General features: G+C 35.4%; 11 protein-coding genes, 1 long non-coding RNA gene and 3 pseudogenes across 18 annotated transcripts; 8 read left to right on the plus strand and 7 right to left on the minus strand.

Moving 5' to 3' along the window:
* Nucleotides 1-26,065: 26,065 nt before the first annotated feature.
* On the minus strand, nucleotides 26,066-31,887 carry LOC125661155 (uncharacterized). Its single transcript, XR_007364697.2, has 5 exons — nucleotides 31,771-31,887; nucleotides 31,276-31,305; nucleotides 28,192-28,254; nucleotides 26,672-26,782; nucleotides 26,066-26,160 (listed from the first exon to the last, which is right to left on the minus strand). It is a non-coding gene; the product is annotated as an uncharacterized LOC125661155 (long non-coding RNA).
* A 38,940-nt stretch (nucleotides 31,888-70,827) lies between these two features.
* LOC125662669 (cysteine dioxygenase type 1-like) lies at nucleotides 70,828-75,880 on the minus strand. Its single transcript, XM_048894973.2, has 4 exons — nucleotides 75,827-75,880; nucleotides 74,579-74,731; nucleotides 71,686-71,936; nucleotides 70,828-71,558 (listed from the first exon to the last, which is right to left on the minus strand). The coding sequence occupies exons 2-4, from the start codon at nucleotides 74,725-74,727 to the stop codon at nucleotides 71,374-71,376; spliced, it is 585 nt and encodes a 194-aa protein (XP_048750930.1). The 5' UTR covers nucleotides 74,728-74,731; nucleotides 75,827-75,880; the 3' UTR covers nucleotides 70,828-71,373.
* Nucleotides 75,881-76,076: 196 nt separating this feature from the next.
* LOC125662577 (uncharacterized) lies at nucleotides 76,077-91,825 on the plus strand. 3 transcript variants are annotated; one of them, XM_056146905.1, is made up of 4 exons: nucleotides 78,480-78,548; nucleotides 78,737-78,802; nucleotides 85,805-87,616; nucleotides 88,653-91,825. In XM_056146905.1, exons 3-4 carry the CDS (start codon nucleotides 87,568-87,570, stop codon nucleotides 89,627-89,629), a joined length of 1,026 nt encoding a protein of 341 aa, XP_056002880.1. In that variant the 5' UTR covers nucleotides 78,480-78,548; nucleotides 78,737-78,802; nucleotides 85,805-87,567; the 3' UTR covers nucleotides 89,630-91,825. The 3 variants fall into 3 exon arrangements, with proteins under 3 accessions (XP_056002881.1, XP_056002880.1, XP_056002879.1); XM_056146906.1 differs by lacking the exons at nucleotides 78,480-78,548; nucleotides 78,737-78,802 and adding an exon at nucleotides 76,077-76,308; XM_056146904.1 differs by lacking the exon at nucleotides 78,480-78,548 and having other exon boundaries at nucleotides 78,577-78,802.
* Nucleotides 82,200-83,093, minus strand: LOC125662266 (uncharacterized). The gene has a single exon (XM_048894438.2). The coding sequence runs from the start codon at nucleotides 83,091-83,093 to the stop codon at nucleotides 82,200-82,202; it is 894 nt and encodes a 297-aa protein (XP_048750395.2).
* Nucleotides 83,604-84,536, minus strand: LOC125662267 (uncharacterized). The gene is made up of 2 exons (XM_048894439.2): nucleotides 84,384-84,536; nucleotides 83,604-84,095 (listed from the first exon to the last, which is right to left on the minus strand). The coding sequence occupies exons 1-2, from the start codon at nucleotides 84,534-84,536 to the stop codon at nucleotides 83,604-83,606; spliced, it is 645 nt and encodes a 214-aa protein (XP_048750396.2).
* Nucleotides 91,826-96,236: 4,411 nt separating the features above from the next.
* LOC125662268 (cysteine dioxygenase-like) lies at nucleotides 96,237-100,533 on the minus strand (annotated as a pseudogene).
* Nucleotides 100,534-103,978: 3,445 nt separating this feature from the next.
* Nucleotides 103,979-113,056, plus strand: LOC125662160 (uncharacterized). The gene is made up of 4 exons (XM_048894334.2): nucleotides 103,979-104,048; nucleotides 108,758-108,785; nucleotides 108,891-108,970; nucleotides 111,247-113,056. The coding sequence occupies exons 3-4, from the start codon at nucleotides 108,922-108,924 to the stop codon at nucleotides 111,666-111,668; spliced, it is 471 nt and encodes a 156-aa protein (XP_048750291.2). The 5' UTR covers nucleotides 103,979-104,048; nucleotides 108,758-108,785; nucleotides 108,891-108,921; the 3' UTR covers nucleotides 111,669-113,056.
* A 6,717-nt stretch (nucleotides 113,057-119,773) lies between these two features.
* Nucleotides 119,774-125,847, plus strand: LOC125662161 (uncharacterized). The gene is made up of 2 exons (XM_048894335.2): nucleotides 119,774-119,917; nucleotides 124,665-125,847. Exons 1-2 carry the CDS (start codon nucleotides 119,869-119,871, stop codon nucleotides 125,690-125,692), a joined length of 1,077 nt encoding a protein of 358 aa, XP_048750292.2. The 5' UTR covers nucleotides 119,774-119,868; the 3' UTR covers nucleotides 125,693-125,847.
* Nucleotides 125,848-130,785: 4,938 nt separating this feature from the next.
* On the minus strand, nucleotides 130,786-145,896 carry LOC130049602 (cysteine dioxygenase-like; annotated as a pseudogene).
* A 473-nt stretch (nucleotides 145,897-146,369) lies between these two features.
* Nucleotides 146,370-171,160, plus strand: LOC130049412 (uncharacterized). The gene is made up of 4 exons (XM_056146907.1): nucleotides 146,370-146,409; nucleotides 166,863-166,890; nucleotides 166,996-167,075; nucleotides 169,352-171,160. Exons 3-4 carry the CDS (start codon nucleotides 167,027-167,029, stop codon nucleotides 170,629-170,631), a joined length of 1,329 nt encoding a protein of 442 aa, XP_056002882.1. The 5' UTR covers nucleotides 146,370-146,409; nucleotides 166,863-166,890; nucleotides 166,996-167,026; the 3' UTR covers nucleotides 170,632-171,160.
* On the plus strand, nucleotides 150,634-159,151 carry LOC125662646 (uncharacterized). Its single transcript, XM_048894934.2, has 3 exons — nucleotides 150,634-150,817; nucleotides 151,757-151,838; nucleotides 157,257-159,151. The coding sequence occupies exons 1-3, from the start codon at nucleotides 150,755-150,757 to the stop codon at nucleotides 157,787-157,789; spliced, it is 678 nt and encodes a 225-aa protein (XP_048750891.1). The 5' UTR covers nucleotides 150,634-150,754; the 3' UTR covers nucleotides 157,790-159,151.
* A 6,705-nt stretch (nucleotides 171,161-177,865) lies between the features above and the next one.
* Nucleotides 177,866-183,957, plus strand: LOC130049414 (uncharacterized). The gene is made up of 2 exons (XM_056146908.1): nucleotides 177,866-178,018; nucleotides 182,770-183,957. Exons 1-2 carry the CDS (start codon nucleotides 177,970-177,972, stop codon nucleotides 183,795-183,797), a joined length of 1,077 nt encoding a protein of 358 aa, XP_056002883.1. The 5' UTR covers nucleotides 177,866-177,969; the 3' UTR covers nucleotides 183,798-183,957.
* Nucleotides 183,958-188,896: 4,939 nt separating this feature from the next.
* Nucleotides 188,897-197,577, minus strand: LOC125662269 (cysteine dioxygenase-like; annotated as a pseudogene).
* Nucleotides 197,578-208,170: 10,593 nt separating this feature from the next.
* On the plus strand, nucleotides 208,171-215,556 carry LOC130049415 (uncharacterized). Its single transcript, XM_056146910.1, has 2 exons — nucleotides 208,171-208,236; nucleotides 213,638-215,556. Exons 1-2 carry the CDS (start codon nucleotides 208,188-208,190, stop codon nucleotides 214,168-214,170), a joined length of 582 nt encoding a protein of 193 aa, XP_056002885.1. The 5' UTR covers nucleotides 208,171-208,187; the 3' UTR covers nucleotides 214,171-215,556.
* A 19,033-nt stretch (nucleotides 215,557-234,589) lies between these two features.
* Nucleotides 234,590-249,201, plus strand: LOC125661836 (cell adhesion molecule 2-like). Of its 5 annotated transcripts, none has more exons than XM_056146911.1 (12): nucleotides 234,590-234,686; nucleotides 235,422-235,736; nucleotides 236,541-236,846; nucleotides 237,973-238,245; nucleotides 238,737-239,048; nucleotides 239,961-240,089; nucleotides 241,425-241,479; nucleotides 243,260-243,342; nucleotides 243,491-243,526; nucleotides 246,775-246,796; nucleotides 247,389-247,459; nucleotides 248,782-249,201. In XM_056146911.1, exons 1-12 carry the CDS (start codon nucleotides 234,632-234,634, stop codon nucleotides 248,811-248,813), a joined length of 1,689 nt encoding a protein of 562 aa, XP_056002886.1. In that variant the 5' UTR covers nucleotides 234,590-234,631; the 3' UTR covers nucleotides 248,814-249,201. The 5 variants fall into 5 exon arrangements, 4 of the variants coding, with proteins under 4 accessions (XP_056002886.1, XP_056002887.1, XP_048749917.2 ...); XM_056146912.1 differs by having other exon boundaries at nucleotides 234,596-234,686; nucleotides 247,404-247,459; XM_048893961.2 differs by lacking the exon at nucleotides 234,590-234,686 and adding an exon at nucleotides 234,693-235,218.
* Nucleotides 249,202-288,358: the final 39,157 nt, after the last annotated feature.

A 288,358-nucleotide genomic window follows, 5' to 3' on the forward strand; every position in this document is an offset into this window, starting at 1 on the left:
GACTACGACAACTTTTGGCAAGAACACATGTAGTAGCTTACGATTATCCTCAAGTGTGGCAAGCGTGGAAGAGGAAGGACTTAAAGTGAAATAATGGTATATTCGTATTTCTTTGAGAATTATGATGTATTTCATTCAGAATATGTTTGAACAACTGTAGTCACCCAGGAAACACAGATTAAAACTAGATTAAGAAATCAATGAAAAATATATAAAAATAAAATATGTTCTTGAGATTTTACCTCACTTTCCCCATCGATCAGTTCTGGGCATTTTTCTTTATTGATGGAAACAGCTGGTTTCTTACCAATGAAAGGTGAAGATAACGAACAGTGGTCAATCTCATAAGTCCCATAAAGGTGAAGATAACGAACAGTGATCAATCTCATAACTCCTATAAAGGTGAAGATAACGAACCGTGATCCCTCTCATAACTCCTATCAAGGTTGAGAAAACAAACAATGATCAATCTCATAACTCCTATAAAGGTGAAGATAACGGACCGTGATCAATCTCATAACTCCTCTAAAGGTGAAGATAACGAACAGTGAACAACCTCATCACTCCTATAAAGGTGCAGATAACAAATAGTGATTAATCTCATCACTCCCAAAAGCAATGCAAAATAGAGAATTTGGCAAACACGGAACCCGGAACATACCAGAATTTGGATCAGGCGCTTAGGATGAGTAAGCATCCTGTGATGACCAGTTACACGCGCCGTGAGCCGTACATTATAACATAGATAGAATGTAGTTTTAAAAAAAACCAAAAAAAAAACCACATCAAATATTAATGAGAGTAGACATTAATGGCAAACTGACAACCCAACTGTATGACAAAAGGGATGATTTCAGCTTCTCCATCGTCAGCTTCCTATATCTATATAGTAATATTCCATTATCACCTGCATATGGTGTATATATATCTCAACTGATTCGATACGTAAGAGCTTATTCTACGTATGGTCTGTTTTTAAATCGAGACAAGCTACTGACAAACAAGTTGATGGTACAGGGGTTTCAACAGTCTCGATTGAAGTCAGCATTTCGCAAATTCTATGGTCGTTATAACGATCTCGTTCGTCAATAACTATCATTGGGTCAAATGCTGTCTGATGTGTTTCATATTGATTGTTAGACCGTTCTTTGCACACTGATTTTTACTACGGATAACTCCGTTTACCTGATCAAGATATAGGGCTCACTGTGGGTATGACCGGTCGACAGGGAATACTTACTCATCCATGACACCTGATCCCACCTTTGGTGTTTCCAGGAGTCCGTGTTTGCCCAACTATTTATTTTGCATTGCTTATAGGAGTTATGAGATTGATCACTGTTCATTATCTTCACCTTTCATAAAGGGGCCAGGACACGATTGGAGCTGAACATTTCCTTGTTTCATTCTTAATGTCTAAAATGCTTAATTAAGGTATTTCTAATGATCAGCAAAATTCAATGTCAGTTGCCAAGGTATATGGGAGAGACAGAACTCACAATTCTTTGCTGTGTAAACAAGTCTCGTGCCATGTTTTTGTTTACATAAGTTAAATATACTAGCAAACGTTTCGTTTAAAGCAATTTTTCAATTTAAAAATTGCTTCTGAACACAATGAAATAGTTGCTAGTGTGGAGTTTACCTTGTACGTCTTATTTTGTTTTAAACATGTTATTTTCTATAAAACAATTTACACATGTATATGTAAACAAAAACATGACACGAACCTTGTTTACTTAACAAAGAATTGTGATTGTTGTATCTCACTTCTAACTCAATAACAGATGCTATTAAAATACTTTAGCTAAGCATTGTAAACAATAAAATTGGAAAAATAAAATTGGAAAATTTTCAGTTCCAATCTGTCAATGCTTCTTTAAGAGAACTAAAGTAATTGCACGTTTTGTCTGTTACTTTCATTTGTAAATCGATTCAATATATCTCAATGAACTCTTAAGTAAAGCACACAGCATTCTCCCATAGCTGCTTCACATTTGAATGTTTTATTATACACCCGTCTTAAAGAGGGACGTGTTATGGTAAAGGTATGTTTGTATATTCTACTCAAAATTTGATAAGGATCATATATATTTTTCTGTTTAAAAAAATTAATAACTGCATAACTGGCAATAGTGTGTCCAAGTGAAATCAAAAACGTCTTCAACAAACTTGCACGTGCATTTCATGCCATGGGAAATGCGTTTCTCATCACAGTTTATGCTTTTGCTACCATTGCACGATTTTCACTCAGACATCGGTGTCTTATTCTTTCTAAAATTTCAAACTCACTTGAGTGTTTACACTACGTTTATCAACACAATGCCCCATCAACGTGTAAGATGTCACCTGACGACAGAACAACTGGGCAGATGTATTGGAATGCTTGACACTGGCTATTCACAACGTGACGTTGCAAATGCACTAAACGTCAGTCAGAGCGTTGTAAATAGGGCCTCGAGCTGACAGCAAACTTTTGGTACAGCAGCACACCGACATGGGAGTGGTCGTCAGAGGTCGACAACCCAACGCCAAGACCATTTTGTGGCTCTTCATGCACGACGCCATCCCTTCTGAACAGCAACCAGCCTACGTAATGACCTCCTGGACGCCTCGGGGTGAATGTGTCCACTCAGACGATACGGAATCGGCTTCACAAACTCGAGAAGGGCATGTGTTTTGAGTCCCTCTGACTGTTCGACACCGGCGGGAGCGATTGGACTGGGCTGAAGATCATGTCACTTGGACACAGAACGATTGGGTTCAAATTCTGTTCACCGATGAGTCCAGGTATTGTTTGGACTTTACAGACAGGAGGCACCGAGTGTGGCAACGACAACGTGAACGTTTCCATGATGCCAACATAAGTGAACATGACCGTTATGGTGGTGGTTCCATCATGGTCTGGGGTGGAATCAGCAGGGATGGAAGAACAGATCTTCATGTCCTGGAGAGAGGAACAATGACGTGGGTGTGGTACCGGGATGAGATCCTCGATATTTACGTCAGACCCTACGCTGGTGCTGTTGGCCCTGAGTTCAACCTGATGGATGATAACGCCCGTCCTCATCGTGCCAGGGTGGTGGAGCAGTACCTTCAGCAGGAGACAATTGTCCGTATGGACTGGCCAGAGCGATCGCCGGACTTGAACGCGATTGAACATGTATAGAACATGCTGCAGGTTGCCCTTTCACACCGTAGAGCTTTGGCAGAGCTCGGAAACGCCCTAGTGATCCTTATCAAATTTTGAGTAGTATATATCCGTTCTTTCAGGATTTTCTGTTTTCATTCTCTGTCACATATTGAGCTGAAACTTGCTATGTCGCTTCTCTGTAGGTCACTCTAGATCATGTTGTTATTTTGATCGATTTGGACTTATGTTGAAGGAGTGTTTCCTTTTATTTGAAAATAAATGTTATACGGAGGGTACATAATTTGTCCGGCTAACTCCTTCCACATTTTTTTGATGAGGACTTTATTTTGCAGAGTGTTTGTATGGGTTATTGAAAATGTGCATGTTACCTTCTTCAATATAGAGAAAATGACACAATATTGAACTTATTTTTGAGGAAATGGTACATGATTTTTCATTGTACAGAGTACTTGTATTAGATATGTGCAAGGATTTTGATTTTCTTTAAATTTTCATATAAACTTAGTTTTGAGGACACTTAATATTTTAGAGAGTACATGGTTTTTTAGGTCACGGGAGTAAACTCAGGTGATCTATTGAAATTGGTCTGCGTCCGGCATTGTGCGTTAACAATTGAATATTTCCTTCTTCATAACTACCATTCAAATTCATTTCAAATTTGGTATGGATCATGAAACATAAGTTGTCAATTTCAGAACTCTTGCATGCTTCGGGCTTTAGGGGCGGGGCAAAAATAGACCGATTTTCAAAAATCTTCTTTACAGCCGCACACGTGTACGAAGAATTAAATGCATAGTAATGTAGAGCAGGAAGGCCTCTACCAATCCTGTATGCACGTTTGAGGACATTGGAGTTTTAAGAACACATTTTGTTTTATACTGTTGCTGAATATTAGAATTTAGCTTAGATATTCAGAACAGGACATTTTTTCTAGATTTCGTAGCCCTTAGGAGTAGTGATATTTTTAAATAGTACTCAGATGACCAATATGGCATGTAGGCCTTTTGTTCTTTTAACTCGCATTTTGAAGCTAGGCCTTTGTAAAGAACTTGAAGATGTGCAAGTATTTTGATTCGCAACTTATGGATATCTTGTTAAGGAGTATGAGAGCCCAGGAAATTCATAATGAAAGAAAAGCTGTACATTCATTCAATATTGAATTGATGTGATACTTTGTGCAAAAGAACATTTTATTGTTAAATTAGACATTTTTGGTTGTGTGAGATTCAAACCACATATTTATAGGTTAACGGCTACCCTGAATAGATGTGAAAATGTAAAAGACCAGGTTATATATATATTGTCGAGCTTCCTATTTATTCATATGTTACAAAACAATGTATGTCACGGATTGATGATGGCTGATACTGCCAAAAATAAAGTTCCAAAACTCCAGACATTTCTGCCATGTTTGCCAATGAAAATCACTAAAACGTGTGATAATAAACACCCTATATACCGGTAACCTTCTCACGAGCGTACTATGTACCGTTCACGGTACTCTTGTTAACATAGATGTTAACGGCTAACTAAGAAGCTCACTGTTTGACCACGGGATGACTTTAACTAGATGTTAACGGCTAACACGAAGCTCACTGTTTGACCACGGGATGACTTTAACTTCATCATTTTCAACTTCCCATATTGATGTAGCGATATTCCATAGTCACGTGTATGTGTTGTTTATATGTCTGGAATGATTGGATACTCGAGAGCATGTTCTACGTCTGATCAAATTTAAAACGAGTCAAGCTATTGATAAATTGATGCTGCAGGGGATTCAACAGTCTCGTTTTAAGTCAGCAATTCGCGAATTTTATGCTCTACATAATAAGTTGATCCTGCAGGTCTAGGTTTAAATAGTCTCGTTTAAATTCAGCATTTTGTAAATTCGGTGATCTTTATAATGATCTAATTGCCCAAGCATTAGGCTGTTCTTTAAACACTGCTTTTGCATACATATCACTTTCTTGATAATGGTATGGGGCCCACCACGTATGCGACCTATCAACAGGGGATTCTTACTCATCTTTAGCGCCTAATGTCACCTTTGATGTGCGAATTTGCCATACTCTGAATATGATTACCGTCGAAAATAAAAATATGTTTACAGATATTTTCCTTTTTTCGGGAATTACATGTAAAATGAAAGTCTATAGAAATGGAAATATTTCATCTGACATCCTAAATTTATGTGTGACACATATCGAACACACATTTTCAAAAGTAACGTATTTCTGCCCCCCCCCCCCCTTGAAATATTATATCGATTTGATATGAGTTGCATACATGTATATAAAACAGCCGACCGATTGTTGTGCTACATTGTACCTGTTTGTTTACTTTATGTGGTGTTTACGAGTTTTACAATATGTACTATTCCTTGATTGTGAACGTATATTACTATGCTGTAAATATGTACATCGAATCCTAAATATAGCCGATAATGTTTGAACGAGTCTAAAGGCAGCTCCTTGCACATCTTGTGACCATAATTGTGACGTCACACACAAAGTAAAAGTAGGCCTTCGAGTAAGAAAACGCAGAGTTATCGTTCCCGCTACGCTCCACTAATACCTCTGTCAACGTCTAAAAATCCTATCAAAACGTACTAAAACTAACTTAGCATATCAAACTGTAATGATCATATCTAAGCAAATCAAACACTTGTCTGAATTTTATAAACGCAGAAGCTGGTAACTATGAGACACCTGAGCGAATTAAAAGGTTTTATATAAATATTAATTCATTCATTCATCCAATAATACTAGAATAATCATGGAATTTGTTGTTTTTGCGAACTTACTGTAAGATTTTAAGCTTAACACTAAAACTTGTAAAATCATACTTTATAATGCAATAGGTAGAAATAAGTTTTGCCAAGAATCTTGACATTCAGTCGTTGACAGGTGTTGTAGCGCAGCGTAATACGCCCTCTGGTGAGAGATTGAAGAAAACGGTCAAAGCCCCGTCTCAGTCGTCTTTTTTCCATGTTAGTTTAATGTTATGATACGTATTGTGTTACTCAAGGTAACAAAGATATTAACTTGCTTGGAATGCTAACCCAATGTATAAGTGATTAAAGATACCTAGACCGATCAAGCACTGTGGTATTTAACCCCCAACCCCCAACCCCCCGGCCAGCTTTACGTTGCAGAGTACACCGAAATTTAGATAAGAAAAATATTTCAAGTGCCTGTGATATTTTGGTAAATTAAGACATACATGTGTAAACACAATAATGACCACATATGTATTTTAATGGAGTGGATAAAATTAGTTAGTTCTATGTCGGACCCATGTTAGCATAAAGATATATTAATACACATACGATAGAATGGAAAGTTCTAAAATATAGGTCGAAAAGAAATATTCTATACACATACATGTATGTAAATACACATGACAGTGAACATGTTGTGGTAAAGGTTATCAACACAATAATGTCAATATGTTAAATAAGAATTACAAAATAATACTTTAACAGTTTAATACATATAGTCAACTGAAAGTTATAGGTTAGTAAGTACACATGAATTGGAAGTAGATGTACATGTTTTTCAACACTTTTCCTTTCCTCTTTGTTATTTGAATGATTCAAATAAAAAAAAATCACAATTTTAACGAATGTACATAACATTGTGATTATTAATAACCAATATTTAATTCAAATGATTGAGTTGCCCCCCCCCCCCCCCTCTTACCATTGCCTAGTTATAGCGGTACGTTTAGTAATAATTATGTCGCTCACTTTTTGTTCGTACGTGCAAAAGTATCAGAATTTTAATAATTGTATTTTGGCAACACTAATCTGAAATTACCAAATATGTTTTGTAAATTACTACTTTATTTCCGAAATTAAAGAAATTCAACCGCAAAAAGTTTTACTTTAATTCTACCTGTATATTTACCCTTTAACACCCCACACTCCCCCCCCCCCTCCCCCCTTCGGAAAAAAAAATTACTAATCACAACGCAGGTGCGAGTTCTGTTAACGAAAACAGTGATGACAGTGAATCAGACGATATTTCAACCGATTTAGAGGCCCGGGTACACATGTTTGTTGAAAATCAGATGTACGGCAATTTGTCTGATGACAGTGACCAAAAAGGGGGGGGGGACTGCCAACTTACGCCATCATCCTTGCACAGAATTCTAAGATATAAAATTACGATCTTTAATTGAAAAGGGATGGCAAGAAATGAAAAAAAGACTTTTATATTATGGGGAAGTTAAAAATAAAATCTAAATGTAGACAGTCAAAAGATGGAGATTCAAATACAAAACGTCTTCGATACATTTATGAATTTAAGGATGTTGAAGTTTGTCGACAAACTTTTTTCAGAACACACAGCATTGCCGAGTTTACATTGAAATCTCTGATATGTCATCGGGTCAAAAATGGATTGGTTTCAAAAACTCGTAGAAATAAACATAGGCGGCCGATGAATGCATACGGTTTTGATGGATGTTGCTCAATTCATATCTAATTTTGCCGAAGAGCATGGTCTGTCTCAGCCGTCAGCAATCAACATGAATATCGGTGGACACATACATGTACCTCTACCATGCAGTGAAAGCAAACAGTCCCTGTACAGAATATACAAAGATGTTTGTATCGATAATGACGAGACAGCAGTAGGGCTACCGACGTCCATAGGCATCTGGCAGAGTTGCTGTCCAAATATAAAATTCATGTCACCCAAGACTGACGTATGTTCTATCTTTGAACAACAGAAATATCACATTCAATCGGCCATGACAGAAAACGAAGTTATCTGCTCTGGACAAAAATAATGCACATCTGAATGAAGTGAAAGTAGAACAGCAGGTACCTTACAATAGATAAAATTCCGAAACCAGTGAAGTGTGGAAAATTATTTTATAGAATGTATTAAAATACTGTGTGTTTAAAATCCGTTGTAAATAATGTGGTATCTACCGATGATAAGAACTATTTTTAAAAAGAGGCTTACACTTTTGATTAACGAAATCCAAAAGTTCTTTAAAATTAATTGATATTTTAACAGTTATATAACCAGTGTATCACTAATGCGAAAATTTAACCGAGGTAGCTGAGCAATCAGCTTCGCCAATATTTACAAAGCTTAACCATGTCCATTATACCTTCGATTACTCGCAAGCTGTACCCATCCCGCATTTTGTTTTTCAAGTTGGACCTCTCTACTTTTACACCTAAAGATTCAGTTGTTTGGAGTTGCTATGGGGGGTGGCTATTATTACTGTATATTATGTTTCTAAATTTAGACAATTTAATATTAATACGTTTGTATTTTCTGACGAGAAAATACTATATAGAAAGAGGCTTTGTAATTCACATAGGTATAAAGAAACATATCAACTTTCTAGTAGATGCGGATTCGACACCGGGGAAAAACGGAACACATGTCAAGGACGCGATTGGTGTAATTTCCACGCTTCTTTATTGTTTTGAGAATTTTGGACTAAGTGAAAAAGAATGCTTCTTACACTTTGATACTTCTTAAGGTCAGAATCCAAATTAGATAATCAAAAATAGTAATGCAAAAAAAAATATAAACACGATTGTATAGTTGCACATGTATTATGAGTCTTACAATTCTTAAAGACGCATTTTAATTTTACTTTGAAAGAGAAAACAAAAATACATTCATGTTGGCGTACTTACTTTGGAGAACGTTGAGTGGCAAGCACCCCCAAATACATTTGCGCATGCAAGTTCCATACTATGGTAAAAGCTTAGTGGACGCCGAGTTTGCTTACATAAAAAAATATACAAAAGGTCAAAGGTTGATTCATTGGATCACTTAGCATCCGTAGTCAGAAAAAGCGCGACATCTAACGAAGTGGTTGTATTCGGTAGTGCTGATGGAGATTGACTGGATTGGAAAACATTGACATCCACCTATTTCATTTCCTTCAAGGGTATTAGAAAATTCAAACAATTTGTTTTCCTACCAGATAGGCCAGGTAAAATAAGGTAAAAGAACGTTGTGGGGTTTTTTTTCACATAAGAAATGGATTGTAAAGTCTTGTTTATTATGTTACCATATATCGATTTTTTTCGACTGTTAAAACTAATCTTGAGAGGGGATACATTGTATGTGAGTGATGTGTGTGTGTGTGGGGGGGGGGGGGGGGGGGGGGGGGCTTTAATTCGCTGACTCGCCATCTCAACAACAACAAAAATCATCCCTTAATCATTTCAAAACGAGGCACAGGGACATTTCTACATTTTCTCTTTCTAAATTCAACCATCAGAAAATGATTTATATTTCTCCGATATATTGTGCACATTCTTCTACAGGTTTTGTAGCTAAAGAAGTGCCAGACTCACATGGAACTGAACTAAAACTTTTGAAAGCATGCGTGGATACAGATGTCACCCAGTCTCCAATTTAAGAGTCAAATATGTTAACCCTTTTGTCAGGGCCCGTAAAAGGACGTAGTCGCCCCCTTACCCAACGCCCAGGAAGAATAAGAGACACTAAAAACTAGCCTATTTTGAATTTGTCATAATCTAAATAGTTGTTCGAATGTTGATATATGTATACCTATATATCAGATGATAAAAAAAATCCAGACTCATGTATTTTGATTACATTTAAAACAGTCACAAAACGTAACGAAATACAACGTAAATTTCCAAAAATCATGACGTCAAACGACTCGGTGCAAATTTTTATGAAGTTTAGTGGGGATTTTTGATGTCATTATTGGATTGTAATGGAATGCTACATATCAACAGAAAGAGGAGAAATTCCTCTATCTAAAACATTTAAAAAGTGAAAAAGTGATATCTTTCACTTAAGGGTGGTTTTTGCTTGACGGTAATCATACTCCATTATGAATTATTCATCAAGTTCCAATTTAGTTTTTCTGTTAAAGTCTCTCAAACGGCGCGGGTTCAAATCCCGCTCGCGCCGGTAAGTGAGAAAGTTTCACAGGTTACTTTCGGAAGGTCGGTAATCTTTTCCCAGGTACATTGTATCTGGGTTCTCTCTTCCACCAACAGAAACTGGGCGCAACCAGATAACTGAAAAATTGTTGAGTGTGGCGGAAAACATCAAAACAAAAACTTTCCCAGCTGAATGAACGATTAGTGAATGGTGTTTGAACGCGGCTTGATGAACAGTGATCGAACGTAGCGCGCGAGGAGAACATGAGTGTAAAGTGAACAGTCGGCGTAGGTTTAAAACAAGATGAACGATTCATTCGGAATGTATGGAGTGTTTTCCTGACATTCTACCTATTCCACATATAATCAAATAAGGAAAATGAGTTTTAAATAATAAATGAATAAAGTTTTTATTGCAAATATCATCAAACTAGTTAAAATATAATATCGCTTTCTATGCCCCCCCCCCCCTCCCAACCCCCATCCCTCAACCCCCGAAAATGATGAGGCATATTGTTTTGCATAGGTCTGTCTTTAGACATCATCTTGTCAGCTCAATATTTAAAAAAAAATCCCCTGTTTGTCATTTATAAACTGGGTAATGCGGTTACCTCGAGTGTAATTGGTGTTCGTGTCACAAGGTCACAGATCAGTCTGCATGACAAACGGGATGCAACTGTCCGTCTTTATGTAGCAATATTCCATCACCTTCATATCGTGTGTATATATATATCAACGTATTCGATACGCAAGGGTTTGTTCTGCGTATGATGAGTTTGTAAATCGAGGCAAGCTACTGACAAACAAGTTGATGAAGCAGGGGTTTCAACAGTTTCGTTTAAAGTCAGCATTTCGCAAATTTTATGATCGTTATAACGATCGAGTTTGCCAATACAACCTATCATTGTGTCAAATGCTGTCTGACGTGTTTCATACCTATTGTTAGACCGTCATTGGCACACTGATGTTGACTATCGATAGCTCCGTTTACCTGATCGAGATGTGGGGCTCGCGACGGGTGTGCCTGGTCGACAAGGGATGCTTACCCCTCCTAGACACCTGATGCCACCTCTGATATACGCAGAGGTTCGTGTTTGCTCAACTCTTTATTTTGTATTGCTTCTAGGATTCATGAGATTTATCACTGTTCGTTATCTTCGCGTTTCATATTGTCAGCTGAACGTCATGACGTTCTTGGCGTCATTCCAGAGAACAAAAAATCTAATCTGAAAAGAGTAAAATAATGGACCTATCTTCAATGTCTAATTTCTTTAATTGTTTGTTTGTGTATTAATTGAAAGGGAAATAGAAATTCAATTTTAGGCACATTAAATAGTTTTAAATTTAAATAACACTTGAATTTGATATTCACAGCTGAAAGGAAACATAAAGATACTTAATAGAAATACCTGTACATTATCCTCTCTCTCTCATGTTTAATGCATGTCAAATTAATACTATAACTCCCCACCGGCAATTGATTGATTGTATACTGTTTAACGTCCCTCTCCAAAATTGTTCACTCATTTCGAGACGTCACCATTGACGGTGAAGGGCTATGATCTTTAAGTAGGGAGGGATCTTTTAAGTTCCACACCTGCTGTGACACGAGACCTCACTTTTTTGCGGTCTTAACCGAACACAGACAATTGCATCCTTTGAGGTCGAATTTACCATTAAAGATACGCACAGTCAATTAAACACTCTGACACACACAGTCAATTAAACACTCTGATACACTCAGTCAATTAAACACTCTGACACACTCAGTCAATTAAACACTATGACACACTCAGTCAATTAAACACTCTGACACACTAAGTCAATTAAACAGTCTGACACACACAGTCAATTAAACACTCTGACACACTAAGTCAATTAAACAGTCTGACACACACATTCAATTGAACACTATGACACACTCAGTCAATTAAACACTCTGACACACTAAGTCAATTAAACACTCTGACACAAACACTGTCAATTAAACACTCTGAAACAAACAATGTCAATTAAAAACTCTGACACACACACTGTCAATTAAAAACTCTGGCACACAGTCAATTAAGCATTATGTCGTAGACTGCCAACTAAATGCTGACACACACAGTCAATTAAACACTCTGACACACACAATCAACGAAGCCCTCTGACACACACACACACACACACACACACACAGCCAATGAAACACTCTGACAGACATATTTCATTAAACATTCAAATACAGTCAGTTAAACTCTCTGACCCACAAAGACAATTAAGCACCCTGACACACAGTCAATTAGACACACATCATCAATGAAACACTCTTGTACACACAGTCAATTAACCCACTGACACATACGATCAATTAAACACTCTGACACACACGGTCAATTAAACACTCTTACACACACGGTCAATTAAACACTCTCACACACGCTGTCAATTAAACACTCTCACACACGCGGTCAATTAAACACTCTCACACACACACACTGTCAATTAAACACTCTGACACACTCAGTCAATTAAACACTATGATACACGGGCAATTAAACGCTCTGACACACACAGATAATTAAACACGGTTAGTTAAAACATTCTGACACACGCGGTCAATTCAACACTCTGACACACGCGGTCAATTAAACACTCTTACACACGCGGTCAATTAAACACTCTGACACACGCGGTCAATTAAACACTCTGACACACGCGGTCAATTAAACACTGACACACGCGGTCAATTAAACACTCTGACATACGCGGCCAATTAAACACTCTGACACACTCAGTCAATTAAACACTCTGACACACTCAGTCAATTAAACACTCTGACACACGCGGCCAATTAAACACTCTGACACACATGGTCAATTAAACTCTCTGACAGACACAGTCAATTAAGCACTCTCACACTTAGTCAATTAAACACTCTTGAGGCATACGGTTTATCAAACACTCTGACACACACTCTGACAAACACGGTCAATTAAACACTCTTACACATGTACACATAGTCAATTGAACACTAATCCCGTGGGGATCCGGATTAGAATATATCCTCAGTACCCTTTGTTTGTCGTAAGAGGATATTAAATGGAGCGGTCCTTCGGATGAGACCGCAAACCCGATGTCCCGTGTCACAGCAGGTGTGGCACGATAAAGATCCCTCCCTCCTCAAAGGCATTAAGCGCCGAGCATAGGCTTAAATTTTGCAGCCCTTCACCGGCAGTGGTGACGTCTCCATATCAGTGAAAGATTCTCGAGAGGGACATTAACAACATAAAAATCGAATATTGACACACACACACGGTCAATTAAGTACTCTGACACAGATAATCAATTAAACACACATGGATATACTTTTGGACATTGGAAAACCCTCAACGCGTTCTGAAATACCGCCATGGAAATTGCTTTATCCCACAACAGACACATCACTTTCTGAATAAAAGAAATCTGAATCAAACTCTGTTGTTTTCAAGCAAGAATTACCCAAAATTAAACAGCCTAAATACCTACAATTGATATTTATGGATATGTTTCAAAAGACCAAAATAGAGATGCTTTTATTGCTGTAAACTTCTAAATGAGGCCACATTGTACCACTTAAAGAGGTTCGAACCTGAGATTTTGGGTAATTTCAATTTTTGGGGAAGTGTATTTTTGATTTCTACATTGAAGGAGAATTAGGAAATTAAAAAGAAAAACTGGGATCGCAACGTTTGTTATTGGGCTACAGTGTTCTAAACATGACCTTTTTGCACTTAAACTCTATTCAATTAAACTTTATTTCTCTGTTGGTGTCAATACATCATAAGCAACACAAATCAATTATTACATAGAATAGATGCATAATCATTTTTTTCTAACTCTACAGATAAAAAATATTTAACACTAGTAATGGAAATGAAAAATGACCTTTTTGCACTTTATATACGAAAAACTTCATGATATCAAAAGTGAGAGTTTAAAAGGACATATTAGGAGTAATGTCAATTTCTAAAATTTTACATAATTTTGAAGGTATTGTCTTACATTTTAAAATTGAACTTTAAATTGTTGGTTTTGGAAATCACATTTTTGAATTATTGGTAAAAATACTGAATTTTTATACATTTCGAGTAAATGAATCAAAACTTTTTTAACAATCAGTCTTCTGTTTGGAAAAAAATATATCAACCAAGTTAATAAATTACAACATTTGAACTACTTTTAAGTCTCAGCTACCTGTATCAAAAATTATAAAACTGAAATACATGTATATGAGTATAAAAATAGACGATACATCGGATGAAACAGAAACTGTAATAGCATGCAGATTTACAACTTTTTGATTAACGAATCCTTCCGCCACAAAATATAGAACCTATCAAACTCTTTCAAAATTGAGAAGATGAATTTGAATTTACACAAACATTTTCAACTGGATAGGATTCAACAATATATGTGTAATATTTTTGCGCCAATGGGATCAGTATTGAACCTGTGGATATTTAGTTGTAGCATCCTGTGCAGTTGTGCAAAAAGCTCAGGAGCTAACTTTCTTACGTAGGGGCTATTTAGCTTGCATGTGAGTGAATTGAACTTTTCTAATAACAAATATGTTGCTATATTCTCAGGCTCCCTATCTTGTCTGCAGTCAATAAGGGAGTTAAATATTGATTATCCATGTATTTTAGATTTTTTGTCAAAAATTGCGCTTCAATATGATAATTCTACATTCCCTACATTGATCTAAAATATTTCATAAAACTATATGTAAACTCTCTGTGGCAAATTTAATGGGATTTCTGTGACACAAGTAACCTTTATTATATTTAAAACAAAGGAAATAAACCATATAACGCCATACTGAAACGCCAGGACGAAGTAATCATTTCAAGAAAGCGTACCGGTCGTTCAGTGTGAAACATCCTTAACAGAGAAATTCAGCCTGAATTTATATCTTAGACAGTCCAGTGACCTCCGTGGCCGAGTGGTTAGAGCATCGCGCTCAAAATCACACGGCCTTTCACCTCTGTCGGCGCGGGTTCGAATCCTGCTTGCGCCGGTAAGGGAGAAAGTTTCCCAGTTTACTTTCGGAAGGTCGATGGTCTCTTCCCAGGTGCATTGTCAGGGTTTGACACTAAGGCACGTCCGACCGACCGAGTCTACTAAATGATAGGTCCGGTCGGGTAAAATGTCGACTTACTAGTCCGACTGGTCGTGTTTAAAAATAAACAAATTTAAGAAACTTTACTTTAAATCCTAAGATATTCTATTCTTTAAAAAAAACTGTAAAGAGTTTACGAGCAATTTTGATCCGCATGATATAATCTATATTTTTAGTTCAAATAAGTCGCAGTCGGAAGAGATGTTCTACGACATCTACACAATGTGTGTAAAGTTATGTTTTGGTGAGATATAATTATTGAATTCATTTTCATAAAAAAAATAAAACAGTTCATTTGAATTGAATATAAGAAAGTGTTGATCAAATTAATGAATTACGTCGTAAACAACAATTTTTTGGTGTTTACATATGTGCGGGAATGTCTATATTCAAATACGATTTCTCGTCCTCAAGGAAAGCAAACGATGTCCCAAGAAAGAGAAAAAAGGAAAACGTTGAGAAGAAGTGCTTATGAAATAGAAATAAAAAAAAAATATTGAGGTCATTTTATTCTAAATGGATTAAAGAATTTCCGTGCCGGTAAGAATTTAAAGAAACTGAAAATATGATTGAAAGTATATAAAAACATCAAATTGAATGGCGAGACTAAATCGTTTTTTGAGACAATTGTAATTTAAATTAAGTATTTAGATATGGAGAATCATCAGATTTTTTTCTGGAGAGTTGGTCAGGGCTAGTGGATGTAAGATCAGGTCTAGCAAAAATAATTTGAAGTAGCCCGATTGGTCTAGTGCTCAAAAAAGTTAATGTCAAACCCTGATTGTATATGGGTTCTCTCTTCCACCAACAAAAACTGGGCGCCACCATATAACTGAAAAAATGTTGAGTGTGGCGGAAAACATAAAAAATCAATCACTCTTAGACAGTCCATTAACTGTATCGCCTACAGTATGTTTAATGAATTCACACAGCAAGAAATAAAATATACTAAATAGGTTAGAATTGTCAAATTTTTCTTGAAAAGAATTTTAAGGTTTGCGTGCAAAAAGATCATTTCTGCTGTCAATTGAATTATAGAAATGCTCATGACAGTTGCACATTGCAATTTTTTCTTCTTCGTTTTCTTTCTTTCTTTTTTCAAGAATGAAAATCTTGTTAAATTGTAGATCTATTATATCACCAGCAAAATATCTTCTTTGTGTTGAAAAGAATTTCAACCAATGAAATAAATTAGAATATTTGCATCATGCATTTTCTCCCAATCACAAAGGAGAGGAAGTGAATTGTCCGAATACTTCAACGATATATACCGTCGTCCAAGGAAGACAGTTATCACTATGTATTTATATACCATTACTTTCAACTTGGTCTTTATCAAAGGACACAGTCCCTCTAAAACACCAATGGGACATCCTGTATACAACGGACCAGAGTTATGACTGTTATCGGAATATCGTACATTATTTAGATTGATTGATTTGTTGTGTATTTTCTTTTTAAATGTATATTTATTCTTTTATTTCCCAGAGCCTATTCTATAACAATAATGATAATAATAACAAAATACACTTTAGGGCAGCTGTCAGGGATGGGGCCCTGGCTAAGCTCCCTCAAAATTTAACAAGACATTTCCTACTGTGTCAGCAGGGCACATTCTATAAATATATTCTATATTGTACAAGTATATTTATCTGTCTAGCGTATTATAATGTATATAAAAAAAATCATTATGTGTATCAATTATGATATTTGTTTGGACAAACAAACAAAAAACATCACTATAGATAAGATGATTTAAGATCTGATTCATAAAAATAATGTTATTTAAATAGACTGAAGAATTAATATGCCGCTTGTTTGTTATGTATTGTTTAACATCCCTCTCAAGATTTATCACCCACACGGAGACAGATATGCAGAAAAATAGCCTACGTCAAGAAGATGATGAACACCTATTTTTGTAAAAGCTCCCCCCCCCCCCCCGATTCAAACGCTCTACTCGTTTTGCAAAATGTTCTTCAATCGTCGGTTTCATCAGTTGCTGACAATATTTCTTCGATTCTATTTCACATCTTGAGGAAGTGTTAATGTTTTCTTTGACGTATAAATCTGGAGATGTTTGAAACTATATATTTTGCCGCATGCAGATTTTCCGGAATCAGTTTGTTTCATTATGTCAAATATATTATGACCTGCTTGAGTTTGCCACTGTGTTCACTTAAAATTGCCGGTGTTATAGAGTCAGACTCCCCCCACAGTGATACTTCCCCCAGAAGTCTGGCTGTAGAGTGAGCCTTCTCCCAGGGGGAAGGCTTACTCTAAAGCCAGACTTAGCCAGCCTTCCCCCTGCGGAAGTCGGGCTATGCAGTGAGTCTTCCCCCCGGAAGTCTGGTTCTAGAGTGAGCCTTCCCCCGGTAGGCTCGCTCTAGAGTGAGCCTCCCCCAGCAGATTTGCTCTAGAATAAAGCTAACCCCCAGGGGGGGGGGACTCACTCTACAGCCATGAAACCCTCTTGAAGTCTCGCTCTAGAGGAACACCCCCGCTTTCACACCCTCCTGCGCAAACTATGAAACAAATTTTAGTTTATCGGACAGGGAATTACCTACATACCTACCTACCTACCTACTTACCTACCTACCTACTTACTAATCTACCTACCTACTTACTAATCTACCTACCTACTTACCTATCAACCTGAAGTTGTACAAGTTTAAAAGCATTACCGATATTTGTACGCAGATGAGAAGAAACATAAATTCGAAATTTCCTCATTTCAGTTTTCAACCTTCTAAAACTAACCAAGGCATAGGTATTGTGTGGTACAAAGTGCAAGGTATATGGGTCAAACAAAATGACTTCTTAATTCCAATGTGTTGTATTCACCGTTTTCTTCTCTTGAGTTTAATGAACGACTTAAAGACCCAATTTTAAGTGGTATCAGGAGAACTCGTACCCAGGAGAACCCGTACCCAGGAGAACTCGTACCCAGAAATTTGGGTACGAGTTCTCCTGGAGAGGTCGTACCCAGATACGAGTTCTCCAGGAGACCTCGTACACGGGTACGAGTTCTCCAAGAGAAGTCGTACCCATCAATATCTGGGTACGAGTTCTCCTCAAGAAAAACTTGTCAATTGTATTATAAAAATCTGGGTACGGGTTCTCCCGGAGAAAAAACATGGTAATTTTATTGAATAAATATGGGTACGAGTTTTCCTACAGAAAAAAAAACACTTTGTCATTTCTGTCATAAAAACCTGGGTACGAGTTCTCCTGGTAAAAAACTTCGTCCTTTTGTCAAATAAATCAGAGTACGAGTTTTTCTCCATGTGCCGGAGGATAGAGGTACTCTATAAAAATACAATGTCACAGGTTTAAAATTGGTGTTTAATTGCAATAATTAATATACTAATTATCGTCTCAAGCCAAACGGCAATTCAAATGAAGAACAAAACAACAAAGAAGTATGATCATTGTCTTTCCTTTTTTTTTATTCAATTGAAAGGCATGTTCATAGTAAATTGTGTATAATGTATGAAATCCTCGATTTTTTCAAGGAGATGTTGTACCCAGTTCCAATACCTAAAATGGTATTGAGATAAACTCGTATCGAAATTTTGATTACTATATAATGACAAACTTTTTTCTCCAGGAGAACTCGTACCAGAATTTATATAACAATAAAGACATAGTTTTTCTCCAATGAGAGTCCATTTAACAAAATTATTCAAGTTTTTTTTTTTCTCCGGGATAACTCGTACCTAGATTTTCATAACAATCTTTTTTCTTCAGGAGTACTAGTACCCAGATTTATCAGATAAAATGACATTTTTTTTTCTCCGGAAGAACTCGTACCCTTATAAATATCCGATAAAGTGACTATGTTTTTTTTCCCGGGAGAACTCGTACCCAGGTTTTTATGACAGAAATGACAAAGATTTTCTCCAGGAGAACTCGTACCCAGATTTTTATGTGTTTAATTGCAAAATTTTTCTCCAGGAGAATTCGTATCCAGATATTAATGGAAACGACTTCTCTTGGAGAACTCGTACCCAGGTACGAGTTCTCCTGGAGAAGTCGTACCAGGGTATGACTTCTCCAGGAAAACTCGTACCCAAATTTCTGGGTACGAGTTCTCCTGGGTACGGGTTCTCCTGGGTACGAGTTCTCCAGAAGACCTTTAAGTTAACGCCCCCTAATTTTACCTGTGTCGTGCTCAATGATAAGCCGCCGGTCAATCAAAATTTTAACAATAGAGCTTAGGTTGATTGACGTTCAATTGATTCAAATCACCGGTAAGATGACCACTGTGTTCCGATGACGATCGAAATCGTTTGAGAGGATTGTCTAAATTATGTGCCAATCCACTAAATGCTTTTCGAATCACAAATGGTAACAGATAGGTATATCATATGTATAGGGTTGACTATTAGTTCTTATCTAACACAATAGTGAGTACCTGTTCACAATGGCGTCCTCTTTAACAATTCATCCAAATTTATAAAAAGTTTAAGGGAATATTCCACACACCGTCTTAAGACTGCTCGTTTAGGTTTTTCTATAGTTTTACTATTATTCAATCTATGCTCCAGACATTTTTTTTTCACGTTTGCAGCAAAACAATAGTAAAAAAAACACTAAATCTTCAGAGACTAAAAAAACACTTCCATACTACATGATGACATCTTTTCACCCCATCTGTTAATGTTCATGCATCATATTAATAATATAAATACATAATTGTAATGGTTTCTTATGATGTTCTAACATAATTAGGAAGTATTGAAGGTCAAACAATCGCAATTTTGGGAATCCTCGTTATGGCTAAATTAAGGAACTCGAGGCCAGAGTCTTGAAACGGGGGAAACCAATTGTATGTATATTAATCATACAAAATAAGATATCTTATCGGGTGAATTTTGGCGATTATGCTATGGGAACTGATTTTAACTAAGGATTTATCCTGGATTCATGCGCGTGAAATCATCCAAATTATTCATTCCACCTGGACGGAATGATTTCAAACGGTGTATCCAGGATTTTTCTGTGCCCTTTCTCTCTGCATCGGTCCATATTGGGTTATGATCAATAACAACCACTTCCATGTCTTGCCTAATGTGTCTTTGTTGAGGTGTTCTCGTACGGGTTCGGTCACGTGTTTGATTTTGATGGTTGATCGGTGGTTGTTGATCCTAAGTCTGATGTTTGTAGTTTCCCCAACATATTGTTGTCTACATTGTTTACAATTGATGAGGTATATGCATTTGTTGGTTTTACAGGAGCGTTGACCCAATAGTTTATACGTTTTGCCTGTAGTGAAGCTTTGGAACGGTTCAGAATTATGGCTAAATTTGCAAAGCAAACAGCGCTTGTCAGAGCAAGTTGTAGGGTGGTAAGTGGTGACCAGGGGTACTCTACAGCATTTCATTTTCTCCCTATATTGTAACAATATTTTATACGTTTTGCCTGTAGTGAAGCTTTGGAACGTTTCTGAATTATGAATCGTAGTACCTCTAGTCACCACTTACCACCCTACATTGAAGGACTTAAACAAAATCCTAAAAAATAACTTCCCTAAACTCTTGGATAATCTTAGATTGGCAAGAGAAATTGGTGAGCCACCAATGGTGTCATTCAGACGACCCAGGAATATCAAGGATTTGGTGATAAGGGCCAGATTAGACAACCCCTACCCAATGGAGGCTTTTCAACTTGTTACCCCTCCCCCATGAGTTTTTTAGAGGGAAGTTATCATTACGTCGATGTATTATAACAGAGGAAAGTTCAGTTGCTAAAATCAAATTTGGAAAACAATTGAAGGGAAAATAGATGCTATGTGAAGTTGTATTTTCCCCCAAATTAGTCAAATACGTCTCGTGTATTAGATAATATTCATTTTTAATCTTAATGAACCATATTAATTAGCACACAATATTTACATGTTTCAGTAAATGTTTTTAGGCCAATGTAATTTATTGTGAAACAATATTAACAGCTGCATGTAATAAAAAATTCATATGGAAAATTATGCATAGAGAGAACCAATACAGAAATTACATTAAATTTTTGAATTTAAAACCTTTGCAAACAACTTGAAGATGTACATATTGCAATTATTTTGTCGTCAACATTATGTTTTGATGTTTAAAAAATAAGAGTTGTTGAACAGTTTCATGCCGATTGTTAGGCCGTTCTTGTCACACTGATTTGACTACGGATTACTCCGTTTACCTGATCAAGATATAGGGCTCACGACAGGTGTGACCGGTCGACATGGAGTGTTTACTCTTCCTATGAACCTGACCCACTTCTGGTATATCCAGGGGTCAGTGTTTACCCAACTCTCTATTTCCTATTCTTTAAAGGAATTATAGTATTTATCACTGTTCGTTATCGTCACCGTTCATAGCACAGAAAACACTTGTTTTGTCTTAAGGTGACATGTGTAAAGTGTAAAGCAAGCTTTGACGTTTTTGATTAGATACATTATATTGATGGTGGGGGGTCATACTGTGCCTTGATTCTGATGTATCACTTGTATCCCTGATCTCTGCTTTGAGTATCTGATATGGTATTAAATATTTGATAAACTCCGACGATATTGAACATCGAAACAATCCTCAGACATTGAATATGAATTGCCCCCGGTATTGATTCTGATATTGAACATCGGAACAATCCTCAGACACTGAATATCTTACTCTGTGTCCTGATATTGATTCTGATATTGAACATTGTTTACAAGGCTTTAAGATTGAACATTTATAACATGTTTCTGATAAGGGTAAATTTCATTCCGTCCTTCTGAAACGGGGCATTCAATATAGGTTCCTGATTTTGAACAAATATTGCACCTGATCCCACCTCTGGCATATCCAGGGGTTCGTGTTTGTCCAATTATCTGCTTTGTATTAATTATAGGAGTTATGAAATTGACCACTGTTCATTATCTTCAACTTGCATGCAAACCTCTGATTTTCAACATCACCATCATCATAGTACATGCCGTATTTGTTCGTAATGTACTCGGGACATACATTGTATAGGTAGAACAAAGTATAAAGAGTGCGTGATGTTGTTTATTTTCACAGCTATAAAGACTGGATACATATCGCTCCTCTCCAAATGTAATGCGCCTCCAGCAGTTATGCGGGTTTCCTCACTAAAACGACAGAAAACACACATGTTAAACATAAACACGTATCTATACACATAGCACACATAAACACGTATATATATACACATATCACACATAAACACGCATCTATATACATCACACATAACCACGTATCTATACACATATCACACATAACCACGTATCTATACACACATCACACATAAACACGTATCTATACACATATCACACATAAGCACGCATCTATACACATATCACACATAAACACGTATCTATACACACATCACACATAAACACGCATCTATACACATATCACACATAAACACGCATCTATATACATCACACATAACCACGTATCTATACACATATCACACATAAACACGTATCTATACACATAGCACACATAAACACGTATCTATACACATAGCACACATAAACACGTATATATACACATAGCACACATAAACACGCATATATATATAAGACTCTAAAGTGCGATGATCGCTCCAAAGTGCGATGGTCACGCCAAAGTGCGATGGTCTGCGCCAAAGTGTGATGGTTTCTTAACGTTACGGACGTCAAAGTGCATGGCCACGCCAAAGTCCGATGGTGCGGAGTTCAGTAACGTTTGTGACGTCACGTCACTGTGACGTCATTATTTCAAAATGAAACCGAATGAATGCAACACGGACGACTGCAACGGCAATGTTTACACTGTTGAGGATAGTGAGAACGGCAAAGTACATATGTTGTCGAACTATCTGCTTCACCCAAGCATTCTTTAATTCATGATAATTTATTACTTGTGACGTACACTTAATAAAATCCTGGGAATATGCTATAACGCAAAACATTCTATACGATTTCGCGTTGGAAAGTTTTGTGTTTATAACACGACAACTAGATGGAAATGAACTTATTTTTTATACATGGATTTTGCACTAATATTTTAGTGAAACAACACACGGTTGGTACAGTCTGTACCAAAACACTGTCGTTTACAAAAACCAATGAACTAGCTTAAAGCACGCGACTGAAAGAGCGTAATGATTTGGAAAAAAAATACAACATGTGTTACACATATCTTGCAAAGTCATACCTCAGATTGAGATTGTGAACTTACATAGATCATCGCCCCAATCGTGTGGTCTCCTAGATCGAAAATACACTACACCGTGCAATGTTGATAAAAGGCAGGTAAAACAGAGTATGACGTCATGTCTATGTTTTGACGTACGTCACAATACGACGGTGACATAGGTGAATATTAGGAGTTCGTTTTATATAACAAAATGTTTCCTGACTTACAAGAAATGTAAATGATTGATTGATTGACTGATGTTTCTGCCACACTCATCATTTTTTCAATTATCTTGTGACACCTAGTTTTTTAATTGGTGGAAGAAAGAACCGAGATACAATGTACCTGGGAAGTGATCACCGACCTTCCGAAAATAAAGTAGGAAATTTTCTCACTTACCGGTGCGAGCAGGATTCGAACCCGCACCAACAGTGGTGAAAGGCCGTGTGATTTTAGCGGAATGCTCTGACCACTCGGCCATGGCTGCCCTTGCAAGCAATGTAAAAAAAATTGTGATTTAGTAGGTGAATATAAATATAGGAAATGAGCATCACTTTTGAGCTTTTCATGGTCAATATGAACGGATTTGGATTTCACAGAATTTGCCTCAAATTTTAATCCCTTCATACTGTTCATGAACAGCTCGAAATTGATGTTCATTTCTTAAGAACACAGAGATAACCACGACCGTACACGTAGTTAAAACACATACCTGTACACGTAGTTAAAACACATACCTGTACACGTAGTTAAAACACATACCTGTACACGTAGTTAAAACACATACCTGCACACGTCTTTCCCTTGTAGTGTCTTGCACATTTACATGTGAACCCAGTAGAACTAGATACACAATTTCCATTATTTTTACAGGGTTCATCGACGCAGTGATCCTTCTCTACAAAATGAGAAAACAGCTCGAAATTGATGTTCATTTCTTAAAAAACACAGAGATAACCACGACAATACACGTAGTTAAAGCACATACCTGTACACGTACTTAAAACGCATACCTGTACAGGAAGTTAAACACATACATGTACACGTATTTAAAACACATACCTGTACACGTAGTTAAAACACATAGTTGTATACGTAGTTAAAACACATACCTGTACACGTAGTTAAAACACATACCTGTACACGTAGTTAAAACGCATACCTGTACACGTAGTTAAAACACATACCTGTACACGTACTTAAAACACATACTTGTACATGTAGTTAAAACACATACCTGTACACGTAGTTAAAACATATAGTTGTATACGTAGTTAAAACACATACCTGTACACGTACTTAAAACACATATCTGTACACCTAGTTAAAACACATACCTGTACACGTACTTAAAACACATACATGTACACGTAGTTAAAACGCATACCTGTACACGTAGTTAAAACACATACCTGTACACATAGTTAAAACACATACCTGTACACATAGTTAAAACACATACCTGTACACGTAGTTAAAACACATACCTGTACACGTAGTTAAAACACATACTTGTACACGTAGTTAAAACACATACCTGTACACGTAGTTAAAACACATACCTGTACACGTAGTTAAACACATACCTGTACACGTAGTTAAACACATACCTGTACACGTCTTTCCCTTGTAGCCTTTTGCACATTTACATGTGAACCCTATAGAACTAGATACACAATTTCCATTATTTTTACAGGGTTCATCGACGCAGTGATCCTTCTCTACAAAATGAGAAAACAGCTCGAAATTGATGTTCCTTTCTTAAGAACAGAGAGATAACCACGACCATACACGTAGTTAAAACACATACCTGTACACGTAGTTAAAATGCATACCTGTATACGTAGTTAAAACACATACCTGTACACGTAGTTAAAACACATACATGTACACGTAGTTAAAACGCATACCTGTACACGTAATTAAAACACATACCTGTACACGTAGTTAAAACACATAGTTGTATACGTAGTTAAAACACATACCTGTACACGTAGTTAAAACACATACTTGCACACATAGTTAAAACACATACCTGTACACGTAGTTAAAACACATACCTGTACACGTACTTAAAACACATACTTGTACACGTAGTTAAAACACATACCTGTACACATAGTTAAAACACATACCTGTACACGTAGTTAAAACACATAGTTGTGCACGTAGTTAAAACACATACCTGTACACGTAGTTAAAACACACAGTTATATACGTAGTTAAAACACATACATGTACACGTAGTTAAAATGTATACCTGTACACGTAGTTAAAACACATACCTGTACACGTAGTTAAAACATATACCTGTACATGTAGTTAAAAGACATACCTGTGCACGTAGTTAACACACATACCTGTACACGTAGTTAAAACACATACGTGTACACGTAGTTAAAATGCATACCTGTACACGTAGTTAAAACACATACCTGTACACGTAGTTAAAACGCATACCTGTACACGTAGTTGAAACACATACCTGTACACGTAGTTAAAACACATACATGTACACATAGTTAAACACATACCTGTACACGTAGTTAAACAGATACCTGTACACGTAGTTAAAACACATACCTGTACACATAGTTAAAACACATACCTGTACACATAGTTAAAACACATACCTGTACACGTAGTTAAAACACATACTTGTACATGTAGTTAAAACACATACCTGTACACGTCTTTCCCTTGTAGTGTCTTGTACATTTACATGTGAACCCTGTAGAACTAGATACACAATTTCCATCATTTTCACAGGGTTCATCGACGCAGTGATCCTTCTCTACAAAGTGAGAAACAGCTCGAAATTGATGTTCCTTTCTTAAGAACAGAGAGATAACCACAACCATACACGTAGTTAAAACACATACCTGTACACATAGTTGAAACACATACCTGTACACGTAGTTAAAACACATACCTGTACACGTACTTAAAACACATACCTGTACACGTAGTTAAAACACATACCTGTACACGTACTTAAAACACATACCTGTACAAGTACTTAAAACACATACCTGCCCATGTTCTTAAAACACATACCTGTACACATAGTTAAAATACATACCTGTACACATCCTTAAAACACAAACCTGTACACGTAGTTAAAACACATACCTGTACACGTAGTTAAAACACATACCTGTACATGTAGTTAAAACACATACCTGTACACATAGTTAAAACGCATAGTTGTACACGTAGTTAAAACACATACATGTACAAGTAGTTAAAACACATACCTGTACACGTAGTTAAACACATACCTGTACACGTAGTTAAACACATACCTGTACATGTCTTTCCCTTGTAGCCTTTTGCACATTTACATGTGAACCCTGTAGAACTAGATACACAATTTCCATTATTTTTACAGGGTTCATCGACGCAGTTATCCTTCTCTACAAAATGAGAAATCAATCTGCCGTTACAAACTGATGAAGGAAAGCAGCAAGTTTTTATGTTCTCTTATTTTATGCAAAGTGTGCTTTTGCGACATTTAGATATTTATGTAAAGCTTATACGGTACCAATTTTGATGCACCAGATGCGCATTTCGACAAATAATGTCTCTTCAGCGATGCTCAATCGAAATGTTTGAAATCCGAAATAACTATGAAGTTTTAGAGCTAAATATAGCCAAAAACAGCGTGCCAATATATATATATATATATATATATATATATATATATATATATATATATATATATATATCGATACTATATTACTGAATGTTTTCCTTGATGGTTGTGAAAGTATGCCAAAATGCAACTAGCGGTATGGCACAAAAAATACATTTCGGGTTGTTGATGGATGAAAATGGCAAGGTAGAGTGAAATCTGTAGATAATTGAAGTAAACAAATAAAAAAAACCACGCTGATTTCTGACCACTGATTTGAATGAATACCCCCTAACTGTAAAGTTAAATATATTCCGATTGAATAGGAAGGACACTTCCTTTTACAGAGCTTCACCGACAATGGTGACGTTTCAATGATTGATAAATTCTTGAGTAGGGCGTTAAACAAGCTAAACTCAACCAAGAATCATTTTGATGATAATTAGATTACGTCAATAAAATTAATGCTATGTACCTAGTTTTGTGGATAGGCGGGGTGGGGGTGGGGGTTATTACTGACAATTCTGGTGTCCAACTAACCATTTGTCAACATCAAAGAATTTAAACAATGGTGTGCATTTGTCGGGTTACAGGGAGTCACTAGATCCTTAATTTTGATTATACTATGTTTTCTTTGTAGACACCAAGAGTTGCTCCGTACTTTGCAATTTTATTTTGGAAAGATTTATAATATGAAAGTCATACCACTAGGACTATTCCGTATATGTGAGTGTCAAATTATTAGTGGAATGTTGTGAACTGTCTTACCGATTCAGAATCTTTGTAACTATTTCATGAGAATGTCCCAATGTGGTTATTATAAAGAAGATAGAGATAGTCATGATAGTACATACAGCTAAAACACGTACCTTCACATGCCTTCCCTATAAAGCTTTTTAGACATGCATATTTGAACGTTGTCGTACCAGATCAACACTCTCCATTATTTTTACAGGGACCATCAGCACAGTAATGATAAATCAATTCCTCGTGATAATTATATTTCTTCCAGGGGAAACACTATGAGTTTTTTGTTTGTTTTTTTACATTATTTTTGTACATTCTGAATAGATGGGTTTTTTTCTTTTGATAGACAGTTTAAAAATATATGTATTCTGGAAATGTTAGCATTATACACCCTCCCAACTGTCGGGTCATTGCACGGAGGGAAACACTTTTGGCATTGCTTACCGCATGGTTCTGTTTCTGGTTCTGTTTCTGGTTTTGTCTCTGGCTCTGTTTGTGGTTGTGATTCTGTAATAAAGAGTGGGCAGTTCAATAATAATAAGCACCGGCTTAGACAATCTTATATTCTTTAACGTCAAATCAAAGAAGACATTAATAGTATGTAATTTCAAAAACATTATGAATGAAAAAAATGTGAAAACAATTTTCAATCTTACTTTCGCCCTAAAAAAATCTGATGATTGGTAACTTTCAGTACGAAAAATATTTCGGATCTGGTATCCTTTATGGTGAAAATTTTAAGCAACAAACACATCAGTACAGAACAATATATATTGATACCCCCCCCTCTCTCTCTCTCTCTCTGTACACTAATCAGGAAGTATCATCCATGCATGATATTCAATATTAGTAACGCATATGCTCCAAAAACTGAAACCCGTGAATTCACTATTTTAGATACCTGCTCAAAATAAAGGATTCAAAGCGGATACATATGGTCAGCAAGGGATGTTTACCCCTCTGCGACAGTCTGTAATATTGTGTAGCACTCCGATATATTTTATAACAATCTCTAATATTTTATAACAGTCTTCTATGTTTTGTAACAGTGTCTAATATTTAGTAACATTCTGTATTGTTTTACCCCTATAAAACAGTTCTTATATAACTCTTACAAAAAAGTCCAACAATTCGACTGTTCTGGCGAATGTTGGACCGGGAACCGTTAAAATCGACTGTTAAAAAAGACTGTTGACCAATGACGTCAAATGGCGCTAACTCGAGGTATCTTTTCGTGCCGTTTGGATAAAGAGAAATGGGGATGCACATTTTGCGACAGCAACAGAAGATGAAATTCAATTAATTATTCAAAGTAGGGACAGCAAGAACATAAAAAAATATCTCTTCATCATTTTCTAGTATCAATTGTATATTAAGATGAATTTACTTATTTGTACTTTATTCGTGTTAAAGCGGTTATATGCAAGTCACATGATTCTTGGTCTGCTGATTTGTTTACGTAATGTCGAGGTTCACTGATTTGACTGATGATGAAATACGGAATTTATTCTAATAGATGAAAAGCAGAGCAGATACACGAAAAATATAATTATCAATTAGGATATTGAGTATGTTTTCTGGTAAACTAGTGGAATCTGTGATAAATGTACGCAATCACACTGTCGATCCGTTTAAAGTCAACAAACCATGTGCAATGTAAAATCAACCTAAAAGTGAAGGTGTATAACAAAACAGTTATTAACTGGGTCCTCGGACAACAGCTGTTTTGTTTGACCCTCGAACATACTCGTTTTCGGGTCAAACAAAACAGTTGTTGTCCTCGAACCCAGTCAATAACTGTATAATATTTGTAACAGTTTATTTTTTGTAGCAGGCTGTAATATTCTGTAACTGTCTGAAATTCTTTGTAACATTCTGCAATATTTTGTAAGAGTGTGTAATATTTTTTTAACAGTCTGAATATTTTGTAACAAGATGTGATATTTTGTAACAGACTGAACTATTTTGTAACAGTCTGTAATATTTTGTAACAGTCTGTAATATGTTGTAACAGTCTGTAATAGATTGTGTAACATTCTGTAATATTTTGTAACATGCTGTACTATTTTGTAACAGGTTGTAATATTTTGTAGCAGTCTGTAATATTTTATAACAGTCTGTAATATTTGGTAAAAATCTGTAAGATTTTGTAACTGTCTATAATACTTTGTAACAGTCTGTAATATTTTATAACAGTCTATACTAGTTTATATTAGGCTGTACTATTTCATAACAGGCTGTGATATTTTGTAGCAGTCTGTAATGTTTTATAACAGGCTGTACTATTTTATAACAGTCTGTACTAGTTTGTAACAAGTTTAACTATTGTGTAACAGTATACAGATATTGACTGGGTTCAAGGACAACAACTGTTTTGTTTGACCCGAGAACATGTTTGTTGCCCGAAGCCGTAAGCTGGGGGCAACCGATCCGTTCGAGGGTCAAACAAAACAGCTGTTGTCTGAGGACCCAGTTAATAACTGTTTTGTTATACACCCTCATTTTAAAGTTGTTTTTGCTAAATGCACGGTCTGGTTTGTTGACTTTAAACGGGACATTGTGATTGCGTAGTTATCACCGATTCCACTAGCTTAAAAGAAAACATACTCAATATCCTAATTGATAATTATATTTTTCGTGCATCTGCTCTGCTTTTCATCAACTAAATTCTGTATTTCATCACCAGTCAAATCAGTGAACCTCGCCATTACGTAAACAAATCAGCAGACCCAATAATCATGTGACTTGCGTATTACAGCTTTAAAACGAATAAAATAAAAATAAGTAAACTTCATCTTATACCATTGATTCTAGAAAATAAACAAATACTTTTTCTATGTTCTTGCTGTCCCTACTTTGACGAATTAAATGAATTTCATCTTCCGTTGCTGTCGCAAAATATGCATCCGCCATTCTCTTTCAGTGAAAGACCCGATGTGTTCCGGATGTATCCAAACGGCACGAAAATATAATTCGAGTTATATAGCGCCATATGACGTCATCGGTCAACAGTCTTTTTGACAGTCGATTTTAACAGTTCCCGGTCCAACAGTTGCAAGAACAGTCGAAATGTTGGATTTTGTTTTTGGTAAAGATTTATATAGGAATTGTTTTATAGGGGTATAACAGTCTGCACTATTTTATAACAGGCTGTACTATTTTATAACAGCTTTTTTATTGTGTAACAGTCTGTTATATTTTGTAACCGTCTGTACTATTTTGTAACAGGCTGTGATATTTTATAACAGGCTGTACTATTTTGTAACAGGCTGTAATATTTTATAACAGGCTGTACTATTTTGTAACAGGCTGTAATATTTTATAACAGGCTGTACTATTTTGTAACAGGCTGTAATATTTTAAATACAGGCTGTACTATTTTGTAAGAGTCTGTAATATTTTACAACAGGCTGTACTATTTTATAAGAGGCTGTGATATTTTATAACAGGCTGTACTATTTTGTAAGAGTCTGTAATATTTTACAACAGGCTGTACTATTTTGTAAGAGTCTGTAATATTTCCCTCACCTGGCTTTGGAGGCTTTGTAATTCTTGGTTCTGTAATGTAAAAAATAAAGCATACAGCAAAAATGAAAATCGTCTCTATAAGAATGTGTTTGTAACCAAATAAAATAACGTGTTTGTAACCAAAGGATTAGAGCTTGTAGCCAAATAATAATTGTGTTTGTAACCAAAGGAAATAATCTATTTGTAACAAAATAGAATATTGCGTTTATAACTAATAAAATATTGTGTTTGTAACCAAATAAAATATTTCATCTGTAACGAAATAAAATATTACGTTTGTAAGGGAATAAAACAATACCATTGTAACTAATAAAATATTGTATTTGTAACCAAATATAATATTGCGTTCGTAACCTAATGAAATATAATATCAATTTCTAGTCTTTGTTACCCAATAAGATATTGTATTTGTAAACAAATAAAATGCTGTACTTGTAACTAAATAAAATATTATATTTGTAACTAAATAATAATGTGCAAAAAAGAATAACTTACTTGTACATCGTCTTCCAGAAAATCCCACCCGGCACTTGCATCTCCAAAACAACCCAGTTATTGCAGAATTCACACACCTTCCACCGTTCTCACAAACATTACCTCTCGGGCAATAATTTCTCTCTACAAGGAAGAACAAGGGAAACGTCAACCTCTTGATTTTCATTTTCAAATGTCGAGTTCTCTAAACTTTTTAATACTGTCTCATTCATAACTATCTTGTTTTGTCGTCAGAAGCAACATGGTCATTCAGAAAATAAGAAACATAGTTAGATAGTTTGTAGATTTGGTCAATAATATGTAAATTGTATAAAAAGGTTATGAATGAGCTACCAATGGAAGGCGAAGATAAGCAAGCAATGAAAGGCAAAGATAACGAACATTGATCAATCTCATAACTCCTACAAGTAAAACCTCTAAGTGAAAGGTGAAGATGACGAGCAGTGACCAATCTCATAACTCCTACAAGCAATACACAATAGATAATTGGACACACACGGAACCCTGGACACGCCAGGAGTGGGATCAGGTGCCTAGGAGGAGTAAGAATCCCCTGTCGACCGGTCACACCCGCCGTGATCCCTATATCCTGATCAGGTAAACGGAGTTAGCCGTAGTCAAAATCAGTGTGCCAAGAGCGGCCTAACAGTCTGTATAAAACACGTCAGACATCATTTGACCTATTGGTAGTTTGTATTGACGAAATCGATCGTTATCACGACCACATAATTTGCGAAATTCTTACTTTAATCGATATGTGAATTTCTCCTTCAGATTGTCGATTTCGTTTTATCATACTTATAAGTTCCGTTTTGCTGAAAAAATCACATCATATTTGATCGGGAGAAAACATACATTTTCGATCAGAGAAGTTTGAAGATAGCAATTGGGTATTAAAAAGAAACATAACTTACTAGTACATCGTGATCCTGCCCATCCGTTGCGACATTCGCATTTCCAGCCGGACCTAGTGCGTGAAGAAGACTTACAAATTCCACCATTCCTGCATAAATCCTTCATCTTACACATACTCTTCCCTAGAAAAAAATAATGGTTTCTTGTTTGTCTCACTTTCCCTGCACCTCAAGTTAAGACGTGAGGAGTAGAGAGTTAAGACGTGAGGAGTAGAAAGTTAAGGCGTGAGGAGTAGAAAGTTAAGACGTGAGGAGTAGAAAGTTAAGACGTGAGGAGTAAAAAGTTAAGACGTGAGGAGTAAACAGTTAAGACGTGAGGAGTAGAAAGTGAAGACGTGAGGAGTAAAAAGTTAAGACGTGAGGAGTAGAAAGTTAGGACGTGAGGAATAGAAAGTTAAGACGTGAGGAGTAGAAAGTTAAGACGTGAGGAGTAGAAAGTTAAGAGGTATATTTACTTAGCGCATATTATTGTATACGTAGCAGTGAGGGTTCTTTATCGTGCCAACACTTGACACGACACAGGACCTCAATTTTTTGTATAGAAAAACTCCGCGACCCTCCCCTTTAAAGGGACTGATTCACGATTCCCCCCAACATTTTCTTTTTCACTTTTAATGATCAAAATCTATTGTCTAATGTGTTTAAAAGCTTTCAAACAAGAATGAAGGTTATACATTATCCCAGAAGCTCATCTTAAAGAGTTTATTATTTGTTTTGTAAACAAAGATTGTGGTATATTATTGTTTATGAAATTTTCAAACAAAATTGATATCGATCTAAGTTTGTTATATCTTTCACATTTCAAGCATTCCTTTGGGTAAAATATATCATCTGAAAGTTAAGATTTGCGAGTATGCAAAATATGAGATGCTTTATATTACAAAATTAATATTTCGTGGCTTTGTTTGTATACATGAAAACACTCAAGTTTGTGTTTACATAACACAAATCAAGGCTAAAATACTGCTTTTATTCTTGCGTTCAGAATGTCAAAAATTTGACTGTCAACATTAAATCAGTCATATTTTTAATGTTTAACTTCAAAAATTAAATTATTTTTTTCAAAAATCGTAAACCAGAATGCATCTCCATCAGAGTGTTATTTATGGCTCAAAGTAGAAACACTGTATTAAATTACACTTAAAGTAACTCAACTTATGGGATATAACATTTCTTAAAACCAATGATTTCTTTAGATTTATTTAGGAACAGTTATTGTGAAAAAACAAATCTTGTTTAACAAACTATTTTAAAAATCTAAATTATATTTGAATAATAAAATTTGTTTTAAACTATTAAATTCAAGAGCAACGACTCTAGTTTTCATTGTTTTCTTTATCAAGTCCATTATGCAATATAAGTCAATTTTTCACAGACATTTGTCTATTTTTGTAAAGAAACCGTATTATGAATTGAACATGAATATCATTATATTGCTATGATCAGTTGTAAAAAAAAAAATGTGTTGAAGGAAAATTTATTTTCGGACGTTACCATTTGATTCTGTTTATGCATATCTCGTATCTTAAAAATATAACCTATATATTTTATTTCATATGTATTAGTATTTTCTTTCATGAATGAAAAAAAAATACACTTTCTAAAGTGTTCTCTGATAATGATGCAAGTATGGAGATACCGCCGCGGCGGCCGTGAGGTTACAGTGTTCGCACCGCATGCAAAAGGCCGGCGTTCGCATCCCGCGCCTTGGTTGAAGGAATATGTAAATTAAAGAATTTAGTATAGTGATTTGAAATGAGGATATGTAACACAGTTTACGTAAAACATTTTTAAGCTATTATGTTTTATTTTCCTCGTTATCTTACAGGATTCTAATAAATATGTAAACTATTCGAATCGAATTTCACATCCTTTACGTCGTTGATGTAAAACCCCGGGAATCAGTAGTCAGGGTTAGTAGTCTATGTTTGGGCCAATAAAACATGCATCACGAAAATCGTCTTTCATCATTCTGTAGAGCCCAAATACAATCCTCTTTATTTACAACTCTCTCTCTCTCTCTCTCTCTCTCTCTCTCTCTCTCTCAGTGTATTTACCTTCGGGCATGGGCGCGTTTTTCCATTTTGATGGGCGGCTTGGATATATTCGTCTCGCATCCACAACGCAACTGCTTGCAACAACCAACACGGTAACAACAGATATCTACAACACAGATCAACAACTCAGAACTACAACACAAATCTACAACACAAAACACATATCAACAACACAAATCTACAACACAGATCAACAACACAGCTTTACAACACAGAGGTAATATGTTAGAAAAGTTGAAATCTCATTTGTAAGTTGGCTTCAAGGAACGCATACACTGATCCAGTCTTGCTAGTGGACATGTTCAGATAGGCAGCACGCGCAAAAACGCCATGCAGCTGATATTATTTTACATATTCTCACCAAAATTACAGACTAGCCAAATAATTATGGAAATAAACTTACCTCTATGCAGTGCATGGTGATCCTGGTATAACAGAACTGCAGTTTTCCCCTTACTTATATTTCTTCAAACACGTGCTTGACAGCAATGATTGATTCACGGGTTTTGCACGTGTGCTTGTAGCAAACGTTCTCACACTGTGAATGACGCATATCATACATGGGAACCCCGCCCACTTTGGCGTGAACACCCCAAACTTTCCTATAGTTGGTATATTTTTTTTTTAATTGTCTCCTCGGATGGTTTCGGCAATTGAATATTTTATTATATTATTAAATCATTAGATAGATATAACTATATGTATTTTGAAATATAAATTCATCAAACTCTTCACACATATGAATGAACAGCTCAAATTAACATTATAATGTGATATCAGTGAGGTCAAACTTAAACTAAGGTAATTCCCTACTCCTGGACCTACTTGTGGTTTCTCAAAAATTTAAGTTTAAAAACTTAGATGGTTCATTTTAGGGTATGATGAGTAAATTATGGTATTTTTATTACGTGTACCCCCATTTTTCAAACGGCAATATCATATATCATTGAAGAAGTCCTAGAATATGTCCATAAGATTTTGTTTGAGGTATGATGCTGCAATTTTACCCCTAAAATAAGAACTAAAAATGTCTAGCTAAATAATTGAAAGTGAAATATTTTAACATAGTTTCATGTCTTTTTAATAATGGTGGTATAAAATTGAACTCGCTCAATACTGGCAGTCAAAAACACAGCACTGCAACATCACTAATATGACTATTTTAAAGCTTTGTCTTGTTATTTTTCATTCAAACTCACATATTATGTCCATATATGAATGCTTGTTAAAATACATTTTTAAAATCTGCCTTTTCTCAGCATAATATTTTCACAGCATCTCAATTTATATTCACAGTTTTTGGCCAAAATAGCCATTTTGAAGATGATTTTCACATAATAGAAGATAGCAAGTATATAACAAGATAACAAATATATAACAAGTGCATAATTGTTTTATTTAATTCCACAAGTGCATCATTGCATATCATGATTTTTTTTATTTACAGATAATTTTAACATGTAATACCCCCTGTATAGCAATTAAACAAATATGTACCTCTGGATTCATGTGCGAATTAGATGACAAAAAAGTGGAAAGAAGATTGGAGCCATAGTCTGCTTGAATATAAGTGATGGGGTGTCATTGTATTCATTTTACGAAATTAAAAAGAAAAACTTCTAGGTAAAAGGTAAGTATAAATCCACCCAATAATAATAGTACGTGAACCAATACCGGAGTTTGATACCAGTGGTAAAGATCAGGGTATGTCCAAAATGGTCAGCTATCAAATATGGAAACACTAGAAAGTTTTAACTTCTTCATAACTTCCATTCCAGTCGTTTTATATTTTATAACTTCGATAATAACGATTGGATCCTTCTGTATTGACAATATACACATCTGCAAAATGGCAATGAAATGTTAATAGAAAGTGCCAAGTCTATCGGTCCGCTGTATAGGGGCAAAGTGTTCATAAGATATTTTTACATCCCACCCATGTTTAATCCACTTTGAGAGATGTCCTATGAATTGTTACACAGACATAAACGTATCAGCTTTATGAATATATCAATCCTAGTTCCATTAATCATTATATGTTTATAATTTCATGGCGAAATTAATTGCAGTACTTTAGTGAGCGTTACTAGATCACGCAATATCTGTACCGGTTTCGTGAGCTCGATGCAAGATTGTTCGCTTCGTGATCCGGAAGGCATTTGTTCCGAGTCCCGTTGATTTCATAGTCGCGTCAAACCTAAAACGTAGATAAAGCTGCTCCTTCGCCTAATACTCGACATTCTAATGTAAGAATAAATGGTCTTTCAGATAGTACTCTTACAAAGGACTGTCCCGTGTCGCGGCAGGCGTTGGCACGTTTAATAACTCTCAATGTTGCCGCCACAAACGGTACGCATTAGAATTAAGGTAGTTAACCTATAATTGATGACATATCATGGACAAAAAATACATATGCTCCTATTCTGTCCCAATAATTACTCCACAGCAACAATATTCATTATGTAGGTTATGGTAAAATTGGGAAACCAGGTTCGGAATGGTTGAATAGTAACTACTATTAAGGTACAAATAACATGCCAGGATTGATTGATTGTATCTTGCTTAACGTCTCGAGAATTTTTCACTCATATGGAGACATCACCAAGACTGGTGAATGGCTTATAAATCTAGGCCTATGATCGGCGCTTACGGCCATTGAGCAGTGAAGGTTCTGTAGCGTGATGAACCTTCTGTGACACGGGCCATCCGTTTTCAAGGTCATCTCCGAGGACCCGTGACATTAACACCTGATGCTGAGCGTTTGGCGATGAAATTGTCACTACCTGTTTTAAAGACTTAGGTATGTCGCGGCCGAGATTCGAACCCCGGCCTTCCGCATGCGGGGCGAACGCTCTAACCTCTCAATCCACATACCAGGATAAAACGACACATTTTGACTAGGTTTTAGTATTTAATCAAATCAATGAACTGTGAAATATCAATGATCATGAATAATTTAGCTACATCGTTGTACTACTGATAGATGTGAATCAGCAACAAATATCTAATTTTAAATTTAATTGGCGGCATGCTATTGTAAAGCTATGTGCCAAATTTATATTCTATGACAATCTGGAAGCAAAATATTAAACAAATTAAAATTAATACAAAAGTATGATCAACTGTGCAATTTAAGTCAAAGGACAATAACTTAGTGACAAATCAAAAGACCGGGACAAATTTCAAACTTAATCTGTAACTTGCTATGGCAAAGCACCAGATCTGAAAAAGATATCTGCAAGAACAGAAGTCTGGAGACTGGTTTGACGGACGGATTGCAAACTCCGTCGATAGAAGACTAAAATATATTTGTGAGGGGTTTTGAGAAGCATGGAACGGTAACTAATATTCATTCGTCCCAATGGCTACGATATCAGTGCAACTGGTTTACATTTTGTGAAAAAAATGTATTTATTTTTTTATGCTAAAAAATTAAAATATAGGTAATCTAATGTTGACAGCCAAAATTCGGATCGTCTGAATGCAAGGATAAGAGCAATGTCTTAGCTTTAATTCTGTGTTATGTAAACAAAGACTGGAGTCTTATTATGTGAACAAACAAACAATTGAAACGCCAATGTTGTAATTTAAAGCATATTCATTTTGTACATTTACAAATGACACATTTCACCTATAGCATAATTAAGATATGATATATATATATATATATATATATATATATATATATATAATAAGCTTGGGTCAATATCCATTTATAATGAAAACCCCGTAAACAATAGCATACCTCAATCTCTGTTTTCAAAACAAATATTAAACTCTTTATAATGAGCTTCTGTCATAACGATTAACCTTGATTTTTTATTTTTTTTTTGTAAAACCTTCTAAACATATTAGACTGTATATTTTGATCATTTAAAGTGAAAAACAAAATTTGGAGAAAAATCGTAAATCAGTCTCTTTAAATGTTTTTAAAATAGAAACATGAAAAAATCGATCTATTGAAAGGAAAATTGCCAAATGCGAAATGAAAGCAAAGTTAATTTATTGAGTCTTACAAACTTACAAACAAATACAGGACTGGTAGAAGCTTTGTCAGCTGGATCTGATGCATATTTTTCATGTAACTATTTTTGTTATCACATCTATTTCATTAAACAGAGAAGGAAAATACTTTTGTTTTGATGTGTCACGTGTTGTTTTTGTTTTTTCTTTCTTTCTTATACATTCTATCCATTCTGACAAGGTGTCAAATTCCTCCTTTTTCCTATGTATTTCATCGTCTGGTATAACATTTCAGATAATTGATAATAGAGATGAAGTGCTATAGCCAGTGGGAAGGTCGGGACTCTCTGAACATAGGACCTCTTGAGAAACAAGTGAATAGAATTATCAGTAAATGGATGGGAAACAATTCATTCAACTTCTGTAACAAAAGCAGGTAAAACTGACACCATTCCACTACAAAGCATAATTGTATGTTAGTATTCCATAGAAAAGAACTAATTGTTAGGGATTGTAGACCTAGCTTTATCTATTCTGTATACTATCGACAGGCTTTTTCTAACTGCGTATCCACACTTTTAGTACAATGTAGTACATCACTCAGTTAAGGGAGATATACGAATTTGCTAACAACCTGTTGTATAATTTCATATCTTAAAAATGATCGCATCGATCCCTACATAACTAAAAGCTTTACAGAGTGAATTGCCTTTTATTGACGCAACTGTAGATATGTATACGACATGGTCGATATACATCGTATGGTAATCTGGAGTTAGAAATCAACGTATTAGAAGATATCCCATTACGTTTATTACGCTATTGAGAAAAATAAACAGCATGCAATGACATAAACAGATGACTATGTATATACATTAAATGATACTTTATTAAACATCCGTCTTTGAAAGAATTTAGCAAATGTTAATGATGAAAGAGGAATGAAATATTTTACATGAAGGAGAGGTAAACTAAAACTTGCAACGCTTTCTTTATACAATCCTCTAACTTAGATCATTGGTGGCACATATTTATTCAGAATACCGCCAGCTGCATGTATTTTAGACATATTTAGATTACTCCCAGCTACTTATGATATATTCAGAATAATCCAGCTATTTTTTCCACATATTCATAATGCTCCCAGATATTTTACACAAATTCAGAATACCCCCAGCTACTTTAGAAAAATTCAGAATACCCCCAGTTATGTTACACATATTTTTATTCGGAATGTGCTTCTCAACCGGTTACCATATTGATAAATATGTCCAGGTGGATAATGCGTATCCAAACTGCTGAAGTGATTTATAATATAAATGGTTTCAAATCATACATAATTCTGTCTGTTGTTTTAATGTTGAAGATATATCCGACATTATATTTTAGTTTGTCCACACTTGCGTATGTACTGAAATCGTTTTATAAATTTGGAAAACAGAACAAATGTTAATATCATTAAATACAAAAATATGTTCCTATCTAAAAATACTGTCACTTTGAAAAAAAATCCCTTATATCAACACTTTGATTACTAAACTTGCATGCGCCAGCATTCCAGAATATGTACAATGCATCATGTACATGTTCTTTATGTACGGTATATGCATATGTATGTATGTATGTATGTATGTGTACGTTTTTTTTATTTCTTCTTTTTTCCATTTCTTTTTTGTTCTACTCTGGATACTGACTGTGTGTGTTGTATACATTAGTATTTGTATTTTTCTATAACTTTTATACATTGGCTTATGAGAATAAATCATCATCACAGACAGGACGGTGACTTTCATTTCTAATGCCGGACACGGGAAACAGGCAATATACCAGAACCCCTCCCCCATGCTGTGTGTATCCTCGCAACTAAAATTAAGATTGATCATATAAACCATTTTTAAAAGGCAAATATACCCGTATGTCTTTATTAGATATAAATAGTTTAAGGTAAAATATAACGGTATGACTCTATTAAATATAAACAGATTAGGGCAAAATATAACGGTATGACTATTAAATATAAACAGATTAAGGCAAAATATAACGGTATGACTATTAAAAAAAAAAAGGAATATAAACAGTTTAAAGCAAAATCTGTATCTTTATTTACTGAAAGAGAGGTGAAGATAACAAACAGTGACCAATCTTATTAAAACCAAAAGCAACTCTTGGACAAAATGTAAATGAGAATAAAATTCAAAGTATGCGGAAACTATACTTCAAAATAGCACAAGCAACTCAAAATACAGACATTTGCCACACCCTCCACATGGCCGTCCTTCAGAACTTTGATCCTCCGCTCACCTGTGGCCGTTAATTAAAGGTGCCTGGGGATGTCGTGAATTATCAGATCGTGGTGGCCGTTAATTACGGGTGGCTGGGGTGTCGTGAATTCCCGAGTCGTTAATGAGCCACATGTATCATTGTACACTTTCCGATTGATGTTGCAAACGACTGGGCATTATATCTTCTATATCGCATGGTTTTTTTTTTGTGAACGAAAGGGAACTAAAGGCGATGGGCTCCTCTGTAATGAAGGTATCTTAGATACTAATTGAATATTTAGTATCGATTAACTCTTCAGTATTGGTGGGCCCTTCAACATAAACGGTCTCTTCGGTAGTGATGGACTCGTCAATGACAGACTGGTAGAGGATGTACGAATAACCTTGACCCCCCTGAAACAATGGTTATGGTGATTAAGATAGCTTCATCCCCATGTGACTTATCAGTATCGAAGGTTGAAAGTGGAAAAAACTGTTAATTTCAACTCAATATCCTTAAATTTGATTAATTACAAACAAAAGTATGTATGTCGTCACCTTTTTAAAGATGCCAGATACAATAAAAAAACAACAACCAGAAGTATATGTTAAAATCAGAAAACCACACATTTTGGTTACAGGAATAAAAAAAAATCAATATATGCACCCAGGGGTGCATGAGCCGAGTTGCATGGGATACATTGTAAAGTCAGGAATGATGTGGCATATTTATAATTGTGAAGAACTAATTTCAGTTTTAAACTTTTCGAGTTTCTGTCCAGAAACCATATTTGCCTGAAGTTTTCAATCTATTTTCGGTCACTGTGATCTTGAACTCCAAAATCAATAGGGGCCTTGCTTTGCTGGTATCCAACAATATATCCAAGTTTCATTTGATTCAAATAAAATTTTTTCGAGTTATCCTCCGGAAACCGGGATTTTTGGGGGAATTTTAAATATATTTTCGGTCACTGTGACCTTGATATTTGACCTATTTTCTCCCAAATCGATAGGGGTTTTCCTGACCTAGTACCCACTAATATATCAAAGTTTCACTTGATTCGAATTTAAACTGTCCGAGTTATCATCTGGAAACCAATTTTTTCCTGAAATTTTCATTCTATTTTCGGTCACTCTGACTTTAACCTTTGACCTATCTTCTCCAAAATCAATAGGGGTCTTCCTTACTTAGTATCCAACAATATATCGAAGTTTCATTTGATTAGATTCTAAATTTTTATGATTCGGATTTAAACTTTCTGAGTTATCATCCGGAAACCAAATTTTTCTGAAATTTTCATTCTATTTTCGGTCACTGTGACCTTGACCTTTGACCTGTTTTCTCTAAAATCATTAGGGTTATCCTTACTTGGTACCCAACAATATATCAAAGTTTCATTTGATTAGATTCTAAATTTTTCGAGTTATCATCCGGAAACCAATTGTTGACGCCCGCCCGCCCGCCCGCCTCACCAAACCAATAGCCGAGTTCAACTTCGTTGCAACTCGGCTAAAAATGTTTCTTCAGTGCAGATGAAAGGCGAAGATAACGAACGGCGATCAATTTCATAACTCATATTAGCAATACAAACTAGAGAGTTGGACAAACACGGACTCTGGATATACCAGGGTTGGGATCAAGTGCCTAGGAGGAGTAAGACAACCGATTGTTGGACCGTTCTTGGCACACTGATTTTGAGTAGAGATAACTCCGTTTACCTGATCAGGATATAGAGCTCACGGTGGGTGTGACCGCTCGACAGGGGATGTTTATTCCTCTTAGACCCATGCTCCCACTCCTGGTGTGTCCAGGGTTCCGTGTTTGTCCAACTATGTACTGTGTATTGCCTGTAGGAGTTATGAGATTGATCACTGCTCGTCATATTCACCTTTCACTTAAAGGTTTTGGAGCTGGCTATTCCGGTTTACTGATAGTCCCTTGCTCCATGTGCCCATTCAGGTTTGTCAAAACTATGGTCTTACTAGGAAAGATTGATTAAAACACACTTCATTCAATTACATCTTTAAAGACTGGATCTGTATTATGGATATAACGAACAGACTGCGTATCGTCATTGTTTAAATAGAGACAATCTATTAACAAACACGTTGATGGTACAGGGGTTTCTACAGTCTCGATTGAAGTCAACATTTCACAAATTTTATGGTCGTTATAACAATCTACTTTGCCAATACAACTTATCATTGGGTCAAATGCTGTCTGACATATTTCACACCGATAGTTAGGCCGTTCTTGGCACACTGATTTTAACTACAAATAACTCCGTTTACCTGAGCAAGATACATAATTCAAATATCTTAAAAATCTCAAAATCAATTTAATAGGCTATGTTTGTGGAAAATTGGTGGAAAATATTTCATATTTTACAATCTTGTTTTCGGGGGAAAAAAAGGGGGGGGGGGTTATTCATTGGAAATAGAATTTGATTGATTGATTGAATATTGTTTAACGTCCCTCTCGAGAATATTTCACTCATATGCTAGTGAAGGGCTGCAAAATTTCAGCTTATGCTTGGCGCCAAGGGCCTTTGAGCAGGTAGGGATCTTTATCGTGCCACACCTGCTTTGGCACGGGACCTTGGTTTTTACGGTCTCATCCAAAGTTCGGCCCCATTTAGTCGCCTTCTACGGCAAGCAAGGGGTACCGAGGATCTCTTCTAACCCGGATCCTCATGGAATTACAGTATGGTTATTGATTCTTTATTTGCGAAACAACATACTGTCACAAGGGGGGGGGGGGGGGGGGGGGCAGAAAATGACAAGCCTGGAAAAACGATGGCTAACCACGGGAGCTTGCTTAATATTTTAGCCGAGTTGCGTAGCAAATTTTGGCTTTTAAATTGGGCGTCCAGTCAGATCAAGCCCAGTATTCCGACAGTCCGATGGTCTGATTATCCGACGGTCCAATATTCCGACGGTCCGACATGTAGACCATCACCAACAATTTCAATTTATAGAGTTAAAATTTATTCATGTCAGACATTATTTTACAGAAATTACCAGAAACCGCTAAAATCGACACGGCCTGATTATAATTTTGACAATCAATTTCTGACCAAAATCATTCAAGTGTTAACTAAATCAGAGAAACCCGGTATTTTTGGAAATTAAAACTGCTAACTGTTGCATGAAGTACAGGCAAAATATGTAGTAAATCACCCTTACCATTGCAGATAAATTCAACCATTTTTTTTTTACACGGACGGACAAACATCATCAAGCTTTAAACAGGATTGGTTTGAAATCTGGCCAAAGCACATAAGTTTTAAAAAAAAATAAGTATTGCTTTTTCAATGCTATGTTTAAGGTAGATCCATCCTCATGTGGCTTATCAATATTAATTATTAAAAGTGGGATAAAAATATTAATTTCCATTCAATATAGTTTATTGGAATCAATAACCAAAGAAAATGTATAGTTTGCCACCTTTTTAAAGATGTCAGACATACAAAAATTTAAGTATACATCACCATCTGAAAATCACACATTTTCGTTAAACAGAATAATAAAAACAGATAAAAACTTGTTGAAATGATAAAATTTACATACAAATAGGTTTAAAAAACAGCTAAATCATAAATATGTATGATTTAGTAATTGTGGATATTAGGGAAACCAATGAATAATATACATCCAGTAGAGGGAATCCCAGCATAGGAGTTATTGCCCTTGATAACATTTTTTTAAAATCATAAATAATTGATTATCTATCGATAATATAAACTTTTGTAGTATTATTGTTAACCAGATTTTATTTTATCCAGTGAATAGAATTCTTCAGAAAAATATGTTTTTATCATGGGCAAAGTTTAAATTATTGAGAATTTGCAAAAACCTATGACATCACATGATGATCGATCAACCTGAAGTCTCTCCGTGTCTTACTCCCTGGCATGATACAATTCTTACATCAGTAGCCGAAAGCGCCGAGCATAGGCCTAAAATTGAAGCCCTTCACCGATCTTCGAAGCGTCTGTGTGAGTGAAAAGTTATCTAAAGAGACGTTAAAGAAGATACAATCAATCAATCTGAAATTAACAACCGAACATAGCCCCAAATTGTGCAGTCCTTCACTGGTAAGGATGACGTTTCCATACGAGTGAGAAGTTCTTGATTGGGAATATATTTAAAGAAGGGTAACTCTAACTACATTCGGAGAGTAGTGTATGGCATATCCCCCTACGGGGATGTAGCAGGGTCGTAGCTAGGACTGTTTCAATGTGTACGCACGAAAGATGAAACTTCACCGAGGCGCGAAGCGCCGAGGAGGTAGGTGCAGGAGGGGTTGGCCCCCTCTCGTTTGGGGTGGGTGTCGAGGTTCGCCCCAAGAACATTTTGAAATATTAGGACTCGTTTGCACTACTCCGAGCATCAAAATGATTGCAATAGACATTAAATATTGTAGAGCTTTTGAAAAAAAATAAACTGTTAAGTTCGAGAGCGAGTCATTGTGATCACCAAAGTTTAGAGAAAAAATTATATAACCATTATGTAGGATACATTATAAAAAGAAAATGTCCGAGGGAATGATGATTTTATATCCAATTTTGAAAGCTAGAAATATATATGAACAACTTATATTTTGCAAACATTTATGGACAAAAATGTTTTGAAAATAAAAAAAAAATAATGTGTAGGCACGTGCCTACTTGAGCCTAACGAAGCTACGCCCCTGTTTTCACAGTTACTGTGCATATTATAGGTACTGACATAGAAGAACGCAAAAGAAAAATGCTGTGCAAAGGTTAAAACTCTATGTTCCTATTACATACGTACATTTGTTAAGCAAACTACACTGAGTATCTTTCACAGCATCCTCTGAAGTTCTTAGAACGTCTATAACACTCTGACGACCACCTTCCCCACGCTGTTGTTAATTGATCTTCTGGTGCTGCAGCCCTTATTCTGAAGGAATGTCCATTATATTTACTAAAATCATATCCAATTGCTTCAATAATTATTTTTTTCAGATGTCCAATGAAATATGTCCTACTTACAGGCACATGCCAGTTTGTTACAAAACGAGCTGTTTGGGCAAGACATTCAGTATATCGTTGGTATTTGCATGTACAGGCACATTGACTTAACCAGACATATTTTGTTTCATTTAGATATGAAGTAACTGTAGTGCCTTTGTGATTTTTTTTATTGTTATAGAAACATTCTTAAACACCTTTCCTCTACGCAAATGCCGTTACAAGTTAAAATGGTATTCAGGGTCAAGTGAATTTTAATTGTCAATTCTCCAAAAAAAAAAAAAAAAACAACCACCCATAATAGCTGTTACATACATTTCTTCTAATTAAACGTTAGTATGTTTGTCAAAAGCAGCTTTTCTTAAAACAAAACACATGCTTTCTAGGATTTCATGAGGTAGGCAATCTTATTTTCGATGTACAAGTATCTGATTGAACCTTTCTTGTACCATTCAAAAGCCTGTTCAATCAGTCCATACCCTGACATTTTAATTCGAATGGGTTAGTTATTCCTTTCTGTTCGTACTATATGAGTACAATGAAAAAAGTTCAGAAAACTCAACAACAATCCTTTATATCAAAATAAATACATACTTTACACCAGAGGCCCATGAGCCATATTGCCCACCTGAGTCACCTTGACTCATATCCAAAATTGTCCATTATATTTGCATCAGGACATAGGGATCACGGCGGGTGTAACCGGTCGACAGGGGATACTTACTCCTCCTAGGAACCTGATTCCACCTCTGGTGTGTCCAATGGTCCATGTTTGCCCAACCATCTATTTTGAATTGCTTAAAGGAGTTATAAGATTGATCACTGTTCGTTATCTTCACCGATATAGACCATCTTATACGTAATCCACCAACGTGTTCTTGTTTTTCATCTTCTTTCAATTATAGTCCAACTGGACATGTCATTACTGGTGATGTTGATATAGTTGAAAATGAGGACCTCAAATCACTTATTCTAAAAGGTCCTAAATACAGAGAACCTCGGTCTTTTAATTGACGAAACAATCTCTATTATAAATTCTGTCGAAGATTATGCCGGACAATGGGCTAAAGATGAAAAATGAACTTGATACATTCTTAGAATGGATTAAAATCATCAGAGGAATATCAAAACCCTGCATTAGACATATGAAAACAAAAGTACGTACCATCTATCCTTCTGTGTTTAATAAACCAGAAGTGATAAAAGAATTAGATATGTTACATGATGAATATGTTTTGGTTCCAGCTGACAAAGCTAGTAACAACATTGTCTTTGTAAGGCTCATTATTACAACTGTATTTTCAACGAACTTGGCATTAAATTCCACCTTTGGTAATCGTACTCATACTCCAATTGCCCCTTTCAAAAGATGGAAGTTCTGCAAAACCATGCTTCAGTTTTAGATACATTTAATATTCCAGTCAATGGGTTGAATGAATACGAGTTATTGTACCTATACTGGATTCCTAAACTACATAAAACCCTTACAAAGATACATTGCTGGATCCAATAAGTGCTCTACCAAGCCCCTAGCTTTGCTCGTCACGAAAATATTAACAGCTGTGAATGAGAAACTTCAAACTTACTGTGCGACTACATATGTCAGAAGTAGTCTTAATCAAATGTGGATACTAAAGAACTCTTAGTAAACTTGAAATTGCAAAATTTTTCCCAAATCAATAACATTAAAACCTATGGCTTTTCAAAACTATACACAACCATTCCTCACAATAAATTAAAGACTAGAATGTTTGACATCATAGACAGTTGCTCCTTCAACAGAATTGGAAAACGGAAATATTCATATTTAGTGATCAGTCATTCAAAAACTTACTTTGTTAAGCACAACTCTGATTCCACGCACAAGTACTCTGAAGTTGAAATAAAAAATATGCCAGAGTTCCCCATTGACAATATCTTCGTGGTCTTTGGTTATCAGGTCTTCAACCAGTCAGTTGGAATTCCCATGGGCACAAATTGTGCTCCTTTGGTAGCTGACCTGTTTCTATATTCATATGAAGCAGAACCTATTCAAAAACGTCTACATGGGAAGAAATAATCTCTCGTTGCAGCCTTCAATTCGACATTTCGAGATATCGATGACGTTTTGTCTATTAACAATAATAACTTTCATGCATATGTCGATCGGATATAACCCTGTGAGCTCGAAATAAAGGGCACCACATAGTCGTCCACTTCTGCTTCACACTTAAATATGTTATTGAACGTAGACATTAACGGCAAACTGACAACTCAGCTGTATAACAAACGTGATGATTTCAACTTCTTCATCGTCAACTTCCCATATTTATGTAGCAATATTCCATTATCACCTGCATATGGTGTTTATATGTTTCAACTGATTCGTTATGTAAGGGCTTGTTCTGCGTATAGCCAGTTTTTAAATCGAGGTAAGCTACTGACAAACAAGTTGATGGTAGAGGGGTTTCAACAGTCTCGATTAAAGTCAGCATTTCACAGATTCTATGGTCGTTATAATGATGTAGTTCGTCAATACAACCTATCATTGGGTCAAATGCTGTCTGACGTGTCTCATACCGATTGTTAAGCCATTCTTGGCACAGCGATTTTGACTGCGGATAACCCCGTTTACCTTAATAGGATATATGGTTCACGGCGGGTGTGACCGGTCGACAGGGGATGCTTACTCCTCATAGGCACCTGATTCCACCCCTGATGTGTCCAGGAGTCCGTTTTTGCCCAACTATCTATTTTGTATTGCTTGTAGGAGGTATGAGATCGATCACTGTTCGTTATCTTCACCTTTGACGATGCAGAATTCTAGGACAAAATTATTTTACCGTTTGTAAACAAACTCCCAAAATATTGATATTAATCATTACAAAGTATATTTTTCGGATTTTTGGCTACATCATTCTAATTCTTAATTTGTTTTCCGTTCCGTTTTCCTTTCTGCGTTCTAGCAACACCCTGTCCCCACCTCACTGACCGAAGGCATGCCGGATTTATCCAATGAAAGCAACTAAGGTTCAGGGTATGATAAGGGGGGTATATATTGGGCCGCATTGAACCATCTTTATGGATATATGCAATCCTAGAGATGTTTCGTTTCCACTTTCATACGGCGAGTGACGTGGTTTAAAGGTTAGATTGCCCACCTCCCCCGAGGTTTAAATCCCCACAGCGGCGGACCTAAGTCTTTAAAACGGGTAGTTACAGTTCCTTCGCCAAAACGCTTGGTATGAGGTGTGAATGTTGCAGGTCCTCGGTGATGACTTTAAAGACGGATGTCCCATGTTACAGTAGGTGTGGCACGCTAAAGAACTCCCACTGCCCAATGGCCGTAAGCGCCTAGCAAACTTGAAGCCGTTCACCGGTCTTTGTGACGTCTCCATTCGAGAGAAACAAAAAGAAGATACAATCAATACATGCACCGCCGCGGTGGCCGAGAGATTAGAGCGTTCGCCTCGAATGCGGAAGGACGGGGTTCGTATCCCAGCCGCAGGATACCTAAGTCGTTAAAACAGGTAGTAATAGTTCCATCGCCAAACGCTGGGCATCAGGTGTAAATGTCACAGGTCCTTGGAAATTACCTTAAAAACGGATGACCCGTGTCACAGTAGGTATGGCACGCTAAAGATCCCTTAGAACTCAATGGCCGTGAGCGCCGAGCTTAGGCCTAAATTTCAAAAATTCTCAAGCGAGACGTTAAGCAAGAAACAATCAATCATACAGCGAAAACTCTGTACATATACCCCGAGTAGTGAATATCCTGATGATCAAAATTTCCATCCTAAACTCGTGTCCTGATGGTATGTATAACATTGAACGTTACCGCCCCTACATTCCCAATAACATCCATGACAGTCTCTATAACGTTTTTCCACCGCAAGATTTGACTTTCTAATAAAACGAGTTATGTTTGGTGTTTAAAATTGTTCCCTGTTCAAACTTGGTTTAGCTTTTTATACGCACGCCTACAAATGCGGGCGTATTATGCTATACCGCTGTCGTATGTCTCTCTGGCTGTCCCGTTACCTTTGTCTTCGCAAGTCCTCCTAAATCCCCTTCTTTGGGTGGGGGGGGGCATGAAAATCGATATAATGAAATATCAAAATGTGAAATTGTGCATATTGCAAAGATTTTTCTGTCCGATGTCTTCTAAATGAGTTGTGGCCTTTAGATTTAGTTTTATTATATTCAAAATATTTTGTCTTCGCAGCTCTTCCTTAACCCTTTGGGGTATTTTGATGAAAGAAAGATCGCAATGTACATATTACAAGGGGGATGCTGCACCACTAGTTTGAAAGGAGTTAGGGTTCCTGAACTTATATTTATTTTATGTAAGTACCTTGTCTTTGCAACTCATACACTTAGTACAAAAAAAATCACAATGTGGAGCTGTGCATATTGCAAGGGGAATACTGTCTGATGTGTTTAAAAGAGTTACGGCTGTAAGACTTACTTTTTTGGTGGACAAGTGCAAATCGATTATTTTTAATATGAATTTCCAATTTTGTCAGAAGGTGATTGACTTGGTATTTTTCGGATGTAGTTAAGAGTGCAGACGAGGGCTGACGTCATTCTTACCTCATGCTGCAGCATAGACCACACGGCTACTCTGCCTTTTTCTTTATACGATTAAGAACCTTTGCTATTCCATTGTGGATAATCCTTTCTTACTTGTTCAAATTACTGGGTCAATAATGTATGCGGGCGTATCATATACCAGTTTAGCGGTGCCCTATTTTTTATAATCCCTGTGTTTTTTACAATTACGTTGTATCTTATACTATAGAAACGCTTTCCTGATGATTCTTAAATGATGTTTAATCATACTTCGTTCGCGTTATATGGACGCCCTGACAGCAGCATTGTGAATGCTGACTGTTTCTGGAACTCTTCCATGGCGGACGTGCTGGCAGTTTGACTGATGCGGATGAATTTGCAAACACGATTGGATTCGCGACCATGGTAAGTGGATAATGAGGTTGATTTTAGTTTCGCCACAAAGCATATTTGTGAAAGTTGCGCACCCAGTTATAATCGCTTGATTGAAGTATATCATGTTTAATATTAGACTTCCCGACTATTAATGGATTGATTGATGTTTTCCACCACACTCAACAGTTTTTCAGTTATCCGGTGGCGCCCAGTTTTTTTTTAATTGATGGAAGAGAGAACTGAGATACAATGTACCTTCCGAAAGTAAACTGGGAAATTTTCTCACTTACCGGCGCAAGCGGGACTTCCTGACTATCATAAGTATAACTACAGCACTGTTCTATGGTTGACGCACGTATGCATATAGGATTGTAGATGTGGGAGGAAACCGGGATATCGGGTGGAAATTTGTTATGTACTGTAACTCTTAATAAGGTGATCCCTATAAAATGTTTGAAAATACTATGAAGAATGGAAGGCGAAACATAACTCTTAGTGTGATAAAATCAAATTCTCCTAATAAGATTAACGTCAGATAAGCGTTTAAGGGCCCCTCTGAACTCGTTGTATAATTTGCGGTGGACCGTCGCTCTGACCAGTAGGTTTTGTAGACAAAGTACTGTAACCGTGCTATCTTTTGAACATAAAGCCCGAAGCCAAAAGTACCGGCCCAGACGTCACTAATGGACACACTATAGTTGTATTCCTGGCCGTTATCGCATTCCCTTTGACTGCTATCTAACCGGTATATCTGACGACACACAATATATACGAATAAGTTAAGATTGTACTAATTGATTGTATTTTAGATATTGTTTTCACTCGTATGGACTTTTCATCATTGCCGTGAAGGGTTGCGAAATTTAAGCCTATATTCGATGCTTACAACTTTTGGGTAACGAGGGATTTTTATCGTGCTGTGACATCGGACTTCGATGTTTGCGATCTCATCCAAAGGACCGCCCCATTTAGGTGCCTCTTACGACAAGCAAAGAATATTGAGGACCTATTTTAACCCGGATCATTACGGGCTATTCGGTTTAATAGGAGCATCACGGTGAAAGTATTAATAAATTCTTGTCTTTTTTCGGGCAGAAAAATTAAATAATGGCGGAGTTACTTAAGACAAACATGTCCACTGAGGAATTTAAATAAATAATAAAAAACAAACAAACAAGGATACATTCTTTGCATAAAAGTTCGTATAAATGTAACATTACTCTACCATCACAGGATGCTAGTGGCAAATACGTTGATGTTAAAGAGATGTCAACAGCTCTTTTTTAAAATCAACGTTTCGCAGATTATATGGTTTCATATATATATTGTTAAGTCGATCTTTACATACTGAGTTTGGATACAGATTACACTTCTAACAGCATATTACATTATAACTGTAACCTTCAATATTGGTCATCCACTACCTCAGATACTTTCAACTGTACCATGCAAAACTTATACGGTACAAATTTTATTGCACCAGATGCGCATTTCGATAAATTATGTTTCTTCAATGATGCTCAATCCCGTGGGGATCCGGGTTATGATAGGTCCTTAGTACCCCTTGTTTGTCGTAAGAGGCGACTAGATGAGGCGGTCCTTCGGATGAGACCGCAAAAAGCGAGGTCCCGTGTCACAGCAGGTGTGGCACGATGAAGACCCCCCCCCCTGCTTAATGGCCACAGACACCGAATATAGCCCTAAATTTTGCAGCCCTTCACTGACAGTGGCGACGTCTCCATATCATTGAAATGTTCAATCAATCATACACTATAACCGATCTCGATTTTGGGTTCGCGGTGATTGTGGTCGGTCGACAAGGGATGCTTACGCAATCATCCCAGGTACCTGACCCTCAAATGTAGAGTGCTCACCTTTGATCTAAATTTTGTCTTTTCACCATATGTCCCTTCTTTAAAAAAATGAGACTTTGGTAAGAAATGAGCTCGTCTTTAGTTTTCATGGCTCGTAGGCTGATCCACCCTCTGGTATGTTCAGGGTTCATTGTTTAAGATTTTCGATTTAACAGTCCTGAACATCGCAAGATAACGTGAATAGATTATGGAATATAGAAAGTAAATTCCAAACATATGGGAGGTGCAAAACAAGAACAGCCATCAATCCCACAACTCATATAAGCAATATTGAAATAGAGAGTAGCAAAACAAGGACCCTGAATATTCCAGATGGGATCAGGTGCTTAGGAGGAGTAAGAATTTCCTGTTGACCGGTCACGTCCGCCGTGAGCCCTACATCTTGATCAGGTAAACTAAGTTATCCGTAATCAAAATCAGTATGCCAAGATCGGCTCAACAACCGGTATGAAACACGCTAAACAGCATTAGACGCGATGATAGGTTGTATCGACAAACTAGATCGTTATAACGATCATATTAATTTGCGAAATACTGACTTTAAACGAGACTGATGTAACCCCTGCATCATCAACTTATTTGTCAGTAGCCTGCTTTGAGTGGACGACTTTTTGGTGTATTTTATTTTGAGTTCACTGAGATCTATCGAGTCGACATATGAATGAAAATTATTATTGTCAATAGATAATACGTTGTCGATATATTTAAATATCGATTTGAAGGGCACATCAAGAGATGTTTTCTTCTCATGTTGAAGTTTTTAAATAAATTATGTTTCATAGGAATGTAAATACAAGTCAGCTGACAAAGGAGCACAATGTAGACCCATTTGAATTACAACAGTCTTTTGGAAGACCTGATCACCAAAGACCACGGAAATGTTGTCAATGAGGAATTCCAGCATATTATTTATTTTATTTCATCTGCAAAGTATTTGTGTGTAACCTATGCATGACCAACCGAACTGTGGTTGTTAAAATTAAATCAAGAACTTCCAATTCTTGTCTGAATATATTTTACTATACTGCAAGATATGTAAAATAAAATACATGTACATGTATATATCACAGCATAAATTTAATTGTAATAATGATTAAACAAATGTAAGAGTAATGTCAGCATTGATATTGCTTTTTCATTATGCAGAAAACATGGTTACAGTAAGCACAATTATAATAAAATGCCCACAGGCTGTATCGTTCACCTGAGTACTAGTTAAAAAGTATCAGTACTCCCAAGGACTATGAAATATATAGAGAAAAAAAATCATGTTTTGAATATCTAAGCTAAACACTTATACGTTCAGCAACTGTATAAAACGAGATTTGTTCTTAAAACCCTCAAAAATGTATACACTGATTAAAGCTTTTACATACTTTTGTAGGTGTATTAACATTAGAATATATGACCAATTTGGACTCATCCTAACGTCAAAACCTTGGGTTGTGAAATCCACCTGTTTGTACATCCTTTTTCTGCTATTCTGAAGGAGGTATGCTACACCAGAGAATTTTGATATGGATGAAAAGTGGAAGATAGGTACAACGTTTTCAAATTGAATACTTTCAGATTTACTTTCTTTAGTCAGAAAATGCAGTTTTAGTTGAGAGCAATCTGAACAAACAAATTAAAATCCCTGCTGTACTTGAACACGCGATCTACAAGCTAATTTACTGTGCTACTCAATTAGGCGATCATTTTCTAAATTAATATACAGTTATTGCTGATATTTGTATTTTCATCCATGTTTTAAAAGGACGACAACCATTATGATGATGTATATTACCTCCTTAAGTATGCATTTAGATTTTATACACATCAGCAAACTTACACATCATTGCTATATACTAATTTTGGACCCACCCCAAGGCCAGAACCCCAACCCCAGGGATCATCAAATTTACAATTTTGAAAAAGGACTACCTACTCCTTCTAAAGACCAAAGAAGACGTTATTTAAGGTGCAAAAAAATGAAGACGTATTTTTTACCATCATTGTGAAGCTTTTCTTACGTACTTGTTATTCTGACAAAGAATTGATAATTATTTACCATTGTATCCAGGCGATCTTATGAGATAATTAATCATTACCTATACCGTAAATAATAGAAAACAAAAAGAGTTATCTCAGTTTCATGAAATTGTATTTCATATACGGTATGTTGACGTGTATGCTACCTAAACAAACTATCCATTGGGTGAAAGGATTACAAAAATAAAAATTAATTGCATTGTATCCAGTAAAATATAAAAACGATAATGACTGAAATCAATATGGCATAGGTTTTCAGAATGTAGAGCTATCTCTCTTCCATGAATTTGAACACAGCAGTAATGAAAGATAAGCGCTTTGTAATCATTGGCTTGCCCTGAAAATTCTCTGTAAATAAGTTGTGTATTCCATCATGGCCCTTTCTCTGAAAACAAATTCATATCGTGTCAATATTTGACATGACATTTATAAAATTCTATAATTTTTATTGTAAACAAGAGTGCCGCAGTATATATTTGTCTCTTTTTACCAATAATGCAATAAATTGTCCATGCATTTTACATACCTGACATAAATACATTTATATAATTACTTACATATATTATATATCATTTACATTCAAGCATCAAATCAGTAAAGGCTGTTTGACATACCCTCAGAAGTGAACGCACTGTCGCAGGCCACGGGTTTTGTCTCCATTTTATTTTCTCTATGTGGAAATAGAATAAACACAAAACCTGTGGCTTGCGATGATGAAATGAACTAATGCACAAAATTGAGTAACTATAACATAATATAAACCTTGATTTATGTGCCTCCAATTGTAAGGCTTTTTCACAGGCATTTCTTGCCAGTGACTCTAGAGCAGGGACAGTCTCTCGCTCTCTCTTCTTCAAATTTCTTGGAGTAAGAACTGGTATGTTGAGCGTCGAAAAGATCTTTGAAGCCCCAGTTTCTCCAATGTCTGCATAGGTTAAAGCTGGAATAAATTATTTATATTCATATATACCATGCGTGCACTTACTGCTCTATTGTACAAACACTATATTGTAGCAATGGACAACACAAGATCTCACAATCACATATGTTACATCCAAGTTCTAACACTTTACCACTAAGCCAAGGGGTAAATCCTCTTTTCTATTCTACATGCTATGTATATATACTATTAGGAGTACTTGTACTCCTATACTACAAAATGCTACAACGCTACTTGTACCCACGTAGCTACATATGACCAGCTTCGAAACCATCTTTTACAGATAAATTGCAAAATACACACACGATTAAGTTTTTATAAAAATACTTACCAACAGCAAGTTTGGGGTTGATATCAAAAGGACCTTGACCTTCTGACCTATATTGTGTCGTTTACCAGTTGGAATGATCATCAGTTCGTTCCATATTCTGCATCTCACATACAGTAAGCTGGCTAGTCCATAACGTATCTCTTTCTCACAGTCAACAAGATCCAAAGGCGTGTGACACAGAAAGCACCCTCTTTGCAAATGATCCACCAGAATGGAAAATTCAACAACTCTTCTGCCTTGGAACATGTCAAGTGTCTCTTTATTTTCATCATATTCATCTACCTGTGCTAGTGGATCTTCGCTGTTGACATCGATGAAGTCAGGGTGGTTGTTATTTTCATCGGTACATGTGCTTATGGTTGTAGTAGCAGTAGATGAGGCTTTCTTCGACCGACCTTTCTAATATCTTTCTCGTATATAATTCTCCTCCATTTCCATTTGTTTACATATGTGAAGCTACGAGAATTTTCTTATTCTATTTTCAAAGAAGAGTTCCAAAAATATAAATGCCGGAATTTATGACACGGATACAATTGTTCCGGATTTTACGCGAGTTACCACACGTTGCTGATGATTGGATTCCCTTAAGTGGTTTACACATTAACTCTATATAGCAAGTCCCCCCCCCCCAATATGCTTCATACCAAATTATCAAAATAATTGGGATAACAATTATGAAGAAGTTAACAATGTTCAATTGTTAACGCATGTCGCACGACGATAGACGACAACTGAAACTGAAACTGTTTTTATTTGATTTAACGCCTAATTTTACACAAAGTATTCAATGGCGTTGTACATGTATAATATAAAAAGCTTTAAAAGAATAAACAATACACCATATACATGCAAACACACTCTACATATACTAAACTAAAAACATGTACATTAAAACTGTTTAAACAAATGTGTTTTCAATTTGGCTTTAAAAGTGTGCAAAGATTTGGACTGCCTTATTTCAGCCGGTAAACTGTTCCACAGTCTCTGACCAATGGTTCCGAAACTTCTATCACTGAAAGGTTTACGCCTGTGAAAAGGAACAATGTAGCAACTTTCAGAAGATTGAGCGCAGCGCAACTTTTTATTTGGTACCTGTTTCGTTAAAAGTTATGTTAAATACAATGGCGATTCGCCCACATGACACTTATACATGCAGGTCAATAATTTAAATGATATTCTAGAATCGATAGGTAACCAATGTAGGTCAATGAGAGCATCCCTAGACCTGTCAAATTTCTTACGATTTAATACCAGTTTCGCACCCATGTTTTGGATTCTTTGCATTTTACATATTTCACTCTGTGCTATGCCGTATAAAATCACATTACAAGAGTCCAAATGAGAAATTACTAAAGATAAAACCAAAATTGATGTAGATTCCTTTGTCAAATATTTGCGAATGCAATGTGAACATAACGAACAGTGATCAATCTCATAACTCCTATAAGCAATACAAAATATATAGTTGGGATCAGGTGTCTAGAAGGAGTAAGCATCCCCTGTTAACCGATCACACCCGTCGTGAGCCCTATATCCTGTTCAGGTAAACGGAGTTATCCGCAGTCAAAACCAGCGTGCCAAGAACGGCTTAACAATCGGTATGAGACACATCAGACATCATTTGACTCAATGCGAGATTGTATTGACGAACTAGATCGTTATAACGACCATAGAACTTGCGAAATGCTGACTTCAATCGAGACTGTTGAAACCCCTGTACCATCAACTTGTTTGTCAGTAGCTTACCTCGATTTAAAAACTGACTATACGCAGAACAAGCTCTTGCATATCGAATCAGTTGAGATATATAAACACCATATGTAGGTGATAATGAAATATTGCTACATAAATATGGAAAGTTGACGATGGAGAAGTTGAAATCATCTCGTTTGTCATACAGGGATATATCAAATCGACATATGAATGCGAGCTTTTATTGTTAATAGACAAAACGTCATCAATATATCTAAATGTCGAATTGAAGGCCACAGCGAGATATTTTTAAATCAGAGTGGTATTTAACAAAGTAAATTTTTGAATGACTGATCACTAGATATGAGTATTTCTGTTTTCCGTTTTTGTTGAAGAAGCAACTGTCTGTGGTGTCAAAAAGTCTAGTCTTTAATTTATCGTGAGGAATGGTCGTGTATAACGTTGAAAAGTTATAGGTTTTAATGTTATTGATTTGGGAAAAAATCTGCGATTTCAAGTTTACTAAAAGTTCTTTAGATTTATTTTTTAGAATTCGCATTTGATTAACACCACTTCTGGCATATGTAGTCGCACAGTAAGTGGTAAGTTTCTCCTTCACAGCTGTTAACATTTGCGTGAGGAGCAAATATAGGGGCTTGGTAGAGCACTTACTGGATCCAGCAATACTTTTAATCCTAAGATAATTGATCATAGCTGTTCGGCATTTCCTTTTTATATGTTCCTTAAAATTGAGAATTTGATCCAAATATGCACCTAAGTATCAACCAGCTACAATAGATCACCTGAATAAACTTAGTTGACCTAATGAATTTCCTCTTGCGGCGAAGCGAATTTCACTTGAAAGTTTAATACATTAACAACCTATTGGGTATACCGAATTATGTATCTTACTATTTTTTCTGCACTCGTGTTTGGTTGGGATATTGCCATTGACCACCATACGATATATTATAATTGTCATGGTGGTAATGACCTACATTGTTCATAGCACTATGCGAGTTATCCTCCCTGATTACTGAGGGCACGCAGCAAATCGCAGTGGTTAGTTGACGGTGTCTTATAAGGAGTAAATAGAAAATTTACCATTTTTGATTGCAATCAATTGCCAGTTAAGGGATTTTTCTAAGATTCAAGTGTACTGACTTTAAAAAATGTATATTTGAACAGAAAATCTTGGTCACTAATTACATTTATTCTTTAAAAAATGTATATTTGAACAGAAAATCTTGGTCACTAATTACATTTATATGTGTTCCTTGTGTGGTCATGATGTAATAAAGGATGTAACTATTACATAGTCCTCGATTTCTTTAGATCAGAATCATGATGTCCTTAATGTATCAGCAATTCTTCATTATTATTTTTGTCAAACTGGTGAAACTTTAAAACCGGAAATAATAGTGACATGGGATCTTCAGAAATGGTAAAAGAATGACAGTAGCTGCAAACTAGAATCAAGTTCAAGTGACCTTGACCTAAGAACATACAATTGGTATTACTTAAGAATAAGGTCTGATAGAGATATGGGATCTTCAGAAATTATGAAAGGATGATGAGATTTACAAATCAGTATCAAGGTCAGGTGATTCAAGTGACATTGACTTCTGATCTTAGATCATAAACGTTGTATTACTTAAGAACTAGGTCTGATAAAGATATTGGATCTTCAGAAATAATAAAAGAATGATGGGATCTACAAATTGGCAACAAGGTCAAGTGACTTCAGTGACTTTGACTTCTTGACCCTAAATATAAGGCTGGTATAGCTTTAGAACTGGGAATAATAGACATGGTATATTCAGAAATGAAGGGTACAGTGGCCTACAAAGAAGAATATCCATTAACCTTTTGATTATAAAAACTTTTTATAACCTTAGATCCAAGCCAGATAGAGACATGATATCATGTAAAACTTATACGGTACCAATTTTGATGCACCAAATGCGCATTTCGACAAATAATGTCTCTTCAGTGATGCTCAACCGAAATGTTTGAAATCTGAAATAACTATGAAGCTTTAGAGCTAAATATAGCCAAAAACAGCGTGCCAAAAAAGTGGAGTCAAATTCGTCCAAGGATAAGAGCTATGCATGAGGGAGATAATCCTTAATTTTGAAATGAATTTCTACATTTCATAACAGCAATTAAATATAAATCCGTATTTTCAAGCTAGTAACGAAGTACTTAGCTACTGGGCTGTAGAGACCCTCGCGGACTAACAGTTGACCAGCAGAGGCCTCAACCCCAGGGGTCATAATGTAAAACTCAAACAGTACCAATTTTGATGCACCAAATGCGCATTTCGACAAATAATGTTTCTTCAGTGATGCTCAACCGAAATGTTTGAAATCCGAAATAACTATGAAGTTTTAGAGCTAAATATAGTCAAAAACAGCGTGCCAATGAGAAGAGGATGTTGGGACCTACAGACTAGAACCAAGGTCAAGTGACACCAGTTTTACTGAAGGAAATAATGGGAGATTTGTTGGGAAAAAAATGAAAGTCCCAGTGATTAACATGAATTTGTCAAGGGAGGAAAATAGTAGTACTCACACAAAAAAAAACACTCTTCTACAGCCTGTACTTCATCTGGGAGCCTTTATAATTGGTGGATTATAATCATATCTTGTTAACCGGTAAATCATTCAAAGCATGTAGACACGTACCATCCCAATTTGATGTAATTCAATTGAAATTTGATTTGAGATTCTCTCGCATACTCGATACACTAGCATCTGGATAGTCTCGTCAGAAGTTAAATTCGTAAATCCACTTGATTTATTCTATTGAACAGATATTTCATGATTCTTCAAGCGGATTTTTATTTCTAACTTTACCTCCGATGCTGCCCTTTATATGTTGCCGGTATAATGTATACGGTGTTGGTACCGTATAAGTGTCACATTATTACCCCTGCGTCGAGGCCTCTGCTGGTAGACTGTTAGTCACCGAGGGTCTCTACAGCCTAGTAGCTAAGTACTTCGTTACTATCTTCAAAATACGGATGCATATTTGATTGCTGTTATAAAATTTAGAAATTCATTTGAAAATCAAGGATTGTCTCTAGCTCTTATCCATTGATGACTTTGGCTTCACTTGTTGGGACTCTGTTTTTCCCTAAAATAGCTCTAACAAGTATGCTGTTATTTCGGATTTCAACTATTTAGGTTGAACATCACTTAAGAGACATTATTTATCGAAATGCGCTTTTCGTGCATCAAAATTAGTACCATATAGGTTTTACACGTTAGTGTAGCGGGCATGCAAGCAGATTGCTTTGCCCAGCCTATCCACTAGTTTCCTTTGCATAACATATGTAATCATATTTTGACACAAATGTATTATTTGGGACTACGTCAACGCAATTTTTTTTTATGTCACGCCTTAGCACAGTACCCCCTTTATAATTTTGTTAGAGGCTTCCTTGCTCATTATTATATATATTCAATTTGTCTGGAAGACGATTTTTAAAGATTGCATTTATTTGCACAACTTTCGCGGCGAGTGTGACCGGTCTACAGAGGATGCTTACTTTTCCCCGGCACCTGATCCCACCTCTTGTATATCCCGAAATCCGCCCAAAACTCTATTTTGTATTACTTATAAGTGCTATGTAATTTTGTATTGCTTATAAGAACTATGTAATTGATCACTGTTCCCAATATTCACCCAAAATTTAAGACCTCTGTATAGTAGTGGTTAACAATTATAAGTTACCCCCCCCCCCTTCCCCATTATATGTTACATGCAAAAATTGGGCAATATTGGCTCAGTAGTACTTGAGGAGAAATTTAATATGTTCAATTACTTACGAACAGCGAACGATGGGCGCCGGAAGGGGACGATTAGGAATAGGTCTTAAGATTGACTCAGGTAACCAAATATAATAAGTACCCCAAGGGCGGATCCAGAAGGGGGGGGGGGGGGGGGGGCAGACCGAACCCCCCCCCCCCATTTTTGGCTGACATAGAAATCTAATTTTAAGGATACTTTAAGTCGAAATTATATTAAAGGTGGATATTTGCATGTAATTGCATCGTTAAAATTTATGAACAACAATGTATCATTTAATTCTACGAGAAATAAGACGAAACACTGATATATATTTACGATGTTTTCGTCAGATACAAGTATCACTTAATAATTCTAGAAAAAGTATATGTAACATAAAAAATCTTGTTTAAGAAGCAGCCAATTTAAAAGTGAGAAAGAAGTGCCAGGAAACGCTCAGAGTGCAGGATTTTGACCATTTACCAAAGAGCTTCTGCAGGCCGCATAGACCCCCAGATGCATCGCCCATTGGGAGTAAGCTTTAAATCAGGCCCTTTGGGGCTTTTACATTATTTGAAATCAGCTCAGAGTATAGCGGAAAGCCTAGCTGGGTAGCGCAACACGTTTATGTGTCGACTGCTATAATCTGTACATCATGCGTTGGAGTCGATTGATTGATTGATTGACTGTATCTTGTTTAACGCCTTACTCGACAATTTTCCACTCAGATGGAGATACTCGTTGGAGTCTAGAAACGGTTCTAATTTCCCCCGATGACTTTCTAAGGAAACTGTATTATTTCAATAAATGAGATGATTTTAAATTTTACAATTTCAAACTATTTCGAGCTACAAATGTCCTCCATAATTTCCTATTCATATCAGTTTCCTCTGGAGTGTTATTTCGATCATTAACATTCTTCCATTCTCATTGACGGCTAATACTGTGATTACAGTTATTTTGATAAATAATAATAGCTTGAATGTGTCTGATTATTTGTAAATATTGTGCATTGTATCATGCTGTGGTGTTTTTCCTTTTATAAAATATGTAAAATAACGGGAAATGCAACAGTGGACGGAACCATTATTTTTTAAAACTGTGCTGTGTAAATAAATTATTGAACACCACCTCACAATTTCAACACATGGTGAAGTTCAAATTAGAATTCACTAGATCTAGATCGTGGCCGTGTCGATATCAATTTTATCATATCCCAGTTTAATTTCACGAAATATGTGATCCTCACATGCTTGTGAGAAGATCCTCATGGTCATCAATGAATAAAAACTGTAAACCCAAATCGTATAAATCGCCAATGATCATAGTTGAGGTGCAGTGATCAGACACATTCTGCACACCCCCTCTCACCAACTATCGGGCGATAAGTGCGCGATGAGCATGCATGGCGGGAAGAGGAAAACACCGGCCCAAGCGATCCCCAGACAAAAGCTTTACTTTTCCATTGGGGTAATAACCATCGGTCACATGACAGGTATTACATTTCTAATTGGTCATGCTAAAAGTCAGTTATTGAATATTTATTTCGGTGTATCTTTAATAATTGTGCTTCACACTCGTCACCGCCCTTCGTCCAAATAAATCAAGATGCACCGAAATAAATATACAATAACTATTACTTATCGGACGAAGTTTTAGCGGCCGTCTGTGCGACGTTTACCTACAGACTCAACATATTGATTCTACGAGCACTCTGAATTTATGGGCACCCTAACTTTATCTGATTATTAAGTATCCAATTTTTAACAGAAAAAAATGTGTCTTCCCATTTAGCTAAAATTCTTCAATCTGTACGGGTTACTGGTTTTACCTGGTGCACAGGTAAGGGTATCAAAGAAGAAAGGAAAATAATGACAGGTAACCTATAGTCTGTATAAATACAGTTACATTAAACATATACAATATATTTAAGCAATGTAAAATCATCAATCAATTACACTGTCTCGTCCTATAAAAACATACTTATATTTGTACACCTCTAAACAATGTCATTGATATATTAAATCAATATAAATCTTTTTCCCAGGTTCACATAACATTTATTCGCATTATAAATCTTTGTTATTTCATACTGATAAGATGTATGTCTTAAACAATGAAGGTGCACTAATAATGACTAACCACTCTACCTCACGTTCTGTGACTTAATTACCATCGCCTGATAATTTACCTGATGAGGACGCACCAGGCTTAAGGTGGATGTGACCGGTAGACATGATATCTATATCCACCTCTGGTGTTTCGAGGGGTTAGTGTATCTCCGACTCGTGAATTTTGTGTTGTTTATAAGATTGTGAGATTGATCACTGTTCATTTCCTTAATCTTTTTAACAATGGCTGTTCGTTATGAATGGCAGATATGCGTAGTTTTCACACCTGGGGAATTTCTCTATACGATGTAAAACGACCCACAGCAGTCATTTAATAACACGTTCGCGCTAAATTAACAAACCCTATCATTGGGACCATTTGTTTACCTGTCTGACTCTGATCAGGTTGTAAGTGTCAGTTTAGCCCATCGATTGCAATACCTGCGTTCATTCATTCATGAAAGATAGAATTAGCGTATTCCCTATATTGACGTCGTAAACACAACATAACAGTTTCAATGTTTTGTGGTGTTATGAAAATTGTGTCCGGTGTCTGAATTGCCATTGTCCGGGGGTATAAACCCCACGAGACGAAATACGGTACAGTTACCCGGAAGTCCGGAAGCCAGACTCGAGATATACATGTAATTTTGACATCTCGAAAACAGCTACACCATCTGTGATGTATCTGTTTTGAAATGTACTATGTGATGAAGTAAAATTGTTATTAATTTAGAACCAAACACCTGTAAAATCAGTTTTCACTTCCATCTTCTTAAATTCATTATTTATTGAATGAAATCTCGATAATACTAATATTTAATGATATTCTGAACAAACTAATATAATCCGTGGCATGTATTTATAAAAGAAATGTGGGGTACATCCAATATATTAGAGGTCTAGGACCCTAAATATTGAATGCATTTAGTTCATCTTTGTGAGATTGAATTGGTTGTCTATAAAGCATCGACTAACTTGTGTTGTGTAGCAAATAGAGCCCTGATATTTGGGCACATGATTAAGCAGTATTTTGTCTTGACGTACATGTATAATGGAGGTCAAGGTGATATCTTAAGGTTAAAGGTCAAATACGATGATGTCATTTGCCGAACGTGTAATTTTTTTTTCATAATCAAATTTTATATCCAGTCCAAAATATCTGAAATCCTAAGTTTATTATTTTTTTTTAAACTTCAAAATGTACCAATTTTTGTATCATTTTCTTCATATTGGTTTTTTTTTCTTCTCCAAAATGTGAATTATACAATTCCTTTTAAGAAATCTGGTATGTAGGAATTTTACATTTACGATATACTACTGACGAGTCATGCATGTTATATTGTACATCGTGGTATACACAAATGTATCAATTACAATATATTTTGTTGAGATTTACTAAGAAATAGGTCAGCTTCATAAAAAGTATTATTGATTTTTGTCAAATTGCTATTGATAATGATGCATAGAGCTCATTCTTATCACGGAACTTTAATTTCACACTTTTCTTACTTTATATTTGACTCTACGTGAAGAAAAAATAATGATGGGATAGATTTCTTTTATACCATGCACAGTAAGGTCTTGGGTTTTGTTCTTTAGAACCCGAGGGAACATTTTCAGATCTGCTTGGCGCTACCTCAATTTGTGATTTTCACTCGGTATGTTAACTACAGGTCGCTCTGATATACAGATATATAAAAATATACATATAAAGGTGGACAGGTGTTGTACTGTGTATATTGTAAGGAAAGTGCTACCTGGAATGTGTAACACCCCACACCCTGTAATTTTCCCAAGGAAATAAATGATGGCGATTTGTAATATGATTTTTTTTTATCTCTTCATGTTAAATATCTTAAAAATGTTGTAAGTGAATATTAAAGAAGTTAAATGCTACTTAAGCGTAAACAGTATAGTGGATAAAAAGCACGTAATGATATAAATCAGAAATTGTTTTCTTGTGGTAAATCCATATATTCATTTTATTTACATGCATGGGTATTTCTTTTCCTACATTTATCGTGGATTTGAAAATATTTACTTTGATTCTCATGCGCGTAACATTGACTCGCAATGCTAAATCACACTGTTAATCTGTTGACAGCATGTGGAATTTTAAACTTAGATTTTGATCTGATTCCTACTCTTTTTTTTTTTATTTTCACCTTCAAGGCAGCAGTTCATCTCTAACAGCATTTCTGGTTGGTTGTATATTGTTTAACGTCCCGCTCGAGAATTATTCACTCACGCCATTCGGATGAGACCGAAAAAAATGAGGTTCCGTGTCACAGTAGATGTGGCACGATAAGGACCCCTCCCTGCTCAAAGGCCTTAAGCGCCGAACATATGCCTAGATTATGCAGCCCTTCACCGGCAATGGTGACGTCTCCAGGCCAGTGAAATATTATCCAGTGGAACGTTAAACAATATTAAATCAATCAATCACTCACGACACAATTGCCAATGTTCAGCCATTTTACGGCGGTTAACTAACTGAATCATATTTGGTAGCGAGTTTTCGAGTACCCCAAGTGACCCTCAGTGAGCCTGCTCTTTTTCGAAAATAAGGGGAACGACCTTTTTCGATGTAAGGGGTTTGTGGTCCTCGACACGGGACTGGATATATTTAAATATCCCATTCGATAGTTCTATATGTTGGACAGGTAACTGGAGTAATCCGTATTCAAATCAATAATAGGCCTATATTTCGACCGTGTTACCTGTCTTCTTCAGTCGTGTTTATCTCTCATAGCAACGTAACGCACGACTACATACGCGAACGTTCTATGACGTCACAGTAAGTAAATATGCAAGTCAAAGTTGATATTGCGCGAATATATATATATACAGTGTACTACCAACATTATTAAATGAAAGGTGAAGATATCAATATTGATATTAAATACCTTCTACACCAGGATAATGAAGATGGGCAAATAAAGACTAAAGTTTTAATTTTAATATTATGATTTATTATATACCCATCGATGTTTTAGAATTTGGATTACATTTAGTATCTTATACATGTAGATTTAAAATGCATAAATGGGTATATAATAAATTTATTATTCCTACAGTAACTTGATCCGAAGAGTTGGATTGCATCTCATTTACAGGCGCGAGTCATGTGATCTGATGATCCGCCTGCCAACTCGACGTGATCAAGTTACTATAAAATTACACCAATACTGAATAAGACAGGAGGCCCAAAGGCCTTATCCGTCACCTTAGTACTACAGAAAAGGTATCACTAGTCCCAAGGGCTATGGAATCAAGAAAAAAAAATGTTCTGAATATCTAAGTTAAATTCTAATGTTCAGCAACAGTATCAAACAAGAGGTGTTCTTAAAACGTAAATGTCATGAAAAGGTACATACACTGATGAAAAGTTTTACCTATTATATTAGGTGTATTAACATTTTAAAGATATGGCTGATTGTGACCCATCCTAGAGTAAAATCCTGGGGTTGTGAAATTCGTTTTCTTGGTACATCTTTATTCTGCTATTCCTAAGTATGCACTTAGATTTTATACAATATCAGTAAACTTACACACGAATACTATATACAAAGTTTGGTCCCACACTGGGGTCAGAACCCCTACTCCGGGGATTATCAAATTTACAATTTTGGTAAAGGACTACCTGCTCTTTCTAGATATCAATTTGGTTTTACTTTATTATCAATAACACGGCAGAATCCGTTATATATAAATATTTTTTTTTACAAACACGATATAGTAAGTTTAGCCCCGACCCCGGGGATCATGACATTCACAAGTTTGGTAGAGGCCTTCCTGCTCTGCTTTACATCTTGATGCATTTAGTGTTTCTTACACATGTGAGTGTTTGTTTTTTTAAATTGGTCAATTTTTGGCACTTTTTGCCCCGCCTCTAATGCCCCAGGATTGTAGTAATCCTGGAATTTGCAATTTACGTCCTCCGTGTTCCAAAGATGCTTAATGGGAAATTTGAGAAGAATTGGAATGATAGTTATCAAGAAGTTGAAAATGTGTATTGTTCACAATTTAAAAATTCATCATTTTGGCCCTACCCTGATACCAAAATTTCTTATCCCCGGGATCGTTAAATTTACAATTTTGGTAAAAGACTACACGCTCTTTCTAAATATCCATTTAGTGTCAATTTAGTATCAATAACACTGATACCAACTTCACATTCACGGCTTTTTCTTACGAGTCCTTACGGATCTCCGACTCGTAGTCAATCGCATTCATTTGTAAATCACTCGTCTGTATCCGTTAATAACTCGTCACAACTTGTAAACACTCGTAAGGATCCGTGAAAGTAGGGGCAAATTTTTGAAATGCCCCCCCCCCCCCCCAAAAAAAAAATTCGACGATTGTCCACGGATTTCATTTTCCGCAAATAACCCGTAAATAACTTGTAACAATCCGTAAGTGGCGTAAACTGGTCGCAAAAACACGTAAACATCTCGTAAGAATTCATAAAACACTCGTAAGATTTTTTTTTTACGAATCGTTGCGGTTACTTTACGATATGTTAGGGGTAGTTTACGAGGTGTTTACGGATTATTACGAATGTTTAAGAATATGTTACTTAAGTATTTTAAACATAAACACTACATGTGTATACCAAGTTTGGTCACCCTGGGGTGAGAACCCCTGTACCAGGGGTCATGCAATCTACAATTTTGGTAGAGGCTTCCTTGCTCATCTGTACTATACATTCACTTTTTTTGCTAGATGCCCAGACGTAAAGAAGACTATTTTTAAAGAAATACATATATTTTATAGTTTCTAACCCAAAATTAAGGTCCCTTAGGAGGGAGGTCATGGAATTTACAATTTCTGGTCTTCTTCATATACAGATGCTTCATATCAAAATTTTGTCAATATTGGTCCAGTAGTTTCTGGGAAGAAGTTGTTAACGATTAACGCACGACGGACGAAAACGAACGCAGATCAATAGCAATAGGTCACCTTAGTGACTCGGGTGACCTAAAACTATTGATATCTTACAAGGCCAGGCTTGTGTCAGTTTTGTAAAATTTTGCAATTTTTTGTAGTAGTTGTTGTCTAGCATGTCATTTACTATTTTACATACTTTTTGATTTTTTAAAACCATTCTGAGTTTTCGAAAATTCGTAATATTACATGGTATTGCTATTTGTTTCCTTGTGTGTAAAGAAGGCATAACATATTCCAATGTTTTCACAATCAGTTGGCCAATTATGGAGTCAAAGAAATGAATTATACTATGTTGCACGTCAGAATATACCAATTCAATTTTCAGAGCATTGATTCTGAAGATGATTCCTTATAAACACATATAGAACACTCGGTTTGAATATACATTTACGCGCAAGTCTTTGTATGCTGTAAGTCACTCTAGTAATAGCGGTTTATTGTACGAATACTCAAGACCGAGGAAATATGCACAACCTCCAAATTTACCCGACCTTGTGTATAAGAAATACAGCGATCATGAAGAAGAAAGATGGGGTGTAATAATGTTACTATACTAAAGTGAAAAAAATAAGGATGGAATTGAATACTACACATGCAGTTAAGTGTACGTGACATCAAGTTCACGTGACACTATTTACGTTTACAAAATAAATCTTGAAGTCATTTAGGTTAACAAAATTAACACTAGTATACTCAGAAATAGTTTGTTTTAACGTGCAGCAATGTGAAATATGCTATTTTAGTTTGTAATAGACACTCTTGTTATTTTGTTCAACCCCTTATATTCAGGTTTACACAGGACATTATTTCATTTCCAGGAAACTTGCTGTTTCACACGAATTCCTACTTTCGGTTTCGGTACTGTATTGAACGCCTGGCTTAAAATTTTAAAACGTCAGTCCTAAATTTAATTAAGCAAGAATAATCACTGAGTAATCATTATATTGATCAGAAATATATTTAGAAACTAATCAAGAAATGTTTAACTTTGCAAGAAACTACCGGGTATATCCATTGCTTTGCCAGGTATGTGGTATTCCTTGACTAAAGCGTGAAGAATATACATGTAAGCAATTTTTGGATTAAACTTTTAGGTGGTTATACAAGATTACAGTAATAAATGATTTATATAGTGCGCAGACCGAATGCGTTGTAAATCGCTATTTTTTTTAAGGATGCATCTGTAACTCTCTGTCGATTTACAGCGCATTATGTATGTGCAGTATAGAAGTCTGTATAAAATCTGAGATATCCGGATTTGACCTCAAAGGTACAGGACTATAGAAAATATCCTCTGTGTTGTGTACATTGAAATTCTTAGGGGAGAGGGTATCAACACTAGAGAACCCATTGTCGAAAATTAAAAACAACTTTAAAGTACATCTTATATAATGAGAAAGGCAATTAGCCACTGAGACAACCGGCTAAGCAATGAAATCTAATAGACGGGATACCTCACTGACAGTCACCAAACTCCTACAAGCAATACAAAATAGACAGTTGGGCAAACACTGACCCCTGGACACACCAGAGGTGGGATCAGGTGCCTAGAAAGAGTAAGCAGCCCACGTCGACCGATCACAACCGCCGTGAGCCACGTAATTGTCACTAACACGTCTCCATAATAAAGTTCGTTGTCATTGTGTGAATGAAGAACAGTTTCAATTCCAATGTATTATCTATATAAACAATTCTTTGTCATCACAAACGTTAGCATGTTCAACAATTCGGATTTTCAATATTTGCCCTGATAGATAAAACTAACACATTTCACAAACGAACATATCAAGATTACTCTCAATTTTTCAATTAGCACTTAGATTACAAAGTTTTGCGCTAACATATTTTTAAAAAATGGTACTTTACATGCAGATCATATTAATTGATTGATTGTTTTGCTGTTTTCCGCCACACTCAACAATTTTCCAGTTATCTGGTGGCGCCCAGTTTTTATTGGTGGAAGAGAGAACCCTGACACAATGTACCTGGGAAGAGACCACCGACCGCCCGAAATCAAGAGTTTGAAATATTAACCATAGTGCCTTTGACCACGATATTTGAGGTAAATTGATTTACACATTTTGTAACATGTCATCCAAATTAATGAATGTACCGCATTTGAATTACTTCCAAGCTTATATCCCTTGTATCACGAATTCCAGTGATATACTGATTGACGAAATGAAACGTACCAAAGGGGATAAACACTGTACGATTATAGTCAACGTCATTATTTCTTGCTTCTAACAAAAAATATTACAAGTCATGAAATATATAGTATCACACATGCTTCAACAATTGCCATGGTGTGTACAATAAACGCAAAAACATATGTAGTGATATATTTATAGCAAAACAACTCGTGCTTTTGAAAGCTTTAAATAAATTTTATAAAGAGAGAGGCACTTAGACAATAAGGTATGTAATTATGTGTGACTAGAAATGAAAACTAGATATGGGAATTGTATCCAATTATCATTTGTATGCAAATAGTCCTTTCCAAATCACTATTTTGATAAATATAATGAGAGAAGAAAATCTTACTGTAGGAATAACGTAATGCCATACAATTGACATATATTCAATGCGCATGAGGGCTGTATGATTCACATACTACATGGTGATATTTATCAAACATCAGAACAAATATCATGATCACGTGATAACATGTCACCGGTATGAAGATTGTGAGTATATATCCCTATAGGATGTACAGATCAGATATTCTGACACGTCACACAGTTAACGACACGTCACACAGTTAGCGACACGAGCGGGTACAGCACTCCTCACTGAAATCTTGATCAAATCCCATTGGAACCTCTGTCGGTTTACTTGTGTCGTCATCAAACTTCCTGCACGTGGAAAATGGCGGAGAATATAAATGTAAGGTGACTGCTCCGTCCACGTGACTTTTGTTTCCGACTCGATGGAAACCGTCTTCATCTAAATAAGAAGGTAGGACTTTTAGACTCAAACTCAGTATTGGATGAAATCATTATTTTTTAGCAGTACCTTGCTATGCTGATTAACAATCGTTTTTTCTCCATTATGTTTGTACCCGAATACCCACCTGTAATATGTGCCACGTCATTGAGTTTATGTGTTCGGTCATCTATTTTCTCCATTCTACATCCACAACAATCCTGACATGACTTCACTTCCGGTTTTTTGTACAGTTCCTCGTGCACTTCGCCTTGTAAAGTCTTCATAAAGCAGTGCGAGTTAGGGTGGTCGTGTATCGGGCTTTCCTGACCCGTATTCCAGCTCAAAATCATCAGGTTATAGAACCCATTACCTTTATCCAGCAGTGTCCTTGTATACCTGTCAAATTAGTATCGAGAGTCAAATGACAGACAAACCACGTGACTTAAACACGCAGTGAGTACCGTTGTACTAATCCCCACAAACCTTAGTAAATTATATTATATTTTTGTACTATTTCTACTCCACTTTGCAAATTATATTATATAACATACAATCTAAAATCAAAACTGTATCGGTACATAATCCGGATTTCGAGCAACTATCTGAGGTCACTATCTGAGTACGTTCTTGTAATAACAACTTCATGATAACTCCATTAATATTAAAGGGTTTTTAGAAGTTTAGAAAAAGTAGAATTCCATCGTGTTTTTATAATTTGGAAAATGGTTTTAAAAAAATAACGTTCCTGCGTTGACGTTCTAGCTTCCTATTTTATTTATGCGGATTTCTACTCTCCTAGAACACAGGCTATCATTTTATGTTAAATATTTGTAGGACTTATTGAACAAGAGGTGAACACACCTGCGTTATCTTTCTTTTTAGCAAAGGAATTAGGGCTTAATTAGTAATTAGGGCTTATTTGTTAAAGAGAAGTTGCACGTTCTCCGCTTAAGGACGCTTGATGGAAATAATAAAATAAATGAAAATGAATGTATCGGATGATAGATATTCATAGGTTGGTTATGATAAGTACAGAAAGAAAATTTCTAAAATAGATAAGGAACTTTGTTGCCCCCCCCCCCCCCCCCCCCTTATAGATATGAGAGTTATTCCTAATGTTCTAAATTTACTCGGGGAATCATGAAAATATAAATCTAATTCGATACTGTCAGTTGTATTCATTTGATGTATGTTGTTGTTGTTGTTTTTTCATTTAAAGTTTTTAGCAATGTCCTTAATCAAGTTTTGAATGAAGACTTCTAGACAAAAATGTTTTAAAATGACCCTTATATGATCCACACCTGGCGATTTATTTCGTTTTAGGCCTTTAGCGGCTTGATCAGTTTCATTTATTGATGTAAATATATCTCAGTCCGATGTTTGCATTTAACACTCGCGCCGGGGTGCCTATACGGAGCTAGATAGAGCAATGCTGATATTTTTGTTAGAAAGAGCATTAATGTCTAAGCAGGGTACCATGTTCTATTGTTTTTTGTTTTTGTTTTGTTGTTGTTGTTTTTTTGCAGCCCCTTTAGGGCCACAGAAATGGCGGCTCTATTAAGACTCTAAAGCGGATTTCTATATGAAAGGGGTGGCCCTCGGTATTTTAGCTCTACGGGGACTACCCTAGCAAGTAAAAACATGTTCTACCCATCAAAATACTCTAAAAGAATGTATCTATTTGGGAAAAATAAATTAAAGTCGATTAATTAACCCTCCGAGGCAGAAATCACCGTCCAATTTGCCGCATCTACCGAAAATACGGAAAATGCTTTCCAGGTCCGCGGGGGTCCCGCATTCGCTCCGGGGTGCCTATACGGAGCTAGATAGAGCAATACTGATATTTTTGTTAGAAAGAACATTAATTTCTAAGCAGGGTACCATGTTCTATTGTTTTTAGAAGCCCATTTAGGGCCATAGAAAGGGCGGCTCTATTAAGACTCTAAAGCGGATTTCTATATGAAAGGGGTAGCCCTCGGTATTTTAGCTCTACAGGGACTACCCTAGTAAGTATAGACATGTTCTACCCATCACAATACTCTAAAAGAATGTATCTATTTGGGAAAAATAAATTAAAGTCGATTAATAAATCCTCCGAGGAAGAAATCACCGTCCAATTTGCCACATCTACCGAAAATACGGAAAATGCTTTCCAGGTCCGCGGGGGTCCCGCATTCGCGCCGGGGTGCCTATACGGAGCTAAATAGAGCAATGTTGATATTTTTGTTAGAAAAAGCATGAAATTCTAAGCAGGGTACCATGTTCGATTGTTTTTTTTTTTCAGCCCGGGGACTGAGTTTAGTTTAATCCAGGCAGAATTTAATACTTCAATTATCAATGTTGGATGATTCATATAAATATGTGCGTACAATTTCGTCTAAGATTTCAACAATCAGTTAAACCCTTTTGTAATTGCCCTTTTTCAACAATAAACCTCAAGCTCAAAAAAAAATATATGTTAATTTCTCAAAATCTAATTTCTCCTACAACTAATTTCTTCTACATCTATTTTCTCCTACATTTAATTTCCCCTACATCTAACCTCTCACTCAATGTCGTCATCTATCCACGTTGTGCCTGATCTAATCTGTGCACGTTTAAAATGTTTAGACGGATGCTGACAGACTATTACTATTGACTTGTAGGTCATCGTGCTGGACACCACCTAGTGTAAACACTAGCTGTAAGTTTAAGCTGTAGATTTAAACTGTAGGTTTAAGGTGTAGATTTAAGTAGTAGATTCAAGTAGAAGATTTAAGTTACTTACTTGACATCGCTCCATTTGCTGGATATCACCTAGTGTATTCTAAATGTTGTTTCTTATTCATATTCATTTCATTTACATATATTTTTTTTCTAGTTCAATATAATTCTTTTTCTAAGTGTGATCGTTGTTTAAGTAGTATATCTATTCTGTCAATTTAAGCAGTAGATTTACGCTTTAGATTTACCCTGTAAAATTAAACTATAGATATAAACTATACGTTTAAGCTGTAGATTTAAGCTGTAGATTTAAGTAGTAGATTTAAGCTACTTACTTGACATCGCTCCATTTCACCTTGTCCTTCCAGTCCTCGGGGCGACTTTCATACTGTGAGAGCAGTTCCTTGACCATTTCCACGGCCTCCTCCTTCAGTCCGTTTCCCAGGACTGTTCTAAGTGCAGACTGCAGTGCTTTCAGATCCATTCCTCTGTCAGTATTAAGAAATTGTTCACCAACCAGGGATAAAACCCACCTTTTATCGAGAGTACTTCTACGAAATTATTTTTTTTTTTCTGGGAAAATATTCTTTTTATAGATCTATAGAAGATAAATTCGAAACCTTACGGTTAGTAAAATAACGAAATATTGAAATTCCATGAGGACAGCTCAGCTTGTTTCGGTTTCTGAACAGATGTGGGATTTCCATGGTTGTACGTTTGCTAGGCATTTCAATGATTTCACTTGCTAAGTATACTATTATTTATTTGCGTTGATTGTCAACACGTAAAGTGTTTTCTTTCTTTCAACAAGCTTCGCGTCAAATTAATAATTGATATACAATCTAAAGACGAGAAAAATTAGAAAATACAATTTTCCAAAAATTAATATGTTGAAAATTTGAAAGTCTTTTAAATGGTGAATTGAATATCGTATTGTGCATTATTGATACGTAAATATGGGGCAGGCTATCACAGACCTACCCCCCCTCTCTCTCTCTCCATCACCTCAATGTAAGAGGGATTGTTATTGTTTAGATTGCGAACATATTTTTTTGTGATTCATTGACTAAATATGGACTCTAAAAATAATAAATTACATGTACTCAAAGTTTAAATTTTACCATAACGTTTACATAATTCTTTGTCACGCAGGGAACTCGACAAGAAACATATTACACAACGACAGTAAGTATGGGATGGATTCGCAGCGTTAACTCAGTGAATATTCATATAGTAAGTCTGACATGAATTAACAGTGTTAACGCAGTGAATATTCATATAGTAACTCTGACATGAATTAACATTGTTAACACAGTGAATATTCAGAAAATATAATTTTATGTTTCAAAATGCCAAGTTCTATATGAAGAAATCAATATATATACCAGTAATATGGCGCGTGAAACTTTCATTCAATAGAAAACAAATGGTAAAAATGAAGCAGATATTGTTTGATAAACATTATAATATTCATAATATTTTAAATGACAATATATCAATACTACAGTGCAGATTTCTGCAATATCAAACCATTCATAGTTTGACTGTATACAAAACCTCGATACTAAAGTTTACCAACATACTTTTGTTAGATTTCCTTTTAACCTCCTCAGAGTGGAGTTTAGTGATTAAAGTTTCTGTACAATGGTACTGTCATTCTAAGAAGGGAAATGAAATATGTGTATTTATAGCAAGCATTTTACGGGTGTGTCTAACATTACATCATTTGGTGTTATAAATGATTTTTACTAAATGCCGTACTGCGAAAACCGCTGTGTTACACAACAATTCTACATTTAACTTGGCTTAGGTACACAAAATTAGAATTACTTTATCAACAGCACATATCCATGTTTAACGGGACAATGGAAATATCATGTGTATGACTTCTTCAGTAAACACAGATGTTGTGGATATGTACGTTTACGAGGAACTATAAATAAAACGTTTGTCATCGGAGAACACGGGACACTCCACTATGGACGTGAATTGGATAATGTCCAGAGAAACCGAAGACATGTGTTAATAGTCAACAATTTAACCACCATTCCGTAGTGTTGATAAGGTAAACAATCACATTCATCCCCTTTCTCTCTCGTTACATGGTCTCTATCGCACAGCTGTATACACTATGATACCGAAACAAGATTTAAAGGGACAGGGATATCCAGTGCACGGAGCGCTGAAGTATAGTGAAGGTTTGTCGACGGAAGCCAATATATGTCAAAGTATAGAATTAAGGTGGCAGGGGACAGTTTCTTTGGTTCTGAACCATGTGGGTAGGGTGTACACATCAAAGTCAGATTATGACAGACTAATGAAAAATCATATTTCCCTTTTATGTCAATACTTGTATTTCATATTTGTGTAGTTAATAAATTATGACCCTAAATTACATGTAGTCTATAAATACTGGTGCTGGTGCACACAAATGTTCTGAGCAGGTTCCCCTTTTTTGCTTTGATTTTTATTCATTTGGCGTAATCCACACCACCCCGCACACCATCAAGGTACCAAACATGGGGATGTAGATACTGTGCACAATTAAGAACCCTATCTGCCCTTCTCAAAAATCTGTCTTTCATATGGGGTCATCCACCTTCCCTCTGAGCTACAGACCTTTTGCTAGACCCTGCATGTTTTCACCGGAATTTCTTCAGCAACTGACAACGTGTCTTAGTTTCCTATTTACACCCATCTATATGCTAGGAATCATGATGACACCGACATGTTGTATATGAACATTTTTTATTAAGCACTCAGCTACATTTGACATGCATCCTAAAATTATTGTATACATTTTTATAGATGTAATATGACTTCAAATATGGGATATTTCCAATTTTTTAGAAAGTTAACCCGGTCTATAGTGCGAAACTGTCCCCTGCTACCTAATATTCATTTATCTGGCGACCGCCACTTAATTTATCTGGCGTCCGCCTCTTCATTTATCTGGCGACATTCAACTCCTCTCTCTTTCTCTCTTCCCAAATGAAAGGGATGGAATCCCTGTACTCTCCCTCTCCAATATATTATAATATGTATATGTCATATAATTCATAGCATTATTATCTGTCGATTGTGCTCTTAATTTACAAAGCTATATAACTGTTCATGATATGAAATGTTGACATATTTGGGCAAGAGGAAATCTTCATGTGTACTTGATATACTAACGCATCAGACACAGAGAACCAGATGGCTGCCTCTGCACTTCTTTGACAACGCCCATTTCCGTTATTTCACATGTACAATACGACATCTTGGCGGATATATAAAGAAGTTATATTTACGCACATGTGACATTCAAAATCAATTTTGATAGTGAATTCTCTATATAATTGGCATGTTAATTGTTTACAAATCTTACTCGTGCTAATTGCCTCTTGACACGTGCTCATTACCTCTTTGCCGCTGCTTTGTTTTCCGAACTAGTGACCTCTGAGGTCAATGCACATCGGATATTAGGAGCGGGAATTACTTACAGGATGACAATGATTCATAAATGGGCATTGCTTGCTGATTGGACAGGTTTATTGCCTCAAATTCACTTTGATTCTATAAAGTTATATATATTTAATTAAAATATGATGAATATTTTTTTTATTTTAACTTGAATGGTGCACCGTGGACTACGTTAAGGCAAAATATAAGTCAAATGGTTTTCTGAAAATTTTCTCAATACGGATACGGATTTTGCACTGAAGGTCTAACGGGTGTATGTTGTACCTTTTGCAGCAATCAGAACTCATCGAATGTCTCACGCACTCGACATCGATCTGGGATGCATCCATGAGTGAATTTGATACGCTGATAGCTATGACATATGTTGCGTAGTGTAATGGTCTGTGACGTCATAGTAGACAATACATCGAATTCATTCATTTATGCCATCGTATTACAAACAAGATCTATGTCGAAAACGCGAGACATTCGAGGAGTTCCGATTGTTTTGTGCGATACCCCTGTTGTTCACACAGTTTCGGAGACAGGGCAATACCAAACCTTAATTATGTCTGACGCCGTGGCGTCAGATGATAAGATCGAAGTCATATAAAGAAGACAATAGTCCAATACTTTAGGATAATCATGCAGTTTCCTATGATAATTGAACAGAAAATTTAGTCCAAATTTATATCACCTTATCATGTCGGTGAAGAACAATAACTCGTGTATTTAGTAACTATTCTACCTTCTACGTTCACATTATTTACAGAGAAAATGCGTATCTTTATATATATACCTATTCCGGGTTCCCCGAAACTGATATCTACGTGATCTCAAAAAGGTATACACTATAAAAGGGTACGGTACAACTTTTCTAAACTCATGTATTTTCTTAATTGCAGCGCATGTGTGCGTTTTAATTTTGTTTATATTTCTTTATTTCCATTTTTTGTTGAAGTCACATCTTGTCAGCACTTTCAAAAATTCTCCTCTTAAATGTGATGAATGCCTAAGGGATGTAACAGTGAGTCTTTTTTATCGTTCAGCAATTGGCCTTGATTAAAAGTGAGAGGGAGCTAACGTTCGGATAAAATTGGAAGTCAATTGCACTGGTAAGCTTTGTCACGATATAAAAACATTTCAATACTGCGGTCATAAGCGTCATGTATAGGTCTTAAGCTGTGACAGTTCATCAAAACCGGGTGACGTCTCTATATCAGTGAAAAAATGTCGAATGGGACGCAGAATATACACGACCCCCCCCCCTCACCCACCGAAAATCGTCTTACTGAATGTTAGAGAATGCGAGGAAAGTTGTATCACTAAATTTCTTGTCGTATCCGACTAACAGAACTTGGAAAAGAAAAAAAAATTGAGTGGAAAAGATAATCAATACGGCTATTATGAAATATTCTAGCGTGTCTCAGATCTTGCTGTAATGAAAGTATTGTTTACTAGTGCATATCAAACATAGTATTAAATTATATTTCGACATATCTAAAGCTGGGGGTTTGATATCCATCTTTATACATGCTGGTCAGTGCATTCATCTTTGGTAGTTATAAAAATCCCATACATGGCGAATTTTACTTCTGTACAGGTCTTCATTTGTAAACCGTAGGCGAGTATTTATGTTCAGTTGATCAATATTTTACTTGTATTAAAGTCATCTACAAACCGTGCGCGATCGTTTGCTTTATTTGATCATATTTTATTTGGATGTTTAAAACTAAATTGCAGGATTTCTCGAATATTAGATTGATATCATTGTGTACCATTTTAAATCACTAAATCGTAGATGCTTCTGGAATCGCTCATACATTGTAATAGTTGTTAGTGAGATAACGACATTCAATGTGTCTAGCCATTTTATCAAGTTATCTGTGGTGTACATTACGTTAGCTTAGCATTATCTGTGATTTAATATGAACCTTTTTCCAATTCGTTTGCCAAAAAATTGATTATTATCTTTGATCAATAGTTTCTAGTTGTAGTAGGTTATGTCAATACATTACGTAAGCTCGTTGATTACATCTATCTTTTATCTCGTGAGGGTTAGAACAAGGCCTCAGTACTCCTTGCTTATCGTAAGAGGTGACTGAAAAACCGGGAAAACCGAGACCGCGAAAACCGAGCAGGTGTGGCACGATAAAGATCCCTTCCTGTTCGAAGGGTGTAAGCGGCTAGCATAGGCCTAAATTTTGCAGCCATTCATCGGCAATGGTGACGTCTCCATTTGATTGAAATATTCTCGAGAGGGAGGTTAAACAATATGCAGTTGATCTTTTCTAACTCTTAATTTTATATTCTTTATATGGGCTATGGTATTGACCACTGTTCATTATCTTCACTATTTCATCAAATTCGTATCTAGAGCTGATAGAATAGAATGCTTTACTTGCGGGACTTGGAAGCTGGTAGTGGGGAATATATTGCTATGGGTCAGAATCACCCTTAAAACAACAAAATTTACTAACAAATGCAAATAGACAGTTAATGAGATTTATTTTCAATTAATAATTGAAAGAAAATTAAATTGTGACAATAGCGAAATACTAACTTACGGTAGTTAAACAATAAATATAAAAATGAACGCCGAACTGAATCTATACACACAAAATATTTACTTCCAAAATCCTAGCTCCTATTAAAAACTGTCCAAATGCCTATTGTTCATCTAATCGGAGTTTATTTTATAAAAAGAAGTCAGTGTATTTATAATGATCATGAATTTTCTAGTATAATATTGAATGACAATATTGCGTCAGTTTTCTACTAAAGAAGTAAAGGCCGATTGATTGATTGATTGATGTTTTCCCCCACACTCAAAATTCTTTTCAGTTATATGGTGCCGCCCAAGTTTTATTGGTGGAGGAGAGAACCCAGATACAATGTACCTGGGAAGAGACCACCGACCTTCCGAAAGTAAACTAGGAAACTTTCTCACTTAACGGCTCGAGCAGGATTCAAACCCGCGCCGGCAATGGTGCGAGGTCATGTGATTTTAAGCGCGATACTCTAACCGAATAAACATCGAAGTCTAGAACAATCAAGGTCACCTATTACAGGTTATTTTCAGAGATTGTGGAGCTGGTAGTGGGAAATGCATTACTTTCCGGGACTGGGGAGCTGGTAGTGGGAAATGTATTACTTTCGGGGACTGGGGAGCTGGTAGTGAGGAAAGTATTGCTTTAGGGGAGTAGGGAGCTGGTAGTGATTAATGCATTACTTTCGAGGACTGGGGAGCTTGAAGTGCGGAAGGCATTACTTTCGGGGACTGGGGAGCTGGTACTAGGGCATATATTATTTTCGGGGACTGAGCAGCTGGTAGTGAGGAATACATTATTTTAGGGGACTGGGGAGCTTGTCGTTGGGAATGCATTACTTTTAGGGACTGGGGAGCATGTAGTGGGGGGATGCATTACTTTCGGGGACTGGGGAGCTGGTACTAGGGAATGAATTACTTTCGGAGACTGAGGAGCTTGTAGTAGGGAATGCAATATTTTCGGGGACTGGGAGCTAGTGGTGGGGAATGCATTACTTTCGTGGACTGGGGAGCTGGAAGTGGGGAATGCAATACTTTCAGGGACTAAGGAGCTGGTACTAGAAAATGCATTGCTTTCGGGGACTTGGGAGCTGGTAGTGGGAAATGCATTACTTTCAGGGACTGAGGAGCTGGTACTAGGGAAGACATTACTTTCGGGAACTTGGGGCTGGTAGTGGGGAATGCATTACTTTGGCGGACTGGGGAGCTAGTAGTGGGGAATGCATTACTTTCGGGGAGTGGGAGCTGGTAGTAAGGAATGCATTAATTTCGGGGACTAGGGAGCTGGTAGTGATAAATGCATTACTTTCGGGAACTGGGGAACTGGTAGTTGGGAATGCATTAGTTTCGGGGATTGGGGAGCTGGTACTAAGGAATGTATTACTTTCGGGACTTGGGAGCTGGTAGTGAGGAATGCATTGCTTTAGGGGAGTAGGGAGCTGGTAGTGAGGAATGTATTACCTTCGGGGACTGGGGAGCTTGAAGTGCGGAATGCATTACTTTCGGGGAATAGGGAGCTGGTACTAGGGCATATATTATTTTCGGGGACTGAGCAGCTGGTAGTGAGGAATACATTATTTTCGGGGACTGGGGAGCTTGTCGTTGGGAATGCATTACTTTCGGGGAGTAGGGAGCTGGTAGTGAGGAATGCATTACTTTCGGGGACTTGTGAGCTTGAAGTGCGGAATGCATTACTTTCGGGGACTGGGGAGCTGGTACTAGGGCATATATTATTTTCGGGGACTGAGCAGCTGGTAGTGAGGAATACATTATTTTCGGGGACTGGGGAGCTAGTATTGGGGAATGCATTACTTTCGGGGACTGGGGAGCTGGAAGTGGGGAATGCAATGCTTCCAGGGACTAAGGAGCTGGTACTAGGGAATACATTGCTTTCGGGGACTTGGGAGCTGGTAGTGGGAAATGCATTACTTTCGGGGACTGAGGAGCTGGTACTAGGGAAGACATTACTTTCGGGAACTTGGGGCTGGTAGTGGGGAATGCAATACTTTCCGGGACTGGGAAGCTGGTAGTGGGGAATGCATTACTTTCGCGGACTGGGGAGCTTGAAGTGCGGAATGCATTACTATCGGGGACTGGGGAGCTGGTATTGAGCAATGTATTACTTTCGGGGACTGGGAAGCTAGTAGTGGGGAAAACATTACTTTCGGGGACTGGGGAGCTAGTAGTGGGGAATCTATTACTATCGGGGACTGGGGAGTTGGTACTATGAAAGACATCACTTTCGGGGACTGGGGAGCTGGTAGTGAGGAATGCACTACTTTCGGGGACTGTGGAGCTTGTAGTTGGAATGCATTACTTTCGGGGACTGGGGAGCTGGTAGTGGGAAATGTACTACTTTCGTGGCCCGGGGAGCTGGTACTCAGAAATATTTTATTTTTGGGGACTGGGGAGCTGGTAATAAAGAATACATTTTTTTCGGGGACTTTGGAGCTGATGGTGGGGAATGCATTACTTTCGGGGACTAGGGAGCTGGTAGTGGCGAATGCATTACTCTCGGGGACTTGGTAACTGGTACTAGGGAATGTATTATTTACGGGGAATGGGGAGCTGGTAGTGAGAAATACATTACCTTCGGGAACTAGGAAGCTGGTACTAGGGAATACATTACTTTCGGGGACTGGGGAGGTGGTACTCAGAAATATTTTATTTTCGGGGACTGGGGAGCTGGTAATAAAGAATACATTTTTTTCGGGGACTGTGGAGCTGATGGTGGGGAATGCATTACTTTCGGGGACTAGGGAGCTGGTAGTGGCGAATGCATTACTCTCGGGGACTTGGTAACTGGTACTAGGGAATGTATTATTTACGGGGAATGGGGAGCTGGTAGTGAGGAACATTACCTTCGGGAACTAGGAAGCTGGTACTAGGGAATACATTACTTTCGGGGACTGGGGAGGTGGTACTAGGGAAGGCTTTACTTTCAGGGACTGGGGAGCTTGTAGTGGGGAATGGATTACTTTCAGAGACTAGGGAGCTGGTACTAAGAAATGCATTGCGTTCGGGGACTGGGGAGCTGGTAGTGGGGAATGCATTACTTTCGGGAACTTAGAAGCTGGTAGTGAGAAATGCATTACTTGGGAACTGGTACTTGGGAACTGGTACTTGGGAATGTATTATTTACGGGGAATGGGGAGCTTGTAGTGGGGAATACATTACTATCGGGGACTGGGGAGGTGGTGGTGAGAAATACATTACTTTCAGGGACTGGGGAGCTGGTACTATGGACTACATTACTTTCGGGAACTGGGGAGCTGGTAGTGGGGAATGCATTACTATCGGGGACTGGTGATCTGGTATTGAGCAATATATTACTTTCGGGGACTTGGAAGCTAGTAGAGGGGAAGACATTACTTTCGGGGACTGGGGGTTGGTAGTGGGGAATGGACTAATTTCGGGGACTGTGGAGCTGGTACTAGGGAATGCCTTACTTTCGGGGACTGGCGAGCTGGTAGTGAGGAATGCACTACTTTCGGGAACTGGGGAGCTTGTAGTTGGAATGCATTACTCTCGGGGACTTGGGAGGTGGTAGTAGGAAATACATTACTTCCGTTGCCTGGGGAGCTGGTACTAAGGAATATATTATTTTCGGGGACTGGGGAGCTGGTAATAAGGAATATATTATTTTCGGAAACTGGGGAGCTGGTAGTGGGGAATACATTATTTTTGGGGACTGGGGAGCTGGTAGTAGGGAATGCATTACTTTCGGGGACTGGGGAGCTAGTAGTGGGGAATGCATTACTATCGGGGACTGGGGAGCTGGTAGTGGGGTTTGCACTACTTTCGTGGCTGGGGAGCTGGTAGTGGGGAATGCACTGCTTTCGGGGACTGGGGAGCTTGTACTAGGGAATGAATTACTTTCGGGGACTGGGTAGGTGGTACTAAGGAATACATTACTTTCGGGGACTGGAGAGCTGGTAGTGGGGAATGAAATACTTTCGGGGACTGGGGAGCTGGTAGTGGCGAATACATTACTTTTGGGGTTGGGGAGCTGGTAGTGGCGAATACACTACTTTCGGGGACTGGGGAGCTGATAGAGGCGAATGCATTACTTTCGGGGACTGGGGAGCAGGTACTAGTGCATATATTATTTTCGGGGACTAAAGAGCTTGCAGTGAGGAATACATTACTTTCGGGAACTGGAGTGCTTGTAGTGGGGAATGTATTAATTTCAGGGACGGGGGAGCTGGTAGTGGCGAGTACAATAATTTCGGGGACTGTGGAGCTGATACTAGGGAATGCATTACTTTCGGGGTCTGGGGGGCTGGTAGTGGGGAATGCATTACTTCCGCGGAATGAGAAGCTGGTTATGAGGATAACGATACAATCCTTCAATAGTGCGAGTGTGGGTTAGGGAAATTCTACTGAGGGGAGAATATTCCTAGTCCAAGATGAGGATTTGCCGAGTCCTAGAAAGCAAATCTTGTTGCAGAGGTGAAATTTCCCTATCCCACACGAGTAAAAAAATGAGGATTTATTTTTCTTACGTTTTATCCACATTTTAGGACAGCAATTCAAAAGCGTTGATATAATAACAAATCAGGAAAATCTTCATCTGAACTCCAATGCAAAAAAACTAATTCGGATTTCAAACATTTCGGTTAAGCATCACTGAAGAGACATTATTTGTCGAAATGCGCATCTGGTGCATCAAAATTGGTACCGTATAAGTTTTACATTATGACCCGTGGGTGGAGGTATCTGCTGGTGGACTGTTAGTCTCCGATGGTCTCTACAGCCCAGTAGCTAAGTACTTCGTTACTAGCTTGAAGATACGGATGTATATTTAATTGCGGTGATAAAATTTTGAAATTCATTTCAAAATTAAGGATTATCTCCCTCACGCATAGCTCTTATCCTTAGACGAATTTGACTCCACTTTTTTGGCATTCTGTTTTCCCCTATAATAGCTTTAGCAAGTTTATTGTTATTTCGGATTTCAAACATTTCGATTGAGCATCACTGAAGAGACATTATTTGTCGAATTGCACATCTGGTACATAAAAATTGGTACCGTATAAGTTTTACATTAAACAGGCAGAGCATGCATATCCGAAAATGGTTTACACTACAACTGTAAACTAAAAATGCCAAGGTTGTAAAGAAGCTATATCAAATTAAAATTCAAAGAAAACATTACAAAATATTTATTTCACTGTGTAACGCAAATCATAGACAATGTATGGCGTCACAGGCAATGATGTCGCAGCAGGGTAAGGCAGACAAATCGCACATGGGTAAAGTCAATCTCCAACTGATGATAATTGGAGGAATTGCTTTCGAGGACTGTGAAAATGGTTGTGGGAAATGCATTACTTCTGAGGACTAGGGAAGTGGTAGTGACAACACACCACTTACGGGGACTGGGGAGCTGGTAGATGGACATGGGTGTCTTTAGCAATAGTCACAAGATATATATTTAGCTTTTGTCCATTTTTGAAAAGAGGTAAAGACATTCAACGGTTTTATAGTTTTCGGAAACTTTCGGTGTTTTACAAATTACTTGAACATGAGCCAGTGCATGCTGTTTCTATTTTTATTTTCATTCCAGAATAAACCGCATTAACCTGATGCAATAGGTAAGGAACATCTCATTTCCATCAAATCTGCGCATTTTTAAGATTTTTAGACGGAGGCTGACAGGCGGTCCACCTATTACTCCTGACTTGTAAGTCATCGTGTTGGACAACACCTACGCAGCAGAGTTAAGGTGTTCCGAGTAAAGTTAAAACAAACATCATACAATGTACCTCCGTGCACTTCATACTATATGACGTCATAATATAAAAGTACGTCATGACGTACTGTATCGCGGGGAAAATGTCATAATATTTTCTAGCTATTTACTGCCCTTATCTAGTGTTCAAGCTGTATGTGTTTAAATATGTTTGTCAGATGATTTTTTACCAGTTTTCTTCGATAATATGTCTCATATTTTTATATATAGTATGTGCACGAAAGACTGTAAAATAATCTTTACATCACTTTGTGACCTTGATATCGCCCCCGATGTGTATAGCCATTTGGAATAAAGAAAACCAACGCATGTACATATCGACTCGGTACAGATGGAAGATGACAATATTTTATTTCGATCAAGGCATATTCAGAAAGGTAACTAGATGCAGATTTAGGATTTTGATACGGAAGGTACAATATTCTGCCTCGTTTAGATACGATTTGGATGTAAATATGGAAAGTGCCCAACATTTGAGTTGAGATTATGGAAATTACTATATTTGAGAGGATATTGTACCGATCCGTATTACTCTTTAAATTTACCATATCAATGTCGACATATCAAGCCCAAACTGCAAATGATTTGAGTGCATCTTTCACCTGTACCGAGGTGATAAACAACAAAAAGTCTAGCGGATAAAAATAGCTCTACGTGACCTGTATGACGACCTAATAGTTAAGCAAAGTATTTCCCCACGTGATACGATGTTTGTTTATGTATTGACAAACGATTTTTACTAAAAATATGCGACGCTTAAAATAATTTTACGTTTATATGAATATGCTTTTATTACGTGTTATTTTACTCGGGACACCTTAGCCGCACTGTGTAGTGTAAGCACTAGCTGTAGGTTGAAGCTGTAGATTTAAGCTGTAGGGTTAAGCTGTAGATTTAAGTAGTAGATTTAAGCTACTTACTTGATATCGCTCCATTTGACCATGTACTTGCGGTAAAGCCCACCTTTTTTATCCCGAGAGCTTCTACGAAATGACATTTTCCTGAGAAAGTATTTTTTTTATTATAGACCTATAGAAGACGAATTCGAAACCTTGCGGTTAGTAAATTAATGAAATCTCGGAATTCCATGAGGACAGCTTGTGTCGGTTTCTGAACAGATCTGAACTCGCGTGATTGTATGCTTGCTAGGCTTTTCAATGATCTCGCTTTATAAATATACTCTTATCATTTGCGTTGATTATTACAACTTAGAGTTTCTCTTTCAACAAGCTTCGCGTCAAATTAATAATTGATATAAAATTTAAAGATGAGAACAATTAAAAAAAATAATATGTTGATAATTTGAAAGTGTTTGAATGGTGGATTGAATAGCGTATTGTACATTATTGATACGTAAATATGAGACAGGCTCTCTCTCTCTCTCTCTCTCTCTCTCTCTCTCTCTCTCTCTCTCTCTCTCCCCCCCCCCCTCTCTCTCTCTCTCTCTCTCTCTCTCTCTCTCTCTCTCTCTCTCTCTCTTAAATCAAATATCATCTGTGGTTTTATTCTGTATCTGTGAAATAAGCCATTGTTTTTTATGAATATCAGTGTTCCAGAGTTGTTTTAGGCCCAAAAGCATGGAGGATGAAAGATCCGTAAAATTGGAACAAGGATTAAAACGGAAAAGTAAGTACCGGGCAAATCCACATCCATATGAATGATTATTATACCTCATAATGTTTTTTGCTATATAAATGGTAGGTGAATAAAAATTTGCTATTTCTTCTGGATAACGCTAGCCATGAAATAGTTTTTGAACTATCTGCCCTAGGTCAATAGTCTCAAAACTATTTACCGGATGCTATATTTTCCCGCTTTTTCTTTTCTGTGACGTCAAGATCTGATAAATCTAATTTAGTTTACCACTCGGATCACCTCGGTCGATTCCATCTAATGGCGAATTGTAGTTTACTTCACTTTGGTATACATTCAGACACATGTAAAGTCTACTTTGGTATAATAAAACACCTATTTACTTATTATTTGGACAATAGCAATTTATTGCCCCCCTCGACGGTAACTATATCCGAAGGCGGAAATAGTTGCTGTCTTGGGGACAATAAACTTACCATTATCCTCATAGCCAGTAAATATGTGTATACTAACTAATTAGCGGTTGCAATGGCGTAGTGATTAGACCAACGGGTTACACTCGTCTTTTTCCGTGAACCCGATTTGCGGTCACGGAAATAGCCGAGTACTTACGATTGATGGTTAGAGTGTTCGGTTCGCAACTGAAAGTATTTGGTTCTATTCTCAATCTCGATGCAGCGTCAAACTTCAAACGCTTGATAGAGACAGTGATTTTTCCTTCGCCGCGACATGACGTTTTAAGGTCCGAAAGACCCATGATTCTCACTTAAATGCTGAGCGTTTGGCGAAGTAGAAAACACTACCTCTGTTATGCCACGAGCGGAGTTCGACCTCACGACCTCCTGGTTATGAAGCGATTGCTCTTCCACTGAGCTTCACCGAACTGCTACGCTGCTTTCAATTTCTAAACCATTGTAACTTGAATACTGTGAATTTCGTTCAGTTTAAAAAGAATATAACTGAAATTATGATGTTCCTGTGCAACACTTAATGAAATCAACTTCGTCCTATTTCTAGATAATTGATATCTGGATATATTAATAACGAATTTGAACAACTTAATCAACAGGAACTGATGAATTTGTCCACAATAAAAAATCAAGATGGGACACACTTAAAAACAAGAATGAAAAAACATCGAAATCTACGACAGAGGAATATTCAGAGATCAATGGCCCTTCAGAGAAAATAGTTCAAAAGTCATTAAGCCCAATTAAGTGGAAGCATATCATTGAAGGGATTAGGGAAGACGACGGATCATTAAGGGAGGGAACACTATCCATACCATCGCATTCTGGCAAACATGGATCTTCTTCAAAATATTCAAAACAAGAGTCTGTACCAGTTGAAATCCCAGTAAACCGAGCCGATACGGGGTTACACGGTGAGAACGATTCTGTAGAAAGATATTTCTTTGCCAACCAGAGGACCACGACATGCGTAAAGGATAGAGTAACGGTTGCAAATATATTAGAGACATCTGATATAAAACCCGAGGTACATATTGAACAGCTCGTAGAGGCGACAACTAACAACGATAACAAGGATCTTGAAATTTCTGGTACGTCGACACAGCTTGACAATGATGAAACAGAGGGGAAACAGGATGAATATATTTATAGAATACTTCGCTTTAGAGAAGGTTATACGGGGGGTCTTCGTCCGAAAAATATATCATCTGAAATAAGTATAGAGAAACATGTTGCGGAAGGAAGCAAAGGCACTAAATCCAAATATATTTCCTGTTGTAAAACGCTTGAAGGCGTAGAAGAACTTGGAGAAATTACGAACGAATCCAAACGGGTACGTCGTGTTGTAAAGATCAATGTCACAAAAATTAGAAAGCATAGCAGCGATATTGAAATCATAGACCTGACGGACACAAAGATTCGAAGAAAACATATTGATCCTGACTCAAAAGCGTGGGGATATGCAGAAAGGTTTGAGGAAGTAATTCTAAGTCCCGCTTCGCACATTCCACCGGAATATGTCAAATATATTGGCAAAATTCGACACAGAACATTTACGCGAATTGATGATGCATAATGTGTAAAATACTACATGCATTATCATGAGACATTTAAAGTACGGCAAAATTAATATTATTTCTGATTTTCTAGAAAATATCAATACGATGTCTGTTATGAAATGACCTGTATAGACCATGGATAAAGCAGGTCTTCTGTACTAATGTTCTAAAATGCACACATGAAATTAGAATTTTGCTTTATAGTTTATACACCTTGCGATTGAACAATGTCTACACCGTGTGTGATATAACAATTCCTACACCGTGTGTGATAAAACAATGCTTACACCGTGTGATTAACCAATGCTTAGACCGTGTGTGATAGAAGAATAACTACACCTTCTGTGATATAACAATGGTTACACTTTGCTTTATAGTTTATACAACGTGTGATTGAACAATGCCTACACCGTGTGATAGAACAATCACTACACCGTGTGATTGAACAAAGCCTACGTCTTGCGTGATAGAACAATGCCTACGCAACTAGGTTAAGGGCTTCCATAGTAAAATGCACAATAATCATGGGGTGAAATTGCACTTCAAATTCACAAGTATCATTACACTTCTTACGGTTAAACACTGAAACGATACTACCGATATGTTGACTACGAATGAGCTACCGTGAATTCCCTTCATGGTAATTTCCTGTTACGTCAGTTGAATATCACGTAACACTTTATTTTGGAAAACAGCAAGCGGTCCTACTTGTGAACAAAAGTTCAGATTCATGCGGATAACCAGCTAAATGTTTATTGAAATACTCAGAAAAGAATAAAAATCCTTAACCTGAAAAGTGTTGGGAACAAATGCATACTCAAACTAAACATGCTATAATTTAACAACATATCAACAGTCATCAGGGAATTACCGGAGTTGTCCACATTCTTATACATATCATACCGTTAATATACAAGACAGAAAGTGTTCCCCGTACTTTTCAAACGCGTGTATATGTCTAGATAATATGTCAGAAAAATCATATTGTTTTTTGTAGCAAATGAACCTGAACTTTCGGACTGTTTCTGTAGTATGTAATTATCTATGTACATGAAGGAAAATTTAAACGCATTAGTCATTCAGATTAGGGGCGATGTCAAGGTCACAATATAATATGAATATCACTTCCGTGCATACTATATATTAAAACGGGAGAATGATTTGATATCATAAAGGAATAATGTAAATAATCATTTGACAAAATATGTTTTCACGTATACAGCTTATCACCTGATAACAGTAGTAAATAACGACAAAATATTATGACACTTTCCCCGCGATACAACTATCAGAACATATACGCTGTGAACTGAGCTGCATACACCGTATGTGATAAAACAATGCCTACACCGTGTGTTGTTAAACAATGCCTACATCGTGTGTGATAGAACAATGCCTACACCGTGTATGATAGAACAATGCCTACACCGTGTGTGATAGAGCAATGCCTACCCCGTGTGATTAAACAATGCCTGCACCGTGTGTGATAGAACAATGCCTTCCCCGTGTGATTGAACAATACCTACACCGTGTGTGATTAAACAATGCCTACACCATATGTGATTAAACACAAAGAACAATGCTTGCACCGTTTGATAGAATGATACTTACACCGTTTGATACAGCAATGCCTACACCGTGTGTAATTAAACAATCCCTACACCGAGTATGATAGAACAATGCTTACATCGTTTGATAGAACAATGCATACACCGTTTGAGAAAAAATGCCAACACCGTATGCAATTAAACAATGCATATGCCGTGTGTGATTAAATAATGCCTGCATTATGTGTGATTAAACGATGTCTAACACCGTGTGTGATTAAACAATGCCTACACAGTGTGTGATACAACAATGCCTACATTGTGTGTGCTAGAACAATACCTACACTATGTGATTGAACAATGCCTACACTGTGTGTGATAGAACAATGCCTACACTATGTGATTGAACAATGTCTACACTGTGTGTGATAGAACAATGCCTACACCGTATGTGATAGAACAATATTTACACTGTGTGTGATAGAACAATACCTACACCGTATGTGATAGAACAATGCCTACACTGTGTGTGATAGAACAGTGCCTACACTATGTGATTGAACAATGTCTACACCACATGATTAAACAATACCTGTAAAGCATTAATCATATCGTAAAGTTTCACTAATGTATCTGCTTTGCAATTAAAATTGGTATAATGTTAAATAGGTTCTGTTTGGATTTAGAAGATATGTCATTGGTAACTAGTGATATGTAATGTTATTCAGTTATCATGGTTCTCGGGGGCTAGCCCTGTATGCCTCTTTGCTTCCGTCCTCCCGTCGATAGTCAGAAGAAGACATTTGTCAAAGGTTACAATCATCATAAGATTCTGAATGCATAAATATGGGGTGTTGCTAAAACGAGGAACGGAAAACAGAACGGAAGACGGAACAGAACAAATTTTATGCAATAATGTTATGAGGAAAGCAAAAGGCTTATTATGAACAAGGCAAGCAGCTATTGCAAAGAGAAGAGGGAGTCGTACTCATAATCCACCATTTCATATTAATACCTCATACTAATGTATTATTGTGAATCTATAAATGGTAGATTTTGTGGATGCATGTACCAACAGGCACTTTCTTGATATTTGGCATAATAAGTTTTAATAAAGATATTAAACAAGCGCTTGTTGGTACCATCCCTTTTCCCGGCTTTGTCACCCCCTCCCCCTGCCCCGATTGTGACAGTATGTTTTTTTCACAAATGAAGAAAACAAAATAAACATGTTAAAAAAAACTTGAATTATAATTGAACGTATTTCAAATTATATTAATTTATTCTAACTGCTACCTTTAGAAAATATGTTATCAGATAATCCTCCCCCGAAAACAACATTGTAAAATATGAACTATTTTTTAGCACCCCCCCCCCCAACATTCGTATTTTTTATTTTTTAAATCGAACGTGCTTTTAGTCGATCTAGATGTGTTTAAGTTAATTGATTTTGAATTTAGTTCTACACCTGGTACAATATGCATTTGTGTATCAAATCAAATTTTAAAGCAAATGAGTTAGTTGTGGAAAAAAAAGTTTGCCTCATTGGGGATAAATCTATGTGAAAGTTCGTACATTTACCGATATCCTGCGGATTAGGGTTGAAACTGAGGAGATACAGTGGGAAAGAAATATTGAAACAGAATCAATGTAAACTAAGATGAAGTTTACGACCAATAGTAAGAGGAATCAAGATATTTATTTCGTAATATATGAAATAGCTAAAAGGCTAACACATAATGTGTGGTTGAATCGATTTAAAAGTCATCTGATTATTAATCTAAATGCTAATCTATACAAGTATTTAGCTTATAAATGAACTGCCAGAGGTCATCCATATTTAGGATTGGAGTGCTGCGGTCACTAAGTGCCAGTTAAAAATGATAAATCAAACACAAGGTATTCAACTTATCGACTTAATAAGATCAAAGGTTAACGCTGTTTATACACCCCACACTCCCTGTTGTAAGCACACCCATTATTTTGTGTAAATACATGTACATGTACATTAATGACGTTTTGTCACGGGGGATATAAACCACGCATGTTCTTTTCATTCTCCACCCATAGGTATTACTGCTCGCTAATACCTCTGTCAGTGCCGACATTTCATTTTTTTGTAAACCGCTTTGTAAATTATTATACAAACATTTTAATTTCTAATTTTTAAAGAATAATTCTGAGCTTTCTAAAATTCGTAATATTAAATGATATTTCTATTTTTCCCTTGTGGGTAATGAAAACATAAACTATTTCAATGTTTGCATAATTACTTGGTCGATTAGGAAGACAAAAAGATGAATTGAAATATGTTACATTTCAGAAAATATAGAGTTGATTCTTACGATAATGCTTGAATATACATTTACGTGCAAGTCTTTGTATGCTGGAAGTTACTCTAGTAGTGGCAGTTTATTGTACGAATACTCAAGACCAAGGAAATAAGCACAACCTCCGAGTGTTCCCACATTGTGTATAAGGAATACAAATATTGTGAGGGAAAGAGGGGGATGTGAACATGTTACTATACTAACGTGGAAAGAATAGGGATGAAAATTGAATATAACGCATGCAGTTAAGGGTACGTGACATCAACTTCACATGGAACTATTTGTTTACAAAATAAATCATAAAGTCATTTCAGGTTAACAAAACTGCCACCAGTATACAAAGAAATGATTCCTTGACATGAAATGTGAAATATACTATTATAGGTTGTAATTTACACTATTGCTATTTTGTTCAACCCCTTATATTCAGTTCTACATAGGACAACGTTTCAATTCCAGGAAAGTTGCTATTTCATACGAATTCGTACTTTCGGTTTTGGTACAGTATCTATTTTGATAAACAACACCCGTTTGAAAACGTCAGTCCTAAATTTAATTACACAAGAATTATTACTGATTAATCATTATATTTATCAGAGGTATATTTAGAAATTAATCAAGCAATGCTTAACTTTAACAAGAAACTGTATTATTTGCTTTACCAATTTAAAGGTTTGTGGTATGCATTGACTAAAGTGAGGAAGGTATATGCGTTAGGAATTTTAGATTTAAGGTTTTTGGTGGTTGTACAATAATATGGGATTTTTATAGTGCCTAGACATAATGCGCTCTAAATTGCTATGTTTTATGGATGTATCTGTATCTCTCTGTCGATTTACAGCGCATTCTGTATACGCAGTATAGAAGTATGTTTACAATCTGATATATCCGGAGTTTACCTCAGAAGTACAGGACTATAGAGAATATCATCTATGTTGCGTGTACCGGAGTTAGTATTAACGCTAGAGCCATGGATTATCATAATGAAATATTGTTTAAATTAACGCTAGAGCAGCCATTGTCGGGAATCAAAACTAATTTCAAAATGCATCTTATATAACGAGAAAGGCCATTAGCTACTGAGATAACCGGTTAAACATCTAACAGACATTGATACATCACTGATGTACAGTATACAGCTTTCCATTAATTACGCAATAAATGAATATGACGATGTGTTATTACTTCTTAGATAACAAACAAGGATTGAACTGTTTTAAAAAAAAAAGAAATTACAAGTTAGAGGGATGCTCACTCCTCTTATGCACCTGACCCCACCTATGAAATATCCTGGCGGCCCTGTTTCCCCAGCTCTCTATTTTGTATTTCTTATAGGAGTTAAGATGATGACCGTTGTTCGTTATTTTCACCTTTCATCTATCTGCGTTCATAACATTATATTACTTAGTACCTCTTCAACACGGATATGATATTTTTCGATTCAATACATATATTGTAAACTCCTTTACATATGTATATTTTATACACTGTTTTACGGTTATGAGAATAAAAGTAAATTAAACGAACAGTGATGAATATCATGTCTCATTAAAAATACAAAATTAACAGAAGGGCAAACACGACCCCTGGACACAACTTAGGTGTCTAGTGGGCATATACATCTCATGTTGATCGGTCACACTCACAGTGAGCCTTCCGTCTTGATCAGAGTAACTCGTACTCCAAATCAGTATATGAAGAACGGCCTAACAATTAGTATGAACCGCCTTAGTCAGCATTCGACAGTTTGCATTTACAAAGATCATTATAACAAACATAAAATTTGTAACGATAAACTGCTGACTTTTAAACTCTTGTAACATTCATGTATTTGTCAATAACATGCCTCCATAATAATCATTCTTTAAATTTAGACTAATTTTCTATTTTACTCTATTATCAGTATTATCAGACAATAAAGATCTCGTTTTCACCACAACCCCAATATGTCCAATAAAAAAATGGAACTTTACAAAGTGCGGAATATAAATCAATCGTTTGCAAAATTGACCAAAATACCTTTGCCCACAAAATTTGAGGTACATTAATTTACACATTTTGTAATATGACATCCAGATTAATGGATGTACCAGATTTGAATTAGTTGCAAGCCTCTGTTTCTGGTATATAAAATTGCAGATGTGTAATACGTGCCCAGGGGTATATATTTATGGAAGACATGAAATGTACCAAAGAGGATAAACAATGTACGATTAAATTCAACGTCTTTATTTCTTATTTCTAACAACAACAAAAAATACATATCATGAAATATATAGTATTACATATGCTTCAACATGATGTGTAAAATAAACGCAAAAACAGATGTAGTTATGTGTTTATAACAAAGAGCTTATGGACAGACGCTTTTAAAATTTTAAGTGATTCTATAAAGAGAGATGCATGCAGATAATAAAGAAATTATTTGTGACTAGAAATTAAAATTTGACATGGGAATTGTATCCAAATATTACTTGTATACAAATAGTCCTTTCAAAATCACTGTTTTTGGTAAATGTAATAAATGAAGAAATCCTTGCAGCAGAAATAACTTCATCCTTCATATGCCATACAATTTTGCATAGCTTTAATATGCGTGAGGGTTGTGTGAAGAATATACTACATGATTACCTTTATCAAAACATCACAAAAATGTCACGTGTACAACTCCTCATCTGTATGACCTTGATATTGTGAATCGATGTCCTTTCAACATAAACAACTCAGATCATCTGATATGTCACAAATTAACGACATGAACGAGCACAGCACTCCTCACTAAAATCTTGATCAAATCCCATAGGAACCTCTGTCGGTTTACTTGTGTCATCATCAAACTTCCGGTACGTGGAGAATGGCGGGAAATATAAAGGTAAGGTGACTGCTCCATCTACGTGACTTTTGTTTCTGACTCGATGGAAACCGTCTTCATCTAAATAAGAAGGTAGCAGTTTGAGACAAAAAATCAGTATTAGATGAAATCATTATTTTATTTCCCTCAGTACCTTGGTATGCTGATTGACAATCGTTTTTTGTCTATTAAGTTTGTACCCAAATACCCACCTGTGACATGTGCCACGTCGTTGAGTTTATATATTTGGTCATCTATTTTCTCCATTCTACACCCACAACAATCCTGACATGACGTCACTTCCGGTTTTTTGTACAGTTCCTCGTCTACCTACCCCTGTAAGATCTTCATAAAGCAGTGTGAGTTAGGGTGGTCGTGTATGGGGCTTCCCTGACCCGTATTCCAGCACAAGATCATCAGGTTATAGAAACCATTACCTTTATCCAGCAGCGTCCTTGTATATCTGCCAACTTAATAACGATAATCAAATTACAAATAAATCACGTGACTTAAGCATGCAGTGGGTACCGTTGTAGAAATTCTCATTAACCTTTGTAAATTATATTATATTTTTGTACTATTTGTACTAACCCTTGCAAAATACATTACATAAAATACAGCCCAAAATAAAAACTGTATTGGTACATAATTCATATTTAGAGTACTTGTCTGACGTCACAATCTGAGGACTTTCTTGCAATAGCAAACCCATGATAACTCCATTAATATTAAAGGGTTTTTCGAAGTTTAGAAGAAAATAATTCCATCGTGCTTTTTAATTTTGCTATGTAAATATGAGAATTATCCCTGCTGTTTTAAGCTTAATTTGGAAATCATGAGAATATGAATTTCGTTCAACACAGTAGATTATATTTGGTTAGTTTATAGCAACATAAATTTAGTTTATTTATTTATTTTGTTGTTGTTTTCTTTTTTCTTAATTTAAAATTTGTAGCAGTTTTGAATGAAAGTGAATATAACGAACTGCGATCAATCTTAGAACTCCTACAGGCAATACAAAATAAATAGTTGGGTAAACACGGACCCCTAGACACAGCAGATGTGGGATGAGGTGCCCTTGGAGGAGTAAGCACCCCCTGTTGACCGGTCACATCCGCCGTGAGCCCTATATCCTGATCAGGTAAACGGAGTTATCCGAAGTGAAAATCAGTGTACCAAGAACGGCTTAACAATCGGTATGAAACAGGTCAGATAGCATTTGACCCAATGATAGGTTTTATTTACAAACTAGATCGTTATAATAACCATACAATTTGCGAAATGCTGGCTTCAATTGAGACTTTTGAAACCTCTGTACCATCAACTTGTTTGTCAGAAGACTTCTAGACAAAAATGTTTTAGAATGACCTTATATGATCCATACATGTCGATTTTTTTCGTTTTAGGTCATGAACGGCTTTTTCAGTTTTATTTATTGATGTAAATACACCTCAGTCCGATGTTTGCGTTTAATACTCGTGGTGTATGTTTAGTTTAATCCAGACATAATTTAATATTTCAATCATCGATGCTGAATGATTTATATAAATCTCTGTATAAAGTTTGGTATAATATTTTAACAATCAATTAAACCCTTTATGCAATTGCCTTTTTAAAAAGAAAATATGTTAATTTCTCACAATCGTATCTCTCCTAATTTATCCTACATCTAATATTTTCAACATCTACTTTCTCCCTACATCTATTTTCTGCTACATTTAATTTCCCCTACATCTAATTTCTCCTACAGATGATTTCTCCCTACATCTAATTTCTCCTACAGGTGATTTCTCCCTATAGATAATTTTTCCTACAGATAATTTCTCCCTACATCTAATTTCTCCTACAGATGATTTCTCCCTACATCTAATTTCTCTTACATCTAACCTCTCCCTCATTCAATATCGTCATTTATTCACTTTGTACCTGATCTAATAGGGCACTTTTAAGATTTTTAGACGGAGGCTGACAGGCGATCCGCCTGTTACTATTGACTTGTAGGTCATCGTGCTGGACACCACCTAGTGTAAACACTAGCTGTAGGTTTAAGCTGTAGATTTAAGCTATATATGTAAGCTGTAGGTTTAAGCTGTATATTTAAGCTATAGATGTAAGCTGTAGGTTTAAGCTGTAGATTTAAGCTATAGATGTAAGCTGTAGGTTTAAGCTGTATATTTAAGCTATAGATGTAAGCTGTAAGTTTAAGCTGTAGATTTAAGCTGTAGATTTAAGCTATAGATGTAAGCTGTAGGTTTAAGCTGTATATGTAAACTGTAGGTTTAAGCTGTAGGTTTAAATTGTAGATTTAAGTAGTGGATTAAGCTACGTACTTGACATATCTCCATTTCACCTTGTCCTCCAAAAAAGGGGTGACTTTTATACTGTGAGAGCAGCTCCTCGACCGTCTTGACCGCTTTCAGATCAATTCCTCTGTCAGTGTTAAGGAGCTTTCTACCAGCCAGGGATAAAACCCACCTTTTTTTATCCAGAGTGCTTCTACGAAATGATATTTTTTCTTAGAAAATATTCTTTTTTATTGATCTATAGGAGACGAATTCGAAACATTGCGGTTAGTAAATTAACGAAATCTGATTAGCAGTGGGGATTATTGAACATGTCAACGCCTACCTTTTTAGGTAATATCCAAATCCCCCGTGATTCTCGCTTCTAAATAACGAGCGTTTGACGAAGGAACATATCGCAAACTAGTTTACATCTTAGGTTTGACGTGGCCGTGGTATGAACATTGCTCGAACTCACGACCTATCATAATTTGTTCTCTTATATTTCTATTGAAATTGACATTGCTTTCATCTGGGATAATGCATACATCTTTGTTGCAAATTTGTTTGATCCGTTCTGTAGTGCCACCTGGCTGTGCAGTCATTACCAAATATGGAGAGTTTTCAAGGTCAGAGGGTGCATTGGCTGTTCTGTTGAGCGTAACGAATGGGTCAACTATATGATATTTTAGTACTTAAATCTAGTTTTTATTTTAAATCAATTCATAAAGATATGAATAAAAACAATAAGATGTCTTCCTTTGTTCCATCGGGTGATGAAGGTAGCAATCATTGCAGGAAAAAATGCATGGTCAGTTTACGCGGGTTTTGGTTCTTCTGCTAGCTACCTCCATCACCCGATGAAACAACAAAGAAAGTATTTTATTCTTAAGTACCGCACCCAAACAGTGTCATGTATATGAAAGATGAAGATAACGAACAATGTCAAAACTCCTATAAGCAATACAACATAGATAGTTGGGCAAACACGGACTCCTGGACACACCAGGGGTGGGATCAGGTGCCTATGATGAGCAATTATCCCCTGTCGACCGGTCACACTCGCCGTTAGCTCTATATCCTGATCAGGTAAACGGATTTATCCATAGTCAAAATCAGTGTGTCAAGAAATGCCTAACAATCGGTATGAAACATGCCAGACAACATTTGACCCAGTGATACATTGAATTGACGGACTATATCGTGATAACGTCCACAGAATTTCATAAATGCTCACTTCAATCGAAACTGTTGAAACCCCCTGTATCATGCGTTACTGTTTTAATGTAGGTAATTATTCATCAACCTATTCGGGATTTATTTGTTTTGTTAATACCGATTTTAAGTCATTTATAAATATAGATCTGTAACAAATTTTAGCAATGAAAATATCGCCAGTACATTTGTTTAGAATCACATTGACTTTTACCGTATGATTTTGTATGACAAAGCATTGGTAAAATCAAGAATAGGAAAACCATATCATTGAGAAATTTCAGTAAAATTGACAGTAAGATGTCTGTCGAAAATGCATACGACAATGATGTGTTACCTACCATGTATTACAACAGGATTCCTTTTTTGAAGGTTCGGTTAACTTGTCCATAACATTCGCTTTTTTTTCTTTCTTTTTCTAATTACTTCATTTCAGAGCTATATAAATGCGTGTTGTGTATATACTGCCACCTCCCCCTCATGCAATGTTAACAGGATTGATGATTGATTGTGTTTAGCGTCCCTCTCGAGAATTTTCCACTCATATGGGAACGTCACCAATACCGTTGAAGATCTTCAAATCTAGATCTATGTTCGGCGCTCACGGCCATTGAACAGTAGTGGTTATTTAGCGTGCAACACCTACTGTGAAACGGGGCATCCGTTTTTAAGGTCGTCTTGACATTCACACCTCATGGCGAGCGTTCAGCGATGGAATTGTCACTAACTGTTGTAACGATTTAGATCTGTCGCGACCGGGATTATAACTAAGAGCTTTTGCATGCGGGAGAAAACTCCATCTAGATAATTGCCTTCATTTTATGAATTGCACATTCATCTACGTCCCCTTAATGAAACCTCACTGAATGATATTGTTAATGACACCATCACTGAATGCTGTTTAATGAAATCTTCACTGGGTAATATTGTAATGGAACCTTTACTGGACGTTATTGTCAATGAAACCTTCAGGGTACGTTATTGTTAATGAAAGTTTCACTGGATGTTATTGTTAAGGAAATTTTACTGGATGTTATTGTTAATGAAACCTTCACTGGATGTTGTTTTTATTGAAATTTTCAATGAACGTTATTGGTAATGGAATATTCACAGGATGTTATTGTTAATGAAATCTTGAATTGACGTTATTTTTGAATGAAATGTTCACCGGACGTTATTGTTAATGAAACCTCCGCTGGCTGTTATTGTTAAAGAAATCTTCACCGGATGTTATTTAATGAAACTTTCATTTGATGTTTTTGTTAATAAATCCTTCACTAGATGCTATTTAATGAAGTGTTTAATGGATTTTCAAATGAAATTCTCACTTGATGTTATTGTTAATGAAATGTTCACTGTAATTTATTGCTAATAAAACCTTCACTGGGTGTTAGCTAATGATTGATTGAATACAGTTTAACGTTCCTCTCGAGAATATTTCACTCATATGGAGACGTCACCACTGCCGGTGAAGGGCTGCAAAATTTAGGCCTATGCTCGGCGCTTATCGCCATTGAGCAGGGAGGGATCTTTATCGTGCCACACCTGCTGTGACACGGGGCTTCGGTTGTCGCGGTCTCATCCAAAGGACCGCTCCATTTAGTCGCCTCTTACGACAAGCAAGGGGTACTGAGGAACCTATTTTAACCCGAATCCCCACGTGATTGTTAGCTAATGAACAATTAAGTGAATGTAATTGTAATTTTCAATAAATATTTACTGGATATTATTGTTAATGAAATATGCATTGGCAATGAAATCTTCACTGGGTGTTATTGTAAATCAAACCTTCACTGGATGTTATTGTCAATGAAACATGCACTGATTGCTTCTGATAACGAAACATTCACTGGACGTTAATGTTTATGACAACTTACTAGATGGTATTGTTAATGGCAATTTCACTAGATGATATTGTTAATGGCAATTTCACTAGATGTTATTGTTAATGCAACCTTCACTGGATGTTATTGTTAATCAAAATTTCACTGAATGTTATTGTTAATGGAACAGTCACTGACTGTTATTGTTAAAGAAGTCTTCACTGGATGGTATTGTTAATGAACATTTCACTTGATGTTATTGTTAATGAAAATTTCACTAAATATTACCGCTAATGAAACTTTCACTGGATGCTATTGATAATGAAATTTTCCCTGCATGTTATTTAACGTCTCTCGATATTTACCAGTCTCCATTAAAGTCAGCATTTCACAAATTCTATGGTCGTTGTAGCCATCTATTTTGTCAATACAGCCTATCATTAGATCAAAACACCACAGAGTCGTCCTCTTTTGTTTCATACCTAGATATCTTATTGAAAGTAGACATTAAAGGCAAAATGACAACTCAACTGTATGAGAAATGGGATAATTTCAGCTTCTCCAAAGTCAACTTCCATATTTATGTAGCAATATATTTCATTGTCACCTGCATAAGGTGTTTTTATATCTCTCAACTGATTCGTTATGCAAGAGCTTATTCTGCATATGGTCAGTTTTTAAATCGCGGCAAGCTACTGACAAACAGGTTGGTGGTGCTTGGGTTTCAACAATCCCCATTGAAGTAAGCATTTCGCAAATTTTATGGTCGTTATAACGATCTAGTTCGTCAGTACATCCTATCATTGGGTCAAATGCCGTTTGACGTGTTTCAAACCGATTGTTAGGCCGTTCTTGGTACACTGAATTTGACTACGGATAACTCAATTTAAACGTTCAAGAAAAGGGATTCACGGCGGATGTGACCGGTCAACAGAGAATGCTTACTCCTCCTAGGCATTTGATCCCACCTCTGGTGTGTCCAGGGGTCCGTGTTTGTCTAACTTTCTATTTTGTATTGCTTATAAGAGTCATAAGATTAATCAACGTGCGTTAACTTCACCTGTCATTTGATAAAACCTCACTTTTAGTGTTATTGCTAATGAAACTTTCACTGGATGGTATTGTTAATGAAACCTTCACTGAAAGTTATTGGAAGAAAACATAGCAAAGTTGCTCTTATTTTTGCGAAACCTATCGATAGTATGTCAGCACCACAATGGATGCGGACTTACACGCTACCATTTGGGAAAGAGTGATACCTGTAACTCTTTCAAAACGTTCCAACATAATTCTCTATGAACTCAAAGTCAAACCAGCGCAATAGTTAGGATGTGTTATCTAACATGTATTACAACAGGATTCCTTTTTTGAAGGTTCAGTTAACTAGTCCATTTTTTTTATTTTTCTAATTACTTCATTTCAGAGTTATATAAATGCGTGTTGTGTATATACTGCCACACCCCCTCATGCAATGTTAACAGGATTGATGATTGATTGTGTATAACGTCCCTCTCGAGAATTTTCCACTCATATGGGAACGTCACCAATACCGTTGAAGATCTTCAAATCTAGATCTATGTTCGGTGCTCACGGCCATTGAGCAGTAGTGGCTATTTAGCGTGCAACACCTACTGTGAAACGGGACATCCGTTTTTAAGGTCGTCCTGACATCCACACCTCATGGCGAGCGTTCAGCGATGGAATTGTCACTAACTGTTTTAACGATTTAGATCTGTCGCGACCGGGATTATAACTAAGAGCTTTTGCATACGGGAGAACACTCCACCTAGATAATTGCCTTCATTTTATGAATTGCACATTCATCTACGTCCCCTTAATGGGGAAGAGTGATACCTGTAACTCTTTCAAAACGTCCCAACATAATTCTCTATGAACTCAAAGTCAAACCAGCGTAATAGTTTTTGATTCATTGAGACCAGAGATGGATGCAAATAGAGGGGGTTGAGGGTTGGACCCCTCCTTTCGTCAGGAAATTTAGCTAGAAAGGGTTGAATATAATACATTTTGAGGTTGGACCCCCATTTAAAGACCAGGATCAATGGCAGATCCCGTCCCTTTGGAAATAATCCTAGATCTGCCCCTGGAAAAGACATTGGTTTAGGGTACTCACATATGTCCAGTTTCCTGAGATAATTGACCAGATAATCAAGTCAAAATTGTTTTGACATGAAGCTATTATTATTTACATGTATCTTGAATCAGGTAAGTGGTTTAAGAACAATAACTCGGATATTTAGTAGCTGTCCTACATTCTACTTTCACAATATTTACCAAGAAAATTTATATTTCTATATAAACATGCATCCCGTTCCGGGTTCCCCGAAACTGATTTCTACGTGATCTCAAACAGCAAGACACCACAACACGGTAAGGGATAACTTTTCTAAACTTTTAAAAAGCCTCTTAATGTTGTTTTCTTGATTGTTGTTCAATTTGTTTTAGATTTTGAATGTACTTTTTTCGTCTTTAGAAAATGATCTGCTTAAAAGTGATGTGTGGAGTTTTTTTTATCATTCGGCAATTGACTGGCATTAGAAGTAAGAGGGGAGGGGGGACTTTCGGATGAAGTTGGACGTCATTTGTCACGGTAGGTTTTGACACGATATAAAAACCTTACAATATCACGACCGTGGGCGCCATATATAGGTCAAACGTAACAGTCCATCAAAACCTGGTGACATCTCTACATGAGTGAAAAACAACGAATGGGGTGTAAAACATAAACACCTTCCCGGACAAGAAACCGAAAGCCATCGTATCGAAATCAAAAAATGGGGGTAACGTTTTATCTTTTGTCTTTAAGTATCCGTCTAGCAAAACTGTTTTATATATGAAAACTCAATACAATGGTATAGTTTTGAAAAATTTGAGTGGAAGAAGTAATTTATACACTATTTTGAAATACTCTAACGTTATTCAGATTTTTAATGAAAGCAGTGTTTATTAGGACATATTAACAACAGTATTAGTATATGTTTTGCATCACTAAACCTAGGGGTTTAATATCCATCTTTATAGATGTTAGCCAGTGCATTCATTTTTGATAGTTCTACTTCTGTGCAGGTCTTCATGAATGCGTAAAGAACTGTTGAGCTTCACGTGTAGACCGTACGCGGTTAGTATTGTTCATTTGACCGATCGTGTTCAAATATTGAATTCCCGTACAAACTGTACTCGATAACTCTTGCTTTATTTGATCATATCTTATTTCGGTGATTAAAAGTGAATTGTATGATAATCCGAACGTCACCTGTCAGATCTGATATCATTGTATACTAATTTAAATGAACAGCCCAGATATGCCCCTGATACTGTTCACACATTGTAATGTATGACAGTCGTATAACGGCGATGAATAGTCATACTATCAAGTTACCCATAGTGTACTATTATACGTTTGCTTAACATTGTACTTGATTACAACTGATTTTTTTTTATCAATTCGTTTTCTGATAAAAAGTTTATTTTTCATCAACAATAACTAGTTGTAGTAGGTTATGTTAATACCTTACGTCAGTTCACTAATTGCGTATATTCCATGCATTTCCCATAAAGAATAAATACTGATACTGGAATTACGCAATTCTGAACGCAACAGAGGTGGGATCGGGTGTCTAGGAGAGGTAACTATCCCCTTTTCACTAGCCATACCCGCTTTGAGTCATATATGTAGATCAGGTAAACCGATTAATTTGTAGTCAGAATTAGTATATAGGTGTTGCTTACTCCTCCTAGGCACCTGGTCCAGCTATAGTGTGCCCAGGGGTCCGTGTTTACCCAACTATCTATTTTGTATAGTTTATAAGTGTTACGAGATAGATCACTGTTCATCATCTTCACCTTCCATAAAGGGCTCACGGCGTGTGTGAATGATCGACAGGGGACACCTATCAATACTATGCACCTGATCCCATCTCTGGTATATCGAGGGGTCCGTGTTTGTCAAATTTGTATTCGTCATAGGAGTCATTAGATACATCGGTGCTATCTTCACCTTTTTGTGTAAAGTCTTCATGAACGGTGTAACAAATGATAAGAAACACGCCGGATAACATTCAACCTAATGAAAGTTCCATTTGTAAATTAGATCGTTCTAACGACTATAGTATTTTTAAAGTGCAGACGTTAAACGAGAGCGTTGGTACCCCTTTAACAAGAACTTGTCCGGCAATTGGGTATACATTTAGCCAATGGGTGAAAATGGTGGAAGATATGCATTTTCTAGTCACATTCAGATAGCAGCATTTATTTTGCAAAAATAAAGATTAAGCTGCTGTTCGAAAATTTAAAAATGGGTATGCGTGTTTTCCTCATAACTGTGCATATGTTGCCCATATCTATTTTAGATATAAATTCTCATGACATTTTCATTTTGGCTTCAAAATGTGAAGCAGGGCTAAAGTTGTATTTCAAACTAGAGATTGGCAGTGTGTGAGTGTGATTATCTTTTGTTTTTGTTTACACCGAATGTTGACTCAGATATTGCACGAGCATGTTAGTATAATTTTAAATAAGAGGGATTGCACTATAGAAAACATAATAACAATTCACTGTAGAACGTGGAAAAATAGTCAGATAGCATCACTAAATCCAGATTTTATGTTTCTTACCGATTGTTAAGCCGTTCTTGACACATTGATTTTGACTGCAGATAATTCCGTTTACTTGAACAGGATATAGAGCTCACGGCGGGTGTGACCGGTCGACAGGGGATGCTTACTCCTCCTAGGCACCTGATCCCACCTCTGGTGTGTTTAGAGGTCCGTGTTTGCCCAACTATCTATCTTGTATTCTTGTAGAAGTTATGAGATTTATCACTGTTCGTTATCTTCACCTTTCATGTTTTAATTATATAAAATCACATTCCTTTAAAAAATGGTTAACTTTGTAAAACTAACTCATTACATGTAGGACTGTTTAGTCTGATCACTCGAATAATGTCAAGCATGATGTTTGTCAGATTAAGCAACAATCTCTTAAGTCAGTTGCGTATCTCTCATTGTCTCTGACCAATAATGACAAATGTGTAACTGATCAGTCATCATTCTAAAATTGCTCTCAATCTGGACTCTTTATGTTTGAATATTATAATGTCAGAAGAGACAATCACAGATAGTAGGTCTCCAAATGTTAAAATGGACAAAGTGTTTGTTAATAATCCTTCAATGCAGATGTCATTCATTGCACAGCTACCCCCCTAATTCTTCTCATAATTGAAAGGTACCAAAAGAAAAAATCATAAATATTGGATTATCGTATACAGTGAAACTTCTCTAAACCGGCCGGCTATTGGACCGATAAAAACGGCCGGTTTATAGGTATGGCCGGTTTACCGAGTATTTAGCATTTAGAGACATTTTATCTCAATGTTGTTAAAGAAGGTACTGTTCACTTAGTTCTGGTGATCTATGATAAATTATTGGTTGAAATCAAATTAGTCGGTTTGTACCTGCAGGTAATTATAAATTCTCGCTGAAATCATCTACTTTAAAACTGAATATGTATAACAGGATACTTAAAGAAAACACAGAAGCCTATCATTGGAATGCCTCTTACTTATAAACACTCTGTTTACATCCATCGCTTTAATCATTAACATATTTGTTTTTCTGTAAATATGAAATTGTAATTTGAATATTTCTTAGAAATTTTACGTCTATGGAAACCAAGAAATTAATTTATTATTTAATAATTATCATAATCAGTCATGGGTTTGTTCTTTATCAACTACCGCTTATATCCATGCGATAGTATCGTACAACAATATGGCGGTTGATACTTATTCATTCAACATGTTCCTAACTGGTTTTTTTTTTACACTTTGCACGGAATTGGAACGGTCGTTTGGATTTGCCAAGTGTCACTTAATACCCATGATAGCACAGGTAAACAATAGAAGTTAGGGAGGCCACTTGTGTTTTTCACACCTCCGGTAGATAATTTCTCACCTGACCTGTCGGTCAGTCAATTTGCACACCTGGCCGATTTAGATCACTCTTTGGCCAAACTTTTCTAGTCTTCAAGATGTGGCCAGTATTATTAAGGATAAATTACACATGTTTGTGAACAAATGTACTTTAAAAAGTGACCGATGTCCGGTTTTTGGCGGTGGCCGGATTTCTACGACTTTCTTTGTAAGGAAATGTTAAGATTTCTGCCAGGACTTTTCAAATCGACCGATATTCAGGGAGAACCGGTGTTCTGAGGGTCCAGTTTGGAGAAATTTCACTGTATACCGATATTTGTGTATATATTATCTAAAAACTACATGGTTTAAAAGGCATGAAGGCAAATCATTGTGTAGTTCCTAGGGTGAAGTTTTGTTAAAGTATGAACATATCCTTTCAGTGCTTCGCAGATGGAGCTGAGTGGTAGAAAAATGTGGGAACACGTTAGTTGATATAATCATGCCAGTGTTCCTATTCAAAATATCGTCTACTACAGAGCACGTGTAGAGGCAAGCATCAGGCTGCTGCTTCCTCTGATAACACTGCTAACCCTGCCCTCTTTCAATATATGCTTATTTGCTGTAGGGGCGTAATTTTTTTCTAGGTTACTAACGGCTTTTGCAAATTTATTACAAGCAGAACAAGCTTTTACGTATCGAATTATTAGAGATATATAAACATCATGTGCAAGTCATAATGGAATATTGCTACAAAATTATGGTGAGTATATTACGAAGAAGCTGAAATCATCCCATTTGCCATAACGTTGAGTTATTAGTTTTCCCGTTAATATTTATTTTCAATCGATATCTCAGTACAACGTAGATATGACGGACTCTATCTTACTGTATGTAGATATCGAATTGAAGTCCACAAGAATGTAGAAGTTTCGGAATAAGTACAAAACATGGTCCAATTTTGAAATTATTTTTGGGAAGCGGAATAGTTTCGACTAAGTTTCGTAATAATCACTGAATACGCAATTTAGCTTTGTTCTTTTGTGAAGATTTTTTTACGAGAGTCTCATATATTTCATCCTTTGATCATATTCAGAAAACCTTCAGTAATTTAAATGTTCGAAAATGAAAAATTGAATTCTACTTCCAAGAATTTCTACTTTCATTTCAGAGTAAAGATAATTACCAGAAGGTAATAGGTAAGCCGATTTTTTTTATATCACCTATATATGCTTGTGTGATGTACAAATTTAGTCGTCGTTTTACATCATGTTTGTGTTGAAAGTATTGTCTTTTTAATATAGCTGTGTATCCGCTGTATTTGAGACCAGAAGTATGGCAGAGGAGATGTCTGTGCCTGATGATTTAACATTCAAACGAAAAAGTAAGTACAGGAGATATTTACCACAGATGAATGTTTCGATAAAGAAAGTAAAGAGACAATCAATACCATATTTATTCAGTTAAGTATAGGCAGGCCAAATCGACATTGGTAGAACTGGTACACGGAGTACCCTGTTGAATTGATTAAGATAAAAATACTATAAGAGGTTCTTAATGAGTATTTTTGGTTACTTTCAATCCATTATTTCGTGGTTGTTCTGTAGCTTTTGGATCATCTGTCTGTCATGAGTTCATTCACATACTTCATAGACTCATTCAAAATAGAACCAGTGTTCTGCTTTCGATTTTTGCATTATATAAACATATATATTGTTAGATCGTTGTTCGCATACTCGGGATTTTCAATACGAAAGAAAACATATAATTGACGTATCATTGTTTTTAAAGTTAGGTGGAGGTGGTATAAAAATATCAGGATAAGTCGCCCCAAACGTTTGGAAGTATTATAAAGTTGTCGTCCAAAGGATGAGTGTACATGTGTGGTGGTTGCTTTGTTCATGGGAAGCCAGGTACCGAAGATGTAATATACAAATAAATGTTGAGTTTCTGGGCTGATAACACATTAGTTGGAAATACCATAACTTGAGTTTGTCTGCTTAAATTTAGGTTGCTGTGGTACAGTATGATATACAGCACTCTTTCGTTTAATGGTAATTTTCGTGGCCGATGTATTGATTTGTCAGCTTGCCATTCACAGTTAAAAAAACTACATTTGAAAATCGATAAATTTAACTGAATAGAATAAATCAAACCACGTAGTGCATTGCGAAAGTGTCGAACAAATATAGAAAGAATAAGAGCTGCTAAAGAGCTTGTAATACTCTATTAATAAACTTAATTGTCGGATTGGTGTTTCTACTGGAGCAGTCTGCTTTCTTATTTCGTTGCAATTTCTGTAGTTGAAGTTGATCCCTTTAAACAGCAAAAGTCAGCTGTTTATTGTATAAGTAAGCATCTTTGCAAGACACCATTACACTATACAGTTTGCTAATAAACATGCAGGGTTGACCTATTATTCCAAAGTTATTTTGTTGTTGTTTTTTTGCTGAAAATAAATAGTGAACATTTAAAACATTAGGTCTTTTATATAATTTAGTGGTGAGTACACTTTCCGAAATGTAACAAGTTGATATGATATTCGTCGCCTATTTCAAGATAACAGAGATTCAACCATATATCTTCTTTGGAGATACTAGACCATCTCCTTGATTATCAAAATGAAATCCTAGAGGGATGTTTAGTGTGTGACACATTCTCTTCCTGAAAACATTTATGTCAATCCGAAACCTTATTTCAAATCATTTTCCAAATACATGTATGCCTTTGGTATCAATATGTTTCAGGCAATGTTTATAAAACAAAACTCATACATCACGTGGTGGAGATCTCCCTAATTGATTGATTATTGCTACATCACGTGGTGGGAATCTCCCTAATTGATTAATTGTTGCTACATCACGTGGTGGGGATCTCCCTAATTAATTGATTGCTGCTAAATCACGTGGTGGGTATCTACCTAATTGATTGAGTGTTACTACATCACGTGGTGGGGATATCCCTAATTGATTGATTGTTGCTTTGCTCGTTGTAATTTTACGTCTTGTCGAGAGTTTTTTGACTCATGTTCAGAGGTCAGCGCTGTAGGTGAGGGACTGAGGGACCAGAACTTTTAGATATTAGCGTTATGGGGTGTTGAACGGAGGCTTTCTATCGTACCAACACCTGTCACGACACGGGAGCTCCTATTTTTATGTTATATTCGAAATACCCATTTAAATGCCAAACATTTGGCTAAACAGCCGTCTTTACCTATATTTATGACTTAGGTTTGACGTGGCAATGGCATGAAATGGGCTTATCCTGGTTGCAATGCGAACGCTCTACCATTGAGCTATTGCTACGCGTGATGCTACGAAGAATCCTCGCTGTTATGGGTGGAAGCATCATGTATGGGTGAAAAGTATTTCTCCTATCTACGATGTTATATCTACAAGCGTAAACAAATATCAAATTAGACGTAAAACAACATCGCGTAAAGCAACAATTAATCAATTAGGGATATCCCCACCGCGTCATGTATGAGTTTTGTTTTATAAATCCTTGCTTCCTCTTTCTAGATAATCCCATATCATCTGCAAAATGGGATGCTAAAATTAAAAGTTTGCATTACAAAAATTACCTAAACTAAAATCTAAAATCAAGTTTCTAAATTTGATTTGCCTTCGAAATTGCTATTTGTGTATAAATGTTGAACAGGAGCTGAAGCTGAGGAGAGTATAGTCCAAATCAAAAGACCAAGACGAGAAAGCCTGGGAGGAGAAAATGAAACAACATCGACATCTACCACAGAGGGTCACTCAGAGACCTGTGGTAGCTCAGAGAAAAGTTATTATAAATCATTGAGGCCTATTACTGAGAACCCTCCCAACACAGAGAGTAGGGAAGACGAGGAACCATTACAGGAGGCATTCACAGCTTGTTCATCACCATCCAAACATTATAAAGAAGACATAGATGGATCTTCTTCAGAAAATTCCAAAGAAACGTTTGTATCAGTTGAGATCCCAGTACACCACGACGAAATGGGCTTACGAGATGAGAGTGATTCTGTAGAAACGACTTGTTTCTCAACCATAGGAGAGGATCTTCTCCAGAAAATTCGAAACAAGAATTTTTAACAATTGAGATTCCAGTAAACCGCGATGATACGGCCTTACAAAATGAGAGCAATTCTGTAGAAAACGATTTTATTATCAAATATAAGAGAGGACCTTCTCCAGAAAGCTCCAAACAAGAGTCTGTACAAATTGAGGTCCAAGTAAACCTCGACGATACGGGCTTACGAGATGGGAACGATTCTGTAGAAGACGATTTCTTTCTCAATCAGGGGAAAAATAATGCATCAATACTTTATTATAGAAAAACCACGACAGACGATAGAGGAACGATTACAAATATATCAGAGCTATCTGGTATACAATCTGACGTAAATGTTGAACAGCTCGTACAGGCGACTGCTAGAAACGATAAAGAAGTTCTTGAAATGTCTGGTACATCGACAAAGCCTGGAAATGATGAAACAGAGGGGGAACAAGATGAATACATATATAGAATACTTCGTTTTACAGAATATTATTGGAAGGGTCTTCGTCCGAAAAACGCATCTTCCAAAATTAGCATACAGAAACATGTTGCGGAAGGAAGCAAAGGCAGGGAATCTAGGTATATTTCCTGCAGTAAAACTCTTAATGGCATTAAAAGACTTGGGAGACTTACAAACGAATCCAGTCGGATACGTCATGTTGTAAAGATCAATCTTACAAAAGTTAGAAAGCTTGGAAGCGAGATTCAAATCATAGATCTTACTGACGAAAGCATTCGAATAAAACATATTGATCCTGATTGTAAAGCGTGGGAATTTGCAGAAAAATATGAGGAAGTGATTTTAAATCCCACTTACGATATTCCTTCTCACTGTGTTGAATATATTGGCAACATTCAACATAGGCAATTTACGCCAGTTGCTGATGCATGATGTGTAAAATACTACAAGTATTATTATGACAAATTTAGAACAAGGCAAATGTTACTTCTGATTTGTAGAAACACCCTTGCGATGTATGTTATGAAAAACCCTGCACGGACATGAATAAAGCAGTGTCTTTGTAGTATTTTCCTGAAACCCACCTATACAATTAGAGTTATTTTCTACACCGTGTCAATGAACAATCCCTATACCGTGTTTTGCAGAATGCCTACACTCTTTGCTTGAATACAACATATGAAACTAGAATTCTATTTTATAGTGTAGATATTGTGTTTACACCATGTTATTGAAATACATCTTTATCTTGTGTGTGATTAAACAATGACTACACCGTGCGATTTAACAATGTATATACCGTGCGATTGAACATTACCTACACCGTGTGATTGAACAATGCCTACACCATGTGATAGAACAATGCCTACACTGTGTGGTTGACAATGCTTACACAACCAATTATTGATATCTCGAACTTTTATCAATGTATCTGCTATGTAATTAAAATGTGCCGTTGGTTTTGTTCAGTTTTCTTTTGGAATATAAAGATTTGTATTTGCTAGCTATTGATAGGTAACGTCGCTTACTTATGTGGTTTTATGAGGCTAGTTATGTAAGCCTTATCGAGTCTGTCCGTCCGCCGATAGTCAAAGGAAGGCACTTAAACATGTCGAATGTTACGATCATCATTATGTTGTATATGGGGTACATTTGTGAAGCAATATGCCCGAACTACATATCGTCTAACCGACGGGGCTCTATAGACAATTAAACAATTAGGAATCAGTATATAAATAAGTATGGCATCACGTTTCAAATATAAGGCGTTTGACAAGAGGTAGTTCTTGTTCCTTTGTTAAGTGTCCGACGTTAAAAGTGAATTTCACATGTTTTCTCGCATATAACTTTTAGAAGAAAAGTGTAAAAAGATAACGACCATTTCTGAACGTCAATTTCATTTACCACGATTTACGTACACAGTGTCAGTTTTACTATCCCATTTCAAAAGTAAGTCATACAACAAAATTATGTCCCCCGTCAGGGAATTCATTTGTTCGTTGAATACTTCATTCTGGAGTATTTTCAAATATATCAAAATTTAGATTCCGCAGTTTGGTGCACTTGCATTACATATGGTGGGTGTGATCGATCAAAATGGTGTGCTTACTCCTCCTAGACACTAGATCCCACTTCTGGTATATACAGCAGCCCGTATTTGTCCTGCTCTTAATTCTTTTTAGAAATTGTGAGATTGAATAATGTTTATTTTGCCCACTCTCCATTTAACAATATAATTTGATGAACTTGATTTTCAGCTTTATACTTACTACAAGCAAAATGATATGTATATGATTTGACGCATTCATAATGTGTGGGCTATAGCGGTTATATGAAATATCTTAAGTATCAAGAACTTGTGTATTCTGCATCATATTAAAAAAGTGGCATATTGTCCTTCTCTATATAGCGCGTAACAAAGTGTCCATACTAAATAAGACATATCGTGGTCAACATTTGAATTCTATGCCGTGAAAATTATTACTTTTACTTATGTAAGTATCATAAACTAACTGTCCATTTATACAAGTGATTACGAAGAAGTTCAACTCGACACTGAAACATTTATATCACGTATTTATCATTGTTAGAGAGGAATATGATATAACAATGAGTAACTCTTTAAAAAATGAGGCATGCTGGTGTATTGTGTACGGATTACAATGCCTCGGGTGTCTTAATGTATGCTTCCTAGGAGGCTGAGAAAGTTCTAAATTGGTATACGGTCTGCCGGGGTATCAATGCATTGTAAAGCGCTTTGAGGAGCATACGCTGAGAAAAGCGCTATAAAAACCAACTATTATTATTATTATTAAACCGAGCTGGTAGTAGAACCTGTCGTCCATCTTTCTATTTTCATTTTCCACTGAAATGTACATTTCTATGTATATGTTGTAATATAATTTAGTGTGTTACCAATGGAAAGTTACACTTCACATTCACACTTACTTTAAGGTATTCAAACACAATCAGTTCTTCATGGATATGATTTAAGTGCAGGTATCATATATTTAATTAAGCTCTTAATGAGTTTTCATATTTAAATTCTAAATAAATACAAAAACAAACTTAATATACCGCGTACATAAATGTAAAATTTAAGTATATATCTGTACAAAGTAATACCACATTAGAGTATTGTGGTTCTAAAACGGTTTGTTTAGTTTGCCAATCGTTTTCTTAATTATGATTTGATATGTGTATTTCAATACAGCATTTTGATAATAAATGAGAGAGTAAACCACACAAGCTTGGTATGCTATTTTTACACAGGCATGCACATGTACTGTTTAATTTAATAAAATAAAGTATCCTACCCCTTTTATTTGATTCATTAATAATTCACTCAAAATAGTACATATATTAATATCGTTCAACGCGACTCTGTTAGAGATTGTTCTGTAAACATGGACACTAAAGTCATTCCAAAGTGGAATTATTTTTATCACACATAACAAACATATACAGAATATGTTCTATTTTAATATTGCGTGCTGTTTATCTACAGACAATGTAGACCTATTTAATTGTAGAACAAAACATATAACAAACATATTTTTTTTAAATTGCGGCGATGAAGTAACAAGATAGGAATGGCTTTGACAATGTCGAACGGGGATATTATTGTGTGAGGAAAACAAGAGGAATGTCTGTCGTTAACCCTGTTCAAAAGTCAGAGTGAATTTTAATGCATATTTTGGATGTATTTATAACCATTCAATATGAAAAAATACTTGTGAGATATCTTGATTATAATATTTCATAAAATGACACCACCTGTGTAGTGTTAAGTTGATTGTGGAAGTTAAAATGGAAGGATCTAAAGTGGATATTTGTAAACCAAATTGTATACAGTGTTTAAAAGAAGACTTCAAAGTCCTGAACATAGACATACATTTGAAACTCTACAGAAGCTAGATTGTTTAAATAAAACTTGTATTTGTATTCCTCCTCTCACGTTTTTTGATAGTTTTCTTGTACGTGATATCTGAGGAAATTTATAACAATCAATTAGAAATATAAACCATTAAGAATCATTATAATCGCTATCATTTTTATTAAGAAAATATGCATTTAACTTCAGCACTTACATGCGTGTCTCTCCTTCACCAGCATACTCGGTGATGAATTTCAGGAGGTTCATGAGATCTTGACAAACATGTGAAGTAATCTTCCTGGTCATTTCAATAATGCATACATTGCATGTTCATAAATGTATGACTGCACGGATAATATAATACAATTCTGATATTTACAAAATGTGTGTTTATATTTTGTGATGATATAATACAGCTCTGATATCTACACAAGGTGTGTTTATTCCGTGATGATTGAAAGCATTTCTGATATGTACAGAAATTGTGTCTGTATTCTGTAATGGTAGAATACGGTTCTGATATGTAAACAATGTATTTAGGTATCCCGTGATTAATACAGTTCTGATATCTACACAGGGTATGTATTTCGTGATGAAATAATACGGTTCTGAAGTCTACACAAGGTGTGTCTGAATTCCGTAAGGCTAAAATTCAGTTTAGATATCTACAAAAGGTATGCCTGTATTCCGTGATGATTGAATACGGTCCTGATATCTTCACTATACGTGTTTGTATTCCCTGATGATGGGATACAACTTTGATATCTATATGGATTTTTGCATTCTTTGATATCACTGTTCGTTATCCTCACTTTTCATCTACAAAAGGGTTATTTGTATTTCGTGATTAATACATATCTGATATGTACACAATGTTTGTCTGTATTCTGTGATGATATAATACAGTTCCGAGGTCTACACGGGTGCGTCTGTATTCCGTGATGAATGCAATATCTACATAAGGTGTGTCAGAATTCCGCAATGATTGATGATTTTTGATGTCTACATATCTGTATTTCATGATGATTAAGTACATTTCTGATATCTTCACAATGTGTATCTGTTTCCCCTGATTAAGCGTTGTGAAAACAATCAATATACAATTCTTTATTTAGTTTCTAGGCTTCAGCTCAAAAGCTGAAAATCATAGTATGATATCTTTATTTACAGAGCTACTACTTTCATTCGATTCATTGATAACGATAATACAGTACTTGCGAGAGCTAGGGAGGTGGTGCTTTCGGTGATGGGATAGTTGTGTACACATTAGTTTGCCTGACTGGGGAACTTGTAGCCTGGGTACATTACTTTCGGGGACTATAAGCTGACAGTAGAGGATTAATTACTTTCGAGGATAGGAGAGCAGGTAGTTGTGTATACATTACTTTAGAAGACTTGGGATCTGGTAGTGAGAATACATTACTTTGGAGGGCTGGGGAACTGGTACTGAGATCACTTTACCATGCATTGGTCAGTTATTGATATATTAAGGGATCCTTGTTTTTTGCCTAATTCTCGTTAAAAACAACAACAACAACAATATCAACGATAGTAAGGATTCGCTATAGTGCCAACACATACCGTCTCACGGAACCTTTATTGTTCAGTTCATACTCGAAAAAAAAGGTCCGTTACTTTCACTCCTAAATACCGAAGTGATTCACGGTGGAACATTCACTATTTTTATTAAGCATCTTAACTTGGACACTGCACCGGGATGAACTGATTGATTGATTGTTTTGCTGTTTTCCGTCACACTAATTGATTTCTCAATTATCTTGTGGCGTACAGTTTTTATTGGTCGAAGAAAAAATCCAGACACAATGTATCGGGGAAGAGACTGCCGATCGACTGAAAGTAAAACTGGAAAACTTTCTCACTTACCGGTGTGAGCGGGATTCGAACCCACGCCGACCAGAGGTGAGAGGTCGTGTGGTTTTGAGCATGATGCTCTAACCCCTCTGCCACGGAGGCCCTTGCACCGGGATCGATATTTGGTTTCAAGTGTCTAGGAGGATTAGTGGCACCATGAGAACCGGTCACGCCCGTCTTGAGTCCAATATCTAGATCAGATAAACCGAGTAATCTGCAGTCGGAATGTGTATGTAGTCTTTAGGAACAGTGTAACAATTGGTACGATACTCGCCAGGCAGCATTCGACCTAATGCCAAATTTAATTTGAATATCAAATCGTTATAATGACTGTAGATTTAGCAAAATATTGACTTTGTACCAAATTGTCGAAACCCTTGTGAAATTATTGTTGTCAGTAGCCTGCCTCTATTTAAAAACTAAGTATACTAAACACATACGTTTGTGTATTGAATCAATTGAGGAACACAAACATCATAATTATGCTGGTGGTGATGGAATATTGCTACATAACTATGGGAATTTCAGGTCGGAGAAGCTGAAGTCACCCTGGTTGTCATAAAGTTGAAGGATTACTTTGCCTTCAACACCTGTGCTCAATACGATATCCAAATACGAAGCAGATGACTATGTAGTGTTTTTTTTATTTCGAGTTAACTGGGATATATCGAATCGACATATGAGTAAGAAATTAACAATGATGAATGTTAAAAGATGAAACGTCATATACTCATCTAAATTTTGCGATCAAGGCCACATCACTAGTTTTGAAATTACAGGGAAGTTGGAGGAGGATTCCGTTATTCCCATCTCACGTGACCCTCCAGCATTTTTTTTAATATAACGGACAAATTCACCATAGAACATTTACGCCATTCCGCGATGGATGATTGATAAACGCCACAAAAATTATGGTATTTTTGAAATAGGATGCACGATATTTCTTTCTGGTATGTTCATAAATGCATGAATTCTTGAAATATGTGCATGCATGTATTTATGATTTTACAACTTTCCATACCATGTGATTGAAAAATGCCAATCATAGTTGAGGTAAATAATTTATTATCACTGTTTCTATTGTTTTATTGAAATATACATAACGTTTTCTAGCTTATGAAGTGTAATAGTTTCCAAAGTGCTATTTATGAATACAACTACTCAATTCAGTCACGAATTTTTGATTTAAAAGATTACAACTTGTCTACCTAGCTGATCAGTTCAAGATGAATAGGGTTTAGTAGGTTAGTTACCATTATAGTTATCCCGGTTTAATAACACTTTGATCAGTAGCAGGTCTATGGTTGTGAAATTGGTACCAAAGTAAAAACTGTTTGATCAGTTACAAGTTAACGTTTGTTTTTTTTTTAGAATAACGGGGTAGGGAACATTTGGTATAGCTCATCAGACGGTCTTTTATCCGTCAAGGATCTATAGTTGATGAAAACCGTGATTGAACAATGATTGATCTCTAAATCACATGAATCATATACAGATTACACAATCGAAAAGTGGGAAAACACATACATCCGGAAACACCAGAGGTGAGACCAGATATCTAGGCGGAGCTAGTATCCCCTATTTGCATGTACCAGTCACACTGGTAACGAGCCTATATATCGATCTAGCAAACGGATTAATCTGTACTCAATTTCAATATCGAAATACAGCCAAACAATTTATATCGAACGAGTCAGAAATTATTTCACATGATGACACGTAGTATTTGCGAATGTGATGATAAGTACACCCTACAATTTGCAAAATATTGACTTTAAAAGAGAATGATCAAATCCCTGTAACATCAACTTATTTGTTAGTACCCTGTGTCGATCAAAAGATCAAGAAATGTATACGTGTAAAACATACTCTCGAGTATCGAATCAGTTGGGAGACACATATACTATATGCAGGTGGTAATGGAATATTGCTGCATGAATGTTGTACGTTGAACATTAAAAACCCGAAATCACTCCGTCTGTGATTAAGATAAGTTATTACTTTGCCATTAACCTAGAAGGTGAAGATGTTCAGGAAAACAGCTAAACATGAAAATAATTGAAAATTAATGTGGATTCAGTTTCGAGTTTACTGGGATATACCACATTGACTTAGAAATTAAAATTGTTAGTAGACAATATGTCTATATCGGTTTGAAGGCTACAACAATGTAGAGGTTTTGTAGTAAATTATGCCTTGTAAAAGTAGAAATCATAGGCCAACTGTAAAATTATTTTTGGGATTGGAAAAGTTTCACAATAATCACATAATACATAATTTACATTTGACCACTGGTAAAGATCTCTACAAGAGGCTCAGACATTTAAATCTTTGATAGTTTTCAGAAAATGTCGGTACTTTAATTGTTTGAACATTGCGAATTGAAGTCTACTTCCAAGAATTTCTAGTTTCGTTTTAAAGTAAAGATATTTACCAATTGAAGTCAAGGTTTTATTTGATCTTTGTCTTGAAAGCGAGACATTTGTTTCTTATACTGCTATATTTCCGCCGTATTGATACCAGGATTATGGCAGAGAGGATTTGTTCCCATTATAACTTAAGATCCAAACGACAAAGTAAGTACAGAAGAAATTGAACAGTGATATATGCTTCAGTAAATAACTTAACATCGATGTAATGGATATTCAGTTAAGTAGAGACATGCCAAATCGATATTGGTAGAAATAGATCACGGAATAACCTCATTTAATTGATTAAGATAGAACAATGTGAGTCATTTTTCCTACTTATAATCCATTAATTTATGGTTGTTATATACATATTTCTCTGTCCAGAGTTCCTTCACATACTTCTTCAAAATAGAGATTTTGGTCTGGTTTTGATCTCTGTATTATATACGCACAAATATTGTTCGGCTGTTCCTCACATAATCGGGATTGGTTCACCTGCCTACTCCAGACTTACGGTGAGAATGGTCGGTCTACAATACGTGTTTTCTCCGCCTAACCACTTGATACTTCTCTAGTGATTCCAGATGTCTATGTTTCTACTATTGTCCAATAGGTATTCTTTATAAGATGCATACTGTTAACCACAGTTCCCTGAAGAAAGCATTACGTTATAGATCTAAAAAGAACACCACAAAGCGGGTCATCTGAAATATTTGATAAAAAGTGAACCCAATACATTATTTTATCATTAAGCACGCACAGATTCATCCCCAAAGACACACATGCATGTGCACAGTCGCCTTTTCCTTCAACATAAGTGAAAGGGATGATAATGCATGGCAGAAAAGGAGTCTTGCTAGTGTTTTGAATGTATGAAATTATTTATTGGTTATCTGGTACTGTTTGTCACATTTCATAACATACAACCTATTTAATCTAAAGTCAGTATTTCGCAAATTATATGGTGATTTCAGTGATTTATTTTGCCAATACAACCTTTCATTGGGTCAAATGATGCATGGCGTGTTTCAAAGCTATTGTTATGCCGTTCCTGTGACATTGATTTTGACTACGGGTTACTCCGTTTACCTGATCAAGATATAGGACTGACGGCGAAAGTGATGGGTTGACAGGGGATTTTTCTCCTTCCAGACAACTGGTATCACTTCTGGTATATCCAGGAACCGTATTTACCCAACCCTCTATTTTGTATTTCTTTTAGGAGTCACGGTTAGTTAAATTAGTCATGTTATTTAATTTCACACGCCAATAAACATGAGGCCAAAAATAACATAATTAATCACATGAAATTTGTTTATAAATACATGTTACGGTACATAAACAATAGTGAATGTTAGAGTTTTACAAAGAGGTTTACTTTTACAATCTACAGTGGTATTTTACAATTTGAAGGGGTCAATTGCAAATGTGGAAACTTTGAGAGTATTAGTTGCAAAATTAAAAGACATTGCGGCCTTGAACAGTAATATATTCTTAACTTCCCACTGGGGACTCCTTTTCACTCATATGGATGCATGCCCATTGCGGTTAAAGGGTTGCAAAATTCAGGCCTGCGTTCGGCGCGTATGGCCTTTGAACCGGGACGGATCTTTTTCATTTCACATGTGCTGTGACACGGTGCCCCCCCTTTTCTTGTCCCATACAATGAATCATCCCAGTTAACCGTCTGTTGTGACAAGCAAGGGGTACTGAGGACCCATTCTAACACAGGCCCTCGCATAGTACGGCATTCTGAACAAGAAAATGACAAGCGACCATATCGATAATATACAGTATATGCCACAATATCAGGGAGGAACAGATGTCCATGGGACTGGATTTTCCTGTTTCAGGCTATTTAAACTCATTTTTCTAGATCTGCCTCTCTGAGTTAAACTTTGCAAGGTATTTATGTGTATATGTAGTTCAACATTGGAGTGTCATAAATTCGTGGAAATAGGGTAACACTACATTAAGAAAAAAAATAGGTGACCACAAATATTGTTGATTTTACAGTGTACGTATTGATATTCATGAATGTACATATACACTTCACGTGTTGATTATCTTAACACATCTTCACAAGTCAAGGGTTATTGATTCGTTACCTCGCACTAACCCTTGACATCAGTCGCTATTTAAAAGTTGGGCTCGAGAAGAAGCATATGATTGGTTTGCAGCCTGAAGCTGCAAACCAATCAGACAACGGCTTTCATAATCGGTCGAAAACAAAACTAAACAGGAAACACGCATGGCGACGGCATTATGGTGTAGAATTTGTGGCCAATTAGTACAAGACAGATACCGTCGATTGATTTTCGGGAGTTCGTTTTGCTTGAAGAAACAATTAGACGAGGTTTTGGGGTATGAGCCGTATGAAAATGATGGATTGTCGAAGTACGTTTGTCGACTATGATTAAACAAATTGTCCAAAAAATAGGAACAACTTCGTAAGATAGCGATTTACCACTGCCGGGTTTAGTCCCAATAAAAACATATTTTCCTTCTCTGATACATGATATCGAAAGCTTTTGGTTTTCGGTCAAATGATCGATTTGATGTTTTTCACATATCTTTTCGTCAACGGACGCCAATTTTTACTTTCTGTTTATTCCCTTACCAAACTTTCATCTGAAACAAGAAATCCAATTGGCTGATTAATTTTAGCATATTGCGTCATCCTTCTTCTCGAGCCCAACTTTTAAATAGCGACTGATGTCAAGGGTTAGTGCAAGGTAACGAATCAATAACCCTTGACTTGTGAAGATGATCTTAACATTGAGGCCTAGAGTTTCAACACGAAAGAAAGGAGAGCAAGAATGTAGCATTGTTTTCAAAATTAGGTGACTATGGAAAAATATTTCGATAAGCCTACCCCGAGAATTTAAGTTTAGTATAAAGCTGCTATACAAAGGTATGTGTGTATGAGTAGGGGTCACTTTGTCCCTGGATGTGCCAGAAACTCAAGATGTGATATATAGATAACTTTTGAGAGCTGAGGACTGATAACCCATTATTTAGAAATGTGAATTTGTCAACTTAATGTGGGTGCTCCGTGGAACACTTACGATATACAGTGAAGCTGACAAGGACGTGCATACGATTTGAGCTGAAAAATTCAAATCTCACTTTCTTTCCATTTTTAATGTTTAGAGTGCCTAATGAAGGCATTTCTAATGGTTAGTAAAACTTCGAATACCAGTTGTCAAAATACATGAGATATACATAAATCAAAATTCTTTGATATGTAAACAAGGCTCGTGCTATATCTGTTGTTTACATAGGTTAAATATACTAGTAAACGTTCTGTTTAAAGCATATTTCTTTTTCAATTTACAAGATATTTCTGAACACAGTTATACAGTTTGTAGAGTTTGGTACAGCTCATATTTTTAACATTCTGTTTTCTATTAAGCCATACGTATGTAAGCCATATATATGTAAGCAAAACCATGTCGCGGACCTTGTTTAAACATCATGCTCTATCTCATTTGTAACTCAAGAAATGATATACAATTTTTTGCTGAGCATTTAAATACCCTTGTTAAACATTATACACATTGAAATTGTAAAAAAATTAATTATCAGATGAAAGCATGCCCATGTCGCTTTAAAACCATTATTTCGTTTAATGGCAATTTCTTGGTCCGTTTATTCATTTGTCAGTTTTCAGTTAACAAAATAATGTTTGAAAATCGAGACATTTCACTTAATAAATATCTGAAATCGAGTAGTGCATTGCGAAAGTGTCGAACAAATGTAAAAAGCATAATGCTTATAATACTGAATCAATAAATATAATAGCTGGTTTAGTGATTTTACTTAAGCAGCGTGTATATTTATTTCGGTATTATTTCTGTAGTTGGAGTTGATCTCTTTAGATTCTACAAGCCAGCCGTTGCTTGTAAAAGTACGCCACTTCATAAAACACAATTACACTATACAGTTTGGTACTAAACCTGAATGGATGACCACTTCATTTATTATTTCAAAGTGAAGTTCTTTGTAGGGAATTAATCGTGATATTTTTAAAACAGTTGACCTTTTATAAAAGTTAAGTATGTAAGTAGTTTTCAAAACCTATTCGTCGCCTAATTTTTGATTTTCATAATTACAGAGATTGCATTCTTTATCGTCTCAGGGGACATTAGACCATCTCCTTGCTTATCAAAATGGAATTGTAGAGGAATTATGCATGTCTGACAGATGCCTTTCCTGAAAATATTTCTGTCTATTGCAAACTTCACTTTAAATCATGTCTTCGGTTCCGTAAAACATTGTTCCGCTTTCTTCTACAAACAAATGCTTTAGAATCAATGAATGTTAGGCAACATTTATGAAACAAAACTCATATATCACATGATGACGAAGTCCCCTTTTGCTTGATTTTGACTTTGCTCGTCAGTAGTTTTACATATAATTCGAGAAGTACAACACTTTACATGACACTTACAGGAGTTTAAACCCTGCTCGTACCATGGTCGCGCCAAACCAAAGAGATAAATATAGGTAAAGGCGGCTCATTTGACAAAACGCTCCACAATTAAACGGGCCTTTCGGACAAAACTTAAAAGCGGACGATACGTTTCGAACCGAGTTTCAGTACGTTAGAGATCCCTCACTTGTACAGTCCTGAACGTTACTGCCTAAATTTTGGTACTTCATCTACAGTTGGTGACATCTCAACATCAGTGAAAAAGAAATATTGACGGGACGTAAAACAAACAACCTATTGTGACTCGAGGTTTCCGGGTTTTTTTCCAATCGAATCTGACGTACACAGTACGACTGTTTCTAATACCGGAATTTTTCTGCACCCCTATACGTACATATACTAATATCTAAATTAAAGTTGTCTTTGAAATTACTTTCTGAATATGCTAATACAAGTTTTAAACATCCTATAAAACAGGAGCTGATGCAGAGGAGAGTGAAGCCCAAACAAAGAGACCAAGACGAAAAAGACGGGGAGAAGAAAGTGGAACAATATCGACATCTACTACAGAGCATCAATCACAGGCCCGTAGTAGTTCAAAGAAAAGAGTTCATGAATCATTGGCGCCTATTACCGGAAAACCTCCCAACGAAGAGAGTAGGGAAGACGGGGAATCATTAGAGGGGGAAGTCCCAGCTTGTTCATCATTATATAAACATTATAAACCTGACAAAGATGGATCTTCTTCAGAAAAGTCCAAAGAAAAGTTCGTATCGGTTGAGATCCCAGTACTGCGCGACGATACGGACTTGCGCGATGAGAATGCTTATGTAGTAAGCGATTTGTTTCTCAACCAGGGGAGAGAGAATGCATCATTACTTTATTCTAGAAAATTCACGCCAGACGATAGAGGAACGATTGCAAATATATCAGAAATATCTGGTATAAAAGCTGAAATACATCTTGAGCAGCTTGTAGAGGCGACTGCTAGCAACGATAACAATGGTCTTGATATTTCTGGTACGTCAACACAGCTTGACAATGCTCAAACAGATGCAGAACAGGATGAATATGTTTATAGGATACTTCGCTTTGGAGAAGGTTATACGGGTGGTCTTCATCCGAAAAATATTGCTTCCAGAATAAGCATTCAGGAGCATGTTGCGAACGGCAGTAAAGGAATACAATCTAGGTATATTTCCTGCTGTAAAACTCTTTATGGTATTAGAAAACTTGGGGGAATTACGAACGAATCCAGTCGGATACGTGATGTTGTGAAGATCAATATCACAAAACTTAAGGAGCTTAGGAGCGAGGTTCAAATCATAGATCTGACGGATACCAGCATTCGAATAAATCATATTCGTCCTGAGTCAAATGCGTGGGGATATGCAGAAAGATTTGAAGAGGTGATTCTACGTCCCACTTCTCATATTCCTCCGGATTATGTTAAATATATTGGCAAAATTCATAAGAGAACATTTACACCAATGGATAACGCATGATTAATACAATAATAAACGCAGTTTGTGATATATCAGAATAACCAGACGATATAGGGATTGTTCAATGTGTGATTCAGCAGACGTGTTATTTCTGATTTTGTGTCAAATATATTTGTATGTAATGACATGTAAAAGTTATGAATAAAACAGTTTTTGAGCACTAATGTTTTAAAATGCAAGATAGAATTAATGTTTTACTTCATAATGTTTATTTCGTGTGTGATAGAACAATGTCTACACCCTGTGTGATTGAACAATGCCTACACCGAGTGACAGAACAATGCCTACACCATGTGATTAACCAATGCCTACACCGTGTGGTTAAAGAATACCTACACTGGGTTATGAACAATGCCTACACGTGTTTGAACATTGTCTACATCGTGTGGTTAACCATTGCTTACACCATGTGATAGAACAATGCCTACACCGTGCGGTTAGACAATGCCTGCACCGAGTGATTGAACAATGCTGACACCGTGTGATTGAACAGTGCCTACACCATGTGATAGAACGATGCCTACACAGTGTGATAGAACAATGCTACACTGTGTGATTAAACAATGCCTACACCATGTGATAGAACAATTGCTACACTGTAATAGAACAATGCCTACACCGTTCGAGGGAATACTGCTTACACCGTTTGATTAGGTAATGTCTACACCGTGTGTAATTAAACAATGCCTACACCGTGTGCGATAGAACATTGCCTACACATTGTGCGATAGAACAATGCCTACAGTGTGTGATAGAAATATGCCTACAGCATGTGATAAAACAATGCCTACCCCGTGTTATTGAACAATACCTACACCGTGGTTAAACAATGCCTGCACTGTTTGAGAGAATACTGCTCCCACCGTTTGATAGAGCAATGTCTACACCGTGTGTAATTAAACAAAGCCTACACTGTGTATGATAGAACAATGCCTACACCGTGTATGATAGAACAATGTTTACACCGTTTGATAGAACAAAGCTTACACCGTTTGATAGAAAAATGTCTACACCGTATGCAATTCAACAATGTATATACCGTGTGTGATTAATCAATGCCTACATTACGTGTGATTAAACACTGTCTTAAACCGTGTGTGATTAAATAATGTCTGCATTGTGTGTGATTGAGCAATACCTACATCATATGTGATAGAACAATGCCTACACTGTGTGTGATTGAACAATACCTACACTATGTGATTGAACAATGTCTACACCATATGATTAAACAATCACCCCCTCCCCCGCCCCGATTGTGACAGTATGTTGTTTCACAAATGAAGAAAAAATGATAAACATGCAAAAACAAAACTTGAATTATAATTGAACCTATTTCAAAATTTCAAATTATATTCATTTATTCTGGCTGATACCTTAAGACAATATCTTGTAAGGTAACCCCTCCCCCGAAAACAACATTGTAAAATATGATATATTTTTGAACACCCCCCCCACATACATATATCACTTTTTAATTTTTTAAATCGAACGTGCTTTTAGTCGATCTAGATGTGTTTAGGATAATTAAATTTGAATTTAGTTCTACACCTGGTACAATATGCATTTATGTATCACATCACATTTGAAATCATATGAGTTCGTTGTGGAAAAGAAAAGTTTGTCTTATTGGGGATCAATCTATGTGAAAGTTCATACATTTACCGATATCCTGCGGATTAGGGCTGAAACTGAAGAGATACAACGGGAAAGAAAGATTGAAACACAATCAATGTAAACTAAGGTGAAGTTTACGAGCCATAGTAAGAGGAACCAACATATTTATTTCATAATATATGAAATAGCTAAAAGGCTAACACAGAATATATGGTTGAATGGAATTAAAAGTCATCTGATTATTAATTCAAATGCTAATTTATACAAGTATTTAGCTTAGAAATGAACTACCAGAGGTCATCCCTTTTTCGTATTGGAGTGCTGCGGTCACTAAGTGTCAGTTAAACATGATAAATCAAACACAATGTATTCAACTTATTGATTTAATAAGATAAAAAGTTAACGTTGTTTATACATACCACACTCCCTGTGGTAAGCACACCCATTATTTCGTGTATATACATGTACCTGTACATTAATGACGTTTTGTCACGGGGGATATAAACCACGCGTGTTCTTTTCATTCTCCACCCATAGGTATTACTGCTCGCTAATACATCTATCAGTGCCGGCATTTCTTTTTTTTTTTTTTTTTGTAAACTGCTTTGTAAATTCTTATACAAATGTTTTAATTTCTAATTTTTAAAGAATAATTCTGAGCTTTCTAAAATTCGTATTATTAAATTATATTTCTATTTTTACCTTGTGGGTAATGCAAACATAAACTACTCCAATGTTTGCATAATTACTTGGTCGATTAGGAAAACAAAAAGATGAATTCAAATATGTTACATTTCAGAAAATATAGAGTTGATTCTTACGATAATGCTTGAATATACATTTACGCGAAATTCTGTGTATGCTGGAAGTCGCTCTAGTAATAGCAGTTTATTGTATGAATACTCAAGACCGAGGAAAGAAGCAAAACCTCCGAATGTTCCCACCTTGTGTATAAGGAATACAAAGAGTGCGAGGGAGAGAGGGCGATGTGAAAACGTTACTATACTAACGTGCAAAGAATAGGGACGATAATTGAATACAACACATGCAGTTAAGGGTACGTGTCATCAACTTCATATGGAACTATTTGTTTACAAAATAAATCATGAAGTCATTTCAGGTTAACAAAACTGCCACCAGTATACAAAAAATGATTTCTTGACATGGAATGTGAAATATACTATTATAGGTTGTAATTTACACTATTGTTATTTTGTTCAACCTCTTATATTCAGTTCTACATAAGACAACGTTTCAATTCCAGGAATGTTGCTATTTCATACGAATTCCTACTTTCAGTTTTGGTACAGCATATATTTGGTAAACAACACCCGTTTGAAAACGTCAGTCCTAAATTTAGTTACACAAGAATTATTACTGATTAATCATTATATTCATCAGAAGTATATTTAGAAATTAATCAAGCAATGTTTAACGTTAACAAAACACTGTATTCTTTGTTTTACCAATTTAAAGGTTTGTGGTATGCGTTGACTAAAGTTAGGAAGGTATAGGTGCTAGGAATTTTGGATTTAAGCTTTTTGGTAGTTATACAATTATATGGGATTTTTATAGTGCCTAAACAGAATGCGCTCTAAATTGCTATTTTTATAGATGTATATGTAGCCCTTTACAGCGTATTTTGTATACGCAGTATAGAAGTATGTTTACTATTCTGAAATATCCGGATTTTACTTGAGAAGTACAGGTCAATAAAGAATACCGTCTATGTTTTGTGTACTGGAGTTAGTATTAACGCTAGAGCCATGGATTACCATAATTAAATATTGTTTAAATTAATGCTAGAGCAGCCATTGTCGGGAATCAAAACTAATTTCAAAATCCATCTTATATAACGAGAAAGACCATTAGCTACTGAGATAACCGGTTAAACATCTAACAAACATTGATACATCACTGATGTACACTATACATATTTCCATTAATTACACGATAAATGAATATGACGATGTGTTATTACTTCTTAGATAACAAAAAAGGATTGAACTGTTTAAAAAAAAGAAATTACAAGCTAGAGGGATGCTCATTCCTCCTATGCACCTGATCCCACCTCTGGAATATTCAGGCGTCCCTGTTTCCCCAGCTCTTTATTTTGTATTTCTTATAGGAGTTAAGAGAATGACCACTGTTCATTATCTTCACCGTTCATCTATCTGCGTTCCTACTATTATATTACTTAGTATCTCCTCAACACGGATATGATATTTTTCTATTCAGTACATATCTTGTACACTTCTTACATCAGTATATTGTATACACTGTTTTACGGTTATGAGAATAAAAGTGAAGTAAACAAACAGTGATGAATATCAAGCCTCATTAAGAATACAAAATTAACAGAAGAGCAAACACGACCCCTGGACACAACTTAGGTGTCTAGTGGGCATAGACATCTCCTGTTGATCGGTCACACTCACAGTGAGCCTTCCGTCTTGATCAGAGTAACTCGTATTCAAAATCAGTATATGAAGAACGGTTTAACAACTAGTATGAAGCGCATTAGTCAGCATTCGACAGTTTGTATTTACAAATATCATTATAACAAACATAAAATCTGCAACGACAAACTGCTGACTTTTAAACTCTTGTAACATTCATGTATCTGTCAATAACATACCTGCATACTAATAATTCTTTAAATTTAGACTAATTTTCTATTTTACTGTATTATCAGTATTATCAGACAATAAAGATCTCGTTTTCACCACAAACCCCAATATGTCCAATTACGTCGGATTATGAATATTTGTCCTGATACATAAAACCAACGATTTCACAAACGAGCATATCAGGAGTAATGTCATTTTTAAAAAAAATTGCACTTAGATTACAACTTGTGCGCTAAAACATAAAAAAATGGAACTTTACAAAGTGCGCATTATAAATCAATCGTTTGAAAAATTGACCAAAATACCTTTGCCTACAAAATTTGAGGTAAATTCATTTACACATTTTGTAATATGACACCCAAATTAATGAATGTACCATATTTGAATTAATTGCACGCCTCTGTTTCTGGTATACGGAATTGCAGATTTGTTATACGTACCCAGGGGTATATGGATGGAAGACATGAAATGTACCAAAGATGATAAATAATGTAAGATTAAAGTTAACGTCTTTATTTGTTATTTCTAACAATAGAAACATTACATATCATGGCATATATAGCGTTACGTATGCTTCAACATGATGTGTAAAATAAACGCAAAAACAGATGTAGTGATATGTTTATAACAAAGAGCTTGTGAACAGACGCTTTTAAAATTTTAAGTGAGTCTATAAAGAGAGATGCATGCAGAGAATAAAGAAATTATTTGTGACTAGAAATTAAAATTTGAAATGGGGATTGTATCCAAATATCATTTGTATGCAAATAATCCTTTCAAAATCACTGTTTTGGTGAAATTGTGAATCAATGTCTTTACAACCTAAACAACTCAGATCATCTGATATGTCACAAATTAACGACAGGAACGGGCACAGCACTCCTCCCTAAAATCTTGATCAAATCCAATTGGAACCTCTGTCGGTTTACTTGTGTCGTCATCAAACTTCCGGTACGTGGAGAATGACGGGGAATATAAATGAAAGGTGATTACTTCGTCTACGTGACTTTTGTTTCTGACTCGATGGAAACCGTCTTCATCTGAATAATAAAGTAGCAGTTTGAGACAAAAAATCACTATTAGATGAAATCATTATTTTTTTCCCCTCAGTACCTTGGTATGCTGATTGACAATCGTTTTTTGTCTATTAAGTTTGTACCCAAATACCCACCTGTGACACGTGTCACGTCGTTGAGTTTATATATTTCGTCATCTATTTTCTCCATTCTACATCGACAACAATCCTGACCTGACGTCACTTCCGGTTTTTGTACAATTCCTCGTCTACCTACCCCTGTAAGATCTTCATAAAGCAGTGTGCGTTAGGGTGGTCGTGTATGGAGCTTTCCTGACCCGTATTCCAGCATAAGATCATCAGGTTATAGAAACCATTACCTTTACCTAGGTAGCACAACAACGTTATTAAAATGTTGTAAAAACATTGTGAAAATGTTATGAAAACATTTTCTAAAACGTTATTATAACGTGATTTGTATGGTTTTTTGAACGTTGGCATAACATATTTTGAAAATATTGTACTGCAATGTTTTGTAAATATTCCTAAGAAACGTTTTCATAATATTTAGAAGAAACGTTTTGAGAACATTTCTAAGAAACCATTTGAGAACATTTAGAAGAAACGTTTTAAGAACATTTATAGAAACCATTTGAAAACATTTAGAAGAAACGTTTTAAGAACATTTATAGAAACCATCTGAGAGCATTTAAAATTCAATTTTACAAGATAATTCAATTTTACAAGATACATTCATCCAACAATTTTGATAAATGTTTTCAAACCCTTTCACCAATGTTTTTATATACCGTGAATATGTTTAAAAACCTGAACCGTAATAAAATAAAATAAACAAAAGTCCTCTTTGCAAATAAAATTTGTATTTTTGGAAAAATCAGTCCATATAATATTAATTATTCCGAATCTGATGGAAATTCATCTATTTGTATCGACTTCTTTCCCCCTTTTTTCTGAAAAAGAAAGATTTGAACATGAATCATAAATTTACAAAATTATTACTCATTTATGCGGACAACTGCATGTACTATGTATATTCAAACATCTGATGAAGACAAGAAACAAGTGATATGCTACAGAGTTGTATAAACAGACCAGCATAAGGTTTAACAATGTTTTACTGTATTTTTCTGATGACAAACTTCATATATACCTTAGCATAATTAGTTCCTCCAGGAAGGTATGGGGCGAATCTGAGGACGTCTAAAACTTCTCGTTTGATTGTCGCAAACGAAACAGTTTTCTTTGATGCTTTGCGTGCAGAAGCTATAAAAATGTGAAATGGAATTCATTGTAAAAATTATATATTAAATCAATGCATGTGTTTAAAACAGTTGAATTACAACATCAATCAAATTGACATGTACTACATATATTGAAGTGAAATCATGAGGACAAAAGTGATGTACTTATATGTTTTAGTTTATTATCATTTTTTATTTAATATACCAATTTTGTATTGTTTAAACTTACAAAGAATGAATTTGTACAGGGGTGTTCCAATAAAGGCTATTTTCCCTTTCTGTCCAGTGCCACTAAACTGGCTCATGCAGTTGTTAGTCATTACAGATCTCATCACTGCTCTGCTAATCTCTCATGCATTATATCCACCCTGCAGAGAGGCCATGGCATTTATCTAAAACGAATGTCATGTTTTAATTATAGTACAATATGAATGTATAGTATATGGATTTTACGGATGAAAAGACGAATTATTAAATTAATCATACTTAAATCAGTACCCTTTATAGATATACACATAACCAATTTAATTCCTTATACCAGTTTCTTCTTTGCACTCTCATCTATGGATAAATTAATATTAACTACAAAATTATACTCACTTTAACCGACTGTTCACCAGCTCGCAGACTCTGTGTAACAAGAATGGCTTGGGTTTTCCAAAACTTTGACCTACACAGCATATCAAATCGCGAGAAAATTGCATAACTATAGGATCGGCTGTATGAGTCTTGGCCATAGTATCCCGCTGTGTCATTCCATTATAACTCTCCGTAAACACATTGAAAGGGGGAATTTAATTCCCAGAGCACAGTATGCATACCCACAAGCAAATGAAATGAATTCCATTGTTTAAAATATTGTTAAGTTAAAAATAGACATTTACTCTTTTTTTGTATCAAAGATGTTTTAAAACTGATGTAAGATGACTTTCGGTAATTTAGAAGCATGAAATCATTGTCCTTAACTTACAAAATGATTATCATAATTCAATATACTGCAGTTGAGTCTTGTTAAACATTTTTTTTAAAGTGTTGTATCAATTAAATAAATCAAATTAAGTTGAAGTATGAATAGTTTTTTTAAAGTTATATGTATTTCTGTAACGTTTTAAAAATGTTTTATCAACATTGTAAGGCAATGTTATATTTGTGTTGGCTGGCAACATTTTAATATTATGTAATTTAAAAAAAAAATCATTTTCAAAAGAATATATTTAAAACACTACTTTGATTTGGGTCACTTTTTGAAAAACATAGTATATTAAGTATGTTTTTAAAATCATTATTAAAACGTTTTGAAAACGTATCTTCAAATGTTTAAAAGAAAGATGATCTAACATTTTCAATAATGTTTTTAAAACGATGACAAAATTATTTTAAAACATTGGTCAAAAACGCTTGCTTATAGCGTTTTTACAACTGAAAAAAAATGTTATTATAACATAAAAATGTTTTGTTAGTAATGTTTTCCGATAACATCCTTACAACAGGAATACAATGTTATGAAAACGTTTTGTGCTACCTGGGTATCCAGCAGTACCCTTGTATATCTGTCAACTTAATAACGAGAATCAAATTACAGACAAATCACTTGACTTAAGCATGCAGTGAGTACCGTTCTAGGAATGTTCATTATTCATTAACCTTTGTAAATTATATTATATTTTTGTACTATCTGTACTAACAATTGCAAAATACATTACATAAAATACAACCCAAAATGAAAACTCTATTGGTACATAATCAATATTTAGAGTACTTGTCTGACGTCACAATCTGAGGAATTTCTTGTAATAGCAAATCCATGATAACTCCATTAATATTAAAGGGTTTTTCGAAGTTTAGAAGAAAAGAACTTCATCGTGCCTTTTAATTTTGTTATATAAATATGCGAATTATCCCTACTGTTTTAAGCTTACTTTAGAAATCATGAGAATATAAATTTCATTCAACACAGTAGATTATATTCCATTTGTTTATAGCAACATAAATTTAGTTTATTTATTTATTTTGTTGTTGTTTTCTTTTTTCTTAATTTAAAGTTTGTAGCAAATGTCCTTCATCAAGTTTTGAATGAAAGGTGAAGATAACGAACATGGATCAATGTTATAACTCCTACAAGCAATACAAAATAAATAGTTGGGTAAACACGAACCCCTGGACACACCAGAGGTGCGATGAGGTGCCCTAGGAGGAGTGATCATCCCCTGTCGACGGGTCACAACCACCGTGAGCCCTATATCCTGATCAGGTAAACGGAGTCATCCGAAGTGAAAATCAGTGTACCAAGAACGGCTTAACAATCGGTATGAAACAGGCCAGACAGCATTTGACCCAATGATAGGTTGTATTTACAAAATAGATCGTTATAATAACCATAAAAGAACAAGAGCCACGAATACCCACATATGGCACTGTGATTTTGAGTAGAATAAAGTATCTACATTCAAATATTTTATCATGGTATGAAATAGCTTAGACCTTCTTCTTTGTAAATCCAGTGTGTTTCTTCCGCGAAAATTCACGCATATAGAAATTATAACACACAGAACCCATAACAGTTGTGTTATTGTTGTAAAAGCTGATAATATCCAACAATATCCACCAAAAATTTGTATATCCCCCAGGCCTCGATCCAATAAATCTTAATGAATTGTAAATTAGTATATTACATACTGCATAGAAGTTAAGAGTTTTTTTTAGATCGAGGCCTGGGGGATAAATGAATTTTTACTGTTTATGTTCTGCAAATAACCGGGATTTCACATTCCATGCACGAAATCCGAATACTTTTCCAAACTATAGGTTTAATACAAATCGTAATATTTAAATATTACACTTGGGGATTGTTCCATTGTCTTTTTACGAAACCAGTAATTATTCAAAGTTAATAAAATATGATTATTTCAAACAATATTATTGAAATAAAACCGGATCCGCGCCATCGTCGGAATCGGGCTATGTACATCAATCGATTTTGCCCTCAAAATTTCAAATAAATTATATGCTCAATTTATGAACTTGAATATACATGTAACCATGTTAGGGATAGTTACAAAAACCTTGCAATAGTTAACAGTTTTAGTTATTTGATCAACCAATTACGAAGCTAAGTCCTCCAATCCACTCCAGATGCAATCGAGATCCACCCATCGTCTGCGCCACGCCTTTACTTCCACACATGTTCTTTATACGTTATCACACTATATATATTCTAATTATCTGAAGTCCGTTGAATTTAAGAAATATCTGGCTGCACATGTTTCATCTCCGTGCATTCAGTTTTCTTGGCACTGATGAGCATATTGAAATCGCTGTCGCAGTACATAAAAAGACTTGGAGGACCGAGGGGTGCCCAACGCGATAGGCTACTTAGATGCGAAGATATATTGGCCTATCCCGTCTTGTTTAATGATTTCTAAAGTTATAATGTAATATATGGGTACCCGAAAAAAAAATAGGCGTCCACATAACATTATAAAGGATAGACTGTAGGCTACAAGTTTCTGAGCTACAGATCTACAACATTCGTTCCGTTGTTTACGTGTTACAACCGATTTGGACATACGTCATCGGGTACTGTTATATTTCGACACACAGCTATTCCGGTCCATTGCATATTTCATCCGTCAGAAATCAATATATAGAAATACATACAAATATGAATACGAAAAATATACCTAGCAATATGGATCTTGTTTTGCTTTTAAATGAAATTCATTGATAAACAGAATTACAATTCGAAAATGAAAAAAAAATATTGTAAAAAGAATGTTAAAGAAAATAGTGTATATTTCATTGTTTCAATTATATTTATCATTGGAAATTCAGTCTTAACAGCAAATATTCAAAACCTTAAATATTATAACAAAATAAAAAAGACAAATGGAAAGAAGAAGATGCAAGGTGAAGATAACGAACAGTGATCAATCTCATAACATATCATTAATATTGATTAAAATAGAAGTGAACATATAAATCACACTCGTTCCTGAAGTAAAACTTAATGTATTTATTTTTTAAATATATTATCCTAAATAATTAAGTAAAATATTACTGAGCATTATAGAAGGAAGAACTGAACACATTATTAAACCCCTGTCCTGCTTAATTTAGTTTGAGTGTTTGTAACATGGAGGAAGTGTCTGATAACGGAAACAGGTTTCCCTCATGCATTTTATGTAAGATAAGGACTAAACCTAATGACAGGAAGAAATGTGAAAGTGTTAAAATAAGCAAATTTTATGGTGTTAACCCCTTGATTGATAAAATTCTTGTTTCTATTTATGTGAAAATAGCATCCGCTTAATTTTGTTTGTACACTAACCAAAAATATGCGAGGAGGGAGTTTGGTTCTATTCTATGTAGGAGTATCAGGATAAGACTTTTTAATTAATGGATTCGTTTCATAGATGTTATGGAGTTAATGATAATAATTAAGGCATTTTGAAATACACACAGGTCTCGATATTATTGTAATAAATGATCCGGATAGGAAACTAATGAAATTAGATAAATGGAACATGTTTTACCGGATTATTAGTTCACGTGAACATTTTCTTAGCCTAATGTAAAATGAATTATATCCATATGGCTAAAGTAAATGTTCATGTGTTATTCTGTACATGTACGGCTACTTTTGTAACAGTTTCCCTACCCCCCCCCCCCACACACACACACATCATAAACGTAACTCCCTATATAGCAAAACACAAATAAAAGTGTGGAACATAGGATTAAAATGTTTACTCACTGTCCAAAGTTGTACATGTAGCAAAGTGCGTCTGAAATAACGCCCCTGTCCAAAACCTGGCTATTACTGTTTTTGGTGTGATTACATGTACATGCGGGATAATAATAACACCCCCAAACAAATAATAAAAATAAAAATCCGCAAACTTATAAAAGATTGTTAAAAGAAGTGATTAATATGCAACATAAACTACATGTAATATTAAAACGCACACACATAGGTCAATAGATCTTATTCGTAAGTCAACGGCTGGACCCACCGTGTTTTCGTGTACATTTTAACCCCCCCCCCCAAAAAAAAAGCATTGGTATATGTAATAAATGGTTATACAGTTAACATATTGGGATTGGGTTTATCTTTATGTCATACTTAAATAACAAAGCTAAGTAAAGAGGTACTGAATTAATATTACTTTAAAACTGTTGAATGGTTTCATATATAAAAATTTAAAAAAATATAAAGAGAGCGAAGGAGACAAACAGAGAGAGAGAGAGAGAGAGAGAGAGAGAGAGAGAGAGAGAGAGAGAGGAGAAAGAGATGTACGATTATACTATATAGGTGTGTGTTTTAATATAGAATTAACATAGATAGATTTAAATATTTGCAATATCATAATTAAATTGCACTGAGTAGTGTTTTGGTTTCACTTTTATACCTAGAAAACTTTCACGTAAAAGTACATGAAACGTTGTAAAATTGTGACGTTACGTTGCAAAATTGCGACGTCAATAACAATCTGGGCAAAACAATGGGTACTTTGAAGGTCAATAACTAAATAAAAATGAAAAGATATCGGAAAAAGGATAACATATTTGAAAAATAGATATTCTTGGTTTCTGTCCAGGAGAATAATATCATGTTCTGACTAAGGGCCATTTTTGGCTATTCGTGGCTCTGGTTCTTTGAGAAATGCTGACTTCAATCGAGACTGTTGAAACCCCTATACCATCAATTTGTTTGTGAGAAGACTTCTAGACAAAAATGTTTTAGAATGACCTTATATGACCCATACCTGTCGATTTATTTCGTTTTAGGTCATTAACGGCTTTTTCAGTTTTATCTATTGATGTAAATATACCTTAGTACGATGTTTGCGTTTAACACCCGTTATGTATGTTTAGTTTAATCCAGACATAATTTAATATTTCAATTATCGATGTCGAATGATTTATATAAATCTCTGTATGAAGTTTGGTATAAGATTTTAACAATCAATTAAAACCATTTATGCAATTACCTTTTTTAAAGAAATTATGTTAATTTCTCACAATCGTATCTCTCCTACATCTAATATATCCTACATATAATATTTCCAACATCTACTTTCTCCCTACATCTATTGTTTCCTACATGTAATTTCTCCTACATCTAATTTTTCCTAAAGATAAATTATCCCTACATCTAATTTCCCCTACATTTAATTTCTCCTACATCTAATTTCTCCTACAGATGATTTCTCCCTACATCTAATTTCTCCTACATATGATTTCTCCCTACATCCAATTTCTCCTACAGATGATTTCTCCCTACATCCAATTTCTCTTACATCTAACCTCTCCCTCATTTAATATCACCATTTATTCACTTTGTACCTGATCTAATAGGGTACTTATAAGATTTTTAGACGATGGATATTGACTTATTACTATTGACTTGTAGGTCATCGTGCTGGACACCACCTAGTGTAAACACTCGCTGTAGGTTTAAGCTGTAGTTTCAATCTGTAGGATTAAGCTATAGATTTAAGTTGCAGGTTTAAGCTGTATATTTAAGCTGTAGGTTTAAGCTGTAGTTTTAATCTGCAGGTTTAAGCTGTAGATTTAAGCTGTAGGTTTAAGCTGTAGATTTAAGCTGTAGATTTAAGCTGTAGGCTTAAGCTGTATATTTAAGTAGAAGATTTAAGAAGTGAATTTAAGCTACTTACTTGACATTGCTCAATTTCACCTTGTCCTCCCAGTCCTCAGTGCGACTTTTATACTTTGAAAGTAGCTCCTTGACCATTTTCACGGCCTCCTCCCCCAGTCCGTTTCCCAGGACTGTTCTCAGTTCAGACTACAGCACTTTCAGATTCATTCCTCTGTCAGTGTCAATGAGTTGTTTAGCAGCCAGGGATAAAACCCGGCTTTTTATCCAGAGGGCTTCTACGAAATGATATGTTCCGTGGGGACAGCTTGTTTCGGTTTTTCAACAGATCTGAACTCCCGCGATTGTTCGCTTGTTAGGCTTTCCAATGATTTCACTTTATAAACTATAATATACTCTTATCATTTGCGTTGATTATTACAACTTATGATTTTTCTGTCAACAAGCTTCGCGTCAAATTAATAATTGATATAAAATTTTAAGATGAGAAGTATTAGAAAATTAATATGTTGAAAATTTGTCACGCAGGGAACTCGACAAAAATCAAATTACACAACGACAGTGATTCTGACATGAATTGACAGTGTTAACTTATGATCCTATATTCAGACAATGCAATTCTATATTTTATGTTTCAGGCGCGTGATACTTTAGTTCCTTTAGAAACAAATGGTAAAAGTGAAGCAGATGCTGTTTGATAAAAATTCGAATATTCATCATATTTTGAATGATAATATACTAATATTACAGTACATATGTCTGTAGTACCAAAACCATTCATAGTTTGACTGTATAAAAACCTCGGTACTAAAGTTTTCTAACATACTTCTGTTAGAGTTCCTTTTAACCTCCCCAGCGTGGAGTTTAGTGATTAAGGTTTCTGTACAATGATACTGCCTTTCTAAGAAGGGGAATGAAATATGTATATTAATAGCAAGCGTTTTACGGGTATGTCTAACATTTCATCATTTGATGCTAAAGATATTTTTACTAAATAACGTATTACGAAAACCACTGTGTTACATAACAATTCTACTCATAACTTGGCTTACGTTCAACTGTTCATTCAGTGAATATTAAGACAGTAATTCTGAGATGAATTAGCAGTGTTAATGCAGTGAATATTCAGAGAGTAATTCTGACATTAATCAACAGTGTTAACTCAGTGCATATTCAGACAATATACATTTTTGTCTCAAAATACCAAATTCAATATGAAGAAATCGATGTATCTACCGGTAATATGGCGCGCCATACTTCCATTCATTAGAAAACAAATGGTAGATGTGGGATAGATATTGTTTGATCAAAATAATTAATATTCATATTTTAAATGATAATATATTGATATTATACTACAAACATCGCTCGGTTGTGTTAAAACCATTCATACTTTGAATAACTAGTAAATACCTTGACATTAAAGTTTTCTTACAAAGTTTTATGGTTCCTTTTAACCTCCTCAGAATGGAGTTTAGTGATTAACATTAATGTACAATGACACTGCCTTTCTAAGAAGAAAAATATGGTATGCATATTTATAGCAGGCATTCTACGGGTGTTTATCATTCTCATATTTTGGTGTTATCAATAGTTTTTTTTATACTGAATAACGTATTACGACAGCTTCTATGTTACACACCTATTATATATTTAACTTGACTTAGGTACACAAAATTAGAATTACTTTATTGACAGCACACATGCATGTTTTACGGGACAAGGAAAATAGTATATGTACGACTTGTTCAGTAAACACAGATGTTATGGGTGTGTACGTTACGGGGGACTATAAATAAAACGGTTGTCATCAGAGAACAGGGGACCCTCTACTACGGACGTGAATTGGATAATGCCCGACACTTATACTTGTGTATAAAGGAGATGATCCTACATTATTTACAAAGAAATGTCTTAACAGTCAACAATCTAACCACCATTCTGTATTGTGGATAAGATAAACAATTACAAGTACTCCCTCCCTCTCTTTACATGAAATATATCGCACAGGTGAATACACTATGATAACGACAACATATTTAAAGGGACATGTGCAGCCAGTGCATGGGGCTTTGAGGTGTGGTGAAGATTTGTCTACGAAAATCAATAGGTCTGACATTCATTTAACTGGCGGCTGCCACTAAATAATTTATAGGGCGACCGACAGTTATTTAACTCTCTTTTCCAAAAGAATATGGGTATAATCTCCCTCTCCACTATGCATTAATATGTATGCGTTCCCGGTATACAATTACGAGCATTATTGTCTGTCGATTGCCCAGTACATTTACAAAGTTAATGAATGCTCATGGTATCAAATGTCGATAGATTCGCGCAGGAGAAAATCTTCATGTGTACTTGATATATCGACGTGTAAAACGTATACGATACCAATGTTGATGCACCAGATGTGCATATCAGACACGGGACCAGGATGCTGCCTATCCGCTTTTTGGCAACGTTCATTTTCCGTTACTTCACATTATCTACACATGTGAAATAAGATATATTGGCGGATTGGCCCCATCCCACTCTGTTGATGGTAGTAATGGGTGTTAGAATGTAACAATGAATAAACTGATGAATTGAGGACGAATGGGCCCTCTTCTTTTTTCGTCTAATTTAGGAATATGGAGTTTGGACAAACACTTTTTAAAGGTTATTTTATTCTATAATACAAATTTTTCCTCCGACAATTCCCACACTTTTAAAGCCATGCTACATCCCTGCGTACTATTCTAAATGTAAAAAAAAAACACTCAGCGGTATGAATGAAATTATTTGTTTTTACTTTGTAGCCACTATGTACAAATTAATTGACGACCGCCAGTTAAATAACTATTAATTATATACCCTGAAAACGTATTTTCCTGCACGTCTCAGTACCCTTTTTACAATATTTAGCTTTCAATACTCAATCAGAGCATCATTGAAAGGATTGATATTACAGATCATTGGGAAGTTCGACAGATACAGAAATGTATAATGAGAAGAATGTTAGATATATGTCTCAATCCGTCACTGGGTTTGATGTAAATGAAAATACAGACGTCTTATACATTACCGAGTGACGTTGCCATTTTTTCATTGTTCCTGTTTGTCCGTCACTGCGGTCTTGACGTTGCAGTATTCTGATCAAACCCAGGGAGGGGGCTGAAAATAAACGATACTTCTAAACCATTTTCATGTAATGGAGTACCGTATTAGTAGGACGATTAAGTATATGACGAAAATCAAGTAAAGTATGCAATAGTGATTTATAATTTGTATAATGTTGAAATGGGGATTGATTTGGGGAGGAGGATCTTATTTCATAAAGATCTTTTACTCGCACAAACCTAACTAAGTTGAACAGTTAGATATGTTGAAGTTTTGAAATAAAATCACAGAGTATTTACAATACCTGTACATTAAAGAATCTTACCTAAGGTACCGACTATAATAAGATTTCCACGGCCTAAGATACGTGTTGTTATAGACGATATGAACGAAGAGAGTTTGCTTGTTTTATGTCCCGGTGAGAACTTGTATTGGGATGTCGCAAGGTATATATAGAAAGTACCACAAAGATTAGCGCAGTGCAGTGGGGATTCTTCAACGTGTCAACGCCTACCTTTTTAGGTAATATCCACACCCCCCCCCGTGATTCTCGCTTCTAACTAACTAGCGTTTGACGAAGGGACATATCACAAACCTGTTTACATCTTAGGTTTGACACGGCCACGGTATGAGTATTTCTATAACTCACGAATGGGTCAACTATATGCTATTTTAGTACTTAAATCTAGTTTTTATTTTAAATCAAAACATAAAGATATGAATAAAAACAATAAAATGTTTCTCTTTCTTTTATCGGGTGATGAAGGTAGCAATCATTGCAGGAATAAAATACATAGCCAGTTTACGCGGGTTTTGATTCTTCTGCTAGCTACCTTCATCACCGGATGAAACAACAAAGAAAGTATTTTATTGTTAAGTACCGCACCCAAACAGTGTCATGTATTTCCGAAATGCTGACTTAAATCGAGACTGTTGAAACCCCCTGTACCATGCATTACTGTTTTAATGTAGATAATTATTCATCAAACTATCCGGGATTTATGTGTTTTGTTAATACCAATTTTAAGTCATTTACAAATATAGGTCTATAACAAATTTTAGCAATGAAAATAGCGTCGGTACATCTGTTTAGAATCGCATTGACTTTTACCGTAAAAGGTATGATTTTGTATGACAAATCATTGGTAAAATCAAGAATAGGAATACCATATCATTGAAAAATTTCAATAAAATTGACAGTAAGATGTCTGTCGAAAATACAGAATTCAAGGATGTGTTATCTTATATGTATTACAACAGGATTCCTTTGTTGAAGGTTCAGTTAACTTGCCCATAACACTCGCTTTTTTAATAATTTTTCTAATTACTTCATTTCAGAGCTATATACATGCGTGTTGTGTATATACTGCCACCCCCTCCCCCCCCCCCCCCCCTCATGCAATGTTCACAGGATTGATGATTGATTGTGTTTAACGTCCCTCTCGAGACTTTTCCACTCATATGGGAACGTCACCAATACCGTTGAAGATCTTCAAATCTAGATCTATGTTCGGCAATCACGGCCATTGAGCAGTGAGGGTTATTTAGCGTGCAACACCTACTGTGATACGGGACATCCATTTTTAAGGTCGTCTTGACATTCACACCTCATGGCGAGCGTTCAGCGATGGAATTGTCACTAACTGTTTTAACGATTTAGATCCGTCGCGGCCGGGATTATAATTAAGAGCTTTTGCATGCGGGGCGAACACTCCACCTAGCTAATTGCCTTAATTCTATGAATTGCACATTCATCTACGTCCCCTTAATGAAACATCACTGAATGATATTGTTAATGACACCATCACTGGATGCTGTTTAATAAAATCTTCACTGGATAATGTTGTAATGAAACCTTTACTGGATGTTATTGTTAATTAAACCTTCAGGGTACGTTATTGTTAATGAAAGTTTCACTGGATGTTATTGCTAAGAAAATTTCCACTGGATGTTATTCTTAATGAAACCTCCACTGGCTGTTATTGTTAAAGAAATCTTCGCTGGATGTTATTTAATGAAACTTTCACTTCATGTTTTTTTGTTAATAAAACCTTCACTGGATGCTATTTAATGAAATATTTACTGGGTTTTGAAATGAAATTCTCACTTGATGTTATTGTTAATGAAATGTTCACTGGATTTTATTGATAATAAAACTTTCACTGGGTGTTAGCTAATGATTGCTTGAATACTGTTTAACGCCCCTCTCGAGAATATTTCACTCATATGGAGACGTCACCACTGCCGGTGAAGGGCTGCAAAATTTAGGCCTATGCTCGGCGCTTATCTCCATTGATCAAGGAGGGATCTTTATCGCGCCACACCTGCTATGACACGGGGCCTCGGTTGTCGCGGTCTCATCCGAAGGACCGCCCCATTTAGTCGCCTCTTACGACAAGCAAGGGATACTGAGGACCTATTTTAATCCGAATCTCCACATGATTGTTAGCTAATGGACCTTTAAGTGAATGTAATTGTAATTTTAAATAAATATTCACTGGATATTATTGTTAATGAAGTATGCATTGGCAATGAGATCTTTACTGGATGTTATTGTAAATCAAACCTTCACTGGATGTTATGGTCAATGAAACATGTACTAATTGCTACTGTTAACGATACCTTCACTTAACTTTAATGTTTATGGTAACTTACTAGATGGTATTGTTAATGGCAATTTCACTAGATGCTGTTGTTAATGGCAATTTCACTAGATGTTATCATTAATGCAACCTTCACTGATGGTATTGTTAATCAAAATTTCACTTAATGTTATTGTTAACGGAACAGTCACTGACTGTTATTGTTAAAGAAGTCTTCACTGGATGGTATTGTTAATGAAACTTTTGCTGAATGTTATTGTTAATGAAAATTTTACTAGGTGTTATTGTTATGAAACCGTAACTGGCTGTTATTGTTAATGAGCATGTCATTTGATGATATTGTTAATGAAAATTTCACTAGATGTTACCGCTAATGAAACTTTCACTGGATGCTATTGTTAATGAAATTTTCCCTGCATGTTATTTAACGTCTTTCGATATCTACCAGTCTCCATTAAAGTCTGCATTTAACAAATGCTTTGGTCGTTGTAGCCATCTACTTTGTCAATATAGCCTATCATTAGATCAAAACACTACAAAGTCGTCCACTTTTGTTTCGTACCTAGATATCTTATTGAAAGTAGACATTGGAGGCAAAATGACAACTCAACTGCACGACAAATGGGATAATTTCAGCTTCTCCATCGTCAACTTCCATATTTATGTAGCAATATATCCCATTGTCACCTGCATAAGGTGTTTTTATATTTCTCAACTGATTCGTTACGCAAGAGCTTATTCTGCATATGGTCAGTTTTTAAATTGCGGCAAGCTACTGACAAACAGGTTGGTGGTGCTTGGGTTTCAACAGTCTCGAAGTAAACATTTCGCAAATGTTATGGTCGTTATAACGATCTAGTTCGTCAATACAACCTATCATTGCGTCAAATGCCGTTTGAGGTGTTTCAAACCGATTGTTAGGCCGTTCTTGGTACACTGAATTTGACTACGGATAACTCAATTTACCCGTTCAGAAAAAGGACTCACGGCAGATGAGACCCGTCAACAGAGGATGCTTACTCCTCCTAGGCATTTGATCCCACATGCGGTGTGTCCAGGGGTCCGTGTTTGTCTAACTTTATATTTTGTATTGCTTATAAGAGTCAGAAGATTAATCAGCGTGCGTTAACTTCACCTTTCATTTGATAAAACCTAACTTTTAGTGTTATTGCTAATGAAACTTTCACTGGATGGTATTGTTAATGAAACTTTCATGGACAGTTATTGGAAGAAAACATAGCAAAGTTGCTCTTATTTTTGCGAAACATATCGATAGCATGTCAGCACCACAATGGATGCGGACTTACGCGCTACCGTTTGGGGAAGAGTGATACCTGTAACTCTTTCAAAACGTCCCAACATAATTCTCTATGAACTCAAAGTCAAACCAGCGTAACAGTTTTGTAATTCATTGAAACTAGAGATGGATCCAGAGGGTTGGGGGTGGGGGTGAGGGTTAGACCTCTCCTTTCGTCCGGACATTTAGCTAGAAAGGGTTGAATATAATACATTTTGAGGTTGGATCCCCATTTCAAGACCAGGATCAATGGCAGATCCCGTCCCTTTGGAAAGAATCCTAGATCTGCCCCTGGAAAAGACATTGGTTTAGGGTACTCACATATATCCAGTTTCCTGAGATAATTGACCATATAATCAAGTCAAAATTGTTTTGACATGAAGCTATTATGATTTACATGTATCTTGAATCAGGTAAGTGGTTTAAGAACAATAACTCGGATATTTAGTAGCTGTCGTACATTCTACTTTCACAATATTTACCAAGAAAATTTATATTTCTATATAAACATGCATCCCGTTCCGGGTTCCCCAAAACTGATATTTACGTGATCTCAAACAGGAAGAAACTACAACACGGTAAGGAATAACTTTTCTAAACTTTTAAAAACCCTCTTAATTTTGTTTTCTTGTTTTTTGTTCATTTTGTTTTAGATTTTGCATGTACCTTTTTCGTCTTTAGAAAATCATCTGCTTAAAAGTGATGTGTGGAGTTTTTTTATCGTTCGGCAATTGAATGCCATTAGAAGTAAGAGGAGAGGGGGGACTTTCGGATGAAGTTGAACGACATTTGTCGCGGTAGGTTTTGACGCGATAAAAAACCTTACAATATCACGACCGTGAGCGTCATATATAGGTCAAACATAGCAGTACGTCAAAACCTGATGCCATATCTACATGAGTGAAAAACAACGAATGGGGTAAAAAACATGAACCCCTTCCCGGACAAGAAACCGAAAACCATCGTATCGAAATCATAACATGGGGGTAAAGTTTTATCTTTTGTCTTTAAACATCCGTCTGGCAGAACTGTTTTATTTATGAAAACTCAATACAATGGTATATTTTTGAAAAAAAATGAGTGGAAGAGGTAATTTATACACTATTTTGAAATATTCTAACGTATTTCAGATTTTTAATGAAAGCAGTGTTTATTAGGATATATTAAAAACAGTATTAGTATATGTTTTGCATCGCTAAACCTAGGGGTTTAATATCCATCTTTATAGATGTTAGTCAGTGCATTCATTTTTGGTAGTTGTACTTCTGTGCAGGTCTTTATGAATGCGTAAACAACTGTTGAGCTTCACGTGTATACCGTACGCGGTTAGTATTGTTCATTTGACCGATCGTGTTCAAATATTGAATTCCCGTACAAACTGTACACGATAACTCTTGCTTTATTTGATCATATCTTATTTCGGTGATTAAAAATATATTGTATGAAAATCCAGGAAGACAAGAGGAAAAGATGTTAACCCTGTTCAAATGTCAGAGTGAATTTTATTGCATATTTTGTATGCCTTTATAACCATTTAATATGAAAAAAATTACCTGTGTAATGTTGTGATCATAATACTCTTTAAAATGACACCACCTGCGTAATGTTACGATGATTGCGGAAGTTTAAATGGAAGGATTTAAAGTGGATATTTGGAAACGAAATTGTATACAGTGTTTAAAAGAATACTTCAAAGTTCTGAACATTAACATATATTTGAAACTTAACAGAAGTTAGATTGCCTAGATAAAACTTGTATTTTTTACGGTTTTATTGCACGTGATATCTGAGGAATTTTCTGTTTAAATATGCTCAGAAAAAATGCTTCAAAAATCGGCAGGTGCTTCTCTGTGTTTACGTTTTCCCCACATTTGTTTTAGCAACTGACATTATTTAATACATTTTGAAGAAATATAACAATCAAATAGAAATACATATCATTAAGAATCTTTATAATCGCTATCATCTTTATTAAGAAAATATGCTTTTAACTTCAGCACATACATGAGTTTCAATCTTTAACCAGCATACTCGGTGAATTACAGAAGGTTCATGATATTTTGACAAACATGTGAAGTAGTCTTGCTGGTCATTTTAATAATAAACACATTACATGTTCATCAATATATGGCTACACGAAGGATATAATAGAAATCTATATTTCCTGATGATTAAATACGGGTCTGATACTTACACAGGGTATTATGTACTCCGTGATGATTTAAAACACTTCAGATATGTACAGAAATTGTGTCTGTACTCTGTGATAATAGAATATAGTTTTGATATCTACGCAATGTATATATGTATTCCGTGATTAATACAGTTCTGATATCTACAAAAGGTATATATGTATTATGGGATTAATACAGTTCTAATATCTACACAATGTATATATGTATTATGGGATTAATACAGTTCTGATATCTACAAAATGTCTGTATTCCGTGATGAAATAATACGGTTCTGAAGTCTACACAAGATGCGTCTGTATTCCATGATAATATAATACAGTTATTGTATCTACATAACGTGTGTCTGTATCCCATGGTGATATAATGCAGTTTTGATATATACATAAGGTAAATTCCGGAATGATTGAATGCAGTTCTGGTATGTACACAAAGTATGTCTGCATTCCTTGATGATTAAGTACATTTCTGATATGTACACTGTGCGTATCTGTTTTCCCTGATTAAAAGATTCAATATAAAATTATTTAATGAATATCCAGGCTTGAGCCCAAAGGTTGAGAATCATGGTTAGTATGATAGCATTATTTATAAAGCGGTTCGCCGTTATTACTTTCATTCGATTGACTAATGATGAGAATACAGTACTTGCGGGAGCTGGGGACGTGATAGCGATTGACACATTGCTTTCGGTTATTGGGTAGCTGGTAGTTGTGGATACATTACTTTGGTTGACTGAGGAACTTGTAATCTAGGTACATTACTTTCAGGGAGTGGGGAGTTGACAGTAGATGATTCATTACTTTCGAGGGTAGGAGAGCAGGTAGTTGTGTATACATTACTTTCGAGGACTTGGAAGCTGGTAGTGAGAATGCATTACTTTGGGGGATTGGGAGCTGGTACTGAGATTATATTACTTTACCAAGCATTGGTCAACTACGTGGTCCATCTCTGGTATATTAAGGAATAAATGTTTTTGCTCAACTCTCGTTTTGACGATTGCAGTCGTTAAAGACAACAACAACAACAACATCAACAATAGTAAATGTTCGCTATAGTGCTAACACATACCGTCTCACAGAACCTTTATTGTTCAGTTCATACTCGAAAAAAAGGTCCGTTACTTTCACTCCTAAATACCGAAGTGATTGACGGTAAAACAGTCATTATTTCTATTAAGCATCTAAAGTTGGGCACTGCACCGGGATCGACCGATTGCTCGATTGTTTTGCTGTTTTCTGTCAAACTCATCAATTTTTCAGTTAGCTGGTGGTGCCCAGTGTTTATTGATGGAAGAGACAGTGTACATAGGGAGAGACTACCGATCTTCCGAAAGTAAAGTGGGATATTCTCTCACTTGCCGGCGCGAGCGGGATTCGAATCTGCACCGACCAGAAGTGAGAGGTCCTAGCACCGGGATCAAAATTTGGCTTCAAATGTCTAGAAGGATTAGGGGCCCCATGTCAACCGGTCACACCAGCCTTGAGTCCAATATCTAGATCAGGTAAACCGAGTAACCTGCATTCGAAATTTGGATGTAAAGTAGTAAGGAGCAATGTAACAATTTTAACGAGATTCGCCAGGCAGCAGTCGACCTAATGCCAAATTTAATTTGTATATCAAATCGTTATAATGACTGTAGATTTAGCAAAATGTTGATTTTGTACCAGATTGTCGAAACCCTTGTGGAATCATTGCTGTCAGTAGCCTACTTCTATTTAAAAACTAAGTATACTAAACACATACGTTTGTGTGTTGAATCAATTGAGGAACACAGACATCATATGCAGGTGGGGATGGAGTATTGCTACATAAATGTGGGAATTTGAGGATGGATAAGCTGAAGTCACCCTGGTTGTCATAAAATTGAGTGATTATTTAGCCGGCAACACCTGTGCTCAATACAATATTTAAATAGGAATCATATGACTATGTGGTGTTTTTATTTCGAGTTAAATGGTGATTGTTAAAAGATGAAACGTCATATACTCATCTAAATTTTGCGCCGAAGGCCACATTATTATTTTTGAAATTACAGGAAAGTTGGAGGAGGATTCCTTTATTCCCATTTCACGTGACCCTCCAGAATTTTTATTATAACGGACAAATTCACCATAGAACATTTACGCTATTTGGCGATGGATGATTGATGAACGCCACAAAAATTATGGTATTTTTTTTAAATAGGATGCGTGGTATTTCTTTCTGGTATGTTCAGAAATACATGGATTCTTGAAATATGTACATGAATGTATATATGATTTTACAATTTTCCTCACCATGTGATTGAAAAATGCCTATCATAGTTTAAGTCAATAATTTTATTATCACTGTTTCTATTGTTTTATTGAAATATACATAACGTGTTCATAACCTGTAATAGTTTCCAAGGTGTTATTTATGAATACACTACTCAATTCAGTCACGGATTATTAATTTAAAAGATTACAACTTGTCTACCTAGCTGCTCAGTTCAAAACGAATAGGGTTTAGTAGGTTAGTTACCATTATATTCATCCCGGTTTACTAGCTCTTTGATCAGTAGCAGGTTTGTGGTTGTGAAATTGGTACCAAGGTAAAAACTGTTTGATCAGTTACAGGCTTATGTTTGTTTTTTTTTAGAATAACGGGCTAGAGAACATTTGATGTAGCTCATCAGACGGTCATTTATCGGTCAAGGATAAATAGTTCATGAGAACCGTGATTGAACAATGATTGATCTCTAAATCACATGAATATTAAAAAGATTGCAAAATCGAAAAGAGGGAAACACATACATCGGGAAACACCAGAGGTGAGACAAGATGTCTAGGAGGAACTAGTATCCCCTATTTACATGTACCAGTCACATTGGTCACGAGCATATATTTCGATCTAGCAAACGGACTAATCCGTATTTAAGTTCAATGTCAAAATGCCACCAAACAATTTATATCGAACTCGTCAAAAACTATTTCACATGATGACACGAATGCAATCATAAGTACAACCTACAATTTGTAAAGTATTGACTTTAAAAGAGAATGACCAAAACCCTCTAACATAAAGATATTTGTTAGTATCCTGTGTCGATCAAACTATCAAGAAATGTATATGCGTAGAACATACTCTCAAGTATCGAATCAGTTGGGAGACACATAATACTATATGCAGGTGGTAATGGAATATTGCTACATAAGCATTGCAAGTTGAACATTAAAAACCTGAAATCACTCCGCCTGTAATAAAGTTGAGTCATTACTTTGCTATTAACATAGAAGGTGATGATGTTCAGGAAAACAGCGATCAGGAAAAAAATATCGAAAAATAATGTGAATTCAGTTTACTGGGATATACCACATTGATATACAAATGAAAATTGTTAGTGGACAATGTGTCTAAGTATCGGTTTGAAGGCCACTACGATTTGGAGGTTTTACAGTAAATTTTGCTTGTAATTGTAGAAATCATAGACCAACCGTACAGATAATTTTGGTGATTGGAAAAGTTTCATAATAATCACAAAATGCATAATTTACATTTGACCATTGCTAACTATCTTTACAGCAGGCTCATCTATTTAAATCTTTGATAATTTTCAGAAAATGGAGGTGTCTTAGTTTTTTGAACATTAAGAAATGAATTTTACTTCCAAGAATTTCTAGTTTCATTTTATAGTAAAGGTATTTGCCTATTGAAGTCGTGGTTTTATTTCATCTTTATCTTGAAAACGAGGCATTTGTTTCTTATACAGGTATATTTCCGCCGTATTGACACCAGGATAAGTATGACAGAGAGGATGAACAGGCCTTGTAAGTTAGGTTCCAAACGAAAAAGTAAGTACAGAAGAAATGGAAGAGTGACAAATACTTCAGTAAATAACTTAAAATTGATGGAATTGATATTCAGTTAAATAGAGACGTGCCAAATCGACATCGATAGAAATAGATCACGGAAAAAACCTCATTTAATTGATTGATATAGAATAGTGTGAGTATTTTTTTCTACTTAGAATCCATTGATTTCTGGTTGTTTTATATATATTTCTTTGTCCTGAGTTCATTCACAGATAGAGCAGTTGCTCTGGTTTTGATATTTGTATTATATACACACCCACATTGTTTCATGTCCTCCTTATAGTTGGGATTGGTTCACCTGTCTACTGTAGTCTTACGGTGCGAATGACCGGTCTACACTACGTGTTTTCTCCGCCTAACCACTTGATGCTTCCTTTAATGATTCCAGATGTATATGTTTCTACTATTGTCCAATATGTATGCTTTATGGGATTTATAATGTTAACCACAGTTCCCCGAAGAAAGCATTACGCTAGAATATTCATGAAAAACGAATTGTATTTATCTAACAACAACAGAAAAAACCAAAAAAAAAACCAACACAAAGCGGATCATCTGAAATACTTTATGAAAATTGAATTCAATACATTTTTTAACACCATGTACGCACAAAGTCATCCCCAAAATACATATGCATGTGCACAATCTCGTTTTCATTCAACTCCAGTGAGAGGGTTAGTGATACATGACCGAAAAAGAGAGTATTGCTAGTGTTTTGTATGAATGGTATTAGTTATTGGTTATCTGGTACTGTTTGTCACATTTCTTAACATCCTACCTATTTAATCTAATGTCAGCATTTGCAAATTGTATGGTGGTTTAATGATTTAATTTGCCAATACAACCTATCATTGGGTCAAATGCTGTCTGACGTGTTTCATACCGATTGTTAGACCATTTATGTGATACTGATTTTAACTACTGATTAATACGTTTACCTGATCAATATATAGGGCTAACGACGAAAGTGTTCGGTTGACAGGGGCTGTTTTGTCCGTCCAGGCACCTGATATCACCTCTGGTATATCCAGGGACCGTATTTGCCCAACTCTCTATCTTGTATTTCTTTTAGGAGTTGCGGTTAGGAAAGTTAGCCTTGTTATTTATTTCCAGACGTCAATAACTATGAGGTAGAAAATTACATAGAAAATCACAAGAAACTTGTCTATAAATACATGTTACAGTGCATAAACAGTAGTGAATATTGGATTTTACCAAACAGGTTTACATTTACCATGGTCTTTTACAATTTGAATGGGTCAATTACAAATGTACAATATTTGGGAGTTTTAATTGCAGAATTCAAAGATATTACGGCATTGACCAGTTATTGTATATTATTAACTTGCCACTGATAAATTTTCCACTCATATGGTGACATCACCAAAGCTGCTAAAGGGCTGCACAATTTAGGTCTACGTTCGGCACGTAGGGTCTTTGAACAGGGAGGGGTCTTTTTTATTCCACGTGTGCTGTGACACGGTACCTCATTTTTCTGGTCTCATCCAATGAACCATCCAAGTCAGTCGTCTCTTATGACAAACAAGGGGTGTTGAAGACTCTTTCTAACACGGATTCTCACGGAGCACGGCATTTTGGACAAGAAAATGTTAAACGTCCATATCAATAATATACAGTATATGCTAGAATATCAGGGATTAACCGATGTTCAAGGGACTGAATTTTCATGTTTTTCATTTTTTTCAATTTTTCGAAGGAAGGTACGAAAAAAAAAGACATGGATAATTTTTTGTTGGAGCAAGCATTTTATCTTTTTAAAAAAACCGCCCAGTCACCTTTTTCAAAAACGGCTTGGACAGAGATCCTGATAAACTACGAGGAAATGGATATATCGAAGCTAAAAACTACATAATTTTGTTCTGGTCTTCAAATTCAATATACACTCGGATCAACTGACCTTCATCTTGTAACAACATACGCAGTAGAATTTGTGCTTCAAGTTTCCACCAACTGGTAGATTTACAACAACAAAAAATAAAGATACACAATAATTGCAATTTTAATTATATTAATATTTCGCAACTTTAAATTGAATTTTAAAATAATTTCCTCATTTAAAAAAGGGAGGGTGTAGTAATATCCATACTTCAGGTCCCTGTGATCAGTACAGGTCAAGCCCAATGTATTTTACCAAACCTGATTTTACAAAATGTATCGAACCGAAGATCGAGACAATGAATCGAACATGAAATCGAGCGTTTATACATAACTCGTAACACCTTGAGTGAATTACACCGTGCTCCTACTTCCTGACGACATGCAGATCACAATTCAAAAATAATAATAAGATTGTTTTATCAAAATAGAATAACGTGATTTCCACTTTAAATTTGATTATTTTTATTGAATTGTGTGTGTTTTTTCTTTCTTTCTGAAATGCACTCGTGACAGTAGTGTGGCCTTGAGCCTAGTTAAAAATTGTCAACAATGTAACGTATTATAATTTGTCTAATCCAAAAATAAATGATAATTGCACTGTTTTTTTTTTGTTTTTTTTTGTTTTTTTTTTTGTTTTTAGAAAAACAGCGCCAATTACAGATGTATAAAGGAATAATATTACCAAACAGTTTGTAGACAGCCACCCATATAAACATTATTTACTCGCAAAATTGCCGATTTCATACACGCTCTCCTTGATATATTTGGGTATTTGCATCGCTATATGAATGTACTGGTGGCAAAAACATAAAACTCCGGAAATTTGTCAACATCGATTTAAATGTTGCCCATGATGAATACATTAGTCCTCTAAAAGCTGAGTTTTAATAGTATCTCACACTACTTTCACAATCCTAAGGGCGCATGTGGTGTCACTGTACCACGTGACTACCTACCTAATTAACTAAACCTTTTTAAATCGGGGCTTAAATTTAAGTCTGTATTGTGGTTGATTATCGCAAAATTTTGACGAACGAACTATTAGAATTAATTACTATAAACTTAAAGAAAACAAAGTACTTGCAATTTTGTGTACTTTGAAAACATGAGATGTGCCCTTTACGTTAAGCCTTGCAAGGTATTTATGTGTATATGTAGTTCAACCTTGAAGTGTCATAAAGTCGTGAAAAAAGGAGAAACACAAGAAAAAAATAGGTTACCACAAATATTGTTGATTTTACAGTTTTACATATTCATGAATGTACATATACACTTCAGGTGTTGATTATCTTAACATTTAGACCTAGAGTTTCAACACGAAAGAAAGGGGAGCAAGGATGTAGCATTGTATTTTAAAATCAGGGGGTTATGGAAAAATATGTCGGTAAGCTTACTCCAAACATTTCAGTCTAGTGTAAAGCTGCTGTCCAAAGGTATGTGTGGATGGGTAGGGATTAATTTGTTCGTGGAGGCACCAGAACTCAAGATGTAAAATATAGAAAACCTTTGAGTTTTCAGGACTGATAACCCATTATTTAGATATAACATGATAGCATGAATTCGTCAGCGTAATGTGAGCGCGCCGAGGAGCACTTACGATATACATTGAAGCTGAGAAGGACGTGAACATGATTTGAGCTGAACAAATTCCAAATCTCATTTTTCCATTTTTAATGTTTAGAGTGCTTAATTGAGGCATTTCTAATGGTTAACAAAACTTTGAATACCAGTTGTCAAAATACATGGGAAATGCATAAATGAAAATTCTTTGTTATGCAAACAAGACTCGTGCTAATTTTTTGTTTACATAGGTTAAATATACTAGTAAAAGCTCCGTTTAAAGCACATTTCTTTTTTTCAATTGACAAGCTATTTCTAAACACAGTTATACAGTTTGTAGAGTTTGGTACAGCTCATTTTTTAAACATTCTCTTTTCTGTTAAGCCATATGTATGTAAACAAAAATATGACATATACCCTGTTTAAATAATATGCTCTATTTCATTTGTAACTCAAGAAATTGTATTCATTTTTGCTGACCATTAAAATACATTAGTTAAACAATATACACAATGAAATAAAAACAATGAAATTATCAGCTGAAATAATGTCCATGTCCCTTTGAAGCCATATTCTTGTTTAATGGCAATTTCCTGGTCCGTTTATTCATTTCGCAGTTTTCAGTCAAGAAAATATTTGAAAATCGATAATTTTAACTTAATCAAATATGAAATCGAATGGTGCATCGCGAAAGTGTCGAACACATGTAAAAAGAATAAGAGTTGCTAAAGGGCTTGTAATATTCAATCGATAAACATAATAGCTGGTTTGGTGATTTTACTTAAGCAGTGTGTATATTTATATCGGTCTTTTTTCTGTATTTTGAGTTGATCTCTTTAGATACTACAAGTCAGCCGTCGATCGTAAAAGTACGCCACTTCGTAAAACACCACTACACTTAACAGTTTGCTACTAAACCTGAAAGGGTGACCACCTCATTCATCATTTCAAAGTGAGGTTCTTTGTAGAAAATAAATTTGACTTTTTTTTAAAAGTTAAGTATTTAAGCAGTTCCAAAGCCTATTCGTTGCCTAATTTGAGATTTTCAATATAACAGAGATTGTATTCGTTATCTTCTCTGGGGACATTAGACCATCACTCTGATTATCAAAATGGAATTGTAGAGGAATTATACATGTCTTACAAATTCCTTTCCTAAAAATATTCTTGTCTATTTCAAACTCCATTTTAAATCATGTCTCCGGTTACGTACCCTTTTCCCCGCTTTCTTCTACCAATAGCTGCTTTAGAATCAATAAAATTTAGGCAATGTTTATTAAACAAAACTCATATATCACAAGTCATGGTGGCGAAGTCCCTTATTGCTTGGTTTTGCTTTGCTTGTCTGTAGTTTTACGTCCAATTCAAGAAGTATCACAACTTCTACCTATCCATGACACTTATACCCATAGTAGCGAGAACTCTTCTTTGTACCACGCGTCGGGATAGTTCAAGGGTAGAACATTCGTGCTGTAGCCAGGAGTTTAAGCCCCGTTCCTGCGATGGTCTCGCCAAACCAAATATATATATATATATATAGGTAAAGACAGCTCCTTTGCCAAAACGCTCGACATTTAAACGGGCTTTTTCGGATATAACCTTAAAAGCGGAAGATCCGTTTCCAACCGAGTGTCAGTACGTTAGAGAACCCTCATTTCTACAGTCCTGAACGTTAAAGCCTATTTTTTGGTACTTCACTTACAGCTGCTGGCGTCTCAAGATGAGTGAAAAAATATTGACGGGTCGTGAAACAAACAACCTATTGTGAATCGGGTGTCAGGTTTTTTTTAATTGAACCTGACGTACACAGTACGACTGTTTCTAATACCGGAATTTTTCTATACCCCTATACGTACATAAACTAATATCTAAAATAAAGCTGCCTTTGAAATTACTTTCTGAATATTATAATAAAAGATTTAAACATCTATAAAACAGGAGCTGATGCGGAGGAGAGTGAAGTCCAACCAAAGAGAAGACGAAAAAGCAAGGATGTTGAAATTGGCAATGATGAAACAGAGGGGGGACAGGATGAATATGTTTATAGGATGCTTCGCTTTGACGAAGGTTATACGGGTGGTATTCATCCGAAAAATAGATTTTCAAGAAAAAGCATCCAGGAGCATGTTGAAAAAGGAAGCAAAGGCATACAATCTAGGCATATTTCTTGCTGTAAAACGCTTTATGGTATTAAAAGACTTGGGACATATACGAACGAATCCCGTCGGATACGTGGTGTTGTGAGGATCAATATCACAAAACTTAGACAGCTTTACGGCAATATTCAAATCGTAGATCTGACGGATACCAGCATTCGAAGAAGTCATATCGATCCTCATTCAAAAGCGTGGGGATATGCTGAAAGGTTTGAGGAGGTGATTCTAAGTCCCACTTCGCATATTCCCCCGGATTATGTTAAATATATTGGCGAAATTCGCCATCGAACATTTAGACCAATTGATAACGCATGATTAATAAAATACTAAACGCAGTTTGTGATATATGTGAATAAGCAGACGATGTAGGTATTGTTCAATGTGTGAATCAGCAGACGTGTTATTTCTGATTTGTTTAAAATATCTTTGTCTGTAATGACATGTAGAAGTCATGAATAAAGCAGTTATTGTGTACTAATATTTTGAAATGCAAGATAGAACTAGAGTCTTACTTCATAATGTTTATTTCGTGTATGGTACAATAATACATACACCGTGTGCGATTGAAGAATCCTTACACTGTGTACTTGAATAATGCCTAAACCGTGTGTCATAGAACATTGACTACACCGTGTGATTGACCAATGCCTAAACCGTGTGTGGTAAAAGAATGCATAAACCATATGTGGTAGAACAATACATACACCATGTGTGATTGACAAATACTTACACCATGTGATTGAAAAATGCCAAAAGCATGTGTACTTAAACAATTCCTACACCGTGTGATTGATACATGCCTACTCCGTGTGGTAGAACAATGCTGATACCGTACAATTGAACAATGCATACATCGTGTGATTAAACAATACCTATACTGAGTTTGAAACAATGTTTAGACCTTGTAATTAACCACAGCCTACACAATGTGATATAACAATGCCTATCCCATGTTATTAAACAATGCCAAAATCATGTGATAGAACAATGTCCACATTGTGTGATTAACCAATACCTACACTGCGTTATGAATAATGCCTATATCGTGTGATTAACCAATGCCCACACCATGTGATAGAAACATTTCCACAACAGGTGGTTAAACAATGCCTACATCATGCGATCAACCAATACCTACATCATGTGGTTAAAGAATGCCTACATCGATTGATTGAACAATGCTTACACCGTATTAGATTGAACAAAGCCTACATCGTGTGATCAAACAATATATACACCGAGTTTTAAACAATGTCTACATAGTATTATTAACCAAAGCCCACATCATGTGATAGAACAATGCCAACACCATATAATAGAACAAAGACTACACCGTGTGATTAACGAATGTCCACACCGTGTGATAGAAAAATCCCTACAACATGTGGTTAAACAATGCCTACATTATGCCATCAACCAATGCCTACATTGTACACTGTCTGGTTAAATAATGCCTACACCGATTGATTGAACAATGATTACACCGTATTATATTGAACAATGCCTACACGGTGTCAGTAAACAATATTATGCCTACATCATGTGATTAAACAATGCCTACATCGTTTGAGTAAACAATGTATACACAGTGTGACTAAATAATATATGGAAAACATTAATCATATCGTAATGCTTTACCAATATATCTGCTTTGTAATTAAAATATGTTTAGCATTTTATCAGTTTTGTTTGGATTTCGAAGATCTGCCATTGGTAACTAATGATAAATAATAACGCGCAGTTATTATTGTTGTAAGAGGATAGTCATGTAGGCCTAATTGCTTCCGTCAGCCCGCCGATAGTCATAAAAAGGCATTTGTCAAAAGTTGCAATCATCATTATATTCTGATTGTAGAAACATCTGAAACAATACTGCATTATTGTAAATAATGGCATGTATGTAATTTGTGATATGCGAACTTATTCTCTATATAATGTAATTTTGTAACAGTCTGCATTTAAAGTCATTTTGTGTTTTTAACCAGCTCAAGTTTCTGATGTACTGTCCAATCATATGGTAAGGTCATATCACGTGATATCTAGATAGGTCAGTTCTGAAATTAATTTCTTACAAGGAGGGATTTAGAAGTTTTATCGATTTGTCCTGTTTTATGATCAGTGCGATGTTCAAGAGAAATAAAGGAAACAATCACTAAAGCCTTAAAATACTTTTTTACAAAGTCCGATTTGGAGACAAAAAGTAAGTTAAACTTGTTTTATCGCGTATTCCTAGGACAAGACAGGCTCCATCCAATCTGAGAAGATGACGATGGAAGTTTATGTTATCGGTCACTCATATATTCGTCGTTTAAGGAATGTACCTACACATCGGCTGAGATGTATAACTTAAAACTTGATTGCAACTTATTTAATGTGAATTTCATAACACGAGGAGGTTTAACCTTTCCACGGCAATCTCCGTGCCCGGAATTTTTGAACGTTAACAAACCTGCTGGACTGTGCTTCGGTCAAATGGGTGGAAATGACTTACGTCAAGCAAATCCAGAAAAAAGTGTGCGCAGATATTATCTCCTATTCTCAATATCTAAAAGAGGGGGTGGGTGTGTGAACAGTTATAATAGGCCAGTTGCTACGATGACAGTCCCTTTTAGAACGATGACCTAATAACAGTAAAAAGCTTGCTGTAGACTGAAATTGCGAAGCTTGAAGGAATCCACTCCTGGTCGCACCGTGGTTTTTTGGCGGATCTGACCTACCTGGGAAAAGATGAAGTGCACATTGACGCCACATCATTGCACATGAAAAAAATATAAACACAGTATTAGGATAGCTGTCCTTCAGCACTCCAGATAAGCATGTCACTTTATTAAATGTCTTTACTCAGCTTATCATCCGTTTATATATTATACTCTTAGAAAGCGTCATACATGCTGAGATTTGCAATTCTGAGTTTTCTGTTTTGTTTTGAAGCAATTTAATGTACTTGTCACTCATTGCATCTTCTTGGCAAATTCGTGCAGTGTGTATGAAAACTTGCAAGTTGTTTCATTATCATTTTAACATGTCCTTCACATATATTTAATCTAAAGGAGAATTGATGTATTATTTTCTTATGCAAATAATTACTTTCCATTGTGGAGGGAGTGGTGTTAGAAAATGACCAAGTCGGGTACAGGTGATGGGACCCAAAGCCGCTTGCTTAATATTTTTCATAATAAGTTAATAGATGTAAAACGCATATGTGATAGTATGAAGTTTATGAAACGATGAATTACGTGGATGACTTCCTATTATCTCTGTAATTTCCGCTTCCCTTGTTCGTAAAGGTATTTAAGACTCAACTTAGTCACTTACTGAGATAGGACAGATACAAAACATATAGAGAAAAAATCGACTGATATGTAATTCTAAGAAATCTGTCCCTTCAAGCAATAACAGGAACACCTGCTTAGCTCTCGACAAGAAGGTCGAACGTTTATATAGGAGGTAGCAATTCCAATGGATTGTCCATTAACGAAACCCTATAACAACAATGTTTAACAATATCAAGAAATATGTTAGATGAAACATGAATACTAAAATTTCGCAGTTATTGATACACAACCAACATACGATTATAGTATTACATGGGTGATATACATCAAGAACGATGACTACATAAATGTATAGATAATAAATATCCCAGATGCTTTAGGGTTTAACTTCATAAACAGATAACAATTATCATTATCATTATTATCAATTAAATTATTGAATTAAATAAAACCCTCGTGAGTATATCATTATATGGTATAGGCTTGAGTGAACAATTTACATATGACACGAAATAGGTATGATCAAAAAATTCATTATGTTATCTGAAATATCTTGTAAGTCGCTTATAAGTAACATATGCTTTTGCTTTACGATATATTACAATGAGATAAATTATATAAATCACTACGAAACATAGTTACATTATATATGTACAATCCCCACCTACCATTTATTCCAGGAATGCACAAAAAAAACCAATTTTATGCAAAATACAGATCCAGCTGTTAGCTGACCTGCTTCTATATTCATATGAAGCAGACTTTATTCAAAAACTTCTACGAGAGAAGAAAAAAAATCCTTTGCTGTGGCCTTCAATACGACATTTAGATACATCGATTATTTTTGTCTATTAACAAATATAAGCTTTCATTCATATGTCGATTTGATATATCCCTGTTAGCTCGAAATGAAGGACACCACAGAGTTGTCTACTTCTGCTTCATACTTAAATATTTTATTGAAAGTAAAATTAACGACAAACCGACAACTCAACTGTATGACAAACGGGATGATTTCAGCTTCTCCATCGTCAACTTTCCATATTTATGTAGCAACCTTGTCGTTATCACCTGCATATCGTGTTTATATACTTCAACTGACTCGATATGTAAGAGATTGTTCTGTGTATAGTCAGTTTTTTTTTTTAAATCGAGGTAAGCTACTGACAAACAAGTTGATGGTACAGGGATTTCAACAGTATCGATTGAAGTCAGCATTTCGCAAATTATATGGTCGTTATAACAATCTAGTTCGCAATACAACATCGCATTGAGTCCAATGATGTCTGACGTGTTTCATACAGATTGTTAAGCCGTTCTTTACACACTGATTTTGACTACAGATGACTCCGTTTACCTTATCAGGATATAGGGCTAACGGCGGGTGTGACCAGTCAACAGGGGATTCTTACTCCTCCTAGGCACCCGATCCCACCTCTGGTGTGTCCAGGGGTCCGCTTTTGTCGAACTGCTTGACGTTAAGACAGTTATGGCATCCCATGGGCCGAGATGTATTAAAGTATTTATATCAATATTCATACCGGTTTCAACCATAGTATCATAGTTATCCACACTATATAATGCAGTCAAGCGTGAACTACGTTGCGAATTCAAATTTCATGGGTAGTTATGTTTTATGCCATATGTAAAAGGTATCATTATTTCCATGTGCGTGCCCTAATTTTTAATTTCAATTGCAATTGTTGCAATACATGAAAATTGTGATGCAACAAGATGAATTGGTTTTCCATTTCTTATCTAAGGTCGGCACATAACTTGAATGGATTGGATACCCTTGAAAGGCAAATTATGTGTATTACTCTTTGTGTAGAAAAGCTTCGTTGTATTCCCTTAAACACATCATAGTAAGTAGCTTAGAAATCGGACATAGTTGTCCTTAAATGATTAACTCGGTATCCATGAAAAAAAATGCTATTTATATTATTCTAAAACTCGGATTTGTTTTGGAGGGTTGGTCTTTGTAGTGTTTTTTTTTTTTTTTTTTGTATATTGGATTATGTGTAGTGCTCTTGAACTTATATGCCGGACAAGTGATAAAAAATATATATGAATAATTACTTTAACATTAACAAATTACAGGGATTTAAAAAAAATAAAGAACTGTTGAGCTTCACGTGTAGACCGTACGCGGTTAGTATTGTTCATTTGACCGATCGTGTTCAAATATTGAATTCCCGTACAAACTATACTCGATTACTCTTGCTTTATTTGATCATATCTTATTTCGGTGATTAAAAGTGAATTGTATGATAATCCGAACGTCACCTGTCAGATCTGATATCATTGTATACTAATTTAAATGAACAGCCCAGATATGCCCCTGATACTGTTCACACATTGTAATGTATGACAGTCGTATAACGGCGATGAATAGTCATACTATCAAGTTACCCATAGTGTACTATTATACGTTTGCTTAACATTGTACTTGATTAGAACTGATTTTTTTTTATCAATTCGTTTTCTGATAAAAAGTTTATTTTTCATCAACAATAACTAGTTGTAGTAGGTTATGTTAATACCTTACGTCAGTTCACTAATTGCGTATATTCCATGCATTTCCCATAAAGAATAAATACTGATACTGGAATTACGCAATTCTGAACGCAACAGAGGTGGGATCGGGTGTCTAGGAGAGGTAACTATCCCCTTTTCACTAGCCATACCCGCTTTGAGTCATATATGTAGATCAGGTAAACCGATTAATTTGTAGTCAGAATTAGTATATAGGTGTTGCTTACTCCTCCTAGGCACCTGGTCCAGCTATAGTGTGCCCAGGGGTCCGTGTTTACCCAACTATCTATTTTGTATAGTTTATAAGTGTTACGAGATAGATCACTGTTCATCATCTTCACCTTCCATAAAGGGCTCACAGCGTGTGTGAATGATCGACAGGGGACACCTATCAATACTATGCACCTGATCCCATCTCTGGTATATCGAGGGGTCCGTGTTTGTCAAATTTGTATTCGTCATAGGAGTCATTAGATACATCGGTGCTATCTTCACCTTTTTGTGTAAAGTCTTCATGAACGGTGTAACAAATGATAAGAAACACGCCGGATAACATTCAACCTAATGAAAGTTCCATTTGTAAATTAGATCGTTCTAACGACTATAGTATTTTTAAAGTGCAGACGTTAAACGAGAGTGTTGGTACTCCTTTAACAAGAACTTGTCCGGCAATTGGGTATACATTTAGCCAATGGGTGAAAATGGTGGAAGATATGCATTTTCTAGTCACATTCAGATAGCAGCATTTATTTTGCAAAAATAAAGATTAAGCTGCTGTTCGAAAATTTAAAAATGGGTATGCGTGTTTTCCTCATAACTGTGCATATGTTGCCCATATCTATTTTAGATATAAATTCTCATGACATTTTCATTTTGGCTTCAAAATGTGAAGCAGGGCTAAAGTTGTATTTCAAACTAGAGATTGGCAGTGTGTGAGTGTGATTATCTTTTGTTTTTGTTTACACCGAATGTTGACTCAGATATTGCACGAGCATGTTAGTATAATTTTAAATAAGAGGGATTGCACTATAGAAAACATAATAACAATTCACTGTAGAACGTGGAAAAATAGTCAGATAGCATCACTAAATCCAGATTTTATGTTTCTTACCGATTGTTAAGCCGTTCTTGACACATTGATTTTGACTGCAGATAATTCCGTTTACTTGAACAGGATATAGAGCTCACGGCGGGTGTGACCGGTCGACAGGGGATGCTTACTCCTCCTAGGCACCTGATCCCACCTCTGGTGTGTTTAGAGGTCCGTGTTTGCCCAACTATCTATCTTGTATTCTTGTAGAAGTTATGAGATTTATCACTGTTCGTTATCTTCACCTTTCATGTTTTAATTATATAAAATCACATTCCTTTAAAAATTGGTTAACTTTGTAAAACTAACTCATTACATGTAGGACTGTTTAGTCTGATCACTCGAATAATGTCAAGCATGATGTTTGTCAGATTAAGCAACAATCTCTTAAGTCAGTTGCGTATCTCTCATTGTCTCTGACCAATAATGACAAATGTGTAACTGATGAGTCATCATTCTAAAATTGCTCTCAATCTGGACTCTTTATGTTTGAATATTATAATGTCAGAAGAGACAATCACAGATAGTAGGTCTCCAAATGTTAAAATGGACAAAGTGTTTGTTAATAATCCTTCAATGCAGATGTCATTCATTGCACAGCTACCCCCCTAATTCTTCTCATAATTGAAAGGTACCAAAAGAAAAAATCATAAATATTGGATTATCGTATACAGTGAAACTTCTCTAAACCGGCCGGCTATTGGACCGATAAAAACGGCCGGTTTATAGGTATGGCCGGTTTACCGAGTATTTAGCATTTAGAGACATTTTATCTCAATGTTGTTAAAGAAGGTACTGTTCACTTAGTTCTGGTGATCTATGATAAATTATTGGTTGAAATCAAATTAGTCGGTTTGTACCTGCAGGTAATTATAAATTCTCGCTGAAATCATCTACTTTAAAACTGAATATGTATAACAGGATACTTAAAGAAAACACAGAAGCCTATCATTGGAATGCCTCTTACTTATAAACACTCTGTTTACATCCATCGCTTATATCATTAACATATTTGTTTTTCTGTAAATATGAAATTGTAATTTGAATATTTCTTAGAAATTTTACGTCTATGGAAACCAAGAAAATTAATTTATTATTTAATAATTATCATAATCAGTCATGGGTTTGTTCTTTATCAACTACCGCTTATATCCATGCGATAGTATCGTACAACAATATGGCGGTTGATACTTATTCATTCAACATGTTCCTAACTGTTTTTTTTTTTACACTTTGCACGGAATTGGAACGGTCGTTTGGATTTGCCAAGTGTCACTTAATACCCATGATAGCACAGGTAAACAATAGAAGTTAGGGAGGCCACTTGTGTTTTTCACACCTCCGGTAGATAATTTCTCACCTGACCTGTCGGTTAGTCAATTTGCACACCTGGCCGATTTAGATCACTCTTTGGCCAAACTTTTCTAGTCTTCAAGATGTGGCCAGTATTATTAAGGATAAATTACACATGTTTGTGAACAAATGTACTTTAAAAAGTGACCGATGTCCGGTTTTTGGCGGTGGCCGGATTTCTACGACTTTCTTTGTAAGGAAATGTTAAGATTTCTGCCAGGACTTTTCAAATCGACCGATATTCAGGGAGAACCGGTGTTCTGAGGGTCCAGTTTGGAGAAATTTCACTGTATACCGATATTTGTGTATATATTATCTAAAAACTACATGGTTTAAAAGGCATGAAGGCAAATCATTTTGTAGTTCCTAGGGTGAAGTTTTGTTAAAGTATGAACATATCCTTTCAGTGCTTCGCAGACGGAGCTGAGTGGTAGAAAAATGTGGGAACACGTTAGTTGATATAACCATGCCAGTGTTCCTATTCAAAATATCGTCTACTACAGAACACGTGTAGAGGCAAGCATCAGGCTGCTGCTTCCTCTGATAACACTGCTAACCCTGCCCTCTTTCAATATATGCTTATTTGCTGTAGAGGCGTAATTTTTTTCTAGGTTACTAACGGCTTTTGCAAATTTATTACAAGCAGAACAAGCTTTTACGTATCGAATTATTAGAGATATATAAACATCATGTGCAAGTCATAATGGAATATTGCTACAAAATTATGGTGAGTATATTACGAAGAAGCTGAAATCATCCCATTTGCCATAACGTTGAGTTATTAGTTTTCCCGTTAATATTTATTTTCAATCGATATCTCAGTACAACGTAGATATGACGGACTCTATCTTACTGTATGTAGATATCGAATTGAAGTCCACAAGAATGTAGAAGTTTCGGAATAAGTACAAAACATGGTCCAATTTTGAAATTATTTTTGGGAAGCGGAATAGTTTCGACTAAGTTTCGTAATAATCACTGAATACGCAATTTAGCTTTGTTCTTTTGTGAAGATTTTTTTACGAGAGTCTCATATATTTCATCCTTTGATCATATTCAGAAAACCTTCAGTAATTTAAATGTTCGAAAATGAAAAATTGAATTCTACTTCCAAGAATTTCTACTTTCATTTCAGAGTAAAGATAATTACCAGAAGGTAATAGGTAAGCCGATTTTTTTTATATCACCTATATATGCTTGTGTGATGTACAAATTTAGTCGTCGTTTTACATCATGTTTGTGTTGAAAGTATTGTCTTTTTAATATAGCTGTGTATCCGCTGTATTTGAGACCAGAAGTATGGCAGAGGAGATGTCTGTGCCTGATTATTTAACATTCAAACGAAAAAGTAAGTACAGGAGATATTTACCACAGATGAATGTTTCGATAAAGAAAGTAAAGAGACAATCAATACCATATTTATTCAGTTAAGTATAGGCAGGCCAAATCGACATTGGTAGAACTGGTACACGGAGTACCCTGTTGAATTGATTAAGATAAAAATACTATAAGAGGTTCTTAATGAGTATTTTTGGTTACTTTCAATCCATTATTTCGTGGTTGTTCTGTAGCTTTTGGATCATCTGTCTGTCATGAGTTCATTCACATACTTCATAGACTCATTCAAAATAGAACCAGTGTTCTGCTTTCGATTTTTGCATTATATAAACATATATATTGTTAGATCGTTGTTCGCATACTCGGGATTTTCAATACGAAAGAAAACATATAATTGACGTATCATTGTTTTTAAAGTTAGGTGGAGGTGGTATAAAAATATCAGGATAAGTCTCCCCAAACGTTTGGAAGTATTATAAAGTTGTCGTCCAAAGGATGAGTGTACATGTGTGGTGGTTGCTTTGTTCATGGGAAGCCAGGTACCGAAGATGTAATATACAAATAAATGTTGAGTTTCTGGGCTGATAACACATTAGTTGGAAATACCATAACTTGAGTTTGTCTGCTTAAATTTAGGTTGCTGTGGTACAGTATGATATACAGCACTCTTTCGTTTAATGGTAATTTTCGTGGCCGATGTATTGATTTGTCAGCTTGCCATTCACAGTTAAAAAAACTACATTTGAAAATCGATAAATTTAACTGAATAGAATAAATCAAACCGCGTAGTGCATTGCGAAAGTGTCGAACAAATATAGAAAGAATAAGAGCTGCTAAAGAGCTTGTAATACTCTATTAATAAACTTAATTGTCGGATTGGTGTTTCTACTGGAGCAGTCTGCTTTCTTATTTCGTTGCAATTTCTGTAGTTGAAGTTGATCCCTTTAAACAGCAAAAGTCAGCTGTTTATTGTATAAGTAAGCATCTTTGCAAGACACCATTACACTATACAGTTTGCTAATAAACATGCAGGGTTGACCTATTATTCCAAAGTTATTTTGTTGTTGTTTTTTTGCTGAAAATAAATAGTGAACATTTAAAACATTAGGTCTTTTATATAATTTAGTGGTGAGTACACTTTCCGAAATGTAACAAGTTGATATGATATTCGTCGCCTATTTCAAGATAACAGAGATTCAACCATCTATCTTCTTTGGAGATACTAGACCATCTCCTTGATTATCAAAATGAAATCCTAGAGGGATGTTTAGTGTGTGACACATTCTCTTCCTGAAAACATTTATGTCAATCCGAAACCTTATTTCAAATCATTTTCCAAATACATGTATGCCTTTGGTATCAATATGTTTCAGGCAATGTTTATAAAACAAAACTCATACATCACGTGGTGGAGATCTCCCTAATTGATTGATTATTGCTACATCACGTGGTGGGAATCTCCCTAATTGATTAATTGTTGCTACATCACGTGGTGGGGATCTCCCTAATTAATTGATTGCTGCTAAATCACGTGGTGGGTATCTACCTAATTGATTGAGTGTTGCTACATCACGTGGTGGGGATATCCCTAATTGATTGATTGTTGCTTTGCTCGTTGTAATTTTACGTCTTGTCGAGAGTTTTTTGACTCATGTTCAGAGGTCAGCGCTGTAGGTGAGGGACTGAGGGACCAGAACTTTTAGATATTAGCGTTATGTGGTGTTGAACGGAGGCTTTCTATCGTACCAACACCTGTCACGACACGGGAGCTCCTATTTTTATGTTATATTCGAAATACCCATTTAAATGCCAAACATTTGGCTAAACAGCCGTCTTTACCTATATTTATGACTTAGGTTTGACGTGGCAATGGCATGAAATGGGCTTATCCTGGTTGCAATGCGAACGCTCTACCATTGAGCTATTGCTACGCGTGATGCTACGAAGAATCCTCGCTGTTATGGGTGGAAGCATCATGTATGGGTGAAAAGTATTTCTCCTATCTACGATGTTATATCTACAAGCGTAAACAAATATCAAATTAGACGTAAAACAACATCGCGTAAAGCAACAATTAATCAATTAGGGATATACCCACCGCGTCATGCATGAGTTTTGTTTTATAAATCCTTGCTTCCTCTTTCTAGATAATCCCATATCATCTGCAAAATGGGATGCTAAAATTAAAAGTTTGCATTACAAAAATTACCTAAACTAAAATCTAAAATCAAGTTTCTAAATTTGATTTGCCTTCGAAATTGCTATTTGTGTATAAATGTTGAACAGGAGCTGAAGCTGAGGAGAGTATAGTCCAAATCAAAAGACCAAGACGAGAAAGCCTGGGAGGAGAAAATGAAACAACATCGACATCTACCACAGAGGGTCACTCAGAGACCTGTGGTAGCTCAGAGAAAAGTTATTATAAATCATTGAGGCCTATTACTGAGAACCCTCCCAACACAGAGAGTAGGGAAGACGAGGAACCATTACAGGAGGCATTCACAGCTTGTTCATCACCATCCAAACATTATAAAGAAGACATAGATGGATCTTCTTCAGAAAATTCCAAAGAAACGTTTGTATCAGTTGAGATCCCAGTACACCACGACGAAATGGGCTTACGAGATGAGAGTGATTCTGTAGAAAACGACTTGTTTCTCAACCATAGGAGAGGATCTTCTCCAGAAAATTCGAAACAAGAATTTTTAACAATTGAGATTCCAGTAAACCGCGATGATACGGCCTTACAAAATGAGAGCAATTCTGTAGAAAACGATTTTATTCTCAAATATAAGAGAGGACCTTCTCCAGAAAGCTCCAAACAAGAGTCTGTACAAGTTGAGGTCCAAGTAAACCTCGACGATACGGGCTTACGAGATGGGAACGATTCTGTAGAAGACGATTTCTTTCTCAATCAGGGGAAAAATAATGCATCAATACTTTATTATAGAAAAACCACGACAGACGATAGAGGAACGATTACAAATATATCAGAGCTATCTGGTATACAATCTGACGTAAATGTTGAACAGCTCGTACAGGCGACTGCTAGAAACGATAAAGAAGTTCTTGAAATGTCTGGTACATCGACAAAGCCTGGAAATGATGAAACAGAGGGGGAACAAGATGAATACATATATAGAATACTTCGTTTTACAGAATATTATTGGAAGGGTCTTCGTCCGAAAAACGCATCTTCCAAAATTAGCATACAGAAACATGTTGCGGAAGGAAGCAAAGGCAGGGAATCTAGGTATATTTCCTGCAGTAAAACTCTTAATGGCATTAAAAGACTTGGGAGACTTACAAACGAATCCAGTCGGATACGTCATGTTGTAAAGATCAATCTTACAAAAGTTAGAAAGCTTGGAAGCGAGATTCAAATCATAGATCTTACTGACGAAAGCATTCGAATAAAACATATTGATCCTGATTGTAAAGCGTGGGAATTTGCAGAAAAATATGAGGAAGTGATTTTAAATCCCACTTACGATATTCCTTCTCACTGTGTTGAATATATTGGCAACATTCAACATAGGCAATTTACGCCAGTTGCTGATGCATGATGTGTAAAATACTACAAGTATTATTATGACAAATTTAGAACAAGGCAAATGTTACTTCTGATTTGTAGAAACACCCTTGCGATGTATGTTATGAAAAACCCTGCACGGACATGAATAAAGCAGTGTCTTTGTAGTATTTTCCTGAAACCCACCTATACAATTAGAGTTATTTTCTACACCGTGTCAATGAACAATCCCTATACCGTGTTTTGCAGAATGCCTACACTGTTTGCTTGAATACAACATATGAAACTAGAATTCTATTTTATAGTGTAGATATTGTGTTTACACCATGTTATTGAAATACATCTTTATCTTGTGTGTGATTAAACAATGACTACACCGTGCGATTTAACAATGTCTATACCGTGCGATTGAACATTACCTACACCGTGTGATTGAACAATGCCTACACCATGTGATAAAACAATGCCTACACTGTGTGGTTGACAATGCTTACACAACCAATTATTGATATCTCGAACTTGTATCAATGTATCTGTTATGTAATTAAAATGTGCCGTTGGTTTTGTTCAGTTTTCTTTTGGAATATAAAGATTTGTATTTGCTAGCTATTGATAGGTAACGTCGCTTCCTTATGTGGTTTTATGAGGCTAGTTATGTAAGCCTTATCGAGTCTGTCCGTCCGCCGATAGTCAAAGGAAGGCACTTAAACATGTCGAATGTTACGATCATCATTATGTTGTATATGGGGTACATTTGTGAAGCAATATGCCCGAACTACATATCGTCTAACCGACGGGGCTCTATAGACAATTAAACAATTAGGAATCAGTATATAAATAAATATGGCATCACGTTTCAAATATAAGGCGTTTGACAAGAGGTAGTTCTTGTTCCTTTGTTAAGTGTCCGACGTTAAAAGTGAATTTCAAATGTTTTCTCGCATATAACTTTTAGAAGAAAAGTGTAAAAAGATAACGACCATTTCTGAACGTCAATTTCATTTACCACGATTTACGTACACAGTGTCAGTTTTACTATCCCATTTCAAAAGTAAGTCATACAACAAAATTATGTCCCCCGTCAGGGAATTCATTTGTTCGTTGAATACTTCATTCTGGAGTATTTTCAAATATATCAAAATTTAGATTCCGCAGTTTGGTGCACTTGCATTACATATGGTGGGTGTGATCGATCAAAATGGTGTGCTTACTCCTCCTAGACACTAGATCCCACTTCTGGTATATACAGCAGCCCGTATTTGTCCTGCTCTTAATTCTTTTTAGAAATTGTGAGATTGAATAATGTTTATTTTGCCCACTCTCCATTCAACAATATATTTTGATGAACTTGATTTTCAGCTTTATACTTACTACAAGCAAAATGATATGTATATGATTTGACGCATTCATAATGTGTGGGCTATAGCGGTTATATGAAATATCTTAAGTATCAATAACTTGTGTATTCTGCATCATATTAAAAAAGTGGCATATTGTCCTTCTCTATATAGCGCGTAACAAAGTGTCCATACTAAATAAGACATATCGTGGTCAACATTTGAATTCTATGCCGTGAAAATTATTACTTTTACTTATGTAAGTATCATAAACTAACTGTCCATTTATACAAGTGATTACGAAGAAGTTCAACTCGACACTGAAACATTTATATCACGTATTTATCATTGTTAGAGAGGAATATGATATAACAATGAGTAACTCTTTAAAAAATGAGGCATGCTGGTGTATTGTGTACGGATTACAATGCCTCGGGTGTCTTAATGTATGCTTCCTAGGAGGCTGAGAAAGTTCTAAATTGGTATACGGTCTGCCGGGGTATCAATGCATTGTAAAGCGCTTTGAGGAGCATACGCTGAGAAAAGCGCTATAAAAACCAACTATTATTATTATTATTATTATTAAACCGAGCTGGTAGTAGAACCTGTCGTCCATCTTTCTATTTTCATTTTCCACTGAAATGTACATTTCTATGTATATGTTGTAATATAATTTAGTGTGTTACCAATGGAAAGTTACACTTCACATTCACACTTACTTTAAGGTATTCAAACACAATCAGTTCTTCATGGATATGATTTAAGTGCAGGTATCATATATTTAATTAAGCTCTTAATGAGTTTTCATATTTAAATTCTAAATAAATACAAAAACAAACTTAATATACCGCGTACATAAATGTAAAATTTAAGTATATATTTGTACAAAGTAATACCACATTAGAGTATTGTGGTTCTAAAATGGTTTGTTTAGTTTGCCAATCGTTTTCTTAATTATGATTTGATATGTGTATTTCAATACAGCATTTTGATAATAAATGAGAGAGTAAACCACACAAGCTTGGTATGCTATTTTTACACAGGCATGCACATGTACTGTTTAATTTAATAAAATAAAGTATCCTACCCCTTTTATTTGATTCATTAATAATTCACTCAAAATAGTACATATATTAATATCGTTCAACGCGACTCTGTTAGAGATTGTTCTGTAAACATGGACACTAAAGTCTTTCCAAAGTGGAATTATTTTTATCACACATAACAAACATATACAGAATATGTTCTATTTTAATATTGCGTGCTGTTTATCTACAGACAATGTAGACCTATTTAATTGTAGAACAAAACATATAACAAACATATTTTTTTTAAATTGCGGCGATGAAGTAACAAGATAGGAATGGCTTTGAGAATGTCGAACGGGGATATTATTGTGTGAGGAAAACAAGAGGAATGTCTGTCGTTAACCCTGTTCAAAAGTCAGAGTGAATTTTAATGCATATTTTGGATGTATTTATAACCATTCAATATGAAAAAATACTTGTGAGATATCTTGATTATAATATTTCATAAAATGACACCACCTGTGTAGTGTTAAGTTGATTGTGGAAGTTAAAATGGAAGGATCTAAAGTGGATATTTGTAAACCAAATTGTATACAGTGTTTAAAAGAAGACTTCAAAGTCCTGAACATAGACATACATTTGAAACTCTACAGAAGCTAGATTGTTTAGATAAAACTTGTATTTGTATTCCTCCTCTCACGTTTTTTGATAGTTTTTTTGTACGTGATATCTGAGGAAATTTATAACAATCAATTAGAAATATAAACCATTAAGAATCATTATAATCGCTATCATTTTTATTAAGAAAATATGCATTTAACTTCAGCACTTACATGCGTGTCTCTCCTTCACCAGCATACTCGGTGATGAATTTCAGGAGGTTCATGAGATCTTGACAAACATGTGAAGTAATCTTCCTGGTCATTTCAATAATGCATACATTGTATGTTCATAAATGTATGACTGCACGAATAATATAATACAATTCTGATATTTACAAAATGTGTGTTTATATTTTGTGATGATATAATACAGCTCTGATATCTACACAAGGTGTGTTTATTCCGTGATGATTGAAAGCATTTCTGATATGTACAGAAATTGTGTCTGTATTCTGTAATGGTAGAATACGGTTCTGATATGTAAACAATGTATATAGGTATCCCGTGATTAATACAGTTCTGATATCTACACAGGGTATGTATTTCGTGATGAAATAATACGGTTCTGAAGTCTACACAAGGTGTGTCTGAATTCCGTAAGGCTAAAATTCAGTTTAGATATCTACAAAAGGTATGCCTGTATTCCGTGATGATTGAATACGGTCCTGATATCTTCACTATACGTGTTTGTATTCCCTGATGATGGGATACAACTTTGATATCTATATGGATATATGCATTCTTTGATATCACTGTTCGTTATCCTCACTTTTCATCTACAAAAGGGTTATTTGTATTTCGTGATTAATACATATCTGATATGTACACAATGTTTGTCTGTATTCTGTGATGATATAATACAGTTCCGAGGTCTACACGGGTGCGTCTGTATTCCGTGATGAATGCAATATCTACATAAGGTGTGTCAGAATTCCGCAATGATTGATGATTTTTGATGTCTACATATCTGTATTTCATGATGATTAAGTACATTTCTGATATCTTCACAATGTGTATCTGTTTCCCCTGATTAAGCGTTGTGAAAACAATCAATATACAATTCTTTATTTAGTTTCTAGGCTTCAGCTCAAAAGCTGAAAATCATAGTATGATATCTTTATTTACAGAGCTACTACTTTCATTCGATTCATTGATAACGATAATACAGTACTTGCGAGAGCTAGGGAGGTGGTGCTTTCGGTGATGGGATAGTTGTGTGCACATTAGTTTGCCTGACTGGGGAACTTGTAGCCTGGGTACATTACTTTCGGGGACTATAAGCTGACAGTAGAGGATTAATTACTTTCGAGGATAGGAGAGCAGGTAGTTGTGTATACATTACTTTAGAAGACTTGGGATCTGGTAGTGAGAATACATTACTTTGGAGGGCTGGGGAACTGGTACTGAGATCACTTTACCATGCATTGGTCAGTTATTGATATATTAAGGGATCCTTGTTTTTTGCCTAATTCTCGTTAAAAACAACAACAACAACAACAATATCAACGATAGTAAGGATTCGCTATAGTGCCAACACATACCGTCTCACGGAACCTTTATTGTTCAGTTCATACTCGAAAAAAAAAGGTCCGTTACTTTCACTCCTAAATACCGAAGTGATTCACGGTGGAACATTCACTATTTTTATTAAGCATCTTAACTTGGACACTGCACCGGGATGAACTGATTGATTGATTGTTTTGCTGTTTTCCGTCACACTAATTGATTTCTCAATTATCTTGTGGCGTACAGTTTTTATTGGTCGAAGAAAAAATCCAGACACAATGTATCGGGGAAGAGACTGCCGATCGACTGAAAGTAAAACTGGAAAACTTTCTCACTTACCGGTGTGAGCGGGATTCGAACCCACGCCGACCAGAGGTGAGAGGTCGTGTGGTTTTGAGCATGATGCTCTAACCCCTCTGCCACGGAGGCCCTTGCACCGGGATCGATATTTGGTTTCAAGTGTCTAGGAGGATTAGTGGCACCATGAGAACCGGTCACGCCCGTCTTGAGTCCAATATCTAGATCAGATAAACCGAGTAATCTGCAGTCGGAATGTGTATGTAGTCTTTAGGAACAGTGTAACAATTGGTACGATACTCGCCAGGCAGCATTCGACCTAATGCCAAATTTAATTTGAATATCAAATCGTTATAATGACTGTAGATTTAGCAAAATATTGACTTTGTACCAAATTGTCGAAACCCTTGTGAAATTATTGTTGTCAGTAGCCTGCCTCTATTTAAAAACTAAGTATACTAAACACATACGTTTGTGTATTGAATCAATTGAGGAACACAAACATCATAATTATGCTGGTGGTGATGGAATATTGCTACATAACTATGGGAATTTCAGGTCGGAGAAGCTGAAGTCACCCTGGTTGTCATAAAGTTGAAGGATTACTTTGCCTTCAACACCTGTGCTCAATACGATATCCAAATACGAAGCAGATGACTATGTAGTGTTTTTTTTATTTCGAGTTAACTGGGATATATCGAATCGACATATGAGTAAGAAATTAACAATGACGAATGTTAAAAGATGAAACGTCATATACTCATCTAAATTTTGCGATCAAGGCCACATCACTAGTTTTGAAATTACAGGGAAGTTGGAGGAGGATTCCGTTATTCCCATCTCACGTGACCCTCCAGCATTTTTTTTTAATATAACGGACAAATTCACCATAGAACATTTACGCCATTCCGCGATGGATGATTGATAAACGCCACAAAAATTATGGTATTTTTGAAATAGGATGCACGATATTTCTTTCTGGTATGTTCATAAATGCATGAATTCTTGAAATATGTGCATGCATGTATTTATGATTTTACAACTTTCCATACCATGTGATTGAAAAATGCCAATCATAGTTGAGGTAAATAATTTATTATCACTGTTTCTATTGTTTTATTGAAATATACATAACGTTTTCTAGCTTATGAAGTGTAATAGTTTCCAAAGTGCTATTTATGAGTACAACTACTCAATTCAGTCACGAATTATTGATTTAAAAGATTACAACTTGTCTACCTAGCTGATCAGTTCAAGATGAATAGGGTTTAGTAGGTTAGTTACCATTATAGTTATCCCGGTTTAATAACACTTTGATCAGTAGCAGGTCTATGGTTGTGAAATTGGTACCAAAGTAAAAACTGTTTGATCAGTTACAGGTTAACGTTTTTGTTTTTTTTAGAATAACGGGGTAGGGAACATTTGGTATAGCTCATCAGACGGTCTTTTATCCGTCAAGGATCTATAGTTGATGAAAACCGTGATTGAACAATGATTGATCTCTAAATCACATGAATCATATACAGATTACACAATCGAAAAGTGGGAAAACACATACATCCGGAAACACCAGAGGTGAGACCAGATATCTAGGCGGAGCTAGTATCCCCTATTTGCATGTACCAGTCACACTGGTAACGAGCCTATATATCGATCTAGCAAACGGATTAATCTGTACTCAATTTCAATATCGAAATACAGCCAAACAATTTATATCGAACGAGTCAGAAATTATTTCACATGATGACACGTAGTATTTGCGAATGTGATGATAAGTACACCCTACAATTTGCAAAATATTGACTTTAAAAGAGAATGATCAAATCCCTGTAACATCAACTTATTTGTTAGTACCCTGTGTCGATCAAAAGATCAAGAAATGTATACGTGTAAAACATACTCTCGAGTATCGAATCAGTTGGGAGACACATATACTATATGCAGGTGGTAATGGAATATTGCTGCATGAATGTTGTACGTTGAACATTAAAAACCCGAAATCACTCCGTCTGTGATTAAGATAAGTTATTACTTTGCCATTAACCTAGAAGGTGAAGATGTTCAGGAAAACAGCTAAACATGAAAATAATTGAAAATTAATGTGGATTCAGTTTCGAGTTTACTGGGATATACCACATTGACTTAGAAATTAAAATTGTTAGTAGACAATATGTCTATATCGGTTTGAAGGCTACAACAATGTAGAGGTTTTGTAGTAAATTATGCCTTGTAAAAGTAGAAATCATAGGCCAACTGTAAAATTATTTTTGGGATTGGAAAAGTTTCACAATAATCACATAATACATAATTTACATTTGACCACTGGTAAAGATCTCTACAAGAGGCTCAGACATTTAAATCTTTGATAGTTTTCAGAAAATTGATTTCATTGCGAATTGAATTCTACTTCCAAGAATTTCTAGTTTCGTTTTAAAGTAAAGATATTTACCAATTGAAGTCAAGGTTTTATTTGATCTTTGTCTTGAAAGCGAGACATTTGTTTCTTATACTGCTATATTTCCGCCGTATTGATACCAGGATTATGGCAGAGAGGATTTGTTCCCATTATAACTTAAGATCCAAACGACAAAGTAAGTACAGAAGAAATTGAACAGTGATATATGCTTCAGTAAATAACTTAACATCGATGTAATGGATATTCAGTTAAGTAGAGACATGCCAAATCGATATTGGTAGAAATAGATCACGGAATAACCTCATTTAATTGATTAAGATAGAACAATGTGAGTCATTTGTCCTACTTATAATCCATTAATTTATGGTTGTTATATACATATTTCTCTGTCCAGAGTTCCTTCACATACTTCTTCAAAATAGAGATTTTGGTCTGGTTTTGATCTCTGTATTATATACGCACAAATATTGTTCGGCTGTTCCTCACATAATCGGGATTGGTTCACCTGCCTACTCCAGACTTACGGTGAGAATGGTCGGTCTACAATACGTGTTTTCTCCGCCTAACCACTTGATACTTCTCTAGTGATTCCAGATGTCTATGTTTCTACTATTGTCCAATAGGTATTCTTTATAAGATGCATACTGTTAACCACAGTTCCCTGAAGAAAGCATTACGTTATAGATCTAAAAAGAACACCACAAAGCGGGTCATCTGAAATATTTGATAAAAAGTGAACCCAATACATTATTTTATCATTAAGCACGCACAGATTCATCCCCAAAGACACACATGCATGTGCACAGTCGCCTTTTCCTTCAACATAAGTGAAAGGGATGATAATGCATGGCAGAAAAGGAGTCTTGCTAGTGTTTTGAATGTATGAAATTATTTATTGGTTATCTGGTACTGTTTGTCACATTTCATAACATACAACCTATTTAATCTAAAGTCAGTATTTCGCAAATTATATGGTGATTTCAGTGATTTATTTTGCCAATACAACCTTTCATTGGGTCAAATGATGCATGGCGTGTTTCAAAGCTATTGTTATGCCGTTCCTGTGACATTGATTTTGACTACGGGTTACTCCGTTTACCTGATCAAGATATAGGACTGACGGCGAAAGTGATGGGTTGACAGGGGATTTTTCTCCTTCCAGACAACTGGTATCACTTCTGGTATATCCAGGAACCGTATTTACCCAACCCTCTATTTTGTATTTCTTTTAGGAGTCACGGTTAGTTAAATTAGTCATGTTATTTAATTTCACACGCCAATAAACATGAGGCCAAAAATAACATAATTAATCACATGAAATTTGTTTATAAATACATGTTACGGTACATAAACAATAGTGAATGTTAGAGTTTTACAAAGAGGTTTACTTTTACAATCTACAGTGGTATTTTACAATTTGAAGGGGTCAATTGCAAATGTGGAAACTTTGAGAGTATTAGTTGCAAAATTAAAAGACATTGCGGCCTTGAACAGTAATATATTCTTAACTTCCCACTGGGGACTCCTTTTCACTCATATGGATGCATGCCCATTGCGGTTAAAGGGTTGCAAAATTCAGGCCTGCGTTCGGCGCGTATGGCCTTTGAACCGGGACGGATCTTTTTCATTTCACATGTGCTGTGACACGGTGCCCCCCCCCTTTTCTTGTCCCATACAATGAATCATCCCAGTTAACCGTCTGTTGTGACAAGCAAGGGGTACTGAGGACCCATTCTAACACAGGCCCTCGCATAGTACGGCATTCTGAACAAGAAAATGACAAGCGACCATATCGATAATATACAGTATATGCCACAATATCAGGGAGGAACAGATGTCCATGGGACTGGATTTTCCTGTTTCAGGCTATTTAAACTCATTTTTCTAGATCTGCCTCTCTGAGTTAAACTTTGCAAGGTATTTATGTGTATATGTAGTTCAACATTGGAGTGCCATAAATTCGTGGAAATAGGGTAACACTACATTAAGAAAAAAAATAGGTGACCACAAATATTGTTGATTTTACAGTGTACGTATTGATATTCATGAATGTACATATACACTTCACGTGTTGATTATCTTAACACATCTTCACAAGTCAAGGGTTATTGATTCGTTACCTCGCACTAACCCTTGACATCAGTCGCTATTTAAAAGTTGGGCTCGAGAAGAAGCATATGATTAGTTTGCAGCCTGAAGCTGCAAACCAATCAGACAACGGCTTTCATAATCGGTCGAAAACAAAACTAAACAGGAAACACGCATGGCGACGGCATTATGGTGTAGAATTTGTGGCCAATTAGTACAAGACAGATACCGTCGATTGATTTTCGGGAGTTCGTTTTGCTTGAAGAAACAATTAGACGAGGTTTTGGGGTATGAGCCGTATGAAAATGATGGATTGTCGAAGTACGTTTGTCGACTATGATTAAACAAATTGTCCAAAATAATAGGAACAACTTCGTAAGATAGCGATTTACCACTGCCGGTTTTAGTCCCAATAAAAACATATTTTCCTTCTCTGATACATGATATCGAAAGCTTTTGGTTTTCGGTCAAATGATCGATTTGATGTTTTTCACATATCTTTTCGTCAACGGACGCCAATTTTTACTTTCTGTTTATTCCCTTACCAAACTTTCATCTGAAACAAGAAATCCAATTGGCTGATTAATTTTAGCATATTGCGTCATCCTTCTTCTCGAGCCCAACTTTTAAATAGCGACTGATGTCAAGGGTTAGTGCAAGGTAACGAATCAATAACCCTTGACGTGTGAAGATGATCTTAACATTGAGGCCTAGAGTTTCAACACGAAAGAAAGGAGAGCAAGAATGTAGCATTGTTTTCAAAATTAGGTGACTATGGAAAAATATTTCGATAAGCCTACCCCGAGAATTTAAGTTTAGTATAAAGCTGCTATACAAAGGTATGTGTGTATGAGTAGGGGTCACTTTGTCCCTGGATGTGCCAGAAACTCAAGATGTGATATATAGATAACTTTTGAGAGTTGAGGACTGATAACCCATTATTTAGAAATGTGAATTTGTCAACTTAATGTGGGTGCTCCGTGGAACACTTACGATATACAGTGAAGCTGACAAGGACGTGCATACGATTTGAGCTGAAAAATTCAAATCTCACTTTCTTTCCATTTTTAATGTTTAGAGTGCCTAATGAAGGCATTTCTAATGGTTAGTAAAACTTCGAATACCAGTTGTCAAAATACATGAGATATACATAAATCAAAATTCTTTGATATGTAAACAAGGCTCGTGCTATATATGTTGTTTACATAGGTTAAATATACTAGTAAACGTTCTGTTTAAAGCATATTTCTTTTTCAATTTACAAGATATTTCTGAACACAGTTATACAGTTTGTAGAGTTTGGTACAGCTCATATTTTTAACATTCTGTTTTCTATTAAGCCATACGTATGTAAGCCATATATATGTAAGCAAAACCATGTCGCGGACCTTGTTTAAACATCATGCTCTATCTCATTTGTTACTCAAGAAATGATATACAATTTTTTGCTGAGCATTTAAATACCCTAGTTAAACATTATACACATTGAAATTGTAAAAAAATTAATTATCAGATGAAAGCATGCCCATGTCGCTTTAAAACCATTATTTCGTTTAATGGCAAGTTCTTGGTCCGTTTATTCATTTGTCAGTTTTCAGTTAACAAAATAATGTTTGAAAATCGAGACATTTCACTTAATAAATATCTGAAATCGAGTAGTGCATTGCGAAAGTGTCGAACAAATGTAAAAAGCATAATGCTTATAATACTGAATCAATAAATATAATAGCTGGTTTAGTGATTTTACTTAAGCAGCGTGTATATTTATTTCGGTATTATTTCTGTAGTTGGAGTTGATCTCTTTAGATTCTACAAGCCAGCCGTTGCTTGTAAAAGTACGCCACTTCATAAAACACAATTACACTATACAGTTTGGTACTAAACCTGAATGGATGACCACTTCATTTATTATTTCAAAGTGAAGTTCTGTGTAGGGAATTAATCGTGATATTTTTAAAACAGTTGACCTTTTATAAAAGTTAAGTATGTAAGTAGTTTTCAAAACCTATTCGTCGCCTAATTTTTGATTTTCATAATTACAGAGATTGCATTCTTTATCGTCTCAGGGGACATTAGACCATATCCTTGCTTATCAAAATGGAATTGTAGAGGAATTATGCATGTCTGACAGATGCCTTTCCTGAAAATATTCCTGTCTATTGCAAACTTCACTTTAAATCATGTCTTCGGTTCCGTAAAACATTGTTCCGCTTTCTTCTACAAACAAATGCTTTAGAATCAATGAATGTTAGGCAACATTTATGAAACAAAACTCATATATCACATGATGACGAAGTCCCTTTTTGCTTGATTTTGACTTTGCTCGTCAGTAGTTTTACATATAATTCGAGAAGTACAACACTTTGCATAACACTTACAGGAGTTTAAACCCTGCTCGTACCATGGTCGCGCCAAACCAAAGAGATAAATATAGGTAAAGGCGGCTCATTTGACAAAACGCTCCACAATTAAACGGGCCTTTCGGACAAAACTTAAAAGCGGACGATACGTTTCGAACCGAGTTTCAGTACGTTAGAGATCCCTCACTTGTACAGTCCTGAACGTTACTGCCTAAATTTTGGTACTTCATCTACAGTTGGTGACATCTCAACATCAGTGAAAAAGAAATATTGACGGGACGTAAAACAAACAACCTATTGTGACTCGAGGTTTCCGGGTTTTTTTTTCAATCGAATCTGACGTACACAGTACGACTGTTTCTAATACCGGAATTTTTCTGCACCCCTATACGTACATATACTAATATCTAAATTAAAGTTGTCTTTGAAATTACTTTCTGAATATGCTAATACAAGTTTTAAACATCCTATAAAACAGGAGCTGATGCAGAGGAGAGTGAAGCCCAAACAAAGAGACCAAGACGAAAAAGACGGGGAGAAGAAAGTGGAACAATATCGACATCTACTACAGAGCATCAATCACAGGCCCGTAGTAGTTCAAAGAAAAGAGTTCATGAATCATTGGCGCCTATTACCGGAAAACCTCCCAACGAAGAGAGTAGGGAAGACGGGGAATCATTAGAGGGGGAAGTCCCAGCTTGTTCATCATTATATAAACATTATAAACCTGACAAAGATGGATCTTCTTCAGAAAAGTCCAAAGAAAAGTTCGTATCGGTTGAGATCCCAGTACTGCGCGACGATACGGACTTACGCGATGAGAATGCTTATGTAGTAAACGATTTGTTTCTCAACCAGGGGAGAGAGAATGCATCATTACTTTATTCTAGAAAATCCACGCCAGACGATAGAGGAACGATTGCAAATATATCAGAAATATCTGGTATAAAAGCTGAGATACATCTAGAGCAGCTTGTAGAGGCGACTGCTAGCAACGATAACAATGGTCTTGATATTTCTGGTACGTCAACACAGCTTGACAATGCTCAAACAGATGCAGAACAGGATGAATATGTTTATAGGATACTTCGCTTTGGAGAAGGTTATACGGGTGGTCTTCATCCGAAAAATATTGCTTCCAGAATAAGCATTCAGGAGCATGTTGCGAACGGCAGTAAAGGAATACAATCTAGGTATATTTCCTGCTGTAAAACTCTTTATGGTATTAGAAAACTTGGGGGAATTACGAACGAATCCAGTCGGATACGTGATGTTGTGAAGATCAATATCACAAAACTTAAGGAGCTTAGGAGCGAGGTTCAAATCATAGATCTGACGGATACCAGCATTCGAATAAATCATATTCGTCCTGAGTCAAATGCGTGGGGATATGCAGAAAGATTTGAAGAGGTGATTCTACGTCCCACTTCTCATATTCCTCCGGATTATGTTAAATATATTGGCAAAATTCATAAGAGAACATTTACACCAATGGATAACGCATGATTAATACAATAATAAACGCAGTTTGTGATATATCAGAATAACCAGACGATATAGGGATTGTTCAATGTGTGATTCAGCAGACGTGTTATTTCTGATTTTGTGTCAAATATATTTGTATGTAATGACATGTAAAAGTTATGAATAAAACAGTTTTTGCGCACTAATGTTTTAAAATGCAAGATAGAATTAATGTTTTACTTCATAATGTTTATTTCGTGTGTGATAGAACAATGTCTACACCCTGTGTGATTGAACAATGCCTACACCGAGTGACAGAACAATGCCTACACCATGTGATTAACCAATGCCTACACCGTGTGGTTAAAGAATACCTACACTGGGTTATGAACAATGCCTACACGTGTTTGAACATTGTCTACATCGTGTGGTTAACCATTGCTTACACCATGTGATAGAACAATGCCTACACCGTGCGGTTAGACAATGCCTGCACCGAGTGATTGAACAATGCTGACACCGTGTGATTGAACAGTGCCTACACCATGTGATAGAACGATGCCTACACAGTGTGATAGAACAATGCTACACTGTGTGATTAAACAATGCCTACACCATGTGATAGAAGAATTGCTACACTGTAATAGAACAATGCCTACACCGTTCGAGGGAATACTGCTTACACCGTTTGATTAGGTAATGTCTACACCGTGTGTAATTAAACAATGCCTACACCGTGTGCGATAGAACATTGCCTACACATTGTGCGATAGAACAATGCCTACAGTGTGTGATAGAAATATGCCTACAGCATGTGATAAAACAATGCCTACCCCGTGTTATTGAACAATACCTACACCGTGGTTAAACAATGTCTGCACTGTTTGAGAGAATACTGCTCCCACCGTTTGATAGAGCAATGTCTACACCGTGTGTAATTAAACAAAGCCTACACTGTGTATGATAGAACAATGCCTACACCGTGTATGATAGAACAATGTTTACACCGTTTGATAGAACAAAGCTTACACCGTTTGATAGAAAAATGTCTACACCGTATGCAATTCAACAATGTATATACCGTGTGTGATTAATCAATGCCTACATTACGTGTGATTAAACACTGTCTTAAACCGTGTGTGATTAAATAATGTCTGCATTGTGTGTGATTGAGCAATACCTACATCATATATGATAGAACAATGCCTACACTGTGTGTGATTGAACAATACCTACACTATGTGATTGAACAATGTCTACACCATATGATTAAACAATCACCCCCTCCCCCGCCCCGATTGTGACAGTATGTTGTTTCACAAATGAAGAAAAAATGATAAACATGCAAAAACAAAACTTGAATTATAATTGAACCTATTTCAAAATTTCAAATTATATTCATTTATTCTGGCTGATACCTTAAGACAATATCTTGTAAGGTAACCCCTCCCCCGAAAACAACATTGTAAAATATGATATATTTTTGAACACCCCCCCCCCACATACATATATCACTTTTTAATTTTTTAAATCGAACGTGCTTTTAGTCGATCTAGATGTGTTTAAGATAATTAAATTTGAATTTAGTTCTACACCTGGTACAATATGCATTTATGTATCACATCACATTTGAAATCATATGAGTTCGTTGTGGAAAAGAAAAGTTTGTCTTATTGGGGATCAATCTATGTGAAAGTTCATACATTTACCGATATCCTGCGGATTAGGGCTGAAACTGAAGAGATACAACGGGAAAGAAAGATTGAAACACAATCAATGTAAACTAAGGTGAAGTTTACGACCCATAGTAAGAGGAACCAACATATTTATTTCATAATATATGAAATAGCTAAAAGGCTAACACAGAATATATGGTTGAATGGAATTAAAAGTCATCTGATTATTAATTCAAATGCTAATTTATACAAGTATTTAGCTTAGAAATGAACTACCAGAGGTCATCCCTTTTTCGTATTGGAGTGCTGCGGTCACTAAGTGTCAGTTAAACATGATAAATCAAACACAATGTATTCAACTTATTGATTTAATAAGATAAAAAGTTAACGTTGTTTATACATACCACACTCCCTATGGTAAGCACACCCATTATTTCGTGTATATACATGTACCTGTACATTAATGACGTTTTGTCACGGGGGATATAAACCACGCGTGTTCTTTTCATTCTCCACCCATAGGTATTACTGCTCGCTAATACATCTATCAGTGCCGGCATTTCTTCTTCTTTTTTGTAAACTGCTTTGTAAATTCTTATACAAATGTTTTAATTTCTAATTTTTAAAGAATAATTCTGAGCTTTCTAAAATTCGTATTATTAAATTATATTTCTATTTTTACCTTGTGGGTAATGCAAACATAAACTACTCCAATGTTTGCATAATTACTTGGTCGATTAGGAAAACAAAAAGATGAATTCAAATATGTTACATTTCAGAAAATATAGAGTTGATTCTTACGATAATGCTTGAATATACATTTACGCGAAATTCTGTGTATGCTGGAAGTCGCTCTAGTAATAGCAGTTTATTGTATGAATACTCAAGACCGAGGAAAGAAGCAAAACCTCCGAATGTTCCCACCTTGTGTATAAGGAATACAAAGAGTGCGAGGGAGAGAGGGCGATGTGAAAACGTTACTATACTAACGTGCAAAGAATAGGGACGATAATTGAATACAACACATGCAGTTATGGGTACGTGTCATCAACTTCATATGGAACTATTTGTTTACAAAATAAATCATGAAGTCATTTCAGGTTAACAAAACTGCCACCAGTATACAAAAAATGATTTCTTGACATGGAATGTGAAATATACTATTATAGGTTGTAATTTACACTATTGTTATTTTGTTCAACCTCTTATATTCAGTTCTACATAAGACAACGTTTCAATTCCAGGAATGTTGCTATTTCATACGAATTCCTACTTTCAGTTTTGGTACAGCATATATTTGGTAAACAACACCCGTTTGAAAACGTCAGTCCTAAATTTAGTTACACAAGAATTATTACTGATTAATCATTATATTCATCAGAAGTATATTTAGAAATTAATCAAGCAATGTTTAACGTTAACAAAACACTGTATTCTTTGTTTTACCAATTTAAAGGTTTGTGGTATGCGTTGACTAAAGTTAGGAAGGTATAGGTGCTAGGAATTTTGGATTTAAGCTTTTTGGTAGTTATACAATTATATGGGATTTTTATAGTGCCTAAACAGAATGCGCTCTAAATTGCTATTTTTATAGATGTATATGTAGCCCTTTACAGCGTATTTTGTATACGCAGTATAGAAGTATGTTTACTATTCTGAAATATCCGGATTTTACTTGAGAAGTACAGGTCAATAAAGAATACCGTCTATGTTTTGTGTACTGGAGTTAGTATTAACGCTAGAGCCATGGATTACCATAATTAAATATTGTTTAAATTAATGCTAGAGCAGCCATTGTCGGGAATCAAAACTAATTTCAAAATCCATCTTATATAACGAGAAAGACCATTAGCTACTGAGATAACCGGTTAAACATCTAACAAACATTGATACATCACTGATGTACACTATACATATTTCCATTAATTACACGATAAATGAATATGACGATGTGTTATTACTTCTTAGATAACAAAAAAGGATTGAACTGTTTAAAAAAAAGAAATTACAAGCTAGAGGGATGCTCATTCCTCCTATGCACCTGATCCCACCTCTGAAATATTCAGGCGTCCCTGTTTCCCCAGCTCTTTATTTTGTATTTCTTATAGGAGTTAAGAGAATGACCACTGTTCATTATCTTCACCGTTCATCTATCTGCGTTCCTACTATTATATTACTTAGTATATCCTCAACACGGATATGATATTTTTCTATTCAGTACATATCTTGTACACTTCTTACATCAGTATATTGTATACACTGTTTTACGGTTATGAGAATAAAAGTGAAGTAAACAAACAGTGATGAATATCAAGCCTCATTAAGAATACAAAATTAACAGAAGAGCAAACACGACCCCTGGACACAACTTAGGTGTCTAGTGGGCATAGACATCTCCTGTTGATCGGTCACACTCACAGTGAGCCTTCCGTCTTGATCAGAGTAACTCGTATTCAAAATCAGTATATGAAGAACGGTTTAACAACTAGTATGAAGCGCATTAGTCAGCATTCGACAGTTTGTATTTACAAATATCATTATAACAAACATAAAATCTGCAACGACAAACTGCTGACTTTTAAACTCTTGTAACATTCATGTATCTGTCAATAACATACCTGCATACTAATAATTCTTTAAATTTAGACTAATTTTCTATTTTACTGTATTATCAGTATTATCAGACAATAAAGATCTCGTTTTCACCACAAACCCCAATATGTCCAATTACGTCGGATTATGAATATTTGTCCTGATACATAAAACCAACGATTTCACAAACGAGCATATCAGGAGTAATGTCATTTTTTTAAAAAATTGCACTTAGATTACAACTTGTGCGCTAAAACATAAAAAAATGGAACTTTACAAAGTGCGCATTATAAATCAATCGTTTGAAAAATTGACCAAAATACCTTTGCCTACAAAATTTGAGGTAAATTCATTTACACATTTTGTAATATGACACCCAAATTAATGAATGTACCATATTTGAATTAGTTGCACGCCTCTGTTTCTGGTATACGGAATTGCAGATTTGTTATACGTACCCAGGGGTATATGGATGGAAGACATGAAATGTACCAAAGATGATAAATAATGTAAGATTAAAGTTAACGTCTTTATTTGTTATTTCTAACAATAGAAACATTACATATCATGGCATATATAGCATTACGTATGCTTCAACATGATGTGTAAAATAAACGCAAAAACAGATGTAGTGATATGTTTATAACAAAGAGCTTGTGAACACACGCTTTTAAAATTTTAAGTGAGTCTATAAAGAGAGATGCATGCAGAGAATAAAGAAATTATTTGTGACTAGAAATTAAAATTTGAAATGGGGATTGTATCCAAATATCATTTGTATGCAAATAATCCTTTCAAAATCACTGTTTTGGTGAAATTGTGAATCAATGTCTTTACAACCTAAACAACTCAGATCATCTGATATGTCACAAATTAACGACAGGAACGGGCAAAGCACTCCTCCCTAAAATCTTGATCAAATCCAATTGGAACCTCTGTCGGTTTACTTGTGTCGTCATCAAACTTCCGGTACGTGGAGAATGACGGGGAATATAAATGTAAGGTGATTACTTCGTCTACGTGACTTTTGTTTCTGACTCGGTGGAAACCGTCTTCATCTGAATAATAAGGTAGCAGTTTGAGACAAAAAATCACTATTAGATGAAATCATTATTTTTTCCCCTCAGTACCTTGGTATGCTGATTGACAATCGTTTTTTGTCTATTAAGTTTGTACCCAAATACCCACCTGTGACACGTGTCACGTCGTTGAGTTTATATATTTCGTCATCAATTTTCTCCATTCTACATCGACAACAATCCTGACCTGACGTCACTTCCGGTTTTTGTACAATTCCTCGTCTACCTACCCCTGTAAGATCTTCATAAAGCAGTGTGCGTTAGGGTGGTCGTGTATGGAGCTTTCCTGACCCGTATTCCAGCATAAGATCATCAGGTTATAGAAACCATTACCTTTACCTAGGTAGCACAACAACGTTATTAAAACGTTGTAAAAACATTGTGAAAATGTTATGAAAACATTTTCTAAAACGTTATTATAACGTGATTTGTATGGTTTTTTGAACGTTGGCATAACATATTTTGAAAATATTGTACTGCAATGTTTTGTAAATATTCCTAAGAAACGTTTTCATAATATTTAGAAGAAACGTTTTGAGAACATTTCTAAGAAACCATTTGAGAACATTTAGAAGAAACGTTTTAAGAACATTTATAGAAACCATTTGAAAACATTTAGAAGAAACGTTTTAAGAACATTTATAGAAACCATCTGAGAGCATTTAAAATTCAATTTTACAAGATAATTCAATTTTACAAGATACATTCATCCAACAATGTTGATAAATGTTTTCAAACCCTTTCACCAATGTTTTTATATTCTGTGAATATGTTTAAAAACCTGAACCGTAATAAAATAAAATAAACAAAAGTCCTCTTTGCAAATAAAATTTGTATTTTTGGAAAAATCAGTCCATATAATATTAATTATTCCGAATCTGATGGAAATTCATCTATTTGTATCGACTTCTTTCCCCCTTTTTTCTGAAAAAGAAAGATTTGAACATGAATCATAAATTTACAAAATTATTACTCATTTATGCGGACAACTGCATGTACTATGTATATTCAAACATCTGATGAAGACAAGAAACAAGTGATATGCTACAGAGTTGTATAAACAGACCAGCATAAGGTTTAACAATGTTTTACTGTATTTTTCTGATGACAAACTTCATATATACCTTAGCATAATTAGTTCCTCCAGGAAGGTATGGGGCGAATCTGAGGACGTCTAAAACTTCTCGTTTGATTGTCGCAAACGAAACAGTTTTCTTTGATGCTTTGCGTGCAGAAGCTATAAAAATGTGAAATGGAATTCATTGTAAAAATTATATATTAAATCAATGCATGTGTTTAAAACAGTTGAATTACAACATCAATTAAATTGACATGTACTACATATATTGAAGTGAAATCATGAGGACAAAAGTGATGTACTTATATGTTTTAGTTTATTATCATTTTTTATTTAATATACCAATTTTGTATTGTTTAAACTTACAAAGAATGAATGTGTACAGGGGTGTTCCAATAAAGGCTATTTTCCCTTTCTGTCCAGTGCCACTAAACTGGCTCATGCAGTTGTTAGTCATTACAGATATCATCACTGCTCTGCTAATCTCTCATGCATTATATCCACCCTGCAGAGAGGCCATGGCATTTATCTAAAACGAATGTCATGTTTTAATTATAGTACAATATGAATGTATAGTATATGGATTTTACGGATGAAAAGACGAATTATTAAATTAATCATACTTAAATCAGTACCCTTTATAGATATACACATAAGCAATTTAATTCCTTATACCAGTTTCTTCTTTGCACTCTCATCTATGGAGAAATTAATATTAACTACAAAATTATACTCACTTTAACCGACTGTTCACCAGCTCGCAGACTCTGTGTAACAAGAATGGCTTGGGTTTTCCAAAACTTTGACCTACACAGCATATCAAATCGCGAGAAAATTGCATAACTATAGGATCGGCTGTATGAGTCTTGGCCATAGTATCCCGCTGTGTCATTCCATTATAACTCTCCGTAAACACATTGAAAGGGGGAATTTAATTCCCAGAGCACAGTATGCATACCCACAAGCAAATGAAATGAATTCCATTGTTTAAAATATTGTTAAGTTAAAAATAGACATTTACTCTTTTTTTGTATCAAAGATGTTTTAAAACTGATGTAAGATGACTTTCGGTAATTTAGAAGCATGAAATCATTGTCCTTAACTTACAAAATGATTATCATAATTCAATATACTGCAGTTGAGTCTTGTTAAACATTTTTTTAAAGTGTTGTATCAATTAAATAAATCAAATTAAGTTGAAGTATGAATAGTTTTTTTAAAGTTATATGTATTTCTGTAACGTTTTAAAAATGTTTTATCAACATTGTAAGGCAATGTTATATTTGTGTTGGCTGGCAACATTTTAATATTATGTAATTTAAAAAAAAAATCATTTTCAAAAGAATATATTTAAAACACTACTTTGATTTGGGTCACTTTTTGAAAAACATAGTATATTAAGTATGTTTTTAAAATCATTATTAAAACGTTTTGAAAACGTATCTTCAAATGTTTAAAAGAAAGATGATCTAACATTTTCAATAATGTTTTTAAAACGATGACAAAATGATTTTAAAACATTGGTCAAAAACGCTTGCTTATAGCGTTTTTACAACTGAAAAAAAATGTTATTATAACATTATAAAAATGTTTTGTTAGTAATGTTTTCCGATAACATCCTTACAACAGGAATACAATGTTATGAAAACGTTTTGTGCTACCTGGGTATCCAGCAGTACCCTTGTATATCTGTCAACTTAATAACGAGAATCAAATTACAGACAAATCACTTGACTTAAGCATGCAGTGAGTACCGTTCTAGGAATGTTCATTATTCATTAACCTTTGTAAATTATATTATATTTTTGTACTATCTGTACTAACAATTGCAAAATACATTACATAAAATACAACCCAAAATCAAAACTCTATTGGTACATAATCAATATTTAGAGTACTTGTCTGACGTCACAATCTGAGGAATTTCTTGTAATAGCAAATCCATGATAACTCCATTAATATTAAAGGGTTTTTCGAAGTTTAGAAGAAAAGAACTTCATCGTGCCTTTTAATTTTGTTATATAAATATGCGAATTATCCCTACTGTTACTTTAGAAATCATGAGAATATAAATTTCATTCAACACAGTAGATTATATTCCATTTGTTTATAGCAACATAAATTTAGTTTATTTATTTATTTTGTTGTTGTTTTCTTTTTTCTTAATTTAAAGTTTGTAGCAAATGTCCTTCATCAAGTTTTGAATGAAAGGTGAAGATAACGAACATGGATCAATGTTATAACTCCTACAAGCAATACAAAATAAATAGTTGGGTAAACACGAACCCCTGGACACACCAGAGGTGCGATGAGGTGCCCTAGGAGGAGTGATCATCCCCTGTCGACGGGTCACAACCACCGTGAGCCCTATATCCTGATCAGGTAAACGGAGTCATCCGAAGTGAAAATCAGTGTACCAAGAACGGCTTAACAATCGGTATGAAACAGGCCAGACAGCATTTGACCCAATGATAGGTTGTATTTACAAAATAGATCGTTATAATAACCATAAAAGAACAAGAGCCACGAATACCCACATATGGCACTGTGATTTTGAGTAGAATAAAGTATCTACATTCAAATATTTTATCATGGTATGAAATAGCTTAGACCTTCTTCTTTGTAAATCCAGTGTGTTTCTTCCGCGAAAATTCACGCATATAGAAATTATAACACACAGAACCCATAACAGTTGTGTTATTGTTGTAAAAGCTGATAATATCCAACAATATCCACCAAAAATTTGTATATCCCCCAGGCCTCGATCCAATAAATCTTAATGAATTGTAAATTAGTATATTACATACTGCATAGAAGTTAAGAGTTTTTTTTAGATCGAGGCCTGGGGGATAAATGAATTTTTACTGTTTATGTTCTGCAAATAACCGGGATTTCACATTCCATGCACGAAATCCGAATACTTTTCCAAACTATAGGTTTAATACAAATCGTAATATTTAAATATTACACTTGGGGATTGTTCCATTGTCTTTTTACGAAACCAGTAATTATTCAAAGTTAATAAAATATGATTATTTCAAACAATATTATTGAAATAAAACCGGATCCGCGCCATCGTCGGAATCGGGCTATGTACATCAATCGATTTTGCCCTCAAAATTTCAAATAAATTATATGCTCAATTTATGAACTTGAATATACATGTAACCATGTTAGGGATAGTTACAAAAACCTTGCAATAGTTAACAGTTTTAGTTATTTGATCAACCAATTACGAAGCTAAGTCCTCCAATCCACTCCAGATGCAATCGAGATCCACCCATCGTCTGCGCCACGCCTTTACTTCCACACATGTTCTTTATACGTTATCACACTATATATATTCTAATTATCTGAAGTCCGTTGAATTTAAGAAATATCTGGCTGCACATGTTTCATCTCCGTGCATTCAGTTTTCGTGGCACTGATGAGCATATTGAAATCGCTGTCGCAGTACATAAAAAGACTTGGAGGACCGAGGGGTGCCCAACGCGATAGGCTACTTAGATGCGAAGATATATTGGCCTATCCCGTCTTGTTTAATGATTTCTAAAGTTATAATGTAATATATGGGTACCCGGAAAAAAAATAGGCGTCCACATAACATTATAAAGGATAGACTGTAGGCTACACGTTTCTGAGCTACAGATCTACAACATTCGTTCCGTTGTTTACGTGTTACAACCGATTTGGACATACGTCATCGGGTACTGTTATATTTCGACACACAGCTATTCCGGTCCATTGCATATTTCATCCGTCAGAAATCAATATATAGAAATACATACAAATATGAATACGAAAAATATACCTAGCAATATGGATCTTGTTTTGCTTTTAAATGAAATTCATTGATAAACAGAATTACAATTCGAAAATGAAAAAAAAATATTGTAAAAAGAATGTTAAAGAAAATAGTGTATATTTCATTGTTTCAATTATATTTATCATTGGAAATTCAGTCTTAACAGCAAATATCCAAAACCTTAAATATTATAACAAAATAAAAAAGACAAATGGAAAGAAGAAGATGCAAGGTGAAGATAACGAACAGTGATCAATCTCATAACATATCATTAATATTGATTAAAATAGAAGTGAACATATAAATCACACTCGTTCCTGAAGTAAAACTTGATGTATTTATTTTTTAAATATATTATCCTAAATAATTAAGTAAAATATTACTGAGCATTGTAGAAGGAAGAACTGAACACATTATTAAACCCCTGTCCTGCTTAATTTAGTTTGAGTGTTTGTAACATGGAGGAAGTGTCTGATAACGGAAAGAGGTTTCCCTCATGCATTTTATGTAAGATAAGGACTAAACCTAATGACAGGAAGAAATGTGAAAGTGTTAAAATAAGCAAATTTTATGGTGTTAACCCCTTGATTGATAAAATTCTTGTTTCTATTTATGTGAAAATAGCATCCGCTTAATTTTGTTTGTACACTAACCAAAAATATGCGAGGAGGGAGTTTGGTTCTATTATATGTAGGAGTATCAGGATAAGACTTTTTAATTAATGGATTCGTTTCATAGATGTTATGGAGTTAATGATAATAATTAAGGCATTTTGAAATACACACAGGTCTCGATATTATTGTAATAAATGATCCGGATAGGAAACTAATGAAATTAGATAAATGGAACATGTTTTACCGGATTATTAGTTCACGTGAACATTTTCTTAGCCTAATGTAAAATGAATTATATCCATATGGCTAAAGTAAATGTTCATGTGTTATTCTGTACATGTACGGCTACTTTTGTAACAGTTTCCCTACCCCCCCCCCCACACACACACACATCATAAACGTAACTCCCTATATAGCAAAACACAAATAAAAGTGTGGAACATAGGATTAAAATGTTTACTCACTGTCCAAAGTTGTACATGTAGCAAAGTGCGTCTGAAATAACGCCCCTGTCCAAAACCTGGCTATTACTGTTTTTGGCGTGATTACATGTACATGCGGGATAATAATAACACCCCCAAACAAATAATAAAAATAAAAATCCGCAAACTTATAAAAGATTGTTAAAAGAAGTGATTAATATGCAACATACCTACATGTAATATTAAAACGCACACACATAGGTCAATAGATCTTATTCGTAAGTCAACGGCTGGACCCACCGTGTTTTCGTGTACATTTTAACCCCCCCCCCAAAAAAAAGCATTGGTATATGTAATAAATGGTTATACAGTTAACATATTGGGATTGGGTTTATCTTTATGTCATACTTAAATAACAAAGCTAAGTAAAGAGGTACTGAATTAATATTACTTTAAAACTGTTGAATGGTTACATATATAAAAATTTAAAAAATATAAAGAGAGCGAAGGAGACAAACAGAGAGAGAGAGAGAGAGAGAGAGAGAGAGAGAGAGAGAGAGAGAGAGAGAGAGAGAGAGGAGAAAGAGATGTACGATTATACTATATAGGTGTGTGTTTTAATATAAAATTAACATAGATAGATTTAAATATTTGCAATATCATAATTAAATTGCACTGAGTAGTGTTTTGGTTTCACTTTTATACCTAGAAAACTTTCACGTAAAAGTACATGAAACGTTGTAAAATTGTGACGTTACGTTGCAAAATTGCGACGTCAATAACAATCTGGGCAAAACAATGGGTACTTTGCAGGTCAATAACTAAATAAAAATGAAAAGATATCGGAAAAAGGATAACATATTTGAAAAATAGATATTCTTGGTTTCTGTCCAGGAGAATAATATCATGTTCTGACTAAGGGCCATTTTTGGCTATTCGTGGCTCTGGTTCTTTGAGAAATGCTGACTTCAATCGAGACTGTTGAAACCCCTATACCATCAATTTGTTTGTGAGAAGACTTCTAGACAAAAATGTTTTAGAATGACCTTATATGACCCATACCTGTCGATTTATTTCGTTTTAGGTCATTAACGGCTTTTTCAGTTTTATTTATTGATGTAAATATACCTTAGTACGATGTTTGCGTTTAACACCCGTTATGTATGTTTAGTTTAATCCAGACATAATTTAATATTTCAATTATCGATGTCGAATGATTTATATAAATCTCTGTATGAAGTTTGGTATAAGATTTTAACAATCAATTAAAACCATTTATGCAATTGCCTTTTTTAAAGAAATTATGTTAATTTCTCACAATCGTATCTCTCCTACATCTAATATATCCTACATATAATATTTCCAACATCTACTTTCTCCCTACATCTATTGTTTCCTACATGTAATTTCTTCTACATCTAATTTTTCCTAAAGATAAATTATCCCTACATCTAATTTTCCCTACATTTAATTTCTCCTACATCTAATTTCTCCTACAGATGATTTCTCCCTACATCTAATTTCTCCTACATATGATTTCTCCCTACATCCAATTTCTCCTACAGATGATTTCTCCCTACATCCAATTTCTCTTACATCTAACCTCTCCCTCATTTAATATCACCATTTATTCACTTTGTACCTGATCTAATAGGGTACTTATAAGATTTTTAGACGATGGATATTGACTTATTACTATTGACTTGTAGGTCATCGTGCTGGACACCACCTAGTGTAAACACTCGCTGTAGGTTTAAGCTGTAGTTTCAATCTGTAGGATTAAGCTATAGATTTAAGTTGCAGGTTTAAGCTGTATATTTAAGCTGTAGGTTTAAGCTGTAGTTTTAATCTGCAGGTTTAAGCTGTAGATTTAAGCTGTAGGTTTAAGCTGTAGATTTAAGCTGTAGATTTAAGCTGTAGGCTTAAGCTGTATATTTAAGTAGAAGATTTAAGAAGTGAATTTAAGCTACTTACTTGACATTGCTCAATTTCACCTTGTCCTCCCAGTCCTCAGTGCGACTTTTATACTTTGAAAGTAGCTCCTTGACCATTTTCACGGCCTCCTCCCCCAGTCCGTTTCCCAGGACTGTTCTCAGTTCAGACTACAGCACTTTCAGATTCATTCCTCTGTCAGTGTCAATGAGTTGTTTAGCAGCCAGGGATAAAACCCGGCTTTTTATCCAGAGGGCTTCTACGAAATGATATGTTCCGTGGGGACAGCTTGTTTCGGTTTTTCAACAGATCTGAACTCCCGCGATTGTTCGCTTGTTAGGCTTTCCAATGATTTCACTTTATAAACTATAATATACTCTTATCATTTGCGTTGATTATTACAACTTATGATTTTTCTGTCAACAAGCTTCGCGTCAAATTAATAATTGATATAAAATTTTAAGATGAGAAGTATTAGAAAATTAATATGTTGAAAAGATAAAAATCTATAAGAGGTTCATAGTGAGTATTTTTTGGTTACTTGAAATTCATTACTTAGTGGTTGTTCTGTAGCTTTTGGATCCTCTGTCTGTCATGAGTTCCTTCACATACTGCATACTTCATAGACTCCTTCAAAATAGAACCAGTGTTCTGCTTTCCATTTCTGCATTATATAAACATATATATTGTTAGATCGCTGGTCGCATACTCGAGATTTTCAACACGAAAGAAAATAGATACTGGGCGTATCATTGTTTTTAAAGTTTGGGGGAGGTGGTATAAAAATATCTGAATACATCTCCCCCAGCATTTAGGAACATTATAAAGCAGTCGTCCAATGGGTCAGTGTATGTGTGTGGGGGTTGCTTTGTTCCTGGGAAGTGAAGGACCCAAGATGTAATATATAAAGACATTTTGAATTCCAGGCCTGATAACACAGTAGTTGGATATACCATGCTAACTCGAGTTTGTGTGCTTAAAGTTATATTGTTGTGGTACACGATACTATACAGTACCATTTCCTTTAATGACAATTGTCTGGGCCCGTTTATTCATTTGTCAGCTTGCCATTCACAGTTAACAAAACTACCTTTGGAAATCGATAAATTGAACATAAAATAAATCAGATCGCGTAGCGCATTGCGAAAGTGTCGAACAAATATAGAAAGAATGAGTTGGTGAAGAGATTGTAATACTTTATTAATAAACTTAATTGTCGGATAGGAGTTTCTACTGAAGCAGTCAGCATGGTTTTTTTTTTCAGTGCAATTTCTGTAGTTGGGGTTGATCTTAGTGATGTTTTTTTGCAGAAAATTGATAGTGAAAATTTAAAACATTTGGTCTTTCATATAATATTTTTTCGAAATATAACAAGTTGGTATGATACTCCTTACATATTTCAGGATAACATAGATTAAATCATCTATCTTCTTTGATAATATATCTTCTTTGGGGATAATAGACCACGTCTTTGATTATCAAAATGAAATTGTAGGGGGATTATTAATGTGTGACACATTCCGTTCCTGAACACATTTTTGTCGATTTCAAACCTTATTTCAAATCATTCCCCAAAGCATGTATGTCTTTGGGTACATACAATGATTTTCGGTTTCTTTCCCCTACGAACAGGTGGTTTGACATCAATATATTTTAGGCGATGCTTACAAAACAAAATCCATACATCACGTGATGGGGATCTCCCTAATCGATTGGTCGTTGCTTTGTTCGTTGTAGTTTTACGTCTCGTGTGCAATTTAATTCAGGCTTGCAGATATAACCTAAGGCATAAATATAGGTAAAGACGGCTTCTTAGCCAAATACTCGGCATTCAAACGGGTATTTCGAATATCACCTAAAAAACTGAGCTACTGTTTCGGTATGCTACAAACCCTTAGGTAAACATCCCATACAGTTTTGACTCTTCACCTACAGCTACTGACGTCTGAACATGATCAAAAAACTCTCGTAGAGAGGTAAAACAAACAATCTATTGTGACCCGAGGTATCCATTTTAAGATCGAATCTGACGTTTACAGTACTTCCGTTTGTAATACCGGCTTTTTCTGTAAAATGCTTAAAGGAGTTTGTTGAATCCATGACTCATTAGTAGTCATTTTGAACAATTGCCTCTTGTTAAAATACAAGTTTCTGTTAATTGTACCCTATATTATTTAATTTCAAGATTACCAATATGTATGCGTCTCCAAAATCACATAGGTAACCAATCTGACCTTAAATAAAATATAATGGTTTTTAATCTAGTTTTACTGGCAAAACGCTTTCAGAGCACCTGTACAGAGTATTTTTTTGTACACAGATAATAATATCTACACCTATAATACAGCATTTGTATATTTATTGCAACTTAGATACAGGAAAATACATTTACTTTCTATTGGTTGATTGTTTATGGTTTTTACGCCGTTTCGGCAATATTCCAGCCATACCACGGCGGTGTTTTTAGTCTTCAAAGAATATATTTCCAACTAAGACATTATATACAACGCTTATTGAAATCATTGTTTCCTTATTCTAGATAATTCCATACTATCTGCAAAATCGAAAGCTAAAATTAAACGTTTAGAATTGCATTACTATACGTACCTTAACTAAAATCTAAAAAAAAGTTTCTAAAATTAACATTTGCCTTCGAAATAGTTATATGTGTATGATGATAAAACATTTATATACCCTATTGAACAGGAGCTGATGCTGAGGAGAGTCAAGTCCAAACCAAGAGACCAAGACGAGAAAGCCTGGAAGGAGAACATGGAACAACATCGATATATACTAGAGAGGATCATTCAGAGACCCGTAGTAGTGCAGAGAAAAGTTATTATGAATCATTGAGGCCTATTACTGAGAACCCTCCGAACAAAGAGAGTAGGCAAGACGACAAATTACTAGAGGGGGTAGTCCCAGCTTGCCCATCACCATCCAAACATTATAAACCTGACAAAGATGGATCGTCTCCAGAAAATTCTAAAGCAACGTTTGTATTAGTTGAGATCCCAGTAAACCCCGACAATACGGGCTTACGAGATGAGAACAATTCTGTAGAAAACGATTTGTTTGTCAACCATAGAAGAGGGTCTTCTCTAGGAAATTCGGAACAAGAGTATGTAACAATTGAGATCCCAGTGAACCGCGATTATACGGGCTTACAGGATGAGAGCAATTCTGTAGAAAACGAGGTTATTCTCAACGATAGGAAAGAACCTTCTCCAGAAAATTCCAAACAAGACTTTGTACCAGCTGGGAAAGATTATCTAGAAGACAATTTGTAGATAATTTGTATCTCAACCAGGGGAGAGATAATACATCAATACTTTATTCTAGAGACACCAGGGTAGACGATAGAGGAAGGAGTGTAAATATATTAGAGATATCTGGTATAAAATCTGAAGTAAATGTTCAACAGCTCGAAGAGGCGACTACTAGCAACGATAATACGGACCTTGAAATTCCTGGTACGTCGACACAGCTTAACAATGATGAAATAGAGGGGGAACAAGATGAATATATTTATAGAATGCTTCGCTTTGAAGAGGATTATACGATGGGTCTTTATCCGAAAATGCATCTTCCAATATCAGTATAGAGAAACATGTTGCGGAAGGAAGCAAAGGCAGGCGCTCTAGCTATATTTCCTGCAGTAAAACTCTTGATGGGATTATAAAACTCGGGGGAATTACGAACCACTCCAATCGGGTACGTGATGTTGTAAAGATCAATATCACAAAAGTTAGACAGCTTGGCAGCGAGATTGAAATCATAGATCTTACTGACAAAAACATTCGAAAAGAATATATTCACCATCATTCTAAAGCGTGGGAATATGCAGGAAGATATGAGGAAGTGATTCTAGATCCCACTTACGGTATTCCTCCTCACTGTGTGGAACATATTGGCAACATAGAACATTTACACCAGTTGATGATGCATGGCATGTAAAATACTTCAACCATTATCGTGACACAGTTAGAACAGGGTAAATGTTACTTCTGATTTTGTAGAAATACTCTTGCAATTTATGTTATAAAATATTCTGCACGGCACATGAATAAAGCAGTTTTTGTGTACTGATGCCCTAAAACCAACATATAGAGTTAGATTTTACGTTCTACACCGCGTCAATGAACAATCCCTTTACCGTTTTTGCACAATGCCTACACTGTGTGATTAAATACAACATCTGAAACTTGAATTCGATTTTATAGTGTGGAAATTGTGTTTACACCGTGTTATTGAAATACATCTACATCTTGTGTGTGATTAAACAATACCTAAACCGTGTGATTGAAGAATGCCCACACCGTGTGATTGAACAATGCCTATACTGTGTGATAGAACAATGCCTACACCGTGTGCGATAGAACAATGTCTACACCATGTGATTGAATAATGCCTACACTGTGTGATTGAACAATGCCTACACCGTGTGATTAACAATGCTTACACAGTCAATTATTGATATCTCGAACTTTTACTAATGTATCTGTTATGTAATTAAAAGGTGTCATTGGTTTTGTTCAATTTTCTTTTGGAAGATAAAGATCTGTATTTTGGTAGCTACTGATAGATAATGTCTCTCACTGGTTCGATGAGGCTAGTTATGTAAACCCTATCGAGTCTGTCCGTCCGCTGATAGTCAAAGGAAGACATTTAAACATGTCGAATGTTACGATCATCATGATACTCTATATGGGATACATTTGTGAAGCAATATGCCTGAATTACATATCGTCTAACCGACGGAGCTCGATAGACAACTAAACAATTAGGAATCAGTATATAAATAAATATGACATCACGTTTCAAATATAAGGCGTTTGACAAGATGTAGTACTTGTTCCTTTGCTAAGCGTCCGACGTTAAAAGTGTTTTCTCGCATACAACTTTTACAGGAAAAAATGTAAAAAGATAACGAACACTTCTTAACGTCAATGTCATTTACCACGATTTACGTACAGAATGTCGTTTTAACTACCATATCTCAAAAGTAAGTCATACCGACATTATACAACAAAATGATATCCCCCGTCAGAGAATTCATTTGCTCGTTGAATACTTCATTCTGAAATATTTTCAAATATAACAAAATTTCAATTTCACAGTCTGGTGAACTTGCATTACACATGGTGAATGTGACCGATCAAGATGGTGTGCTTACTTCCCTTAAGCACCAGATCCCACTTCTGGTATACACAGGAGCCCGTATTTGTCCTGCTCTTAATTCTTTTTAGAAATTGCGAGGAATAATGTTTATTTTGCCCACTCCTCATTTAACAATATATTTTGATGAACTTGATTTTCAGCTTTATACTTGCCACAAGCAAAATGATACCTGCATGGTTTGACGCATTCATAATGTGTGGGCTATAGTGGTTATATGAAATATCTTAAGTATTAAGAACTTGTATATTCTGCATCATATTAAAAAAGTGGCATATTGTCCTTCTCTATATAGCGCGAAACAAAGTGTCCATACTAAATAAGACGTAACCGAGTTATCGTGGTCAACATTTGAATTATATACCGTGAAAATTATTAATTTTACTTATGTAAATCTCATATACCAACTATCCATTTTTGCAAGTGATTACGAAGAATTGCATTTCAACTCGACACTGAAACATTGATACCACGTATTTATCATTGTTAGAAAGGAATATGATATAACAATAAGTAACTCTTAAAAATGAGGCATTCTGGTGTATTTTGTACGGATTACAATGCCTCGGGTGTCTTAATGTATGCTTCCCAGGAGGCTGAGAAAGTTCGAATTTGGTATAAGGTCTGCCGGGGTAATAATCCATTGTAAAGCGCTTTGAGCAGCATACGCTGGGAAAAGCGCTATAAAACCCATTACTATTATTATTATTATTAAACCCAGCTGGTAGTGGAATCTGTCGTCCATCTTTTTATTTGCATTTTCCACTGAAATATACATTTGTATGCTTATGTTGTAATATAATTTAGTATGGTGCCAATGGGAACTTATATTTCAAATTCACCACCCGCTGGAAGTATTCACACATAATGAGATCTTCGTGGATATGATTTAAGTACAGGTATCATACAAGTTTTAGGTATATCTAATTAATCTTCTGATAATGTGTTTTCATATTTAAAGTCTAAATAAATAGAAACACAAACTTAATATACAGCGTACATAAAAGTTAAAAAAAAATATTTCTACAGAGTGATGCCATATTAGAGTATTGTGGGCTTTTTTTAGTTTGTCCATCGATATTTAAAGTCAGACAATTTAGAATTATGTTTTGATGTGTGTATTTCAATACATTATTTTGTTCATAAATGAAACAATAAACCACACGAGGTTGGCATGTTATTTTTAAACAGGTATACAGATGTACTGTATAATTTCATGAAATAAAGTATTGCACGCTGTTGCTTTGATTCAGTGGCAAATCACTCAAAAGAGTACATCTATTAATATCATTCAACGCGACTCTATTAGACATTGTTCTGTAAACATGGACAACTAAAGTCTCTCCAAAGTGGAGTTATTCTATCACACATAACAAACATATACAGAATATGTTCTATTTTAATACTGCGTGCTCTTTATCTACTAACAATGGAGACCTATTGGATTGAAGAACAAAAAAGATAACAAACATCTCGTTTTTGAAAATTGCAGCGATAAAGTCCCCAGATAGGAATGACATTAACAATGTCGGACGGGGATATGATTGTGTGAGGAAGACAAGAGGAAAAGATGTTAACCCTGTTCAAATGTCAGAGTGAATTTTATTGCATATTTTGTATGCCTTTATAACCATTTAATATGAAAAAAATTACCTGTGTAATGTTGTGATCATAATACTCTTTAAAATGACACCACCTGCGTAATGTTACGATGATTGCGGAAGTTTAAATGGAAGGATTTAAAGTGGATATTTGGAAACGAAATTGTATACAGTGTTTAAAAGAAGACTTCAAAGTTCTGAACATTAACATATATTTGAAACTTAACAGAAGTTAGATTGCCTAGATAAAACTTGTATTTTTTACGGTTTTATTGCACGTGATATCTGAGGAATTTTCTGTTTAAATATGCTCAGAAAAAATGCTTCAAAAATCGACAGGTGCTTTTCTGTGTTTACGTTTTCCCCACATTTGTTTTAGCAACTGACATTATTTAATACATTTTGAAGAAATATAACAATCAAATAGAAATACATATCATTAAGAATCTTTATAATCGCTATCATCTTTATTAAGAAAATATGCTTTTAACTTCAGCACATACATGAGTTTCAATCTTTAACCAGCATACTCGGTGAATTTCAGAAGATTCATGATATTTTGACAAACATGTGAAGTAGTCTTGCTGGTCATTTTAATAATAAACACATTACATGTTCATCAATATATGGCTACACGAAGGATATAATAGAAATCTATATTTCCTGATGATTAAATACGGGTCTGATACTTACACAGGGTATTATGTACTCCGTGATGATTTAAAACACTTCAGATATGTACAGAAATTGTGTCTGTACTCTGTGATAATAGAATATAGTTTTGATATCTACACAATGTATATATGTATTCCGTGATTAATACAGTTCTGATATCTACAAAAGGTATATATGTATTATGGGATTAATACAGTTCTAATATCTACATAATGTATATATGTATTATGGGATTAATACAGTTCTGATATCTACAAAATGTCTGTATTCCGTGATGAAATAATACGGTTCTGAAGTCTACACAAGATGTGTCTGTATTCCATGATAATATAATACAGTTATTGTATCTACATAACGTGTGTCTGTATCCCATGGTGATATAATGCAGTTTTGATATATACATAAGGTAAATTCCGGAATGATTGAATGCAGTTCTGGTATGTACACAAAGTATGTCTGCATTCCTTGATGATTAAGTACATTTCTGATATGTACACTGTGCGTATCTGTTTTCCCTGATTAAAAGATTCAATATAAAATTATTTAATGAATCTCCAGGCTTGAGCCCAAAGGTTGAGAATCATGGTTAGTATGATATCATTATTTATAGAGCGGTTCACCGTTATTACTTTCATTCGATTGACTAATGATGAGAATACAGTACTTGCGGGAGCTGGGGACGTGATAGCGATTGACACATTGCTTTCGGTTATTGGGTAGCTGGTAGTTGTGGATACATTAATTTGGTTGACTGAGGAACTTGTAATCTAGGTACATTACTTTCAGGGAGTGGGGAGTTGACAGTAGATGATTCATTACTTTCGAGGGTAGGAGAGCAGGTAGTTGTGTATACATTACTTTCGAGGACTTGGAAGCTGGTAGTGAGAATGCATTACTTTGGGGGATTGGGAGCTGGTACTGAGATTATATTACTTTACCAAGCATTGGTCAACTACGTGGTCCATCTCTGGTATATTAAGGAATAAATGTTTTTGCTCAACTCTCATTTTGACGATTGCAGTCGTTAAAGACAACAACAACAACAACATCAACAATAGTAAATGTTCGCTATAGTGCTAACACATACCGTCTCACAGAACCTTTATTGTTCAGTTCATACTCGAAAAAAAGGTCCGTTACTTTCACTCCTAAATACCGAAGTGATTGACGGTAAAACAGTCATTATTTCTATTAAGCATCTAAAGTTGGGCACTGCACCGGGATCGACCGATTGCTCGATTGTTTTGCTGTTTTCTGTCAAACTCATCAATTTTTCAGTTAGCTGGTGGCGCCCAGTGTTTATTGATGGAAGAGACAGTGTACATAGGGAGAGACTACCGATCTTCCGAAAGTAAAGTGGGATATTTTCTCACTTGCCGGCGCGAGCGGGATTCGAATCTGCACCGACCAGAAGTGAGAGGTCCTAGCACCGGGATCAAAATTTGGCTTCAAATGTCTAGAAGGATTAGGGGCCCCATGTCAACTGGTCACACCCGCCTTGAGTCCAATATCTAGATCAGGTAAACTGAGTAACCTGCATTCGAAATTTGGATGTAAAGTAGTAAGGAGCAATGTAACAATTTTAACGAGATTCGCCAGGCAGCAGTCGACCTAATGCCAAATTTAATTTGTATATCAAATCGTTATAATGACTGTAGATTTAGCAAAATGTTGATTTTGTACCAGATTGTCGAAACCCTTGTGGAATCATTGCTGTCAGTAGCCTGCTTCTATTTAAAAACTAAGTATACTAAACACATACGTTTGTGTGTTGAATCAATTGAGGAACACAGACATCATATGCAGGTGGGGATGGAGTATTGCTACATAAATGTGGGAATTTGAGGATGGATAAGCTGAAGTCACCCTGGTTGTCATAAAATTGAGTGATTATTTTGCCGGCAACACCTGTGCTCAATACAATATTTAAATAGGAATCATATGACTATGTGGTGTTTTTATTTCGAGTTAAATGGTGATTGTTAAAAGATGAAACGTCATATATTCATCTAAATTTTGCGCCGAAGGCCACATTATTATTTTTGAAATTACAGGAAAGTTGGAGGAGGATTCCTTTATTCCCATTTCACGTGACCCTCCAGAATTTTTATTATAACAGACAAATTCACCATAGAACATTTACGCTATTTGGCGATGGATGATTGATGAACGCCACAAAAATTATGGTATTTTTTTTTAAATAGGATGCGTGGTATTTCTTTCTGGTATGTTCAGAAATACATGGATTCTTGAAATATGTACATGAATGTATATATGATTTTACAATTTTCCTCACCATGTGATTGAAAAATGCCTATCATAGTTTAAGTCAATAATTTTATTATCACTGTTTCTATTGTTTTATTGAAATATACATAACGTGTTCATAACCTGTAATAGTTTCCAAGGTGTTATTTATGAATACACTACTCAATTCAGTCACGGATTATTAATTTAAAAGATTACAACTTGTCTACCTAGCTGCTCAGTTCAAAACGAAGAGGGTTTAGTAGGTTAGTTACCATTATATTCATCCCGGTTTACTAGCTCTTTGATCAGTAGCAGGTTTGTGGTTGTGAAATGGGTACCAAAGTAAAAACTGTTTGATCAGTTACAGGCTTATGTTTTTTTTTTAGAATAACGGGCTAGAGAACATTTGATGTAGCTCATCAGACGGTCATTTATCGGTCAAGGATAAATAGTTCATGAGAACCGTGATTGAACAATGATTGATCTCTAAATCACATGAATATTAAAAAGATTGCAAAATCGAAAAGAGGGAAACACATACATCGGGAAACACCAGAGGTGAGACAAGATGTCTAGGAGGAACTAGTATCCCCTATTTACATGTACCAGTCACATTGGTCACGAGCATATATTTCGATCTAGCAAACGGACTAATCCGTATTTAAGTTCAATGTCAAAATGCCACCAAACAATTTATATCGAACTCGTCAAAAACTATTTCACATGATGACACGAATGCGATCATAAGTACAACCTACAATTTGTAAAGTATTGACTTTAAAAGAGAATGACCAAAACCCTCTAACATAAAGATATTTGTTAGTATCCTGTGTCGATCAAACTATCAAGAAATGTATATGCGTAGAACATACTCTCAAGTATCGAATCAGTTGGGAGACACATAATACTATATGCAGGTGGTAATGGAATATTGCTACATAAGCATTGCAAGTTGAACATTAAAAACCTGAAATCACTCCGCCTGTAATAAAGTTGAGTCATTACTTTGCTATTCACATAGAAGGTGATGATGTTCAGGAAAACAGCGATTAGGAAAAAAATATCGAAAAATAATGTGAATTCAGTTTACTGGGATATACCACATTGATATACAAATGAAAATTGTTAGTGGACAATGTGTCTAAGTATCGGTTTGAAGGCCACTACGATTTGGAGGTTTTACAGTAAATTTTGCTTGTAATTGTAGAAATCATAGACCAACCGTACAGATAATTTTGGTGATTGGAAAAGTTTCATAATAATCACAAAATGCATAATTTACATTTGACCATTGCTAACTATCTTTACAGCAGGCTCATCTATTTAAATCTTTGATAGTTTTCAGAAAATGGAGGTGTCTTAGTTTTTTGAACATTAAGAAATGAATTTTACTTCCAAGAATTTCTAGTTTCATTTTATAGTAAAGGTATTTGCCTATTGAAGTCGTGGTTTTATTTGATCTTTATCTTGAAAACGAGGCATTTGTTTCTTATACAGGTATATTTCCGCCGTATTGACACCAGGATAAGTATGACAGAGAGGATGAACGGGCATTGTAAGTTAGGTTCCAAACGAAAAAGTAAGTACAGAAGAAATGGAAGAGTGACAAATACTTCAGTAAATAACTTAAAATTGATGTAATTGATATTCAGTTAAATAGAGACGTGCCAAATCGACATCGATAGAAATAGATCACGGAAAAACCTCATTTAATTGATTGATATAGAATAGTGTGAGTATTTTTTTCTACTTAGAATCCATTGATTTCTGGTTGTTTTATATATATTTCTTTGTCCTGAGTTCATTCACAGATAGAGCAGTTGCTCTGGTTTTGATATTTGTATTATATACACACCCACATTGTTTCATGTCCTCCTTATAGTTGGGATTGGTTCACCTGTCTACTGTAGTCTTACGGTGCGAATGACCGGTCTACACTACGTGTTTTCTCCGCCTAACCACTTGATGCTTCCTTTAATGATTCCAGATGTATATGTTTCTACTATTGTCCAATATGTATGCTTTATGGGATTTATAATGTTAACCACAGTTCCCCGAAGAAAGCATTACGCTAGAATATTCATGAAAAACGAATTGTATTTATCTAACAACAACAAAAAAAAAAAAAACCAACACAAAGCGGATCATCTGAAATACTTTATGAAAATTGAATTCAATACATTTTTTAACACCATGTACGCACAAAGTCATCCCCAAAATACATATGCATGTGCACAATCTCGTTTTCATTCAACTCCAGTGAGAGGGTTAGTGATACATGACCGAAAAAGAGAGTATTGCTAGTGTTTTGTATGAATGGTATTAGTTATTGGTTATATGGTACTGTTTGTCACATTTCTTAACATCCTACCTATTTAATCTAATGTCAGCATTTGCAAATTGTATGGTGGTTTAATGATTTAATTTGCCAATACAACCTATCATTGGGTCAAATGCTGTCTGACGTGTTTCATACCGATTGTTAGACCGTTTATGTGATACTGATTTTAACTACTGATTAATACGTTTACCTGATCAATATATAGGGCTAACAACGAAAGTGTTCGGTTGACAGGGGCTGTTTTGTCCGTCCAGGCACCTGATATCACCTCTGGTATATCCAGGGACCGTATTTGCCCAACTCTCTATCTTGTATTTCTTTTAGGAGTTGCGGTTAGGAAAGTTAGCCTTGTTATTTATTTCCAGACGTCAATAACTATGAGGTAGAAAATTACATAGACAATCACAAGAAACTTGTCTATAAATACATGTTACAGTGCATAAACAGTAGTGAATATTGGATTTTACCAAAAAGGTTTACATTTACCATGGTCTTTTACAATTTGAATGGGTCAATTACAAATGTACAATATTTGGGAGTTTTAATTGCAGAATTCAAAGATATTACGGCATTGACCAGTTATTGTATATTATTAACTTGCCACTGATAAATTTTCCACTCATATGGTGACATCACCAAAGCTGCTAAAGGGCTGCACAATTTAGGTCTACGTTCGGCACGTAGGGTCTTTGAACAGGGAGGGGTCTTTTTTATTCCACGTGTGCTGTGACACGGTACCTCATTTTTCTGGTCTCATCCAATGAACCATCCAAGTCAGTCGTCTCTTATGACAAACGAGGGGTGTTGAAGACTCTTTCTAACACGGATTCTCACGGAGCACGGCATTTTGGACAAGAAAATGTTAAACGTCCATATCAATAATATACAGTATATGCTAGAATATCAGGGATTAACCGATGTTCAAGGGACTGAATTTTCATGTTTTTCATTTTTTTTTTCAATTTTTCGAAGGAAGGTACGAAAAAAAAAGACGTGGATAATTTTTTGTTGGAGCAAGCATTTTATCTTTTTAAAAAAACCGCCCAGTCACCTTTTTCAAAAACGGCTTGGACAGAGATCCTGATAAACTACGAGGAAATGGATATATCGAAGCTAAAAACTACATAATTCTGTTCTGGTCTTCAAATTCAATATACACTCGGATCAACTGACCTTCATCTTGTAACAACATACGCAGTAGAATTTGTGCTTCAAGTTTCCACCAACTGGTAGATTTACAACAACAAAAAATAAAGATACACAATAATTGCAATTTTAATTATATTAATATTTCGCAACTTTAAATTGAATTTTAAAATAATTTCCTCATTTAAAAAAGGGAGGGTGTAGTAATATCCATACTTCAGGTCCCTGTGATCAGTACAGGTCAAGCCCAATGTATTTTACCAAACCTGATTTTACAAAATGTATCGAACCGAAGATCGAGACAATGAATCGAACATGAAATCGAGCGTTTATACATAACTCGTAACACCCTGAGTGAATTACACCGTGCTCCTACTTCCTGACGACATGCAGATCACAATTCAAAAATAATAATAAGATTGTTTTATCAAAATAGAATAACGTGATTTCCACTTTAAATTTGATTATTTTTATTGAATTGTGTGTGTTTTTTCTTTCTTTCTGAAATGCACTCGTGACAGTAGTGTGGCCTTGAGCCTAGTTAAAAATTGTCAACAATGTAATGTATTATAATTTGTCTAATCCAAAAATAAATGATAATTGCACTGTTTTTTTTTTTTTTTTTTTTTTTTTTTTTTTTAGAAAAACAGCGCCAATTACAGATGTATAAAGGAATAATATTACCAAACAGTTTGTAGACAGCCACCCATATAAACATTATTTACTCGCAAAATTGCCGATTTCATACACGCTCTCCTTGATATATTTGGGTATTTGCATCGCTATATGAATGTACTGGTGGCAAAAACATAAAACTCCGGAAATTTGTCAACATCGATTTAAATGTTGCCCATGATGAATACATTAGTCCTCTAAAAGCTGAGTTTTAATAGTATCTCACACTACTTTCACAATCCTAAGGGCGCATGTGGTGTCACTGTACCACGTGACTACCTACCTAATTAACTAAACCTTTTTAAATCGGGGCTTAAATTTAAGTCTGTATTGTGGTTGATTATCGCAAAATTTTGACGAACGAACTATTAGAATTAATTACTATAAACTTAAAGAAAACAAAGTACTTGCAATTTTGTGTACTTTGAAAACATGAGATGTGCCCTTTACGTTAAGCCTTGCAAGGTATTTATGTGTATATGTAGTTCAACCTTGAAGTGTCATAAAGTCGTGAAAAAAGGAGAAACACAAGAAAAAAATAGGTTACCACAAATATTGTTGATTTTACAGTTTTACATATTCATGAATGTACATATACACTTCAGGTGTTGATTATCTTAACATTTAGACCTAGAGTTTCAACACGAAAGAAAGGGGAGCAAGGATGTAGCATTGTATTTTAAAATCAGGGGGTTATGGAAAAATATGTCGGTAAGCCTACTCCAAACATTTCAGTCTAGTATAAAGCTGCTGTCCAAAGGTATGTGTGGATGGGTAGGGATTAATTTGTTCGTGGAGGCACCAGAACTCAAGATGTAAAATATAGAAAACCTTTGAGTTTTCAGGACTGATAACCCATTATTTAGATATAACATGATAGCATGAATTCGTCAGCGTAATGTGAGCGCGCCGAGGAGCACTTACGATATACATTGAAGCTGAGAAGGACGTGAACATGATTTGAGCTGAACAAATTCCAAATCTCATTTTTCCATTTTTAATGTTTAGAGTGCTTAATTGAGGCATTTCTAATGGTTAACAAAACTTTGAATACCAGTTGTCAAAATACATGGGAAATGCATAAATGAAAATTCTTTGTTATGCAAACAAGACTCGTGCTAATTTTTTGTTTACATAGGTTAAATATACTAGTAAAAGCTCCGTTTAAAGCACATTTCTTTTTTTCAATTGACAAGCTATTTCTAAACACAGTTATACAGTTTGTAGAGTTTGGTACAGCTCATTTTTTAAACATTCTCTTTTCTGTTAAGCCATATGTATGTAAACAAAAATATGACATATACCCTGTTTAAATAATATGCTCTATTTCATTTGTAACTCAAGAAACTGTATTCATTTTTGCTGACCATTAAAATACATTAGTTAAACAATATACACAATGAAATAAAAACAATGAAATTATCAGCTGAAATAATGTCCATGTCCCTTTGAAGCCATATTCTTGTTTAATGGCAATTTCCTGGTCCGTTTATTCATTTCGCAGTTTTCAGTCAAGAAAATATTTGAAAATCTATAATTTTAACTTAATCAAATATGAAATCGAATGGTGCATCGCGAAAGTGTCGAACACATGTAAAAAGAATAAGAGTTGCTAAAGGGCTTGTGATATTCAATCGATAAACATAATAGCTGGTTTGGTGATTTTACTTAAGCAGTGTGTATATTTATCTCGGTCTTATTTCTGTACTTTGAGTTGATCTCTTTAGATACTATAAGTCAGCCGTCGATCGTAAAAGTACGCCACTTCGTAAAACACCACTACACTTAACAGTTTGCTACTAAACCTGAAAGGGTGACTACCTCATTCATCATTGTGAGGTTCTTTGTAGAAAATAAATTTGACTTTTTTTTAAAAGTTAAGTATTTAAGCAGTTCCAAAGCCTATTCGTTGCCTAATTTGAGATTTTCAATATAACAGAGATTGTATTCGTTATCTTCTCTGGGGACATTAGACCATCACTCTGATTATCAAAATGGAATTGTAGAGGAATTATACATGTCTTACAAATTCCTTTCCTAAAAATATTCTTGTCTATTTCAAACTCCATTTTAAATCATGTCTCCGGTTACATACCCTTTTCCCCGCTTTCTTCTACCAATAGCTGCTTTAGAATCAATAAAATTTAGGCAATGTTTATTAAACAAAACTCATATATCACAAGTCATGGTGGCGAAGTCCCTTATTGCTTGGTTTTGCTTTGCTTGTCTGTAGTTCTACGTCCAATTCAAGAAGTATCACAACTTCTACCTATCCATGACACTTATACCCATAGTAGCGAGAACTCTTCTTTGTACCACGCGTCGGGATAGCTCAATGGTAGAACATTCGTGCTGTAGCCAGGAGTTTAAGCCCCGTTCCTGCGATGGTCTCGCCAAACCAAAGATATATATATATATAGGTAAAGACAGCTCCTTTGCCAAAACGCTCGACATTTAAACGGGCTTTTTCGGATATAACCTTAAAAGCGGAAGATCCGTTTCCAACCGAGTGTCAGTACGTTAGAGAACCCTCATTTCTACAGTCCTGAACGTTAAAGCCTATTTTTTGGTACTTCACTTACAGCTGCTGGCGTCTCAAGATGAGTGAAAAAATATTGACGGGTCGTGAAACAAACAACCTATTGTGAATCGGGTGTCAGGTTTTTTTTAATTGAACCTGACGTACACAGTACGACTGTTTCTAATACCGGAATTTTTCTATACCCCTATACGTACATAAACTAATATCTAAAATAAAGCTGCCTTTGAAATTACTTTCTGAATATTATAATAAAAGATTTAAACATCTATAAAACAGGAGCTGATGCGGAGGAGAGTGAAGTCCAACCAAAGAGAAGACGAAAAAGCAAGGATGTTGAAATTGGCAATGATGAAACAGAGGGGGGACAGGATGAATATGTTTATAGGATGCTTCGCTTTGACGAAGGTTATACGGGTGGTATTCATCCGAAAAATAGATTTTCAAGAAAAAGCATCCAGGAGCATGTTGAAAAAGGAAGCAAAGGCATACAATCTAGGCATATTTCTTGCTGTAAAACGCTTTATGGTATTAAAAGACTTGGGACATATACGAACGAATCCCGTCGGATACGTGGTGTTGTGAGGATCAATATCACAAAACTTAGACAGCTTTACGGCAATATTCAAATCGTAGATCTGACGGATACCAGCATTCGAAGAAGTCATATCGATCCTCATTCAAAAGCGTGGGGATATGCTGAAAGGTTTGAGGAGGTGATTCTAAGTCCCACTTCGCATATTCCCCCGGATTATGTTAAATATATTGGCGAAATTCGCCATCGAACATTTACACCAATTGATAACGCATGATTAATAAAATACTAAACGCAGTTTGTGATATATGTGAATAAGCAGACGATGTAGGTATTGTTCAATGTGTGAATCAGCAGACGTGTTATTTCTGATTTGTTTAAAATATCTTTGTCTGTAATGACATGTAGAAGTCATGAATAAAGCAGTTATTGTGTACTAATATTTTGAAATGCAAGATAGAACTAGAGTCTTACTTCATAATGTTTATTTCGTGTATGGTACAATAATACATACACCGTGTGCGATTGAAGAATCCTTACACTGTGTACTTGAATAATGCCTAAACCGTGTGTCATAGAACATTGACTACACCGAGTGATTGAACAATACCTGTACCGTGTGATTGACCAATGCCTAAACCGTGTGTGGTAAAAGAATGCATAAACCATATGTGGTAGAACAATACATACACCATGTGTGATTGACAAATACTTACACCATGTGATTGAAAAATGCCAAAATCATGTGTACTTAAACAATTCCTACACCGTGTGATTGATACATGCCTACTCCGTGTGGTAGAACAATGCTGATACCGTACAATTGAACAATGCATACATCGTGTGATTAAACAATACCTATACTGAGTTTGAAACAATGTTTAGACCTTGTAATTAACCACAGCCTACACAATGTGATATAACAATGCCTATCCCATGTTATTAAACAATGCCAAAATCATGTGATAGAACAATGTCCACATTGTGTGATTAACCAATACCTACACTGCGTTATGAATAATGCCTATATCGTGTGATTAACCAATGCCCACACCATGTGATAGAAACATTTCCACAACAGGTGGTTAAACAATGCCTACATCATGCGATCAACCAATACCTACATCATGTGGTTAAAGAATGCCTACATCGATTGATTGAACAATGCTTACACCGTATTAGATTGAACAAAGCCTACATCGTGTGATCAAACAATATATACACCGAGTTTTAAACGATGTCTACATAGTATTATTAACCAAAGCCCACATCATGTGATAGAACAATGCCAACACCATATAATAGAACAAAGACTACACCGTGTGATTAACGAATGTCCACACCGTGTGATAGAAAAATCCCTACAACATGTGGTTAAACAATGCCTACATTATGCCATCAACCAATGCCTACATTGTACACTGTCTGGTTAAATAATGCCTACACCGATTGATTGAACAATGATTACACCGTATTATATTGAACAATGCCTACACGGTGTCAGTAAACAATATTATGCCTACATCATGTGATTAAACAATGCCTACATCGTTTGAGTAAACAATGTATACACAGTGTGACTAAATAATATATGGAAAACATTAATCATATCGTAATGCTTTACCAATATATCTGCTTTGTAATTAAAATATGTTTAGCATTTTATCAGTTTTGTTTGGATTTCGAAGATCTGCCATTGGTAACTAATGATAAATAATAACGCGCAGTTATTATTGTTGTAAGAGGATAGTCATGTAGGCTTAATTGCTTCCGTCAGCCCGCCGATAGTCATAAAAAGGCATTTGTCAAAAGTTGCAATCATCATTATATTCTGATTGTAGAAACATCTGAAACAATACTGCATTATTGTAAATAATGGCATGTATGTAATTTGTGATATGCGAACTTATTCTCTATATAATGTAATTTTGTAACAGTCTGCATTTAAAGTCATTTTGTGTTTTTAACCAGCTCAAGTTTCTGATGTACTGTCCAATCATATGGTAAGGTCATATCACGTGATATCTAGATAGGTCAGTTCTGAAATTAATTTCTTACAAGGAGGGATTTAGAAGTTTTATCGATTTGTCCTGTTTTATGATCAGTGCGATGTTCAAGAGAAATAAAGGAAACAATCACTAAAGCCTTAAAATACTTTTTTACAAAGTCCGATTTGGAGACAAAAAGTAAGTTAAACTTGTTTTATCGCGTATTCCTAGGACAAGACAGGCTCCATCCAATCTGAGAAGATGACGATGGAAGTTTATGTTATCGGTCACTCATATATTCGTCGTTTAAGGAATGTACCTACACATCGGCTGAGATGTATAACTTAAAACTTGATTGCAACTTAATTAATGTGAATTTCATAACACGAGGAGGTTTAACCTTTCCACGGCAATCTCCGTGCCCGGAATTTTTGAACGTTAACAAACCTGCTGGACTGTGCTTCGGTCAAATGGGTGGAAATGACTTACGTCAAGCAAATCCAGAAAAAAGTGTGCGCAGATAGTATCTCCTATTCTCAATATCTAAAAGAGGGGGTGGGTGTGTGAACAGTTATAATAGGCCAGTTGCTACGATGACAGTCCCTTTTAGAACGATGACCTAATAACAGTAAAAAGCTTGCTGTAGACTGAAATTGCGAAGCTTGAAGGAATCCACTCCTGGTCGCACCGTGGTTTTTTGGCGGATCTGACCTACCTGGGAAAAGATGAAGTGCACATTGACGCCACATCATTGCACATGAAAAAAATATAAGCACAGTATTAGGATAGCTGTCCTTCAGCACTCCAGATAAGCATGTCACTTTATTAAATGTCTTTACTCAGCTTATCATCCGTTTATATATTATACTCTTAGAAAGCGGCATACATGCTGAGATTTGCAATTCTGAGTTTTCTGTTTTGTTTTGAAGCAATTTAATGTACTTGTCACTCATTGCATCTTCTTGGCAAATTCGTGCAGTGTGTATGAAAACTTGCAAGTTCTTTCATTATCATTTTAACATGTCCTTCACATATATTTAATCTAAAGGAGAATTGATGTATTATTTTCTTATGCAAATAATTACTTTCCATTGTGGAGGGAGTGGTGTTAGAAAATGACCAAGTCGGGTACAGGTGATGGGACCCAACGCCGCTTGCTTAATATTTTTCATAATAAGTTAATAGATGTAAAACGCATATGTGATAGTATGAAGTTTATGAAACGATGAATTACGTGGATGACTTCCTATTATCTCTGTAATTTCCGCTTCCCTTGTTCGTAAAGGTATTTAAGACTCAACTTAGTCACTTACTGAGATAGGACAGATACAAAACATATAGAGAAAAAATCGACTGATATGTAATTCTAAGAAATCTGTCCCTTCAAGCAATAACAGGAACACCTGCTTAGCTCTCGACAAGAAGGTCGAACGTTTATATAGGAGGTAGCAATTCCAATGGATTGTCCATTAACGAAACCCTATAACAACAATGTTTAACAATATCAAGAAATATGTTAGATGAAACATGAATACTAAAATTTCGCAGTTATTGATACACAACCAACATACGATTATAGTATTACATGGGTGATATACATCAAGAAAGATGACTACATAAATGTATAGATAATAAATATCCCAGATGCTTTAGGGTTTAACTTCATAAACAGATAACAATTATCATTATCATTATTATCAATTAAATTATTGAATTAAATAAAACCCTCGTGAGTATATCATTATATGGTATAGGCTTGAGTGAACAATTTACATATGACACGAAATAGGTATGATCAAAAAATTCATTATGTTATCTGAAATATCTTGTAAGTCGCTTGTAAGTAACATATGCTTTTGCTTTACGATATATTACAATGAGATAAATTATATAAATCACTACGAAACATAGTTACATTATATATGTACAATCCCCACCTACCATTTATTCCAGGAATGCACAAAAAACCCAATTTTATGCAAAATACAGATCCAGCTGTTAGCTGACCTGCTTCTATATTCATATGAAGCAGACTTTATTCAAAAACTTCTACGAGAGAAGAAAAAAAATCCTTTGCTGTGGCCTTCAATACGACATTTAGATACATCGATTATTTTTGTTTATTAACAAATATAAGCTTTCATTCATATGTCGATTTGATATATCCCTGTTAGCTCGAAATGAAGGACACCACAGAGTTGTCTACTTCTGCTTCATACTTAAATATTTTATTGAAAGTAAAATTAACGACAAACCGACAACTCAACTGTATGACAAACGGGATGATTTCAGCTTCTCCATCGTCAACTTTCCATATTTATGTAGCAACCTTGTCGTTATCACCTGCATATCGTGTTTATATACTTCAACTGACTCGATATGTAAGAGATTGTTCTGTGTATAGTCAGTTTTTTTTTAAATCGAGGTAAGCTACTGACAAACAAGTTGATGGTACAGGGATTTCAACAGTCTCGATTGAAGTCAGCATTTCGCAAATTATATGGTCGTTATAACAATCTAGTTCGCAATACAACATCGCATTGAGTCCAATGATGTCTGACGTGTTTCATACAGATTGTTAAGCCGTTCTTTACACACTGATTTTGACTACAGATGACTCCGTTTACCTTATCAGGATATAGGGCTAACGGCGGGTGTGACCAGTCAACAGGGGATTCTTACTCCTCCTAGGCACCCGATCCCACCTCTGGTGTGTCCAGGGGTCCGCTTTTGTCGAACTATCTACTTTGTATTGCTTATATGAGTTATGAGATTGATCACTGTTCGCTATCTTCACCTTGTATTCAACATTTAGGAAAGGAATTATAGAATGAATTAACATTAGAAATATATTATTAAGTTACCTTTCGAGAGGGAACATGTCGGCCTATGTTGAATTGTTAACATACGTCAGATCGACTGAAATCAACTCTCTGCTTCAAGAACTAAATAGAGACTGAGCACAAAGAAAATAACTCTTGAAGAGAACATTTCCAAGACAAACCCGATGACATAATTTAAACAAAAACACCAATGATATTTAGAGACACAAGGACAATTGACCAAATATTAGTATATACCCTAGAGCATTACACAGGGAAACTGACAACATATTTATCCTTGACTTCATGTTTGAATTACATTACCTTGTGTAAGCATCATTAGTCATGTGGATCTTAAAAAAAAACTTATTCTGTATACATACACTATATATCTTATAATATTACACAATATGCATGTGTAATATGAGTCACTCACATACTGATAATCACACGTAATAATATTATTTAATGATCCCATGACCTCGTATAATGGATTTACCGCATGGAGGTGCTAATTTACGTAATGATATTACCATATCATACTATAGGCATGTAGAATAATGTTGGGGCCGGGGGACACCCCTTATATTTTGATAACGTTTAATTCCCTTTATTTCGAATGCGTGAAATATTCTGGAGAGGAACGTTAAACAAGACATACCCAATACTTCATAATCAGATACACTTCTTTAAAGATAAGCGGGTGACACCCCTTGTATTTCGGATAATTTATGTAGTTGTTAGTGGGAATAATGTAAGCTTAAGGGTATGGATATCGGCTTCATGCATTGAAGGACAAACATTGCCTCCCCAATATGGAATTGAACACTGGGAAGAGAATGAAGTAAGGTGATACACTCTTTGAATTTTCAAAAATGATTCTACGTATAAGTAGATGACCATTTTATATAATGACAGTATTACATCACAAAGGACGAATATAACGAAGTGATAATTCTCATATTTCCTATAAGTGATAGAAAATAAAGAGTTGAGCAAACATGAACCTTTGCAAACACTACCGGATATGTAGTTTGATGCATATCTAGATTTGATTTATTTCAGATTCCACATCTGCATGAAAGGCAACTCTAACGAACAGTGATCAAACTCCTATCAGCAATACAAAATAGAGAGTTGGGTATATAATGACATGGAAACGCCGTGTAGTGAGGGTACAGGTGTCACATAGGGCAACATCCAGGTCATCATAACATTAACGGCTTGACGTTAAGACAGTTATGGCATCCCATGGGCCGAGATGTATTAAAGTATTTATATCAATATTCATACCGGTTTCAACCATAGTATCATAGTTATCCACACTATATAATGCAGTCAAGCGTGAACTACGTTGCGAATTCAAATTTCATGGGTAGTTATGTTTTATGCCATATGTAAAAGGTATCATTATTTCCATGTGCGTGCCCTAATTTTTAATTTCAATTGTAATTGTTGCAATACATGAAAATTGTGATGCAACAATATGAATTGGTTTTCCATTTCTTATCTAAGGTCGGCACATAACTTGAATGGATTGGATACCCTTGAAAGGCAAATTATGTGTATTACTCTTTGTGTAGAAAAGTTTCGTTGTATTCCCTTAAACACATCATAGTAAGTAGCTTAGAAATCGGACATAGTTGTCCTTAAATGATTAACTCGGTATCCATGAAAAAAAATGCTATTTATATTATTCTAAAACTCGGATTTGTTTTGGAGGGTTGGTCTTTGTAGTGTTTTTTTTTTTGTATATTGGATTATGTGTAGTGCTCTTGAACTTATATGCCGGACAAGTGATAAAAAATATATATGAATAATTACTTTAACATTAACAAATTACAGGGATTTAAAAAAGATGAATACATTCTTCGTCGGGAACTATCATCTAAGCATATAGCTGTTCCTTGCAGACAATGCTTAAAAATTGATACCCCCTTGCTGTTTGTTTTTTAGATATAAAACTGCTACGAGTAAATCCGATTTCCTGTGTGTGTTTTACGGGGTTTTCCTTTGTCTTTGTGTTATTTTCTGTTTGATGAAACAAAGTCAACCGGTATTGCCTCTTGAATATTAATACATTGCCTCGGGCATGAATTAGAGGCAGAAGTGATGACTAGGATGTAAGTGGTCTAACATATCGAATCAAGTAAAATCATTCGTATATTCGATGAAAGCCTTTCTTTTTACAGGTCAATAAACATGACATACAGGAATACATAAACATTTACAATAAATTCGTATATACACATATAGTGAGGTACATATACAGCAGTTAATTTCATGTAGGGCTCGCGACGGGTGTGACCCGTCCACAGGGGATGCTTACTCTTCCTAGGCACCTTATTTCACCCCTGGTGTGCTCAAGTGTCCATGTTTGCCCAGCTATCTGTTTTGTATTGCGTATAGGGGTTGTGTGAGATCGATCACTGTTTGTTATATCCGCCTATCCTCTATACGTAAATCACAGGAACTCGACGTTTTAAATATCTTTAATACAAAAATTGTTTTCCTGTAAACATAATATTGACAAGGTATACCACGCCGCCATCTTGGTTTTCGTTTTTACCAGCTGCATCGTTTGAAAATTTCAGCGAAAAGTTCGATATAATACAATAATTAGAACCCTACCGTTTAGAAGCAACTCTGTCAAGGTCTTACCTCTCGCATCGTCATGGTGAACTGGAAATAAAGCCCATTTATCGGCTATAATCAACCGTCAAACATCGTCTACTGCTTCTCAAATGCGAGAAATCGCTGAAAGGTGGACGTACGTTGACATAATTTTGGGATAGCCTTTTTTTCATTGGTCGATAAAATTAAAAATTGTAAATATTATAATTAGCCGTAAATATGTTCTAGTGAGCGAGGTAATAGATCTTGAACATTATTCTATTAATATATACTTTATTTATTTCTTTAAACGTTAAACATGATAACTTCACCTATTCATGCATTCGTTTCTGTTGAAAGTAAATTTCATAACGTAATAAGAAAACTTTAAAATTGAATTTACACACACACATACCCGCGCTTACACGTGGGTATACTCTCAAACATACACAGTAACATTTATACATTCATGCAAATGTCCTGTCCTGCTTATCTGTTGTCACAATGGGTGACAAAACGTGGGTTGGAGTCGAAGCGGGGCGCGGGGGGGGATGAACATTTACAATGTTATTTGGTAATGTGATAGATTCACTAAATTTCCCGTGCCAGCCTGTCCCGAAACCACACAATTGTGCAGAGTTTTATTGTTTGCAGGACTGCAACTGCCCTGCATTCACCCCCCCCCCCCTCCCCCGGCACAAGCGTCAGTGGGTACATTAGCAAGGAAATTCTCATTTGCATAATGATGTCAACTTCCGTCCCTAGATCAGGATTTCTCGCATTTTGAGGAGCAGTAGACGATAGTTGATGCTTGATTATATCTGATCAATGGACATTATTTCGAGTTTTCCATAACGATGCGACTGATAGGATATTGACAGAGTTGTTGCGAGACGGTCGGGTTCTAATTATTGTATTATATCGAACTTTTCGCCGAAATTTTCAAGCGATGCAGCTGATAAAAATGAAAACCAAGATGGCGGCGTGGTATACCTTGTCAATATTATGTTTACAGGAAGACATTTTTTTTATTATAGATATTTAAATCGTCGAGTGCCTGTGAAGTAAATGTGGATATGACCCGCTTTTTTATTATTTTAAAAAAATCTAGATAAATTGAAGTTGTCAAAATAAAATAGATTGTTGAATTCTAAAACAGTTTGTTCCTTTGATGATGTGCGGTAAGTGTATTTTTTGTTTATTTTTTGAAAATATGGAAATGGTAACATATAGTGCAATTCATCCCGTTTTAATGGATTTAAATATATCATTGCCGAAAAAGGCACACATCAATCCGATAAATGGTATGCAGGAAAATTTGAATGACACGTACGATTTTATGTTTATCTGATCAGGTGTAAATAGCTCGTGGGTAACATATCATTCACGGGTATCATTTAGTCATAGCCTTTTTCTAGTATATATGACGTTAAGAACTGTATTTACAAGGGTGGTATACTTTCAACAATGCGCTGAAGCGCTTCATGAAGTATTCCAACAGAGCAAGTACAAGCCATACCGTCATGTTCACTGAAAATCGTTATTCATTTCTTCATGAACGAAATGATAATGTATTAAGATAGCAGTGTTTATCTGGATCTAGCTATGTTTGCCTGAATATAACCATCGTTGAATACTTTATATACTTATATTTTGCAGATAACACATGTACTGGAGTTTCTCGAAATACGAAGGAGCTAAATGTTTTCCTCAAAGAGAAGAAAAATGGTAAATCTAAGAATGTCATGTACTGATATCAAATTCTAGCATATTAGAATGTACAGTCTAATTTTAATTTAAAGCAATATTTACATCATGCATTGCAAGCTCTGAAACAATTTTGTCAATCCGCTCAGCAATACATGTGTATTAAATATTTCTATGTGCTTGGCTTCTTTTTGTGATGTTTGAAGATGAAAAAAAGTTGAACTCAATGTAGATTTCAGATTCAACCTAGGAACATATAGGTGACTCTTAATTTTCAACTTTGAAAATTATCCCCAAAATGTTGGAAAATGGAAAGGTGGGCATCAGTTTTATTGTGTTATTTGACCTTTATATAATAGGTGAAGATCAAAGGCAATCCAAATTGATACGCTATGCAGTCTTATTATGGTACATCTACAAACCAAACATCGAAAACTATGTCAAAAGACAGGACAGTTATGAGCCGGATAAAAAATGCCCCAAATCTTGTATTATCTGACCTTTACATTAAAGGTCGATAACAAAGGTTATAAAAATGTCATGAGACACAGTTATATCATTGTATACCCACAAATGAAATAGCAAAGCCATGTCAGAAAACAACAAAAAGTTGTGGTTTGAAAAGAAATGTCTAAGAAATTTTATGATTTGTCCTATACAAAAACGTTCAAGGTTAAAGGTCATGAACATGGTACGCGAGACATTGTCTTATAATGGTTTACCGACATAACAAATGTCAACGGCATATGTCGAAAGACACAAAAAAATGCTATGACCCTGACACAACTTGTTTAAGAAGCGGAAGAAGAACAATTCGCACTTAAACAATATGTCCCCCTTCTGGGAAGGTGATACGTAATTATTAGCACATAAAAGCAAATTATTAACGAAATTCTTATTTAGTTTTATGCATGGCCACATTCAATGATTGCGATGAATTATGGAATTATATTGACCTTTATCAGTCACATGACAATGACGTCTCTTTCGTATGCAGTTCAATGATAATGATATGGATAGATATATATGTTGACCAGGGATCTAAAACGTATAGTGGATGGGCGTCCAGGCTATTTTATAGAAATTATTCATTTGAGTAAAGGCTATTATATTCTCGTCAATCAAAAATGGGCCATTCAAATCTTTGATTACACAATACCATTTTCTTTACTGCAGCAGACAAAGGAAGTGTGCCACTCAAACATTCCACGGATAATTGACAACTGGCAGGAAGGGAAGCGAATTTTAGAATACAACAAATATATGTTGACCAATCAGGTTCAATGTGATGTTACATTTAAGGTAGGACGGGGTGGAAAGGAGATCCGAGCACACAAATACGTCCTGGCCAGCAGGATTTCCGTGTTTTTTTTACCATGTTGTATGGGAGTCCATCGAAAACCTCATGTGTCATCGTTGTACCAGATATCGAAGACGACATCTTTTATATTCTTCTGAAGTAAGTATTTGGTAACATTGAACATTTAAACTTATGACACATCATTCTCTCACCTGAGTGCGCATTACACATGCTTTACTAACACACTGGAGAACGCTTTTGTAAACGATCATTTTGCCACTTTAAGTGATGAATTCATCATGTTTCGGTTCCGTTTTCGGCGTTAAGATACAATATTTAGTGGATGTAAATTGTAGTTACGCTAATTAAATGCTGTGAATGATCATTATTCTCTGACATTTTTTTACTGTTTCCATTCATGAATACGATCTGGGTTCATAGAGGAAGATATCGCAAAGTTGGTTGACTGCTGGACGTAGATAACCTATTGGGAATCACAATTTTTGGTTACTGTGTTCACTTTTCTGATGCATCTTTCCTGTCAAACCTCAGAGAATAAAGCACTCTAACTTTACAGCTTCAAACAAAATTTATCATATTTACCGTATCGATGAAGCACATACGAATATAGTGGTTCTGTGTTACAGGCTGCAGCTAGTATATCATGATTACACTCTGTGCAAGAATCATACCTAACTCATTACTCACAATTTGATTTCACATATAGTAGAATGTTGCTTAACTGAGCATTCTGCCAGAAATAAAATAGCTTATATCATTATACCTTGCTTACATTACTCAAGTCAGTTTTTCTTCTCACCTTTTCTCGGTCTGTCCGTAACACTTTTCCAATTTTTATCTTCTCAAGAACCACCGTGCCAATTTTAGTCACATTGATACAAATCATTCTTTGGTGAAGGGCATTCCAGTTTTGTTCAAATGGATAATAATGTCCTCTTGTAAGAGGAGATAATCACAAAAAGGCAAACATAGGATGTATTCATTTATATATGTTGTTCCAGAGAATCCGTGACCCAGAAAATGGAAATTTACATGGATGTAGTATAGAAAGCATGATATCTGGATTGAGGGTGACAAAACAATAGAGGATCAAAGTTTGACATGAAAATCTTCGTAAGAACCAATGGAACAGACAAGCTGAAATTTGAAATCTGAAAGCTTCTTCGCATAAATAAATGAATAAGTTCAATCTACACAAACCAAGGATCTGGGAATAGGATAGGCCACGATAGGGGTCAAAGATTTATGTGGAAATACACAGGAATTTAATCAAAACAAATTCTTTTAAAAAGCAGCAGGGCTACACTATATAAAATCCAAATGCAAATGTTCCCAATCTTTGTTGATTGAATTGCGTATACCTCTGTAACTGTTTTGTCTTATCGTTTTGTCATTGTCCAAAACGTTCATCGTATTCATAACATTTAAGTGGTAAGGGATAGGGCACTCATGGTTCGTATGTACATTGCTATTGACGTTACGTTCATTTGGGTACCAACTAATTCAATCTTTCGATCTTAACCTTGGAGTTTAACTTAATTGGAAAAAAGACCACTTGCTATATTCAATGTTTATTAAATTATTTAGGGTATAGTTTTCATTGTTTACATACATATTCTTTATTTTTAAGTATTACATTGTATACATGGCATATGGTATTTAATCTTGGGATTCTGACCTTGGAAATTGACCCAAATTTCAAAACTTTAAATTTATTCTTAAGTTCCAAAGAATATGTGATAGTCATAAACAAAGTATAAATATAGGTATGGTGCATCATAAAACATGCAGGTTTTGAAGATATCTTCATTATTTGCTATTCTGCTACTATTTGGAAATTGAACCTTTTTAAAGACGTTCTAATGCGGCCGTTTGTAGGATTGTGACGTCATTGCAGTTATTTATAAATGATTATTATAAATAACCTAAAATGATATCCCACTGCTATATCTCTAACGTACAAAAACTTATATTTATCAAAATGATCTCAACCCCCGATACATCGGTCTATACATCACCATTTCAAAGTGAAATTATGTTTTATTACATTATGTGAAAGACACAATCCAATTTACTTTAAATAAAATATGGATTGAAGATATAATATTGAAAACATTTTACTGCATGTACAAGAAGGAACTGATAAAAGAAACAGGCGGCTCAGTAAAAGGTATCCGAGAAAAATCACCTTTCTGTTATAAATGTACCTCCGTGCACTTCACACCATATGACTTACAACAAAAAGTGCCATGATATTTTGTCATTATTTACTACCGTTATCAAGTGATAATCTATATACATGGACATATTCCTTGTCAAATGATTATGTATTATTCCTTTATGATATCAAACCATTCTCCACTTCTAATATATATCATGCGTGAAGGTGATATTCATATTATACTGTCACCTTGAAATCGTCCCTAAATTGATTGACAGATGCGTTTAAAAACTCCTTTATGTACATAAAAAAATATCATTTTACAGAAACAGTGTTAAAATACAGGTTCATTTGGCTCCGTATTTTGGTATTCTAGTTTTCTCCTTAGCTCTTTCAAGTTTATGGTTATTTCGAATTTCCAAAATTTCGGCTTGAGCATCACTGAGGATCCATTATATGTCGCAGTGCCGCACCGGGTGCATCAAAATTAGTACCACATAAGTTTTACATAAAACAATACGATTTTTTTTCTGAAATATATTCTATATTCTTGTTATTTAAAAAAAAAAGTGTTACGTGATTTTAAACTGACGTCACGGGAAATTACTATGAGAGAAAATTACAGTAACTCAGTCACAATCAATATATGGGTAGTAACATGCGTAATGATACTTGGGAATTTGAGATGTAATTTCAACCCATGATTATAGTACATTTTACTATGGAAGTCCTTAACCTAGGTGCACAGTTTGGGCTTGATAATTAACTGAATATTCCCTGTTAACCTCAAGCAAAATAATTCAACATAATGACCTATGATTTTGTAGTTACAATATATACGCCGGGCGTACAAACTTATAGAGTTAACAAATATGCTATAGTGAAGTTAATGATACCGCATTCTTTATTATGTTGACTTTAAACAACATGCATCATAAATCGTTTAATGAAACAAGGTTTTTTAACTGTTTATTTTATGGAGAACACTTCTTAAATCGTATATAAGGACAAGGGGGGGGGGGAGGGGGGTAGCCGTATTTAATTTCATTTTTGCTTTGATACAATTAATACTCATATTTTTCAGTAATGACCCGTAAAGAAATTGACAATCCCCTTGAAATAAAATCACGATAAAAACATGTGATGATATACATCAATATAACCAGGCACGTAGCATCATTTAAAGATGATAATACTAAAAAAGGGAGAGTAAAGGAGGTGAAAAAGAAGTGTATTTCATAATTGTCTGAAAATATTTACGAGCAAAAAACAAACACATATTATGCAATCCGGATAAGGCCACGTAGTTCACTATCGCACCATCTCATCATCGAAGTTCGGGTCAATGGTGCAATGACTTGATTATGCTATGACGATGGCGCGATGGTGCGATGACGACGACGCGAGGGTGCGATAGCGCGATGGTGATGGTACGATGGCATGATGCTGCGATAACGATGATGTGCTATTGCGATGAAGCGATACTGCGATGACGCAATGGTACGATGGCGGTGATGCGATGACGCGATACCGCTGTAAAGCATCGCTATATCGTCATCGTGCTATCGCGCCATCGCGTCATCGCATCATCACCATTGCACCATCGCGTCATCGCAGTATCGCTCCATCGCAGTATCGCTCCATCGCACTATTGGACCTTCGTTATTACATTATTGCGCCATCGTACCATTGTCATCGCGCTATCGCACCATCGCGATATCGTCATCACATTATCGCGTCATCGCATCATCGACCCAAACCTCGATGGTGCGATGGTGCGATAGTGAACTATGTGACCCTATCCGGATTCTATAACATATAACAAAATCCAAAGTCCCAAATGGTAAATCGTAGGATGACGATAGAGGAGGGGACAATGGTTGATCTTTCAATTATAAATAGTGGTTACATTTTAAAATTCCACTAAAATCTACTTCTACTATTTAAAGGGGCAGTATATAGAACAAACGTGCAGTGGAATAATCTTACGTTTTATTGTTGCATATCAACACGTAGATCCATGTGAGATAACATTAGTTTTTGTGATTTCCAAACTTTCGGAACTCTGCCAAAATATAGAAAGAGCATGAATGCATGATATATGCAAAGTAAATATTTCTGAACCTGTGTCACGGCCGCTTGTTTCCTAAGCTATGCAATTCAAAAAAATAATCAACAAAACATACGCCTGTGGCATGTGCATAAATATATCACATACAAAATAAAAACTCCGTAAAATGAAAGAAATAATGTTAATGGTTTTTTTTAAAGATAAATATTGCATACTAAAGGAAGTAAATACCTCGCTCTCTTTGGTTGAAAAAGTGTGTTAGAAATGGTAAAGGTATTTGACAACCGAGTAATACTCCCCGTCGAGTCCTTACTGAAAGTCTGAAACATATGGCCATTCCCGCAGGAATTACTGTTAGTGAGACAGAGAACACACATGTATCTTGGATATTTGCTATCATCCTCTACCAGTTTGTAGTATTTTTGCATTCATATTCATAAGTATTCAACGTTCTTTCAACAAAGCCATCCAATGGAATGTATGATGTAAAACTTATACGATTCCAATGATATATCTTTTCTTTGCTATCAGCAAATCTGTGCTGGAATAAAAATTTCTTCTTCGCTTCCACCAGAATGCCTATATATCATGTCACGAACATTTATACAGTTCTGTTAACATTTATTAGTAACGATGTGACCCCACAGTGAAGTATACATTGATTAAAAGGTGTTTGAAGTTTGTATGGATTAGATAATAGTTTGTTATTGGATGCATAAGTCTTCATCTTATTATTTACTTTAAATGGTTCACGTAGTTGATCAGGCACACGTGCTTGCACCACATGGATGATCATGAATCAATGATTTCATTCATGTATCTGTGAGGGCATCATAATCAAGTGCACATGAAATGTTAAGTTTAGTTTTGCATCATGATGGTTACATTTTTATGGTAAACATGTTTTAAGTTATGTGATTGATCACTGTTCGTTATTTTCACCTTTCTTGTGAAAGCATGGGAGTCAATTGGTGTCATCGCAATATACAACGTTAAGTTTTCTAAATACGGAAACCGATTTTGGTGTATATGAATATACCAATATTTCAGATTATTTGATTAATAATTTTCTGTTTCATTTTGATAGTACTCTTTACGACAAGTTGCTCAATAACGAAAATCAATACAGTAAAAGTATTAAAAGTTCACAATACAATGAATTTCAGTGATCTTTCATGCGTACGTTAACTGCATTGATAATTGTAGCATTGACTTAAGTTTTAGTACAAACTATTAATTTGGAAATTTTTGTTTGATGTTATCTTCTTACAAACACTCTAGTATTTATTCGAGGGTGTCATGTTTGAACATGAAGAACTGTATGACTAAATAATACTTGTCCTCCAAACATCGAGCTTTTGTAGATCACCATTGCCTCTTCCAGTGTTCATAATGAAGTGCGAGTAGAGTCTAAGATCCTTCAGGCCTTGGTATGACAAGGTGCTCCACTCGATGTCATTATATAAATGTCACTGATCTTCTCTAAGAAGAGAAAGGTCATGTTCGCCACACTAGTATTGAGACAGTCCTATGTTGTGTGGATTCTTTTTGAATTGTATAGGGGCTCTTTGATTTTCATAGGAATAAAGATTGAAAAAGCCTTGAAGATAACACCATCTGAATAACAGCAGTTCCGTGGGAACTCGGGTGATCGTTGTGGTCAATGGGCCTATCGTCTTTATTTCATTTTAAAATTTAATTTGCAACATTTTTAAGTCGTAGGCTTCCCGTGAAATAGAAAACCAACGTAAATAAACGTGTACAATGGTATCATTTTGTTACTGTCAAACCCATTAGTTACAACGATCATATAATTTACATAATACTGACTATAAATAATCGAAACCCCTGTAACATCAACTTGTTTTCCGTACCCTGTCTCGATTTAAAAAAAAACTGACTATACGCAGAACGATTGTTGTGTATCAAATCAAAACACTGTATACAGGTGATAATGTAACATTGCTGCATGGAAAGTTGACGGTGGAGAAACTGAAAGCGTCCCGTTTCTCATAAAGTTTAATTATTAGTTTGTTGAAGTTTACATGTAGCCTTGTTTGGATAAGGTATATTTCGCAATGTCCCGAAATTCACACCTTAAGAATACAACTGTATGTAATGGTTACTTCTTTCATTTCATGTTACAGATTCATCTACCATGACGATGGAGTCATAGACGAAAGGACAGTCATCGGTGCGCTTTATGCCGCTGAAAAGTACTCCATCTCTGGTCTCGTCAATATTTGCAGGTCTTTCTTGGAATATAATATGAACGAGGAGACAGTTTGCACCATAATGGAACATTCCAGATTGTTTAATTTACAGGATATATTGTCAAACTGCCTTGCGTTTATTCTACAATCTGGGTTAATGACAGGGTTAGGGAAGGTATTTGAGTCACAAGGTTTTCTAAGTCTTCGCAGGGATAGTCTGGTTCTACTCCTCACGCCGGATGATTTAATGTTGCCTGAAGAGTATATATACAAATCACTAATAAGATTCACAAATTTATACATGAGGAAAAAAGATATCATCAGCATGCAACATCAGTTTATCTAGAGGTTGATGTTAGTAAAAAAAAATAAAAACTGAGTCTGATAAAACTTTTTATTTCCAAGAAAGCTTTTTTAATATTTCATTTTTAATTTTAAAAGCATATGGTTCTGATGATATAGACAAATATAATTATTTGAACTATGCCAAGAAGCTTTCTGAGAAACCAAAATGTGTGGCCTTCAATTGGACATTTAGATATATCGACGACGAGGATGATAATTTTTATTCAAATGTCAATTCGATATATCCCAAATGAAGTCGAAATAAAATATACCACGGAGTCGTCCCCTTTTGCTTCATATGTATATATTTTATTGAAAGGATATATTAACGGCAAATTAACAACTTAACCTTATGACAAATTGAATGATTTCAGCTTCCCCATCGTCAACTTTCCATATTTGTGTGGCAATATCCCATTTTCACCTGTATTTGCTGTTTACCCATCTGCACCGATTCGATACGCAAGAGCTTGTTTTGTTTATAGTCAGTTTTTAAATCGAATCAGGCTACTGCCAAACAAGCTAGTGTTACAAGAGTTCCAACAGTCCTGATAATGTGACCGTTATAATGATCTACTTTGTCCAAAAAAAACCCAACCAAACTATCATTGGGTCGACTGCTGTCTGACGTGTATCGTATGGATTGTTCGGTCGTTCTTGGCACACTGATTTTGACTACAGAGAACTCCGTTCAAATGCTCAATAGATAGGGCTCACGGCGGGTTTGACCGGTCAACAGGTAATTTTTACTACTCCTAGGCACCTGATCCCACCTCTGGTATATTCAGGGATTCGTGTTTCCCCAACTGTCTAGTTTGTATTGCTTGTATGAGCTATGATATTGATCAACGTTCGCTCTCTTCACCTTTCATTGCAAACCTGTGAGTTTACGGAGTGAGGATATTCAAATGCAACCATACATTATGTGTTGTCTGATCCCGTGTCATGTTTTTATCCTGTTCGTCATTTTTAATTAATTACACCCTTCCTATCTGAATGGGTTTTCATTTCATTATTTAAACTCATTAACAACAGAGGTGTGGTGATATTGTGCAGCATGATGAAGCACATGTACAAATAAGTACCGCAGTGTGGGTTCGGAAAACTATCAAGACGGTCCAACCTTTTGCAATGGGTGACATTCGACTTAGAAAATGAATACATATACTCATTAATCAGTATCTTCTTTAAAAAGTAATACTTGTAGTTGTAGTGCATTGCTTTATCATGATAAGTTGCAGATGAAGTTTGAAATTTGTTACGATTTATTGACTTTGTGCTGAGTTATGGACTTTAAACGTGTATAATACTTACATATATTCATTTAGTATGTTTAGTTACAGATCAAGCTCAACATTTCCATTATCTGAATGTTGATAATCATCCATGCTCATTCATATACATGACTGAAACAGTATTAATTGTGAATAAATCTAAATGTATCCTAACACCAATCCCCTATCATGTTTTGTTTATTTCTATTCGTCATTTTCGATAAATCACATATTCCCACTCTTCAAAGATATTGTAGCTTATTGAATAATAATAATAGGATTATGTGAAATAGTATCAATATTGATTTCATTTTAAGCATTACTATTCTCTTCTGGAACATCCCATTGCCACAAAGAAAATGTTATTTGAATTTCATTTTCATCAACAATATAGATAGGGGGTCATGTATGTGAGTTTAATTTATCAATTTAAATCAAATTAAATACAAAATAGTTAGACAAACACGGACCCCTGGACACACCAGATGTGGACACCGATGCTTCGGAGGAGCAAACATCCCCTGTCGACCGATCACATCCGCCGTGAGCCCTATATCTTGATCAGGTTAATGGAGTTACCCGTAGTCAAAACTAGTGTTCAGACGCAGTGTTATTCACATAGTTTTACAAAGTGAAACGGTCTGCAACAAGACCTGGGAAAATGTTCACAATGAACCGAAGTTGAACTACTTACGTTAAATGATCTCTACAGTATGTATAGATACCGGATTTTGAGTTCATGAAAAGGTCAAGCTGGGCAGACTTTTGCAATGATCGTAAGTTTTGAGCACAATCTTGAAATAAACATCTGTATATCATGAGATGTATATCCATCATCTTATTCAACGATTTTTATTACGGATCACTCCGTTTACCTCCTCAAAACATACGGCTCACAACGAAAGTGACATCTCGAGAGGGGTGTCTACTCTCCCTAGGTACCTGCTCACACAGCAACGTTTAACAATATATATCAAGGAATCCACGTTTTCTCTATTTTACATTGCTTATAGGAGTTATGAGATTGATCACTATTCGTTTTGCTAGTCTTTCACGATGAACGAAAAATTATCTTCTTAAAACCAGCTTCACGTCAATTTCTTGTTATCGAACAAAATAATACACTTGAACGTTTCCATAGAAACGTAAAGGTGCCTTGTCATGTTCAATAAATTTTTCAACTTGGGTCTTGGTAAATAACCCGAACGACGTATTTTTATCGACCTCCTTGTAGTAAAATCAAGATGTTTTGCAGCTGATAGGACTTGATATATTAGATCGTGATGTTGACTTGTCAATATATCGCTGACTTTTAAAATTAAATATATATTTTAACTCAATAAGTCGCCATCTACATACACTAAAAACTTAATTTACTCATTTTGGTTGTAGATATATATCGGTAATGATTAAGCCATTAAGATGAATGCCGTCCTAGCTATTACACGAATTTTAAAGAAGGTATTTGCTGTAATCTACCGAAAAGATTCCGAAAATGCCAATTATATGCATTAAGTAATTACTTTTTGACAATGTATTATCACTTAATCAACCAAACGATTGAATAAAATCATTGTTGAAAACAAATAGCAAAATTCCAAAGTAATTTCATTAAGAAGAGTGACATTCTTTTGATTGGATTAAATTTTCAAGGCAAGCTACAAGTCATCCTGTTGAACAAAGTACATCCAAGACGAGACAAATATGTCGTTCAGTCTATCAAGATGTATATATTTATTTACTAAAAAGTATTTTCATTGTTAAAAGTAGCGATATATCGATGTTTTGATATCGACATTTGATGTTTAGTGAATGTGACAAGGTAATTATATGTTTCCTAGTAGTTATTAATATATGACATTAACATATCAGATTTGAAATATAATGAGAAAACATGAACGATTTTTTCTCTCTCTCGAAAAGTCGAACTAATAATATGATATCAAATACAATCAATGGATTGGTTGGCATAGTCATTTGACAAGTCGACATAATTATCTCTCATCATAGTACACACATTACTGACAAGTCGACATAATTATCTGTCATTATAGTACACACACTTCTGTAGTTTGCATACATATTATGCATGGTCAACACATCGTTAGTTAAATGTCACCGTTCGCGATTATACAATTGCAGATATTTTCTTTTTATTATCTTTGACCCTGTCACATCACCATATTTCAAACCCGGAAGAAAATATAAAACGTGCACACAAATATGCTGTTCTTTTGTTTAATTTTGATTACTGGTTTGATTTTGCTACAGTGCTGTGGTAAGTATATGTGGAATAAATCCAAAAAGCTATAATGATCAAGTAAAGCAAAGGTAAGACACGCATTTACCATAAGCTATGGAGGCATGTATGCGATTTATCTACCGTAATCCATAAAGACATTTATTAGATATATCTACCGTAGCCCGTGAAGGTAATCATAAAATACATCTGATACATGTGGTGTGTGTTGTAAGTGAAATGACGCATTAACTTTATCAAACACCGTTTGAAATGAAATGTAGGACTTTCGGTTCGAACTACTTTTGACACTGTCCTCGCTTGGTTGACCTATTTTCTGTGTGTATGTATATCGATGCATGAAATAAAACTTGTTATTCTGTATTTATTTAGAATTTATTTCATCACAAAACTAATATGACATTGCCCTCACTAACATGCTGCAAGTATATTTTCGTTGTATTTTTGGCACTGTGATGGCACGATCGAGGCTTCAACTCGCAACATCCCAGTTGCGAAACGAATGCTCTATCCACTGAGGTGTCGCAATGTGTATAATAGATAAAACAAAGTAAGATGACGGTGAATCACAATCTCTAAATCCGTTAAAATGTGATCGCGATAAATACCGCTGAAACAAGGAAAGAGAAAAATGTTCTGTGATCTTTGAATTCGTTATGATTATCAATTAAAATGGAACAGTAAGCTTTATTCTATTGTTAGATATAAAACATGGGGTATGTCAGTGAGCTTTATTTGATTGTATACATTCAGGAGAGCCTACATTCTCTGTCAGTCCATCAACTAATATCCTTGTGAATCAAACACTGGCCCTGCAATGCTTATACAGCACCGACCAACCGGGGGTCTCCTTCACATTACCGGACAACATAGTGTGTTTGTTTGCATACTGGGATAATGGATGCCAGGATACTATTTGTATGGGGACTCTTATCTCCCCCGAATGTCCGAACAACCGGACGTACATAATTTCCTTGAATGTGAGTGCTTCGTGGAACAATGAAGTTTTGTACTGTAGCCCACCGTTTTCTGTAGTACGAAGTAACAATGTCACTATGAAAGTCAAAGGTAAGGAACTTTACTTTTATAGACTACATTAAAATTAGTGTAAGCCTAATATCATTGTGTTGACGGATAAATGTATTCATTGCGTCCGTGCATCATTCTTGGCCATTGTTTTACTCGTCAAACAAAATTGTTATTTCAACCGTTGCGCCCAAATAGACAACTTTTGAGCTACTTTATGAAAACTCAAGTTTTTGACAAACGGAGTGATTTCAACCTATCTACAGCCAACTTATTTATAAAATGAGTTTCCATTACCACCTGTATATTGTGTTTATATCTCTCAACTGATTCGATTCCCAAAAACTTGTTCTGCGTGCTGTCGGAGTTTTTTTTTAATTGGAAGCAAGCTGTTGACAAACAAGTTAATGTTACAGGGGTTTCAAAGGTATCCTTTGAGGTCAGCAATTTGCAAATTATATGGTCGTTATAACAATCTAGTTTAGCAATGTAACATATCGTTAGGTCAAATACTGTCTGACGTATTTCTTACCAATTCCTAAACCATTATTTGCATACTTATTTTGACTGCGGATAAATCCTGTGTGCGACCTGTCGATAGGGGATGCTTACTCATCCTGGACATCCGAACCCACCGCTCGTGTCTCCAGGGGTGCGTGTTTGCCCAACTATCTATTTTGTATTGCTAATAGGAATTATGAGATTGATCAACGTTCGTTATATCCGCCTGTTATCATAAAACATAATGCAATGCGTAATGTAAAATTGGACGTGAATGCAGGTTCCACGAACTTGTCAATACATCAACCCTGGAAGTAATCATTCATATGTGTTTCATTTTTACAGTGCCGACAAAGTCCGTGATACTGAATCCTACCCAGGTCACGGTGAATACTGGTAAATCAATAACTTTAACCTGCCAAACAGATTATTGTAACCCAACAGCCAACATCACGTGGTTCAAGTCGTCATATGACATCACAAGTTCATCTACGTCTACCACTGATGTTGATAGTGACGGGTTTGTCAGAACGACATATGTGCTTCAATACACCTTTGTACGAGAAGATAATGGTCAGCAAGTACACTGTACAGCCAGCAACTCAGACGGTCAGATCGTGACATCCAGCTTAAGTACACTAGACGTGAGATGTAAGTCATAGAACAGAGACACAGTATACATTATTCGTGTAATGTAAAGTAACCATAACGTATACTTTAACGGATGTAATATCAACACGCTGTATAAAAAATAATCATCGTCATTGTAGAAACATGGGCAGCATTAGTTAAATCTTCATGTTTTACGTAAATCAAGTATGTAGTGTGCCCTCATCTCGCACTATATCTTTCTCTCTCTATCCCTCTCTCCATTTGTGTATCTCTCGTAAACAACGAAGGTAGGTATGATCTTTACTTCACCTTTTAAACGGGGATTAAGATTCATTCCACATATGTGATCTATCTTAATTCGCAGATTCTCAGACTCTCTGGTATATATACTGTGATTCGTGTAGTTTGGTCATCAAATTCATACACTGATGCAATTAGATTTAAAATTACACGATTAATATGTTCCAAAAGTATAACAGACAAACGTTGCTCAGTTTAATGTGATGTATTTGACGTAATAAAAGTAAGGTATTGACTCTTGCAGTCTTCAGGTATGATGTCAATTGACATTATAATTGATGGATTGATTGATTGGTGTTTCTGCCACACTCAACACTTTTTCAGTTATATGGTGGCGCCCAGTTTTTATTGGTGGAAGAGATAACCCATATACAATATACCTGGGAAGAGACCACCGACCTTCCGTAGTAAACTGGGAAATGTTCTCACTTACCGGTGAGAGGCTGTATGATTTTGAGATCGATGCTTTAACCACTCGACCACGGAGGCCCTAATTGACATTATAAGGACAAAATATATTAACACAGTAAACAGATAGCCAATACAGAGATGATTAGAAAACGGGAATATTTCAGACCTATAGATGTAATGATGTTATAAATAGAAATATTCAAATTCATTGTATTCCTGATATGCCGTTGATAGATACAACAGAATAGTGCCCTTTGTTAACAATAGGATATTTTATTTAATCATTTGTTTTATAGATTTATGAAGTTGTAACATTACAATATGAAACTGCGGCAAGATAGACAGATTTTTAAAAGTATTCCTGCTTTGTCGTCAGTAAAGAACTTCGCTATTCGAGAACAGATATAAAAACAATATATGGGGAGCATTATAATAAAAAACATGTTTTTATAAGATATTTCAGAAGTACGAGTGCTTCCGGTCAGTGCTTTAAATATCGTAGCTGGACAGTCACATGTTTGGATACGATGTTATGTACAGAGTGCAAACCCTGGAAACAACGTGCGGTACACATGGACTAGGATAAAGGATATGAATTCGTCCACTGTATCTACAACTCAGAGTTACGTCATAGAGAGCGTTGATGTTGGAGATAGTGGTAGATATATCTGCACGGCTAGGAACTCAGCAGGGAGCTCTAGTGAATATGTAGATATAAACGTGCAATGTAAGCTATATTCTTATAAAAAGTGTATCTCTTATACACGGCGGGTGTGACCAGTCGACAGGGGATGTTGGTATGTCCAGAGGTCCGTGGTTGCCCAACTATCTATTTCATATTACTTGTAAGAGTTATGAGATTGATCAGTGTTCGTTATCTTCACCTTTCATCTATATGATGGGATATTTTTTTATGACAGCGAATACACACATAGTAAATCAAAACAATCATTCGTTTTTTAAACGGTCATCAATGTCCGTGGATTTGGATAACAGTTACATGTTCAAATACAGTATGTATTCATAAACTCAATGTACATCTATGACACCTATTTCAGAATTACGAAATGTACGTTAGAGTATTGGCATCCGCCTGTAACACCCACTTTAGAGTTAGGATGCCCGTCTCTGTCACATTATTCTATAGATGTTTACATTGTAGGTTTAGTTACATCAATTATCACTATAACCGTATATCACTCATGTATTTCATTTCAGTAACTCCCCTGACACCAGTAGTTTTACAGGTTGTATGTAAGTCCAATCACGCCATCATCATATGGACATCACGACACCCGGAGTATGACGATGTTGAACATCAAGAAACACTTCAGCTGAGCAAAAAGGATAACACATTTAACAATGCAACTTATGAAAAACTAAATGACACCCACGCTGGTATTCATCTTTATAAAGTGAACGTTCTGAAGCCAAATACTAAATACATATTTAGAGTCTTAGCTTCAAATCGTCATGGTACAGCTTTCTCCAATAATCCGTCATGTATCACAGATTTAGAACAAGTAGAAGGTATTTATTGTTCACCCATTTTTGTTAATGTTCTTCATTTTATAATAGAAATTCTGTATATCAGATTCCCATTATGCAATTATCTTCCTATGATCCTTTGTACTAACCCTATTTATTTGTAAATACACGATTGTGTTTGTTTAAAGTTAATTCAATAAGTATTCACTCAACATTGAGACGTCATCAACGATATGTGAAACACAAAAAATAGACCCAAGTAATTTATCTATTGTAATGCTCACTGCCTTGACATGTGACCTTCGTCTTTACGGTAGTAGTCGATGGTGAATAGAAATACTTGTCACCCATATAATAAGCCCATTATCCTTTCTTAACTTTGAAGCTGAGGTAAATATTAGCTCTCCCACTGCAGCAATACAGAAGAATATTCATATAAGATAAACAACTTTACATAAATATTTGATGGATTTAAAGTTTTTAAGTGTTAGAGTAATAGTGCTAATAAGGGAGAATATATTAGGCATTATATTGACCTTAGTAAAACAGGATGACTTCTTTGATGTACGATTATTAGAATTATAACACCAAACACACTTTAGTGGATTCTAACGATTCCGGGGAGTGTAACTATCGGAAGATACGGTGCGAACAGTCTGAGAAGGAAGGTAATTCCTGGAACCAAAATATATCTCTTCGGAATATTCGAATGTCAAGACACCTAAGCTAGTTCGAAAGTCACGAATAACATTAAGCTTGCAAATGAGAAAGAAGTAGAATAAATATGGACTTGGTATATGAAACACTGTATTATTTGAACGTTATGTATCCATGCTGATTGATCTATGTACAAGATTGCTCTGAAGTGTTTTAAAATTTACACAATAGGCATGTATCATATTAAACATACTATTAAGAAAAACGTTATCGCAATCAATAATTCACCTGTTGTAGAATCATCTGGAGGGTGTGACGTTGGCCAGGTGGTGGGTGGAACAGTGGGCGGGACTATTTTAGTCGCGTTTTTCGTCGCTACTGCCGTCATTATGTTATTCAAATACAGGAAAGAGAAAACCAGAAATGGTTTGTATGTACTTGACTATCTATGCCATTTTTTCTACCGTCATATAAAGTATACAACCCTCTTAGGAGAGATACAGCATAAGTCATAAGAACTCAGTCTCATTGTTTACAAATATTGCAATATAGATGATATGTTTGATATAGCCTAAGTCTTCTGTCAAACGCCATCAAATTCTTGAATAAAACAGTATTCAAATGAAATTAATGTTACAACAAATGTTGAAACCAAAATTGCATATTTCATTACTACAAGGAATACAAGCGAGGTGATTACTGTTACAAATTCCAAGTGGTGTAATTTTATACACAAAGTAGAATATAACATCCATATATTGGTTTCCTTGCGATTTCATTCTCTTTGTTACGTGAAAAGAAACCATTTAATTATAAACAGTGTCTTTGCTTATATGTTCTGTATCCATATGCTTGTTGGGATGTATACCCTAAGACTTGTACTACAAGTTCGATGAGTTTACCCGTGGTCAAAAAGATGAACAATAAATAGTACTTACCATATAACTGAAGGATAAACTGTGACAAATACAATAAGTTTTACTTGTTGCTTATGGGAACATAAGGTAAATGTCAGTTTTCCAGATTTACATGTAATGATCTTTGTGATGAAGCTGTGTTCTTTGTAAACTTTTCTAACAAAAGTGAAATTGATGAGGGATGGGGGATTGCGTGACTAAACATTGTAAAAGTGAAATGGATGAGGGTTGAGATATTGTATGACTAAATATTGAAAAAATAAAATGTATGAGGAACGGAGGATTGTGCGACTAAACATTGAAAACGAGAAATGGATGTGGAATGGGGGATTGTGAGACTAATCATTGAAAACGAGAAATGTATGTTGGATGACGGGTTGTGTAACTAAACACCGAAAAAGAGAAATTGATGTGGGACTAAACATTGAACAAGTAAAATGGATGTGGAAAGGGGAATCGTGTGACTAAACATTGAAAAAGGGAAATAGATGAGAGATGGGGGATTGTGTCACTAAACATTGAAGCGATGGAGCGGCTGTAAAACGGAAAAAAATCCAGAAAATAAGATAATCAGTAAAGTCAAGATGACGTCAGTTTAGTATCTATAATTTGATTATGACAATGTTTAGAATAGTACATTTTAGTATTTGAAGATGAAATAAATAAGAGTATCTACATTACTGAATTTATCTGTAACACATGCTATTACTAGTGTATATTGATTATTCATAATTGACTTACGATTTATCAATGTACGAAACGAAGTTTTGAATTCAAACCATTCTGTTAATAGTCACTTTTAAAGAAACCTGCAATGTAATTTTGTGTGTGTTCTTTATTGCAGACAAAACTGATCAATTAGATCATGAAATCAAGACAAATAACGTCTTGGACAGCAGGTGAGATATATATATATATATATATATATATATATATATATATATATAAAGCACTAAAGTTCCAACAACACCCGATACCTCAAAGTGTCGGATCCACAACATGGATACAAGGTCAAATACAAAAAATTATACAAAGCACTAAAATGACCAACGACACGAACAACGAGATTGTCAAATGTTCGGGACGACCCGTCCCTTCTTCAGGACAAACGAAAAGAATTACATAATGTGGTCAATATCAACAGAGCATAATAACAAAAACTACATATAAATACATCTAGCACTACAACTACACTAATCTACAAACGTATCTACAACGCAGACTACATGTTTTGGGTCTTAAGGCTTGCCAATAAATGTTAAAAGTGGAGGGAATAAGGACATGCCTTATTCGTCCAAAGAGCTGATCCAAAATGTCCGAAAAGAAAAACAATAAACTTAATTAATCTCAAGTGGAACGAGTTAGCCCAATTACGTTGACAAATAGTAATGCTAAGTCGCATCCAGAGAGATTCTATTTTAACCATTCATAATTTATAAAAGACAATAATAAGTAACAAATACAAAAAAATAACTAATAAATAAACAAATAAATGAAAATAAGTTATGTAAACGAAGTAAGAAATGAAGAAACTTTAAGAGAAAGATAATGTAAACAACAAGTTTGAATAAGTTAACAAAATGGACCAACTCCAAACAAAAACAAAGAATAGGCAGCCCAGGAAATTGAATCAACATTAGACATCCCCGTACTGATCATGTCAAGGGTAGATGTGTAAAAAAAACCATAGAATCACGGAAACTGATAAATGGGTTTTACATGTAAGCAATCGGTTATGAAGTTCAAAAAAAAAAAAAATGGGCTGATTGTAAACAGAATTGAAAAGAAAAAAAAAATTGTTCAAAAATGATCATAGTACCACTGTTAGGGACATGATTAGACGAGTAGGTCTAGATGAAGCTTAAAATCTAGTAAGAGTTTAGCCCGTATTCATCCTGGTGAAGTTAGTAGGTTTGTTGATACCATGCAGTTCAAATGACTTCAACCTGTGCATCCATAATTTTTCCTTCTGTTTTCTCTCGGTATCTGACCAACTAGGGTCATGATCAATAACCAATACTGCCATGTCCTCCCATCGGTGGTTATTGCCATTGAAATGTGTTGCTACTGGCAAATCTTTATATCTAAAGTATCTCTCTCTCTCTCTCTCTCTCTCTCTCTCTCTCTATATATATATATATATATATATATATATATATATATATATATACGAGAGAGAGAGAGAGAAAGAGAAAGAGAGAGAGAGAGAGAGAGAGAGAGAGAGAGAGAGATAATTTTCAGGGTTTGGTACAATATATATTCCTCGGTGCATCAGTATCATCAAATTGAAAAAAATCACGTTATGCATTTGTGTACACGTTGACGAATGTAAGCGTTGAAATTAACTTGGCGGCAATTTACCTGTAAAGAAAATTCTGTTCTGTACTTGTTTTTTTTTATTTCAAATGAAATTGCATGGCTGATTTGCAAGTTGGAAGATTGGTCTACATCTAAATTAGAACTCCTACAAGAATGGGGTTGCTTTATATTTCATTTAAAAAATGTAGATATTTATCGTGCATTGGTGAACGTTTTCATCGTGTATTTTAATCGTGTTTTCTTAATATCCTGGAGTTAATTGTAGTTGTATTTGTATCATTCGGGATTTTCTGCATATAATATGGATGTTCCGTTGTAGTGTTTTTATGGACATTTTTATGAACACATTTGTTTAAACAGACAGCAGGGTACGAGTTACGTGGATCAACTCTCTCCAGATGAAAGTCATCCGTATCAGGGAATTGGTGTTGATGTTATCTCAGGTAATTAATGTATGTACTTACAGGTGATTAATAAATGTTATTGCAGGCAAACGATGCATTTGATTCATAAACCAAGATATAATTACTCGGAGTACTTTTTTGAAATTTCAAATTTCAATTAATTGTATTTTCCATTCTTTGCTTCTAGAGATGCCGATGACAAATACCTATGAGGACGTTGAAGGTAACTCGAAAACGACGTTTAAATGAAGTACATCTCTGTATATCTTCCTTGATTTCAAAGATAATCCAGAGAAAACGATTTTGATCGTGTGTTTGCGCCATTCAAATCAATGATAGATACAGGATGCATAACGGTTTCATGATAATGTATAAAACATGTTCTGGACGTTTTATTTATAGGTCGCCTGAGTTACTCAGGTGACCTATTGCTATCTGTTTTGTCTGTCTTCATACGTAAACTTTTCAATTTTTCAACTTCTCCAGAACGACATGACAACGTTTAAGGAAACTTGCCACAAAGTTATCTCGTGTTAAGAAGGTGTCAATCATTGTTTTATCAAACGAAGGGCAATAAAAAGTCAGAATGAAAAGACCAAAAAAAAAAAAAAAAAAAAATAGGACGGGGTCAATCAAAAATCTACTCAAGAATAATTGAACCAGAAAAGTTACGATTTACGTTCAAGTTTCTTCATATAGTGTACATTGAAATGTGTTCAAATAATGTATTGCGGGGGTAGGGTGGGGTCAAAATGGAGATATATAGGAAACACGTCTGTAATGATTCTTCTCAATAACAACAGGAACACGACTAGGCATATTCATATGGAAGCATCCCCAAATAGTATACATTCAAGTTGTTCCCCCTCAAATTGTGTTCCCCAGGGGTAGTTTGGTGTCACATGGAAGGATGGAAATTAACTTTAGGATGTATGGGAATCATTCTAAAATCTTCTCAATAAAACTATTATGATTATTTATATTAATATGTGATATTTCCCAGGTAGGTTATTTGATTCACGGCCCCAGGAGGTAGAATTGGTTTAACATAAATATTTAAGTATTACATCAGAATACGCATACTAGTTGTTAGGAACATATCTGAATGTAAATTTAAACAGGAAAACAATTATTCTACCCCAATGACATACAGACGTCATAGTATAATACATATACAGACAGACGCGGATATACTTTATTCGGGATTTCCTTTTACCATCGGGTTTAATTGAAGCTCGAGATTGACATTTCGTGTGGTGAATGTAGCAACACATTGTATGCGTTGGATGTTTAGTTGCTTCAGTACAATTAATTTTATATCAGTAGTCTTTACTTCTATATGAGTCAAGGTCAATGACATATAAATCATGAAAAAAAACGCTTAGCCATACTTTTAGTTTAACACCCGGGATGTTTTCGTACATAGTCATTTGTAAACAAAATGTACCCTCTTGTTTCTATATGTAATTAGAACAACGTTGAATGTTTTACTGATAATAAACTGTGAATACGATATTCTAGTCCAACATCAGTTTGAATAAGTACATTTTTGATCCGTGGGGATCCGGGATAGAATAGGTCCTCAGTACCCATTGTTCTTCGTAAGAGGCGACTATATGTGGTGGCCCATCACATGAGACCGCAAATGCTGATATATGTGTCACAACAGGTGTAACTAAATCGCTGGCAATGATTTGGAATGGAAGACGATTTGGCGTTTCTTACATAACACCCCAAATAGTCGCCCGTCCAAAATCGTTGCGGGCGACGATTTGGACATAACCTCACACCTGAAATTGTCGCCTCCCTTGTTGTAACTATTTGGAAACATCTTTATATAATGGCCCTGCTTGTTAGCCCATTATCCTCTCCTACTCTTTCTTCTTCTTCTTCTTACCGCCGCGGTGGCCGAGAGGTTACAGCGTTCGTCCAGCGTGCGGAATGCCGGGGTTCGATTCCCGGCCGCAACAGACCTAAGTCGTTAAGATAGGTATTGACAGCTTCGTCGCCAAACGCTCGGCATCAGGTGTGAATATCACGGGTCCTCGGAGATGACCATAAAAACGGATGTCCGGTGTCACAGTAGGTGTGGCACGCTAAAGAACCCTCACTGCTCAATGACCATAAGCGCCAATCATTGGCCTAAATTTGAAGCCCCTCACCGGTCTTGAAGACGTCTCTATATGAGTGAAAAATTCTCGAGCTAGACGTTAAGCAAGATTCAATCAATCAATCAATTTTCTTCTTCTTTGTTATCGTTGTTTTTGTTGGTGGTGGTTTTGTTACTAATGAAATAATTGTTGTTGTTGCTGTTGGTGGTGTCATTGTCGTCTATGTGATTTTTTTCCGTCCATTCCTTCAGATAGAAAGGGAGAGAGAGATGTGTCCGACAATACATCGTTTTGCTTTTTCTTGTAAGGTCATTCTGCCGATCATGGGGTTGTTTGGTCTTGTGCACCGCAGATTTGTTAGTGACTTCAGATTATTTTATATTACACCTGTTAGCCGCAGTTTGGAAACTTCGAGAAAACACCCACCCTTCCTCTTTATTTCTCAATATATATTTATTTAAGTTATTGCGCGCTCGCTCTCTCTGTCTCTCTCTGTCTCTAAATAAGTAAATGAACAAACAAACAGATAAATGAAACATATGTGCATATTCTCCTATAACCTACTTTCAGAATCCTTTCTCAATCGGTTTACAAACACTAGAGTGATATTCGAAAATAGTTTGCTCAGATTACAGCTCGCGATGCTTTGAACTCGCGATCAAGAGATTTCATGTTGTGGGAAACTCATGTCAGGAACACCTGTAATGAACATATTCATTCACAAGCACAGGCAATATTCCAGAATTGCTGAAAAGTGTGCACACCTTCTGGCGCTTTAAGCTCTCATTCCAGAATTATCATATTTTGGAATGTATGTCTCAGAAGGTCACATGTAATCCACATACAAAATTGCAGCCCCGTGACAACCCCATAATCGTTGGCAAACACCAGATATATGGTTGTTGACAGACAGACAAGCAGACGAAGTTTAACATATTTACCTCCATATAAGAGGGGGTAAAATAAAGTAACTTATGTGCAATCGATCCTAAAAAGACAATGAAATATTAGCGGGTGACGATTTAGGACGGACGACGATTTTGGGTGTACTATAGTACATTCCAAATGGTCGCCCCTAATGATAGTGCAATACTGTCCCAAATTGTCGCTGGAACGACGATTAGGGATGCCGGGCTACGATTTGGTATGTCGAGCGACGATTTGGGATGGGACGACGATTTTAGGTGTAACAAGCTCCGACCACAGATATATTATCGAGCCCTTCACTGACAATGGTGACATCTCCATTACAATGAAAAATTTCGAGTGGGACGTTTAAAGCAATATAAAATAAATCATTTTTTTTTCAATTCTAAGACTGAAATCTTCTGACAAAATGAATATATTTCATAATTTACAGCATCCCATCTCTCAGATCAGAGGTAAGTGATAAACATACTTATTCAGCACAATACAACACTTCACTACAGCCTCTCATTGTCGATATTTATACAATACAACACTATATTACAGCGTGTCACTGGCGGTAGTTATACACTACAACACTACATCACAGCGTGCCACTGGCGGTAGTTATCCTATACAACACTACATCACAGCATGTCACTGGCGGTATTTATACTATACAATGCAACACTATATCACAGCGTGTTACTGGCGGTAGTTATACTACACAACACTGCATCACAGCTTATCACTGACGGTAGTTATACTATACAATACACAATTACATCACAGTGGGTCACTGGCGGATGAGATAAAAAGAGAGATTGTATCAGCATTATACACAAATGTTTTGTAACGGTGCTCTCTTCATACCCAGTACAGAAAACTCACCATACCGTTTCTTTCATTTTTCGAACGTTTTCCTTCCTATATCTGTTTTTAATTATCTGTTTGTTAAGAGTGGATGCTTTTTACACTTGGACACGAAATATTTAACAGTGAGACATAACAGGAGTAACGTTATTAAATGTTTGTGCAGACTTTCTCTTACATGTCCACTAATTGCAGAAACAATATTTTAAGAGCTGAATATATGGATCTAACTGACCAGTCAAATACAAATGAGGAAGGACATGATGGTAAGGTTATGCTTTGTGTCTCGTGATGCGTAAAAGGTTAAGATGACGAACAGTGATCAATCTCATAACTCCTATAAGCAATACAAAATGTAGAGTCGGAAAATCAAGGATCTCTTGACACAACAGAGGTAGGATCAGGTGCCTAGGAGGAGTAAATACCCCTGTTCACCGGTCGCACCCGCATCTATCTTACTGTTTTACGTTGTAAATTTGTAGTATTTAAAATAAAAATACACATAGCAATATATATCATTTTGAATCAGTTGATGGATATACAAATAATATGCAGATGATAATGGTGATTTCTACATAAATACCGGAAGATGACGACGGGGAAGTGGAAATGAACCATTTTTCATAAAGTTGAGTTGTAACTTTGCCGTTAATATTCATTTTAAATGAACTATTTATGTACCATGCAGATGTGGAGAACTCAGATATTTACAGACTGGAATTGATCAAAGTTTCCCATTTCTATATGAATTCGATATATCCTAGTGAAATGGAAATCAAAGATAATATATTTAACCCATGTTTTATTGAAAGTAGACATTAACGGTAATCTGACTGCTCAACAGTATGATGAACAGGATACTTTCGGCTTCTCCATCGTCGGCTTAGCATATTTATGTAGCAATAATCCATTATCACCTCTATATGGTGTTTAGATCTCTCAACTGATTCAATATGCAAGATGTTGTTCTGCGTATAGTCAGTTTTTTTTTAAATCGAGGCAAGCTACTGACAAACAAGTCCATGGTACAGGGGTTAAGTGGAGGGGTTTCAAAGGTATCAAGTAGTATATAATGTGTGTCATAATAGCTTGATGGCTGCTGATCTTGTCTGACTATTCCGCTCATTTGATCAAGACGAAGTGATAAGGCGGGTGTGACCAGTTATAGGGAATGGTCACTCATTTCGGACACCTACTCCACCTATGGTGTCCCCATGGGTCCGTTTTTCGTCCTGTCCTCATCATTGCAATTATGAGATTGATATCGTGTATTCTTTTTTGAAACTGATCACTAATTGTTGTTTTCACTTTTCCATTGATCATTGTTCGTTACAATCACCTTTTATAATGAAATTTAGAGAATACCAATGATCACTTACAAATGTTAAGAGTAGCGATTTAGTTAATATTGGATATTTTCTGTTCTTTTTACGTATCTAATGTTGACGATATATATCATGAAAGACGCCAGAACATAGAATGCAGTGTATGGATGTTTTGATTATGTAAAGCTTCCGTTGATTTAAATTTGTCCGTCGTCCCTTAGTATGATTTTTATTACTTACATTTTATTTTTGCTCTTCTGTAGGTCCAGGCATACTGTATACCAATCTTACATGAACGTGGAATTAGCGTCATGGATCGAACTCACGCATTGGAATTCCAACAATGTTTTGAGGGGCAATATACGATGACAGATTGTATCATGTAGTATTATATACCCTTATACAAGAGATAAGGGTATATATAAGATATTTAATAGTATAGTGTCACTGTTCCTTATCTTCACTTTTTTATGTAAATATATAGAGTTAAATGATCGAATTCCCTCATGTATCTACACTGTTTGTTGTTTATTTCCAGCAAAGAGCATAAAATACAACAAGAACAAAAAACTCGTTACAAATGTTTCAAATGTTTCGACATTGCTTAAAAAACTCTTTTCCACATGATTTCCACGTGAAACTTTTATTTCTCTATTTTATTCAATTCTTTATTTGACTATCAATCACTGCTTTTTAATATGGATTACTCTGTTTACCTGAGATGATGTGTCAAGTTAACAACAGGGTGCTTACTCTGCATAGGTACCCGATCCCACCTCTCGTATATCCAGGAGTCCGTGTTTGCCGAACTCTGTATTTTGGATTTCTTATAAGAGTTCCATTGGCACAGTGGAGGTGGGAGCAGTTGCCTATGATGAGTAATCATTCCCCGTTGACTGGTCACGCTTGCTGTGAGACTTGTATGTTGATCAGATATTTTAATTTCATCTATATGCAATACATGGTTCTGTTTTTAGGGAAGAGGGTGTCTGACCCATACAGTGATTGTTTATTATTTTCCCCTTGAACATTTATGTCAATAGTGTTTAAGCTTTTATTTGTCTGACGTTTCAGAAATCGGATAAAAGATGTGTATTTTAAATTTATTAATATCATTTAGGACTCATTTACACTACTGAATATCAACTCCCCACACTGATGAATCATTTATATTGTAATAAGAAAGAAAAAAAGAAAACAAAACAGCACAGGATTTTAACTCGATCTCCCTAAATATTTTGTCAAGTGCCCTACGAACTGATATATCTGGCTACCGGCGATCGAACCCGTCTGACCGTCATATACAGTGAAAAAAGATGTTTATTTTCAAAACACAACACAAAAATCAACAATCACTAGGACATGAATATAATTGAGTTCAGGTTAATTCCGTGGGTTTTAAAAGATTACAATATTCACTATAAAACTTATTTATGTTGAATATAGCTTTAAAAGATTTTCCAATAGTAATTCCCACTTTTCACTTAAAGGATGAAGATGAAATATCTCCATATGAGTTAAAATTCCAAAAGAAGGACGTTAAATGATAAACAATTAATAAATCAATGCAACATCTTCCAGCTAAGATTTAGTTTGTGCCTTGCACCCATGTAATTTGTTCGTCATCGAGAACACAAAAATAAGGTATCCCTGCAATGTCCTGTACTATGAAAAACGATGTTTTAAGTCTTCAAGACATATATACCAATGTTTTCTGATTGAAAAAAAAAATGTCCATTGTGCTGCTCTGAGTAGTGTATCGTAAAAATATAGAAAATATGACGATCACAATCTACATAGAAACTGTAGGAGATTGTTTGATAAAGACGTTCATATATTCTTTTCGCACACAAACCAATGCGTTCTTGTACACGGCTAGTTGTTCCAGTTACCTTCTCTAGTAAATACAACACATCTTTCCTCGATATGGCCACTGGGTTCGTTGGGTAGCCAATTACAGAAATTTGAAATGTTTCCGTTTTTGCTCCAGACAAATTTTCCATCAATTTTCTCCGCACCTATCCATATGGAACAATGCCAAATGTCCGAGCAATTACCAACAATTATAATGCATCACAGTACACTCCTATCCATACCGGACAACCCGAATATCCGTATACTTTACTAGCATAGGAAACACTGATTCGCATGGTTTTCTATCTGCATAATATTCATATGAAAATCATGAAATGTTCACGCGATATCATTTCGGATAATATTATGTCTTTGCCGGTGGACTGTTAGTCCCCGAGAGTCTTTATAGCCCAGTAGCTAAGTACTTTGTTACTAGTTTAAACATACGGTTGTATATTTAATTGTTGTGATAACATTTAGAAATTCATTTCAAAATTAAGGATTATATCACTCATGCGTAGCTCTTATCCTTAGACTAATTTGACTCCACTTTTTTGGCACTCTGATTTTCCATATAAAAGCTCTAGCAAGTTTATTGGTATTTTGGATTTCAAACATTTCGGTTGTATGTTCTAGGGCGGGAACATGGTATATGTTCCAGTCTTACGAGAGTTTTTAAAATCATTGTCTCTGCTGTCATACATGTATATAAAAATGTAAAGGTTTATGAAAGATATGTCTTTGAGAAGAGGCCTGGAATATACAAATTACACACAATTTCTCTGAACCAGTGGTTCTTGTGCTTTTTTTTAAATAATCCCACCCTATCTATTTAATTTTCTCAATCGTATCCCCTTTTGAGGGCGCATGTCATTTCATTTGAACATATATAAAATGTGTGGCTGTAATGCCTTAAGTTCTGGAAATGTCAACATAATTCACGATCGCAAAGACGCTGGATAAAAACAGTGATCAGAAAATATGTTTAGGCTTTCAACTCAGGTGAATTAAAAGGTAGAATAAAGATACAAATAAGCTTAACAAATCGCATCAAGACAACAATAATCCTTATCAGTAATGTGGGTATTCGTTTAAAGTATCATTACACGTAAACACTGCGAAATCTGTAATGAATCTCCTGTTCTGTATATCTAAAAAAAAATGTAATATTATTCAGCAGCAGCAGAAAGCAACATAACTAAGTTCTTAAGATATAAATAACTCTGATGGCGGGCTTTACATAAGATAATATATGTAATATTAAGAAGAAATAACAGCTCAGAGAGATATGTTATTGATAAAAAATGGAGAACGGGTTCAATAGTAATTTGATATTGAAAGGTTTCAACTATATCTTATTCAATCAAAAATACAGTACTAGTAGATAGTAATCTTAATTTTAAAAAAAAATTATGAAGGATCACCGCACCAGATAAGTTCAAATTTACGTTAAAATGTTCACTTGGCCGACAAACAACACTGGTCATCTGATCGCTTAAGGAATAAACGAACATATTAGAAAACACGAAAGAAATACAGTGATAATAACAAAAGTGTTCTGGGAAGTCAACACACGGCCTTGCATATTCAAATTCCAGGGCTAAAAGAGAAATTTGGGATTTTCGCTTCCGGTGAAAATGGAGCGAATCCCTGGCAATTATCCCCTATTATAATTTAAATACCTTATTTCAGCACAACCCCCCATTCTAAGGAGGACTGTCCCGATTCGGAAATAGAGAGGCCCGACCCTGATAGATCCATCTGAACATTTAATATTCAAACCTCCAAACCCATCTCTTACCAACGTTGAAATCCATTAATTAAAACTTTATACAAATCAAGTTAATTCTATTATGGGCATGCCTAAAATTTACCCTGGAATTAAATAAAGTGTAACAACTCAAAGCATAGAATGTCACAATCACACAGAACACGTATATATACTGGTTTTCAGGATCACGATGTAAACTAGTTGTGTTATCCTGTTTAAATAAAGGACATTATTATTAGTAGTATTATAACATCACATGAATTCCAAAAACGAACACGTCACATGACATGTGTCAACTTTGACATCGGACACGCCGTACTACATCACAAGTTATTGGCAGATCCGGAAAAAGCAAAAGGGAAAGCCTACGCTTAACAACGGCTGGGTTACTGAAAACCAAAGCATTCTCGCTGTATTTTGGGACACTGTAAGCATGGGGGAGAATAATAATGCAAATAACTAATTCAGTTTATTCAAACCCCCTTCTAGTGACATAATCTGATTTTTTCGTATTTCACTGTCAGTTGAACATGGGCTGCACAGCCATCACTCTACGAAAAATGCGAGCTCGCAAAGCCACTAGCAACAAACCCACCCCATTCATTGTTTAGACGTTTGTCAGGAGGAAGCCTCTCATTCCAGACGAAATCGGATGTAGACACGATCTCCGCATCCACAGAATCATATCCAGATACAACAAAACCACCATCAGACAAGCACACAAAATATATTTATCAGGTGCCCTGGGAACAAATTCTCCAGAGAACTGATACACCACTGTTTCAACCATGGCTGATACAGCTATGGCAATTTGAATATACCCCTTAGCAACAGTCTCTGTCACTAACATCAAGCCCACATATTTTCCCTAACGCATGAAATAACCTCGTATAACTCATCAGAAATCTCAACGCATACATCGATATCAACATGGAACAATCCAGACTCACCAGCACGACACTCGACTGCACCATCGCCCCAGACTCATCCTCTGCATCCGATATCTGATCATCCACTGGATGCTAGACCGGAATCCATGTTACCTTTGTACACCGATGTCGATCACCACTGGTCCGATTATTCAAACCAAACCGAGTCTTAATACATGTCACCCCAGACTACCGTCATAATTCCAACCTTCGGACACTGTGTCCAGATTCTCACCAGATTCATTAAACCCAGGGTTACGGATTTCACAATTTAAGTGGAAGTTCATGAGTAAAATGTTCAAACCCTTAGATGAATAGTATCTTAATATATATGCATGAATCCATAAAAGTTGCTTCAGGGGAGTTTCATCCTACGAAACAATTAGCAGATGTTATAAGATGTTAACAACTGCAATAGTATTGGATATGTAAATGTATTTCTTTTTTTACAAAAGTCAGAGGAGAAGGGGTTGAATCATTCGTCCCCTTCTTGATTCGCATCTGGCTGTGGGGGATATATCGTAGAAGAGGTCATTTTTTTTATAAAAGATTAATGATAAAATTTATACCAATGTTTCAAACAGGCGGGACAACTTGGTAGCGTGATGGAAATCACATGTGGAATTCAAAGGGTAAATTAGAACAATATCATATTGTATACAATCTTAATCTTTGACACAGTTTTTGAACATATCAGTATAGCTTATTGTAGATATATGTAGAATCATGTCGGTGACGACACTTTGAGATTCATTCCAGATGATCATGGACATTTGATGTCAACGTTATAGATACACATTTTGCATAAACATCAGTAAAGTTTCTCTGTCACACTATGCGAAGCGCAAAAATGTGACTTTCATCTGTGTTCGTGTTTGCGCTATGTAGACAAATGTACGTCACTTCATTATTTGTATCATGATGTCGAAGTAATTATAACGTTACATGTATAATCTAGCTTCGGGTATGACCGACAATAAATTCCATGGTAAATATATAAGTTTACTCATTTGAAATCAATATGGAACAGTGTTTTGGACAGGGGACCATAATACTAAGACAAGATGATCATATTCACGTAGTTCACTATCTCGGGTTAACGAGGTGTCTTTCTGCGAGAGAAAGAAGACGGTCGTTAGGAGTATAATTTTTTTTTTGACATATACCGTTTATTAGCCGTATATGCAGCTCCAATCGGTTCAGTCTTAACCTACGCTCACTATATTAACTTTATGCAACACGCTAAACCAGTTGTCAAAATATTGTTACAAAATTGATGCATGTTTATTATGTTTATATCACGATTAAAGAGGAATGCACTATCATTTAAAACTTATACGGTACCAATTCCGATGCATCTGATGCGGATTTCGATAAAAAAAAAAGTTTCTTCAGTAATGCTCAACCGCAATTTTTGAAATCCGAAATAACAATAAACTTGCAAGGGAAAATCAGTGTCAAAATATGGAATCAAATTGGTATAAGGATAACAGCTATGTATGGGGGAGATAATCCTTAATTCTGAAATGAATTCCTAAATTTTACCACAGCAATTAAATATACATCCGCATTTTACAGCTAGTAACGAAATACTTAGCTATCGGGCTGTAGAGACCATCGGGGACTAACAGTCCACCAGCTGAGGCCTCGACCCATGGGTCATAATGTAAAACTTATACGGTACCAATTTTGATGCACCATATGGACATACAGGTGATAATGGAGCATTGCTACCTAATTCCCGTTTGTCATAAAGTTGAGTTGTTAGTATGTCTTCAACATCTCTGTTCAACAAAAGATAATGTAATCCGAGTCAAAATCAACATGTAAAGTATCTACAGGAAAGCAAAGACTTCACTGAACAGATCATCCTAAAACAGGAGAAACGATACTATCCGGTGTACTTACGAATCACTTGTGTAACTCTCAGTGTTCTAAGTGATACTGAATCACATGCGTAACACTCATTGTATTGAGTGAAGTATGCATTCTACTTATCCACTTATGATGTTTTAAGAGCCTGTCTAGCAAACATTTATGCAATACTGTCCATACCGTAGGTTACCACATCTTCATGAAATTTGGTGGTTAGGGACATACAAAATAGTAATTGATAAATATTCCCCAAAACTGTTATCTTCAGCTTGGTCACCATACGTCATAAATAGTCAATACATTTTTTCCTAGCTGATTGTAATGTTCCGAGTCTACAAATATAAAGCGGAGTTATGTCTCTTTGTCCAATAATTCTCTTTGAAGAGACTATGATCGCATCCAAATAGTTTAGTTCAATATTCACTATGGTTTTAATTTTACGGAGTTAAAGGTGAACCGGGAACACAGTGAGGCCAAATTGTTTATTTCCCAATATATATTATTTCTTATCTGGATAGAATTAAACGTTTTCAACTTTTGCTTCATCTTAGATACTTTATTAAAAGTAGATATTAGCTGCCCAACATGATATGTAGTAAGTACAAACAGTGATGTTACATCAATATCACAGTGGGAAATTGCAACTTACATATTGTACACAGCAACAGAAAAATCGAGAATAGATAAATTTCAGTTTTTACTGATTATTGCCATTCTTATTTGCACTCTTTAATACCAGATTTATATGTAGATTATACATTGCATTTTAAAGTATGGAGATATTTTGATTGGATATACCTACATTGCTTTACTCTGTTATGAATTGTTTTAGTAAAAACTTGTTTAAAAATGATGGCATGTTTGGATGTACAGGACTTCTCGCCATGCTATGTTGCCACACAGAATTATCTTCAAACATTGGATAGTGAAGATAGCAAACTGATCAATCTTCTATATCTCATAGAGAATGCACAATAGAGCACTCATGGACACATGAGTAAACCAGAGATGGGATAAGGTGGCTAAAGGAAGCAAACATCCACTGTAGACTCTGTAACATCCATCGTGACCTCTAAACATTATGCATTAAAACTTGGAGCGGCTTAAGAATTAGTATGAAACACGTCTTGCGACATTATTGTATACTTGAAACTCGGTTTTGACTAAAGAACTCAAATTCATATTAAGTTCCAAATCATACAATGCTACACAACTTTTACATATGTTTTGACGAATTTACCGTGCATATATTTATTGATCACTCCTAACACTCATCGTCCTGTATTCATTCACATTCCACTCGTACTACTTACCAGATAGTTAGATGTGATGCATTTTAACAGCACTGGTCTATTGACAAAACCAAGCTTGGAACGATATCGTCACATACATCCTTTAAATTAAAGGTATACTTTTTGACATCATAGACAGTTGATTCTTGAACAAAAATGGAAAACGGAAATATATTTAGTGATCAGTCATTCAAAAAACTCACTTTGTTAAACATCACTCTGGTTCCACACAACAGGTACTCTAAAGTTGAAATAAAACTATGCCAGAGTTCGTCATTGACAATATCTTCTTGGTCTTTTGTGATCAGGTCTCCCAACAGTATGTTGGAATTCCCAATGGCACGAAGTGAGTTCCTTTATTATGTAACCTGTTTCTATATTCATATGAAGCAGAATTTATTCAAAAACTTTACGAGATAAGAAGAAATATCTTGCTGTGGCTCTCAAGATACCGTTGACATTTTGTATATTAACAATAATAACTTTCATTCTTATTTCGATTCGATATATCCCTGTGAGCTCGAAATGATGGATATCACAGAGTCGTCCACTTCATACTTAGATAGTTTATTGAAAGTAGACATTAACGGCAAATTGACAACTCAACTCTATGACAAACGGGATAATGTCAGCTCCTCCATCGTCAACTTCCCATATTTATGAAGCCATATTCCATTATCACTTGTAAATTGTGTTTACATATCTCAACTGATTCGATATGCAATATATTATTATGCGTATAGTAAGTTTTTAAATTGAGGTAAGCTACTGACAAACAAGTTGATGGATAAGGGATTTCAACTGTCTCGATTGAAGTCAGCATTTCGTAATTATATGGTATATATAACGACTTAGTTCGTCAATATAAACAATTATTGGGCAAAATGCTTTCTGACGTGTTTCACACCGATTGTAAAATTATTGTTGGCACACTGGTTTTGATTACAGATCACTCTGTTTACCTGATCAGGATATAGGGTTCACGGTGGGTGTCGACAGGGTATGTTTGCTCCTCCTAGACACCTGATTTCACCTCTGGTGTATCCAGGGGTCCGTATTTGTCCAACTATCTATTTTGTATTGCTTGTAAGAGTTATGAGATTGATCACTGTTCCTTATCTTCACCTTCGATTGAAAACGTAACCACAAGTGAAACACAATTTTTTCTCTCTCACTATTCCGGTAAATAACTTTAAAATAATCCCGATGTTTTTATTAAACAACAAATATTAGCAACACTAAAAAGGTTATTAACTTAAACAGATGAAAGCAACAATGTAGGGGCATTGACTCAGACAGATAATATAACACTATAGGGATACAATAAAACGTTGTTCTCATCAAATTTCCATAATACTAACGAAATACCTTGTCAGGGTAAATCTAGAGAGTAGGGCTTAATGATTGAAAGATGCTCAACTAAAATCAGAATGTGTTGACGTTTAAAATTCTTGCCATAAGTTACTGATGCCCAGCCATGACATATCTGACACTGCAGTGATACTAGTTGATACAGGATAAAAGTTCTCTTAAGTGTGGTTATTATATATTTGTTCCTCTATCATATTTTATCTGTAAGGGTGAGTACTTCCGTTATTTAACACTCGAGATATTTAGTGGACGATTCACTCTGAGGATCCATATCCGTCATGGATTTGCCTTAGATCAACTGAAGGTAACAGAGTGGTACTTATACCCGGTGTCCAATATCACAAATCTGAATCATGGTGTGGTATCACGGAGTGAAAACCAAATGTTCAGTCATAACATTTTGCTTTCACATTTGCAAGGTCAATATTCTTTAAGCGATTTATGTGTCAGCATGGCACTAGAATGAATTTCGATTATAAAGTTCTTCAATATTTTTCAAAGACCTATGAATATATATAAAATATTGCAACACAATATTTAAACTTCTTTTTTTAATTACTTTGATCAAAGTGATTGCAACACGGTTTCTTAAGTAACAAACATAGTTGAAAACGGCATGATTAGCAAGGAAAAACAGGTACTGCCGTTTTTGAGTGTCAGTGGTCGAAACAATACATTGACATACCTTTTTGAAGGAAATCGTGTGTCCTATTTTAAATTCATACAAATATAGGTACTTATTTCCTGTTTTCATTGTGTTGATAAAAAATGTTTCCGTAACATTGTATGTACATGTCTGTACTTCACCCTGTCTGTCACGCTGACTTATATTAACCAGTATCGTACATTGTTTTTTGGAAAATTTAGATTTGTTTAGTTTCCCCATTTAATTTCCATCGTTCTAAGTAGTATGTCGTTCTGCTTGATTCTCTCTGTCACGGAAATGTTACAAATAATCAATGCAATAGTGCAACTACTTTACCATGAGTAGGTATAAAAGTGATAATATATGTGTTGTTTTATTTGCGTTATTTTTGTTGCGATTTGTATTTCGAAAATGGAAAAGTTCAAATATTACCTACGAAAAAGACTACTTTCGTGTTAATGTCATAAAATCGATATGATAACGCATTGAATTTGCCTCGAAACGTACCTTTTCTTGCATGTCTGACACAGAGATCTTCACCTTTCATAGAGAAACTATTTCATTTTAAGACTCAATTTATTTTCATTTCATTACATGAAACAAATCTACTTATGCTACAAATCAATCATATTTGCAAACATTTGTTATATCTTTTCTTGGGATCTATAAAGTTAAATTATGCCATGCGTATTTGCGATATTTACGTATGTTTCGCTTTGTGTAGTTCTAAAGAAAACTTTATCTATAAAGATGGTATGCATATTTGTAAAGATTGACCATTGTCATGTATATTTGTAATTTGTAAATCTTCGGAATTGGCCATTATCGGGGACATTTGTGTTTCACAAACACATCTTGTTTACAATGGATTCCTGTTCGGGCCATAACTTCTTTGTTCTTTGACATAGACATTCCATATTTGACACATGAGTGTATCACCAAGAAACGATGTGTCATTTACCTTCATGACCTCCATATGACCTTCACCTCAAGGTCAACATTAAAGGTTTTTACAATGGATTCGTGTCCGGGCCATAACTTCTTTGTTTTTTGACATAGGCATACCATATTTGACACATGAGTGTATCACTATGAGACGATGTATCATGTACCTTTATGACCTCCATATGACCTTCACCTCAAGGTCAACATTAAACGTTTTTACAATGGATTCGTGTCAGGGCCATGATTTCTTTGTTCTTTGACATAGGCACACCATATTCGATACATGAGTGTATCACCATGATATAATGTGTCAAGTACCTTCATGACCTCTATATGACCTGAAACTTTAACCTCAAGGTCAAATTGATTATAGGGTTTTGACATAGTCATATCATAAGACATGGGTGTATCACCATGACACTATGTGTCATGTACATTCATGACCCCTTTATGACCTTGACCTTTGATCTCAAGGTCAAAATTATAGGTTTATGCCATGGATTTGTGTTCGGAGTATATCTTCCATTTTCTTCTACAAAGGCATACCATATTTTTACACTCAGGAAAGAGGTAATTTATACCTATTAAGAACACCCTTTGGGAGATTGGGTTAAGCGGGGGGTATTCTTAGTGAGGATTGCTCACAGTACATCTTGTTTTAACTTGCAATTGGGACTGCTGGTAATGTAAGTCCCTTACAGTGGGTATCATTAAAAAAAATTGTCAAAGTCTGTTAAAACACTAATTGATCATATGGACACCCATGATAATATGTAGAATCAGTGTGTGGGTTGGCAGCAACTGATGACCTCTGAGGTCAACGCACATTGGAGATGATGAGCAGGAATTACTGTCATGAAGACAATGATTCAAGAATTGACATATTAATCTACTGATATGACAAGTTTATGAAGAATATTCAATCACAATTATGTATTGATATGAATATTGACTGGGTATGAACATAATAATATGCAGGTTGACTGAGCATAAACATAATCATTTAAATTTTGACTGAGCATAAACATAATCATATGAATCAGATCTAGACAAAAATCATGATTTGATGTGGTAAAAGGAGTGAACAAGGGAAAATAATGAATGTTGATCAATCTGGTAAATCCTATCACTGATATGTAGAGAAGTGCTATTTTTATCTAGACTACTCACATTATTTATTGCCCTCGACCCATCAGACGTTGCACAGTTTACTTTATTTTCGGACACGGGGATAATTGTGCTTAGTTTTACCCACTTTGCTTGTTGTAAGAGGTGATTAAAATATCCAAACATTCCTGGTGAAAGGTTTTTGATACAACCAATCGATCAACGTATATAGGTTTCGATCAAATTTAACTAATTCATGGTTTTAAACATCATTTGACCATTTGTATTTTTGATTTTCTTAATATATGTTATAAATTGATTCCAATTTCTCGATATTGATTTCAATTTGGAAGCAAATTGATTTCATTAAATGTTCATCAGAACAATATAATGAAGAAAAAAGGCGCTTCAATCACCACTTTTGTTAGTGTTTGTGAGACAGAGAAACAAAGAACACATATGTAATGATTGAATATCCCAACTGCATGTGTACGCTTTTCATTCACTAATCAATTTACACCCAAACACGACTTAGCCGCACAACTCATTATTTGTATTATTTAACAATGAATTTTAGAATATTTGCAATGAACAAAATAGGGAAGGAAATGAAATTGACGATGTTCAAAACTAGGTTTTTCTCATAAACTTTTTTATTGTTTTGGTATCATTGCAAATATCTCAATAAGTTGATAAACAATGTTAACAGCTGTGGAGGAGAAACTCCAAGCGTACCTTGTAAGGCTCGTTATTACAACTGTATTTTAAACGAACTTGACATTCATTACAATTTTGGTAAACGTACTTATTCTCCAAGTGCCCGTTCAGAAGAAGGGATTCTTCAAAACCATGTTTGAGTTTTATATGCATTTAGTATCCCCGTCAATGAGTCGAATGGATATAAGACACCGCGTCAATATTGGATTCCAAAACTACATAAAACACTTAAAAACAAAGATACATTGTTGGATCGAGCAAGTACTCTACCAAACACCGATCTTTGCTCCTCACGAAAATACACACAGCTGCGAATGAAAAAAAAATCAAATTTACTGTGCTACTAGATATGCCGGAAGTGGTGTAAATGAAATGTGGATTCTACAAAGTTCTAAAGAATTGTAGTAAATTTCAAATGGCAAACTTTCCTCAAATCAACAAAATAAAACGTATGACTTTTCATCACTTTACACTACCATTCACCACGATAAATTAAAGATTACACTTTTTGACATAATGGACAGCTGTCTCTTCAACAGAAATGGAAAAGGGAAATATTCATGTGTAGTGATCAGCAATCCAAAAATAGCTTGTTAAACACCACTATGATTTCAAGCACAAATACTTTGAAGTTGAGATAGAGAGAAATATGCTAGAGTTCTTCATTGATAATATATGCGTGGTATTTGGAGGCCAGATCTTCCAACAGGTTGCTGGAATAAATCATGGGTACGAATTGTACTTATCTGTTAGCTGATATGCTTTTATATTCATATGAAGGATCGTCAACCAGAATATATAAAAAAGAAATTTCAGAAGAAGAAACATCTTGCTGCGGCCTTCAATTGGACATCTAGATATATCAACGACGTTTTATGTATTAACAATAATAACCTTCATTCATATGTCGATTCGATATGTCCTTGTGAACTCGAAATAAAACCCACCATAGATTCGTCCACTTCTACTTCATACTTTGATATCTTGCTAAAAGTATATATCAATGACAAACCAACAACTCAACTTCACGACAAACGGAATGAGTTCAGCTTCTCTATCGTACCATACTTGTGTAGCATATCTATGTAGGAATAGTCCACCTACACATGGTGTTTATATCTTTAAACTGATTCGATAGGCAATATATTGATCAGTTTCACAGCTCCAACAGCATTACGAAATAGAAAGTTGAGCAAACACAGATCCCTGGATATACCAGAGGTGAGACCAGTGTCACATGTCACATGTCAACCGGCCACACCCGCCGTAAGCGGTATTATCTGAAACATGTGAACGGATTTATCCGTAGCCGAACTTAGTGTACTAAGAACAGCATAACAATCATATACTATATTATGTAAAAATATGGTTTAGTTTGCCCGCGGCCGATTTCCACAACCCCTGTAAAGAAACCAACCCAGTCCACTTTAAAACAGCACTGCCAAGAACAGACGGTTTTAACCTTGTATATTTATAGAAATAATTTTATAATAAAAGGTGTATAAATGCTTACATCAGCTCTTACAATTCATGTATTAGTAGGACTAGCTTTAAAATTGGCATTTTCAAGCACCAACAACATATATTACAACCAATATTTACAATATCAGTAATAATGAGAAATTAACAGTATCAACATTACTCTAGTAGAAGAGGGTACACTTTCCGTCGATTAAAGTGAAAAACAAAGTAGGTAAATGTAGGTACCATCTATGTGCCATGAACAATGGTTTGATATCTCAAAGGAGTATAATATATAATCATTAGACAAGAAATGTTTTCGCGTATACAGCTTATCCCTTGATAACAGTAGAAAACAATTACAAAATATAAGGACACTTTCCCCGCCATACAACTATCTGAACATGTACGTTGTGACGTACCTTTTAATTATTACGGCATATGGTGCGAAGTGCACCGAGGTACATTTGTAACAGTACTGTGGTTTCCCTCGGGTATCCTTAACTGAGCTGCGCATCACCCAATCTAACATATAAATGACCGCATCTGGTACATGAACATTGGGATCCACGGGTCCGATAGTTTCATCTTCAGTTAATGCGTCAATTACGTTGATTCTCAGTCACTGGGGACGCCAGCTATACGAACATTCCTTAACTGAGCTGCTCATCACCCAATCTATCATAGAAATAGCCGCATCTGGTACATAGACATTGGGACCCTCGGGACCGATATATTCATCTTCAATTAATCCGTCGATTGCGTTGGTTCTCAATCACTGCGGACGCCAACTATACGGACATTCCGTAAAGTTTGAAAGTGCAAGAGTCTCATTTGTCGTCAGTTATGGGGATACATATAGGTACAATGGACCAATTTGTCTTGCAAGTTGTATGTTTCACGATAGCTTTTAACAGTCGTTATAAATATCTCTCTCAGCTTACGCAGTATGATCCTGCATCTTAATTGCTGACTTCAGTTTTTCATCCTCTGAAACTGCATCCAACATACATTTGTGTACCTTTTCACCTGTGACACAAAGAACATATATCGGTTTGGCAACACTTACAGTTTTTACAACGCTATCCTAGGCATATTTAGCGTGTTCTTCTGTGTGTGTATCTATCGCATCGTGCGTGCATCCTATGGTATCATGTTTAGCGATTATCAGGTTTTCCGTTTTCTATCGTATTTTGCGTTTATCGGGTATACCGTGTATAGTGGTTTGTATAGCTTCGGAGACTATCGGGATCATATATAAAATATGATTAAAAAGTATTTTTAGGAATCGAATGACTGATTAATTGATTGAATATAGTTTAACGTCCCTCTCAAAAATATTTCACTCATATTGAGACGTCACCACTGCCGATGAAGGGCTGCAAAATCTAGGCCTATGCTTGGCTGTTATGGTCATTGAACAGTTAAGAATATTTGTCATGTCACACCTGCTTTGACACGGGACCTCGGTTTTTGCGGTGTCATCCGAAGGACCGCCTAATTTAGTTGTATGTTACGACAAGCAAGGAATACAGTATATGTGAAGGAAGATAAATGTGTCGATTTTAAGACAAAGAAATGGTATCTGTCTGCCCAGAGAGAGTGCAAATTCATCACAATTTCATTCTTAGTAGTCTGAAAAGTAAGCAGTGGTTTGCCGAGCAACTTCCATCAGAAGTTCATAAACATTTGCTTATCTAGAATCAATCATTTGTAATTAACACATACAGAGAAATAGGAAGTTCCGGTTTGAAAGGAAAATCAGTAAATGCTATTGTTTATTACATATATTTTAATAAAAAGTCATTTTTCTTCCAATTCTTTATACCTATATTTTACTTATATCCATCCGTGTTGTGACAGCAGACATTCTCAGGGACATTGCATTTCATACATTTAGATGGATAATTTTTAAAAGGGTGCAACTGTGTTGCATCTCCCAAAAGTCTGCTCAACTGGGCACAACTCAATTGCCATCTTTGTTTTTCTTACATGTACATTTACACTTGTGCCATGCACCAACATTCGTACGGGCATATAATGAAAATGTATGCCTGTTTTGATGATTATTTGATTTCTTTTCACACTAAACACAACTATTTTCAAGCCTTTCAGAATTTAAAAATTTAAAAAAAACAGAGCCATGTTTTGTTTATTTTTTTAAATATTTTTCTTCTTCGTTTTTGTTGTTAATATAGTGATTGAAAGACATATGTTCGGATTACTTATGGCTATCAATTATTAATCATTATGTAGAAATATCTAGCGTATGAAGATATCGTGCAGTGTAGTAATTTTTTTTGTAAAGAGGTCATGATAAAAATAATAGGGCTCGCCGATCAAGTTTTCCGGTTCTGATTTATACTGTGTTGCTATAGGGTATACGATATACGCTTGATTAAGTTACACGTGCGCTTTAGAGCATTCGTTTGACTTTATCTCTGATGTTGATCAACTGTAATAAGAATATGCGATGTTAGATAATGTTATGTGCCTGGTTGTGGGCGATCTAATCGCCAGATATTCCCAAAAGATGCTGTATTACAATTAATGTGGCGGGTATATATCAAACGTGAGAATCCAAAGACGAAACACCTATAATGTCCCGGGATAGAAGATGCAGTTTCTCACTACCATGTTCTGGAATCCGACTACCGAGTCACGGAGTCAGGTTTCTAACCTCAGTATAATGCTGTAGAATGAATTTATTGACAATATTTGTAGCTTTAAGCATTTGAATTATTGTTTTCATTTTTATTGGGTTCAAAACGTGTTTTAAAATTTAATTGTTATTTATTTTGAAGTTGAATTGTTGCTTTCTTATTTTACATTCCAATGACATACTTTTCAATAACGTAATGAATTATTTAAATAATCGTACTACTTGTAGTTAGTATATAAGTTTCAGCTCTAAATGAAGCATTTGTGTCACTGTAGATGATCATGAATTGATGATACAAGTTATGTAATATACATACGTAAAATGGACAAAACAAAGATTTCTTATATAAGCAGTGTCTACTGTCCAATCATGTGAAGATTCATCATGATAAGATACCGTTTGGATTAGAATGGACAATTAAATAAGATTACATGTCAAATGTTGCATCATAAACAGTTTTTGAGATGAGAGGTGTTTGCTGAAGGTCTGTGTCATTTCATCCATATTTGACTTCAACAAAGGAAATGACAACGGACAATATGACGATACCCCACGTTCTAAAAGGCAGAAAGTGAAAGTAAGTCGACAAATATCAAACACATCATAGATGATGGATGCGACATGGGATGATGAATTCGATATCCAACATGAGGTTGAATTTTCAACTGAAGATATTTCTAATGACAACACAGAGCAACAAACCCCTGTATACAAAGAACCAATTCATAAAAAGGTCCAGTGTCCCATCCATATTTTAAGCACCTGTTCTATTGAACACTTTCAGAATAGCAATATAATGGTTCAGTATTACACTGATTTCAACAGTTATAAACACTTTCAGCTATTGTTCAATGTGTTGGACCTGCAGTGTATGAACCCAGGTATAACTGTCATTTACTTACTCCTGTAAATAAGCTATTTCTGACTTTTGGAACTTAAACAGGTCAAGGGATATGTTAAGTTAGCTTTGATTTTTGGCATCTCTGAATCAACGGTGTCTGAGGTAGTCAGAACCTGAATAAACTTTTTTTTCAGCTGAAGGAATTAGATGCACATATTTGGCCATCTGTCGAAGTTGTGCAACAGCATATCCCTGCAGATTTTACCACAATTAAATGCCAAAACACAAGAGAGATTCTAGATGCAAGAGAGCCACCCGTTTAAAAGCCTTCAGGTGTATATATGTTATGTTTTATATTGATTGTGCCTATTATTGTGTTTATCTTCAACAATATATAGAGCTCATGGCGGCGGGTGCGGTCGTTTAGCAGGGGATGCGTCTTCGTCTTAGACACTTGATTCCCCTCCGGTATTCCCAGGGGTTAGTGTCTGCCCAACGTTTTTATTGTGTATCCCTTATAGCAGTTACGAGATCGATCACTGTTCGTTTTCATCAATTTGTCATGAATGAAGATAACCGAGACTGACCCGCGATGGGACCCTTATATCTATATCAGGTAAACGGAGTTACCCGTAGTTAATATTAATGGACCAATAGCAAGATTATTGTTGATAGAAACTACGTAGACGATATATCTAAATGACTAGTCGAAGACCACGGCAAGACAGTTTTTCATCTCATGTAGATGAGTGTAAAGTGTAGACTTATTTTTTCCCCAAATACACCAGGGTATGGACTGCATCGCGTCAGGTACATTTTATGAAATAATAACACCAAGTAAACGTTACAGTTCATACCTTCTTGTATTTTCAAGAAAATATTTCTGAATAAGCACCCTTAGCATCGATACAACATATTAACAATTATGCTATATAAGAAAAATAATAAAGGTAATATTTTTACAAAGTACTTGCAATGTGGTTTACAGGCGTTCATATGAGAGTGGCCTGTTCTAGAGCAATTGTGATTATCCATAGGTATATACTTCATGTTCGGGTAAGTTGGAAATGGTAAGCAGATATTTTAAATTTAATTTTATTCAAATGCGATCCTCAAGGGTGAAAATTGTGCCACAACGGTGACACAACTTTATATTTTAAATGTCTAGGATATATCGATAGAAATTTTTTTTTTCGGGAGAGGGGCAATATAATTCGCCATTTACATTAATATGTGTTCAAAGAAAATACAAGCATCCAGATTTGCCCTAATTGGTTTGTCAATTCGTTGTGTATTGTGTAACGTCCTACTCAAATATTTTTCACTCAGATGAAGAATTTACCATTGCCAGTGAATGCCTGCGAAAGGCTTATGCTGGTCGATTACGGCGTTTGTGCAGGGATACCTGTTTATCGTGCCACACCTGCTGTGACACGGGACCTATGTATTGATGGTTTCATCCGAGTGACCACCCCGTTTTGTCTACTCATCAACCTTCTTGGTGGACAAATATAATAATATTTTACTGGGTGTGTGCACATTGGTTCGTTATGCAATGAACTGTCAAAGAAAATAGGCATTTTACGTCGTCTGCAAATTTTTATGTCAAATGCAGCATTATTGAAAATTGATATGTTTCCTCATTTTAATTATTTTCTTATGACTCCCAGGCATTATATTTTGGTTTCACGATCCCAATGATATTAAAATCACTTGATAGATAATTCAAAGTGTTGTGTATATTGCTATTTGCACTAGATTGTTCTACTTATTGCGACACATGTGACCTACATTGTTCTAAACCCCATGTTATTTTAGTAGATATATGAAGTAATGGTCACACCATTGTCTTTCAAAAATATCCTCTCAACTCTCGATAAACCAGTTTTGCTCTTTCGAATTGATGGCGTTACAACGAATTTGGCGATGGATTCAATTTCTGCCACCCTGGGGAAAATATTTATTATTTTCGTATATGTAAGAGTTATTTTCCTCTACGTTCAAACTTAATGTAAATTTATCTACCCCCCCTCTTCCGATTTTTTAAAATGATTAAGACTTATTTTCAAAACTTACAAGACACATATAGACTATTTTCCAAGTTATTAAAAAAAACTCTGTTCAGTGTCGGTATTTAGCGCACTACATGACATGTTTCTGGTAGGTGAGCTGTTATTAACTTGAAGAAGATTAACGATAATTTCGTCGTTTGCAGCCAAATGACACCTAATATCGTCCTTTTATAAACCTTTACCCTAAAATGGTAGAATAGTTGGTTATTTCTTGGTGTGTATATTTCGGGTGGTTTCCGTGGAATGTATTCTCTTTGAAAGTCAACATAAACCTATTTCGTAGAGAGGTCGTATAGCTAGATTTCAAAATTTTATATAGTGTAATCCCATGGATATTCGGGTTAGAATAGGTCATCAATACCCCTTGTTTTTCGTAAGAGACGACTAATTTAGGCGGATGAGAGTGTACAAACTAAGGTCCCGTTTCACAACAGGTGTGGCACAATAAAGACCCCTCCCTTGTCAAAGGAATTAAGCGCATAGCATTTGCCTACATTTTCAAACCCTTGACCGGCAATGTTGATGTCACCAAATGAGTGAAATGTTCTCGAGAGTCCCTCGTAAACGATATTCAATCAATCAATCAATCAATCAGTCCACAAGACGACCATTTCTATTAAGTGATAATCTTGTTAATATAATACGGGGATCATCCTTCCCAGGTGTACGCCAGATATCCGTGTTGAATAGTTTCCGCATCAATGATCAGTTGCATCTATGACGGTGTATCGGAATAATTAAGTCTTTGAATTATATTTTTGTAATAACACACCGTGGTAATTAACGATAACTTACAGTAATTGGTGAACCGTTCTTAGAGAAATGCGGCGTTATAACGAAAATGTTGATGAATTAAGTGTCGGTAATTCGAGAATTACAAAATGTAACTCTGCTAGAAAATTTATTCTTATCATAAATACACTGGAATTCTTCGGATTGAAAAGAAAAATCTAGTTAGACACTTTCTTTGTCTTTGTATTTTTATTTATACAGGGAACTAGGATTTCGGAATTACTTATGTGTGTGTAGATTATGTTTGGATTTGTATTTCAACCATTGAAAGTTAGCATTATGCTATAGTTACACTTATCTTTCAATTATTAATTGTAAATAAATCTTATTGATTGTTTAATTGTCTTTTATCAGTAAACCCTGCTGCGTTATATGAATGGTTTGTTCTGACCCATAACAAAAGCCAGCATTTTATTATTTCCTCTGTAGTCGGAAGGTATACACGGAAACGGAACACTAAATTTGTGGATTATCTAACTCCGAGCTACAGACAAGTGATTAAATATATTGAGGGAAAAAATATCAATGGTTTTATGTTAAGGCTTAGCAATGTATAGCTGGACGTTGTGGATATTGGTATTCCACACTGTGATATGTAGCTGTGTGGCGGGGATCTGTCCATACCGTTGTAGCTGTAACAATGCGTCTGCATGTAATGGCACTCACGTGAATTGTAAGTGGGGAAGGAAGACCAGAGTGCCGATTGGAATTCCCTATGACACGTGTTCTATGTAAGTTTTTACTACACGTTATTCTAATAACATAGTTGAGGACCTCTGGACACATAATGGTTTTAACATTGAAAAGTAAAACAAAAACAAAAACAAAAACAAAAAACAAAAAAAAAACAACAAAAAAAAACAACAACGGGGACACTATCCGATCTAGCTTTACGTTAAGGTAAGGATTGCGACATTGTGTGATGTATTGAACAAAGTCATGTTGGATATCAATATGTTCAGTAGGAATTTACCTTTCCAAAGTTGATTTAAAAAACACCGTGTCATAATTTGATAAGATGGACTTATTTTGTTTTTGTTGATGTTTTACATTTTGGAGATTCTTGTATAAAAATAATACAACTGGTATAAAAACTACACGAGGTAAACTAATGAGGTAAAACACCTGGTATAAAAAACTACACGAGGTAAACTAATGAGGTAAAACTACTGGTATAAAAACTACACGAGGTAAACTAATGAGGTAAAACAACTGGTATAAAAACTACACGAGGTAAACTAATGAGGTAAAACAACTGGTATAAAAACTACACAAGATAAACTGATGAGGTAAAACAACTGGTATAAAAACTACACGAGGTAAACTAATGAGGTAAAACAACTGGTATAAAAACTACACGAGGTAAACTAATGAGGTAAAACAACTGGTATAAAAAACTACACGAGGTAAACTAATGAGGTAAAACAACTGGTATAAAAACTACACGAGGTAAACTAATGAGGTAAAACAACTGGTATAAAAAACTACACGAGGTAAACTAATGAGGTAAAACAACTGGTATAAAAACTACACGAGGTAAACTAATGAGGTAAAACAACTGGTATAAAAACTACACGAGGTAAACTAATGAGGTAAAACAACTGGTATAAAAACTACACGAGGTAAACTAATGAGGTAAAACAACTGGTATAAAAACTACACGAGGTAAACTAATGAGGTAAAACAACTGGTATAAAAACTACACGAGGTAAACTAATGAGGTAAAACAACTGGTATAAAAACTACACGAGGTAAACTAATGAGGTAAAACAACTGGTATAAAAACTACACGAGGTAAACTAATGAGGTAAAACAACTGGTATAAAAACTACACAAGATAAACTGATGAGGTAAAACAACTGGTATAAAAAACTACACGAGGTAAACTAATGAGGTAAAACAACTGGTATAAAAACTACACAAGATAAACTGATGAAGTAAAACAACTGGTATAAAAACTACACGAGGTAAACTAATGAGGTAAAACAACTGGTATAAAAACTACACGAGGTAAACTAATGAGGTAAACAATTGGTATAAAAACTACACAAGATAAACTGATGAAGTAAAACAACTGGTATAAAAACTACACGAGGTAAACTAATGGGGTAAAACAACTGGTAAAATGATTTAAAAAAGTAGTATCTTTAAGATTATACCAATTGGTAGAAAATTATTTTAAAATACGAAAAATACTACTCTTTATATTTTGAATGAAATTTAGATTGGTTTCAATGGAAACCAAAAAATGCACATTGAACAGCTTTGAATGGTCTACACCAGGAAAAATAATTCAAACATAATATTTGGACCATAAACATCTAAGAAAGCTTACAAAAATACTACCCGTCGGGATTTGTTTCCATAATAGTATACTAAACAGAATTATGTTTCATTTATGCGATTTGTCACTTTGTTTTATAATAGTATAATTTGTGAAGAGTGCATTGAGTATTGTCATGAACAAAATATATTAAGAATCCAAAAATGATCAATGATAATTGTATATATGTGTTAAGTATTGTAGCATCATAGTTATAAGAAATTAAGATGTTGAGTTGTTTTTTTTCTAAATTCAATACAATATCTTCAGTTTCTCGGCGGGTTTTTCACGTTCCCGTTTCGTAATAAATCTCATGTTTCATTACACTACATCTTTAAAATAAATGTCCTGTTCTTGATCCATTGCTTGATGTTTGTTGACATAGTTGAAAATACCATTGTAAACTTCGCGACAATATACAGTCTGGTCAATGGCGGATCTAGTAAAAATACCACTTAAAAATATGTTCTGTTTCTACAAGATCCATATCGTTATGCAGCTTTTCCTCAGACAAAATGAAATATATTTTAAAATATAATAGAGAAGACCCCTATTTTATTCTCACGTGATCATATCAGTCGCATTTTTTGAAAGTGAAAGTTCATGCGATAAATCGTTCGATCGGGGCAGTACATGGCATAGCATTGAAATATAAAGTGCATATACTAATAAGAGAGGTAAACCACTGTCAGGTTTATCTATTTAAATGCTTGTGAATATCATCGAAAATCCTAACTTCGTTAATGTCGAGCCTTTTCAAATTTGAGGATACTATATCCACAGACAATTATCGTCCATATAACAGCATGAAAATAAATCATACTTTCCCTAGGAAGATTCGCAGGAATTACGTGTGATAATCTCATGTTTTCACACAAAATATCAGCAACCAGTACCGATCATCATCTTTCACCAAAACCATGTCATTGTTTAAAAACAACTGACTGTATCCATGCATTCCAAATGTCGATGCTGTTGGGGGCGATTTCAAGGTCACAACATAAAATGGAAATTTTAAAACAAAACAAAACAAAACAAAATGGACATACTTGTAGGTTATTAGATTTATTGGCGGTAATGATCACGGCTGCTCCAAACTAGTGCATGGAGAAAAACCATAACCCGAAGTGAACCCTGGGACCAGATGTACAACCGGGAAAAACATAAGATAATGTTTATTTATATTTGTAATATAAATTAAATGAATAAAAATTTCAGGTGAGCTCTACTGGCAAGCAGAAACTCCGCCCACTCGGAAATGACAGCCGTGACGGAGGAATGGCTCTCCATAATAGGTCATTGCCTGAAAATACAAAAAAAAACAAAAACAAAGCCAAAACACCGACAACAAATTAAGACATGTACAATTTCAGTTTACGGGTGAGGGCTGGGTTGGTGAATTTCCATGTGTGAAATGCTGGGGAATCTTACATGGTGGTCATGATGTAATTTATGACCTCACTAATACCCGAAAAGAGAATAGCTGGCAACGGGGAATTACCCCGACGATGAAAATTAATGATTAATATTGATATTTAGCTTAGATAAACCGATTTAACTTCAATGAGTTAAATCCCATTATCAAAAACAAAATGTGGTATACACATGGGCAAGCAAACTGGTACACAAAAACAAAATAGACAGACTTGTAGCTTATTAGATTTATTGGCGGTAATGATCACGGCTGCTCATAACTAGTGCAAGTTGAAAAACCATAACCCGAAGTGAACCCTGGGGCCAGATGTACACCCGGGAAAAATAAGATAATGTTTATTTATATTTTTAAGATCAATAAAATGAATGAAAAATTCATGTGAACTCTACGGGCAAGCTGAATATCCGCCACTAGAATATGCAGCCACTGCATAGACTGCGCCACCAGTAGAGCCGACCCTCCCCAAGCAGTGGTAGTCATACACAAAAGGTAAACCCTCATAATAGGTTGGAACTATCATCTCCAAACACACACACACAAAATAATAGTAAAACTGTAGAATCGTGGAAAAGCGCATATTTCTGTAAGCACCCCAGGTAAATCAGCAATACGGAATTACAGTGCAATTGCCTCACGTGGATGACAAGTATGAGCTGATTACATGCACCGTGTAAAGACAACGAACCAGCAACGATTTGTTTAAATAGGTATCCCTAATAAAAGTGATCACGTCATCATTCAGTGAACACTACAAATAGGGATTTAATGCGCAATATGCTACAAAGGAAGCCAGCAACAATTTTGCTTAATTGGGCACCCCTAAACAAAAATAATCACATTGTAAGCAGTTAACACTGAAAAAACAAACAACAATTTAATATTTTGTCACAAGGAATACTTATGTGAAATATCAAAGCTCTAGCTCTTACTGTTCAAAATTTATTGACAAGGTTAGAGTAGGTCAAACTCCAAAGTCGAGGTCACAGGGTAAAAAATGTTGGTACCCACGGAAAGGTGTTGCCATAAGGAATACTCATGTGAACTAGAGATGTTTGTAAAACACATATGCCCCCATGGTGCAAAATCAAAAAGGGGTATACACCACACATCATTTAATTGATAGCAGTGTCATCAATTCAAAAATTGAGCAGAAAATATCTTCCTTTGTCAAGAGTGGATTGACCATGTGACCTAAAAATCAATATGGGTCATCTACTCCTTATGCTCTACCAGTGTACAAAGTTTCGTTTCAATCAAGCAAATAATTCTTAAAATATAACAGACAATATATTACTATGCCCAATTCAACTATTGACCTTTGACCTCAAAGTCAATAAGAGTCATCTTCTCCTGAAGTTGTGCCAGTGTACTAAGTTTGATGTCTGTCAAGCAAAAGGGCTATCAAGATATTGAGTGGACAGTATATTACTATGTCCAGTTTGACCCTTGAACTTTAAACATGTGACCTCAAAATCAATAGGGGTCATCTTTTTCTGAAGATGTACCAGTGTACCAAGTTTAATGTCTGACAAGCAAACGGTTCTCAAGATATTGAACGGACAGTATATCCCTATGTCCAGTTAGACCTTTGACCATGTGACCTCAAAATCAATAGGGGTCATCTTCTCCTGAAGACGTACCAGTGTACAAGTTTAATGTCTGTTAAGAAAAGAGTTCTCAAGATATTGAGCGGACAGTATATTCCAATGTCCAGTTTGACCCTTGAACTTTAGACATGTGACCTCAAAATCAATAGGGGTAATCTTATCCTGAAGATGCACCACTGTACCATGTGTGATGTCTGTCAAGCAAAGGATTCTCAAGATGTTGAACAGACAGTATATTTCTATGTCCAGTTTGACCCTTGACCATGTGACCTCAAAATCAATAGGGGTCATCTTCTTCTGAAGATGTACTGGTGTACCAAGTTTGATGTATGTCAAACAAAGGGTTCTGTAGACATTGAATGGTCAGTATATTTCCTATGCCCAGTTTCACCCTTGATCATATGACCTCAAAATCAATATGTGTTATCTACTCCTTAGGATGTACCAGTGTGCCAAGTTTGATGTCTGTCAAGCAAAGGGTTCTCAAGATATTGAGCGGACATTATATTCCTATGTCCAGAGTATATTGATCCGTGACATTAAAAAGAATAGGGTCCTCTTCTACTCATAACCAACTCACATATGAAATATCGTAATCATCAAGTGAATGGTTCTCAAGATATTGAGTAAACAACATGTGGTTTACCGACCGACAGTTGCAAACCAATATTCCCCTCTTCTTTGAAGAGAGGCATACATATCAAAGCTCTAGCACTTACTGTTCAAAAGTTATAAGCAAGGTTAAAGTTGCATACAGAATGACAAAAACAATACACCCCCCCCCCCGATCTTCGATCTCGGGGGCATAAAAAGGGAGCCAGCAACAATTTTGCTTAAATGGGCATCCCTAACAAAATGTGATCATGTCATCAATCAGTGAACACTGAAATAACAATTATATATAGAAATATATATATATATATATATATATATATATATATATATATATATATATATAAAGGGGGTCAGAAATGGCCGTCCCTTAACAAAATGTGATCACATCATCAACCAGTGAACACTGAAATAACAATTCAATATATATACAAAAACGGGGCCAGAAATGGTCATCCCTTAACAAAATGTGATCATGCCATCAATCAGTGAACACAAAGATAACAATTTAATATACTGTAGATACAAAAAAGGGAGTCAGCAACAACTTTGCTTAAATGGGCATCCCTTGACAAAATATAATCACGTCGTCAATCAGTGAACACTGAAGCATCAATTCAATATTTATACAAAAATGGGCCAGAAATGGGCATCCCTTAACAACATGTGGTCACGTCATCAGTCAGTGAACACTAAATTACCAATTTGATGTGCTAGATCTATATACATGCACAAATTAATATATATATATATATATATATATATATATATATAAGCACAAAAACCCAACAACACCCTACTTTCTTAAAGTATCGGATCTATATATATATATATATATATATATATATATATATATATATATATAATCCTGTAGTCTTGGTCTTAACTACATTGTACAACTTCTTTTTTTTTCGCTCCGAGGCTTAAAGAAAAAATCCGTCTTACCTCCTGAATTTCCATGTGCGAAATGCTGGGGAATCTTACACGGTGGCCATGATGTCATTTATGACCTCACTAATACCCGAAAAGAGAAAAGCCGGCAGCGGGGAATTACCCCGGTGATGAAAATTAAAGATTAATATTGATATTTAGCTTAGATAGACCCATTTAACTTCGATGAGTTAAATCCCATTAATGTAATTTGAGTGTCAGTAGAATGGAGAAGCTGTCAGACAATGGGAAAAAAGTTAATCTGCATTTTGTGTAAGAAAAGAACAAAACCTAATGACATGAAAATATGTGACATTTTTGAAATATGCAAATATGAATGGTGGATGCTAAACCAGAGATGTATTATATAATAAATAAAATCATATTATGTTGACTGCGGATAACGCCGTTTACCTGATCAAGATATAGGGCTCACGGTGGATGTGACCGGTCAGAAGGGGATGCTTACTTCTCCTATTCACCTGGCCCCATCTCTGGTGTATTCAGGTGTCCGTGTTTGCACAACTATTTATTTTGTATGACTGATAGGAGTTATGATATTGATCACTGTTCGTTATATTCACCTTGCATTAGGAGAACTGTGTTAATTTGATGGATATATGTTCTTTTACCTGTATCCTTTATACTTGTATTTTTTTTAGTTCTCTTGTACATTTACAAACCCCAAAGAATTAAAACCATTTTTTATTCAACCGAGATTTTGTTTTACTATAAAGTGACCTTCTTAGTTAACACGATTCCGGTCTGGGCTTCACAAAAGTATCTTAAGATATGTCATAAGATAAATCATAAGAATGGCTTAAGATCTTACTTACGAGAATCCTAAGATACAACTGCACAGTTTGACAACAGTATCTTAACTTCAAGATCTAATGATTTTGTTATACTCTTTACATTGTAAAATACTGTTTATTATTTTTAACTACATGAGTGAATTTAAATGCTGAATGAAAATATTAAAGATATGGGTAAATAATTGGGAAGTTGATGCATTATGATTCTAGTAATTTGTAACGATTTAATGTATTTTTTAAGACTTAATACAATGTACTTCTTTGCTAAATTATACAAATTTACACGCTTCTTTGTGTTTGAAAAGGTACGTTCATTTGATATCGTGATACACAATGAAAGTATTGAAAGATGTTTTATAGAAATGTCTTTATTAAAACACTAAGCGTGAAATTATGTATCCCTCCCCCTCGTTACACTCCTTTGAAATTATTTTCTTAACTATATTCAATATAATATACAATAATAGGATTGATACGTTTGTTACAAGTTCATAACGCTTTGTTGAACAAAGTAATGTACTGAATTTAAGAAAAGGTCCTAAATGAGGGTATAAATGGGTCAGGAAAAGAAGAGAAACAGGTATCGCATGTACTAGTGGAAACGCATTACGAATATCGCAATAATCGAGTAAAACGCGTGTGTGACTTTATTTACTCGGCGCAAAAACGTTGTTACGTGAAAAAGCCAATTACTGAATAAAACGAAAAAGTATGAAAATGACACAAGATAGGAAAGCAAAGACACGAATTTAGCCACCCCTGATTTATGTCTACAAATATTTGAATGCGTTTACTCGTGACTTCAGAACGCATATGCAATCCGTGCGTTGAATAAATCAGTGATACTCTCCACATGTTTCACCTGCTGAAATAGCAATATTCACTGAAAATTCATCGAAAAGAAAAGACAGTTCTAAAATAAATCAGCAGTTTTCAATATCATTGAGTGACCTTAGGGAGATGTAACTTCTAATGTCACTGTATCCAAATACATTCCAAAATTATGTCCCGATCGGGGAAAGAAATGAAGACAAAACTGACATGTGTAAGAAGCAACAGTGGGAGTTGTTTGTGAGGTATTTTAAACGATCATTGCCGTCATCACAAAGTATACGATGCTTATCATTGATATCTGCATCCTCCAACTATATTGTTTCTGTTCATGGATCCATATTCCCTCCCTACCCTTTTCCTTGCAAAATATAGATGACCGCCATGTTCAGTGTGGACTTACGCAAATCTATCAATGGCTGAATATCTTTAACAATCTTACGAATAGCTGAGAGCATGACAGTTTTTTTTAAAATATGTATGTTATATCTGATGACATTTTTAGTTTCAAGACATATCTTAGTTGTGGGATAGTTTTGTGGAACTGGCCCTTGCACTTTATATATGCAAACATTATGTTTTATCGGCAATTTCCACCAGAGTTTATTTGCACAGCAGTCAAATATATACGTAAAGCATGTCTGGTTTTATTACCTGTATCAAACTAAGATTTCTTACCAATGGATTTGTTGGTGTTATAATGATGGAGCATTTTGAAATGCACACATTTGTTTTTACTGTACTACATGAATCGGATAGGAAAATAATAAAATGAAATAACAAACGCAGCTCATTTGACCTGCTGATGAGATCGTGTGCACACTGCTTTTAGGCATATGTGAAATAAATAATTAGGAGGAGTAAATAACCACTGACAAATGGTCACACCCACCTGGAACCCTTTACCTTGATCAAGTATCATTGAGCAAAGATCGGTCTAACAATCGCTATGAAACACGTCTTCCTTCTTTGCAAGGGTGCATTTTGTAATATATGCTACTCAGTTAAGATCTCCGCAAAACCAAATTGTGTACATAAATGTACCTCAGTGAAATTTACACTATAAAACGGTATGTCACGACGGATAGACTCTTATAGCTGTATCACAGGGGGTATATCGTGCTATTTTGTTGCTATTTAATACCGTTGTCAAGTGATGAACTGCATATGTGTAAACATTCCTGTAAAAAGAGCATTATTTCTGTGGCGTTTTATCAGTCTCCATTTCAGTACACATAGTCTGCGTGGGAGTGATAATTCATATGATGTTGTGACCCTAAAAACCAACCATCATCTGAATTTATGATGCGTTTTTTTATTGGAACCATTTCGATATATAAGTTCAGCTCATTTGAATTGTTTGATAGTTAAGGCACATTTCCTATAGCCAGTAATGCAAATTTTCTGATAAATAGTATATATTTATATTGATGCTTTTTTAAAAAGCTGGTAGCGACTTCTGACTTAAATATTAAAGTTATAGTAATATAGGAATGTGGGTAACCCCAGTGATTCGCTGCTGAGAGCCAATATGATTTTAAAACATAGCACGTTTAAATTGAGCGTGCATTTGATACCAACATTTTTCTTCTAGGGGAGTTTCTATCTTTTACGTATCAATAAACTATCAGCTGATTACTAGTATTTGCCGGTTATTTTGTAAACTAAAAGGTTATTTTGATGTTTCCTAAAATGTGCTACGTTATCATCAGCTGATGGCATGCTATTTTAACATACGGATAGTGTACGGCAGCCCGGATACATTTGGTATACAATCATCTTCCTTTTTTCATCAAGACATTCTTAAATTCACTGTTTGATTATAGCAATACGATTGGGTAATGTAGGCTATGCTTGTTTTTGAATGTGAATGGAAGGCATACAACACGCAGTAAGGATGATCGATAATTACAAAAATAGCTTATTTCTCGCTCTTTCTCTATTTGACAGGATTCGATACAGAATTTAAAACAACCTCGGTGATTGATAAACATTAATTACATTTGACTGATATTTATATTCAATAGACTGTCATACATATTTGCATTAAAATGTGCATTGGAGGTGTCCGGGCAATACAATGATCTATATGTATAGGCCTATAACAATATACTCAATGTAAATCCTGAGGACTGCTGTTACAATATAGTAAATCATGGTTAGCTAGTCCTCGTATTTGAAATTAACAGAAGTGTTTGACTTCTTGCGAAAATTGTGACATATATTCATTGGTTCGACATGATCTGGTCATATATCATGGGTATCTTGCGCCGACCCGATATGTTTAACACTTTTTCGTAAAAAGTCAAACACTTCTGATAATTTCAAATACCCGGATTAGCTTACCCTCCGATTGTTCTATTGTGACGAAAACCCTTCGAATTTACATGGGATTTACAAGTTATATACAAATACACAGGCCAATGTTAAAGCCATAGATCATAGGAACCCGATATCTTTTGTTACAAAAAAACTATTGAATGACGACACAAGACAAAACTTCAGATTGTTAGCCACGTGCAAACATTAATTATATTTGCAATATATCACCAACTTAAAAGGACTAATTATTTTACAGGTTAACTTGTTTAAAATTCTTCAAATAAACAATAACACCAAGAAATGGTCCTTTAATTGACCGGTCTACAAAAGTTCAAATTGTGTATAGCTCTGTGTGTTTTGGGTGTGGCGGGGTGTGGTGTAGTCTCCATACATTCATTTTTTCAAAACCCCCTCGCGACTTCAATTTCTTTAATCGTTCAGTTGATAGGTCGGCACATGGATGGTTTTTAAACATCCAAGCTTGCATATTAGACCATATTTTAGATGCATCTATTCATACACGCTATACAGCATTTTAATTTTAGAATTAGATGTATTAAAATAAGGAAATATTAGAGAGAGAGAGAGAGAGAGAGAGAGAGAGAGAGAGAGAGAGAGATAGATAGAGAGAGAGAGAGAGAGAGAGAGAGAGAGTCCATACATGACGATGTGTCATTTTAAGTTTAATGCATACGTGTTATTTCTGTCTTACTTCTACAGTGTAGCCAACACAAATCCTTTATTCACCGGGTCCCTGCGACGGGAAGTTAATCCTTCCCGCATTACATCATCATGATTTTATATAGTGGGGTTTCTGGAGTATGTTATTTTGAATCAAAGTATCTTTTTCAATCACTGCTGGATAAATCACAAAATCAGTGATAAATATCATACTTCCCACAATGAATTGAAAATAGATGGATGTGCAATGATTTCTTGAATTGATCACCTTACATACAATGTAAATGTGTTTGTTAGGAAAATTAGAACCCGGGAATAGTTCATTTTGTATGCATTGCTGGATTTGATTGAAGGGCTAAAGATGCAATTAGGACATCTTATTTAAGAGCATGCGGGACTATGTGCTTATATATTTTAAAAATCTGTTTCGGGATATCCTTCAGTGTGTACAGATTACATGGACTCGTTTTATGTATACAAGGGAGTTACTAAGCTTCGAATCTCCTCCGCTTTCGAAAAATTGTAAATTTATCGAGGTAATTCCTACTTTTAATGAAAAAAAATGATTGGTTACTTTCTTTTCTAATTGTGCAGTAATATGTAGACTATATATAGACTATAGAGTAAATAATAATACAACATAACCATATTATAAGAATTTCGGAAAACTAAAGATTTGGGATGGAGGTTCGTACTCAGATACAGGATAACCAATACCCTAAATGAAGCACTCCTCAAAAACCCGCCAATAACTTATTTTTCAAACACAATTAAAAGTTATTCAGATACCTAACATGCTGTAAAAATATGAAGGGGCGAATCTAACCATGATTTTGACGTACGCATCCTTGAAGTTAAACATTGAAATGTCAACTTGCATTTTATTCGTAAGAAGTGATTCTACTTAGCCAGTGACATCTTCAACCTTTTTAAAATAACATTTTGGCATGTGGTAGCTTTTATCTAATTTCGATAACATTGGGGAATTATGTGTGAAAGTCCGATCTTCTTCCGTTTAAAGGAAATGTACAAGTACTAAAGAAATAACACTTGGATGCATTAAAATCATTACTATTTAATAATTTATTTCCTCAGTTACATCGTTAGATGTGGAATCTATCTCTCATACACCCTGTGTGAGGGGAGTGTGGAGTCTTTCGCAACTAGTAACTATTTCGCGAAACATTTTTATCAATAATCTTCTGTCCATTTACAGCTAGATATTTTTATAAATAATGGGGGAGGGATTTGTCTCAACTTACCTACAAACCGACGTGGTGGTCTACAGGTAGAGCGTTCGCCCCGCATATGGAATGTCGAGGTTTGAGTCCTGAGCGCGACAGACCTAACTCAGCTGGTGACACTTCCGTCGCTAAACGCTCAGTATCAGGCGTGAATGAATAATGAAGATAACGACCAGCGATCAATCTCAAACCCCAATAAGTAATATAAAATAGAGAGCTGGGCAAACACGGACCCCTGGTCACATTAGAGGTTGGATCAAGTGCCTAGAAAAAGTAAGCATCCCCTGTTGTGAGCCCTATATCCTGATCAGTAAAACGGCGGTATCCGTATTCAATATTCAGTGTGCAAAAAAGGCCTGAAAATCGGTATCAAACATGTCAGATATTATTCGACGGTCATAGAATTTGCGAAATACTGATTTCAATCAAAGCTGTTGAAACCCCTGCATCATAAATTTGTGTGTCATTAGCTTGACTCGATTTTAAAAACTTACCATAAACAGAGTAAACTCCTGTGTATCGAATCAGTTGAGAGATATAAACAACATATACAAGTGATAATGAAATATATCTACATAAATATGGGAAGTTGAGGATTGAGAACCTGAAATCATCCCATTTGTAATACAGATGAGTTGTCAGTTTGCCGTTAATGTCTACTTTCAATAAGATAATTAAGTGGGAAGCAAATGCGAACGACTCTGTGGTGTTTTCTATTTCGAGCTCACACGGATATATCGAATCAACATATGAATGAAAGTCATCATTGTTAATAGACAAACCGTCGTCAATATATATACATCTCGAATTCAAGGTCACGTAGAAGTTTTTGAATCAATTCTGCTTCATATAACTATAGAAACAGGTCACCTAACGAATGAGCATTATTCATATCCATGGGAACCCCAACACACCGTTGGAAGACCTGATCACCAAATATCATACCGATGTTGTCAATGAGGAACTCTAGCATATTCAATTTTTATTTCAACTCCAGAGTACCTGTGCGTAGAATCAGAGTGGTATTTAACAACGTAATTTCCTGGATGAGTTATAACTAGATACAAATATTTCCGTTTTCTGATTTAGTTAAGGAACTGTCTATGAGGTCAACAATTCTATAAATTGAATTGATCATGAGGGCTGGTCTTGTAAAGTATTGTAAAGTAATATATTTTGATGTTATTGATTTGAGAAAAAAATGGTATTTCAAATGAACTAAAAGATCGTTAGCTTTTTTAGAATCCATAGATGATTAAAACCACTTCTGACAGATGTAGTCGCACACTAAGTTTGTAGTTTTTCCTTCATAGCTGTTACTATTATCGTGAGGAGATTGGTAGGTGACTTACTTGATCCAGCAATATATTTTTAATTATAAGGGTTTTATGCAGTTTCGGAATCCAGTATAGGCACGCTAACTCATACTCATTGGACCCAATACACACAGTGTCTGATACCGGGACAAGGTTCCCTTGCATTTTATGTAAGAAAGAACTAAACCAACTTACAGGAAGACAAGCCGAAGTTTTAAGATAAGCAAATTATCATAGTGTATGTCAAACTACAAATACATTGTACAAAAATTAAATCATATCATATCCCTCATGCATAGCTCTTATCCTTAAAAGAATTTAATCCCATTTTTGTTCTTTCTTTTTGGCTATATTAGCTCTAAAACTGCATTGTTAGTTCGAATTTGAAACAGTTCGGTTTGGCATTACTGAAGACACATAATTTGTCGAAATGCGTATCTGGTGCATCAAAATTGGTAACGTATAAAGTTTGCATTATGACCCCTGCGTCCAGGTCTCTGCTGGTGAAATGTTAGTCCCAGATGATCTATACAGCCCAGTAGCTAAGTACGTCGTTACTACCTTGAAAATACGGATGTGTATTTAATTGCTGTTATAAAATTTAGAAATACATGTACATTTCAAAATTAGGGATCATCTCCCTCATGCATAGCTCTTATCCTAAGACGAATTTGACTCCACTTAATTTGGGACGCTGTTTTGGGGGCTATACTATCTTTAAAACTGCATTGTTATTTCGGATTTCAAACATTTTGGTTGAACATCACTGAAGATACATTATTTGTCGAAATGCACATCTGGTGCATCAAAGTTGGTGCCGTATAACTTTTACATTAAAACAATTATGTCCATATTATACATGCGTGTTCTGTTCCGTGTATGTTTTTAAGCTCTTATGCTTTTTTTACATTTAAATTAAAACCGATCAACTCAACTCGCTATTTTACTCAACCAACATGTTAATTTTCTATGAGGGTAACTCCTTAATTGATTAGTTTAGTTCTATTAGCTGTATCAAATTGAAATTTCTTACCAATGGATTCATTTTATCAAAGCTATTGAGTATTGTTGTGTTTCTGTATTTATAACCGTTGTTATCCGTGTTATTTCTTACTTGATTATCCATCCATCATCATTTATCTGATGTCCATCGTGTATTAGTTGAATGCGGACACATTTATTATAAAACGCTTGTGACATACCTGTATTGATGACAATCTGAGGTTTGTGTTTCAGGGAAGTTTAGGTTATTTCTGTTCATTATATGAAACATCTTTTCTTGAGTCAGGATTCATTTTTTTTTCTGAAATATTCTTACTAAATCTGCAATTTCATTCTGCGAATATATGCTTAACCTCATAATTCTCTTTCTTTAGTGACTTGTCTTGGAATTCGGGAATAACGATACAGATTGGCGCATTTCTTGGATTGACCAATTTATTGAGACTGTAAGTATTTTAGTCATGCTAATTAGAACTCAGCAATGCTTCATTTTTTTACGCATTGAGAGAGTGAAGTCGCTAGCTAAAGATACAATAGTGCAAACAACCTAAGGAGCGATGTATAGTAATGGGGCACACATGATTGATGACGTATTAAACACGTGAGAGTTGTGGTGAAAATGTGAATATTTACTTGGTAGGAATAACACAGGTGATTACATACAGGATGTCGAGAATTTGGGCGTTTCATAGAAATGAATTGGGTGTGGGGGTATACATATTGACCAAGCGAATTCTATTTTTTTCGGGAGGGATCAATTCAGGAATTTTTTTCTTAATATTATTGTTTCTTTGTTTTACCACACGGAGGTACACAGTGGCATCAACGGAAGTACGGATGCCATCCACGGATATGCACCGTGGAATCTACAGAGATCTTCCGTGAACTTCAATGTCTAGCTCGCGCGGAAAAAATAGGACTTCAAAGGTGCCCACAATTTTAAAGGTCCACGGTGTGTGGGTTATTTTCTTTTCATCCGCGTTGTGTGGAATACGCATAAAACTCATGTAGATTACTTTATACATTCACAGTCATAAAAGACACATTTGTAGATTTAAAAAAAACCCACACACAGTATATGGGAAAAAATCACACAGAAAAATCAGCGTTAAAACAAAGAAACATATTACTTATACAGTTGTGAAACATAGAATAATAAATAGATATACAGGTACTCACTAAAACACAAATCGAAACAGAAGAATCAGGGATAAGAAGTATTAATATACGCATTACTAATGCAGATGAAAAAAAAAAATAAACATGTACAAATTATACGGTGCCAATATTGATGCATCAGAAGCACATTTCGACAGATAATGGCTCTTCAGTGATTTTCAAACTGAAATTTGTGAAATTTCAAAAACTCAACAGGTTTTCAGAGCTAAAAAAACATATTAGGGTGCCAAAAAACTTGAGCCAAAATCGTCCAAGGATAGACCTATGCATGAGGGAAACAATCCCTAATTTTGAAATTAATCTATAAAAGGGTAAAACCCACTTGGTATGTACTTTCGCCTACATATATACTTTTTTTTTCTTGAATAACATTTTTGACAAATATTATGTTATACGATGTCAGTTTATATGTGTGTTTACCGAAATTACTTAATAAAGATATCGATATGTTTATATTAATTTTATTTGATAAGCATATACATCACCGTGGTTGTGGATAATACATACAGTACACGACACGAGTTCTTTACACCCCATCGTGGAAAGACCACGGTGGAAAATCCACGGAGATACACCATGTCATCCGTGTTCCACGTTGTGTGTTATTTGCGAATACATACAGCTGCTACGAGCTTTGTTCTGGCCGCGGACACCTTGCAGGAAATGTGAAAATGTGACGCAAGCCAAATAATCATGATAAGGGTGGAATTTGAAAAAAAAAAAAATAAATGCCAATCCCCCTCCCGATACTTATATTGTTTTCAGCATTTTAAGCCAATTCCAACGATACCAAACACTATAGATCATATTTGGGAGAAAACTTGGTTTTGACACTTTTTCTTTTAGTCTTCTTTGTTCATTAAACTATTCTTAACTTCTATATTTAGATAATGCGTGCTTGCAGGCAAATCCTGTTTTGAATGCGAAATAGTATGTTCAATAAATGAAAATCATACATGTGCAGCATGTAATATGAATATTTAATAATTACCGATGTCTCTCTCTCTCTCTCTCTCTCTCTCTCTCTCTCTCTCTCTCTCTCTCTCTCTCTCTCTCTCTCGATGATCAAGAAATTGGAATTAATTTCTTGTATAATTTTAGAAACAAAAATACAAACCTTCGACCGAATTGTTTTTAAAATTCCGAGTTCATTACAGTTGACAGAGTTTTATGTTCAATGGACTTTGATAGAGGTTTTCATAAAAAAAGTTCATCGAGAGTGTCTGGATAATGTAATGATTTTTGTATAATAAGTGTATACCATGCATATCCCTAGGGTCTTTGTTACAGTATAACTAAATTACGGTTAGCTAGTCTGGGTTTTTACTTCTTATGGAAAGTGTGAAAAATATTGGGTCTGTGCGATATCAGATCTAGTTGAAGATCATGGATATCTTGCGCCGACCCAATATATTTCACACTTTCCGCAAGAAGCCAAACACTTCTATTGATGTCAAATACACGGATTAGCTACCCCCCAATTGTTTTACTGAGCCGAAAAACCCTTCGAATTTGCATGGATTGTACAAGTTATACACAGGTCATTGTTTTAGATATACATCATAGTACCGCTAACCCGACAAACATTTTGTTTTTTTTAAAATAAGTTTTTGAATGACGAAGTATGACCAAACTGCAGATTGAACTTTTTAGAGCCCAGTGTTAACATTACTTTTTTTTTTTCAACATGCCAGGATGGGTAAGAAAACCTGTACATGTGTGTGTGGGGGGGTGGGTGGGGTGGGGGTTAGTAGTTGTCTGAAACTCTTCCTATATCCCCTTCCGACTTCAATCACGCAGTGGGTAGGTCGCTACAAGGCTAAATCTCTAACTTTCAAGCTTTCATAGTACACCCTCTCCGATTCTATATACGCTATCGAATATTATATTATTTAATTGCAATATGAGATAATTTTAAAATGAGATGCATTAAATAATGAAAGCGAGAAAGAGAGAGAGAGAGAGAGAGAGAGAGAGAGAGAGAGAGAGATAGAGAGAGAGAGAGAGAGAGAGAGAGAGAGAGAGAGAGAGAGAGAGATAGAAAGAGAGTGAGAGAGAGAGAGAGAAATTTCTTCCACAAAGGCTCAGTTGAACCAAAACTCATTGCTAGCGGAGATGAAATGAATTTTACCCCCGTGTTATGTTATAACTGACCAAAACCTAGTACGTTTGTTTTACAACTTTCATTCAGAAGACGACCAAGTTTGTGAGTCACTGAATAAACGAGAAAACGTCTGCATTTTTATTTCAATCCTTGTCAAATCTATACGTTGTGATATTTCAAGACTACATATATTGAGTTCAATTTATTGGATCACATAACTATTATGCAAGGATATACACAAATATAAAGACAAAAAGCTGTTACATACAAAAAGTAAATGATACGTGCGTGTAATAAAGTATTAAGAGCAATTCTCTGTAACGACCAAAAAAATTCTGAAAGAGTCCGGGACACATGGTCTCAGATTTTGATAAAACTTACAGATCAAAGAAAGTACCCCACAAAATGACAGAAATCAAACATGTTTTATTATTGTGATGCATGGTTGCCATGGAAACCAAGGTAGTGGACTTTGACCATTGGGGGCACTATAATTCATAGCTATAATTGTGAAAACTTACATTTTTACAAGCCCAATAGCTAAATTAGCAGCAACTCTTCTCTATCTTTGAAATCAGTAAAGGTAAATTAGCATATCAATAGCTGAAAATTCACATAAGTTTGAATTTTATCGTTAACAATGAATTAGCTAACGTTGTCATGGAAACACATATGAACGGCTCATTGTCAAATGCAAAAAAATTGATGAAACTTGCTATGTTCACCACCTATTCACAGGAAAAGCCAGCACCTTACAGCAATATGAATATTATAGTTGCATAGAACTAACCTCAGTGTTGCATATTATGGAATAAAATCAGTGGGAAAATCATATACGAAAATTCTATAAATATACACAAAAATACATAAAATTCAAATTTTCAAATTTCCTTCTTTATTAAAGTTTGAATACATTTTTATTATGCACATAATTACAACACTATTTTATCAAAATGATTGATTACTAGTTTCTCAACAGTAAAATTGACAAAAAGAGATCAAAATATAACTGATAAAACTGTTGCTATGGCAACAAAACTTGAAAAAAACAATACAATTATGTATAATATTGAATTGATAAACCAGCCAGTTTCAACAATTAGA

The sequence above is a fragment of the Ostrea edulis genome, chromosome 8, assembly GCF_947568905.1.
Source record: "Ostrea edulis chromosome 8, xbOstEdul1.1, whole genome shotgun sequence".
Taxonomy (NCBI): Eukaryota; Metazoa; Mollusca; class Bivalvia; order Ostreida; family Ostreidae; genus Ostrea; species Ostrea edulis.

What these genes read in the sequence shown, in the direction of transcription:
- LOC125662669 (XM_048894973.2), bottom strand. Translation starts at nt 74,727, where the DNA reads ATGGATCTGAAAGCACTGCAGTCTGCACTTAGAACAGTCCTGGGAAAC. An exon ending in GTGAAATGGAGCGATGTCAA is followed by an intron (nt 71,937 to 74,578) that starts GTAAGTAGCTTA and finishes CTAATTTGACAG; the next exon opens with GTATACAAGGACACTGCTGG. An exon ending in TGACGTGGCACATATTACAG is followed by an intron (nt 71,559 to 71,685) that starts GTGGGTATTCGG and finishes CTTCTTATTTAG; the next exon opens with ATGAAGACGGTTTCCATCGA.
- LOC125662266 (XM_048894438.2), bottom strand. Translation starts at nt 83,093, where the DNA reads ATGTTCCTCACTACCAGCTCCCCATTCCCCGTAAATAATACATTCCCT.
- LOC125662267 (XM_048894439.2), bottom strand. Translation starts at nt 84,536, where the DNA reads ATGCATTCCCCACTACCAGCCCCCCAGACCCCGAAAGTAATGCATTCC. An exon ending in AAGCACTCCAGTTCCCGAAA is followed by an intron (nt 84,096 to 84,383) that starts GTAATGTATTCC and finishes TTCATTCCCTAG; the next exon opens with TACAAGCTCCCCAGTCCCCG.
- LOC125662577 (XM_056146906.1), top strand. Translation starts at nt 87,568, where the DNA reads ATGGAGGATGAAAGATCCGTAAAATTGGAACAAGGATTAAAACGGAAA. An exon ending in ACAAGGATTAAAACGGAAAA is followed by an intron (nt 87,617 to 88,652) that starts GTAAGTACCGGG and finishes CTTAATCAACAG; the next exon opens with GAACTGATGAATTTGTCCAC.
- LOC125662160 (XM_048894334.2), top strand. Translation starts at nt 108,922, where the DNA reads ATGGCAGAGGAGATGTCTGTGCCTGATGATTTAACATTCAAACGAAAA. An exon ending in TTTAACATTCAAACGAAAAA is followed by an intron (nt 108,971 to 111,246) that starts GTAAGTACAGGA and finishes AATGTTGAACAG; the next exon opens with GAGCTGAAGCTGAGGAGAGT.
- LOC125662161 (XM_048894335.2), top strand. Translation starts at nt 119,869, where the DNA reads ATGGCAGAGAGGATTTGTTCCCATTATAACTTAAGATCCAAACGACAA. An exon ending in CTTAAGATCCAAACGACAAA is followed by an intron (nt 119,918 to 124,664) that starts GTAAGTACAGAA and finishes CCTATAAAACAG; the next exon opens with GAGCTGATGCAGAGGAGAGT.
- LOC125662646 (XM_048894934.2), top strand. Translation starts at nt 150,755, where the DNA reads ATGAATATTAAAAAGATTGCAAAATCGAAAAGAGGGAAACACATACAT. An exon ending in TACATCGGGAAACACCAGAG is followed by an intron (nt 150,818 to 151,756) that starts GTGAGACAAGAT and finishes TTTCTTATACAG; the next exon opens with GTATATTTCCGCCGTATTGA. An exon ending in GTTAGGTTCCAAACGAAAAA is followed by an intron (nt 151,839 to 157,256) that starts GTAAGTACAGAA and finishes TCTATAAAACAG; the next exon opens with GAGCTGATGCGGAGGAGAGT.
- LOC130049412 (XM_056146907.1), top strand. Translation starts at nt 167,027, where the DNA reads ATGGCAGAGGAGATGTCTGTGCCTGATTATTTAACATTCAAACGAAAA. An exon ending in TTTAACATTCAAACGAAAAA is followed by an intron (nt 167,076 to 169,351) that starts GTAAGTACAGGA and finishes AATGTTGAACAG; the next exon opens with GAGCTGAAGCTGAGGAGAGT.
- LOC130049414 (XM_056146908.1), top strand. Translation starts at nt 177,970, where the DNA reads ATGGCAGAGAGGATTTGTTCCCATTATAACTTAAGATCCAAACGACAA. An exon ending in CTTAAGATCCAAACGACAAA is followed by an intron (nt 178,019 to 182,769) that starts GTAAGTACAGAA and finishes CCTATAAAACAG; the next exon opens with GAGCTGATGCAGAGGAGAGT.
- LOC130049415 (XM_056146910.1), top strand. Translation starts at nt 208,188, where the DNA reads ATGACAGAGAGGATGAACGGGCATTGTAAGTTAGGTTCCAAACGAAAA. An exon ending in GTTAGGTTCCAAACGAAAAA is followed by an intron (nt 208,237 to 213,637) that starts GTAAGTACAGAA and finishes TCTATAAAACAG; the next exon opens with GAGCTGATGCGGAGGAGAGT.
- LOC125661836 (XM_056146911.1), top strand. Translation starts at nt 234,632, where the DNA reads ATGCTGTTCTTTTGTTTAATTTTGATTACTGGTTTGATTTTGCTACAG. An exon ending in AGATTTAGAACAAGTAGAAG is followed by an intron (nt 239,049 to 239,960) that starts GTATTTATTGTT and finishes CACCTGTTGTAG; the next exon opens with AATCATCTGGAGGGTGTGAC. An exon ending in AAATGAGGAAGGACATGATG is followed by an intron (nt 247,460 to 248,781) that starts GTAAGGTTATGC and finishes GCTCTTCTGTAG; the next exon opens with GTCCAGGCATACTGTATACC.